The sequence below is a fragment of the Lissotriton helveticus genome, chromosome 9 (assembly GCF_964261635.1).
Source record: "Lissotriton helveticus chromosome 9, aLisHel1.1, whole genome shotgun sequence".
NCBI classification, from domain to species: Eukaryota; Metazoa; Chordata; class Amphibia; order Caudata; family Salamandridae; genus Lissotriton; species Lissotriton helveticus.
This window is the reverse complement of record NC_136070.1, coordinates 1139345835-1139566179: the sequence shown is the minus strand read 5'-3', so window position 1 is coordinate 1139566179 and position 220345 is coordinate 1139345835. Positions and strand designations below refer to the sequence as shown.

The following is a 220345-nucleotide window of genomic DNA, read 5'->3' as shown; positions in this document are numbered from 1 at the left end:
ACTGGGCTTTTTTCTTTAAAAATACCAGGTACCTTCTTATGGACAGTGTACAAAATACGCCACCCTACTTACGGGTGTTAAAACTGGATCTCCCTGCAGAAGTAAATTTTTTCTTATTCAAATATGGTCATCCTAAATTCTTTAAAAAGATTAGGTTCAAGGTATTGCTAGCTGCTTATGAAGTCTGGGTACAAATTAAACGACTAATGGGTTTACAATGTTATAGCAGCAAAGCTCCAATCTGGAAATCTCCAGGTACGCCAGAATGTCTCTTTGACATCCTAGCCCTCCCTTTACTGAGGGCGGGTTTGACAACCTGGGGAGATTTAATTGAAGGAAACTCTCTTATTGCGTGGAATACACTTGCCTCAAAAACGAATTACACCTTGGCAAGACTCAAATATCTTCAATTGTCAGGTTGGTTTCGGAACGAACGGCAGTTTAGCTCGGACTCAGAATGGGAGGAAGAATTTATGAAAGATCAAGTATTCAAAAAGGAAGTGTTGAAGTGGTACTGGATGCTAGTGGAAGTGGAGGACAACAAACTACAGGCACCAGAGGAGATATGGAAAACAGACATACCAGATGCTGACATCCACACCTTATGGCAAGTATCATATGCAGCACTTTGGTCAATTATCAGACCTGCACCCTTAAGAAGAAATCATCTTTTCACTCTATAGAGAGCCTACTGGTCCCCCCAGAAATTGGCCAAAATGGAAGGAGGCACGAGAAGATACTGTCCTAAGTGCAGGCTGGAAAATGCGGATGACGTACACATGATATGGCAATGTCCGGTAATCCAGATCTTCTGGTGCGAGGTGGGTGAGTTTGTCTGCAAAACAATTGGAATCAAAGTCCAGGTAAGCCTTGAACTTGTTATTTTTTGTGATAATGTACAGAGGAAATGAAAATTACCTAGTTAATACATCTCAAGCTCACTTATTATTTGCTTTGATAATTATGGCACGTAGAGAAATATGCACGAAATGGGTGACACAGTCAGCACCATCATTAAGAGAATGGATTTTATATGTTAAAAATACTTGTAGGCTAGATTGTGCCAAAGGTTTATCCAGACGGATTAAAATGTGGAGACCAATTTGGGAGATGCTTTTGGATGAAGTCATGTAAATTTATAAGTCATATTGCAAAGTCCAATGATTAAGGCATTCTAAACTCGACTGGAGGCTTGATCAGATTGCATATAGTTCCAGATGCATATTTTAAGAAGGCCTTGGCTTTCCGGGCAGAGGCGAAGTGCGAGACTCCCCAATCAGTACGCATACAGCCTCACCCATATGCCGAATGTCATGTATGAGGACAAAAAAAAACTACGTTTGGGACGACCTTAGATTATAATATGATTTTATAATGGTGATGCATAACACCATACTGGAAAAATGTGAAACTCAGAATCCATCTGTTAAGATATTATGTTTTTAACTGATAACTATGGAATGTTGTCCTTGAGTCCCCTATCAAAAATTTTCTAACTTTAGACCCATCATTGTTCTTTTTGAAAAAGAATGTGGTCTGCATCTTTTTTTGTCATCTAGTGTCTCCAAAACTACCCTCTCAAGTTTTTTTTCCTGCATGGTTGGCTGATAAGTACTGGTTGCTAATTTTTTGTGGTCTTCTGACACGTCATGCCTATGTATCAGAGTTGACAGGGGCAGGTGATCGTATGGATCACGTGTTGTGTTACAATTTGATTGTCTTGTCAGAGTCCAACTCGGGTGGGTATTCAGTTGCAAGACTTTTGTTGCCTTAGTCAGATGGCATGCCATACAGGACCCCCATGGGTAGGGGCACTCAATTGGTTGTCAGGTAGACAGTACAGTTGTGTTTTTTCTGTACTGTAGATGGGCGTGTGTGGACAAGGTGGTCCTGTATGTTCTTGATGCTTTTGTGAGAGAATCTCGGTTTAGACCAGTTCAGAGTGCCAGATGTTATGTTGCTCCAACGTTTTTTGATGGCTTTCATGATGTTTTTGAAGCTGCACAATAGGTAGTTACGCAAGTAAGGATATTGTCATCGTTAATTCTCTCAGACGCTGCTATACTTGCATTGTATTGGCATTTGTCAGTAATCTGAGTTGGATAATTTCTCTTTGTTAATCTCATTGTGAGGTCCAGTGCCTGAGTTTTGTAATCCTCTATACTGCTACAATTATTGCAAATCCTTTAGAATTGACTATAAGGTAGATTTTCTCTCAATGGTTGTGGATGAACAGGCAGTTTTCAGCTGTAGGTTTATAGTAAGTTTTCATTTTCAGGGTCGTACCTTTTGCAAAAAATCGTGATATCCTGAAAATCCAATGTAGTATTGTGTGTGGTGCAAGTGAACCGTAGGTGATTGTCACAGGTGTTCAACCATTCAAGGAAATCTGGTATTGTGTCTATGATGCCCTTGCAAATATTCAAGATGTCATCTATGTATCGTTTCCAAAGCAGAATCCTATGCTTGTAGGGGTTAGATGAATCCTGCATGTGAGTGTCTTCCAAAGAGGTGGCGTATAGGCCTGCCAGACTTCGGTTAAAGCTGCTGCCCATCAAAGTTCCATGGGTCTGAAGAGATAATGTTCCCTCAAACTCAATTTTATTTACGGTTAGCTCAATTCTACAATATTCTATCACAAAGTGTCGAGTGAATTAAATTGCAAAACTTCTTTGAAGAGGATTTCCTTCGAAGGTTTGTAATGTGGCATCTTGTGGGAGGCTTGTGTACAGGCTTTTGATATCAACTGCACAGCCACCGCCGACACACCCATCATGGAACCCCTCAATGTCCAGATCAACACCAACTGCAAGACAGCAGTCAGCGGCACTCTCCCCTACATACCCACGGGAATTTTCTCATATTGGTATTTTCAATTCTATTATTACGCCCATATCTAGTTCTGAGGCTGCATCCGTCAAGCCTTGGTAGCTCCATTTCTCATTTGACATCCTACACGCATAAGAAATAATCCCATTCCAATGTTGTTTTAAATTGTTCCATTGATTCCATGGAATATTTTAAGCGAGGGATTTTAAAGTAAGATTCCCAAGTAATTTTGTGTCCCTTGTATATTACAGATTTCTTAAACACTTACTTATCAATGTTACTATTCAAACTGTAATTTCCATCGAAGCATTTTTTTTATCGATAGGAAAACTGGAGAGAGCATATACTGACCTCAGATAAGTACCACTGAGCTGACTACAATGGGATTAGGGAGTGAGTTTCTGGCCTGAATAAAACTGCTATCTCAGTGTCACCTAAAGGATTTTTGGGGGCTGAGCTAGTCATATTTTGGGGTACCCTGTTTGGGAAAACTTTGAATACTATTACCTATTTTCTGCTAATACAGGTCCACATGATGCCTTCTACATAACCTTTCAGAAACTGGGTAACACAAAAATAGTTGAAATATATCTTTCTGAGAGCCCCAACAATGCTTAAGATGACACTAGGCAAAAGGAAAGAGGTGGAGGCAAAAGGAGAAGACGCTGATAGAACGCTGTTGCAACAGGGAACTGACGAACATAGAATGGGCAACAACATTGGAACACACCAAGACAGTGTCCAAAAACTCAACGTTTTACAAATTCTAACTCAATTGTCTATACCAATTACCTATCCCCTATAGGCATAGGAATGATATTCCTAGGCACAGATAACAGTTGCACTAGATGCAGAGCCTTCATAGCAGACTTTTTTCCATATGGTCTGGGAGTACCACAAGATTGAAGACTATTGGGCTAAATAAGTATCTACAGCCGCGGTCCGTGCAGGTAAAAGTGATGGGTGGAATGAATTTTCCCTCATCATCATCCGCTAAAATCCCCCTCCCCCCAACCTTGCCCCAACTCTCTTACCTGCACGGGCAGTTGAGTACCTACATTGGCAAACCTCAAACTCAAAGAACGACTCTTCATATGTAAACCTAAACCATGCCTACTGGGTCACCTACCTAGATCGAAAAAATTAGGTCTCCAAAAAGAAGATCGCTGACCTAGTATACCTTCTTGACAAACGACAAATTAATGTGGCATGGAGGTCACCTGAGACACCTCGCATAGAGGAATGGTTGGAAGATTTACTAAGAAGGGCCAGAGAAGAAAACTAAACCTTCACCAAAATACAACAAAGAGTAAGCGAACATGTGACTTTTATAACATTGCACACAATCCTATCAGCTTTAGAGGGTCAGAGGGCAAAACAGACAATAGGCCACCCCCAACACTATGACCAATTGATGGGTACAAACTCACTGCTGAATAAATGAGGTAAGTACACACCAGGTGCACACTATTATCTCCTCAGACCCTACAGCGGTCATAAGAACACAATTGGTGAATGGGCAACAAAGTCGCACACATCCGCAACAACAAGCAGTCAGCTCTCAAAATTCAAATATCCGGGAAGAACATATAAGGGGGAGGGCAAGCATCACAATACCCAAAATATGAACTGAATGTAAATCCATCCAATCTTTTTATTATAAATAATCAACCAAGACAGAACTGCCTGACCAAGCTTGTTTTGGTTTAGTTCATATGTATTTGTTATTCAGTATGCTCCTAAAACATTAACACCTACACAAAGAATTGTTATGATATATCCTGTAGAAATACACAAAACCAATACAGGGCATTTACAAAAAATAACAAACCACTCAGACTTTTTAAAATCCTAATTATTACTACCACCACAGTATATCTCACATACACCAAGCCCTGTACTAAATATTTGTGAATCACTTGTGTCAACGCTAATTAACTAATTAAGAGCGATGCATAAGATTGGGACTGTCAGTCTTCAGAAGACTTGGTGAGTCTCTGTAAAACTTAGTCCAAGGCTAATAAACAAAACTACACGAGACAAGGATTCCAGGTTAAAACATGGGTTTATTCTAAAATGTCTTCATTACAGAAATCAAAATGTAATTAGTCAGTCATTTAGGAATTGGAATTAAACAAAATAATCAAAATCTGCACGTTTAAATTAGGTATTGTTTCTACTAATTAAAACTCACCTGTACTTGTAAGTTTTATTGTATTGTAGAGGACGAAGAGGCAGCCTGAGTTGCCTATGTGATGGCTCGAATAAAAGCTATTGCTGAATAAATATAGGATCCCATCATCTCCAAGACAGTACCAGTGAGATGCCAAGTAACATCTTTTCCTGCTGAAAACACTGTGTAAATCTTACTACTATGTGTCAATGGTGGCCCACTGGATTCTGATCAAGTTTGATATCTTGTCCATAGTAGAGGCGGCAGGATTTCCTGTTCGTAAATCTGTAAACAAAAGTAGCTCACCCACCTAAAACTGAGGACAAGTCCTTACAATAGCAGATTACACCTGAGAACTAGTGATATCCTACTACATCCATGATTTAGTCCATTTCTGGTCAAAAGTTGTTTTGCTATCAGCCCCTTCCTCTTAACTGCTTATGAGTTCTGGTCTCTTAATGATGATGATCAAGATTGACCTCAACAGTATTCTATATCCACTGCAACCGACTGCCACAAAACTGTTTATTTTCTAAGTCAAATACAGCTCAGTAGCACACAAAAAGACTCAAATAGTTTGCCTCTGGGTTATCTGAAACCTGGAAATGGTGTTTATGGGTTTTGTTCTCTTCTCAAGCCAATATAAATGTTCCATAGTCATTGACTCCTAAGTAATTCCCGTTGTATCAATGTAGTTGATTCTTGGCAGAAGCAATTTATTTCTCTCATGTTAATACTAATTGATTTGAAATTCTAACTATGCCTGTCAGTGGTTTGAATGCACCTAAGTTGATTTCCCATCTGGTCCTTATGGACCAGATGGGAAATCAACTGGCTTGTCTATTAGACTGTGGTGGACTATATCAATACGGTATATGGAAAAAAAACATATACTAACTATCTTATTGCGTTGCAATATCTTTACGCAACAGATGCCAATCATGTCAAACTATGCTTGATATAGACCACTTGGCCACAGTTTTGAATATACAGCCCATTTGTAGCCACTTCTAGTGGTATATGTTTTTCTTGTCATATCACAGATCCTCACCTGTATTGGTACTTTCCCTTTTACATGTTTCCATCTTGATCGTTTTCGCCATTCTTGAGTATTATGCTTTTGGCAAGTTATTAGAAGAGATGTGTTACATTTGAGGGCATTGCATCTACTGGAAAATCTGTGTAATGTTCATGGCATTAGTGAGGTTTTCACGCTTCTTATTTTTTAACATATTCTGGAAATATTGTCAGTAAAAATTCCTTTTTATGGATTCTTTTGTTATGAACAATTTAAGTGAAACAGCCATAGAAAGGTTTTCACTTATTTTACAAAAGATAACCCTGTGTATTTCCTTTTACATAAAGGTTTTCCAGCAAAAGAACAAGTTACTTACCTTCGGTAACGCTTTTTTTGGTAGATACAGTATCTGCCGGTGGATTCCTCACCTTGTGAATATCCCCCTTGCGTCAGCAACGTTCGGAAAATTTCTTCGTAGCACGCCGGCGTGGACGACGTCATAGGAGCACGACATCGCGCGCGACTCCGTCTGACGTCACCGACTCCTTATAAGACCCACGTCGGCGTGATGACGTCAGTTCCGCCCTTTTTTCCGTGCCTTCGAGGCACCCGGACGGACCAATGACAGGAAATATACATATATACAGTGTACATAGTACATACAAACCAAAATAGCACACATAGTGCGTAACAAAGGTATCAAAAACCCAATAAATATACAAATAAATATACAAATAAACCCAGGTATAGCAGAATGGACAACGGGGAGGCGGGTGGGCATGTGAGGAATCCACAGGCAGATACTGTATCTACCAGAAAAAGCGTTACCAAAGGTAAGTAACTTGTTCTTCTGATAGATACATCTGACATGTGGATTCCTCACCTTGTGAATAGAGTCCCACAGCAGTCCCCACTCCCGGAGGAGGGTGTCCAATCTGCTATACCAGGAAATCTTGGAGGACAGAACGCGCAAAGTGGCCGTCCCTCCTCACCTCAGCATCAAAGCAGTAGTGCTTTGCGAAAGTGTGGAGGGAGGCCCAAGTCGCGGCTCTGCAAATGTCCTCAACAGGAACACCTCTAGACAAAGCAGATGTTGCAGACTTTGCTCTAGTTGAATGTGCTCTAATACCCTCAGGAGGGTCCTTACCCGCCAGGGAGTAGCAAATCTTGATGCACAGGATTATCCATCTGGAAAGTGTGCGCTTGTGCACCGATCTGCCCTTCTTGCAGCCAGCAAAACCCACGAAGAGCTGATCGTCAATACGATAGTCTTTAGTCCTATCAAGAAAGAAACTAACTGCTCTCTTTGGGTCCAAGCGATGAAGCCTCTCCTCCTCCTTGGAAGGGTGTGGGGGAGGATAGAAGGTAGGAAGGGTAATGGATTGCCCTAGATGGAAGGGAGTTACCACCTTAGGAAGAAAAGCAGCCCTGGTCCTGAGAACCATTCTTCCAGCATGAATGGTCAAGAATGGGGGCTTGGAACTAAGAGCTTGAAGCTCACTTACCCTCCTTGCTGAGGTAATTGCAACCAAGAAGACCGTTTTAAATGAAAGAAGCCTCATAGGACACTTGTGCAAGGGTTCGAAGGGAGAACCCATCAAATAGGTTAACACAAGATTCAAATCCCAATGAGGAACAACAAAAGGAGTTGGAGGGAACTTATTAGTGAGACCCTTCAAAAATCTTAAAACCAGCGGAGAATTAAAAAGAGAAGGCTGATCCGGCAAACAGAGAAATGCAGATAAGGCTGAAGATACCCCTTGACCGTGGCAACAGCAAATCCTTGCTGCGCCAGAGAAAGAGCAAACTGCAAAATGTCAGACAAATGAGCCTTCAAAGGGTCAACATCCCTCTCCCTACACCAAGAGACAAATTTAGACCACCTATACGAATAGATGAACTTAGTGGAGTCACGCCTGGCAGAAAGAATGACATCCACCACATCGTGAGGGAGAGAAAAAGAACTCAAGTTGCCCCGTTCAATCTCCAGGCATGAAGGTGTGATGTCTGGAGGTGGGGGTGTAGAACTTGCCCCTCCATCTGAGAGAGGAGGTCTGCCCTGAAAGGGAGAAGGAGCGGCCGGTGAGAGGAGAGGTGGAGAAGGTCCGTGTACCACACCCTTCTTGGCCAGTCCGGGGCGACCAATATGACTTGGGCCCGTTCCTGGCGAATCTTCCTCAGAACCCGAGGAATCAAGGGTATGGGAGGAAACGCGTAAAGGAGCTGATTTCCCCAACTCAACTGAAACGCGTCCCCCAAAGCTCCTTGCATCGGATACTGGAGACTGCAGATTGACAGGCAGTGAGCGTTCTCGCGAGTGGCAAACAGGTCCACCCGAGAAGTCCCTCACATCTGAAGGATGTCGTGAACAACCTCCGGGTGAAGCCTCCACTCGTGGTCGGCAGAGAACTGCCGACTGAGAACGTCTGCACGCACGTTCAGAACTCCGGCCAGATGATTCGCCATCAGACAAATCTGATGGTCCTGAACCCAGGACCAGAGACGCAGAGCCTCTCTGCAGAGACACTGCGACCCCACTCCTCCCTGCCTGTTGATATACCACATCGCGGTCGTGTTGTCCATCAGGACTTGAACCGACTGACCGCGAAGGGAAGGGAGGAAGGCCTTGAGCGCCAGACGTATCGCCCGCAATTCCAAAAGGTTGATGTGAAGCAACCTTTCCTCTGGAGACCAAAGACCCTTGACCTCCAGGTCCCCCAGATGAGCACCCCACCCGAGAGTGGATGCATCCGTTATTACTGTGGCCACCGATGGAGGAAGTTGAAAAGGCTTTCCTTGTGACAGATTGCCTTCCACGCTCCACCAAGACAGATCCGCTGCAGTTTCTCTGGAGATCCTCACTGACTCCCTGAGATCTCCGTCGTGCTGATACCACTGCCTGCGGAGGCACCACTGGAGTGCCCTCATGTGCCAGCGTGCATGGTTGACCAACAGAATGCAAGAAGCCATCAGACCGAGCAGGCGAAGAACCTTCAGGACTGGAACGACCGCTCCATTGTAAAATAAAGGAATCATTTCCTGTATATCGCGAATCCTTTCTGGTGGAGGGAATGCACGACATACAGTAGTGTCCAGTACCGCACCTATGAACAGGTTGCGCTGGGAGGGCACCAGGTGAGACTTGGGTACATTTATCGAAAAACCCAACCTGTACAACAGCTGGGTTGTCTCTTGCAGATGATGAAGCACATTCTCCGGTGACTCCGCTTTGATCAGCCAGTCGTCTAGATAGGGGAACACAGGAATCCCCGATCTTCTGAGATGCGCAGCCACCACTGCCATCACCTTGGTGAAAACTCGAGGCGCAGTAGTAAGCCCAAAAGGAAGGACCGCAAATTGGTAGTGTTGCGATCCCACCGTAAAAACGGAGATACTTTCTGTGCGACTTCAGAATGGGGATGTGAAAATACGCATCCTGCAAGTCGATCGACACCATCCAGTCTTCTTCCATCAGCGCTTGAAGAACCTGTGCAAGTGTGAGCATTTTGAGTTTCTCCTGTTTGAGATAGAGGTTCAAAACCCTGAGGTCCAGGATTGGCCGAAGCCTGCCATCCCTCTTGGGAATCAGGAAATACCAGGAGTAGCACCCCTGACCCCTCTCCTGCTCCGGAACTACCTCTATCGCACCCTTTCTGAACAGTGCCAGGACTTCTTCCTGCAGGAGAAGCAGGTGGTCCTCTGAACAATAACCTTGGCAAGGAGGGTAATTGGGAGGGAACTCCTGGAAGGGAAGTGCATACCCATTTTTTTTACGAGATTGAGAACCCAAAGATCTGATGTAACCGATTCCCAAACCCGTAGAAAATGAGTAAGCCGACCCCCTACTGAACCCACCTGATCCAGAATGGTGGATCTAGGGCTGCTTTGCTGTTGTAGGTGGGGGGTGGGAATTAGAGGAGGAAGATGAGCAGGAGGAGGCTTGGCGTTCACGAGCACGTCCCCTTTGTTTGCCTCTGTAAGACTTATACAAAGGGTTCTGCTGTTGTTGTTGTTGCTGGCCTTGCTTATAGGAACGAAAAGTGGATCTACCAAATCCTCTAAACTTCCTAGTGGCAGAACCTCTAGCTTGAAGACCCAAAGATCTTGCTGTGGCCCGGCTGTCTTTGAATCTCTCCAAAGCCACATCCGCCTTCTTCCCAAAGAGGCCTGTCCCATCAAAAGGTAAGTCTATTAAAGTGGATTGAACGTCTGCTGAAAATTCAGAAGATTTTAGCCATGCAGCCCTTCTGGTGCCAACAGTAGAACCCATAATTCTGGCAACAGAGTCTGCCGTGTCCATGCCACTCTGAATGACTAAGCGGGCTGCAGCTTGAGTGTCGGAGACCACTTCATTAAAGTTTTTTCTATCATCCTCAGGAAGCTTAGATGACAGTTGCTTCACAGAGTCCATCAAAGCATGTACATATCTCCCTAATAGACAAGTAGCATTAGTAGATTTTAGAGACATGCTACTTGATGAGAAAATCTTTTTAGCAGATTGGTCCAATTTCTTTGAGTCCTTGTCTGCTGGTACTTGAGGAAATTAACCTGCTGATCTGTTGGAACAAGCGGCCTGTACCACCAAGCTCTCAGGAGAAGGATGTGAAGAGAGGAACTCGGGGTCACCAGGTGCCACTCTGTAACGTCTCGCTACAGATCTGGAAACCGCAGGAGCAGTCAAAGGTTTCTTCCAAACTTCCATTATTAGCTCAGTTAAAGCCTCAGTGAATGGAAGTGTAGGCTCTATAATGGAGAATATTAGGTTTGTATTCAACAGTAGGTAATGTCCGACTAAGTAGATCTGCAGCCTTTCTAATCACAGCGTGGTAAGGTGTCACGTCCTTTGACGGTGTATCAGAAACTGATGGTAAACCCCATTCCGGAGAAAGTTCTAGACCACTGGCATTATGAAGGTCGTCAAAACAGTCTCCTTGATCTAGAAGTTCACCTTCCTCCACTTCAGGATCCTCGAACTCCTTTTCTTCCAAGAGGCGTTGAGCTCTGCGCCTCGACCATTCCATACGAATCGAAGTCGATGGATCCGGCAACGACTCCGACGGAGTCGGACCCGGCGTCGAGCGAGGAACCGGGGCAGCAGGAGGATGAGATTCACGAATCTGCGTGGTACCTCGATTAGACTCACAAGGTCGATCCGGAGTCGGCGAAGCCGTATGCGGAGTCGACGACCTCAGTGGAGCCGTACCGAGCCAAGGTGTAAAAGGCGTCGGCATAAACGGCATAAAGGGAGCCGGGGCGTAAGATTGAGGAATGCCCAAGTTGAAAGACAATGGACCCACGGGACCAACTGGTGCACCAGTGGGGTACATTGCTCTAGTATAGACTCCAAACATCGCATTAAGAAAATGCGAGGGTTCTTGTCCCGGACCAGGAAAGGGAGGATACGAACCAGTTGGTTGTTCCGAAGGAGGTTGCTCCGACATCGGTTCATCCTGATTTACAGGGACTTCTACCGGAGTCGAAGTCTGAGGAACTTCTTCTTCTACTTCATGATCCGAAGAATGATGCGATTCCGGATCAGGTTCTTGTTCCGGCGTCGGGGAACCTCGAAGAGATTGCAAAGGAGAAGGAGATACAAAGTCCTTATGATGTCTTCGAGACTTTTTCTTTGAATCCGAAGAGTCTTTACCAGAGTGATGTCTCGAGCTATGTTTACTCCTCTTGTGTTTCTTTTTTGAAGAGCCAGAAGCATGACCCGAAGCCGATTTGGATCCGGATCTTGACCTTTCCCTGGACCTCGACCTCGAAGCCGACCTCGATCTCGACTTCGATCGCGACTTCTGTCTCGACTTCGAGCGTCTGGACGTCGATCTCGAAGATCTATCATCTTCTCTTCCTTTTACCTTCGCTAGAAGAAGTTTAGCTTCACGTTCACGTAAAGCCTTAGGGTTCATTTTGAAGCAGGATCGACAGTTCTTAACGTCATGGTCTGATCCAAGGCACCATAAACAATCACCATGCGGATCGGTGATCGACATCATGCGAGCGCATGACCCACACTGTTTGAACCCTGTCTTCCTCGACGACATTCTCGACGAAGAAGGAACACTCAACAGATGAAATAGTAACACTAAACAGAAGAAGATACTAAGTATCGCAGAAGATCCCAGAAACCGTTAGCGTCGTCGACGCGGAAAAAAGGGAACTGACGTCATCACGCCGACGTGGGTCTTATAAGGAGTCGGTGACGTCAGACGGAGTCGCGCGCGATGTCGTGCTCCTATGACGTCGTCCACGCCGGCGTGCTACCAAGAAATTTTCCGAACGTTGCTGACGCAAGGGGGATATTCACAAGGTGAGGAATCCACACGGCAGATGTATCTATCAGAATGGGAAGGTTTGACTAAGTTGTCTTGGTTTAATATGATTTTTTAGGTGAAAACAAAAACATTTTAAAATTAATCTTGAGTGATTAATCTCAACTTCCTATTGTTTTATTGTTTTTAAGTATACGGGGCCCTTTTCAGAAAATGTGAAGTAAACCTTGAATTTTCCTTTTTTCTTTTTATTCCTGGTACCTGGAACTCATGTCTTCTCAATATGTTGCACTTCTTACTGAACTATGGTGACCGCCTCCACAAAATCCTTTCATTTAGACCTTTATGATGCACACTTCTTATTGGGATGCTTCTGCTCCATGGGCGTTGTGTGAGTGTTACCATGCAACTCTCATGTTTTTTGACGCAATCCCAGATTTACCAAACCTGGTGAACCAGGAAATGTGGAAAAAAGATGCGCCTACCCAGGTGAGGCATAACAAGGAGAAATATGTTTTTGTCCTCTTTCTATGTGTACTGCAGAATGCAGCACACAGCACACATAGAAAGTAGCATTAGCCTCTCAGGATTGTTTTTGTGCAGGAAGGTGACCCTGCACAATAACAATCTTGTCTAAAGCACAGGCACACTTGCATCATAGTGCAAGGGTGCATGCGTTGCTGCGAGGCTACAAAAATTGTGCCAGCGCTAGGGGAAAGGACAGGAATGTGCCATATTGCGTAGAATCAACTTCTCGCGCCACAGCATTAAGCAGACTCCGGCATCACCCGCTGTTTCAAAGGCATCGTCCTTCCCATGCGGCCACTGAAGTGGATTATTCATCCCATGGCTTAATTATCCTGTACCTGCTCTTGTCCAACTACAGGAAGAGGTACCCCTTGCGCTCGAACAGTTTGTGTGGTTCTATCACGCTACCATGCCATCATTGCACGTGGAATAGACCGTGTGATTCTACACTCCTTCATTTTGCGCTTATTGTGATTCTACGCCTATTGCCCTTGAGGCTTGCTTAAATTATTCAGGCATGTGATACATGCAGTCCTGATGATGATCCCATTATCCGTTCAAAGGGATCGAAACGCCGTCGACCACTTCTATAGTTACACACTGTCAACCAATGTGTTTCATTTGTGTGTTAATTATTTTGGATAGCTCAGTTTTGTATTACCATTGACCTAAAGCATCCTCTCTTTCGTTGCCTGAAGAACCTTTTTGTTTATTTGTTTTTGTTTGTTATGTTTTCTTGTACTGGATACAGGAGTGTATCACACTTTATTGTTTGTTCTTGAAAAAATCCCTTTATATATTACATTGATTAAAATTCTGTGTCCGACTGGACACCTTTTTGAATATAGTACTTATTGTGGGCTATACTTTATTGAATTGTTTTACAAAATGTGTTAAGGACCATTGTTGTTTCATGAACAGATATTGGATAAATACGGCACATTCCCACCCTTCCTCTGTGACACAGGACAGCACAGCTAGGTGTCTTGCTACATTGCCCTGTCAGAAATATGGCCCATATTTATGTTGTTTTTATTCTGTTACTGCTACATTGTAGTGTGAAGGCCTGAGTCTTTGTAAAGCACCAAAGTACCTCCAGCTGCAGCAAAACTCCCCATGATGATGATGATTAAAAACAAGATTTGCAGAGCACACAGCTACTCCGAAGAGTGTCCTGGTGCTGAATCTTCTAGGTGAAGGCAATTAGCTGTGAGAAAAGAGCAAGGTTTTTAACTTTTTGAAGCATTGTTCACAATCAACTAGATGGGGTCTAGGGGAAGTTTTCGCCAGGCTGAGGGGCTCTAATAAGAAAAGGAACAAGCTACCTGCTCTGGAGAGGAGAATGCTTGGTACTTTGACAAGCCCCCAACTTGGGAAATTCAGCTTACTGGTCGTGTTATAAGCAAGAAGTCTTGATGCAAGACATATGGGGCCAGTTAGAGGCAAAGCTCCAGGGTTGTGTACAAATGTTTTGATCAAGATGCGTTTCCTCACGGGGAGCCAGTGCAAATAATGGAGGTTAGAGGAAATCTGAGCTCTAAGCGGAAGCTTGAGAAACAGATGAGCAGCTGCATTTTGTGCCACCTGTATCCTGTTGACTAAATACTGATGGAGCCCAAGATATAGTGTATTTGCATAGTCCAGCCTGGACGTGATGAGGGATTGAATGATTGTTTTCCTAGCTGGAAGGGATAGGAAGTGAATAAACGTTTTCACAACTGGGAGCAGGCCAAAGCAGATCTCAACCACAGAATTAACTTTGTGTTGAAAGGACAACTGTTTACCAAATTTAACCCCTCTTTTTTTTACCACTTCTGATTCAGGTCCTAAAGGGGAGGCACCCAATGACCAGAAGGCCCACCAATCCACAGGAGAATTATGACAGAATTATGGCAGAAGCAGGGAACTTTGGTCTTGTCTCCATTGCACTTCAATTGGTTAAGATGCATCCAACAGAAGACAGCAGCTTTATTGAATGCAGTGTAATATCTTCTTTTTTTAAAGGAGAAGAGGAGGTGCATGTCGGCCGCATAAGAAATTATTTTGGCACCAAAGGATTCCACCAGGAATGCCAGCGGAACAAGGTAGATGTTAAACAGCATGGCTGAGGGCAAAGCCCTGAGGGACCGGTTAGGTCTTTGGTACATGAAGACAAAGGGGGAGTCCAAACCTCCTGCCCTCTATTCTCTAGGAAAGACTTCATCCATTTCAGTGTGAAGAGCATCAATTCGATAGTCGGAAGGCAGTAAAGGAGTCAACAGTGGGGTACCGTGTCAAAGCGTGCTGACAGATAGCCCCCCCCTTCCTCTAGAGTGTCTCTAATATACTCTGAAACCTCGAGCAAGCAAGCTTCAGTGCTAAAGTTGGGCCTAAAACCCAATTGGCAAGGGTTGAGGAGGTCGTTAGACTCCAAGTACAGTGAGAGCTGCTGGCTGACAAATTTCTCCAGCAGCTTAGACTGTGCAGGTACCAAGCAGAAAGGCTTACAGTTAGTCATCAAGGTAAGTAAGTAAGTAAGTAAATCTTTATTCGGTTCTCAAAGTACATAAAAAACCATAAAAGAGTTTCAACAAACATATCTTATCATATACAACCGCCAATTATTACTTTTACATGATAAAATGGGTGATTTTTCACTCATTAAGATTAAAACTGTAAAAAAAATTAGACATAGCAAGCATTTTTAGGTTTATCTCAGTTTTCCTAGTATGTACGACGGGGCTTTGTCAAAGATTTACTCTATGCTTAAAAATACATTTTAAAAGGGTCGCAATACATTTGCAAACCATTTCTGATTCTACAAATTGCAGACGCAGCATAGCGGGACGACAAGTTCTAAGACTCATTTTTCTTAGCAGTGGAATCAACCAAAGTTTACGGTGTACAGAATAAAATTTACAAAACAGAATGGTGTGCATGGTAGTTTGTTCTGATGTATCATCGCATGGGCACGCTGTTAAACAATCATCCCAACTATTTTTCGTCGGGAATGCCACCAATCTATGAAAAATATTCAAAATGAATCTTGTCAGTAAAAAACGCTCAAATTGTGACTGGACATATGTCAGATACGGCTCAATCTCTAGTGTGGTCATAACCGCCATGGAGTGTTGGACCGAGGGTTTCCTTACCTCAGTACAAATCCGTAACTCTTCTACATGGCTCAAAGCCCTTTTTTTAAAATCTTTTCTGGATGTTTCACCAATTAATTATTATAGTCATCAAGGTAGAATCTGCTGATGTTTTTTATTTTTATTATAAAGTCAGGATGTTAGCCTGCTTCTAGGCTAACGAGACCATGGTTGTAAGAGAATAATTAAGCAGTTTATTGTTCGTAGGGTTAATCGCTTCAACCACCAAAGCAAAATGGTCGGGGGAGACAGGAATTAGACGGCAATCCTGATTTAAGGCCACGAATAGCTGACATTGTGTCCTCCAGAACTACGGGGTTGAAAGGTAGTAATAGGCCTACTGCTGCTATACTTGCTCCAACAGAGATGGTAGGGCTCAAGTCTTGTAACAAAATTAAGTTCAGGCTAGATTGAATGTTCTAAATGTTGTTATATAGAAAGAGGCCAGTTGTTTTCACTATTCAGCTGAAGGCTCCAGGCTTTAAACTTGTGTTTTCTGTTGTTTCCTTGCCCCGTCTCTATCGTTGTAAAATGCTTGAGTTATATGTGAAGCACTCAAGTGTGGCAGACTATATAAAACAGTTCAAGAAATCAATTATAGGTGAGATTTCCTGTGCCCCTCTAACTTTGCCTAATTCCTGTACTTACACCTTTTTGTTTTAAAACATTGTCCTTATCCTAACTCTAGCTCTATATTAGTACTTTCCTATGCCATTCTCTCCATATTTCTTAAATGTTTTTGTATTTCAGATTTTTTACCAAAGGATTTTTTTATGTAGAGGTTATGTCCCCCAAAAAAAGACAGTGGGCCTTATTTACAACAAAGTGACTCAGCGCTGAGCCGCAAGCCATTTTGCTGCACAGCACTGAGTCACTCACAAAGCACTGGGATGTGTCATATCTACAACGATATGAAGGATCCCTGTGCTCCCCCTGTGCTGATGCAGGCACCCTTGCACCATGGTCCAAGGGTGCCTGCGTTGCAGGGAGATTATTTTTGTGCAGGAAGGGACAGCTTCCAGCACAAAAACAATCATGAGAGGTGATTTCCTCTTTCTATGTGTCTTGCAGAATGTAGCTCGCATAGAAAGAGGAAAAATCTAGGAGAAAGGAAAACATTTCTCCTCGTTACGCCTCCCTAAGGATCCCCTGGGAAGGCGTACCATTCTGACGCATTTAAAGGTTTATGATTTCTCGTAAATCTGGAAATACACAGAAACCATGGGTGTTGTGTGGGATCACCCACAGCAACACCCACAGCACACCCCTTTCACACAAAGTGCTGCGTGTAAAGGTGTTGCATTTACAATGACACGAAAAGCCATGCAGGGTGGCTTTATGTATTCTTGTAAATATGGGGCAGCTTGATGCGCCACCGGTGCGTCACAAAAAGTGACACACCGACGGCAGAAGGGGCTTTGTTACACTGTATTGGTCAGTTGCCTATTTATTTCCCAGTGTAAAGAATGTCATACCATTTTATATTATTGATGCAGAGTGTCTGAGACTATGGTCTGTTCCTATTTGTTCGACAAAATCGAAACCTCTTTTTGTAATTTTTTATTTCATCCTTTTTTTAGTTAGTAGGGCACCTTGCAACTATCTGATTTTGGGGTTTTGACATGCCCACAATAAAATATAAAGGATAAGTTTGCAAAGAAAGTTATTAAATCTCATTCCACATGTATTATTGCTATACATAAGTGATAGGAACACAGCAGAAAATGCAAAATTGAAGTAAAAAAAATAATAGATTCAGCCATATGTCATTATGAACTCTTGGTGTCTACTCCCAAAGCCTTTTTCTGACATCCTCTGCAGCCTTTTGGTGACTGAAATAATTGCATTAGCCAGGTTTCTCTGTACCATTAAAGTCATATAAATTAGTGATCATTCCATAATTAGACATTTTATGCAACACTTCAGTATTGTTTTGACCTTGAACACATATGGACAGCACAAGACTGCTCAGACCTGTTGATTCAGACATTCTGCTCCAACATTTCTATGAACATTTTTATAATTGAATTGATGTTGAGAATGAGAGTATAGTTACAGTTTTTTGCTTCTTGCAAATCTGTGATTGACTTCTTGAAGAGATCTTTTGAAAGCAGGCTTTCATGTGCCGTGCAGTAATTCTCTCCTAATGTACCCTGCATACTCTTTCTCTGTGTCTGCAATTTGGTCATAGTAGCTTTCTAGGTGTATGTTCACTGATAATTTGTTGTTAACTGTAGTAGCATGCGTATACCTAATGTCTGAAAGAATCCTCTTGACCACTTCACTGCAGGGTCTTTCATCTCCCCTTGGGTCACTATGTGTTTTAACAATGAACGCTTATTTTCTGGTTCCTTTTAAGATTCCCTGTCCATAGAGGTCATACTCTTTGTACAGTACATATTGCTTCAGACGGTCCGGTAGTGGGAGGAATGTCATAAAGATGGGGCATCGTATCCGCAACCGCCCCATGCATTTTCGAATCTTCAAACGGCAAAGATGTTTCAAGGAACGAGTATTCACTGCAAATAAAAAATAAACTGTTAGCTATTTCTTACAGCTCAATATAACAGCATTAACTAGAGATGTATCACATTTTGTTGATAGAATTAGACTTTTTGATTGGGTGTTTGTTGGAAACATGTTTGGATAGCCACATGCACAGGTTGGAGTGGAAGTATTCCTGACATCCAAGATTTGCATTGATATTCAGTAATCAGAAAGCCTGTGTTTTTGGCATCAATATTCCTTTCATTATTTTCCATTTAGAGAGGAAACAGAGATACCCTATTGCTATTTCATCATGGGTACAAAACAGAATATATATGTGTATTCTAATGATACGTTCATTTACTATCAAATGTAATGTAATATCAAACTACTTGCAATAACAAGTGTTTCTGTATGCAACTTTAAAACTGATTAAAAAAGAGTTTTTAAAATTAATTAAACAAGATATTTCATTTTCAATACAAGCCATCTGTTGAATAATGGCTCTCTCTGAAGGGTTAGCCCACACTTTTGCCGTCCACCTCCTCTTTTTCTGACCTTGTTTATTTTGGTTTTGAACACTTTATCACTGATAACCAGTGCTAAAGTGCATGTGTTCTCTCCTCTAAGCATGGTAACATTGGCTCATACCCAATTGGCATATTTAATTTACAGACAAGTCCCTATTCTAGTGCACTACGCGTGCCCAACTCCTGTAAACTAAATGCTACTAGTGGGACTGCCGCCCTGCTTTTACCACCCACTCAAGTAGCCATTAAACATGTTTGAAGGCCTACCATTACATAACCTGTGTGCGCAGTTTGCACTGCTATGTTGACTTGGTATTTAAAACCCCTTCCCATGCCTTAAACATCCCTTTAATTACATATACGTCACCCCTGAGGTAGGCCCTGGTAGCCCGTAAGGCAGGGTGCTGTGTAATCAAAAGGTAGGATATGTATTTTTAAGCTTTGCATGTTGTGGTAGTGAAAAACTCTTAAATTTGTTTTTCACTACTGAGAGGCCTACCTGTCAGAGGGAGCTCATTAGTATTTCACACAACGATGGTCCCAATGTCCCTCCAAGAACTTCCCTGCCAGTCTAATATCTCTCAACTGTCAGTTCAGATCCAAGGGGAGAAAGGGGATTGGGACAGAGAAGAGACAGTCAGCCAAACATGAATTCCTTCCTGTATATTTCCTCTTGCTTCTTCCTTCTGTGTTCTTTATTTGATTCAGCCTTTATTTCCAGAAAGGAACCTGTATAGAAACATATTCACACTCCTCTCAATTATCTCCTCCTAGTCAACTCCAACAATTATTCTATATTTATCTAATTATTCTATTCTTCATTTACCCAATTTAGTTATGATTTATGCTTCTCTTCTCTTACTGGTCTTTTCTATTCAATATATTGATAGTCTAAACTGTTCTGTCTTTTCTTTCAGAAAACAAATACCATAGATTTTTTCATTAGCATTTTCTTGTTCAACATCAACACTGACATTTTTAGTTATTAACCATATTATTTATTTTTCCCTCTTAGGGTACTTGCGTGTCTTCATGTGCCAAGAATATTATTGAGGAAGATGATTTAAACCTGGAATTCTACCCCTTCTTTGATTTCTTGATGAGGTGACTTTCGGATTATTATTATAACTAGCTCTATAATTGAGGGAAGACTTCTTTTAACTAAATTGTTTTACTCTCTCTTCGTTTCCACAAAAATACTCTAGTCGACTTACCCTTAACATGGCCAAATTGTAAGGAGCCTTGGGAAAATCATTCTATAAAGCGAGCAGAAAGAATTTCCGACACTCATCAGTTAATGGCCTCATTAACTGCTACCTTTTTCAGAAATCAGCTCATAATCGCGAGTTGACTGGAAAGAGTTTTTTAAGTCCCTCCAGCTATTCAATTTTGAATCGCGAGCAGGAAGATTTTCTGATGCGCATTCATTTTCAGCCTGTTCAATACCTATTATCTTAACTGCAGAATTCAGCTCTGACTCGCAAGCTGACAGAAAACACAACTCGCTAAATCTTTTGAGATTGACCTTGAGAGACAACTTTCTCTAAACTAAATGCTCGCAAAGAATCTGATATATTAAGAAATTAAATTAAATGCGATGAAACTAAAATGTCGAGATTACAGACGCCACTACCCTGACTAAACTTTCGCAGCTGGGAAATAATGTCTGTCTGTCTTTAATTCTACAGTGAAGTGTGTAGCTCAGAGTTTTAGCGTGCTGGACATTCAAGCCTGTCTCTAAGGTGGCAACCCTAGTATTTAAAGGTGTTTGTGATTTTCTGGCAGCCATGTTAGGTTTTTTTAACTTGCCTTTTAAAATCCCTACCACTTTTCTGATGCCTATCTAAGGGTGAGTATACTAGTTTCTTTCTGATTGTAGTCCAAGACTGTGGGGTTCTGACACTACCATTCTCATATGTTAACATTGGGGAATCCTTATTACATTTAATAAGATGTAATTCCTAATTAAGAGAAGGTGGATCTATCATGTTTAGTACCTATGGAATGGTAATGAGACATCTTCTTTAATAGTAAAATCAGACTTGTTGTTTCTATTCTGAAAATGCCACTTTTAGAAAGTTGGGCATTTTCCTGCTGTTAGCCATTTGACGTCTGCTGCCTCTTTCAGATCACTAGCTGGTCTGGGTGACAGCTGGACGTTGTATATTCCCTCTAGGCAGCCACACAGAAAGGGAACCTGGATGTGACTTCATTGATCTTACTGGGGGGATGGGAGGGATACATGAATAGGCTGTGTTGAGTCCTCAACAAAGAGCTGCATTTTTTTAAGTCACAACCTGTTGGAAAATGGCCTTGTCTGAAGGCCACTCCCAAAACTTTTGCGTTTGCGTTACGGGGACCAGGGCTCGCAGCTCGGTGGTGGTGTACTAGTGGATGGTGGTAGATCCAGGGTGCATGGTGCCTGGTGCTGGGCACTGTCCAGGTATAGACGGGATTGCGTTTGGCATGCCGCTACTCCAGCCTCCATTAAGTTGGGCTGGGTGCAGGACTGGCAGAAATGGCAGGAAAGGGTAGGAGCGAGGGGGGTGAGAGAGCCAATACAAAATGGAAAAGCTGAATAACCTAGAGGGAATGAAGTACAAGAAATTAAAATACAGATAAAAGAAAATAGTGCATGTGAAATTGACATGAAAATAACAATTGCATTCACTAGATGGAATGGGCAGAGCGCCTGCTTCACAAACAAATGACGGTCAAAACCAGGGGCCAGGAACAGTAGCAGGCAGAGTGGGCGGAGCACCCGCTTTATATGGCTGGATACATGCAGCCCTGCACACGGTGGTGAACAGCAATACGCTACCAGGAGGCAGAGGCGACCTGAGGTATCAGGTGAGCTGGCACAGGACCTGCTCCCCTTCAAAGGCACGACTGGGTATATGAACTGGACCTCTGGCACTACCAACTCAGTACACTTCTGGAGCTGAATCCACTCTGCCAGCAAGAAGAACTACTGTGCTTATCAACTGCCAGTCTGCTGGGCTGCTGATTTGGAAGACTGCTGGCTTGCTGTGTTTCCATGCTGCCTGCTGCTCTCGCTGACTGGGTAAAGACTGCTCCTGTATCACTGCAACCCAGAGTGATTTCAAGGGCTAGCTCACTAGCCTCCTGAATTGAAGACTCAGGGACATAGCAGTCTTCCACCCTGCTCCTGTGACTAGCCCATTGGAAGTGGACCCAGGTGCTTGCTCCAGCAGAACCAATGCACCCTCTGCTGTGAGAGCAGAATTAACTTATCAACGCTGTTGTGGGAACAGAACCATCACAGTTGTAACCAGCGCCTCGCCATCGGTACCACCGCATCGCAGCCACTGCAGAGAGATGATCGATGCATCCCCTCAACTGCGTGGAGAAACCTGGCACATCAGCTTAAGAACCATCGCATACTGGGACCAGCACTTTGCCTTTGGAACCAGCACATAGCTATTGTTCCGTGGGGTAAAATTGGCGTATCACCTTGACACCGACACATCACTCAGCTTCTCCCTGCATCTTGCTGTTGTGACCAGGATCAAGGTATTTTTGTTCAGCAGGCCTTTTGTGGTCCCTGTATCCGGCCTGCGTTCCATTGTGGCAGCCCGTACGCTTGATTCAGCCCCGGTACAGCACGACAAGATAACAACATAGGAGCTTATTGCTTCTAAAAGCTATTTTCACTTTTAATCTTTACAAATTCATATCTTGAATTCTACTTATTGGGTTTTTGTCGTTTTGGTCTTGTTTTAGTTATTAAATTAAGAGCTAGTTGTCTAACTTGGTGTGGAATATTTTTGTGTCGCGTTTTCATTGTTTTACTGTTTGATGTGTTGCACAAATACTTTATACATTGCCTCTCAAGTTAAGCCTGACTGATCGTTGCCAAGTTGCCAGAGGGCGGGCACAGGTTAATTTAGGGTGTGTTTGTGACTTACCCTGAATAGCATTGTGGTTCCTGCTTGGACAGGGTGCATACCTCTGCCAAAGAGAAATCCACTTTCTTATCATTGAATCACAGAGCAGTGATTCTCGCTTGTTGCGAAATTTAGATGGAACTCTGACCCACGGAAGCAGATATAGGCAGTAGAAATCTATTACAGAGCACTTATCGTTTGGTGAATATGGTAGAAAAGTAACAGAGGCAATCAGAGTGGATTTACCAATACAACCATAACCTCCTCCATCTTCCTGAATTAATACACAGACATTGGTGTGTTATTCTTGGTGGTAAACATTAATTTTTGGTGTCCTGAAATAATAGCATTTTAGGGCAAGAAAATGAAACATGATCGATTACTCCAGGAATGTGCAACATACACAGCACAGAGAGTCTACATGAATGTTCTTCTCCCCTAGAGTATTATGGCTGTCAAAAATGGCGATTTATCTCTAGGCAAAGAACCAACATCCTGGTCATTTCCGCTAGCAACTGGGAATTTCAAGCCCACCCATTGAATTAAAGATAATTCAGCTGCAAGATTGTCTGCCTTTACCAGAACCTCCAGCTGAGAGTCCACTAATACCTGATTGCATTTCTATTGGTCGACAATTTGAAGGCATTTACATTTTCATGTAATACCACAGGTTTTGGGTTCTTAAACCATATGGTAGCATTAGTAGGTGCTTACTCTTCCAGTGGCACCAGACCGAAACTAGGAGAAATTGTGCTTCACTCAAGGGACTTAGGTGCATTCTCCCAAACTCACAAAGGTCCATATTTCCTTGTGTCCCTGTGTCTCGTGCCACTGTCATGTACGAAGCTGGCCTGTTCACTGTGCACACTGCACTGCTTGACTCTCACCGGCGGCAGATTTAGCCTTGTGAATGCTAAGATAGTTAATTGAAATTAAAACTCTCTATGTTTTTTAGCATGTGTTAATGAATTTTGATCTGATATAGCACCAACTTAGTAGCAAAGGTAGCAGAATACTTTACACTGAACATAAATAAAAACATTGTTATTATTTTTTTATTTCTAAAGTGCATGGCTTATGGCGTAGGGCTGGGCGTAGTTTGCGAAGTAGCGCTACGCGAAGCTACGCGAAGTGCACTTTGCACTACGCGAGCTTCGCGTAGCGCTACGCGAACTGCGTAGTAGCATGTTCGCACTGTGCAAGATGCCATTTTCAATGACTGCACAGTGCGGACAAGCATCCGGCACTGTGCAATCATTGAAAACTGCATCTTGCACAGTGCGAGCTGTAGTTTTCTGCCGCTCGAGGAGATTTTTCCTCGAGCTGCAGCTTTCTCAACGCGGACTGGTAGTTTCTTATCGCGAGCGGTCTCGAGCATACGCGACCACTCGCAATGAGAAAACAAACCTACCCGCATTGAGAATCTCGCAGGGAGGTTTATTTTCCACACTCGCGATCGGCAACTTGATGTTGCTGATCGCGAACGAGGAAAAAGTCTCTCCAAGATGTCATTTTGCTTGCTCGCGATCGCCAACTTGTTGTTGAGAACAGCAGGTAAGCAAAAAATGACCGCTGCACTACGCTACGCTTGTTCGCACTGTGCTACATGCAGCTCGCGTAGTGCGAAGTTGCGCAAAATACGCTAGCGTAGTGCTTCGCCCAGGCCTAATGGCTACCCGATGGGCCTTCCAGGAAAAGCAGAGTATACCAGTACCCATATCATGACAGAGACTTAGGTGAACAGCAAACTTTTCAACTCCTTCCTGAAGCTTAGTTCTTCTTTGGTCTACTGTAACTTAAAAGGCAGTGAGTTCCATAGTGTGAAACCAGGTAGTTAAAGACCTACCACCACGTCTTGATTTATTGACCTTGGGAATTGTCAGGAGACACAGAGCAGTAGAACGCAATGTCCCGTTAGGAATGTAAGGATGAACCAGATGTTGTTACAGCCAAGAGTACTTGCTGTGCAGAACTCGATGAGCTATGCATAGGGCATGCATCCTCTTAAGAACAGGGAGCCAGTGCAAAGAGACAAGTGCTGCTGAAACAGAGTTAGGTAATTCCAAAGCATGAGTCACAGCATTTTGTACCACTTGAAGTCTTGTTTCAACATACTTAGGACCTCCAAGGTAAGCTTATTGTAAATTCAAACCCCCAGACTTTTTACTGTTGTTTTGGGAATGGGATGACTGCCTCAATGATCAGGACAGTGCAACGCGGACCAGCGATTACAATCATTGCCAACCACTAGCATCTCAGCTTTATCCCCATTAAACTTCAGACAACTGGCTAACATCTGAATCTGCATCTGTTTCAGGGGTAAGAGACATGGCAATCTGTGTGTTTTCTGCATATGACATTAACGAGAGACCATGTGTCCAATCTCAGCCAAGGGATAGACATACAGATTGAATAAAGAAGGGCTTAGTGAAGATCCCTGAGGAATTACACACTTTAGGAGGTAGGATTCTCAGTATAACGGCTGATTGTAGAACTGGAAGCTCCTGTCATTTAAAACACAGGTAAACCATTTCAAAGCTAGGCTAACCATTCCTGCCCGCTCCAGCCTAGGTAATAAAATATCATGTGATATTGTATCAAATGCGGCACTGAGATTTAATAATATCACCTCCGCCGACATACCTTTATCTAGCATTTTTCTCAGATCTTCCGTAACAGCTAGAAGTGTTGTTTCCATGCCTTACCCTGGGTGGAAGCCAGGTTGGGTAAAGTGAAACTTATGGTGCTTTTCCAAAAATGATGATAGCTGTTGGATGAGAAAACTTTCAAGCACTTTACTTATACCTGGCAGTAAGGATATTGGCCTATAGCTTTCAGTTAATGCAGGATCCAATGACAAATTCTTTAATAATGGTCTCACTACAGCATGTTTCCAGGAAGGCTTCCCAATACTGCTCTAAAGCGATAAGTTGAATATGTCTGGCAAGACAGGGTAAACTACGTTGTCCCCTTGCGTAAGTGCAAAAAGTAGGGCAGGGTTCAATGAGGAACCTGTTTTAACTGTTTTCATCAGGCCACCCAAATCTTCCTTCCTAACAGGTGGGAAAGCAGATAAAGTATCACTGGACGAGCTGACGCAGAGGGACAGAGCGGGGATATTACAATGTTCTGCTTTATTTGCCAAAGTTGTGTACATATTATTAACTTTATCAAAGAAGAACTTGGCAAGCTCATTACAACAGGATTAGGATGGAGGCGATGGATGGATATAACAAAGAGCCTACCATGTGTCTTACAAAGCTTTAACAGTAGAACTAAAGAAATTAGAGATCATCAGAGGGCAGTGCATTTGTCAGATTGACAGATCTTGAAAAGTAAGGTTTGTAGGTTTTCCTTGAAAAAGAAGGTCTTTGTTGAATCTGATGTTTTCAGAAAGCATAGGTATGCTGTTTCAAATTTTAAAAACATGCGTAAAAAGAGTCCTATTGAACTCTCTACATTGACAATAATTGAAGACAGAGTACTTCAGATTCAACTTCAAGGTGAACACTAGGTGTTTACACAGTTTCTCTGTACCCACACTTGTCTGATGAGGTTAAGCATTGTCCAGGTGGGGTTAAAAATTGATTGCTCTGGCATGCTGTATTCCAACCAATGGAGTATGAAATTTCATGAACGCTCATGGTGAGGATTTCAAGCCATACTGTAGAACTTTGAACTGAAAATGGGCACTGAAAAATTCAGGGACATCTGATGTGATTGCAAAATTAATATGTGGATGTAGATTTTCTCCTGATCTAGAGAAGTGAAGGAATTCTTGCAATATGATGCTGTAAGAAATTGGGCAGCAACCGCATTTCTTCTCAGGATGAAGTCACAGGCAAACTATAAATTAACCTGTGCTCAGCCTTCGGATAGCTTGGCAAAGAGCCGTCAGGTTTAACTCAGAGTCAATATGTAAAGTATTTGTGCAACACTTCAAACAGTAGCACAGTGAAAGCACACCCCGAAAAAAGCACACAACACATATAGAAACATAGATTAATGTTTAATATATAAAACATGACCAAAATGACAAACATCCAATCAGTAGAGCTGGAGATATTAAATTTGAAAGATTTTAGTAAAAAGATAGAGCAAAAAGGCATGAAGTACCAACTGTGGCTATATGGTCACGCCCGACCACAACAAAGTCGCAAGTTCAGGCTAACCGCAATGGAATGCGGGCCAGCTACATGGACCCACTTCGGCCTGCAGAACAAAGTACCTTCAATTCTGGATTGCGGAGCATTGTGAGGATCCCCATTGAAGATGCGTCGCTTGGCCGAAATGCTACGGTGTAAAGTCCTGTTGCAGCACCATAAAAAATCCTGTCAATGAGGGCTTGCGATGTGAAGTACAGAGTCACGGATGCATCGCCCAGTCGGTTTCGAGGAGCTGCAAAACTGCGATTTGGAGTTCGGTGTCATTGTCGAGGCAGCCATCGATGAGGGATGCAAGGATCTGCACTGAGGATGTGTCTCACAGCTGTTGTTCCGATATGGCAACAGGCTGCACTGCCATGCAGGTCTTTGCGGCGGTTCTGGTCCACTAAGCATCGGCGATGCATCGGGTCTGCTCAGGGTTGCACCGTGCAGCAAAGTAGATGCATTGGTTTTGCTGGGTCCACAGAGGCTAGCAGAGCACCAAAGGCCCACTTTCTTTTTTTAAATTTTTTTTTATATATTTTATTATTTAACAGTAAGACAAGAGTAGGCATACAAACATCAGGTGTTTCGCAATGAAATACAGAATAAGGACCAGGTGGGGGAAGTAAACAAACAATAATCACTGTAGGAAGTAAAAGGCCCATCACGGGTACACATAACGGAAACAGGAAATAAGCAATCTGTGAATCAAGCATAGCAATCCCACCCGCACGACCTCGTCCACAATGTTACAGGATAATTAAGTCATCGAAGACACCCGGACAATGAAGGATCCGTGAAAGATAAACAGCCCATCTCTCGTAGAAGGAAAAGGGAAAACAAAAGGGGGCCATAGAACATAAGAAAGGCAAAATAAAAAAAAAACCACCCCTAACCCCCCACCCTGCACCCCTGCAATGGCTACGGCCTAACCCCACTAGCAGCGTGCCTGTCGCCCAAGAACTACCCTAAAGGAAGGGAAAAGAGAAAGCGGAGGAGGAGAAAGCAGACACACTCCCGGTCTCCCATACCCTCCGCCAACAGCAACCACCCGGAGACATGATAAAATCAATATTCAGCAAGTATACAAACCAGTCAAGGGAGGATAAACAACAGCCACCCAATTCCCATCACAATATAGGTACAACCCCGGCATTATGAAAAGCTATTATATCGGAACCCAGCGATAACGTTCAGCCCTGGCCAGTACGGTCCATCAGAAGAGTCTTTGCCACTCGAGCCGCCATTTTGATGGAAAAGGCAAGGCGTCCACAAAAGTTCTTTTCAGCACAAGAGGATCGAAAACAGGATAAAAGTTCACGGCTCGAACTAGGAAAGGTGTCCAAAAACAGCGAATATCCGAAACCATCAACAAGGAACTCGTAGCCACATGGAAGACCGTCTATAGATGTGTTTGGTGGCCGCAGGGTCAGGCAAAAGACGCTAGCGAGAAGTACGGGCTGGCTAGCCGGTAATAGGGGACCATCAAGATTCATAAATTCCGGGTTATGCACAGGGACCTCGACCTCTGAGATGCAATGCACCGCTGGTACCATCTCCAGCTGGAAACCAAACGAGGTGTCATCCTCAGGTTCCAGGATACAGTCCACTTTCACCATCAGTGTCCGGAACACAGCGACTGTGTGTGAATGGAGCGCCCCAATGGCGGCCACAACGGCCCGTAGCGATGGCGTGCCCTCCGTCCGCTCCATCCCCTCTCAGTAGGAGACAGAGCCGGACTTGAACCCCGGAGGCCGGCTGCTCCGGAGTCACAGGCCACGCAAATCTGATCACAAATAATGGGCGCTCCTCGTCGTACAGAACACACCGTCGCCGTCAGAGAGGACCCCAGCCCGTCGACCCCGAAGGGGCAGCAAGGTCTCCGGGCACCGGGTCCCCACCACAGCAGTCGGCGTGGCACGATGGCGTGTCCCGGGCGTGGATCGTTCAGAGGAAAAGTCAACAATTCAGGCACTCTTCGGGAGACCGGGCTCAGTCCAGGTCTCACGGCCGATGTTGTTCAACTCTGACTCGGGTAGTCTAGAAATCGAGGCCCCGGCTTCCACACGTTGTTAGGCCGAGAAAGGAAACACGGCGTATCTTCGTCAGCCGATAAGGTAGAAATCTCAGGATTGCACCTTTGGAAGCTGTAGACCTTCATAAACAAGGAAATCAGGTGTAAGGTCAGGATGAAAGACAGGATAATCGAGCTGCTGGCGGAGGTCGGCGCGCGCATATTAACTGGAATGCCCCCCCGCACGCCGAGGCGGCTAGCTGTGTACCAACAGAGCCGATTCTTCCATTCTGCTGCATGTAAGTACCTCCACGGAGGACTCTGATAGTTGTGATTACCCGGTTTGATCTTTAATGCGCACACTGTTAAACCGTATTGGTGCACTGTAGTCTAAAGCCGGCGCATGAGGTTTGTACGTTCAATCTTTGATGCACCTTCCGGTATGGGAGACCCGGTATATCTTTTCACTATTTTTTGCATGTTCACATCATGACTTATGATAATGCTATTTTCTTTGAACTTTTTATATTTTGTGTAACGTGTATACTTGTTTGGCACCCGCATTGGTTTTAGTATTTGCCATGATCACTTATGATTATACGTGAGCACTGAGGAGAAGTCTGTTCACTGCGGACACTTCATTAACAGCACAGTTGTGAGGCTAAGGTCATGGGTACTTCATGGTATTACATGACATTAAAACTGCTTTTGTTTTCCTTTACGTTTTTAGAGCGTTCCCCTGAGGAAGGGCTTTAATCCAGCCCGAAATGCATTGGGAGTTATGCTTAATGGATAAAATTGTTCATGGATGATGTTGATTTCAGGCCTCTGGAACTACTGATGATTTATGTACTTATGAAATAAATCACTGAGGAACTTTTTCAAGCTTGCGCTTTGATTGAACTGTGGGTGATCTGGAATACATAACATAAGACAGGAGTGTCTTTCTTCAGCTGTGCACTGGGAGTCTCCTTCCAGTGGGGGGAGCTTTGCATTAGTCTCTTACTTTCACGCTGATAAGGCCAGTCGGCGTTTTCTGGGAGCACGCTACAAATTTTGAATTGATCTACTGTGGATTTACTCAGCTGTGCAAGTCTGTTCTCTTTTTTTTTTTGTAAGGTAGGAAAATGTCAACTTTCTAAAAGAGCTTTTTCACAATTGTAATGTAAAACCTGACTTCACCATAAGTTAGGATTTTAAATTCCAGTTCCAGAGACACCATACATGAACTGTCCATGGCCTACGCTAGGGGTGACATATGTATTAAGAAGGAAGGTTTGGACCTGGCAAAAGGTTTACTTTGCCAGGTCGAAATGGCAGTTATAAACTGCTCACAGGCAGGCTGTAATGGCAAGCCTGAGACATGCTTAAAATGCTACTTAGGTAGGTGGCACAATCAATGCGGCAGGCCAACTAGGAGCTTTTCATTTACAGTTCATGTGCACATGTAGTGCCACTGTACTAGGGCCTTAAAAGTAAATTAAAATGTCAATTGGGGAGAAGCCAATATCACCATGTTTTGAGGAGTGAGTTTACGCACATTAGCACTGGTTAGCAGTGGTAAAGAGCACAGTGTACTAAGGCCAGCAAGAACGAGGTCAGAAAAATTAAGGAGGAAGGCAGAAAGTTTGGGGTGAAGTCCCCCAAAGGCTAACAGGGTTATCACATGTAAATTATAATCCAAAAGGTAACTCAATATACACACTTATTCAGTTTCTTTAAATTGAGGAGGAAGCAGATGTGGGATTCACAACTAGAATGAGAATAGAAAACCTCCTTACCCAAATGTCAGTAACAGGAGTGACTATATCTTTATTGGGAAGGTCCTCTGACCACAACTGAAAAGCTTGCTGCTTCAAGAGTAAAAACTAGACTGGAGACCTCTTGGAGGATCACACACTCTATCGTTTGAGGATCACATCCAGACATCAGGCATCAGAAGCACACTTCTTATTGATGAGAAAATGGCCAAAACCCCACTAGCAGGTTATTACAAAGTGTCTGCCTGGAGACATCTTACAGAATAGACAGGACATCTAACTGTAACTAGCAGAAGAATCCTGGCCTCTAGTCAGTGAGCCAAAGCCCCTAACAATAGCATCAGCGTTTGGAAGAAGAGTTCTCTGAAGGAATCCTGCCAACTTGACTGGGTCCATTGTTCAGTACTTCCACACAGAATGTGGCAATCTTAAACAAAAGGGATTAGAACTATTTCTGTCTTCATCCATCCATTTCACCATTTCCTTCATGTGAGGTTCCTGACTACCAAATGACAGCTCTAGAAGCGTGTCCTACTGAGTGTCTCTGGCAATCCAAGGATGTAGCTAAAACTGTTTCCTCACAGCAACACCAGAGACAAATGACACTCTCAGGCCTTCAGAGCATCATAGAAGATGCCAGATATAAATAACATCACTTTTTCGATAATCACTAGTAAACAATCACAATGTAAATCCTCATTTACAAGCTGACACTCCCTTTTGATGAGTTATCTGGTATAAGCTTCAAATATATCAAAACAAACTATAATGGTAGCCAAAGTATGTGCTCTGATCTAAAAACATCCCATAGTGTGTACCAGTCTATCAGAGTGAGCTGTGTCCTCGGAAGCTAGGCTAGGCAAAACCCATAGGCTAGGGGTATTTTTGTATGAAATTCCTAAAGATGCTTTAGGTTAGATCAGAATTTTGGCACTGACACATTTACTGGTGCCTTCCATTAATGAAAATAAGCTTTGAAGAAGAGGGAAATACAGGCTTGCTTCTTGCCCTTTGTTTAATTGAAAATGTGAATCTATGGTAATGGGTGAAATCCTCATCATCATTAAACAGGACTTATAAAGCACAGCTAAACACACGTGAGTGTATCCAGGCGCTGAGAACCCTTAGAAAATGATGCATCTCTGATGTGTGTTTTTCCCCAATGTTCAAAGAAGACTTAGCAGTGGCAGATTTTGCTTGCCTCAGATGAGGAAAAAATAAGTTAGTGTGTACTGAACAGAAAGTAATTACATTTCCCAATACTTTCTGTGGTGTGATAGGCAAACCTTAATGTTTCCAAGCATGTAGAGGCTCACCCTCCTCAAAAATTAAAGAACTGATGGCAAAAAGGACATTCCAGCTCAATTTTCATATAGATTTACTTAAGAGCTTTTTATAGTTTGTTGTTTAATATCACATGACCTATTATCTCTCAAAACGCATTCAGCATTTTTCTTCATTACATTTTCCAACCTGCCCCTTCGCAGGAAATTGTAGTTATAGGTAAGGATGAGTATCCACTTGTCAGGGAAGACGGGAAACATTAAAAGGCATACACATCTGATAAAGCTGTGATTATCATATCATAAAATGCTTTATCAGAGTAGATGAGGAAATTCTTCAAGTCATGAAATAACTACAGCAATAAGGAATTAAAACTGCCAACAATGCCATAGTCAGCATACATTATCTTTCAAATATCTTTATAAAATATATTTCAGAAAATCAACACTTTTATTATTACTGAAAATACACCCATTTTACCATGACGTGTTACGTTTTTATGTTTTGTAAATAAGTTCAACAGTCCACCATCTAAAATATTTCTCGCCATCATCCTGGCGAGCCCGGAGGCCACGCCCCTTTTTTCGAGGCCACGCCCCCCGGCCGCCGCCCTACTTAGAGGCGCTGATTGCAAGCGCCAGACCTGTAAGTTCTGAGCTCCTGAGGCGGAAAGCCGGGAGCGTGTCTCGTTTTAACCTGTTTGCTTTTAACTATTTGCACTGTCAGTCACTGAATACTGCTGCCCAACACTACCTATTTTGCCTCTACCCAACTCCGGTCACACAGCGGATTTAGCGCTGCTCCGGCCCCCCAAGTAAAATATTTCTCGCCGTCATCCCGGCGAGCCTGGAGGCCACGCCCCCAGCCGCCGCCCCATCTATCCATAAATGATGTGCTTTTTCCGAACACGCAGCGGACGAGCGCAGCGGGCACGCCGTTTGCGCGCCGAAGGCGCGCCAAAGGTAAGCCCGCTGCGCTCGTCCGCGTCCGGCCGGGCTAGGGGCTCCTCACTATGCCCAGATTATTCAATATTCATCCGAGCAGTTGATTAACGTTCAAGGTCTGTGGCCTCTGGACGATACCGGGACAGCACGAATCAACAGCCTGGGCTTGGCAGCCTCGCGCTCCTTTCCCTTCTCCCCCCCCTTACCCTCTCCCCCTACTATCGGTCCCTGTCCTGACCTACCGGTTCCTCCTGCCCCCACCACCTTATCCATCTATTATCTTAACACCAGGTCAGCAGTCAAGCACTGCCATGAACTCTTCATCTTACTGGACCTGTACAAACCCGATCTCCTATTTCTCACAGAGACCTGGTTCTGCGACAACTCCCTTCCTTCTCTACTAGCCGCGCTCCCAGCCTCATACTATGCTCTACGAGCCGACCGACCCTCTGGCAAACTGGGTGGCGGTGTCGCTCTCATTGCCCATAAAGAAATTTCCTTTCAAACTCTAGTCTTCCCCTCCATCGCCTCATCTGACTTCTTAGTCGCTCGCTCACTTTCTTTTACTACCCCGCTGACCTGCCTTCTTATGCACCGTCCTCCCCCACCCTCTCATCTCTTCCTTCCTAGTTTCCAAGACCTGGTGGCTACTCTAGCAGTCAATAACTCTTCAATCCTGGTGTTAGGAGACTTTAACTTTTGGCCTTCAGACCCGGCTGAATGCTCCACATCAAAAGAATTCTCGGAAACCCTTTGTTCCCTTAACTTCGTCCCTCACGTTCACTCCCCCACCCATATCCAGGGACACATCCTTGACCAGATTTGGACCCTGAACTGCCCAGTAACCTCTCTGTCTATCTCCCCTTGCACTTGGTCCGACCATTTCTTGATCTCTTTTTCCCTACCTCTTAGTCCAGCCCCCAAGCCCTCTCTTCCCAAAAACATCTGGGCGCGCTCCTGAAAGCATGTAGATGTGGCCTCTCTATCCGCCATACTCTCTGCGTCCAGCCCGGACTTTTACGGTCTGTCGTCATCCGCGCAAGCCGACTCCCTCAACTCATGGCTTCGATCAGGCTGCGACTCTGTCGCCCCCCCTAAGGCGGGTGTCATCCAGACGCACCAATGACGCAAACCGCTGGTTTAACGAGGAACTCAAGGCCCTAAAGCTCAGGGTTCGTCGTGCTGAGCGAACCTGGAGGCGGGATTACTGCCCGAACCTTAAAAATCAATATATCACCCTTCTGGCCTTGTATAAAAAATCAATCTTGGCGACCAAGACTGCCCATTTTTCCTCTAAAATCCTAACTGCCGAAAATCAGCCCAGAGAAATCTTCTCCATCGTGCACGATCTTGCCTACTCTGACCGTGCTACCCTCAAACCAGCTCCTTCCCAGTCCTTATGTGATTCCCTCAACTCCTTTTTCCTAGATAAAATCTCCAATATCAAAGCAGAAATCCCCCCCCTCCTCCTTTGTCGACCCCCAGATTCCCCAGTCTCGGCTCGCCTTGATTCCCTGCCCTTTCTTACAAAAGAATCTTTCCTCTCCCTCCTGCCCTTGGTCAAATCAGGTTCCCCTCTGGATCCCTGCCCTGCTCACATCCTGAAACAGATCTTTTCTGCCTGTGTCTTGCCCCCTCTTAATTTCCTTAATAGCTCATTATCACAGGGCATTGTCATTCCATCTCTCAAATCGGCCATCATCCTTCCCATTCTTAAAAAACCTGGCGCCGACCCTTCCGCTCTTAAAAATTATCGCCCCATCTCTTTATTGCCCTTTCTTTGGGAAGGTACTAGAGCGCCATGTGACCAGAGCGCTTGGCACCTTTGTGGAGGAGAACAGGGTATTAGCCCCCCGTCAGGCGGGCTTCCGCCCGCACACTCCACGGAGTCTTTAGTGTTATCGGTCCTTGACAACCTCAGAGAGGGCATGGACACCAACCACCCCCAGGCCCTGGTCCTCCTCGATCTCTCCACCGCCTTCGACACGGTTGACCACTCCACCTTACTGTCCCGTGTCAGGGCGGCGGGGATTGGGGGCTGGGCCTTGGTCTGGCTGTCCTCCTTCCTGAGGGACCGCACCCAGGCGGTATGCCTGGGTGACTATTCGGCAGACTTCCGTGCAGTTCATTGCGGAGTCCCCCAGGGCTCCTCCCTTTCCCCTCTGTTATTTAATTTGTACATTGCCCCCCTCATTTTTGCCCTTCAACAGATGGAGGTCTCCGTCTACAATTATGCGGATGACCTCCAGCTCATTTTTTCTTTATCCACATCCCCCGAGTCCATGTCTAACTTCCAATCGGTGATGCTTTTTATCCAGGACTGGATGAACTACAACCACCTGAAGTTAAACCCCCACAAAACGGAGCTGGTTCTGACAGGTGGTTGCTCCAGTCCCTGGACCCCTCTCTTCTGGCCCCCCTCCTTGGGTCCTCCTCCCCCCCTCTTCATCTGTTAAAACCCTTGGTTTTAAACTAAACGATCAACTCACTCTTCACTCCCAAGTTAGCTCTGTGGTGTCCTCTTCTTTTTTTTCACTTCGTACCATTCGCAAAGTTTCCTGTTTTTTTTCTTTCTCTGTCCTTAAGCTCATAGTCCTGGCAATGGTAACCTCTCGCCTGGACTATGGCAATGCCCTTTACTGTGGCATGCCCGCCTACAGCATGCGACGACTCCAGCTGGTCCAAACCCAGGCGGCTCGCCTGGTCTTCAACTTGGCCAAATCCCATCACGTCACTCCCCTCCTCAAGTCCCTACACTGGCTCCCTATCCGAGAATGAGCCCTGTTCAAGCTGGGCTGCATCACCTTTCAGGCCCGGGCCGGCGTAGCCCCTGCCTTTATATCTTCTGAAATCAAACCCTAAGTCCCTGTCGGGGAGCTACGCTCATCCGCCCAACAATTGCTCACAGTTCCTCGCTTTAAACGCAAAAAGTGGGGTGGCACGAAATTTTCCACACTCGCCCCTGCTTTTTGGAACTCTCTCCCGGCCCACCTCAGATCTTGCCCTCAATACACACTCTTCCGTAAGGCCCTAAAAACTTTTCTCAAGCTTTTTCCCCATAAACCGCTTCTCCCCACTCTCCTTTGCTTTCTGCCCTCTTGGGCTCAGCACCTTATAGCGCCATGAAACCGCCAGGTGTACGTGCGCTTTATAAATAATTTTAAACTCAAACTCAAACTCAAACCATCTTGTGATTGCCCTGAAAACAATGTAGTTATGTCAACCTGAAATTCATTTTTCATTTTTAGTCCCCACAATCAGCATGCCCCTTTTCACCAAGTACTCACATTTATTACCATCAAAGAAGGGCAGGTCCTGACTTTCATGCCCATTTCTCATAGTCATTAAATATTAGGACTGTCCATCAGTTGGCAGGAGTTTTCAAGTCAAACTATGACAAGAACATTCACAATATGACGTGGATGGGTATCAACATGCATGGGATAGTTGAAACGTTGTCCGGAATCGGTGCAATATGTCAAGGATGAGCCACTATTATGCTAGGTATAGCTACAATGTGGTCACAAATGCAAACGTATTATCAATAATATGCTACTATTATGCTAGGGAATGTCAGAATGTTGGCAGGTATGCCCACAATATATCACAGATGGACCACTATTATGCCAAAGTTAGCCTTATATTCATCAGGACATTAATTTGGGGCATGTCCTTCCCATTGCTCCAAGAAAAATTTAACTACAAAAAAGATAGTATGCAATTTTTGGGATGGACTAGCACAAATTGCTCTTTGCTCTATCTAAAAGGTTGGGTCGCCCTTAAATGAGAACGACTGCACAGGAAAAAAGGATAAAGTGTTAATACTTCTGTGGTTGGATTTGATGGTGAACCAAATGCCATCCAAAAAGATTAGGGCCTCATTGACTAGGTTTTGGCACAGGGCAGTGACACAAGTAATCTTGTTGTGCTGCCCTGCACCACAAGTAAAGGGCCAGAATACACCATGCTATGAGATACAGGGCATTCCTTTCCTTTCCCTCTGCACTTGTGCACAATAGGCTACCTTGTGTCAACGCAGGCACCCTTGTGCCATGGTGCAAGGGTGCCTGCATTGTAAGAGTGATTGTTTTTGTGCAGAGAGGAACACTTTCCTGCACAAAAACAATTACAAGAGGTGCTTTCCTATTTCTATATGTGCTGCAGAATGCAGCACACAAAGATAAAGGAAAAATGAGGAGAAATAAAGGATTATTCTCCTCGTTGGGCCTCCCTTATGCCACCCTTGGGGAGGCGTAGAAATCTGACTCATTCCCATGTTTAAGAAACCTTTAAAATCTGATAATGCTTCAGATTCCATGGGTGTTGCATGTCAACACCCGCAGCAACACCCTGGATTGCTCATGTAATGCTCCTTTCGTGCAGAGTAATGTTTGAGAGGGGGACATATTTACAAGGCCATGTAAAGCCACGTAGGGTGACTACGTAGTCTTGTAAAATGAGCCGGCACACTGCGCTGATGGTATGTCGAAAAAAGTGACGCACTGGCGCCACAATGGGCTTGTAAATAAGCCCCCTACTGTGTATTAAGGTATTAGTTCTATACATTCCTGGTGAAATAAAAACAAAACACAAATAGATTATGAAAGCTGTTTTTTTACTTCACAATCAAAGGTACCAGGTAACATAAAGCTATAAGACACTGGGTGGAGTGTAAATAGCACAGTGCAGGAGTTGAATAACCTCCAAGGTCAGCAAATATCATAAGAATTTCTCGCAATGAAAAGTGCATGGAATTAATTGCCTTGATTGTTTAAGATAAAAGACACCTTTGAACACCAGTGCAATTTTCGCATTGTAATTGTGGGCATTACTGTACAGTACTCATTTCAATGAGGTTCCTAAAAGAAACAGATAAGCAGGGCTACCTTTTAGAGATGGTCTGGAGTGCAAGTTTTTTTAAGTACAACACTTGAAAAACAGAGTTTATCGGATGCATCTTTGATCTACTTATACTTCCTTCCTTTATGTATCTATATACCTTCTATGTACTTGGATCGATATATGTATTACTTTCCTCAACAACAAAAAAGCATTTCGATGCTCTACCCTATTTCTCACCCTATACCTTATCAATATCTTTAATCTACATATACTTACTTCCTTTATGCATCTACAAACTTTCCATGTACTTATGGATCTATATATTTATTATTTTCTTCTAATTCAGCATATCCAATGCACTACCCTATTTCTCACTCTATACCTCATTGAATATATCTTCTACCTCAACTCTCTGACTCATCTCAAACCTCTTTATACTACTCTTTCCAATGCACCACCCTATTTCTCACCCTATACCTCTACATCCACTCTATCATTCATCTCAAAACCCATACCACTACTATGCTCCCCAAAATAGCCCTTTCTAGACTCTCCCCTACCCCTCCTTGCACCATCTGACACCTCTATTACTATATTGATCCCCCAACACAAGCATTTCTAAACTCTTCCCTCTGACTCTTCCCCTCCACATCCCTTTTTACTCCTTATGACCTCCAAAAAAAAAAAAAAAAAAAAAAAGGCTAAATACTTCAGTCTTCTATCTCTCCACTATCCTTTCACTCAAAATAACAGACTAACATGTCCACTTCTCAAATTTCATATTTCATTATACTAATTCACAAATAATCCTTTATGGGTTCCAGAGGAGCGTGCTACTCACCGAAAAAAGCGCTTCACACCTCATCAGGGGTAACAAGCGCTATATAAATGCAAACCTTTTTCCCTCGGCTATCCCTCTGCTATACTTCTCAATCCAAATAACAGACTAATATCCACCACTCAAATTACTTTTATATTTCACTATACTAATTCACCACTAATCCTTTGTGGGTTCCGGAGTAGCATGCTACTCGCTGAAAAAAGTTCTTCAACACCCCATCAGGGGTAACAAGCGCTATATAAATGCAAACCTTTTTCCCTCTTCTATCCCTCCGCTATCCTTCTGAATCCAAGGAACTGACTAACCTATCCCCCTCTCAAATTACTTTCATATTTCACTATACTAATTGAACACTAATCCTTTATGGGTTGCGGAGTAGTGTGCTACTCACCGAAAAAGCACTTAGACACCTCGTATTGGGTAGTAAGCGCTAAATAAATTGTTGTTATTGTTGTTATTGTTAGTGTGGGTTTGTATAGCGCCAAATCACCGGCAGGTCTCAGGGCGCTTTTGACCACAAAACATAGCAACCTAATCAGCAATCGGGGAACGAGTGGAGACTATACTGGGCTCAGCGCTGCTCTGAATAAGATAGTCTTTAGGGTCTTCCTAAAGTGGAGCCGGTTTCCATCTTTACGAAGAACCTCAGGCAGTTTATTCCAGATCCTAGGCAGCAGAACCGAAAAAGATCTTCCACCTTTTGTGGCCAGTTTAAACCGAGGGCACACGAGCAATTGCGCCTCAGAGGACCTTAGACTTCTTTCGGGCCGATAAATCTCCAGCCTTTCTTTGATATAAGCAGGGGCTTGCCCATAGATGGATTTATGGGCTATGCAGAGACTTTTAAAGACAGACCTTTGCGTCACTGGCAACCAGTGAAGGCTCTGCAGCAGCGGGGAGGCATGTGATTTCCTTGGAAGTTTGAAAATAAGTCTTGCCGCATCATTTTGAACCACCTGCAGTCTGTTAATTAATACCTTTGGTAAACCCAGGTACAGCGCATTTCCGTAGTCCAGCCTCGAAAGTATGGTGGCAGAGACAACAGTACGAAGCATGGACTGGGAAAGAAGCGGAACGAGTTTGCGCAATTGTCTTATAAGACCGTTACAGGTTCCCACAACGGTAGAGACCTGGCTCACCATTGAAAGGGCGCTATCTATCTTAATGCCAAGGCTTTTTACCAAATCGGCTGGCTTGGGAGTGGGGCCCAATTCCTGGGGCCAATACAGGTCACTCCAGGGAGAGCGGGTGGATGAAACTATTAACACCTCGGTTTTTTCGGGGTTAATCTTCAGGATGTTCCTGGACATCCAGTTAACTGTGTTTCTGAGTACCTCCTGTAACTGTGACGGGGCCCGTTCAGTGTCATCCATACTCAACAACAACTGAGTGTCATCCGCGTAATTAAATATGCGGCAGCCCATTTCCGCCAAAGTTTTTATTAGTGGTTGTAGATACAAATTAAACAGGAGGGGGGACAAGGCAGAGCCCTGGGGAACCCCACATGTAAGTTCTCCCACTCCTGATACCGTATCTCCCAACTGAATCCTCTGGGTTCTCCCAGATAGGAAAGATTCCAACCATTGATATGCTGAATCCCGAAACCCAAAACTAGCCAACCTGTCCAAAAGTAGAGTATGGCTGACAGTATCAAACGCCGCTGACAGGTCTAAAAGTATCAGCGCGCTTGGTTTTTTACTGTCAGCCATCAATCTAAGGTCATCCAGCACCGAGAGCATGACCAGCTCGGTGCTGTGGTGTGCTCGAAACCCTGCCTGCATCTCATGGAGAAGATGGTTAGACTCCAGGAACGATGCCAGGGATATCAGCACATGTTGCTCAAGAACTTTGGACAGGAATGGTAGCTGGGAGATTGGCCTATAATTTTTCAACACTTTGGGGTCTGCTCCTACTTTCTTTATTAGCGGTTTCACCCGGGCTTCCTTAAAGCTAACTGGTAGCCGTCCTGTGACTAATGATTTGTTCAGCATCGACAAGATGTGATCCTCTAGGCTAAGGCGAGCTAGGTGAAACACACTTGGGGGACATGGGTCCGCTGGAGAGCCTGACTTTGTTTTCCTCATCAATGTTTCAAGGCCTAATGAATCTATCAGGGGGAAATTAGACATATGGGTGCCCACCGGAGTTTCAGCAACCTGTGGTTCCATAGGGTCAGTGGCAGTGTTTTTTATCTCCTTTAGGATGATGTCAATCTTATCCAGAAAGTATTTCAGAAAGGTATCGCAACTGATTGTGGTATCCGTATCTTGAGCTCTCTTGCTTAATTCCGCAAGTATTCTGAAAGTTTCCTTCTGGACGTTGTCTGCCTCATTAATCCGCTTTTCATAGAATGTAGCTTTAGCCTCCTGTATATATTTTTTATAGGTACGAAACAGCTGCCTATGATGTTCATAGGATTCTTTTTTTTTTTTTTTAAATCTTTTTATTATTATTACACAAGAGGAGAAATATACATATCGGGTGTCGTTAAACAAAATACAGCACAGCTGTGGACGGGCAAATGAAGTGTCAAAAAAATGTACAGTCATAAGCAACAGAAAAATCAAATGCAGCGTAAGGCAAAAGCAATTCAATTAGATAGCAACGACCACAGGCAAAAATCAACAGCACCCGCCCACCAGGAGTATAGGATATACGGAGCAACCATGTGACACCCCGATACGTTTAGGCTAGAATCAGGAGAATACGCCACAGCCCTTGTGAAGAAAGGAAAAGGGAAATAGAATGGTCATAGAAAATAACAAAGGAAAAATAACCCCCCCCCCACAACCCCCCACCCTACACCCCTGCAGATGGCTACGACCTAACCCCACTAGCAGCGTGCCTGTCGCCCCCTAAACTACACCCCAAGGAAGGGAAAAAGTTGGAGGAGGAGAATATAACAAATCAATTCGAGCTCCCGGAGTACCATCCCCCCGCCAAGAGCAAACTTTCCGTGCCATAATGTTAAGCAAATTATAGCAAATCAAGAGGCATTTCGTAGGGGAGTCGCAAGCAGAAAAAGGACCATCCCGCCCGATCCCCGGCACCATAGAGGCAGCAAATCCCGTCTCGAACACATCAGACACTTAGATATCAAACACTCAGAACCACATCTGGCCTTCACTCCCACAGATATTACCCAGCAAAAACAAAGGAAACATTGCATCAGAGCCCAATCAAGTTTAGCCCAAACCCTCACGTCCCCACAACAGCAAGGGCCAATATGATAGGACAATTTACAAGGGACAGAATCAGCCGAAGACCATGTATCGCATATCCCTCAGAACCCTAAAATCAGAAAATGTCAATACGGAGGAAGCATCATTTATCCTTGTCCAGTCTTGCTTATACCGCCAAAGCCCACCAAATTACCAATCTCCAAGTCTATAGCAGCAGGGAATCGGAATGCCAAGGCAAGCCCAGCCAGCAACACTTTTGCAATGCTTTGATGCAACCGGACCTCATCCAAGCCCATTTCCTGCTGGTACGGCGGACCCAACCCGGCACAAAAACATGTCTTCCACACTTCCTTCGGCAGAGTAGCGCAGGGGGAGAATATCTCAATGTCCAAACACAGCTGAAGCAACACCAGAGTCACTAGCAACATGACGTGGAGAAAAGTTCCATCGCTCAGTTCCAATCTAGAGCCTACAGGATGTCCGAGGCATCCGACATCGCGGGCTTGAAATGGCACGAAGATCAGTGTCTCTGGCCCTCCGGTATCAGCGACGGACGCCATCTTGTTGTATCTGGGTATTGGATAAGGCATCTCGCTGTGCATCAACGGTTAATCCACACAGGGGCACAACGACAGGCTTATCCCCGACTCGTGCCCCCAATCGGCCAGTGCGAACGCTGCAAAAATCGGCCGTTCCTTGCCACACACGATCCGACCGGCCCCTCTACGCCTCCGGTGGCCGCTGTTGTGCACTTGGAGGCCGGCCTTACAGTCTAATCGAGGCCCCTGTCATAGGGTTGCTACGGGCCGCAGACGTCGTTGGCTGTTTCTCCCTTTATAAAGCAGGCACAAACCTCGGGATTGCGCCATCGATGATCGGTCGTGTTCATATACCCAGTTATGCCATTTTGCTTCAGGATACCAAGCAGGATGTAAGCACCGGAGGAGATGGTACTCGGAGCCGAGGGACTAGGCGGCCATCTCGGTCGCCGGCTTGGCTCCTCCCCCCGTTCATAGGATTCTTCATCTTTTTTCCTCCTCCAGATTCTTTCTGTATTGCGTAGTTCTTTCCTCTGCTCCCTCAGAGTAGGGGTGAACCAAGGGGCACCTTTCCCACCGCTATTCATATGAAATTACAATACAATACAACGCAGGTAAACAACTAGATTTAACATAGTATGAGAACCCAAAGCTGGTGGGTATACCTTTCATCAACTATGCTATAGGTGAGGTCTATAAGGAGGGTAAATGACCATTACGATTGTTATTGAATGGCTCCAAGGTCAGTAATGGTATTAGCAGATGGGTTTTGCTTGGTATGTTAACAACCCCTATATCATGTCCCTCTAAAAATGGGTTGTCTGCAGTGAGAGCTGTCAGTGAGGGCCTATACTAATAGTTATTGACTACAGAATTTGATTGGCTGTCCCACTCTCAGCATTCCAATGAGGGAGCAGATGATCAGTGCTACCTTTAAGCAATGCATTGGATCCATTTAGAATTAATGACGTGTTAAAGCCCAGAGCCAATGACTCTAATGGCAATCATTCTCCTGTTGTCACTTCATTGGCTTCAATGGAGCCCTATAGTATTACAATGTTCAATTAAGGGAACAAACAACGATTTATGTATCAGATACTTACGCAAAATTGTGTTGATTTCAGGCCAAAGCATCTGTTCAACAAGAACATCTTTTAATTTTGAGCAGAGCTCTACATGGTCAACATAATCAAGTAACGCTCGCACCACATTTCCAGAAAGATGCCGCAACCAGTTAAGTGTTATCACTTCACAGAACTGAGGAAGAAACCAAAGAAAACGTTAACAGGGTACAGTTCATAGTTTAGTTCTCTCTGTACATGATGCCCAGAACACAAATCATAAGAGAAGCAACCCTTACATATAGTTTAGCACCAGCTGTTTAGGTCTGGCTTAATAGAGCAGCTATATGCTTGACCTATTGTTAGCAATTCTTTGCAATTAACAGAGTGGGCTTTGACTCTACCAGAGCACTATTACTCGCTCATCTCATGCTATTGGGCGTTTATTGTATTCTCACATCTCTTATGGAGTGCAGACATTCAAAAGGAACATTTTGTATATCTCAAAAGTATACTGAATCATCACACATTAAATTCCTTATCTCATAGGTGCATTGTTTACAGAAAGTAATCATTTTTGTTTTGTTTTTTTCCACTGTCTCACGATGTTATTGTTGAAGTATAAAAACCCCTCCCACTGAAACTCCCCCCTCTTACCTCTTCACCTGAAGAACATCAGATAATTGCATACATTGCTGAACGCCCACCTCTTTTGCCAAGTTTTTGAACTTAAATGACTCTATTTATTTATCCTGCTTTCTCTTCAGCATTTAATGGCAATACATGTGATAACAACCTATATTATTCTTGATACATGTCGACTTGTAACACATAATAACTGTGTTAACGGAAATGTCAGTTGGAATCTTCTATTTGCATAACTTGAAAACAATAAAAAATTGTTTTCAAATAAAGCTTTGAATAACACTTGATATCGCAAAAAGAAAAGTAGGCCTCCATGTACGTATGCCTAAATTATATATAGCTGACATTACAATTTTTACCAAATGTACATCAGTGACACCTCCAAGCAAGCAAATTTTGTGATTTTGGAACTTAACATATGTGTGCCTGTGTTCCCTTCTGTTCAATTTCAGTTTGCCAGCACTGCAGAAAATGTAAACACACTGGAGCCTATTCACTAAGATAAAATTACAAGTGACCCAATCTTCAAGAGTAAATTTACTCTGACTCTTTGCAGTGAATGTATCACTTTTAGCTATTCACCATTTCATGTGTAAATTTACTATAAAATGTAGACTTACATGTCTCCACTCCATGAAACACAGGGTTGGAGCAAAGCTTATGAGTCTAAATATATAACAGCCAAGAAGGACCCAACAATGTGGTAAATGTACTCTTATACTTTATAGTAAATGTACTACTTTTGGCAATGTGTGTATGTAAATTATTTTTTTTAAACTGCATGCGTTTCCATTTTTCCCCCAGAGTTTTTTTCAAATATATTTCTTCACACACCTACGCCCCCACAATGCACTTCTTATGACCTCACATATGCCATCACTAATTAATATATATAATGAATATATATATATATATATATATATATATATATATATATATATATATATATTCATAAAATCATAGTGGAAGCCGCCATTGTATAATTATAGTCAGGATTTAGTTACCATAGGAAGAGTGTTTTTTCGTTTGCTTATAACTAAGACTCTGGGTTTTATGGTATATATTTTTTTAGCATTTACGTCTGTGTTTATCCATATTTATTTTTCGGCTCTCTTACTGGTATGCATCTATTTTCATATTGTGTTTTGAAAATAAATTGAGTCATAAAATGGTATATTTCCATTTTTATTTAATTGATCAACTTACATGTAGGAGAGTAGGGTCTGCTTCCTATGGTCACCCCCACTTTTTGCTTTGCTTTACTGGTTTTCGACTTAGATGTGGCTGCGGGCCTCCTAATCAGACCCACAGCCTAGATGCACTCTCTCTAAATTCACACCATGTACTCTAGGTACAACCACAATTGGAAATTGGTTCACCATGTCAGCCCCTGTAGAAGTGTACCCTAGGTACTCAGGGCATAGGTGTAACCAAGGCCTACCAGGGGCTGCAGCATGTATTATGCCACCCCTGGCTGGCCACTCAAACTGACACAACTGGCTGATCACTCAGCTGGGGCAAGGTTGTGTTATCACCCCTTGCTTAGGTATAGTATTCCTATATCTACCCTTATATATAGACGCACAGTAACCTATAAGTCACTCCTATGGCAGGCCTTAACAATCCTGGAGGCAGAGTGCTTGGTTATGTGTGAGATGGTGCTCTAGCATGAGCTGAGCCTGTCCGCAGCTTTCGGAACCATGTCCTTATAGCTGTTCTATGATATTGCCATACCATATACTCTTAAGTGCATTATGAACCTCGCGGTTAAATGCTAACTCTGGTTTGGCTTTATCAAAACATGTCATGGAAGGTGTCATACGCTTTGGAATACTACCCCCTCGCCAATTATGGCGACGGGGTTAGCATTCCACCCTTCTAGAGGGAGAAGGCATGTTAGTGCTGACTATCCAGGTTAAAGTTAACCAGAGCCCCAGCGTCACAAAATAGACGCTGCTGCCACAGACACAAGTCTGACCTCCTGCTGCTGAGAGTCCTTTCAGTCACGGAGGTTTGGACAATAGGTTTCCTGCCTGGAGAGGTGCGAGCACCACCCCAGACAGGACTGTGTCAGACAGGGAGGGCTGAATAGAATGAGACATTGCCTGTCTCATTCAGCACTCCAGCCCCAGCTCTGGCGCGAAACTGGACAAAGGAAAGGGGGTGTAACCACCCCCCTTCCTGGTCCCACCCATAGGAGGGACCTAGAAAGTAATCCAGCCCCTTTTAGTTGTATAAAAGTAGGAGCTGAGTCCTAGGACTTTAGATTAATCCTGGAATCGAAACTTGACACGAAACTCTGGACCTTCGACGTTCTGCTGAAGCTGAAAACTGAAGAATCTCCCTTGTGGCCAAGGAGGGACCACCCTGGGCAACCAGGCACCATCCAGCAAATCAACAGCTTGCTTTGTCGACGCTCCCTCCGGGACCCGAGCACAGAGCCTGACAAGACCCAGACTTCCAGACCTCTCTGACCCTCTCTTCACGTCTGCAGCATAGCTGAGATCCGTGGAGGCGACGAGACACGTGGGACCGGACATCTTGAAAAGCCTGCAACTTGCTACCTGTGCAGCTCCTGAGGTATCCTCGAAGCTGTGCACTGGGGATTGAGAAGCCCCGAAGCCGAGCTCCACCTGCACCGAAGATCAGCCCTCCACACTCCACGAGTTCTGCGTGGGGCCCTTCTGCTTGTGTTCTGCTCGACGCGTTGTCCGGTTGCTGGCCCGCTGGCTAGTAGCTTCTGCGACAACGATCCTTTTGAACCAACTCGCTGGTCTAGTTGCTCCAGACTGGCCCTTGCCTCCCTGCAAAGGTGAGGCACCTCAGACCTTGCTGGTCTGCACCAGAAGCCTTCTTAGAATCCTGCGTGGGTTGCCTTTGCTAAGGCTTGTTGACTCCAATCCGGCAGTCGACCCCTCCATCTGCGAGAACCTTTGTGGGACAGCTCGCCTCCAACACCTGGTCATCCTCGATGCCTCCTGGTCCGCGTGGCTGAAGAGACAAGCTTCAAGAAAGCACCTGATTGCTCCTCGACGTCGTCTGGTTCCTCCCTGGTTCCACCCAGTCACTGGCTAGTGACCCAGACTCTGTCCCCTCTGCTTTCAGGTCCTCTTCATCCTCGATCCACCCTTGGATCCACCCGGACATCTTCCGCCTGGTCGCCTGCAGCATCTTTCTTCACAGGCTCCATAGACTTCAATGGCGAAACCCGACACATCTTCACACCTATGCACCCACTTTCTGTGGGTGAGGTAACGCGAGTACTTCAGTGCTCCCTTGGGGATTGACTATCCAAGTGTCTAGGTTTTTAGTTGTTTCCTCCTAGCTAAACCGGAGGTGTCCTAAATCCTTCTTTATCTAACTTCTAAGTTCCCATTGACTTTACATTGACTCTCGCATGTGGGTAAAGACTCTGCAGGCGCCGCCTGTGGGCCTCCTACTTCTAAACTAAGGTTCAGATAGTGTAGCCCCAGCGATTCCCTAGGCCCTAGGCCTTTCCTTTTATCGTGACGTGGTACTTATACCACTTACTTAATATATGGTTTGCTTCGCCCCTAGGGCCTAACTGTAAATTGTGCAACTTAACGTATCCTGATTAAGTAACTTGTTATGTGCTTTGGCCTCTGATCTCATAAAGAGTTCAGAGGAGTGTGTTAGTGAATAAATACATATATATTTTATATATATGCTGTGTGGTGTCCTTTCATTTGATATTCAAGGGGTTACATATGGTAAAACAGCTGGCTTTACACGCCCTCAAGAGTCTTTTAGCCTAAGATTGTTCTGTCCACGCTACCACTAGGATAGCTGGTCTATAAGGTTGACTTACAACCATCACCATAAGGGTTGTTTGGACTGGTGCAAGGTGTTCACTAGAATAGTGAACATCATATACCAGGCCAACTTCTCACATTACACTCATACTTTGATGCCTGTTATGCTTTTGCAAAAAACACAGTTGATGGACAGAATGTAGAACAATGTCATACATTCACCCCAGTACAAGGATCTGGGCCTAAATCCATCATTTTTTTGCACTCCACACCACCCTGGGTTAGACACTGGCTACATGCAAATCAGCTCTGACCCTGTGCCTCATGGGAACAGTCCAGTTCGAACTACCAAGCCATGTCTTTCCCAGACCGGAATCAAGCATCCAAGGACCAGTTTCTGGCTATCAGCCTTCATCAGCCTGGATAGCTTGACTCCAGTGGTGTGGAGAGCCTGGGACTCACGTCTGAGCATCCCCAGCCCACTCGGGGTGAAATTGCAAAAAACACAGTTGATGGACAGAATGTAGAACAATGTCATACATTCACCCCAGTACAAGGATCTGGGCCTAAATCCATCATTTTTTTGCACTCCACACCACCCTGGGTTAGACACTGGCTATATGCAAATCAGCTCTGACCCTGTGCCTCATGGGAACAGTCCAGTCCGAACTACCAAGCCATGTCTTTCCCAGACCGGAATCAAGCATCCAAGGACCGGTTTCTGGCTATCAGCCTTCATCAGCCTGGATAGCTTGACTCCAGTGGTGTGGAGAGCCTGGGACTCACGTCTGAGCATCCCCAGCCCACTCGGGGTGAAATTGCAAAAAACACAGTTGATGGACAGAATGTAGAACAATGTCATACATTCACGCCAGTACAAGGATCTGGGCCTGAATCCATCATTTTTTTGCACTCCACACCACCCTGGGTTAGACACTGGCTATATGCAAATCAGCTCTGACCCTGTGCCTCATGGGAACAGTCCAGTCCGAACTACCAAGCCATGTCTTTCCCAGACCGGAATCAAGCATCCAAGGACCGGTTTCTGGCTATCAGCCTTCATCAGCCTGGATAGCTTGACTCCAGTGGTGTGGAGAGCCTGGGACTCACGTCTGAGCATCCCCAGCCCACTCGGGTGAAATTGCAAAAAACACAGTTGATGGACAGAATGTAGAACAATGTCATACATTCACCCCAGTACAAGGATCTGGGCCTAAATCCATCATTTTTTTGCACTCCACACCACCCTGGGTTAGACACTGGCTATATGCAAATCAGCTCTGACCCTGTGCCTCATGGGAACAGTCCAGTCCGAACTACCAAGCCATGTCTTTCCCAGACCGGAATCAAGCATCCAAGGACCGGTTTCTGGCTATCAGCCTTCATCAGCCTGGATAGCTTGACTCCAGTGGTGTGGAGAGCCTGGGACTCACGTCTGAGCATCCCCAGCCCACTCGGGGTGAAATTGCAAAAAACACAGTTGATGGACAGAATGTAGAACAATGTCATACATTCACCCCAGTACAAGGATCTGGGCCTAAATCCATCATTTTTTTGCACTCCACACCACCCTGGGTTAGACACTGGCTATATGCAAATCAGCTCTGACCCTGTGCCTCATGGGAACAGTCCAGTCCGAACTACCATGCCATGTCTTTCCCAGACCGGAATCAAGCATCCAAGGACCGGTTTCTGGCTATCAGCCTTCATCAGCCTGGATAGCTTGACTCCAGTGGTGTGGAGAGCCTGGGACTCACGTCTGAGCATCCCCAGCACACTCGGGGTGAAATTGCAAAAAACACAGTTGATGGACAGAATGTAGAACAATGTCATACATTCACCCCAGTACAAGGATAAGGCCTAAATCCATCATTTTTTTGCACTCCACACCACCCTGGGTTAGACACTGGCTATATGCAAATCAGCTCTGACCCTGTGCCTCATGGGAACAGTCCAGTCCGAACTACCAAGCCATGTCTTTCCCAGACCGGAATCAAGCATCCAAGGACCGGTTTCTGGCTATCAGCCTTCATCAGCCTGGATAGCTTGACTCCAGTGGTGTGGAGAGCCTGGGACTCACGTCTGAGCATCCCCAGCCCACTCGGGGTGAAATTACAAAAAACACAGTTGATGGACAGAATGTAGAACAATGTCATACATTCACCCCAGTACAAGGATCTGGGCCTAAATCCATCATTTTTTTGCACTCCACACCACCCTGGGTTAGACACTGGCTATATGCAAATCAGCTCTGACCCTGTGCCTCATGGGAACAGTCCAGTCTGAACTACCAAGCCATGTCTTTCCCAGACCGGAATCAAGCATCCAAGGACCGGTTTCTGGCTATCAGCCTTCATCAGCCTGGATAGCTTGACTCCAGTGGTGTGGAGAGCCTGGGACTCACGTCTGAGCATCCCCAGCCCACTCGGGGTGAAATTGCAAAAAACACAGTTGATGGACAGAATGTAGAACAATGTCATACATTCACCCCAGTACAAGGATCTGGGCCTAAATCCATCATTTTTTTGCACTCCACACCACCCTGGGTTAGACACTGGCTATATGCAAATCAGCTCTGACCCTGTGCCTCATGGGAACAGTCCAGTCCGAACTACCAAGCCATGTCTTTCCCAGACCGGAATCAAGCATCCAAGGACCGGTTTCTGGCTATCAGCCTTCATCAGCCTGGATAGCTTGACTCCAGTGGTGTGGAGAGCCTGGAACTCACGTCTGAGCATCCCCAGCCCACTCGGGGTGAAATTGCAAAAAACACAGTTGATAGACAGAATGTAGAACAATGTCATACATTCACCCCAGTACAAGGATCTGGGCCTAAATCCATCATTTTTTTGCACTCCACAACACCCTGGGTTAGACACTGGCTATATGCAAATCGGCTCTGACCCTGTGCCTCATGGGAACAGTCCAGTCCGAACTACCAAGCCATGTCTTTCCCAGACCGGAATCAAGCATCCAAGGACCGGTTTCTGGCTATCAGCCTTCATCAGCCTGGATAGCTTGACTCCAGTGGTGTGGAGAGCCTGGGACTCACGTCTGAGCATCCCCAGCCAACTCGGGGTGAAATTGCAAAAAACACAGTTGATGGACAGAATGTAGAACAATGTCATACATTCACCCCAGTACAAGGATCTGGGCCTAAATCCATCATGTTTTTGCACTCCACACCACCCTGGGTTAGACACTGGCTATATGCAAATCAGCTCTGACCCTGTGCCTCATGGGAACAGTCCAGTCCGAACTACCAAGCCATGTCTTTCCCAGACCGGAATCAAGCATCCAAGGACCGGTTTCTGGCTATCAGCCTTCATCAGCCTGGATAGCTTGACTCCAGTGGTGTGGAGAGCCTGGGACTCACGTCTGAGCATCCCCAGCCCACTCGGGGTGAAATTGCAAAAAACACAGTTGATGGACAGAATGTAGAACAATGTCATACATTCACCCCAGTACAAGGATCTGGGCCTAAATCCATCATTTTTTTGCACTCCACACCACCCTGGGTTAGACACTGGCTATATGCAAATCAGCTCTGACCCTGTGCCTCATGGGAACAGTCCAGTCCGAACTACCAAGCCATGTCTTTCCCAGACCGGAATCAAGCATCCAAGGACCGGTTTCTGGCTATCAGCCTTCATCAGCCTGGATAGCTTGACTCCAGTGGTGTGGAGAGCCTGGGACTCACGTCTGAGCATTCCCAGCCCACTCGGGGTGAAATTGCAAAAAACACAGTTGATGGACAGAATGTAGAACAATGTCATACATTCACCCCAGTACAAGGATCTGGGCCTAAATCCATCATTTTTTTGCACTCCACACCACCCTGGGTTAGACACTGGCTATATGCAAATCAGCTCTGACCCTGTGCCTCATGGGAACAGTCCAGTCCGAACTACCAAGCCATGTCTTTCCCAGACCGGAATCAAGCATCCAAGGACCGGTTTCTGGCTATCAGCCTTCATCAGCCTGGATAGCTTGACTCCAGTGGTGTGGAGAGCCTTGGACTCACGTCTGAGCATCCCCAGCCCACTCGGGGTGAAATTGCAAAAAACACAGTTGATGGACAGAATGTAGAACAATGTCATACATTCACCCCAGTACAAGGATCTGGGCCTAAATCCATCATTTTTTTGCACTCCACAACACCCTGGGTTAGACACTGGCTATATGCAAATCAGCTCTGACCCTGTGCCTCATGGGAACAGTCCAGTCCGAACTACCAAGCCATGTCTTTCCCGGACCGGAATCAAGCATCCAAGGACCGGTTTCTGGCTATCAGCCTTCATCAGCCTGGATAGCTTGACTCCAGTGGTGTGGAGACCCTGGGACTCACGTCTGAGCATCCCCAGCCAACTCGGGGTGAAATTGCAAAAAACACAGTTGATGGACAGAATGTAGAACAATGTCATACATTCACCCCAGTACAAGGATCTGGGCCTAAATCCATCATTTTTTTGCACTCCACACCACCCTGGGTTAGACACTGGCTATATGCAAATCAGCTCTGACCCTGTGCCTCATGGGAACAGTCCAGTCCGAACTACCAAGCCATGTCTTTCCCAGACCGGAATCAAGCATCCAAGGACCGGTTTCTGGCTATCAGCCTTCATCAGCCTGGATAGCTTGACTCCAGTGGTGTGGAGAGCCTGGGACTCACGTCTGAGCATCCCCAGCCCACTCGGGGTGAAATTGCAAAAAACACAGTTGATGGACAGAATGTAGAACAATGTCATACATTAACCCCAGTACAAGGATCTGGGCCTAAATCCATCATTTTTTTGCACTCCACACCACCCTGGGTTAGACACTGGCTATATGCAAATCAGCTCTGACCCTGTGCCTCATGGGAACAGTCCAGTCCGAACTACAGCAAAATAGAACCCATATGTAAATATTAACATTACATACAAATATATCTTAACATACGCTTGCTTTTTTTAAACCCCGCTTAGTGTCTGCTCAGCTTTGGCTGGGAATTCACGAAGGACAGCACGGATATTCACCGAAAGAGAACAATTTTCTAAATGTTTCCGCTTTTAAAAATAAATACAGACAAAAACTCATTGGAGCTTATTTACAGGAAACTTGCGATGATATGCCAAAATTGGTAACCTCACGCTCTGACAGTTGCAAACCACAGGGATGCATCATATTTACAAGAATATAGAGGACCCCTACATTACCCCTAGCGCTAAAAAAGCTGCCTAGCGCCAGCGGAGGCTCTCGAGCACTATTTTGCCAGGGTGCATGCACGGCAGGGGTAATTGTTTATGTGCAGGATGGGGCATCTTTCTGCACATAAACAATCTTTATAGGTGATTTGTTCTATCTATGTGTGCTGCAGAATGCAGCATATGTAGAAAGAGCAAAATACGAGAAGAAATAAAACATATCTTCTCGTATCGCCTGCTTAAGACCAAGTATTCACCTGGAGGTATTTTTGGCGTTGCCCCATACCTTGTAAATATGGGGCAGCATTAAAAACCAAAGGGTGTTGCGGCAGAATGCCCACTGCAACACCCATTGCACGCCCCTTTCAGACTAAGGGGCACATTAGGATCGCCATCCCAACGCAAAAAGGGACCGCCCGCCATAAGGGCGGGGGTCCCGCGGAGGACATTAGGATGCGCCCGCCACAGTGGCGGGCGCATCCAGCATTCCTGTCATTGTGGCGGTCATTGCAATCACCACCGCCCGCCACAATGCCAGGAGGCATGCTGTGCACTTCACTGCACAATATGGCAGGCACTGCGCGGTGCCTGCCATGTTGTATATGGAACTGCTGGGGGGTACCATAGGTACCCCCATGTGCATCCCCCAACCCCCAGAATCCCTGGGGGCCTGCTACGGGCCCCTAATGTTGATAACCGCCTGCCCATTATCATAATGGGCCCCTAAGTGCTGCATGAGTAGGAGCATTATTTACAAGGAGGCGTTAAGCCATGTTAAGTGCCTTATCGTCACCTTGTGAATAAGGCGAAGGAGTTAACCTCACCAGAACATCAGAAAAAGTGATGTTCTGGTGGTGTTAACCCCTTGTAAATGTGCCCCATTGTTTTCTGTCTGCATTTATCTGTAGAAATAAAAAAAACATGGACATCTGGGAGCCTTACTTATATCTAAGGTACTGTTTGACAAATTTTCATAAAATATTCAAATAAAAAAATTCATCCACCTCCGCTCCTTCCTGGAAAGGTTTGAGGTGGTCCAATGTCCCCAGTGATACAGCAAAAATGGCAAACAATGGAATTGCGCCAAATTTGACACAAAGCTTGATCTTGGTGCAGAAAGTGTGCTTGTTATGATTTGATGTAAATCTGTTGGGTAGTTTTTGAGAAATTAAGGTTAAAAAATGTTGTATATCGGGACGGTTGGATTTGCAGGAGGCTTGCAAGAGTTCTGCGATTAGGCAACTTTAAATAACAGATCAATCTAATTGGCCAAGGTGGCTTTTTTCTCATCAGCTGCCTTGCTCTCACTGGAGTGGAAGGCTCCTCCGAACGCTCTTGGGAGCTTGCGCTCTGATTGAATGGCTGCAACATGAAGACTATTGTCGCAGCTGCCATTTCAGAACAAGGAGGACTCATCGGCCTATCCCTTTACCCACCACTAAACCCTAAAAATACATTTACCACCAAGGGTTGAGGAAAAGAGGGGGTCCCAAAATCTTTTGCTTCATGTTAATTACCATAGGATTTTTTAGCATGACTACTGCCCGAGCTGCTGGAAGGAATTACACCAAGTTTGCCAGAAAGCTAGCTCTTGGTCAAGAAAGAGGCCTTTTTGTTATTTGGTGTAAATCCATTCACTAGTTTTAGAGATATTTAAAGAAAACCAAATTTGTATATCTAGGGATGGGACGCTCGTGGATTGACTCAAGATGAATCTGCAGCTACATGCGCCAAAGCAGGGTCCTGATTGCCTGGCCCGCAACTTGACTGGGAAGTTGCATCCATAATTGTATGTATTGGAATCGGTCCCCAGGGCTTCTGTGCAAAGTGAATAAAGGGGTTCGGGTTTAGGTACCCTGACCCAAGGGGTGTGTTAGAGTGGTCCCAGAGGGATCCATAGAGGACAATAAATTGCCTTATAACATTTGGATACCCTGCGGTCTTCAGCACGGAGCCACAAATCCTGCCGCAGCTCATCAGATGCTCCGCCCTCTTTCTCAACCACTCTACAAATGCACCTCGTGGTGCACTACTCATTGGGGATTAAGTCCCCTTGGATGCTGAGGGTTGTTGGGGGATAAGAACCCCTCCAGTTACCATCATTAAGTCCCACACAGCGAATTCTGGGAGCTCGGCGGAGACCCCAGCCCCTTTCTCCACCACTCTTCAAATGCACCTATTCGTGCACTACTGGTTGGGGGATGAAATCCTCTTGTCTGTAGAGGGTCGTTGGGGGCCAAGAACTCCTCCTATTACCACCGGTAATTCCTAAACAGCTGATGCTTGGTGCTCATTGGAAGACCCCACCCTCTTTCTCCACCAATCTGTAACACGCCTCCAGGCGCACTTCTAGTTGGGGGATGTAGTCCCCTTGGAGGCTGAGGGTCATTGGGGGCCAGATACCCCTCCTGTTCCCACACTGTGGGATTGCTGAGAGTTCTTCAAAGGCCCGCCTCTTTTCTCCATAACTCTGCAAACACACCTCCTGGCACACAGCCGGTTGGTGGATTAATTCCCCTTGGCTGCTGAGGGTGGTTGGGGGCTAAGAACCCCTCCTGCTACCACCATTAAGTCCCACATAGGGGAATTGCTGAGAGCTCATCAGTGGGCCTCCCCCTTTCTCCACTCCTCTGCAAATGTGCCTCCTGGCGCACTGCTAGTTGGGGGATGAAGTCCCCTTGGCTGCTGGGGGTCATTGGGGGCTAAGAACCCCTCCTGTTACCACCAGTAAGTCCAACAAAGCGGAATTGCTGAGAGGTCATCTGAGGCCTGCTCCCTTTTCTCCACCCCTGTACAAACATGCCTCCTGGTGCACTACTGGTTAGGGGACGAAGTCCCCTTGGATGCTGAGTGTCATTGGGGGCCAAGAACCCCTTCTGTTGCCACCAGTAACTCCCACAATGTGGGATTGCTGAGAGCTCATCGGACGTCCCGCCCCCTTTCTCCACCACTCTATAAGCACACCTTCTGGTGCACTACTTTTTGAGGGATGAGGCCCCCTTGGCTGCTGAGGGTTGTTGGGGGCCAAGAAGCCCTCCTGTTACCACCAGTAATTCCTACACAGTGGGATTGCTGTGAGCTTGTCGGAGGCCCTGCCCCCTTTCCCCACCACTCTGCAAACATAGCTCCTGGTGCACAACTGGTTGGGAGATGAAGTCCCCTTGGATGCTGAGGTTTGTCGGAGGCCAAGAACCCTTCCTGTTATCACCAGTAGATACTGCACATTGGTATTGCTGAGAGCTCATTGGAGGCCTGCCCCCTTTCTCCACATACTATACAGACCAATACAGCCACTTACACACCCACTCACAGACCCTTACAGCCACTCACAAACCCACTCACACACCCACTCACAAACCCACTCACACACCCACACGTCTACTCACATAACCTCTCACACACCCACTCACAGACCCTTACAGCCACTCACAAACCCACTCACAGACCCTTACAGCCACTCACACACCCACTCACACACCCACTCACAAACCCACTCACACACCCACACGTCTACTCACATAACCTCTCACACACCCAGTCACAGACCCATACAGCCGCTCACACACCTACCGTGAAAGATTACAGGTTACAGTTAGGAAATAACATTTTAAAAACCTTTGATATTCACCAAAAAAACGAAGGTTACAAGGACATTATAGTTAGGAAATAGGCTTTTTAAAATACTTACAAATTCATGTGAAAAAAACAAAGGTTACAGGGACATTATAGTTAGGAAATGGAATAAAAAGAACCTTACAAATTCACTGAAAAAAAAGGGACGTTATGCACTGCGTATGACCTCAAGTCCCTCAGGCCTATCTGGGGACCCAGAACTGTAGAGCTCTGCTCACGACTGTAGAGATGAGGAGAGCTGGGAGAAGTAGATTCCTTGGCAGGATAGACATTCAAAAACCAGTCAGGTGCTGGTCTTCTGCTTCCATAATGTCAAAACAGACACAGCCAGGTGCTATGTGTTCTGTTCTTCATAACATGATGACAGGTCAGGAAGTAAAGTCAGAGAAAATCCACCAGAAATGCCTCAGCCTACCTGTTCTGCTCTTGCAGCGATGACAATGAATCCAAGCAGCATACTTTGGAAAGACAAGAATGATTTCTTTGCTTTGAGACCCTGCTCTATCCCAGAGATTCTCAAGGAGGTGACCACGCGGTAGGTGGTATGAGGGGTTTTAGTAACTTAGAGAGAATTTTGGGAAATGGCTGCACTTTGAGACTGCAGAACTCCACATGGCTCATTGAGGATTAAGTGTCGAATAGATAGAGGAACCAGGAGGGAAACAGAGGTCACATTGACAACACTAACCGAGATGTGGTCTCTATGAACAGAAAGATTTCACCTATTTAAACTCCACTGAGGCAAAGTGAAGTCCGAGAGCTCAAAGATTGAGTATTCATTTAGAAGTATGCGCGAATTACCTACAGAATGAAGCAAAAGCCGCAAAAATCTGTGTTTGGGATACCTCGTTATGCACATAATTATAAGTTGCGCTCTGAGTTAGCAGAAGCTCTTTATTTTGCAGGAAGTACTAGAGAGGGCTAGGGATGTACTTTGTCCATATAGAAAAATCCTCGCTTCTCAATGAAAGGACGCACTAGTAATGATACTGGAGTGGGAACACTTATGATGGAACTGAGCGAACCTTAGCAATGTAAGCCGGTGAACCGGGTTGGAGAGAAGAAGTGGAATCATAGCTTTCTCACTTTAAGCCACAACAGGTTAATAAGGGAGTTAGGACTGCAGGAAATTAAATAATGACTGATATCCCTGGGAATTGATGATTCTAGGTTGTTTTCCAGTAGACTAAGAGTTCGGATGGAAGAAAAATCATTTTTGTATTCTTACCATATGAAAGCAAGAAAATTCCTATATTCATGTAAAAAGAGTGGGAGGCATGATGGACCTGTAGAGGGTGAACTGTCCCCTGTTTGTGCCTAGGATCCTTAATTTTATATTGATATTGTTCAGATTTGTTAGAAGAGGCAAACCTATCAGTAGCTTGGGAATACATTTTATTTTTTGTTTTCTAGTTAAAATTATAGTCTATCTCTGCCTCCTCTCATGCCTCACCGCCCTTGCTTTCCCATACCATCATCTGGTGAAGTGGGTGGCATAGTGTCTAAGGCTCCAATTATGAATGCTCAGGATAGCAGTAGCAACCCAGTAAATGCTGACACTTTTTGGGTTCGGTAAATATCTCCTATTCCAAGCTTTTACAGAGCATGCAGAATTCTGTGCCTACTGCACCAAATTCAGCTTGCCTCCAGAAGGATATCTGTTGCAATATCGCAGTTGAGATATCAACATGTAAAAATATTGATTCCTCAATATCAACTACCACTGTATCATTATTTTCACCTGTTTTTACCCCTCCTAAGTCCTTTGTATACTACTTGTCAATCCTGTAAAGCGCTCTCAGTCCCTTACGGGTCAAGTTCGCGCTCTATAAAACGCAAAATAAATAAATAAATAAATATCATAAAAGTAAGTATGCTCAGGGAACAACAGACTAAATATCACATCTATATGGCATGATGATATAGTGGTAGTCAATACTATGGATTCAATATTGTTGTAGGTCGATATTTAGACGACGATATTAGAAACCGCCTCCCCACCCTTGTTAGTTACCGGCCATGTCCTCTCCATTTTTTCCTCCAGGAAATTTCGGCATGTTTGACCTGCTGACATTAATCTTGGGAAAATCACGATATTTTTTGCACCAGGTAATACGGAGAACTCTGAACAGCTCAAAATTATGTTCCTTCCGCAAAGAGTACAGTATCAAAAAAGTGTGGTCACAGTAGCAAGCAAAGCTTATGTGTTCTTATATAGTAGCAAAAACACAACACAAATTCAGGGTGGCTTGATTGTCCACTCTTGTATTTATATAGTAATACAGTGTGTCTGATGCAATTATTCTCAAAGCATTGACAGATAAGAGCCATAAAATTACTTGTTAAAACAAATGTGCTATATTAACATAACTAAACAGCGCCCACAAGTAATTCTTTATGGTGTCGCAGGAGTCGGTATTTACGGTGTTGTCAACGTTTCGACCCCTCAAGTCAGGATAGGTTGTGGTCCTTGGGGTGGGGTCTTCATCAGGACAATGGGAGCACTGGTATATCGGACGGGGGACAAGATCCGCCGTGCTCGATTTGATAGTTGGGCTTGAAAAGCTCTCTAGTAGAAATGGTAGCAGTTGTTAATAACTGGTACACAGCATTGAATGAAGAATAAATATTCAGTAATGGCACATCTGGAGCATCGTCCGCATGCAGATCTTAGGAAGAGATCCCCTCGTGCCTCAAAATTCGGCCTCGGCTCGAAAGTGGAGAATGTGGTTTTCCACAAAGAGGCCACATAGTTTTGGGTTTGTGAAAGAGGAGGAATTTTGCCCCATGCTTAAAATCGGGGTTTTAAATGGGGTGTTTTGTTTGGTCTAGATTGAAAATCTAGAATACTAGACATTTAGGCTTTGTTCACCTTGAGGGACTCTTTGTTTGTTTGCTGATAGCCCTTGTTGCTCACACTTTTGTTCATTTTCTAATTTACTATAATTCTTTCCTAATAAATACAGATTTCATGACACTTTTTCAATCTGCAACTCATTTTGATTTCTATATTTATCAGTCAACCCATCCTGAGTTCCCTTGGAATTGCAAGCAGCCTACAGTTCTTGTTTGTGCCAAAACATTGGCAGACACCAAAGTAAAGAGTGAGACAAAAAATGAGCAAGGGGTAGAATTTAGGACTAGCATTCCAGATCTTCCTCTCTTTCTGTCTTTCTTAAAATAAAACAATAGAATCATCATAAGCCAACTGCATTCTCCTACATTTAAAACCCTGGACTTCATTCACAAAATGTTTCATGCACATATGTATCACTCAGGTGCACAAAGAGTTGAATTTGAAATTAAAATGTAAGATCCAGAATCAGGATGAGCAGACATTTCTGAATGTAGATTCCACTGACTACTTGGGGAGATGAGGAATTATGGTGCATTCGTCCCAATTGTTACAGGTGAGAATGAGGGGAGGGACATGAAGTGGCCATGGAGAAGTTGATGGGTTTCCACAAAGTCATACATTTGTCGGCATCCAATTGTTATGTTCACTGAAATTGCCACATGTTTTTACCCTACGCCGAAAAAAAAGTGAAAGTGCAAATGCACATCTCCACCTTCAGATTTCCAATCTGTGAACAATATAAAGGGATACACGTAAGACAGTAGGAACATGCGTGGAATATATTTTCATGCATACTCTTGGAATTTTGTATCTATCCCTTATGTCAGAAATCTATCGAAATCATAGGTCGAAAACCTATGACGTGCAGGTTTCCTACTTTTTACTGTGGGTTATTTGGGACACAGATTCTCTATTTACCATGTTAGTATTGCTATGTTTTCCAAGCACTCCACAGTGCAGAATGCCCAAATTCACATATGTGTGATTCACAGGAAAAGGGAGATACACACTTGTCTACTTGTCATTTAGAAGCAATGCTATAGATTGGAACACATGCCACCACACAATAACATCTTGCAAAGTACCATGGTGTCTTTGATAACAGCAGAGCTCCATCCTTTGTATCCTTCCGGGGTGTGATCCTTGTTTCCATAGTGACAATCAAAACACAGCTTCACGTCATAGCCATAGTTGAGCAGCATCCGTAACATAACTTCATCCTTGAGGGTGTACTGCAGGGCTGAGGGGAAGTGCAAAGTGTTAACGCGGCAGAAGTAGTTCACATTGGCCCCATGGCGAAGCAGCATATTTACCAACTCATGATTGCCCATTCTCAAGGCCACTTGCAGGCAGTTGATAGGATCCTGGTTGGGAAAAGCTCCAGCTTCCAGAAGCAGTTTAACCGAGCAAGTGTCTCCATTTGCGACAGCGAAATACAAAGCCGACCTCCCCTGATCATCACAGTTGCTTCGAACTCGAGAGTGCAGCATGAAGTTGACATCAAAGTTGGATTTAAGGAGGAGCTTGATGCACCGAGGATGTCCTCCTGCCGCAGCCGAGTGAACTGGGCTAATCCCACTTCTCTTAATGGCACCAAAATCAGTCGCTGGGATCAATTTCTTCAGAGCTCTAAAAGAGGACAGAGGAAAACAATGCCATGTCACAGGGTTTGTGCTGTTTAGAAAATTCACCTCCACGCCAATTTGCTAAAAACTATCCATTGATCAGTGCCGGATGAAACCCTGTGGAGGCTCTAGTCTAGGCAGTCGACATTTTGTGCTCCCCCCTCGCAAATTATCTCCTAATACCCAATGCACCAGATTTTGTTTACAAACTGCCAGCAGATGAGCTTATAAGAGACGAACTGTTATGTGAATCTGATTAACCTGGTTTATGTACTTTAAGTTTACATGAATACAGTATTTTCTCTATAGAGTCTTCAATGTAAAGTTTTTCCTTTCTTTGAGTTGATTCATTTTTTTTCTCTTTTGGGAACAATATTCAAGAAAGCTTCATTGTAATTTTCTTTCAAGATCAAATCAATATTATTTTGATCCATTGTCGTGGGGATCCCCTAAAAGGAATGGTGCCCTTAGGTCGGTGGCTACTTTGCCTATTTGGTAATCTGGCAGTGCCATTGATTCAACAGCTCGACAGCACTCTTTGGGCTGGATGCATTTGTTAGGGTGCACTAAGCAGAACAGTGAACGTCTGTAGTGATCAGAAAATACAGCATTTCCTAAGGGTTATGAGCTGAGAACAGCAGCAAACTACTGTAGTGATTAGCTAATACCAAAGTATTTCATAAAGGTTGCCAATATAGACCTGGGGCTGGAAAAGCAGGTACAGTATCGTTCAGCAGGACACATGGGGCAGATTTACTAAAATGTCACGCAACTCAGCTCAGCAGGCAATAAAGCTGTGTTGCGCGCGAAGAAGAGAGCTGTAGAGTGCCATATTTGCAGAAATATGGCACACTCCTCCCCTCTCCCTAGTGCTAGTGCTGAAATTAGTTGCAATGCGCCACTCACATACCCTTGCACCATAGTGCAAGGCTGTCTGCGTGAGTGTAGCATAGGTTTTGTACTGGAAGGAATATTTTTCCAATACAAAATATTACACTGAGACTAACTTTAACCCGTTTCCCACATGTATGTATGTATGCTGTACAGTGCAGCACAAATACAAAGTCAACAAGCATTTTCAATGCAATGGTTTCGCCTTTGGAAAAGTCTGAGCTATTGGCATTGTTAATGACAACATTTTTATTTATGTGTTGGTTTTGAAAACAGATAAATAAATGGCATTGTCACTTACATTGTTATTAGCTTAATCTCTGCAGTCTCTAGAACTCCATAGCACTCCCTAGTTACTCTACACTCCCTAGCACTCCCTAGCTTCCCTAGTCACTCCGCACCTCTTAGCATAGTGCACTCCCTAGCACTCTCTAGTCTTTTCCTAGCACACCCACTTTATAAACATATACCGCAACTTTATATATCCCAGGCACCAGCTCTGTGACAGTAGCTCAGTGCATCTGTATGCCGTAACACAACTGCACCCAGTGCAATGCTCTATTGCTACATGGAGATCACGTTCTCTTTGTATAGCCTTTGAATAGGGTTTTTACAAATACCAGGTGTCACCTGTGAGACAGCTTCAAGGCGCGTTCATATGCAGTAACACGACAAAGCCGCTCGAGTACAGGTGCAGGGGAAGTCATGACAGACCCAAAGAAGTAATATTTACTTTATATAGGGCCTCACATCATAGTTCTGCTTCTAAGCACTCTAAATAACAGGTGCTACCATTACTCACCTTAAAGTTAAATACAAGCAATTTAAAAAAAAGTTACAATCAGGCAATGCAAACAAAAACAGGACACTGCGGTCCAGGCTTCCACCAGTTATCACACCGCCTTACCATAAATTACCTGTAGGAGGCACTGCTTTCTCGGTACAAACCACTAAGCTCTGGAACTCACTACCAGTCAAGATTCGAAGCATTCTGGAGCATATAAACTTCAGAAGGCAGTTTCAAATATGGCTATTCCCTAGATAACTACATCATTCCACACCCCTCATTGAACCCGTAAAGATAACTGCACCTTCAAGTAGAATCTACAGTTTATAGCCCACAGGTATGGAACAACCCAACCAGCGCACTACTGTATATATCTAGCTAAGCTAAGAAGGGCTCCCTACAGTTAGCCGGGGCATTATTTAGTAATATCAATTAATATATAGCCCTCTCGCCCATACTAATACCATAACTCTAAGCGGTTGTCAGCCAACTACAGCTTTATTCTCTTACACTCACGTAGGACGTGTCGGCTACAGGTCCTGTCCATCACCAGCACCGGAACATTTGGGGATTAATAGTGCCTCCTCTTGTTTGACCAAATGGTATGATCCTGGGCAGATATTATACTTCACCCGTAATGCTCCGGGTTCCAGTAGCACAGTTCATTGTAAAAGTTTTTGAAAGATTAATCTTTAGGCCCAAGTCAAGCATAAAGGTGTTAAAACTGGTCAGGACCCTTTTAACCCATTACCTGTGCATGCCAGTAAAATGGCATCATCTGCGTAGAGGAGAGCCGGTATAGGTCTCCAACCTACTTGGGGAAAATCATGCCCTTTCTTAAGGAGTGCCTCAGCCAGACCATTGATGTATACATTAAAAAGAAAGGGGGCCAGGACGCAGTCCTGCCTGACCCCTCTTCTAACAGGAAATCCTGCTGTGCACTGGCCGGCCACCCCGTATCTTACACTGGCTGAAGCTCCCTCATAAAAATGGAGCAGGAAGGCAATAATATTAGGATCCACACCAAGGTCGGCAAGAGTCCCCCATAACTTTGCATGGATTACAGAGTCAAATGCTGCGGTCAAATCGACGAAGACTAAGTATAGTCTCCCTTTTTTGGCTCCTGTGTATTTCCCAACGATCATTGCCAGGTTTAGACTCTGTTCCAGGGTTCCCAAACCCTCCTGAAACCCGTACTGGAGATCGGACAGAACATTATTTTCTATTGCCCAGTCCTGTAGTCGCTGCAGGACAACTCGACCTGCCACCTTCACCATGGAGTCAAGAAGGGAAATTGGTCTATAACAACCAGGATCTTGGTGATTTCCCTTCTTGAATATTGGGACAATGATGGACTCCGTCCAAGTCTTCGGGAAGGTGGTACAGTCACTAACATTGACCATATGGGTGAATAGTGGGGCCCAGAGAATGCACTGTGTCACAAACTTAATTAACGACACCCAGTCACACCCCCCAGATTACATAATACTTGTAAGGAGTCTGACGATGACAGCTAAAGGCTTCATACACACAAACACAGGGCATGACAAGTATAAATCTAATACATTAAACATTTCCACAACAGATTCCTAAAAGTGTTCTGACAAAAAAATAAGGTAATTGCATTGGATTTGTCCTTCTGCATGTTTTGTACATTAATATTCATGTATGCTTTTTGAGGTGGGCTGCTAATAGGGGGGGGGCGGGTGTGCCTGTGCATACATTTGTGTGTGTATGCACAAATGAACAAACAAGTGAGTAAATCTGTTTAGCGCAAGCTTCCATCTAAGATGTTTGCAATTTTGGAATTCACCATATTTCAAGCAATACTCCTTAGAAATCAGTGCAAATCCACCAATGTGTGTGTATCTGGGATCATAATAATTAAAGTCCCCTCAACCACAACGAGCGTGGACTCCTCCTTTCTGCTCCCTGGAGGCCCTTTGGTATTACAGAAGGGGTTACAGATCGCACCAGCACACATTTTGATCTTAAGGGAGAATTCCCTTATTTGCAAAGGGGCTTGGCCTCAGGCAAAAGAGAGAAAAGCGTTCCCTATTCACCCACACCATATTATGGATGGACGTAGGCGCAGAAGCAAAAAGGCCATCAGGGGGCACACTGTGAGGCACATCTCTCTGAGTACCACCTGCAGGTGCCCTTTGAAGGGGGGGGGGAGTTCTCATTCATGGACACCTCTTAGACATCCCCCTGCAGGTAGGTGAATTCACTCACTGCACCACCTGCAGGAGATCCCGGTCTCCCTTTGTAAAGAAGGCTGCGTGGGGACTTTAGCATGTAAGACGGAGCAGCTGCCACTCTGCTTTTCACTATTGCCCTACCCACAGGGCAGCGACATGTGAGCACCCCATTATGTGTAAAGATGTGTATATGTATTACTTGTTATGCAGGATCTGTGAGATTGTGATTAATATGTATCGGTGTATTTGGATGCCTGTCCTTGGAGCGGTCTCTCATCACTGTTGAGTTTGAATGTTTCATGGAGGAATGCTTGTGCATGTTTGTTTGCATGTTTTAACTCGTCTTTACTGTTATTCCCCAAAGCTTTTGATTATTTTCTTCATAACTGACTGTTGCTAGCTTATCTCTCAATTCATGTCACACAGAGTAATGATGCAAGAGTAACCAGGACGTGCAAATTCGTATCTTTTCCAACCGGAGCAACACAGCCCATTGTTATACCCGAGGCTGGCGCACCCTCATTCTACCCTGCACTCAGTCTAGTTTTGCCGGGTAGGGTAGTTAGAAGGAGTTAGCACAGTTTCACATCCTGTGGGCCGCCTGGGTAGCCTCATAGGTTATTATTAATAACATTTGCTTTAACCGTGGCACACACTACGTATGAAAACACCAATAATAAGCATTATAGTCTTGTTGTCACGTATCGAAATAATCTTTGGGTCCCGCATTTATTATGTCTCGACAGTTCTTCCGGATGGTTTCCTGTGGAATCAGTCCACATTACTTCACGATGATTAATATGCTCAGTGTCTGGTTCGGCAGCGACGCGTAGTTGTATTCCCCTCACCCACGAATGAGCACTCGTGCCTCATGAAGGTGTCGACGTGCCAGGCCTGCCTGTCGCAGCCGCATACCGCGGGATTTTGCTGTATCAGCATTGGCACAAATGGGCAGAATAAACATGATAACACTCTGCCTAAAGCAACGAGCCCGGAGCCACCAGGACTAGATACAAGACTGTGGAAAGGAACGCTTAACCCTGTCACGATCGGCCTTTGCCGGGTGAGGAGGGGGTCGTGGGGGTCATTCATGGTACTTTCAGATATGGACGCCATTTCTTTCTCGCTTGCCAAGACGATGATGAAAAGTTGCTTAGAAACAGCACAGGCCGATATTTTACCGTAAGCGACTCAGTAATGTAATTCCTCACTCAAACGGTGACCTTTTGTTCACTATCTAAAAACAAGCACCTCGTATTGCGGTGCAATCACACCACAGGCACGGACAGCGGAAGGGGGGGCGGGAAAGCGAACGGACAGCGGGGGGGGGGGAAAGACACGGACAGCGGGAGGGGGGGGAAGGAACGCACTCACCTGGACTTCTTCCGGCGGCCGTGGTCGGCATGAAATGAGGAAAACAAACAGCAAAAAAAAAAAACGAAACTCCGCCCACCGCCCAATGACGATGCGAAAAGTGTGGAGAGGGAAAAACATTGCCGGAACGCCCACCAGTTGCCTCGGGATTTGATGGACGCCTCTGTTTGCCAATGGCTAGCGTCCATTTATGGAGCTAGCCAATGGCAAACAGAGGCGGTGCCGAACATCCATACTGTTTACAAAAGTTTTCGGCCTGGGAGGAGCACTTCGTGCTCCTTTCGCCAGGTCGAAACCTAAAAAGGAAGGAGAAATGAAAGTATTTCTCTTTCACAGTGCCTACTTGAAACAGGCACTATTTTCTGACGCTAAACCTGGTCTACTTTTTTATGTAAATACAGTTCCGTGTCAGAAAGTCTGGATGGTTTCATGGGAACGTCCATGCACCACCCATGGTATGCCCCCTTGGTCCTAAGTAATACAAAGCAGTGCTTTGCGCTACTTTTAAGTGACTTTCCTGCGTTCAGCAAGTTTAGCGTTGGAAAGTAAATAGATAAAGATTTTGTGTCTAATTGCATCACTTTTGTGATGCAAACACAGCATAACATTTTGTAAATAGACACCAAATTGCATCTGCAACAGTTATTAGGTGCCCAACGATGGCAGAAGCTGGTAGGCCTTCTTGTCAAGCTCTACACTGGAAATTACCAGTCTCTAGAAGGGATATAGGTTGCAATGTGGGAAAGGACGAATATGGAGGAGGGGGCTGGTGTAACAGCTCATCTCTTCCCAATTCCCTAACTTCACATATGTAAATTGAAATGGTTTGCTGCCGACCACCTGCTCTTTGAGAACAGTTTCTGTCTTCAGTGGTAGATAAAAGGACTGGAGTATGGCAGCACCAACACATATGCCATTTCTTTAATTGAGATGTGAATAACAAGCAGGGGCCAGTGCCCCCCCATGGATTGCGAGGGTTGCATTGTGAATCGAGACAACAACGCCCTTTCTTTTCACTATTTGATATTCATGCATAACTATTTAAGTGAAAACCTACAAATGACAAAAACTAACGAAAGAAAATGTAAGTAGGAATAACTCTCCATGCGTATAAAAAATACAAACAAAATTGATTTATTCGAAAATTTGATATAAGCTACTTGCATGTGTCTTCTACTGAAATAAGTCTTGCTTATATCTAAGCAAGTGGATAGTGAAGGTGAGCATTTGTGACTGCACAAGACATCGTTTTACTTGATATGTTTGCAACTTAAAGGGGCACATTTTCAATTTTCTTTGTCATGAAATTTAAAAAAAACATAAAAAAGCTGCACACCTTTTGAAATAGGTATGATCTATTTAAACATAAAAAGTTTAGTGTTTCACACTTGAGAGAGCTTTCTCAAAAGCCGTTTTGTATGACTAAGGGGCTACGGTATCACAGGCGTCTTAACAATCTTTTAGACATTTTTTAAGTTTTTCCTCTCCTTCCGCAGTTCAGTGAGTAAAAGCTTATTTGCTCAAATACCAATTAGTTGGTAACTTAACTATTGAAAGTCACTTTATTGTCTTACAACACTTTTATGAATACATTAAAGCATTTAAAGGAATTGACAGAATGCTTAGCAATCAGACATCAAAGAAACACTAAATCCCATTAGTATACATGAATTCCAAAGTTAGTCAAAACATGAGGTAATGAACATTTGTTCACTGTTGATGGCTGTTACTTCAGCTTAAAGTGTTTGCTTATTTGAGATGAAAAAAATCGCAATTTAATTCCTAATTTTCACTCCATAAACTGTTTCAGTGGGGTCACAGGAAAAATAGAAGCTCACCCATACACCTAACCTCGAGCCAACATTTACAGTGGTTCAAGGCACTTCTTGCAAGGATTGATAAAAACTACTATTCAATGTAGTCGCTATATTAGAAGTTGTCACATAGTGCAGATCCCTACGCACCACCTCTGAATAAGAGGATTAAAAAAGGGAATGTCCTGATTAAGCTCCCCAAGGAGCGTCTCATAAAGGCATGCATACGTACCTTTTGGCAGACTTGCACGTACCTACATTTTTATACATGTTCCTTGCAGTTCAAGATACCCACAGAGCACCTCATGCAATCCAATAATACAACATCCATTTGTTCTGTGCCAGTCGTGAATATGTTCTTTGACTTACAACATGATTCAATCCCAAGACCTTCACTTTTTAAGAGCGACTGCTCATTTCACATCCTTTTTTGGAACAAGCCAGTCGCCTCACTCTTGTGACAAACACAGACCTGGCCTGAGGGTAAGTTGTGTACCAATTACATTACAGCAACCTCTAGCTTTGTGGTTTACTAGGAGGACTAAGAGGTGCCACAGTGGACCAGATAAAAGACATTTTTCTGATACAAAGCACTAAGAGTTGGATGGGTTTTAGAGAGCAGTGATGACACGGACATCCTGTACTCATATCCATACTCAATCCAGTATGGTTGATAGTTACTTGGTTAGCTCCTATTCTCTGCCTAGAAACTGATGGAATCTCAGCTGAGTGCCAGGAAGAGGGGTTATTTCTGGAACCTACAATTGTAACCTGTATGATCACAGTAGAAGCCTAAAAGATACAATCAAACCTGGAATGCTCATTGCAACGATTATATGTATGCATCTTTGTGGTATTAGAAGAGCGCAAATATAGCCAACAGTCAACGTGTAATATGAGGGTTAAGTGGATTCCAGAAATGTACTGCTGCTGCATCATGATGTATTATATTCCTTAAAGAGATGTGTCTTCAGCTGTTTCCTAAATTGTAACATTTAGGGAGCGCTAATGGTACAGGAATGTTGTTACAGATTCTGGGCGCATAGTTAGAGAAGCGCTGTTGGACAGATAGTCTCAGTGCTATTTCATTACTTTGTAAAGGGAGCAGCATATCTGGTGTTAAAGAGGAAAATATGTAGGTCAGGAATACACCCAAATCTGAATGAATTTTGCTGTTGTTGACATCTAAGAATAAGTAACAGTTGTGTTATTGTGGGAAGATGGGTAGAAAGTATAATCTTTCTCTGTGTGGGGCTGCCCAATCTCAAATTATTTTCTGTAGATAGCAAGACCTCTGACGGCCAGAGACCTGCTCTCTCCCTCTTCAGCTCCGCTGCTGTGTTGTGCCGCTGCCTGTGCGGGGCTTAGTGCAGGTAGGGGTTCAAGCCTCATTCCAGACTGTATTGTGCCCGTTTTTTAGTTAAATTATGTTGCCTCACTCTGCTCCTTAATTGTGACTGTTGCCTTATTGTGCCTTTCTGTTTCTGCCTTATTGTGTCATTCTTGTTGTTTTTGCGTTCCCTGCCCGTTTTTAGGTTGAGGCTACCGTCCCACTGCGTAAGCAGTGGGCGGAGCCGAAATTTCATGTTGTGTAGTATGGGGGCCTGAACACGCCCCTCTTCTCCATTGGCTGGCCTCGTAAATGCTGGCCGGCCATTGGAGGAGAGGAGCGTCACTCACTTCAGGCCCCACCTTGACGCGATTCGGGGGCGTTTTTCTCTCTTTTTTTAAGCCCGCCCCTTTTCTAGTGGTGGGCGTTACACCCTCCCTCTCGCCGAGGTCCCAGTCTGACCTAAACACGCCCCTCAATCAAAAAAATGACGGGCGTTTCTCCGAGCCATTTGTAAATGACCTCGGAGAAACATGGTGGTGTGGAGCGCTCCTCTCTTGCCTTCCGAGATCGTAAGGCAAGAGAGGAGTGCTCCACACCACCATGTTTCTCCGAGGTCATTCACAAATGGCTCGGAGAAACGCCTGTCATTTGGTGGGGGACTGGCGTCACAGCTGTCTGCACTCCCCCCCCCCCTCGCCGTTCTTAATCTAGGATGCGGTGGCAGGCAGCTTGTTCTCCGACTTGTGCCGTGATAAAAACACACCTCTGGCTCAGGTCTCGCAGGAAGCCCCGATCTCCCCAGAGAGCCCCCTGTCTCTCTCAGAAAACCTCCAGCCTCCCCAAGTCTCGCACCAGGCGTCTCCCTAAAAACAGGGAATGTCTTAGAGCCACAGCTGCAGACTTGGGAGCTTCGAGTCTCGGCGTCGACTCAAGATCCTGTGATTCTGGGCAACTCACCTTAATCTCGTGCATAGAAGCAAAACAATTGGTGCTCATGCAAAAATGCTCCAATGCCCATGAACTGAGTTCGCTCTACATAATTTTTTATTTTTTTTAAACATTCTTCAAATTTACTCTTTACAAAATGATGTCACTGTCATAAGGGTTTTTTTTACTGCAGATTTTGCCAAATCACTCAATTCACCGATAACGGTGCCTGGCTAATTCGACATGTTTTGATTTTTTTTTTATAGTGGTTTTGAGGAAAAGATTACAAGTTTCTCTCCTAGCAAACCCACCAAAACGTTGCATATATGATACAATTAACGGATAGCATAGGTCATAGGACTAAGAGTTGTGCCCTGCATTTTCTTTGCAAAAAAAAAAAAACGAATGTCTATAAATAGATGCTTCAATAACCTTATTTTGTTGCGATGAACGATAAAAAAGAACGCAGCAAAATTATGTTTAGAATTTACCTTCCAGCAAATCCGTTCACATTTTATGTTAAAATAAACGTTTGCTGCTGACATCTACTTTTATCTGAGGATAACAAATTGAATTTTCACAAAACTAATTTATCCTTTCGGCTTTTAAGGTGAGTTAATTCTCTTCCATTAAATTGAGTGCTATTTCTTAGGGCAATTGCCGAGCAGGAAGCAGTGGATACCAGAGGCCTGCAAAGGGCTCAAGATGCGCGCTCGGTGTGTGTATATACGGTAATATATACGGTAATCCGATGACACGTCACATCACATCACACATCTCTCCAAATAAGGCCCAAGTAATCCCGCTCTACTGGCAGTAAACAAGTCAAAGACATTGAGGAGACCCGATTCATCAAAGTTCTGCTTTTTCAGCTCAATTCAGCCATTTCCTTGTCTCCACACCCTGAAAAAGTCCCACAGTTATTAAAAAATACCATGCAACGTAGCGCTGCATGAAAATACTGGGTGCTGCGCCGAGCAATCGGGAGAGAATTGTGCAGAGTCGTACTTACTAATATTATTTTAAAATGCGGTGTTAGCGCAACGCTAAAGAAATATGCCACGTCACCAAGGGCAGAGAGTAGTGTCTTCCATCAGATTTAAACTCGAGGCGCTCCCTCCAGGGCAAATGTTTACAAAAGGGGGAGTGACACACAAGGCGGAAATTACACCTTGTGCATGCAAAGGTCACTGAGATTCAGCGGGTCCTCTGTCTGTCCCCGGATTCATGTCATGCCAGAAGAGCCCATGTAGGCACAGCATCAATGCCAGCATTTCTTCATCCCACATCCCTCACTCCTAGTTCCTCATTCCACATCCCGCATCCCTCCTCCTAGTTCCTCATTCCACATCACTTATTCCTTGGTCCTCGTTCTCCATCCCTCACTCCTAGTTCCTCATTCCGCATCCCTCACTCCTAGTTCCTCATTCCACATCCCTCATTCCTTGGTCCTCATTCCGCATCCCTCACTCCTAGTTCCTCATTCCGCATCCCTCACTTCTTGTTCCTCAATCCGCATCCCTCACTTCTGGTTCTTCATTCCACATCCATCATTCTTTGGTCCTCATTCCGCATCCCTCACTCCTAGTTCCTCATTCCGCATCCCTCATTCCTTGGTCCTCATTCCGCATCCCTCACTCCTAGTTCCTCATTCCACATCCCTCACTTCTGGTTCTTCATTCTGCATCCCTCACTCCTAGTTCCTCATTCCGCATCCCTCATTCCTTGGTCCTCATTCCCCATCCCTCACTCCTAGTTACTCAATCCGCATCCCTCACTTCTGGTTCTTCATTCCACAGCCATCATTCTTTGGTCCTCATTCCGCATCTGTTAGAAATGGGATCCCTGGCTGGCCAGGGCTTGCGCCAAAGTCAGTCAGAGACCACCACTCCTAAGTCAGGGCAAGGGAGTTACACGCCAAGATAACCCCTGCTCACCCTCTAGGTATCGTGGCGCGAGCAGCAAGGCTAAACTCGGAGGCGATGTGAGTTAAGTGTTTGCGCATGCACCCCCAGCAACAACACCCAGGCCCACCACAAAGGAAACTCCACACAAGGCTATATGTAAAAATAGCCTTTGTATTACACCAAAACACATTAGATGAAAACACACACTTTACAATGTGCCAACAGGCACGGGCAGAATTTACAGGGGATATGTACAAGACAGGTTCACCTGGACCACTGTCAGGAATCAGCACTTTTAGAAGTTAGCACTAGGTAGAATTAGCACTCAGAACATGGAATATAAATCACTGTAGCACAAATTAGAACATAAAGTACACAACCAGTAATCACTGGTAGCCAGGACCTCACTAGCACCACCTGCACTAGGAGAAAAACCCCCTAAGTATCACAATACCTGTAGGGGTGTAAGCACATAACACATGATGCATAACATACATTCAGAGGTGTAAGGAACAAGGCACATGACGTATTAACAACACATTCAGAGGTGTAGGGAACAAGGCACATGACGTATTAACAACACATTCAGAGGTGCAGGGAAGGAAAACACATGATGCCTAAACACATTCAGAGGTGTATCAAAGAACACATTTGCGCAAAAATCACATTAGCCACAACCTGTGGCAGTCCCTAGGCCAACTGGCCTCCCTAAGGCTAGGACGCCCTGTGTCCCAGTGTCAGGGGCCTAAACGTGGCAGCTGCCCACGAAGTGCTGGGCAGCTGTGTGAGACAAGGCTGGGGCCAACGCTGGAGCCTCGCAGGCTCTGCCCAACTGACTGTCTCCTGAGCCTCTCTGGCTCAACCAACAATAATGCGCCTGAGCCCCTCGTGGGCTCTAAGAAATTAATGTGGCCCTCAAGAACCTCTCTGGGCTCTTAAAACAATGTGGGCACTCAAGAACTCCTCTCAGGGCTCCAGAACAAGAAATGCCCCTGGAGCCTCTCCTAGGCTCGAAACCAAATATGCCCCCTTTAGCCTCTGTGGGCTCGCCAAACAGAGAACTGCCGTCTGGGGGAGTCCCGCTCTGGGACTCGAGAACAAATGGTGCCCTGAGCCTCAGGCTCTTAAAACAAATATGGCCCCGTCGGTGCCGCTGAAAGTTGGAGTCCCCCCCTCCTGGGGAACTCGTGGCACCACAATGCCGCCTTGTTGGAGTCCCTCCCGGGGGACTCAACCTCGCAATTGCCCCCAGGTCACTGTTCAGCGGGATGGGAGAAGGGGTCCCAGGTCACGGGGGTGGCACCGAAAGCGTGCCCGACACCCCCCCCAACCGCCTCACTCAGAGCCCCACTCACCGGTCTCTGGCGGGCGCTCCCCGGGTCTCCAGGCTCCTTCTCTTAATCAGCAGCGACGGGGCTCTCCCCACACCACGGGGGCCCCGCTGCTGGACAGGAGGCTTCTCCTTCTCCTGGACAAGTGCACCGGGGCGCAGAGTAGGCTCCTGCCTGCCCCGGTGCTCGTGCAGCTGTGATTCGTCTCTGGGAGGCGGGGTAGGCTCCCGCCCTCCTACTTCCGGTTTCCGGTTGTCCCGCCCGGCCTGCCTGACTTCCTGGTCGCGGGCCGGCGGCAGATGTTCGGTTTGTCCCGGGCTGCGGCGGTGATGCGGGGGGACACACGAGGGGTAGGCTCCCTCCAGAATTTAAATATAAAGCGAGGTGACACTCACTATGGGGCCAAACCAACGGCACCAGGTCCCTGGCGGGGTGGGCACCTGACAGGGGTGCAAAAATCGGCAAAAATCGGCGTGGGCAGCCGCGAAAGGGAAAGTAACGCGCTCCCAGCGCTCAAGAACAATTTACAGCGCTCCCAAGCGCTGGAGGGCAGGATCAAGCGCTCTCAAGCGCTATAAGGAAAATAAAAGCGCTACCAGGTCCCAAAAGTCCAGGGACCAGCACAGAAGTTCCTTTAAGCAGGCAGGGGGGCAAGGCTGGGCCCAGAGCCAGCTCACTGGGTCTCCAGGCAGGGAGACAGTCCAAGTGGCGGTCCTCTGGCCCAGCAACAGCAGCAGCCCCCTCAGTCAGGATCCTGGAAGAGAACAGTTTGTGTGGGGACACAGCCCCATTTTTATACTATGAAAACCTTTGTCTGTAGGTGCAGGGTGGGGGAGAAACCAGCTGGTTTTGGAGCAGCCTTGATTGCTCAACCACCCCTTTCATTCACTAGGGAGGCTAGGGTCGTTAGACGCACCACAGGGGGCGGAGCCAGCATTGTGTGGGGGAAAGCCCAGCCCCATTCAAGACACAGGTGCACTCCTCCCCAGCCATCAGCATGCTAATCTCCACACTCACCACCGGGCAGACCCATCATGACTCATGGAGCCTGGCATCCCAGCCAGCTCCAGCCAATCACACGCCAGCACCCTCACAGCACACGTACAGCCATGTCTGGAAGTGGTACTTCCACACTAGACACATTCATGCCGCATACATCATTTCGCAGCATTCAATCACACAAGTCCACACTTACCAGACTCGAGCCAGTACACCCCACGCATCAGGAACTACCAGGGACACATACATTCCCCATGCATTCCTATGGGAGGGCAGGCCTATCTCACCACATGCACTCAAAGTGCGCACGCACTTTCCACTGGGACACAGTGAAAGTGCGCAGAACCCAAAAATTACCATCACCAGGTCACCATTAAAAGCAAAAAGATTTAGGGGTGAACCTGCCAAAAGGGCCAAGTCCAACAGCATCCCTCACTCCTAGTTCCTCATTCCGCATCCCTCACTCCTTGGTCTTCATTCCACATCCCTCACTCCTAGTTCCTCATTCCGCATCCCTCATTCCTTGGTCCTCATTCCGCATCCCTCACTCCTAGTTCCTCATTCCGCATCCCTCATTCCTTGGTCCTCATTCCCCATCCCTCACTCCTAGTTCCTCATTCCGCATCCCTCACTTCTGGTTCCTCAATCCGCATCCCTCACTTCTGGTTCTTCATTCCACATCCATCATTCTTTGGTCCTCATTCCGCATCCCTCACTCCTAGTTCCTCATTCCGCATCCCTCACTCCTTGGTCTTCATTCCACATCCCTCACTCCTAGTTCCTCATTCTGCATCCCTCATTCCTTGGTCTTCATTCCACTTCCCTCATTCTTTGGTCCTCATTCCGCATCCCTCACTCCTAGTTCCTCATTCCGCATCCCTCACTCTTAGTTCCTCATTCCGCATTCCTCATTCCTTGGTGTTCATTCCGCATCCCCCACTCCTAGTTCCTCATTCCGCATCCCTCACTCCTAGTTCCTCATTCCGCATCCCTCATTCCTTGGTCTTCATTCCGCATCCCTCACTCCTAGTTTCTTTTGCTTCCATCCTCCTTGGGGTGAGACTGCCTGTTTTTTTTAGGTCAATTTGCCCTGTAGGTGGGGCAGGCGGTTGCAAACTCACAAAGCACCCGGGAATACATTTCTGTATCTGGGGGGAGCTGCCCTTGTTATTTCTTGCCTCTGTTCCCTGCTCCTGTTCGTTTTTTTTCTTGCCTCTGTGTGGCTCTGTGTGTGTGTGACTCTGTGTGAGGGTGGCTCTGTCTGTGTGAGGGTGGCTCTGTCTGTGTGAGGGTGGCTCTGTCTGTGTGAGGGTGGCTCTGTGTGTGTGTGTGGGTGGCTCTGTGTGTGGGTGGCTCTATGTGAATGACTGGGGGTGGCTCTGTGTGGGTGGCTCTGTGTGTGTGTGTGGGTGGCTCTGTGTGTGGGTGGCTCTATGTGAATGACTGTGGGTGGCTCTGTGTGGGTGGCTCTGTATGTGTGTGTGGGTGGCTTTGTGTGTGGCTCTGTGTGTGGGTGCAAATGCAATAGGTCTCGCATTTGCGAGAGATTAAGCTATTGGCATTGTAAATGACAATGGCATTTATTTATATGTTTTAAAAAAAAACATAAATAAAAAATGTCATGAGCAATGCCAATAGCTCTAACTTTAACAATGCCGAGACCATTGCATTGTAAATGCTTGTTTCCCACTTCCGTCTCCCCCCGCTGCTGCCACTGCGGCCCCTCCCCCCTGCTGATTCCCGCTCCGGCTGTGCCTCCCTCCCCCTTCCCTATTTAGCGGCGGCTGCTGCGTGGAAGCGTGAGCAAGACCTTTGACCTCACGGCCAGAGACCTGCTCTCTCCCTCTGCAGCTCCGCTGCTGTTCTGTGCCGCTGACCTGTGCAGGGCATAGTGCAGGTAGGGGTTCAAGCCTCGGTCCAGACTGTATTGTGCCCTTTTTTTAGTTAAATTCTGTTGCCTTACTCTGCCTCTTAATTTTGACTGTTGCTTTATTGTGCCATTCTGGTTGTTATTATACCTCTCTGGTTCTGCCTTATAGTGCCATTCTTGTTGTTTTCCCGCTCTCTGCCTGTTTTTTCCTGCTTCCCTCTCCTGCTGCTGTAGCCTCTGTGGCCCCTCCCCCTCCTGATTCCCACTCCCGCTTCCCAGCTTTGCCTCCCTCCCCTGTCCCTGGCCCGTGCGGCCCCACAACAGACACACGCAGTGGGCGCGCCAAAGGCACCCCGTCTGCACCCCGACCGCGACCAGCACCAGAACCCCTGGATCTCCGACCATACACTGCTATGACACTGCTGCTCTCCTCCCACTCAACCCGGGGAGGAACAACAACTGCCAGCTGTCCACTCCAAACACCACCCATGGCCAGTTCTCCTGCCGCCACTGCCACCAGACCTTTGCCTCCGACCACTGCCCCCACGACGAATGCCAGCCCACCGGAGCCCTAATCTGCATCCTCCTCAGTGTGCGCTCCCTGCACAGACACACCATAGAGATCTGGGACCTCTTTGACACCCTCTCACCAGACATCACCTTCTGTACAGAAATCTGGACCAACGCCTCCTTTGCCCCAGACATCGCCACCACAATCGCTGACTGATACAAGATCTAGAGGAAGAACCATGCCAACCGCCCAGGAGGAGGACATGCCATTGTACATAAGAGCTCCCTCCAACTCTCCACCCCCAATACGAGCAACTCCTTCTCCAACACCGAAAACCGGTCCAGACCAGCCCTAAAACCACTCTTTGCGGCTCCCTCGCCTACAGACCCCCCGGATGTGTGAGTGCTTCTGAGGATCATGTCATCTGTGATATCATCAGTGATGTCATCAGGAATGTTACTTAGCATGTCATGAGTGATATAATATGTAAGGTCATAAGCGGGTATTGCGGGGGCGTAAGGTATAGTTAGCTCAGCTAACTAGAACTGCTGAATTTCCCTGGTTTTGTACAAGTGAAATCCGACCTTAAGTATAAAATCTCTGTAACCATAGGTTTTTTCAGTGAATTTCTAAGATTTTTTTTAACTCTATTTCCTAACTATAACGCCCCTGTAACCTTTGTGTTTTTGAGTGAATTTCTAAAGTTTTTTAATTTTATTTTCTAACTGTAACCTGTAACCCTTGAGATTTGGAGTGTAACTGAGTACAAGTGTCTCAGTGGGTGTGTGAGTGAGTGCGTGAGTGCATGTGTGGGTGGGTGTGTGAGTGTCTGTATGGTATGGGTTTGGAAGTGGCTACATAAGTGTCTCACTGGGTGTGTGAATGGGTGTGTGAGTGAGTGGGTCTGTGATGGGTGTGTGACTCTGAGTGGGTGCATGAGTATCTAAGTGGGTCTGTGAATGGGTGCATGAGTGAGTGGGTCTGTGAGTGGGGGTGTGGGTGTATGAGCAGGTTTGTGAGTGGGCATATGAGTATCTCATTCACTCTGTGAGTGGGTGGGTGAGTGTCTCTGTGGGTCTGTGTGTGAGTGCCTGAGTCTCTAAGTGGGTCTGCGAATGGATGAATGAGTATCACAGCAAGAATGAGAAAAAAACAACCATGGCCTTCCTCGCTTGTTTAGAAAAAAACCCTGGGTGAGCCAGGTCCGGGGGGCATGTCCATATATTTTACAATTAAAGGAGGGGGCAAACTGGGCCCCCCTCCATGGGCATTTCTATGCCCCGGGGACATCGTCCTCCCCGGGCATATGTTTACATGAATGCGAGGGGCCACACAGAGCCCCCAGGCTCTGGGAAACACCACCTCCCTGGGTCCAAATACATTTATTAAAGTGGGAGAGGGCCGTGCAGCCCCTCTTGCTAGCCCTGGGAGCTCCATTTCCAGGGGCCCAGCCTTAACTCAATGGTGAGGGGATCTCTGTAGTTGAGCCCCAGGGACACCATCCCCTGGGCCTGGCCTTGATTGTTGGTGTTCTGGTCCCTAGTATGGTGGATTTGTTACAATGACAACCTATTTATAATTTGGAAGGGCACACGCAATGAAATTGAAGAGTATTTCATGAGTCTGAACAATAACATCCTGAATCTTAAATTCACAAGTACCATCAGCCAGACAAGTGCCCCGTTCCTAGATGTAACAGTTTTTGTTGAGGGGAAGAGAATAGTAAGTACCCTCTACAGAAAACCAACTGCGGGTAATTCCCTATCACATGCAAGCAGTCATCATCCACTCATCAAATGAAACTGTTCCCTCTCCTATGAGCATTTGCATGCCCAAGAAAAAACTATAAACAGATTCAGAAAACGGGGGTGTTCATCCAAGGTTTTTAGAGAAACATAGGAGAAGATACAACAAAAACAAGACAACAGCTATTGTTAGAAAAAGAAACAACCAAATGAAAAGAGGTAAATGATACACAAGATTCAATGAGATTGGTGACAAATTACTCTACTAGTGCATTACAATTATTACAGAAAATGAGACGAAATTGGAATATCTTAACATAAGATCCAATAATAGGGGGAATACTAACCATATCCCCTTATATTTCGTACAGACGGAGTACTGCACTGAAAGACCTATTGGTTCACAGTCATTACTCAGTTACTAAACAAAATAAGAAACCAGTGACAGGATTTTTTCCTTGCTTTAAATGTAAAGCTTGCAAATTTATTAAGAAAACTCAGACATATCATATACCCCAATCTAAGAACCAAGGGAAGAGCACCAAACTACTGAATTGCAATTTAGATTATTGCCTCATTTGTCCATGTGAGAAAAAATACATAGGAAGTACAACAAACATGGCAAAAATGAGAAAATTAGAACATATGAGGGCAATCACTAATCACGATGCAACTTATCCAGTTGCAAAACAATTGGATACACAACATAATAGCAGTCTGGATCTTCTAAGGTTTTTCTGCTTGGATCAAATTGGCAAAGAAGAAAGGGGATGAGATCAGGTGAGAAAATTGAGACAGCTGGAATCAAAATATATCATAACCTTACTGACCAAACATCCAGTAAGTCAGAAAAATTATGGCTACATATAGGATGAAAGATTGACCCATATCACTTCCCACTCTTCACTACTGTTTGCAACATCATTCAGAGAGAGTAACATTGGGATATAAGGATGAATAGAAGAAGATTGACGAATACAACCAGGCAGAAACACAAGATGACTATACAATCGCTGACACAACAAGTCTCAGAACTGCCTATGAGTTAATCCATCAAATAGATGATATAGAAATCACAGATACACAACTGCTGACCGAGATGGGGATTCCTACAAGCTCACATCCACGAACCAACCTCAAAAATAAATCAAAATTCTGTCCTGCCCTACACCCTGGAAATCGGATTGATCGTTTCCATGACCTAGTTGTGGCAGAACTAGAAGTCATGGAAAACACAAAAACCAACAAACATGAGAATTTATCAATCAAGGAACGCCATGCTTTAACTGCCCTCATGAATAACAACGCAATAGAAATAAAACCTGCAGACAAAGGGGGCAATATTGTCATCCAAAATAAAATCGATTACATGGAAGAGGCGAATCGACAGCTAAGCGATACAACAAATTACACGCTGCTAAAAACCAACCTCACCACTGAGATGACAATTTATCTACATAAAGCAATAATGGCATGGCATGAAAAGGGACTACTAAGTCAGGATGAAAAAAACTTCCTAACAATATTGCACCCAACAACACCGACAATATATTTCCTGCAAAAAATACATAAGATCTTGTACAAACCACCAGCCGTCCCATTATCTCTAGCTGTGGCTCATTGTGTGAAAATATGGCCTCATATGTCGACCACTTCCTGGCACCAATTGTTCCAACATTAAGCTCCTTTATTAAAGACACTGGAGATTTTCTTAGAATCATAATGGAAACAGAATGGCAGCCTGAATACTTGCTAGCTACAATCGACGTTGTGTCACTCTATACGTCAATTAAACATGACATAGGTTTAAAAGCTATAAAATACTTTCTAAAACAAAGGCCAATATCGGAGCTACAGCATACAAACATGCTATTGGACATGATAACATTCTGTTTAACGAACAACATAATCCTGTTTAACAAAAACATGTATTCCCAAAGATGTGGATGTGCCATGGGGGTTTCCTTCTCTCCAAGCTATGCCAATCTCACCATGGGTTGGTGGGAGAGGCACATAGCTTGGAGAGAAGAAAACGAACAATACACCACAGATGTGGTGTTATGGCTACAATTTATTTATGACCTTTTCCTTTTGTGGAAGGGTCCCAAACAAAAACGTATGGATTACATAAAAATCTTGAATCAAAATGAAGTAGTCTGAAATTCACGTTCAATTTATAGAAAAAAGAAATAGATTTTTTGGATACCAAAGTATATATCAAGAACAACAAGCTAGAAACAACGGTCTTTAGGAAAAAGTAATCAACCAACAGTGTACTGCACGGCACCAGTTTTCATCCGTTACCGTTAAAGCAAAGTATACCCTATGGAGAGTTCTTGCGAATGAAAAGAAATTGTTCAGAGCAAGCAGAAATGGAAAAGAAATTCAAAGAAACAGAATCTCGCTTTATTAAACGTGGATACAAACACACGGACATCAAACATGGAGAGCAAAGAGAGCGGAAACACCAACAGTTAAAAACAAAAACGAGGCGAAAATAGATGAAGACAAACCTCGGTTAATCTTAACCTATTCTAAAGAAAGCTTCGAAATTCGCCAAATACTGACAAAATATTGGAGCATACTCAAGAAGGACCCAGAAATTGGGGCATTGATAGGAGACAGACCATTAATATCCTATAGAAAAGCTCCATCAATTCAGGATACATTGGTTAACAGACATTTTAAGAATGAGAAACCAGAAACTTGGCTAGAAAAGCGACAAATGGGTTTCACCAAATGCGTGGTCTGTAAAGCCTGTAAGGTGGGTAAAAATCTAAAATTCATCAAGGACCAAAAAGGAAGAAGCTTCGAAATACGGGACAAAATAACTTGCAAATCACAGTTTGTAGTGTATGTGATAGAATGCTACTGTGGAAAAAGATACATTGGCTCAACCATCTGTCCCCTAAAAAAGAGGATATTGGAACATATAAGGGCCATCCAAAACAACGATCAAAGTTATGCTATATCTAAACATCTACAAACCCACATTGACAAAACCTGGAAAGACATCAAGTATTCATGACTAGCAACTGTGAAGGAACATGAAAGGGGAGGCAATCGCATCCAGAAACTCAGACGTTTAGAGTCCAAGTTAATAATCCGTTTTAAAACTAGAAGCCCATGGGGACTGAACGGGGATGAAGAGATACATGTGCATCTATAGAACTAATCAGCTTGATATGACAGTGGACCAAGTAAACGAACAAATAATACTAGACCATGTTTTATATAACTAACTTTCTGGTATCAATCTGTATAATCAATAATGTTTTTGGGAATGTCATTGCATTTGTATATATATGTAAATATCACCTAACAAGTATGGGCATAACGACCATAGAAGGAGAGATGTATGATCAACGATAGTAAAGAAATGTTTTAGTATCCTAAATGTTAAGTAACTGTGAGCCTGGCGGATGAACAACTTGAAGTGACAGAGTCATTAAGGCACTTAGCCATCATGAACTTACTGACACTCAGTCCTTATTACATATGGAACATGAACCAACAAATTGCTACTAATTGCGCCTTGGACAATCATACTGAATGATTGCCATAGAGCGTATTTCCATAGAGCACCCAACAATTATGTAGGAGCGTTAGACCCATCCCTCATGAGTGATTCAATCACCGGGCTCCGGAAACAAAACATTGGGATAGGCTCTATATGAGCCGTTGCAGAAACTAACTACACAGCCCATAATGCATCATAACTGGCTAAATGGAGACGCTGTATAAATACTAAACATAAATAATGGACAAATGTTTGCTGACCGTGACCAGGGACCGTCTAGGTTCGAACCGCGTAGGTGGGAGAAACCTACAGGCAAATAAATGTGAAATTAACCAACTTCAAGTGGTGTGCGGTGTCTTCGTCATTGAAGATTTTTGCTTCGATTATTTATATATATATATATATATATATATATATATATATTTTATAGTTCTAGCTTCCAGAATGGACTCGTGTTTCAGATGTGACCTCCCTTCCTATGTCCTTGTTATACATATTAGAACTGGTCTGGTGATTAGTAACCGTAACCCCGTGATCCTTATCATTCTTGTTAGCCTCTAATATGCTGTCCATCTTCAATAGCTTATCTGCTATTTTTTTACTGTTCCGTCAATTTCTTCACCGAAAACTGACGTTGCAAATTACCACTGAAACTTAGTTGCAAACAATCAGACAAGTCTTCAGGATTAAAATGTAATTTTTGGGCATAACCATACCCCAATTGTCCATTTCTAAAATCATGTCTGCAAACATCAATACTGTTATCTACAATATTGTTGATATAAGTCATTTCATGTATAATTTTCATTTCACATCCAGTTTTGATCGATTGTAAATAAAATGAGCATTTAATGACCATTATAAGTGTGATAGTCCCAGAATATAAATAATGTGTTCTTACTAAATACAATTTTGTTAATCGTAAGAGTGATAGTACTGAAAGGCTGGTGAAAATTTACTTTTTGGACTCACAAAAAGTGTCCTCTGTAAGCAGCCCCGTGGATTGGCAAGTGACCAGACTCTTTCGGAACATTGGCATCTGCCCCATACTTCAGAAGCAGAGATACTACATCTGGGTTTCCTCCAGTGGCAGCTTCGAATAGTATGGAAGCACAGTCAGAAGCCTGAGAAAGAACATTAGCGCCTGTTGGGAAATATAATAGATAATTAGCAAGTTTAATCAAGCTGGACTTTTAGTGAATATAAACATCCTAAAACAATTCCCTCGAACCATTAAGATTATATATTACTTTTTAACAAAAAAAGTGATTGGAAAACATTTAAGCTAAGTCAAATTCACCATAAATCACATTTTCAGTTCATTGACTAATTCAGGGCTGGAAATATATCCTCTAATAATGATGGACATGTATTTGGATGACCACGCCACCTGCACAATATCATTATAGATTTAATGTTCTAATATGATAGTAACAGTGGCGGTTGGTGGCAAATCACATGGAGGAGGGCGCACAGTACACATAATACACATAACATTAACACACACATATAAACAAATACACATAACACATACACATAATACACATAACAATATACACATTAACATAAATAAAAACATAACAAAATCCCTACCTGACACTGTTGCTCTGCGTTCTACAGCACTCCCACTTGTTCTGCAGCATGCCCTCTGAGCACAAAGCCCACAGCCAACTCTCTCTTCCAATCAAAACACTGTTCTAAAGCGTCTTGATTGACTTGGGGGCTGGCTTACACGCTCCAAAAGGCACTGTGGGTCTGTGCCTGCTCTCCAACCAGGCTGTCCAAGACAGCCGGGTTGGAGAGGTTTGAATTGCGCATGTCAGTTTGGCTAGCAAGGTAGCGGGCCAAACCAACATGCGCAATGTAAACTTAAGCACCCACTTCTCACTGTTGCCAATCATTGGGAGCAGTGACTCACAGGCCCCGCCCTCGCACTCTGTTTGCTGGCAGAATGTAAAAAATAAAATGGTAATAAAAACATTTTATTACCATTTCATTTTTTTTTGCTTTGTGGCCAGGAGTGTGGGCGGAGGCGACGCTCCTTCACACCCATGGAGGAACCACCGCGGGATAATAGTGAATGTTCTGAAGTCGATACCTTGTGGGAATTGCCTGACATCCAATTTATGCACCCCAAGTCAATATGAGAGTGCGATATGGGAAGGAAAGGCAATTATCACAATAGTAGTATCCTCTAAAACATGAATTATTCATATTACAATATCATCATTGAGAGAAGCAGGAATTAATAGACAATCTCTTACAGCTGCAGAATAAAAGAAAACTAAACTATGATGTTCTAGAAAGCAACGTGTACCGTAAAATAAGCTCCACGACAGCAGCAAAAACTTTGGAATTTTCATTCTGGTTGCTGGTGGAATGTTGTTACATTAATTAAAAATGATAAAAAGTAGGACTTTATTGCCAGTTAGGGCCCTCTTTCTGAGTGAGCTGATTGGAAGCAAAACTTGAATACTCGACTGCGCCTTCTCTGATCCATAGTGAATAGTGTGACGTATGATAAAGCGGCTGACCTGCCCCAAGACAATAAGTGGTAGTGGCCCCTTTGAGAGGGGGCATCACATGAAATGCTGCATGTCATGCGTTTGTGAAGTTAAGGTTGGTGAAGCAGGCAGAACAAATAAGCATTTGCAATGCAAATGGTCTCGCATTTACGCGAGTTTGAGCTATTGGCATTTTAAATGACAATGCCTTTTATTTATGTTTTGGTTTTTAAAACATAAATAAAAGGCATTGTCATTTACAATGCCAATAGCTTAAACTTGTGTAAATGCGAGACCTATTGCATTGCAAATGCTTGTTCTATCTCGGGACCAATTTAAAGATTGGCATATCAATTAACAAAATAGCATGTCTACACCTTGTGTATTATGTTAGAAATGGCATAACATTTGTCTGTCTAATACTGCAAAGTGCAACAATCCTGCCCGATTTCCCTGGGGAAAAATGACACAATAGAGAGAAGTAAGAAACATTAGGAGATAGTTTCACAGATAAGAGGGGACTCTTCCACGGACACTATTCTGGCTTCTCCTTCGTCCGGATGCACACACAACGATTTCCCTTCAGTGCTGATGGGGCCAAAAACGCTCCAATAGTGTGAATACATATTTGTCAAGCAATGATGAAGGGCGTGGCTTAAATCACGGAAGCTAAAAGTCGGGGCTTTGCATTGTGTGCCACCCGAGTTGTAATTAACGGTTTCTGCCATTGCATCAAGATATATGATGCTACAAGGAACATCATACTTGCAACGGGTTAGGTCTCTTGGCTTTGTCAATGGTGTTAGTGGCATAAGAGGTAGGAGCAGCAACTATAGCTTGGACATAAAGTAGAGGTGCTACAGAGGGTTCAGTGAGCGAGGTCAGCGGGTGGAGTGTAGGGAGTTTGTGCGCAAATTTTGTTAAGTGGGTACTGTTTGGGGAGTCACATGGCATGAGAGGGGATGCAGGGACGTTGGGTGCAGGGGTGGCGCTTGTGAAGGGAGACAGTTTCCCGGACTGCTGGAGGCTTACTTTGCAAGTTGCGGATTGCAAAAAGGGGGATAAGAAGCACAGTGTTGGAAAGGCAGGCAATGTTGGGGAGCCATAGTGTGAATATACAGCCGGTGATCCTGGGGTGAGTGTTTAATCTCTTCCGCCTCTCATCGTTTTGTGGACTTTGGTGCCGTTGAACACGCATGCACCCACGTCAAACTTCTGGCGTATGCGTATAATCATTATGTAAGGTAGCGATCGCATGTTAATGCACACTATTTTAAACGAGAAAGTAACGAGTCTGTAGTTAGGCCGTGCTGCTTCCGGAATAACCGGAAGTTACCTGTTGGCACAAGAGCCAATAATAAGCCCGCTAACAAAAAAAATTCAAAAGTTAACTAATGGCAAGCGGCGAGAAATTACTAAGTAATAGGCAGAGTTTTCCCACGCATATAGATCACTAGATGTCTCGGAGAGACAGCGCATGCGGGCTGCCTAGGCGAGACCTAAATATTTTGCAGTTATATAACCTGTGTGGCAACTCTCCTTCCATACATTGTGTTGGCCTCCACTTTTTCTGTAAGGCATATTCGATCCATCCATCAAGAATGTCACATATGTGTCACTAATGATCGCTATCATGCAGTGATAGACTGCGCACCATCAAGAACTCGACAAAATAGGCAACCAATATGCCACAAGTATGCATGTGTAGCCTGCATTTCATCAAGAATGCTCATACATGAGTCACACAGATGGACGACTATCTAGGAACTAGTAGGAAGGTTTACTAGCACGTCACCAATGATGCTCACAAATAAGGCACTGATTACCAACAGGGATAGCCAAAATTATGTCCAGGATACCTTAATATACCGAAGGCTACTATTACTAATCACTGCACAGGCCTCCTGGCACACATGCTTACACTAACAGACATTCACATAAACTCTTATTCTGTCCTGACTGTCAGTTCTCCTCAGCATGGCTCTTAGCTTCATGGCTCCATGCTCCAGGCTCTACACCTCATGGCATCTGCTATGATATCAGCATTCGGAAAGCTACACTAAAAGACACAATGGGAAGCTGTCAGGATTGACTACTTCCATTTGTCGTGACCAGGTCTACAAGTTTCAACCCAATGAGGAGCTGGGGTCGAGCTGCTTCCCTTCTCTTTTTTATCTGTCCCTGTGTCGGTTTTCCAGCACCAGGCACCCAAGAGTCCACAGGAGTGAAGAGAAATCCCCTTAACCTCTATAAAACAACCACAGGAATAATGTGTAACATACACGCCTATCGGCTGTTCTCTAAAAGTATGGGGGAAAATTCCAAGGAGTGTCCACCACTCTCCCCATACGTGGGGCGGAATCACAGGAGGGAAACAGGTCTGTCTGGTCGCAAAATGCTGCAAGGAAACAATAGGAGGATACCAATACACTTTGCTATACAAGTCACCCAGAAATACATTGACATGTGATTAGCATTGCATTACACTTACCCCAGGTATGTCCCGGAATGTCCTTGAAGAGAGAAGTGGGTAAGATACTAGACTCGTAAAGGCAGGAGTCCTGATGCACTGGGAGGGGCTACTAGATATCTCTCTCACACGACATTCAACCATTCAGACCAAAAAGAAATGGCTAAAGAAATAATAAGGAGTTTAACATTGGGATTTGAGGCGCAATGGCCGGATCTTCTGGGGCAACGAAGAGCGGAACATCTACTCTCTCAAGAGAGGCGAAGCCCGGCCCGGGATCAAGCGCCAGGTGGAGCAACACTCTCTCAATCAGGCATAAGGAAATATAACTCCTCGAACCGTTCGCAAAAGGTGTTGTAAACTCAGCACACCTAATGCAGGAAAAACAAACTTCGACTTCCAAGTCGAGACGTGCACCGAGCGGGGCAGATAGCTCAGTACACCAAAATGCGGGGAAAACAAACTTCGGCTTCTCAGCCGAGACGTGCACCGAGCGGTACGTGAAGAAAAAAGGAACTGGCTTTCCTCTTGAGCCGGGGGCGATCAACGGAAGGCGGGGAAGTCCGTGCTGGGATAAGTATCTCCGCAATCTCCCCAAACTTAATCTTCGGAGAGCGGAGGATTCGGGCTAGAACAAGAAAACAAGCAACACGCTAGGGGTAATGGCGTTTGCAACAAGCAGGAACAAGGAAGGGGGCGTGGTCACGGCAGTAAGCCACGCGTTGACTTACAGGTAGAGCGTCCCTTTACGTGATTCAGGGATCGTCTCTAAAGCGCATACTCTGTGTACTCTATGGGGGAACGTGGTAAAAGAGACATGGGGTTTGCTTCTAACCACATGTCAATGTCGAGCCCTTGTTGCTATCCTCCAACCCCTAACAGTACCCCTCCCCAAAGGCCTATTCAGAGGTCGAGGTTTAGTGGGATGCAGATTGTGAAATTCTCGTATTAGTCTAGCAGCGTGGATATTCTCCGCTGGTTCCCACGATCTGTCTTCGGGGGGATAACCTACCCAGTCCACCAGGTACTGCAGTCTACCCCTAACTCTGCGAGAATTCAAGATTTTCTGGACTTCATATTCATCTTCTCCCTGAATGGTTAGAGGAGGGGGAGGTGTGTCAGGTTTTATGGGTGGTATGTATTTTTTGAGCAGGGAGCAATGAAAAACGGGGTGTATTTTTGTTTGTGGGGGGTAACTGTAGTTTCAGGGTGACTGGGGTAATGATTTTTACTATAGGATAGGGTCCGATGAATCTAGGATGGAATTTTCTTGACCCCTCTAACCTTAGATTCTTAGTGGAAAGCCAGACTTTCTCTCCCACAGTGTAAGTGGGTTCAGGTCTTCTATTCTTGTCTGCATGTCTTTTCATGGCTTCTTTTGCTTTGTGTAATTCCCCTTTAGCTTCTTCCCAAACCACTTTGATTAGCTTGTGATGCTCCTCTAGTGCTGGGACTGTCACTATCTTCCTATCCAGGACTATGGGTAGCATTCTAGGGTGTTGGGCATAATTAAAGAAGAAAGGAGACACTTGTGTCGCAGAGTGTTGTGTATTGTTATAGGCGAATTCTGCCAGAGGAAGAGCTTGAACCCAAGTGGAAGAGAGGGTGGTGAGCAAGCAGCGTGGGTATTGTTCGAGGGTTTGGTTGGTTCTCTCGGTCTGTCCATCTGTTTGGGGATGGTATGCTGTGGACAACCTATGATCTATGGATAGAGTAGAGCACACCCCTTGCCAAAACTTGGATACAAATTGGGGGCCTCTATCAGAGATAATAACAGAGGGCAAACCATGGAGACGTACTATCTGCTCAAGAAACACCTGTGTTAATTCCTTGGCTGAAGGAATCTTTTTCAAGGGGATGAAGTGAGCCATTTTAGATAACATGTCAACTACTACGTATATGGTATTGAAACCGTGACATCTGGGTAACTCAGTAATGAAGTCCATGCTGATCGAATGCCATGGTGCAGAAGGGACGGCTATGGTTTTTAGCAACCCTGTGGGTGCACAATGAGACGCCTTTTGTCTAGCACAAGTAGAACATGCCTGAACAAAGATCTGGATATCTCGTGACATGTTCTCCCACCAAAACCATCTGTGACATAGATTTTTAGTCTTAACACTTCCTGGGTGTCCGGCTAAAACACTATCATGGCACCATTCCATTATTTGTTTTTGTAAGACCTGGGTGGGTATCAATAGTTTATTATCATGGTAGTATAACCCATCCACGATAGTGTTGGCTGTGTCTTTTTTCCATTGGTCATGAGGAATGGTATTATACTGGGCTTTTAGCTCTTCAAAGAAGGATTTATTTGTGTCTCCCACTCGAATAATTTTATTTGCAGGTATGATAGGTAGAGAGTAATCCCCAGTCTTTTCTATAGTGTGGCCCAACCAGGAGAGCGCATCCGCTTTGCCTTGCTGAGGTCCTGGACGATAAGTGATGATAAAATCGTACTCACTGAAAAAGGATACCCATCTCATCTGACGGGGAGTAAGGGCTCTAGCTGTTCTGAAAAACTGGAGATTCTTATGGTCTGAGTAGATGGTAACAATATGAGGGGAACCCAATAAGTGATGTCTCCATTCTTGGAATGCTAATTTAATAGCCAATAGCTCTCTTTCTCCGATAGTGTAGTTTTGCTCAGCTGGTAACAAGGTTTTGGAGTAGTAAGCAATGGGGTGCAGTTGTCCTGTGTTTTTGTCTCTTTGCGACAACACTCCACCCACCGCATATTGAGAAGCATCGGCTTCTACAAAGAATGGTTGGGTGTTGTCTGCATGTTAAATAACAGGAGCAGTGGTGAACTTGTTTTTTAACATCTGGAACACTTGTTCCGCTTCTTCGGACCAAAGAAAGGATACCCCTTTTTTCAACAACCGGGTTATAGGTGCTACAGAATCAGAAAAATGATCAATGAATCGCCGATAAAAATTGGCGAAACCCAAGAAGGATTGGACTTCCTTGACTGACGCGGGACTTGGCCAGTTTATTAAGCCTTGAATTTTTTGGGGATCCATTACTATTCTTTCCGGGTTGATGATAAAACCCAAAAAGTCTATTTCTTTAGTGTGGAAAGTGCTTTTGTCCAATTTGGCGAACAATTTGTTCTCTTGTAATTTTCTCAGAATTTTCTTTACATAATCAACGTGATCCTGTTCGTTCTGAGAGAAAATGAGTATATCATCTATGTATACTATAACAAAGATGTCCAGGTATTCTCTGAGTATATCATTTATGAAGTATTGAAAAGCCGCAGGGGCATTACAGAGGCCGAAAGGTATTACACAGTACTCAAAAAGGCCGAATTTTGTCCTGAAGGCTGTTTTCCATTCATCCCCTTGTTTAATACGAATAAGATGGTAGGCTCCTCTTAGGTCTATTTTCATAAAGATTTTTGCTCCTCGTAGCTGGTCAAGAAGAACAGGGATGAGTGGAAGAGGGTATTTATTTTTTATGGTAACTTTATTCAATGCTCTGTAATCCAGGCATGCTCTCAGACCCCCTTCTCTTTTGTCAATAAAAAAAAAAGAGGAGAAGAGGCTGGAGAAGTAGAATGACGAATGAACCCTTTGGTTAACATGTCATCAAGATAATCTCTTAGGTATTCTGTCTCGGAAGGCGTAAGAGCATAGATACGACTGCTAGGTAAATCTGCCCCAGGGATTAAGTCGATGCGGCAGTCGTAGCTGCGATGGGGGGGGGGGGGCAGTTTGGTGGCTTCGGTTTCGTTAAACACCTCTTGAAACTCCGCATATATGTCCGTAACACAAGAGGCCACTGCAACCGTTTGCAAGGCACATTGTAACGGGGGAACCTTTTCTCTTGCTTCTCGATAACAATGAAGAAGACAGTATTGAGATTGCAAGACTACTTCCCTAGTGGCCCAATTTAAACACGGATTATGCTCTTGTAACCAGGGGATACCCAGAATAGCGCCAAAATTGAGAGCATCGATTAGATCAAACACTATATTCTCTGAATGCCCATTGTCCAATACCATAACCAACGGGGGTGTTTGATAGTTAATTAACCCTGATGATAATTCGGTACCATCTACTGCTCTTATGGGTTCAGGGTGCTCTTTCGGGAGAAAAGGGAAACCTATTCGTTGTGCCAGTTTTATATAAAAAAAATTACCGGTGGCTCCTGAATCAAGAAGTATGGACATATCACCTCTACACTGTGCCGTGTAAATAAAGGTGACCTGTAGCAACAAATGTTTGGCCACTACTTGTTTCTCTGATGAGATCTGATGAACATTATCACTTGAAGAAGCGACCTCCTCATTCTTCAAGTGCATTAGTTTTCCTGTTTCTGAGAGCCACTGGTATTCTTTCTCATAGGTGTTTTGGGTCTAACAGGACATTCTTTGGCATAATGTCCCCCTTTGCCGCAATACAAACAGAGGTTGTTTTTTGCGTCGTTTTTCCTTCTCTTCTACAGTGAAGGGACCTCTCACACTGCCTATCTGCATGGGCTCTGTAGTGTCTTTAGATTCCTTTTTCTCTGCACGGATCATGACATATTTGGGACCTAGGCCCCGTACTTTCTCACCACGTCTCTCATGCAACCCATGGTCCAACTTGACTGCTAGTTCAATGAACGAAGGACAGTCCTCCGGGGGGTTTACAATCTGTGACAACAAGTCTTTAAGTTCATCACCTAAACCTCGGTAAAATAAAGAAATTCTTTTATCTTCAGGCCAGTGAGTTTCTGTGACAAGTCTATTGAACTTGGTTATATAGGTCAAGAGATCTTTGTTCCCCTGTTTCAGATTCAAAAGTTCATTATCACTAGCTTGCATATAGGGGTGTTTGGCAAACAGACTTTTCATCTTTTCTTGAAATAACTGGTAATCATTCAAGAGGGGATTATTGGATTCTATCAAAGGAACAGCCCATTCTGCTGCATTGCAGGCCAAGTAAGAGATAACAAAGGCGACTTTGGCAGACTCATTCGGAAAGGATGCAGCTTTACACAGAAACTGGAGCTGACATTGATTCATAAACACGTTGAATTTAGAACTATCACCCGAAAACCTTTCAGGCATAGCTAGAGGAACAGGACTCGGAGTGAGAACAGTTACCTGTACTGGGGCTATGTCTCCTTCTACTCTGGCTTCTGCTCCCGCGGATGATGAGGGTACAGTGAATCTAGCGGGTTGGATGTAACTCTTTCGGCTTTTAGGGATAGTGCCTGTCTCTCGATAGTCAGGGTTTTTAAACAGTAAAGCTTCTGTCTGTAATCTTTGATTCTCCTGCCTTAGTCTCCCTACTTCAGCCTGGAGATCTACTACTGCTGCCGCTAACTCTTCCATAGTAGGGGTGTGTATTCTAGTGTCCATTGCTATCTCAGTACCGTCAGGATTCATCTTCACTCGGGTGGACAAAAATACGTGGGCTTGGCTTTCTGTCGGGTTTCTAGCACCAGGCACCCAAGAGTCCACAGGAGTGAAGAGAAATCCCCTTAACCTCTAAAAAACAACCACAGGAATGATGTGTAACATACACGCCTATGGGCTGTTCTCTAAAAGTATGGGGGAAAATTCCAAGGAGTGTCCACCACTCTCCCCATACGTGGGGCGGAATCACAGGAGGGAAACAGGTCTGTCTGGTCGCAAAATGCTGCAAGGAAACAATAGGAGAATACCAATACACTTTGCTATACAAGTCACCCAGAAATACATTGACATGTGATTAGCATTGCATTACACTTACCCCAGGTATGTCCCGGAATGTCCTTGAAGAGAGAAGTGGGTAAGATACTGGACTCGTAAAGGAAGGAGTCCTGATGCACTGGGAGGGGCTACTTGATATCTCTCTCACACGACATTCAACCATTCAGACCAAAAAGAAATGGCTAAAGAAATAATAAGGAGTTTAACATTGGGATTTGAGGAGCAATGGCCGGATCTTCTGGGGCAACGAAGAGCGGAACATCTACTCTCTCAAGAGAGGCGAAGCCCGGCCCGGGACCAAGCGCCAGGTGGAGCAACACTCTCTCAATCAGGGATAAGGAAATATAACTCCTCGAACCGTTCGCAAAAGGTGTTGTAAACTCAGCACACCTAATGCAGGAAAAACAAACTTCGACTTCCAAGTCGAGACGTGCACCGAGCGGGGCAGATAGCTCAGTACACCAAAATGCGGGGAAAACAAACTTCGGCTTCTCAGCCGAGACGTGCACCGAGCGGTGCGTGAAGAAAAAAGGAACAGGCTTTCCTCTTGAGCCGGGGGCGAGCAACGGAAGGCGGGGAAGTCCGTGCTGGGATAAGTATCTCCGCAATCTCCCCAAACTTAATCTTCGGAGAGCGGAGGATTCGGGCTAGAATAAGAAAACAAGCAACACGCTAGGGGTAATGGCGTTTTCAACAAGCAGGAACAAGGAAGGGGGCGTGGTCACGGCAGTAAGCCAAGCGTCGACTTACAGGTAGAGCGTCCCTTTACGTGATTCAGGGATCGTCTCTAAAGAGCATACTCTGTGTACTCTATGGGGGAACGTGGTAAGAGAGACATGGGGTTTGCTTCTAACCACATGTCAATGTCGAGCCCTTGTTGCTATCCTCCAACCCCTAACACCCTGCCTTTCATGGCTTCTGCTAGGGCAGGTGGCAGATGATGAAGAAGGCCTCTGAGGCTCCTTTAAATGGCATGCGCTTGGGTTTTGCCCTAAAGATTATAGCACATTGTTAATCTTAAACCCCTAATTTACTGAGTAAGACTTTGATCTAGCAAGGTTCTACATCCCTGTAATAATTCATTCTCTGAACTGTAAGGAATGGATCTGAGATCTAAATTGCCTTGGTTTCATTATGTCAAGTCCTGGTTTTACAAGCTAGACATGAGAAAGGCTTGGGACATTTCTGAATCTATCACTAAGGCACCTCTAAAACACCTGAAATTAATGTATTGGCTGTATGTAGGTGACAGGAGGCTCATGGAGAAAGTTGTATACTTTAAATGTATGTTGGACTACTTCGAAAACAATTTGGGCAAGAGAGAGCCACCATAACCTTTATTCTTAAAATTCCGAAATGGGATTCCACTTTTTGGAGGATGTTTGGCCCTCACCAATCTCTATATCGGGTCTAAAATTTTTTGGGGGAAAACATAACTGCTATTCAGCTTCTTACCCTTTTGTATCAAGAGTTCTATGATATCTCTGTGACCATATTGAGATGCCAGTGCCAGCGGCGTGCGCCCAGAGGAACTGCGTGGGTCAGGATCATCTCCAGCAAGAAGCAGAAGCTGAACGATATCCTTGTGCCCCAGCTGTGCGGCTTCATGTAGAGCTGTCCTCTCATTGACACATCGCAAGTTAACATCTGCATTGCTGCCAATTAGTGAAGAGGCAATGTCATATGAACCACGGCGGATGGCTGGAAGGTGAAAATGGAAATTGATATTATTTTAAGGTTTTTCAAAACAGCTTTCTATACGTAGTTCAGCTGCACAATATATTCTTTGTTATTTGTTTCTAATGGATTTCTTACATTTTACCAGCTTATGTAAAGCACAAAAAACACTGTGAAAAAAGACAAAGGAAACAGATAACACATACTATGGGCCTTGTACTGTTCCACTCGGTACCCACAAAACACATCACATGCACATGGGGATTTGAAAGCTCATGCTCAGTCCCAATGCAAGTAAGAAATGTGGTATCTTCAGTGTGTATCTCACCCACAATCCTTCAGTGGCCAGATTTAGAGTTGGGTAGCAATGGAAAAACTGTGGGGCATATTAGCAAGGGCCAAATCGCTGTTTTAGCTGCACGTTTTGCCGCTAAAGCAGCGATATTTTTATCGCCCTACTAGCAAGCTGTCGCTAACAGCAGTTAGCGATAGCTTTTAGGCGATAGCGACCGGTTTGGGGCCCGCTTTGCATGTCAGCGATATTTAGCACTAATGACATGCAAAGTGGGCGTACCAAAACTGTTAGCGACCGAAAGCAGCCGCTAACACAGCTATCACCTATTAGCAAGGCAGACATAGTTATAAAAAAATCATGCTAAGCGCGATTATCGCTATAATCTCATGCCTGCTAAAAATATGACTTACCTGTTTATTCAATGGGAGGTGGATCTTCAGGTTAAGTCCCCATTGGCGTTAATGCGTGGATTTCCAGCTATATTCACATATTTCGCCATTATCGCTGGATATTTTAGCACAATGGAGAAAAACGTTGCTAATAGCATATTTTCTCCACTAAATTATCCACCGATAGGCAGCGATAAAAAAAAATGCGCTGAGCGCATTTAGCGATAAATATCACTATTTCTTGCTAATTTGCCCCTGTAACTTTTTCGGCGATGTGCTAAATCGCATTGGAGAGCAGAAATCATCAGCATAATTATCTCCACCACTGTGTTAGTATGGCATAGTAAATGTACCAGCAGAGTCTCTCCCACAGGAAAGGCCTTCTACAGAACATTTAGCATTTTCTCTCCAAACTGGAGGAATTTCCATTACCCCCCCCCCGAAGTCAAAATCTGGCCCTTATTTATTTATTTATTTAGTTTCTTGTATAGCGCAGGAATTCGACCCCCAAAGGGGTATCTCCGTGCTTGTGTTCTTACCATAAACTGGTTAGCATAAAGACAATCAGGCAGGAATGGTGGGAAATTACCAGGTCAAGAACAGGTGGGTCTTTAGACATTTCCTAAATGCAGTCAGATTGGGATTTAGCCTAATGGTGAGGGGCAGGGAGTTCCAGAGGGTGGGGCCTTTATACGATAAAGCTCGGCCTCCCTGTCTCTCTTTTTTGATCCTAGGTATCTGAAGTAGAGCTTGATTCTAAGAACGTAAGGAGCAGCCTGGTTCATAAGGTCTGAATATTTCAGATAGGTATTTAGGACCAACACCAGACAGGCATTTATGAATAATACAACAGATCTTGAATTTCACCCTGATGAACAGGCAGCCAGTGTAGCTTGCTTAATAGGGGGCGAGATGAAGACCTGGCTGGTACATTCAGAATTAATCTGGCGGCTGTGTTCTGGGCTACTTGTAGCCTGCCTAACTGTTCTTCATTAGCGGAAACAAGCAGCCCATTACAGTAATCTAACCTGCTGATTACCAATGCCTGCACCAAGATTTTCCTGTGACTGTCTGCTAAATAAGGGAACACTCTCCTCAATAGTCCGATGATCCTCATACAGGATCCTGTTACCTGGGTAGCATGGTCCTTGAGTATCAAGGATCGATCAAGCTTGACCCCCAAGTTTTTCACTGTCTCCTTTGGACAGGGAGCAAAGCCTAAATCCGGAGGCCACCACTCAGGTGACCAAAGGAGCGGGGCGTCTACGAAAAGCATGACCTCCGTTTTGCCCACATTGCACTGTAGGCAATTGGAGGTCATCCAATTGGATATGGCTCTCATTCCTGCGGCAAAGGAGCTTTTAACTGCTGGCGTCATGGTCTGGAAAGGGAACAAAAGCTGGGTGTCATCAGCATAGGATATGGGTGTGAACCCATGTTCTGTAGTAGGGGATCTCTGTGTATAGTCATAATCTAGTGAATAGTCCCGCCCATGTGCGTGGACCCCGGAGCAATCAAAAATAATCTCTTACAGTGTCAAAAAATGCAGAAATGCATAGACACTTAAGAGAGAATTTAAAGACAGATAATGCAGCCAAAAAGGCTACACTGTCCAGTACTTCAACTAGAAATTCCACCATAAAATCCACAAAACAGCAAAGCCTGTACAGATTTCCCTTTGTTTAACAGCAAAGTCCCTCAGGAATGATAGAGAGAAGAACCTGGACAGACAAGCCCCATAGGCTGCCATTATGTGGCTTAATTAGGATACTGTGCCTTTAAGGAACCTTCCAGAACCTTCTCCCAGTATCCCAGAATGCATAGCAGTTCCAACTTAGCCTCAGTTCTTTTTTCCGGCTCCTGCAAGCAGGACCCTGGAGCATTGAGCTCTCCCTTTTCAAGGGTTTTGTTGGTGTTTTACACTAATTTCGATTTTTGGTGCTTTAAAAGTACTTTGGTGACTTTCTTTCTGAGTTTCTGCACTCTTTTTTGTCCATAATGCCTGCATTATTCGACAAATGCCCGGAGTGCTCAAGGAAGAAGGCCAAGTCAGACCCCCATGAGGTCTGTATTCTCTGCCTTCCCTCTTCCCACATTCCTGAGGACTGTGTGATCTGCAGAGGCTTCTCTGGAAGGACCCTGAAGGAGAGGAAGAAGATCAGACTTCAGGGACTTGAAGAGAGAAGGTTGAAGGCACGAGGTGGGTCAGGAGGGGCTCCTTCTGCCCATGCTGAGGCCTCTGGGGGGCTCCCCAGGGGCAGGAAGACCAGCCCTCGCCCAAGATCTCCGTCTGGGTCAGTTGCGCTGACCACGACGTCGAGAGGACGGTCAACGGCCAGTTCCAGGTCTCCCCAGGGCTCTGGGTCGAGAAAACGTCGCCCGTCGACGTCGAGGAACGTGTTCCGGCCGCCGTCGAAGCCGGTGTCGATCTCCTCGTCGTCGGTGTCGGCGTCGAGTGGTCGACATCGAAGGGCCCGGCGTCGGCGCTCGCCGTCGAGGCGACACCGCCGTTCGCCGTCGAGGACATCGTCGTCGAGGGGATCCACGTCGTCGAGGCCGCCGTCGAGACGGAAGAAGTCTCCGGCGCCGAAGAGGTCGACGTCGAAGAAAAGACCGACGTCGAGACGCTCAAGGAGATCGACGTCGAGACGATCCAAAGGGTCGACGTCGAGACGTTCCAAGAGGTCGACGTCGAGGCAGGCGAAGAGGTCGAGGTCGCCGTCGAGGCACCATCGCCCGTCGTCGAGGTTTCGGGGTTCGTCCATGTGGTCGGGGTCGACGTCGAGACGCAGACGCGGTTCGACGTCGAGAAGTGAGAAACGGTCGACGCCGAAGGGCCGCTCGACGTCGAGGGACCATCGGTCGGCGTCTGGGCACCGATCTTCGGCGTCTGGAGGTCCTAAGGACAGGCCCAGGACTGTGGGGGGCTCCCCACGCTCCGGACGGGATGGTGGCTCGCCGGGAACGGCGCATTCCGGGGTGGATACTCCGATGAAGCCCTCTGCACCTCCTTCGCGGCCTACTTTGCCGAAGGGTCCGCCTCCGAAGGCCCCGACCCCACCTCCGATGCCGGCTCCGCAGACCCCGCGTCCGGTTACTCCTCCACCCCCGGTCCCACCGAGGGCGGTGTCGATGCCCAAGTTTCCGACGCCACCGAAGAAGAAGACTCCTAAGAAGCCTAGGACTCCTGACCCTGGGAGGCCGAAGGAACGTCCGAGACCCAAGAGGTCGAGGTCTCGCTCGGGGAGACGGGACAGATCGAGGAGTGGACGTGGATCTTCCTCAAGATCCAGGCATCACCATAAGAGACGTCGGTCCAGGTCACGTTCTGCCTCTGGGACCCGTTCCTACTCGCCAACGTTGTCTGATTCGCCGGAGACTAGGGTGTCTCCTATAGACGATATTGGCACGTTTGAGGAGGTTCTCCTGCGTGGAGCGGCGAAGTTGGGAATCAAGGTTGAAGCGCCAACAGCTTCTACTTCTGTGATTTTTGAGACATTACACAAAAGGCACTTGTCTCGCCCTCTGTTACCTCTGGTGCCAGGGCTCCTTGAGCCCGCTGAACAGCTGTTCCTGACGCCGGCAGTGGTGAAGTCTGCGCCTTCCAGGATCCTAAAAAAGTACAGGGCTCCCGACTCGGACCCAGCCTTCTTGAGGAAGGACCCGGTACCGGATTCAGTGATCGTGACTGCTGCCAGAAAGCTTCATGCCACCTCCCCTGCGTCCACGGTGCCTCCGGACAAGGAGAGCCGCTGGATCGACTCTGCTGGTCGTAAGGCGTGTGGGACGTCCGCCTCTTCGATGAAGGCCGCCAGTGACTCGGCGTTGCTGGGGCGTTACGAACGGGCATTGTGGGACTCGATGGAGCAGTTTGCGGACCTTGTCCCTCGAGACCGCAAGGAGGACTTCATGGAGATCGTCCAGGAGGGGATGCTGGTCTCTAACCAGGCCATCGGCGCCGCTGCGGACATCTCCTTGCTGTCAGCGCACGGATACTGCACGGGATTCACCAGAGACGCCATGCTTGGCTCAGGTTGACGTCACTGAAACCGGAAGCACAACAACGCGTGGCGAATCTCCCGTTTTCCGGAGATACCCTCTTCGGAAAACACGCTGATGACGAGATGGCCAGGATGAAGGCCGAGGCGGAGACCCTGACGGCGGTGGGCTTGGAGAAGCCCAAGGAGAAGAAACCCTTCCGACAGTTCCAACGTCGGTTTGGGTCGGAGGGTCGTGGAAGGGGACAGTCTGCTGGACAACATCAACAGCAGCAGCAGCAGCAGCAGTACAGGCGGCCCTTCCAGAAACGCCAAGGGGGTAGAGGTAGACAACAGTCCTCTACCGCGACCAAGGGCCCGGCCGGGTCTCGAACCTGAGCGGTTACTTCCCCCTCGTCCGTTACCCGCTCCGGTGGGGGGAAGCGTTAAATTTTTTCTGGCAGAGTGGAGAAAAATTACTCAGGACAAGTGGGTGCTGAATATTGTTTGCAATGGATACAGTCTACGTTTCACCAGCCCTCCTCCATCGATTCCTCCCGTCAGCTCGCAGTATCAACTGCGCGAGCTTCAGGCGGAGGCGGACATTCTGCTGAGGAAAAGGGCGATCGAAGACATACCTCTGTCTCAAAGAGGAAGAGGTCTTTACTCTCGGTTCTTTCTTGTCCGCAAGAAGGACAAAAACGAGTTCAGGCCCATTCTGGATTTGCGACAGGCAAACAAGTGGATTCGCAGAGAAAAGTTTCGCATGCTGTCGTTGCATCAGATCTACCCTCAGCTGCAACGAGGGGATTGGATGTGTGCCATAGATCTACAGGACGCATACTTCCACGTGCCCATTGCATGCAAACACAGGAAGTTTCTGCGCTTTCAAGTCGGCACCAATCACTATCAGTACACGGTGCTACCCTTCGGGCTGAAGTCTGCACCCAGGACGTTCTCGAAATGTATGGCAGTGGTAGCAGCACACCTGCGGAAGAACAAGGTGTTTGTCTACCCGTACCTGGACGACTGGTTGATCAAGGCCTCCTCCTTCTCGGAAGCTCAAGCACACTTCCAGAAGACGTGCGTTCTCTTGAACAAGCTGGGGTTGCACATCAACATGTCCAAGTCGGTCCCGATTCCGGTCCAGTGCATCCAGTACTTGGGAGCCTCCATCAATACGCTGTCAGCAAGCGTGTCTCCTTCGGAAGAGCGACGTTTATCACTCGTTCGGAAGGCTCAGGCTCTCATGAACACTCCGTCTACGACTGTGAGGACGGTGTCTTCTCTACTGGGGTCGATGGCCTCTTGCATCTTCCTGACACCACATGCACGGCTGCACATGAGACCGCTGCAGGAGTGCTTGGAAGATCAGTGGGACCAGAGGAGAGGATCTTGGGACGACAGGATACGACTGTCTCTACATGCTCTTCAGTCTCTGAAGTGGTGGTGCTCGAAGGAGAATCTCCTCAGAGGGGTTCCCTTCCACAAGGACATTCCCACACAGACCATCGTGACGGATGCGTCTCTCCAAGGCTGGGGAGCGCACTCCGAAGACCTACAAATTCAAGGGACGTGGTCCCCGGCGGAGTCCACGTACCACATCAATTTCCTGGAACTGAGAGCTGTTCACTTGGCACTGAAGGCCTTTCATCCGTCCTTTCGGACCAACTCTCTGCTTGTTCAGACGGACAACACGACAACGATGTATTACCTCAACAAGCAGGGGGGCTCGAGATCGCGCACTCTGTCGCAGGAGGCGCAGGCGATCTGGCACTGGCTTCTGGCTCGAGGACTGTCGATAACGGCCACCCATCTGCCAGGTGTGCAGAATGTTCAGGCAGACGAACTGAGCAGACTCATTCAGGAAAACCACGAATGGGTCATAAACGACGAAGTACTGGGAGAAGTCTTCGCAAGGTGGGGAACTCCAGACGTAGATCTGTTCGCCACCGCCGAAAACAGCAAATGCCAAGGCTTCGCCTCCAGGTACTACCAGCCGGGGTCTCTGGGGAACGCGTTATGGATCAACTGGTCGAACAGCTTTCTGTACGCTTTTCCACCAATTCCCCTGATTCCGGCGGTTCTCATCAAGCTGTCCCAATCCAGGGCCCGGATGATTCTGATTGCCCCGGAATGGCCCAGACAGTGGTGGTTCACGGACCTGCTTCACCGATCTCTCCTTCCTCACATGAAGCTGCCGTGCAGGCCGGACCTTCTCACGAAGTTCGGGGGGCGGATGGTGCACCCCAGCCTCTCGTCTTTGAGTTTGGCGGCATGGCTCCTGAAATAGTGCAATATGGCCATCTGAATCTCCCAGAGGATTGTATGGACATACTGAAGGAGGCTAAGCGACCTTCCACTAGGACTTCTTATGCTTACAAGTGGAAGAGGTTTTGCATCTGGTGTAGGTCTAAGAACTATGACCCTACGGCATGCAAGGAAGATGTCATCCTTCCATATCTGCTACATCTGGCGCAGTCGGGCCTTAATGTTCATTCCATTAAGGTTCATCTGGCTGCTTTGACTGCCTACAGGAAAGGCCCTTCACAGACTTCCTTTTTCCAGATCCCTGTGATCAAAGATTTTTTGGAAGGCTTGAAGAAAGTGTTCCCTCCTGTCAGGCTTCCTTCGCCTTCATGGGACCTGAATGTGGTGCTGTCCAGATTGATGAAGGAGCCTTTTGAACCCATTCATAAGGCTTCATTGCAGCACCTGTCCTGGAAGGCGGCGTTCCTAGTGGCCATTACATCGGCCCGCAGGGTGAGTGAGATTCAGGCATTGTGTTGCCAAGAACCTTATACTGTGTTTCATACTGCTAAAGTTGTTATGCGTACTCACCCTAAGTTTCTTCCCAAGGTTGTTTCTGATTTTCATATCAACCAGACTATCACTTTGCCTACGTTCTTTCAGAATCCTTCATCTCCAGCGGAAAGGTCTTTACATTCCCTGGATGTGCGGAGGGTGCTGAAGTTTTATCTTGATAAGACTAAAGATATTCGTAGGTCAGACCAATTGTTCATCAATTATGGCTCAGTCAGGACAGGTCTTGCTACCTCTAAACAGTCCATCTCTAGGTGGATTGTGTCCTGCATACAGTTGTGTTACTGCAAAGCTAATAAGACCTTAGGGGGCAAGCCTAAGGCTCATTCCACCAGGGGCAAGGCTGCTACGACAGCTATGCTCCGTAATGTTCCCATTGCAGAGATCTGCAAGGCGGCCACTTGGAAGTCGGTCCATACCTTTGCTAAACATTACTGCCTGGACACTGATGCCAGGGCGGACGCTCAGGTTGGGCAGGCTTCGCTGCGGAATCTGTTTGCACAGTAGTGGCGTTATTTTATTCTCCACCGCCGCTTGGTGTGGGGATGGGCTTGCCATTCTATTCACTAGATTATGACTATACACAGAGATCCCCTACTACAGAAGGAGTAGTTTCTGTCCTGTAACTCCAGTTCTGTAGTAGGGGTATCTCTGTTATAGTCATAAGCGCCCTCCCGCCTCCCCGGTGGAGACTTATTCATGTTCATAATGCTACAGGTCTGGCGTTTTTTACGCCCTCAAAAAGAACTGAGGCTAAGTTGGACCTGCTATGCATTCTGGGATACTGGGAGACGGTTCTGGAAGGTTCCTTAAAGGCACAGTATCCTAATTAAGCCACATAATGGCAGCCTATGGGGCTTGTCTGTCCAGGTTCTTCTCTCTATCATTCCTGAGGGACTTTGCTGTTAAACAAAGGGAAATCTGTACAGGCTTTGCTGTTTTGTGGATTTTATGGTGGAATTTCTAGTTGAAGTACTGGACAGTGTAGCCTTTTTGGCTGCATTATCTGTCTTTAAATTCTCTCTTAAGTGTCTATGCATTTCTGCATTTTTTGACACTGTAAGAGATTATTTTTGATTGCTCCGGGGTCCACGCACATGGGCGGGACTATTCACTAGATTATGACTATAACAGAGATACCCCTACTACAGAACTGGAGTTACAGGACAGAAACTACTCCTTCCCTCACAATTCCAGCCAAGGGGGCCACATACACATTAAACAATGTGGGGCTTAGGCATGAGCCCTGTGGAACCCCCTTGGTGAGCTCCCTAGAGATGGACATATGGGAGCCCAATCGAACACTCTGTGAGCGGCCAGTGATAAAACTCTTTAACCATGAAAGAGCCATTCCGCCTATCCCTACCCTCTCCAGACGACTGACCAAAATGTCATGTGACACCGCGTCGAAGGCAGCGGATAAATCTAACAGCACCAGAATCATAGAGCCTCCTCTATCCTGTACCATCTGGATGGTATCGGTCACGGAGAGGAAAGCTGATTCGGTGCTGTGATTAGGTCTGAACCCAGATTGAGAAGGTTCCAGACCGCCCGCTGCCTCGATGAATTTAGACACGTGGGTGTTGACATGCTTCTCAGCCATCTTACTCAAATGGGGCAAGAGAGAAATCGGACGGAGGTTGTTAAGGTCTGACCATGCTAACGCCGTGTTTTTGTGAATAGGGTTCACAACTGCCCTTTTCCAGACACTAGGCACCAGCCCTTCCTTAAGGAAAAGGTTAATCAAAGTTAGGAAACTCGGGGCCAGCAGGCTACCCAAAGGGGCTATCATTTTTGCAGGCAGGAGGTCTGTAGGCGATCCTGATTTAATTTGATTGTACAGAACGGTAACTTCGGACAAGCTAATTTCCGGAATCGTGGTAAGACAACAGCTTTCACTCTTTAAAATCCGAAGGAGGGGAGAGTCAACCATACTACTCTTGATGTATAATGCCTTGGTGATTTTCTCATAGATTAATTCAATCTTGCTCTCAAAAAATGCGGATATATCATCGCATAAAGTTTGAGTAAAATCATCAGGGCTTTCGCAAGCAGTAGGTTTGACAAATAGTTTGAGAATTTTATAGAGTTCTCTAGTGGAATTACCTGCTTCCGTTATTTGTAGCGCCAGACTATTTTTCCTGGCCAGTTTTATATTTTTATGATACTTAGATAGGGCCTCCAGATAAGGTTTTTTACTACAAGGTGTATGTGCTTTCCTCCATACTTTCTCCAGTTTCCTACATTGCTGCTTTTCTACTCTCAGATCTTCGGTATACCATGCTTCCTGCTTCGATTTAGGATGTTGTTTAGACAGTTTCAAAGGTGCTAATGAATCCACTGCCTCCAGGAGCGCTTTATTAAATTTAGTCAGACCTGTTTCAATGTCATCATTCTCGGAGAAAGTAGGTTTAATCCATACCTTCTGGAGTCCTTCAGAGGTGATATTATGCCATTCTCTTCTCCATACAGCAGGAGGTGGTTTATAATGAGGCAATTGAAAACCTAATAGAGTGAATCCCAATACATAATGATCAGACCAATTGATAGGGGTAGGGGGGCGACATTTTATTTTGGAACAATTAGTTAAAATTAAATTGAGTGTATGTCCACCCGAGTGCGTTGGGCCATTGTTCTGGATTGTAAGTCCTAACATTAAAAGATCAGCAAGCATATAACTACCATAACCACATTTTAGGTTTTTCCACCCATTTCTGTAGTTAGAGTTAAGTCCAGATCAAACACCAATTAAAACAAAACAGAATAGTAGGTATGTTAATACCCACTCCAACTCTGAATGTACAGCTATAGCTTGATTAATGCTGAAAACCTGATTTCTTTGACCTCAACTTCAGTTGTCAATGTAAAAGCACCTCTGTTTCACAATATAGCCTTAGTTCAATTGACAAGACCAGAAACAAATATATAAATTTTATATATATATACATATATACATATATATATATATATATATATATATATATATATATATATATATATATATATATATATATATAAAAACTAAATAAAATATATATAACACACATATATATAGGTATATAAAAAAACACAAGGTTGCCCCCACAATTAAAATGTAATTCCTGTAAGGTAGGAATGCTTTGCCAGTCCTGCTTTCCCACTGCTAAGGTCCAGCCAGTAGGTAATATATATACTGGTGATCACCAGTAGGTAGTTATAGTTGGGACCTAGTGTAGGAAAAGCCTATAAATTTGGCGTTGCATGACCAATCTTTATGAATTTCTTTTTTTAAAGTGACATGGTAGCTTTTTGTTGTCATGGAAAGTTTGGGGGTGATCTGTGCATTGGGGACCGAGAATTCGGGGTGCAAAATAAGGGTGCATTTGTACTGTTAATTCCCAAAGTAACCTTTAGCCATACCTACATATGTATATATATATATGAGGCGAGAGAATAGTCAACTTACAAAAGCCAATGAAAAACCCATCCCCCAGAGCCAAACATATATTTATAAAGAGGAGGGGGAGCTGTGCGACCCCACCTTTCCGAGCCTATTTTGGCCCAGGGGATCTCATCCTCCAGGGCTGTGTATTTTTTTTAAGGGGGTGGCACGTGGCCCTCTTCCCTGAGCAGTTATCAGCCTCGGGGACCCTATTCCATGAGTCCAGCATTTTTAAAATGTAGGTGCCTTGGAAACCCCGAAACCAGTCCTAGGATGCCTGTTTCCAGTCCAGGGAGGGCTTGGCTTGGAAGTTCAGGCTGGACTTTTCCCATGAGGAACAGGGTCAAGACAGATTTGCATATAGCTCGGTCTAAACTGGGGTGACATGGTGAGCAAAAGAACGATGCATTTAACCCAGAACGCTTGACTGGGTGTGAATGTTTGGATTTATTCTGCATTCCATCCGTTTTGTTTTTTCGCCCTAAGTGCGCTGATTATGCCCAGGCGTTGGTCCCGGGCTCACTGGGACCCTGGATTCAAACTAGCCTGCCCCATATGGGGTGAAACCCCAAAACTGGTCCTAGGATTCTTGTTTCCAGTCCAGGGAGGACCTGGCTTGGCAGTTCGGGCTGGGCTGTTCCCATGAGGAGCAGGGTCATGATCGATTTGCATATGGCTGGGTCTAAAACGGGGGTGGCATGGTGCGCAAAAGAATGATGGATTTAACCCAGATCTCTTGACTGGGGATGAATGTTTTGATTTGTTCTGCATTCCTTCCATCATTTGTGTGTCTTTTGCTGGTACCTACTCTTGTTAGGGGCCACAGGGAGGGACTACAAGGCTCTTGCAGCTCCAGCCAGCTCCCCTCATGCAGCGGGAACTAGTATTACTCCCACCCAGAGAAATCAGGTACTAATGCTGCTCCTTCCAGGTGGGAGCATTATTTAGGTCTGTTTCCCTGCTCGCTTCAGTGCGGGCAGGGAATCAGACCAAAAATCTGCTCACAGCGGGCAGGAGCATTTTTTGAGCTCTTACCTGCTGGAAGCGGACTTGGTGTTTGCCCCCACGTGGCCCCCTCCCCATTTTGGTAAATTTCAGCCCTAGGGATCACCTCCCAAGAGCCTCTTGAGGGTCGGGGCCTGAGGATTAACACAGGATATGCAGCCAAGCTACAATTTTTTTCAGCTAATACAGGAGTCCTGCAGGGCTGCAGCATTTCTTGCCAATTTTTTATCATTTTTGGTCTGGGGGTGGTATGGGGCCAATGGGTTAGGTATTCCCACCCTGCTCCTTTTTCGTTTCTTTGGACAATGGACTAAGGACCAGATGTATGATCATTTTTTGTGATCGAAAACAGGAAATCTGCCCGTTTGTGACCGCAAAATGAGTCTGCCCTATTTACAAACCCTATTTTGCGAGTCGGTAACCTATTACCGACTCACAAAATAGGGTTTGCGGCTCGCTATTAGGAAGGGGCGTCCCAAGTACCAGAATAGAGACAGCTAATGAGATGCTGCATTGTTTAGAAGTCAGAGATCATGCACTGTGGGGTGTGTATCAGCTTTCCAGTGTCCAGAATCCAAAACTGACAGTAACTCCAGTTAAAAAAGAGGAACCACCCAAAAAGATTCACTTATCGAAGTAGTATAGGACTAGAAATGATGATCACACTTTTTGAGTCTTGTCCACATCTGTTTTAAGACCTTCCCCAGGTTTATCTCTTCCAGACAAAACACCACAGTTACCAACACTCCCTTGCCTACTGGTACGTGTTATGAATCATGTTGCCTTGTCTGAATCTCGTAGACTAGCAGTTACTAGTCATTTTAGCCCCCAGGTGTCTATAACTTGGCAACAGTTCCTTTAAACAGCTTCAATATTGTTATTCTAGTCTTCCCAAGGAACTCTATAGAAGGACTTGAGCAACCGATGTAAAAGGACTCTGAAAGACTGTACTAACACAGCATGTCTATTAAATGTTGTATTGTAGTGGGACCTCCCTTCCTCTTTAATGGACCAGGCAGGAATTTCATCACCATCATGTGTATCTCTCCAGTACACATACACAATGAGCTGCCTAAAGTTCAGCGCAGCCTCACTAAACAACTACTACTAAATTGATCATGCTCAATGGAAACAAAAACAAATGCCATCAGCATAATCTAAGAGGAACTGTGACTTTTCTTTAAGGGTCTACATAGTCTAACTTGCTCATGGGTCTTGTAGTTCCTCTAACTGGACATGCATCTATGGCATTTTTTCCACAACCCTACTCTACTCTTAACACCCATGTAGTCTCATCTCCAAACTGCTTCTGTATTCTTGCTAGCCATATGTCATTGACCTTACCACATGCTATCACTTTCAAACCACCACACGTACATACTCAACATTCCTTAGTCCTCAATATGTAGGAATTTCCATGCCACAAGTTTCATAGGCTAACACTAGAACTTTGACTCCACTTTTCATGTAAAGACAAACTCATTGTTTTTGTCATACCCAAGGGACATATCATATGCCTTTCTTCCAGGCCATATCCTTCATCTTCTCCCTCTATTTCACCTCAAGACAGGAGGCCAACATGGAACTGTGTCCCCAGTTATTTCCTGGCATGCATGCAGAGGGAGGTCCTGGTGTCTTTTATAGCAACCTAAGGCACCTCTAAAGTTTCATAGCTGGAAAGCTCCTGGAGTACTAATGTCTGCACTGATCCTTTGGTACAATATAACTCTCCAGTTCAGGAATGCAACACCAATTTGCCTAAACACATTTGAATCAGATTACTAGAAGTTTGTTGCTATTAAGTGTGCACATCAATGGCTGGAAGACTTCTCCTACTCCATTGGTATATAAGCAGGCCTCACTATATATAGAGGGCCGAAAAACTTGTAGTCACAAAGACATTCAAATACCTCAAATTTAGAAAGGACAACACCCGTGGTTGAATGGGTACGGCGGAATGGACTGCTGTTCCCAGCATGAGCGACAGCATACCAGGAGAGGGTTGCCCTGTGAAACCCAATAAAACAGGGGGGGCATGGATGGTACATTTTGAGTACAAATGGGTAGTTATTCCTCCTCAACAAAGCCATTAATTGAAGAAGCTGATTACATTGGTGTACCATTGTATAATGTATATTCAAGGCACTGCTCAAGAATACAACCGGCCTGCACTGTATATTGTGCTAGTCATAATATTAAATAAAAATGTATTACAAAGGCACTTCTGAAACATTCAGGCTCTGAAGTAGTGGTCTGCTACATTTTAACTATATTGTCATATAAGTGTGAAATTAATATTTTTACAATCTTAAAAAGTATATTTATTTAAACTGAGCCTCTAGCAAAATTCTCACTTTTATGTGGGAAAGTCCCTTGTAAAAATCACTCTGAGAATGTTACCCTTTTTTCCCATTGAATGTCAAGACATTGTGGAATAGATGTATTGAAATATCAAAATCATTATAACCAATGTATAGGGCTCTTGTCAGTCAGTAACTTACATGCCAGGTGCGATTCCAGATGTTTGAGATAGTATAGTTGAAATCTATGTACAGGAGATGCTTGTGCAGTATGGTAGTGAGGAATAAGGGTGCTATGTTTTGGTTGAATAGGATGTTAGTGATGTAAAGGGCGCAGCAGGTTCTTGTCACTGTAAATCGTAACTACTGAAGTTTGGAAATGTTTTTTTCATACATACAGTAGGATTTGGGTGCAGTAGTTCCAGTGGAATGATTATAATACCACTTTTAGGCCCAGTTACAGATGACTTTAGCCGTCTGCCAGACTGTTTGTTAACAATTCTTTAAATTATATAAATCGTGGGCTTGGGCTCCACCCCAAAGAAGCATTTCTCTCACACCATGCTATTGGCTGTTTGGTTTATCATGCTACATCCAATGGTGTACGTGCTGTACAATGCATAGGATCCAATTTTACATTTAAAAAGTAAACTTAATCATACATTCAATTTTAATGCGTTTCAATCATTCTATATATAGGGCAATCTTTTCAGCCTATTATTTTCCGCCCCAACAGTCTTGAATAAATTATCTGGAAACGCTCTGGGAATGCTTGTGTGCAGTGCCTAATATCTTCTACGAACAAGCTCTATTGATTGGCATTTTGACTCTCCGCATGTGTTTCATCTTCATCATCCTCCAGGCATTTCTTTGGAGGATTAGTGTGCTGAGTCCAGCTGCAGTGTGCTTTCATTGGTACATATTCATGATAGGAGTCTATGAGCATGAGTAGGTTGACATTGATCATCAAAGAAGACTCAAGAAAAAGCATGTCTATATGATAACAGCATGGAATTATCTGGAAATTCCCAGGGCTTACACATGTTGCGTACTCATGGTCTTCACTAAGCATGCGCTGGTGATTTGTGTTTCCCCTTTGAACATGTAGTAAGAAGTTTCTTCTGCTATTGATGCTCTGATCATTTAAACTTCTGCTGTTTTGGTCTGGTCAGGGTTGCTTTGGTGTCTATTTTGAGTGTAGGTTGATAATTAGGATTAATCCATTAAGCATATGGTAAAGAGCTGCTTCTATTGAAGTTGTTTCTATTGCATTTGCTTTTGTGGTGAATTTTTGTCATCTGCAGCCATGCGGAATCACGTGAGGGAGGCAGAATACATATATTTCTATCCTACAGCAGATATTCCCAGAACATCTATCAGAGATAACTGGGGTCAAGCAAGTGATGTACTTTTCTTTAGAGGATGTGAACCCAGAAGGTTATTTGGTAGTGGAGCATCTCAGCATTGACCACATGTCATTCGTACCGTTAAGCACAGACAGAAATGTTTACCAACAAATAGAAAAATAAATTACTAAAGTAATTCTACTGTGGTGTCAACCCCTGTGGTAAGAAAACCTCTCTAATTTTTGCATGTTCTTTACCTATAAGATAATAATGTATAGAAAATGCTAGGGTGGTTAAATTATATCCCTTTATGACTACCAAAATATAACTCGGGTTGGAGACACAGAAACATGTTAAAAGACTCCTGTTTTTCTTTGAAGAACCAGTTTACAGTCCTAGGCAATAGCCAGAAGGCAAAAATGAAGAAGATAAGGAAAGCTGTCGCTTAGCGAATTTTATAACTCTCCCTAATACAAAGTGTATATCAGAATCATAACTATCACATATTATGAGGAACTCTAGAAATATTGACATACACAAAATGATAAATGCACTGGTTTACCTGCAGTTAATGGCGAGTCCCCTTCTTCATTCTTAGCATTGGGGTCACAGCCTTTGTTAAGAAGAAAGTTAGCATTTTCTAGTTGGCAATACTCAATAGCCAGATAGAGGGGCGTCTCCCCCTTTAGAGTGGTTTTCTCCCACACACTAGAACATGAAGCTGAAAGTGAAGGTGAAAAACTGAAATTAATTTACAGGTAAATAACAGTCTTAGGTTATGTTTAAGTGAATGAAGACAAGAAATGAACCTTTAAGAGTTATTGCAAGAATATTCTTATTTGACTTTATTGCAGCTTCATGCAAAGGAATCCATCCTCTTCCATCTGCCTCTTTGAAGGTACGAAAGCGGCAGCTCAAATTTTGTAATGTCTTTTCATCACCTGTAAGAGGTGAACAGAGGGCCAAGTCAGGTTTAATGCTCAGCGGAAACTTGTACATACCATGCATTACTTCAGCTGCAAACAAAAATTGGGGCCTATTGACAAAGGTAAATATGCATATGCAGATTATTACTAGTAAATGTACTCTAACACATTTGAGTACATTTACTACCTTGGGCTACTCACAATCTCCGAGTGTAAAGTTACTCAAAAGTGTAAACTTACAAGTGTACTCCTCATGAAACCGCCCCTAAAAGTACCACACAGGGCCACTACTGATACTGCAACACGCTCCCTTTGAAAATGATGCAGGTAGGGACTTAAAATAAAAACCCATGTGTTAAATTAAATTAAATTATTTAAAATATTTACAAATATAGATAAACTTAATGTACTGTTTAAAATATTATCTAAAAATAAAACATCCTTGTTTTATTTTAACAAATATAAACTATTTCTAATTCATTAATTTTGCATTAAAATATCATGAAATTACATTTAATTAATTCTGACATCATTTTTAATAATTATTGGGCTGACCATTGATCCATACTATGTGCTATAATGACCAGCTGCAAATGTGAAAAACACAACAAAGGAATGAAAAGGGGTGAGAGAAAGCCTGCAGGAGTATATCCTTAGTGAAACCTGTTGTTGACTGGTATCCTTCTATATTTCCCTCTTCCACCCTCTTATAAATGGGTTGATCAGCCTTTTATCTGTCTGTGGTCTATATAGTGAGCTTGATTGAGGTGTCCACCAACACTAATTATTCAACAATTCAGCCTGTGGAATGTACTATAGTAATTTTCCCTATCATTATTTGAACAGCTCTCAAGGTAAGGATTATTTCATTTAAGTGCTTGCATTGAATACATTAAATTATACAAAGTAAAAAGCGAAGTATGTAAGGCTCCAGCATAGAGCTTGATTACAAATGGGTTGGGAAATAAGATGTGATTTATCACACCTCGTAAATAACGATACCCCAAGATAGGTTATTTATTCGGTGCAATAAATAACACCTATTATCAGTTTTTGGGGGCTACCATGTGGATTTTGGTGTTTAAGGGACCAAACCAAAATCTGCATGATAAAGTAAATGCTGTATGCTTTTCCCCTGTTAAATGTCAGCAGGTTTTGTCCCCCTTTAATTTAACGAAGGTTGAGGTGGTTAAAGCATTAGATAATTATTGAATGCATTAAAACAACTGAACTTGGAATTTCAACCCAGTCATAATCAGGCCCTTAGTGTCTGATAATTGAGCATCTCTCCTGTTACTTTACTTAACTGCATGTATTGCTGCCACTATCTTCTCATGAGCACTGTGGTCAGTAGGTAATGAAAAAAAGCTGCAAGAGGGGAAAACAATTACATGATTATGTATTTGTGCCACACAGTTAAAATATAGAGACATTAAAGTCAGCATAATGCATTGATTAAAAGAGCAGGTTCTTAATACAAAGCAAAGCAATGCAGCCATTTTAGTAAGGGAGGCACTGAAGCAGGGCCCAACTGGCCTTAGCAGGCATCCAGAGGTGTAGCTTGGTCAGTAAGATTGGGGGGTGTGAGCTTCAGATTTTCCGATAATTAGGTTGGCATATTGGGGTATATTTACAAAGAGATTGCGCCACCGGAACGTCACTTTTGCCGATGTTTCGGTGCACAATGCCTGCACTATGTTTACGAAGTGGTGTTAAGCCAGTTTTTGCGGTTTAACGTCTCTTTGTAAATATGGAACCCTTTCACACAGGTGTCTGCAATGGGTGTTGCTGTGGGAGTTACGCCGCAGCACCCATTGCTTTTTGACGCTGTCCCAGATTTACAAGGGTCTGTAAATCTGAGGCAGCACTAAAAACTAACGCCATGCAAGAGCAGGTGCTCAAATGACGCAACAAGGAGAAATACTTTTATTTATCCTCTTTTTTTTGCTTTTTTATGTGTGCTGCATTCTGCAGCACATAGAGAAAGAGCAACACGCCATTACTGATTGTATGTGTGCGGGAAGGTGTCCATTCCTGCGCATAAACAATCATTAAATAATTACGATTTGCTACTTTTATGTGTGCTGCAGAATGCAGCATACATAGAATTACGAAATCGCCATTATTGATTGTTTATGTGCAGGAAGGGACACCTTCCAGTACATAAACAATCATTCCCCGCAACGCAGGCACCATTGCACTGTGTCACAAGGGTGTCTGTGTTGGTGCTAGGCAGCTATTTTTAGCACCATCGCTAGGCAAAACACAGGGATGTGCCATATTTTTGTAAATATGGTGCATCCCTGCATTTTGCAAATGGTGGAGCGTGGTACTGCATAATGTGCCGCAGCACCTCCCTCCTCTATTTCCTTGTAGATATGCCCCCAAATGTTTAGATTGATTATAGGACAAGCAGGATGCATGAGAAGGGCTTAAGGGGCAGTGGAAAGGAAGAGGAATTTGTATTGGTAGGACTACTACGAGAGACAACACAATATTTTGGAAAGCAACCAATATTTTTGAGAACTTCAAAACAGTGAGGGAGAGATTGTTTTTGTCTGTGCGTATGTAAAACTGTAAGGTGAAATCTGACAGACATCTCACCATACCTGACTGAAAGCACCTGTACCCAACTATTTATTGAAAAAAACATTTTTTAGGGGAGTGTAACACCTCAAACACCCCTCCGGAAGCTACGCCCTGTGGGCATCGGGCATATTCCCGAGAGGTTGGTAGGGTGGGGGCCGGTTTTGCAGCGGTGGGGGCCAGTTTTGTTACTGGGAACCGTTTATTTCAGCTGTGCTGCATTATTGCCCCAAGTAACAAAAGTAGTAGTGCTTCACATTTGCACCCCCACTTCAGGAACTGACCACACAAAATTGCCAGGGCTGCTCTGTGCTCCCAGTCCAGCCTGAACTGAAGATTTCAAAGCATGGGAGACAGACCACATCTTTCTGTGGAACAGATTTCAGATGTTTTGGGTATTCTTAGTCATTCTGAGGTGTGTGCCTGCAAAACTATGAAAAACAAAGATTTCCAGGATTGCTAATATTCATCCTTTCCTAACATAGCTGAAAAAATGCATGGACCTCAGGCATAATATACCTCAACTGTAGTTCATATGCACTTCATGGCCTATATATACAGATATTTCCCAAACCCCATAAAATCAGAGCAAACGAAAACGTTGGTAAGATACACACTGTAAGTAATCGGGCTGTTTTTTGAGGGAGGAGTGAGCCCTACTCAAGCAACAGGCACAATACTTGTCAGAGTTAACCTACGAAAATCACTAATCAATCTGTGTTTAATTAACCCTTTGCTAGCTTGGCACAAAAGAGGCTAGGGTTAATTTAGAGGTAAAGTGTAAAATGTTTATGCAGCACTTAAACAGTAATAAAGTGAAAATACAACACAAGAAAAATCTCACACAAATTTGGAAAAATAGAATAAAATTGCATACATTATTTTGACACCAAAACGATGAAAAATCCAGTCAGTTTAATCGGGGATTTGCCATTTCAAAGATTTAAGGGAAGTATAACACCTAAAAGCACAAACGCCACACGCAGTAATCTGGTTGTGCAAGACCGGTTGAAAGTCACAAGTTCAGGCTGACTGTGATGGAGTGCAGGCCGAATACAGTCACTAGGTTAATCCTGGTAAAAAAGTTACTTACTAAAGTTCATCTCTGAGAGTTATGTTCCCGGTGGAGGAGCCCATGAGGAGCAGGGAGAGCGTCGCCCGGCGTTGCGGTCATTTTTCACTGTATTTACCCATGGAAAAACCCATTTTACTTAGGCATCCTTCCATTTAGGAAGTATTACCTCCCTTTTCTCACCCTGATGACAAACTAACAATTGCCACTGATAGGACTAAATGGCTTAGTGTTTGTTTTCAGGGTGGGAAACAGCTTGCAAAAGAATTATGAGTACATTTAACAGGTACCCCTGCTATGACATGCCCGCAAACACACCTGTAAATTATTTAGAAAGAAAATTCTGAATCATGTTCAGTTACCTAAATGCCACTGTTTTCCCACCTAGGTTATACTTAGTTGTGCAAAATGCTTGCTGAATCAGGCCCTACAAAGGACAAAAACTGCGATGTTTTGGCACTAGAGCTTGTCAAAGTATGCCAGGTGAGTGGAAGGCATGGTGTTTTTTGGGGGCACGGCTGTACATGGATATTGCTTTTTGGCAGCATAATTCAAGCTCATGGTCTCACTCAGTGAAATTTTAGTACTCCATTTTGATGTTACAGGTTTGTAAGGATGCCTTTTGTGTTAGCCTCTGTGGCGGCGGTGCTTCAAAGGATGATGTTTCAACTTTTTAGGGAGATCAAAGGGGTAACTTTCTTGGCCTGCCCATGATTGTGCACCTGGGGATGTCATAGTGAAGCCATACGATTCCTAGTGTTGAACTGTATAACCTTATCCAGTGAGGGAAATGAATAGCAGAGGAGTCCTACTAATAAACTGCAAAGGAGCATGCTACGAAATATTGCAGAGATCAATGAATTTGTCCATATGGCACGGATGTCAGGGCAGAATTTACAGATATTCAGTGGTTGGTGTCTAGCAGCAGTGAAAGTGGGTAGGAATGCACCGCTTGCATGTAACAGCGCCATTACCCATTTTTTTCTTTTTATAATTTTTTCTTTTTTTACACAAAGTTCATATAATTTTTCAGCTAATGCCGTCTTTCGAAATCGTATCTCTAGACAACATTGTTTCAGGATTCCTCCCTCATCAGTAGAAAATATTTACGGGTTGCTGGACATGCTGCCAATTTTCTCAGGTATAATCCCGCTCATAGCGTGCAGTCGTTCCAAAACTCATCAGCTTGGGGCGGCTCATGGAGCCTTTTAACAAGGAAAGTGGCTAGGAATGCACTGCTTGCATGTAAGAGCGCCATTTGATATTTTGATATTTGATATTTGTGGGTATTTATAAAGCGCAGACGTTCGCTCCGAAGGGAGCATCTTGGCGCTGTGCAAGCATGCAGTAACTGATTAAGAGGTGATACATTATCCCTAGCAGCAGGAGCTGCAGTTGTTTTTGAGGTTTCCAGGTGGATAATAGGTTGTAATTTATATCAACATTTCTAGCTTATGGAGGGCGCTAGGGGGCGCGCACACAGAATGGCCGCCTTGTGGTGAGGCTCCTGTTCTCTGGAACATATATCCTGCATTTTTCCTGTACAGCTGGGAGGTACCTGATCCCAAATGACATTTTTTGTAGGTTGAGTGGTCCCCCCAGACTCGGTCAAAGCTGCTACGTCCTAGCCTTCGGGAGAGAGTGAGATACGGTCCCCTGGGGCTAGCGCTGGAGCTCCTGGAGTGAGGTGAGGCGGCTCCCGAAGCTGGGATAGCCCGGGGATTGCCACGAGGTGGTGGGCCTGATCTAACGGGCTGCACCGCGGACGCTGGGACGCCGGACCCTTCGGACATCGGGGCTGGTGAGATGCCCCCGCCCCCCCCCCCAACTCCCCGCCTGCCACATACCGATACGCGGGAGGTCCGGCTAGCAGTACACGAGCGCGAAGTTGCTCAGGTGTGCTGGCGGGGCTGCCCCGAAAAACTACCGACTGCCTGTTTGCTGGTGAAGGTGGGGGCTCGCCCGGCGGAGCAAACACGCCAAGGTCGGAGGTCTGGAGCTGTGAGAAACCGCACGCTGGTGGATGGTGTCGGGCAGAGGGTGCTCAGGACACTGCTACGAGGTCCACATCGACGGCGGTTGCACTGGTGAATGTAAAGGCACGGCTGTGTAAAACATGAGGAGACGACGAGGGGGGTAATATCGGTGCATCTCACACAGAACTACCGGAGCAGTGGGGAACCAGCGACAATCCGGCTGCACACAGAGAAGTGTGGGCCTAAGGGGATGGATGTATGGTGACACTGGCGGCGCCTAATGCGGGCTACTGCAGTATATCGCCACTTGCACTGACCTGCGCGGCCATTGCCCTGCGACTCACTCCCAGACCCTTCCCCTCTGCGCGCAGGCCATCGCACACCCGACGGAGCGGGGGAGACAGCCACATGGTATGCCGAGCCAGACGGTGAGTGGCAGCGGATGACTTTGTTGCACGCATTCTCCCCTCTTGGGCACGGGACTGCCAGGAGGAGACCTGTTGCATGAGAGGGGGTCTGAGGCCCTGAACTAAAGGGCGGACATATAGTGCGCTGGGACAGAGGACAACACCCAGATTGAGCCTAGACCTGCCGATCCTGCCCTGTGACTGGAGAAAGTGGGGGTGGTGTGAGAGACGGAGTGTGCTGGGAAGACCCTATGAGTGTTGGTGCCCTGCTTGGCGGCCATAGAGTACGTGCTGTGTCCAGTGTGTTCGGTTTGAGCGGAGTAGGATCTCCATAGAAGGACTTGGAGCACTGAAGGGCCACTGGAAGTTACAGCGTCGACGGATTTTAACTGCGACGAAGAGAAGAGGACCCGTAAGAGCTTAACATACAACAGATACCACCTATCGTGACGACTACAAGCACACTTGGATACCCCTCGACGAGCTGGTTAGTGAGTGGCATAAGGGGAAAACCTGACAGCCGTCAGCCGAAACTCACCTTTGAGGCGGCCAAAAAAGCGCCAAAGACACTGGCGACGAATGCCGACATGACTGGGACGGATGGGGCGAGGGGCAGCTCTCCCCACCCAACGGGTCTAGACATGCAACAAATATTGCAAGAGATGCGACAAGGGTTTGCCACGGTGGTTGATAAAGTCGATCGCATGTCCTCCAGACTGGACGCGCTGATACATAAGGTAGACCAACATGAGGAGCGTATCAAAGCAACTGAACAACGCATATCGGACAATGATGATACTACCGCGTCTCATACGACCCAGCTAGCTTGAATGGATAATTTGCTATGCGTCATAGCGGCTAAAAATGAGGATTTGGAAACCCGTAGCCGACGCAATAACATCCGCGTTACGGGCATTCCGGAGTCCACAGACACGGGCAGGATGGAGATCTATATTGAGAAACTGCTCCAGACGTCCATTGGGGCGGAGGCCTTTTCGGCACAATTCATAGTGGAACGGGCACATCGATCATTGGGACCTGTACCTAAGCTTGGTACTCCACCGCGGCCCATCATAGCGCTTATTGAATTACCGTGACCACGACGTGGCACTGAGGGCAGCCCGCACCAAACAGACTCTGACATATAATGGTGTATCCTTTTCAATTTACCCAGACTTCACCCCACTTGTGCAGGAGGAGAGGCGAACATGTCTGGAGGTTAAGAAGAAGTTACGAGCTGCTCAAATAGACTACGCACTGTTATACCCGGCACAACTTCGAGTGACGCACCAGGGGAAGCAGAGATTCTTCACAAATCCACAGCATGTGGAGGATTATCTAAAATCTGTGAGAAGAGCGCAGCAGGGGGGAGGTGGCCGAGAGACTGCACGAGAAGAGGATCCACCGGAGGCTGATGAGGACGCTTGAGCAGATACACGGATGGCATAATTAGCGATTTGCTGTAATGCAGGGCCGATGGACTTTGTGGGGCACTACGAACTCAGGACATAAGTCACATCCTGGCTGGATTCAGTTTGCCATCCCAGTGGTAATGTATTCCAGGGACCGTTATCCCTCCCCGGCTGAACCCAAGGGCGGTACAGGAACTGAGGCTAGGGGGGGGGGGGGAGAAGCGGATGTGCGCTTCCTATATATCTTCCCATATGGGCATACCCCCGCGATGGACCATTCTTCTTAGGTACTGTTGGCTTTATTACGGGAGTACTGGAGGGAGGGGGGTGGGTAGATTTCTATGGCAAGATTGGGTTGCTCCAGTGGGAGGGAGGGGAGATGTGGGGCCCGTTGCAGTTGGGCTATTGTTCTGCTGATATGCATTGAGAGTTGGGGTAGGGATGGGGTGGGTGGGGTAGGGTAGTCTGACAGAGTTGGGGAATGTCAGTGGGAGGAGGGAGGGGCGGGGGAAGTCAGTGACTACAGAGCACCGAGCATAGCACAGGTCCGGATACACAGCCACTCACAGATCTATCATGGCATAGGGGAGACGAAGTTCTTAGCGGAGCTGTCTATATTCCCTGTAGCAGGGCATGGCTGAAGACAGGAGAATGTCCCATTTACAAGTGCTCTCTTGGAATATACGGGGTCTTAATGATGCTAGGAAGGGCAGATAGGTCATGGCTTACTTGGAACGTCAGCAAATTCACGTAGCATTGTTGCAGGAGACTCATTTAGCACCACGCCTGAGTCACACATTTGCTAGTAGATGGGCAACGGTAAGAGTGTTTTCTTCCTACTCATCCTATGCCAGGGGCACTGTCATATTGGTAGAAAAATCACTCCCCTTTTCGCTGCTTGGGAATATTAGCGATACATAAGGTAGATATGCCATAGCATGGGGCAGACTTGGTACTGACACGGTCACCACTGTCAATTGTTATGCGCCAAACGTAGACACGCCGGAATTCTTCTCAGTGTTGTGGGGGAAAATTGTCAACATAGGCTCAATGCACATAATTTGGGGTGGAGATTTCAATGTGGCTATGTCACCTACTTTGGATAGAGCGGATGGCTGTACACAATATCATAAAAAATCTAGGGATGTAATGCAGGGGATTATTGAAGAGGGTGGACTAGTAGATAGCTGGCGATTCTTGCATCCCGCGCGCAGAGAGGGAACACATTTCACATCTAATACTAACACTTGGGCTCGTCTCGATTACTGTCTTCTGTCTAGAGGACTCTGCACAGATATAGGTAACGCCTTACATTTGGCCAGAACATACTCAGATCATTGCCCTGTGCTGGTGCAAATACATATACCAGGTCTGGCTGGAGCTCGGCCCTCATGGAGGCTACAGCCCACAGCATTATTAGATGAAGTGTTCAAGACAGAACTAGGCGAAGAAATAGCTGCATTCTTCCCATGCAACAAGGGATCTGAGGAGAGTGTAGAGGTTATATGGGAAGCGTTCAAAGTTATGATTAGAGGCTATTGCATTTCCAAGAGTTTTGGAGTACTGCGCGACATACGAGGCTCCATACGTAAATTAGAGCAAGAACTGAAGCAGCTGGAAGCGCTGATGGTTGGATGCAGAGATGGACGGGCACATAAGGATTTTAGGGCCACGTTACCAAAGTTTGAAGAAGAGGCGGCAAGGGAGGCTAAATTCATGGGGAAGCACTGGGTGGCTCGAAGGTACTGTGAGGGTGAGAGACCGGGGCGAGCATTAGCGGAACTTACTAGGAGCCCTCGATTCGGAACTACGGTATTAGAGGTACACATGAAGAATGGCAGGACTTATTAGGACACTAAGGGGACATTGAGTGCATTCCAGAAGCATTATGGTGCGCTATACACAACACAGGGACAGACAGCGGAAGGGTACGGGATGTTTTTAGATGACGGAGCATTGTGTTGGCTAAGCGATGGGCACAGGGCATTTCTTGGAGCTCCTTTCGAGCTGGACGAGATCAAGGAAGCAATAATGTCCCTGAACAATGGCAAGGCGTCCGGAAGCGATGGGCCACCTGCAGAGTTCTATAAGCAATATATTGACATAATGGCCCCAGTACTCAAGGAAGTCTTTGAGGAGTCGCTAGAGATAGGGGTGCTGCCCGGCTCAATGCGGGAGGGGGTTATTACTTCGCTCCTCAAGCCGGGGAAAGATCCCACAGACTGCGATTCCTATCACCCACTGTCCCTCATCAACTGCGATGCCAAAATATTGGCTAAGGTGCTCGCCACGCGGCTTTCACTACTTGTGACCAGGATAGTACTCCCCGACCAAGCTGGGTTTGTTCCCGGACGAGCCACAACTCACAATCTGCGTACCCTTTTCTCGCTGATTCAGACTATAGCGCCAGACTTCCCAGTGGCGGCGGTCTTCCTGGATGCTACTAAAGCATTCGACTCGGTCGAATGGCCTTATTTATTTTCCGTGTTGAGCAGAATGGGGTTCCCCAAGACATTTATATCATGGATTCAGCTGCTTTACACACAACCCACTGCCAAGGTCCTCATTAATGGGCGGTTATCACCGCAGATATCGATAACGAGATGCACCCGGCAGGGGTGTCCACTTTCCCCTCTGCTGTTTGCTATCGCGGTTGAACCACTGGCTTGCCGTATAAGACAGCTCCATAAGGAAAGTGCGTTCAAGTGTTTTCAGCGACAAATAGGGTTGTCACTGTATGCAGACGACATGACGCTTTATGTTGCGGATCCCCAAACAAATCTTAACCCATTGCTGCGCGAATTCTTGGTGTTTGGCAGGATATCAGGAATACGAATAAATTGGGGCAAGTCGCAATTTTTTTCGCTCACTACTGCAGTGAAAGAGTTCCCGCTGGATTACCCATTAGAATGGTGCAGCTCGGACCTCCGATATTTGGGAATACAAGTCTCTAAGGACAGGGAGAAGATGCTTCGGCTGAACTATGGCACAGCTATTACCAAATTGGCAAATGATGTGATGCGGTGGATATCATTGCCAATCTCTATGGCGGGCAGAGCATCACTGATTAAGATGATGGTATTGCCCCGTTTTTTGTACCTGTTCCTCAACATACCCTACTTTCCAGGTGCTTTTTTTTTAAAACGCTGCGATCGGAGCTGTTGCGTTTGTTCTGGGGCGGCAAACAGCCACGCCTGAAGTGGACTGTCATAACGCAACCATATGATAAGGGCGGCTTGATGTGCCAGATTTTGAAGTATATTATATGAGCGCACAGGCGCATTACGTGGATGGCACCGACGCCGTATATGCCACAGCTGGCAGCGGAGGACTGGATAGCACACCCACTTCCGCCGGCTGGCCTTTTACATTGCCCTGTGGAGGCCATAGACACGCCGCTTACCACTGTGTCGTGCACAATAGATGCCTGGAAGCGAATAATGAAAACATTACAATTAAAACTACTATACTCGCCACGAATGCCACTGAAATACCATCCTAAGATGCCTTTGCTACAGGAGCCAGGATTTCAGGTTCTGTGCAAGAGACTTAAATTAGCTCAATGGGGGGACTTGTTTGCAGACGGGCAACTTCGCAGCAAAGAGTAATTGTTACGGGAGATCCAACCTACCCCACTAGATATATTTTACTATTTACGCTTGACTCAAGGGCTGAAGGGGGTGCTACCGGATTACCCGACCAAACCCGACATCACGCTCCCATTACATGGGATGCTGTGCTCAACGACCGCTAGGCATATAGTATCGGGCATTTATAGGGGCGTGAGGGCACAGAGGCAGGGGACCAATAGCAATGCTTGCAGACGATGGAGTGAGGATATGGGATGCGAAATAACGGAGGCGCAATGGAATTACTGTTGTGGCATGACAGCTAACATTTCAGCAAGCTGCCGACTTAAGATGATCCATTATAAGTTTTTACAGAGGCTGTACTATACACCAGCCATGAAACTCCGATTTCATTTGTCGGAGGACGACAGGTGTGCACGGTGTAAGGCGGAAGGAGCGGGATTCCTGCACTTAGCATGGGAATGTCCTGGAGTGTGGGAATACTGGACGCAGGTACACACGGCTCAGCAGGCAATGCTAAACCACACATTTGATAGGGATCCGCTTACTATGCTATTGGGACACACCAGACAGATACCAAAAACACACCGGAAGCTACTGGACATTAAACTGCTGCTGGCCAAGCGTAGAGTGGCCTGCCGCTGGGGGCGGGGCAGGGCACCGAAATTCGAGGATTGGCTTTCAGATGTTATACACTGTCAGGAACAACACATGGTACACGCGGAACTGCTGCCAACGATGTGCAGGCCTAGAGATATCTGGGGTCCACTACAGGCATATCTATTGGAGCGAGCTGAGACACAGGCCATTGCAGATATAGATGGGAATGGGGAAGCTAACGTTCCTTGAATATACTAACACCCAGCGTAACTCTTGGCAGTGGAGGGCGGGAACATGTCTAACGAGTTATGTGCTATAGGAATGCAATGATTACTTGCCTATTATGACTCATGACACTCACAGTAACTGACAGTGCGGGGATTACGCCTCATCTAGAATTACCTTGATGATATAGATATAATGTCTTCTGGATTATGACTCGTGGATGAGATGGCAGACTATGTGTGCTACAATTTTTACCCTGTTGAAAGACTTAAGCTACTATGCCATGACTCTTGTGCTACTGCTGATATGTGGAGGTACTAATGGAAGGAAGTCACCCTATGCAATTGATTCATTGGATATGTGCTTATGTAAATGCTCTTCTGGCTCTAATGTCACATGATTTTCTATGTCTAAGTCTCTGTATTTCAAAAAAGCATAAATAAAGTTAAAAAAAAAACATTTCTAGCTTATGGAGTAAGGTCAGCATGAGAGAGTAGAGAGCCATCAAGAGCGGGATGACTGGGACACAGTCAGAGACATGATCATGAAGGACATGATTAAACATTGGAAAAGGGAAGAAGATTTTGTTATCATCTGTGTAGGCATGAGAAACCAGAGAAGAAACAAATGCTACCAAGCTATGTAGTATAGAAAAAAAAAGTAAAGGGCCAAGCAGTTAACCCTGCAACATGCCCACTGGTGATGGAGTTGATGGTGAGGGTTATATGCAACATTACATTTCACACAAAAATGTGTCATCTTTTGCCTCTGTCTCATCATTGTAAACCAAAACTCTCATCAGTCCAAAGCCTGAATGGTTCTTTTCAACAGAGACAAGAGTCTTTCCAACCTCATTACCTTAGCCACCAATTCTGCTTAACACAACATGCTCAAAATCTATAAAGTGCACCTCTCCTTCGACTTTGCCAAACCCTGATTAATGCCTTACTACTGAGCAAGAAAGGCTACTGCAACATCGCCTCCCATTATGCCTTAAACCTATTGAACAAGTCCTCGATTCGCTACCCTCACGTGGTTCAATATTCCAACATTCACCTGCCTCACATCTTATTTAAGTATTCAAATTGATCCTTAGGCTTACTGTGCTAGACTTTGTTCTGCATTTCTGGTTGCCTTTATTGATTACAAACCTAGCTTTACGTATCCAGCACCAAGCCACCCAGGGCAACTTCTTGTACTGCTCGTGAATATTAACACAACTCACCATGTGGGTTTTCTGCCCATCGTTTTTGAAATTGACAATAAATTTTTGTTTAACTCGCGAGAAAGCAGCACCGCCATTTTCAACACCAAATATCACTTATGATGAGATATTGCAAGCCTGATTGGAAAAAATGTAAGCTCTGACAACTAGGTGTAAACCAATACTTAGAATTTGATTGAGACTTTGCTCGCTTGGTAAAAACTTTGCACTACCCTAAAAAATATGACATCTGCCACCGCCCTGGGTATCTTGACATCATTCTCAAATACAAACGGCTTCCACTGGAAGCATTTTGCTGCCTAAACATCCCCAAAGTTGTATGTGTCTGCAATGAATTCGTTGTGGTTGATAACGTTAATTGTTGTGTCAACTGCTGTTAGTTGTCATGTGATGTTTTATTTACCCTCACTCACAAACTCTAGCTTTCAGTTATTTACCATCCACATTTTGTCAGGATTTGTGATTTTAATGTTCCTTCTTTAAGAACCTAAGTCTAAAAGCATGCAGACATCTAGGCAGTTGTAAATTTGGCTAATGCTTTACTAGGACGCCTGAATTTCTCTGATTAACAGAGCCCTCACACATACTCAAGCAGCATTCACCATGTGATGCCTCTAATGCCATGGCTAATCTACATGATTAGGGTAAATGCGCTTTGGTACAATTGTCCCTTATTCCTTCACTTGGAAATATTTTTCAGTGTGAAGAAATTTCTTCCCGTGCATCCGTGAAAAGAATGGCATTTGCTCCACAATTTATGGACACCTTCTGTGGGGAACTTTTAGAAGTCAACAAGTTTGGGGAAAGCATTGGCCCTATACGTATATACCACAGAGTCAACCCAGTATGGGTGCTCTCCCTATTACCAATGCCACCTCTCATGAAAATAGGAAAAAACTTTTTTCTCCACCCCGTCTCACACTGAACGGTTAACTGCAGACCTAGAGATCCACATAGTGTGAATCACAATTGGGGATTTGCGGGCGCAAGTGCAACATTGTTTACCCTAAATGTCAACTAGTGGAACTGAAATATCTGGGAAACAACCTTTACAACGCAACTTTTACAACGCACTACCATTACAACAAAACTTTTACAACGCAACATCCATTACAACGCATGCATTTACAACGCAACCATTACAACGCGTGACACTACAACGCACACCACTACAACGTATGTCATTACAACTCAGTCATTACAACGCATACCATTACAACGCATACCATTACCATCCAACACTTACCCTACTGTTGCACCCCCTGGAGTTAGAATAGTAATGTTTACCCCTACACTATCCAACACTTACCCTACTATTGCACCCCCTGGAGTTAGAATAGTCATTTTTACCCCTACACTATCCAACACCTACCCTAATGTTGCACCCCCGGGAGTTAGAATAGTAATTTTTACCCCTACACTATCCAACACTTACCCTACTATTGCACCCCCTGGAGTTAGAATAGTAAATTTTACCCCTACACTATCCAACACTTACCCTACTGTTGCACCCCCTGGAGTTAGAATAGTAATTTTTACCCCTACACTATCCAACACTTACCCTACTGTTGCAGTCCCTGGAGTTAGTGTAGTAATTTTTACCCCTACACTATCCAACACTTACCCTACTATTGCACCCCCTGGAGTTAGAATAGTACATTTTACCCCTACACTATCCAATACTTACCAAACATGCAAAGTAATGTAATACGTTGTAATGGTATGCGTTGTAAATGTAGTATGCGTTGTAAAAAATGCGTTGTAAAGGTATGCGTTGTAAAAGTGTGCGTTGTAACGTCATACATCCGAAATATCTTCAAAGCCTGTCTATGAATAGTTTTTCAATCTTTACTTTTTGCTTAAGTAGTCCCGCATTGGGGGATATTTACAATGACATGGCGTAGCACTGCGCCGCAAGCAATTTTGCTGTACCGAGCGGCGTCATTTTAAACATGTAGGGATGCTCCGTATTTACAGGAATACGGCTCACCCCTGAACTCTCCCCTGGGCCGGTGCAAAAACTGCAGCTGTGTGCCAAAGCAGGCACCCGTGCGCCATGGTGCAAGGGTACAGGCATTGCAGGGAGGATTGTATTTGTGCAGGAACAGAAACCTTCCTGCACAAAAACAATAATTAATAGCGTTTTGCTCCTTCTATGTGTGCTGAAGAATTCAGTACATATAGAAAGAGCAAAAAAGAGGAGAAATAAGGGTATTCTACCTTGTTGCACCACTTTAATGCCTCCCCTTGAAAGGAATTAGTTTTTGATGCTGCCTCAGATTTACCAATTTTTGTAAATCTGGGGCAGTGTCAAAAAGCCATGATGCTCTTGGGGTATACACGCTGGAATGGTGGAGTAGCGTGCGACCTACGGACCCCTTATTTAACACGGCTCCCTTGAGCCTTTCAGCTGATGAGCTGAGGTAACGCCCTACGCGCCTGGAGAGGTACCATACCTGAGAACACTTTGGCAGCCTGCACAGCAACCCCTGAAAACCGCCCTACACTCTGCTGATGAAGGACAATAATCCTGAAACACCGGTGTCCAGAGTTGGCCTGCAACCTTGCAATTACACTTCGATTCTTTTGAAAAGCGTACCCGCTTTCAAGAAAACTGCATTAACCATGATGCTCTTGGGGTATACACGCTGGAATGGTGGAGTAGCGTGGGACCTACGGACCCCTTATTTAACACGGCTGCCTTGAGCCTTTCAGCTGACGAGCTGAGGTAACGCCCTACCCGCCTGGAGAGGTACCATACCTGAGAATACTTTGGCAGCCTGCACAGCAACCCCTGAAAACCGCCCTACACTCTGCTGATGAAGGACAATAATCCTGAAACACCGGTGTCCAGAGTTGGCCTGCAACCTTGCAATTACACTTCGATTCTTTTGAAAAGCGTACCCGCTTTCAAGAAAACTGCATTAACCATGATGCTCTTGGGGTATACATGCTGGAATGGTGGAGTAGCGTGCGACCTACGGACCCCTTATTTAACACGGCTCCCTTGAGCCTTTCAGCTGACGAGCTGAGGTAACGCCCTACGCGCCTGGAGAGGTACCATACCTGAGAACACTTTGGCAGCCTGCACAGCAACCCCTGAAAACCGCCCTACACTCTGCTGATGAAGGACAATAATCCTGAAACACCGGTGTCCAGAGTTGGCCTGCAACCTTGCAATTACACTTCGATTCTTTTGAAAAGCGTACCCGCTTTCAAGAAAACTGCATTAACCATGATGCTCTTGGGGTATACACGCTGGAATGGTGGAGTAGCGTGCGACCTACGACCCCTTATTTAACACGGCTCCCTTGAGCCTTTCAGCTGACGAGCTGATGTAACGCCCTACGCACCTGGAGAGGTACCATACCTGAGAACACTTTGGCAGCCTGCACAGCAACCCCTGAAAACCGCCCTACACTCTGCTGATGAAGGACAATAATCCTGAAACACCGGTGTCCAGAGTTGGCCTGCAACCTTGCAATTACACTTCGATTCTTTTGAAAAGCGTACCCGCTTTCAAGAAAACTGCATTAACCATGATGCTCTTGGGGTATACACGCTGGAATGGTGGAGTAGCATGCGGCCTACGGACCCTTTATTTAACACGACTCCCTTGAGCCTTTCAGCTGACGAGCTGAGGTAACGCCCTACGCGCCTGGAGAGGTACCATACCTGAGAACACTTTGGCAGCCTGCGCAGCAACCCCTGAAAACCGCCCTACACTCTGCTGATGAAGGACAATAATCCTGAAACACCGGTGTCCAGAGTTGGCCTGCAACCTTGCAATTACACTTCAATTCTTTTGAAAAGCGTACCCGCTTTCAAGAAAACTGCATTAACCATGATGCTCTTGGGGTATACACGCTGGAATGGTGGAGTAGCGTGCGACCTACGGACCCCTTATTTAACACGGCTCCCTTGAGCCTTTCAGCTGACGAGCTGAGGTAACGCCCTACGCGCCTGGAGAGGTACCATACCTGAGAACACTTTGGCAGCCTGCACAGCAACCCCTGAAAACCGCCCTACACTCTGCTGATGAAGGACAATAATCCTGAAACACCGGTGTCCAGAGTTGGACTGCAACCTTGCAATTACACTTCGATTCTTTTGAAAAGCGTACCCGCTTTCAAGAAAACTGCATTAACCATGATGCTCTTGGGGTATACACGCTGGAATGGTGGAGTAGCGTGCGACCTACGGACCCCTTATTTAACACGGCTCCCTTGAGCCTTTCAGCTGACGAGCTGAGGTAACGCCCTACGCGCCTGGAGAGGTACCATACCTGAGAACACTTTGGCAGCCTGCACAGCAACCCCTGAAAACCGCCCTACACTCTGATGATGAAGGACAATAATCCTGAAACACCGGTGTCCAGAGTTGGCCTGCAACCTTGCAATTACACTTCGATTCTTTTGAAAAGCGTACCCGCTTTCAAGAAAACTGCATTAACCATGATGCTCTTGGGGTATACACGCTGGAATGGTGGAGTAGCGTGCGACCTACGGACCCCTTTTTTAACACGGCTCCCTTGAGCCTTTCAGCTGACGAGCTGAGGTAACGCCCTACGCGCCTGAAGAGGTACCATACCTGAGAACACTTTGGCAGCCTGCACAGCAACCCCTGAAAACCGCCTTACACTCTGCTGATGAAGGACAATAATCCTGAAACACCGGTGTCCAGAGTTGGCCTGCAACCTTGCAATTACACTTCGATTCTTTTGAAAAGCGTACCCGCTTTCAAGAAAACTGCATTAACCATGATGCTCTTGGGGTATACACGCTGGAATGGTGGAGTAGCGTGCGACCTACGGACCCCTTATTTAACACGTCTCCCTTGAGCCTTTCAGCTGACGAGCTGAGGTAATGCCCTACGCGCCTGGAGAGGTACCATACCTGAGAACACTTTGGCAGCCTCCACAGCAACCCCTGAAAACCATAATTAGAACAGACGAGAACACCCTGCCTAGGGATATAATGGCCCTTGCTAGAGGGTCCAAATGATATATAAACTGGGGTGATTAAACTAAAGGCTAACACAGTACACAGCAAGCAACATGGTCAATTCAAGTAGGCTCCACCAAAGATGTATTAGGAAAATATATGTTTTTATTTTTCTTGTAATTGATATCACACAATAATTTTTTTTAAATATAAAAAGATGAGAGGTAAATTATCCTTAGGTTTCACATGATATACTTTGGAGCATAAAAAGCAGGTCCAGATCTGATAATAAAGTGCAAAAAAGGAATTAATCTCACTACATAGAGACCTACCCAGTAACGACCACACTGCAATCACACTTACACATTCACTCCTATGTTTTCTCACTCTATCTCATTCTATCATTCAACTTTTAATCTTCCATTCATTCTACTAATCCTAGCGTATGCAACACATCAATGTTCACTATGTTCCATGAGTCGGGGTGTTATTTCAGGCAGATGACTTTTACAGCGGTTCCAGAAGTTCTTAGGGCAAGGGATATATATGTATATATAACCCCTGAAAACCGCCCTACACTCTGCTGATGAAGGACAATAATCCTGAAACACCGGTGTCCAGAGTTGGCCTGCAACCTTGCAATTACACTTCGATTCGTTTGAAAAGCGTACCCGCTTTCAAGAAAACTGCATTAACCATGAAGCTCTTGGGGTATACACGCTGGAATGGTGGAGTAGCGTGCGACCTACGGACCCCTTATTTAACACGGGTCCCTTGAGCCTTTCAGCTGACGAGCTGAGGTAACGCCCTACGCGCCTGGAGAGGTACCATACCTGAGAACACTTTGGCAGCCTGCACAGCAACCCCTGAAAACCGCCCTACACTCTGCTGATGAAGGACAATAATCCTGAAACACCGGTGTCCAGAGTTGGCCTGCAACCTTGCAATTACACTTCGATTCTTTTGAAAAGCGTACCCGCTTTCAAGAAAACTGCATTAACCATGATGCTCTTGGGGTATACACGCTGGAATGGTGGAGTAGCGTGCGACCTATGGACCCCTTATTTAACACGGCTCCCTTGAGCCTTTCAGCTGACGAGCTGAGGTAACGCCCTACGCGCCTGGAGAGGTACCATACCTGAGAACACTTTGGCAGCCTGCACAGCAACCCCTGAAAACCGCCCTACACTCTGCTGATGAAGGACAATAATCCTGAAACATCGGTGTCCAGAGTTGGCCTGCAACCTTGCAATTACACTTCGATTCTTTTGAAAAGCGTACCCGCTTTCAATAAAACTGCATTAACCATGATGCTCTTGGGGTATACACGCTGGAATGGTGGAGTAGCGTGCGACCTACGGACCCCTTATTTAACACGGCTCCCTTGAGCCTTTCAGCTGACGAGCTGAGGTAACGCCCTACGCGCCTGGAGAGGTACCATACCTGAGAACACTTTGGCAGCCTGCACAGCAACCACTGAAAACCGCCCTACACTCTGCTGATGAAGGACAATAATCCTGAAACACCGGTGTCCAGAGTTGGCCTGCAACCTTGCAATTACACTTCGATTCTTTTGAAAAGCGTACCCGCTTTCAAGAAAACTGCATTAACCATGATGCTCTTGGGGTATACACGCTGGAATGGTGGAGTAGCGTGCGACCTACGGACCCCTTATTTAACACGGCTCCCTTGAGCCTTTCAGCTGACGAGCTGAGGTAACGCCCTACGCGCCTGGAGAGGTACCATACCTGAGAACACTTTGGCAGCCTGCACAGCAACCCCTGAAAACCGCCCTACACTCTGCTGATGAAGGACAATAATCCTGAAACACCGGTGTCCAGAGTTGGCCTGCAACCTTGCAATTACACTTCGATTCTTTTGAAAAGCGTACCCGCTGTCAAGAAAACTGCATTAACCATGATGCTCTTAGGGTATACACGCTGGAATGGTGGAGTAGCGTGCGACCTACGGACCCCTTAAAAAGCCATGGGTGTTGTGCAGGAACACCCACTGCAACACCCATGACACGCCCCTTTAACGCAGATTAGAACATTGGAATGTTGGGAGCTCCATTGCAGACAATGGAGTGCTCCCTACTTCTACGGGCCGGTAAAGGCCCGCAGAGCAACATTCCAATGTTCTACAAAGTCTTCTCGAAGCTCGAGGGGATTTATATCCCCTCGAGCTTCGAGAACCCTTTTTTAAATTTGTTAGAACATTCTGCCCTCTAGTGGCAGAATGTTCTAATAGCCTTATAGCCCTTCGTAGCAGGGCTTTACCGGCTATTAAAGTCCCGCTGTCTCTTTAAAGTCCCTCGCCGATTCAGTGAGCCTTTAATAGCCGGTATTGCCCGCTACGGCGGGCTATAAGGCTATAATACTGCGTGAAAGAGGGCCATATTTTCAAGGCGTTGTAAAGCCAAGCAAAGTGGTTTTGCGTGGTCTTTTAAATATGGCCCAGCACACTGTGCCACTGGAGCATCAAAAAATGAGCCCTGGAGCTTATAAATATGCCCCATTGTTTTATAATGTGATTTAGGAATCTCACACTGCCATATGTTACATAGCCATTAAAAGATTCTGTTTCAGAGAGAAAGACTGCATCTTAATTATTTGAAAATATTTTCATGCATTTTCATATGTTGTCTATAGACACCAACTAAAACATCATGCTGATAGCATTGGCTGGTTGATGGTGAATGCATCTAGTATCTATGCAATGTTAAGATTTTAAAATGTTTTATCACACAGCATTGAGAAATCTCACTGGCTGATTTACCTGACCGAAACACATCGACACACACTAAACTGAACCATAGCGTTTTAATGGAAATGCAACTTAAGGCAGCATGTTAGGATTTCTAAATTCAATTGTATTCACCGACCTGTTGTATGTGGTCACACCAAGTGGAATTCACCAATCACACCGTAAGTACTAGAACATTGTCAATCTCATGAGTCTACTTTGGACCCTCTAAAATGACACCATATTGTTTTACAACCCTGTAGCATAAGTTCAGTACATCTCACAATGATACATTACCTATTAGCTTCTAGTGTATTAGCGATACAGTATTGCTTGTGAATATCCATCAGACTTTGTTGAATCGCATACTGAGTAGCAATAGCGTCATCAAGGTCGTCACTTGAAGAAGTTTCCATCATAGATTTCTATTACAAAAAAGGACAAAAAGCAACAAACAGAATCAATTTACTGCAATTTCTATGCAAGAGTGTAGTTCTACAGAAACAGGTCACAGCTTCACATGGCAACTGTGTATAATGCAAATTTCAAGTTTAGAGCATAAATCTTCATGATACTTGTTGTGAAAGTAAACATTTATTCTGAATTATCTAATCACTAATTTACAAATAAAATGCCCCCATTTTTTGTTAAAATATTTGATTGCAATAAACTGCAAAAAATTGTTGTGCTGCAAGCACAACTCCTGAATACACAACTGAAGTCGTTGTATTCACCATTAGTGAACATTTTGGAGATTTGCTCGTCGAAATGCCCCCATTCCTGGAAATATCAAAGATGGGGTAAATGATGCATAGACAGTCAATATGTTTCAGTGAGCTATTTGGTGTTATTTGGCTAATGGGTGTCTTGCTCTTCACCAAAGATAGAAACGAACCCACATACCAATGATCAGTTAGCAAACACGGAAAGTCAGTTGCCATCTATCTGAGAGACACAGGCGTTCGATTCTCCTCTTTGTGCTGTTTCTTTAGGTGTTCTTGCTTCTTTAGTAGTGTTTTGGCTTTCCAGATCGTTATCTAAAGTTTGTAAATTTCACAGTTATCACATGCGGCCTCCCACTTGATAGTCCTTGATTTGTTTTTTTAAAGTGTATGGTGCTCACAAGGATGCACCCCCAAAGCAGCTAATAAATATATTTAATAAAATGGTTAATTGTTTTTCATTCAAGTTATTATTACTAACATTTTTATTCAGGTTGTGTCAAACTTTGCCATTGAAGAGAACGGTTCCCTCACGATACGGTTGCCACGCGCACAAAACAAAACTCTGACTTGCATGTACTGTTAGTGTCAATTTTAACCAAGTGTGCATGTACAGCGAATTTAATTAACGGAACAGCCTTTTTAAGAAATAAAAGAGTTTGGGTGATGGAGTTTTCGTCTATCAGTGTGTTATAATTCATTCATGTACGACAGGGTGGAAGATGGTGTACCAAATGTAAGGGTTTTCCACCAAGATATTCAAATTTTGTCCACAAAAGTTGCTGCATTCATCATGGAAGTAGCTTCTGTACTGAAGAAACACTCAGGCTGAAAACCCACTATTGTCACTACTGGATGAAATTCTATCAGCAAATGTGGCATTCTAAATGAACCCTCATAGCGGGGGTACATTTCTAGGACCCACACAGCTAGCCTACTAACATGCCTGGAGGTTTCCCAGCATATTAAAAACACTGTACTAACTTTTAATGACAATGATAGCTCTGGCACATGCAGTGGGAAATTAATACTGTAGGTCAACTTGCACTGTTTGCAGTAGATGTACCTTAAAATAGTGGTGGTCAGATGGAAATGATGGGTAAGTTTCCATTGGCAAGGCATTGGATTTGCACAGGTACAAGACATATATCCCATTAGAGTTACTTGTGGTAAATCTGTGTTTTGTTTCATGGATTTTACATATAGCCTTTATTCTAAACCAGTATACACAAAATGATGGATGGAATGCTTGAATTAGTCTCAGGCACTGGTCATTGCTTTGGGTTGCCTCCCAGGCCATTGATAATTTTCACACAATACCACCTTTGTTTGGACCCAGCCATATGCAATTCAGTCTTGACTCAACTTCAATCATAACAGTTCAGCCCAAACTGCCAGCACAGGTCTGCCTGAAACAGAACACAAGCAACCCAATATCGCTTATCACTGTTTTTAGGTCTCATCAGTTGGATACTGCATTGTTCCAGTGGTGCAGTGTGCAGGGGACCCACGTCTGGGTCACACCAAGTGCACAGAACGCACGTCTAGTCACACCAAGCAATGAGATAATCAATGGGGTGTGAAACTTCTATTCACCTCTCCTAACGGGATAATTTCTTAGGGTTTTAAAAGGACTTTCACTAACTAGAATGCTCTACTGGCATGCTTTATCATCGAGCGCTCACCCAGAGCACCTGGAGGTCTATGCCTTTCAAAGGAGGGTTCTCTTACCAGGGGTATTGCTAGTGGGATCTGTGTTATATCTAAAATTACCTCAAGTATCCTGGTGCAATGTATTCAATCTATGGGTACTTGGGTAAGTTCAAAAGCAAGAAAGATACCAATAGGGGTAAATTACTGGTCCCCTACATCTCAATCAAAGGGGTCTACATGTTTCAGCCCTCTAAGCCCGAGATGGGTCTTGTGACTTTCCTCAGGACCTATAATTAACAAACCTCTGTTCTCCTAAGTGTGAGGATAATGCCCTACACTAATTGTCCATAAATCCACTATTAATGGTTTACAAATGTGTCGTAGTATGCGGGGTGATTACATCGATCCAAGCAACACACATACTGACACACTCCTCTGGTTCACTGTCCCTTGAGATACGTGTAAACATGGAGAGAAGCAAATACAAGTAATGAAGAAAGGTAACAGTCGTATATACCCTGGACACATTGTCCTGGAAAGGAAAGCCATCTCACCAATTGTGAGCACTGCAGTCTCTATAGTATCGTAACAGCAGACACAAAAAACATGCAAGATGCAAAAGCGTAAATCTTGGAGGCTATTCTATCGGTTATAACTGTCATAGTTATGAACTCTGCACTCAACAGTATCCTGAATAGGATAACGTCATGCATTTTCCTCCCTGGCGGATGCTCTCACTTTAGCAAACAAGATAAGAGGTGTTGTGTGTGGGGCAAAGGTGCACTTTAGTGATCAGAAAAATATATATTATGGGCTCTAATTCATCATTATTAAAATGTTAGGAATTCAATTCATATTCACATTCCTAATAATTGCCCGAGCTAACATATTACTCCTTATTGTCATAGTTGTATGTCATTTTATATACTCTCGCTTTAAATATAATGGCAACTGTAATAGTGTAGTAATTTACTTCAAGAACAAAAGTGGTGGCCATCAGGTATATAAAGTACCCTGCAAGAGTTTCTAGCTGTCCTTGAAACAGTTTTAAATCTGACCTGTCACCAATGATTTCAACCTTGGAGGTTCAGTGAGACCCCATCTGTTTTCCCAGCTTTGGCCATGACTACGAATTGCACAATACTGGCAGGGTGCAAACTCTGCATGCTAAATTTACATTAGCACGGGGGTAACTTCTTGCAAGTGGAGCAGTGCAGTTTAGATTCCACCCTTACACACCATAGAAATGCAATTATATATGTGCATTTGATGCTATGTTTACTGTGTGCCTTAACTTTATTGCTGTGTATGAAACATTTAAACTCATTACTGAAATACATTCACTGTAGAACTAGAGAGTTATATATATGTGCACTAATATTCAGTTTAAACATGAAGACGTATTTTTATTCATGTTTTGCATTCATTTCTAAGGCTATACGTGTACATGTATACCCATGTACTCCAAGTGCACATTAAATGTTTGATTTAAGTTAGCCTGACTACAGACCTTGGTCGAATTGCATTTTGCTTCACCGGCGAGTTTTCTCTTTTATTTGCAGGTTGATTATGATGATTTATGTTAGCTAGAAAAAGGCTTAGTGTTTTGTATTAGACTGCTGATAGAGAGGGGAAAGGGGAATTTGACAGTAAACGTGGAGAAACAATGGTTGAAAGAGGCCTTCTGTTCATCATGTACCAGGACGGCAAGATGTTCAAGGTTGGGAGCCACATTTTCAGTTTGACATGATATGAACCTGAAGCCATTTGCAGATGCACTCAAGTAGTATTCCTATTGGTCCCTGGCGGTGTGAAGAAGATAAGAATGTTTCTTAATCTCATGTTATTTATTAATTGGTGTTTTCGTTAAAGTTAGGAGAGATTCCCCTTAGACATAGGGCCAGATGTAGGTCGCCAATTACTGGTCGGTAACGGCCGATTTCGGCCGTTACCGACTGGTAATTGGTTTTTGAGATGTAGGGGGCCCGAATTTTATCGAATCAGTAAATTTACCGAATTGGTAAATGTACCGATTCGGTAAAATACCGAATCGGTATATGTACCGATTCGGTAAATCCAGATGTAGCTGGCACCTCAAAGAGTGCCACAGGCCCTTTAGGAGTCGGAATTTACCACCCAATCCTATTGGGTGGTAAAATACCGAATTCCAGTGTACATGCACATCTGTGCATGTACACCTATGCCATGTGACACACAGACATGCCTTTAGGGCATGTCTGTGTGCCACATGGCACACATGCCTGTACTTGGGGTGCTAGAGGGTGTCAAAGTGACACCCCCTGCACCCTTGCAGGATTCGGTATTTACCGAATCTGTAAATACCGAATCGGTATTTCACATTGAATCCTATGGGCTTCAAGGCCCATAGGAATCAATGTGAAATACCGAATCGGTATTTACAGATTCGGTAAATACCGACTCTTACAGAATCAGTAATATTTTACCTACATCTGCCTCCTTCCTATTTACCGACTCTTAAATACCGATTCGGTATGAGTCGGTATTTAAGAGTAGGTAAATAGGAATTACCTACATCTGGCCCTAAGAGAGGTGTACACCTCTCTCCTTGCCCTATTCTTGCAACTGTGAAGGTTATGCTAAACACGTATTTCCTTTTTCGTTGTACTTCTACTGGAGTCTGATCCTGCTGACACCTTCTTTCTTTATGCTCCAGATTTAGAGACCCTTGATATATGATCCTATATTTGATCTATGTTTAGAAGAGAGGAAAGAAGTTTCTTTATGAACCACCTGTTTGCTTTAATTTTGGTTTATACTATTATCGCAATTTGATTTGTCATTCTATTGCGCCTTAACCTACTGAGATATTTCAGCCTACCTTACCTGTTGCTGGATTTAATTAACGTATTTTTGGTTTGCAGATATACTGGGTTGATTGGCAGACTGTAATAAACCCCTTTAACTATATTCAGCTATTTATGTTCCTTTCTGTGGAGACACATGACATTGGCTTCACATGTTAGAAATGAATTGCTGATGTTTTCTCCCTTTCTATGCTTCATGTCAACTAACAAAGGTTCATACGACCAATGGGGGAAAATCTTTGATGATTTGACTAAGGGATAACATTATAGGGCCCAGTGCTCCATCACCAGTTCCGTGCTATTCCCCTTGGAATAAGGAATAACCGTATGGGACCGGATTTACCAATTGTAAAATTACACTGAATTCTCAGTTTCATGGGGTTTAATGCTGCAGCCTCTGTGTGGGGGCAGGTGGAGGAGGGGGGTGAGGGGAGTAGGGAAGGGAAGGAGAAGCTAATGGAAAGAGGCTTGGCTGCAGCCAAAGCCTCATGCAATTTTTCCAGGTGGAATTACTATCCGGTAAAATTGAGTCCACCGTTCCAATACTTAGGAAAACCATTTGCTGGAACACGGGCCAGCTTACAATCAGGAGGAGTAGAATTCCATTCAGTAATTTGGCTCCAACTGACTTCTAATCAGGGCCTAAGTGGGATGTTAGCTATCCTGATGGGTTTGAGGGTCATAGGATATGAAACAGGTGTGGTCAAAACTTGTTTGGGATCACAACAGTGGTGCCAAGTCCTTAATGAAAACCATGGCTGTGGTAGGGAAAGCAAAAAGTAAATCCACAAAACATCACATATTGCCTGTGCTTTTTTTGTAACAATAGTGTGGCCATAAGCTTCTTGGAAGCATCAGTGACACCATGCGGTCATCCATGTGAAGGACATGGCAGATGGTAGTCATTTCACATTCGCCCCATCCAAAGAACTTCCTGAGGAATTGGAGGTTAAAAACAATGAAAAGAAGTGCTCCCTCAGCCCCATCCCTTGCAACTATCATCAGAAACCACAAGATCAATATCATCTCCTACGCCAACGACACCCAGCTCATCCTATCCCTCACCAAAGAACCCAACATCAGCAGACACAACTTCCAAGAAGGGATTAAAGCCATCGCCACTTTGATGAAGAAGAGCTGCCTGAATCTCAACTTCAAGAAAACAGAAGTCCTCATCCTTGGTTCCACGCCCTCCGCATGGAACAACACCTGGTGGCTGACCGCCCTCAGGAACACCCCCACCCCGTTGGACCATGCACGAAACCTCAACATCATACTAAACTCATCACTCACGATGAACTGCCAGATCAATGCCTTATTTTCAGCTGGCTTCAACACCTCTGTATACTCCAAAAAACGTTCAGATGGATCCCATCCGAATCCAGAAAAACCATCACACACGCCCATTTCAAAAGCAGAGTGGACTACGGCAACACTCTCTATGCCGTAATCAATAAGAAACTACTTTGCAAACTCCAGAACGTCCAGAATGCCGAGGCAAGAATGATCCTAGACATACCCCGTCACAACCACATCACCCAAGACCTCAGCGATCTCCACTGGTATCCCATCATAAGAAGAATAACCTTCAAGCTCCTCACTCAAGCATACAAGGCCCTCCACCTAATCGGACCAGCATACCTAACAACCGCCTCTGGAGTCAAGCTAGCCTGGCTGATGAAGGGTGTTACTCAGAAACCGGTCCCATGATGCTTGTTTCCGGTTCAGGGAAGACCTGGCTTGGCAGTTCGGGCTGGACTGTTCCCATGAGGCACAGGGTCAAGACTGATTTGCATATAGCTGGGTCTAAACTGAGGTGGTGAAGTGAGCTAAAGAATGATGATGGATAAAACCCAGATCTGTGACTGAGGGTGAGTGTCTGAAAAGTTTCAGCGCTCCGTTGATCATCTCTCTGTGTTTGCTACGTTTATAGTGAACCCCAGAGTAAGGAAGAGGTCCGCTAAAGTCTGGAGGTGGGAGCCAACAGTCTGGGGCAAGGCTACCTTCAACAGACAGTCGTCGAGGTAGGGAAAGACTATCAGGCACATGCATCAAAGGATTTTGCGATCGCAAACGGTGCGAATCGCAAAAATCGAACGTTTGCGATCGCTAAATCTGGTTTTGGAATGCATGAAGGGGGAAGGCCCTCGCAATTTGAGAATTCACAAATATTTGCGAATTCTCAAATCGCAATTGTATTTAAGGACTCGCATTTTTGTAATTCCTTAAATGCAATGCATGACACTTTAAAAAATTGCGAATTCGCAATTAGGGGGAGCAAATTACTATGAAGTTGAACCTCATGGTAATTTGCGACAACTTTGAAAAATGCACTTTTGTGCATTTTTCAAAGTTTCATGTTGTGCACACACATGCCCTTAGGGCAAATTGAGAATGTCTTCCCATTCATTCCTATGGGCCTCTAGGCCCATAGGAATGAATGGGGAGGTATTTCTTAATTGCTACTCGCAATTTGCGAGTCGCAATTAAGGAATATTAAGAAATCGCAATGTATTTAGCGATTTCTAGATGCATTGCATTTTGCAATTCCTTAATTGCGATTCCTTATTTTTCGCAATTAAGGAATCGCAAAATGCAATATAGTCCTAGTCATAATCATAAGTTCTTATATAGCGCACGATTCACCAAAAAGGTCTCAAGGCGCTTATGCATGTGCCTGTAAATCCCCTAACCTGCGCAGATGACCTGTGAAAACTGCCCTCACCTTGGTGACCACCCGAGGGGCGCTGGTAAGGCTAAAGGATAGCAGGGTGAACTGAAAGTGCTCGTGGCCTACCTTGAGCAGCGGGTAGGCAAGATGAGGATGTGAAAATACGCATACTACAAGTCAAGTGCTACCAGCCCCTCCCCTCGGTCTGGGGCAAACAAGACATGAGTCAATTAAGTATCTTGAACTTTTTGAGAAAGAGATTGACAGTTTTAAGGTCTATAATAGGATGAAGACCCTGGTTCTTCAGAAAGTAGAGAGAAAGACAACCACTGCCTACTTCTGATATCAGAACCCTTTCTATAGCCCCCTTGGCCAAGAGAGCTGTAATCGCCTCTTGGAGATAGATGAGATGATCCTCTGCCAGCTGTCCTTGAGATGGCAGTAAAGGGGGAGGGAGAGAAGATTGGAAAGTGAGGAAGTAGTCTGAATAATCTGTAAGACCCAATTTTCTTATGTTATGGACTACCAGTGGAGGAAACAATGTTGTATTCTCCCTCCAACTGGGCACCCATGATCTTGCAGAACCATGCTTGGAGGACTTGGAGGCTGCAGCTGCCAGCGGTTGGTGGTGGATGACTTCTGGTTACCATTCCCAAGGGGTCAGAATGCACTGCGCCCACGTCCTTGCATAACTTTGGAAGCCTGTGGGGGACGGTGGCTGGGATATGGTTGGCACAGTGGTACGCACCTAAAGATGAACTTTGCTGCACCCCTTCCACCTTTCACTGCTTGGGAGAGGATGGTCCGGGCCTCCTCCGCAGCATGTGGCAGTACTTGCGCAACCATTTCCTATTGGATATGGGAGTAACAAGCATAAAGTCATGCGGTTTTCACCGACCGCAATGCCAGGTCCAGCCTCTTGAATTACTTGTCTGGGGGAGCTGCAGGGAACGCAACATGGGAAGTTAAGGCTTGAACTACTATGCACTCAGAGATTGGGTGTTGGCTGAGGGAACTAGGATCACCTGGGAAAGGCTATGGCGGCGGGCAATTGTCCTGTTCACATGAGCCCCTGTGCTAGGCTTGGATCAACTTCCTTGAAGCACATCACTCAGTGCTACATTAAAGAACAATACAGGTTTGGATGAGGAAGCTCCAGGCTGAAGCACTTCAGTCGAGAGGTTAGTCTTGACTGCCACAGAGGGAAGTTCAAAGTCAAGAGCCTCTGCTGCCCTCTTAACCACCATTGCATAAGACACTCCCACCTCCATAGCCAAGGTAGGTGGAGAGAACCAACCAGTATCTGGAGAGGTGTCGGGTCCACTGGTCTCTCCTAGTTCCTCATACCAGTCCAAAGTCTCACCAGGGGAGTACAACTGGTGTTCTAATGGGTCCAGTGACCCTTCCCCCATGAATGTATGTGCCACAAAAAAACTCAGGCAATGACCTAGAGCCATTCCAACTCCAATAAGACTGGGGCTGATGACGTAAATGGGCGCTGGCAAAGCTGGGATCATCGACGTCGGGACCGGCACAGGAGAAGGTCACGTTGGCATGACCAGCGCTGTTCTGGATTTATGAGACCCCACTGGAGCCATCAACGTGGAACCTGATGGCACCTCCTCCGACCCTATGGGGCCCAAAGATGCTCCGGAGGGGTCAGCCCACTCAAATACATGGCACATGGACTCTTAAAGCTCCTTTATTTGAGCAGGGGTCACTCCGGATCCCAGAAACAGTGAGGCACAGAGTCAGGCCCTGCAACGGCTCCGCAGAACAGTGCCTGGGATGTGGATGCTCCCCACTCTCGCCAGCTTTCGATGAACGACGTGAAGTCGAAGTTCATTTAGAATTCTTCTTCTTGTGCCTCTTCCTCGAGTGTCTCGAAGATTGCGTGGAATGAAAAAGAACTGATGTAAGGGAGCCTGGGAGGCACCTATAAAGGTGATGACGGAGATGATGTTAACGACAATGCACGGAACTGAACAAAGCCACCCGACGGCGGGCAGGGGCAATGCTCATGCAAAGTTCCAGGGTCCAGTCTGGCACGTGGGAAATTCATAGGTAAGGAATCTGCAGCTAGAAGTCTCTATCAAATATTTTTTTCATGTTGTAATGGACTGATTTACTACATATGTATTATATATTTGATTGGGTATTGTTTAATTGTATTGCCAAGCTCGAATAGTGTTTTCCTGAAACAAGTGCTTAATAAGATATGTAGAAGAGAAAGAGCAGTGGGGGTACAGGCTGTGCAAGGTGGTGCAACTGTAAATTACAAAGCTAAGCAATTCTATTCTCTCATCTATGATAGTGCTCCAAGTAGATTGAACAACGACCACCCCACATTGTTTGATGGGTGTGAGCAGTGCCCACACTCATTTAGTAAGAGCCACAGTCATAGAATTAGTATCAGAATGATTCCACGCAATAGTCTTCTCACATAGTTTTCTTGATGTTTTATTCCAATTATCGTATTCATTTCTTCATTTTAACAACAGGTAGCCTAAGGTTGAGCCAACACGTGTTTCGTCGATAGGCATTAACCTAAGATTTCATCAGGGCTAAAGCAAACAAATACATAAAATACTATTATAATCCACAAAGTAATATCCACTTGATTCTAAAAGAACCTCGACCTAAATCATAATTAATAAGTTGAACACCGAGTGCGAAGCCATATTGAATCCAAAAAGAGTGTGAATCAATTCAAGGAAAGCTGGAGTATTCATGAAGGGATGGGATGAGTAGAAAAGAAGTGAAACTCTCATAAAAAGGTTGCAGCTATTTTAAGTTTAAAGTGCTCATCAGAGAAAATAAAGAAAAACAAAACAAACAAAAATAAGCCACAAGAAATAGTAAATACCACACCCTATGTGCTTCATTCTAGAGATGAACGTGGGTATTAGGTTCCAAATACCAAGTGCACACGTCCAATGTGCTTATCTATCAAGAAACTCACTGCAAGCAGCAAATATCTGTAAGCATAATGTCAAATAAAGTTCACTGCCACACTCAAGTATTGCCGTCCTCAAAGACAAATAATGCCCTGTAGTATGGTATAAGCAAAGGAACCAAATTAAACTTTTATCCACATGATTTAGTGCATACATGCAGTTACTTATTGGGCATAATTACATAGTATGCGGACAGTATGGCTGACACTCACCGCCAAAAGCGAAATCACTAAGAACAGAAATGTAGCCTTCTTAGTAAAGAAACGATCTTCATAAGTTCAATTACCGTCCTAGAAAAGCGTAAGGATCACATTACTAATCCAGCCACTCAAATCAAGTCAGTGAAAAAGAAAATATTTTAAATCAGACAAAGTGCGACCCGAATGGATATAACTAAGCCAGTTTCCTATCTATGCGTGTCCAGAATTTGACACTGACTATTATGTACCAAATTAACTAGCCACCTATATTAAAATAGGTACCGCATTAACTATCCTAATATAAAGCAGGCCAATACACAATTGCAAAAAAAACGGGAAATAACTAGAAAATCTTAAGCTCTCGACGGAGAGTACTCCGCTCCGAATCCGAATCCTGGCGTATTGCATCAGCGCCATCTTAAAGTGGCTATTTATGCAATGGCACTGCATAAACAGTGAAAACGTCCTCCCATGAGTGGGACTCAACCATAAGTGCTAGTGTCAGCGCCATTTTAGAGCCATCAAAATGTATTACGATCAAATTAGCAGAATAAGAAAATGGCCGGATAATGTTGTTATCGATCTCAGTATCAAATATTCATGGAAGTCATCCTTGTAAATATAATTCATATAAAAGTCAAATAAGAATTCTAAGTTAATCGGACAAAGTCAAACGAGTAGAATTAATTAATTTAAAACAATTAGTTGATCACTAGAGGCAATACCAAAGTTAAGAGCGAGTGCGGTTAGTGATATTTGGTACCACATCGGGAACTATGAAAGAGCCATCCCACAACTGGGACATTACTACAGCTCCATTTAAGAGGTATCAACTGTATTGGAACAAGTTACCAAGTGATGTCCCAGTACGATTTATCTATCTATTACATGCTTAGTATTATTATATAGTACTATATACTGATAATATCAACAATGCGCACAACCCGAAGTGTAACGTGCTAATAATCATTAAAAAGCGAACCACTGTATGAACCGAGAATCACCACCATACAGTAGGAGCACCTAAAAGAAAGGACATTAGTGTGTGAGGAATGTCCCAAGAAATGTTAGTATTAATAGGAAGACAAAGGCTTATGCAAAGTCGAGTGTATATAGAAAGTTCCCAAAAAGGTTGTTAGGAAAAAATGGACAGACAGAATACCAAACGTCCACTAAGAAGAGGGAGGGATGGTCAAATCATGTATGTTACTTGTAACAAAAATTAAAGGTTGTTCTTATAGAATGATCTGGGCAAATATTACAAATCATCAGTATCCTGAGACACACATCACTTATGGTTGAATTGTGTATGTTATTTGTAACAAAAAGTAAAGTTTGTTCTTATAACATGATCTTGGCAAACAGTACAAATCATCAGTATCCTGAGACACACATCACTTATTAAGGAGACTACATATTTATGTTCCCATAAAATATTGTAGCTCAGAATCAATATTGATGCCCAGCTCCACTGCATGCAATTTTAAAATCCACCGGGCTTTACATTGTCATACTTTAAGTTCTCTGTTACCACCTCTGATGTCACTTGGTATAGATTCAATACCGTGAAAGGTAAATGACAGCTGTGTGCTCTGTGCTGCGCATTAGAGGGCATGAGTCACTATAGGATATCCGAGATCTAGATTTTTTAGAACCCTAAAATGCTCAGATATGTGGTCCTTAAGGCATCTAATAGTGCTCCCGATATAGATTTTAGTGCACTTACACATGATAGCATAAACCACTAATTTTGTTGAACAATCAATGTGTTGTTTGATTTGATATTTGTCAGATCCGTTATATTCAAAATCCAGTTTACCATGCAATGCTAGCTTGCTCATGTTACAATAGATACCAATGTCTTTTTAATATACTGTAGATCTTGTGTGACCACGGATGGTAACCAGTCACTAGTTTCAAAGGGGAGGCTACGTTAGTGCCTTGTTTAACCTTAGCTTTTAAGGTATCAATCCTAGACAGTTTTGCAGCTCTTTGTCTAGCTTTGTGTACAATACTAGGTTCATATCCACGAGCCAAAAATCTCAATTCCATGTTACTGGCGCAGTTTGCAAAGACTGCATTATTACTGCAATTTCTGCTGGCGCTATAGAATTTGCCATATGGAATAGCATTTACGTGAACTATAGGGTGGCACTGGCCGCATGCAGTACAGAATTACAAGACATGCTCTTTCTGTACAGTTTACAGTTGATTTTAGGACTAGGAACTCAATTCTCTCTTTACTATATGCCATTGTAAACAACATATTGCACACGTTGTTGTTCATGTAGTCAAAAAAGTCTTTTAGTTCTTGCTCACTCCCTGTCCAGATAAGAAAACAATAATCAATATATCTGCTATAATATATTATATATTCATGCCACTTAGCTCCCGATGGGCCCCAGACATGCGCCTCCTCAAACCTCACTATAAAGAGGCAGGCAAAAGATGGTGCAAATGTAGAAACCATCACGATCCCGCAAAGTTGTTGGTACAAATCTTGTTTGAATAAGAACACATTGTGCTCTAGGATCATACGTGACATAGTGATCAGCATTTCTGAGTGTTCTAGAAGTTCAACAGGTCTTTGAAACTATAGTGCCGAAAGTCCCTGATCATGTCTGATGTTGGTATATAATAACACTACATCCAGTGTCGCCAAAGTCATAGAAGCATGCCAGTTAATGTCCATAAGGATTTTCAAAATAGGTTTAGTGTCTCTACTGTTGGAAGCCAAGTTGGTCAAATAAGGCTGCAGAAACGTGTCAACAAATTCTGAGATTTTCTCTGTTGGACCCCCTATTTCTGACACTATTGGCCTCCCTGGTGGTGTAGTGGCATTTTTATGGATTTTGGGGTGAGTGTATATACAGGGGAATCTCGGTTTATCAATCAAAAGGTATCTATACTCGTCACCGTTAAGTAGGCCATTGATATTCCACTTTTTCAACTCTGTGTTGATGGTTCTAGTTATTTCAAATACTGAATTGAATGCTATTTGGCCTATTATTTCTGTTTCGTACATGACAGGATCCATAACTACAATATTGCCGCCTTTATCGGCTTCCCTAATTTTGATTTCAATTTTAGTGCTGAGTTGACTAAGTCCTGCTTGTTCATTCTGTGTGAGGTTGTTAGCATAAGGCAACAACCTCTTGTGTTTCATTGTATCCTCACATCTGTCAAATTCCCTATTGACAAACTCAATGTTATTCCCACTGGCCAATTGTGGCGTCCACTTGGATTTATGTTTTAAGCCACTATCAATGCTTAGATCAGTACAACGTTCCAGATCTATTAGAACTTGACCTAGAGTAACAGGGTCATGTTCACTTTCGGTAATTGAGGGCAACAAACCAGTGTCCAGAACTTCTTGTATAGATTGATCCCCCACAACAACATCACTTGCATTTCGTTTATTTAAGGTAGGATTGATGTTAAAGAATTTTTTCAACTTCAGGCTCCGCACAAATTTATACAAATCAATCTTAACCTCTGACATATCACATTTGGAAGTGGGACAAAATTTAAACCTTTACTGACTACAGATAACATATCTTCTGATGACACAACTTTAGACAAATTAATCAACTGTATCCCTTCAACACTGATTGACATTATTGTTTGATCTTGTTCCAAGAGCGAGTGTGCATTCCCTCTCTTGTCTTTTGATTTTCCTCTCCCCCTCCTCCCTCCTTTTGTCTTCCTCGTCCATCCTCTCTTTATCGTATATTCGATTCTTTGTTCCTCATGCAAATTCTTTGGACCTCTCGAAAAAAGCATTAGCAGGCTTCACACCTGATGTTCCAACAGTAGCACCCTCCTCACTATTAGTGGAGTTGTTTTTAGAGGATGCAGTGCTAGGACCTGACAGTGAGGAAGATTTACTCTCAACACGTTGCAGATCAAGTTTTTAAAAGTTGTCAAATCTTTTGGCAAAAGTAAAGACCCTACCGTTGGAATAATCAATCTCATCTCACTTAAGTTTGCATGCCCTCCTTTCCTTGATGTCATCTTCAAATGTATCAAGCACCTCTTCTAAGATGGCATCATTCTTTTGAGTTACATCTACTAAATTAAATTCTTGAATCTCCATTTCCAACATGTCAACCTCTTTTACAGCTATTAGTACCTTCCTCTCTGCGTTTTCTATTAGTATGTTCATTAATCGCATGGAGTTACTAGTCAGCTCCTTATCCCACAATAAGAGTAAATCTTCCTCTAAATCCTCCTAGGTTGGGAAGATGGTCGAGCGCAGACCTCTCAGCACTCTTTCGAGTCTCAAATACTCTTTCAAGGTAGCCGCATCCCACCATTTCGCTATTTCTGTCTTTTTTGACCTAATGAATTTGGCTTTTAAGCCTCATTGGGTCCATTAGTTCCATAAATAACTGCTTTATTAACTGGAACTCCTGCTTGCAGGTCCCTAAAAAGATCTTCAGCAACCTAGCTCCTATCGCTTCTTGAACACATTTTTCACAAAATCAGTACCAAATTGGTAAATCACAAAACCTGCTGCAACCCCTGTATAAACATGTTGAAGAGAAAGGGCAGTGGGGTACAGGCTGTGCAGGGTGATGCAACTGTAAATTACAAAGCTAAGCAACTCTATTCTCTCGGCTATGATAGTGCTCCAAGGAGATTGAGCAATGACCACCCAAGTTGTTAGATGGGTGTGAGCAGTGCCCACACTCATATAACAAGAAACAAAATCAAAGTCCGGAGCCATAGTCATAGAATTAGTATCAGAATGAGTCCACGCAATAGTCTTCTCAAGTAGTTTTCTTGATGTTTTATGACAATTCTCGTAAAGTATGTATTTCAGTTCTTCATCTTAACAACAGTTAACCACAGGTTGAGCCAACCTGTGTTTCGTGCAATGGCATTAACCTAAGACTTCAACAGGGCTACAGCAAACAAATACATAAAATACTATAATAAACCATAAAGTAATATCCACTTGATTCTAAAAGAACCTCCACCAAAATCATAATTAAGAAATGAAACACCTAGTGCCTTCACTATAGTTTTCAATTGTGCATGCTGACACTACTCGTTTGACTTTGTCCGATTTTTTCAGATTAACTTAGAAGTTTTATTTGACTTTTATCTTAATTATATTTACAAGGATGACTTCCATGAATATTTGATACTGAGGTCGATAACAAAATTATCCAGCCATTTTCTTAGTCTGTTAATTTCATCGTAATACTTTTTGATAGCTCTAAAAAGGCACTGCCACTGGCATTTATAGTTGAGTCCCACTCATGGGAGGACGTTTTCACTGTTTATGCAGTGACATTGCATTAATAGCCACTTTAAGATGGCGCTGATGCAACACGCCAGGATTCGGATTCGGCGCGGACTACTCTCCGTTGAGAGTTTAAGATTTTTTAGGTATTTGCCATTTTTGTTTCCAATTGGGTTATTAGTCTGGATTATATTTGTATAGTAAATGCAGTACGTATTTTAATATAGGTGTCCGGATTAGTAATGTGATCCTTCCGCTTTTCTAGGACGGTAATTGAACTTATAAAGATTGTGTCTTTACTAAGGAGGCTACATTGCTGTTCTTAGTGATTTCGTTTTTGGCTGTGAGTGTCAGCAATACTGTCTGCATACTCTGTAATTATGCCCAATAAGTAATTGCATGTATGCACTGAATCATGTGGATAAAAGTTTAATTTGGTTCCTTTACTTATACCAGACTACAGGGCATTATTTGTCTTTGAGGACGGCAATACTTGAGTGTGGCAGAGAACTTTATTTGACATTACGCTTACAGATATTTGCTGCTTGCAGTAAGTTTCTTGATAGATTAGCACATTGGATGTGTGCACTTGGTATTTGGAACCTAATACCTACGTTCATCTCTAGAATGAAGCACATAGGGAGTGGCATTTACTATTTTTTGCGGCTTAATTTTGTTTGTTTTGTTTTTCCTTATTTTCTCTGATGAGCACTTTAAACTTACAATATCTTCAACCTTTTAACTTCTCTTCCACTCATCCCATCCCTTCACGAATACGCCAGCTTTCCTTGAATTGATTCACACTCTTTTTGGATCGATTATGGCTTTGCACTAGGTGTTTCACTTCTTAATTATGATTTTGGTGGAGGTTCTGTTAGAATCGAGTGGATATTACTTTGTGGATTATATTAGTATTGTATGTAATTGTTTGCTGTAGCCCTGATGAAGTCTTAGGTTAATACCTATGGACGAAACACGTGTTGGCTCAACCTGTGGCTACCTGTTGTTGAGATGAAGAACTGAAGTACATACTTTACGAGAATTGGAATAAAACATCAAGAAAACTACGTGGGAAGACTATTGCGTGGATTCATTCTGATACTAATTCTAGGACTGTGGCTCAGGACTTTAATAAGATATGCATAAGAGACCTGAAATAAATTAGGAATTTTGTTTTAAATGGAATAATGAAGATGTTAGACCATTATTTACTTTCATTGTACTTGACTCTCCCTCAAGTGTAACATTAATTGTTACAGTGGAAATTTTTATTTTAAATGTAGAACCATTTACATAAAATGCTACAGCACTGTTAACTTAATTTTAAACTAAATGTTTCATAAAATTATATATATATTAAATCTAAATGATTTTTACAGCTTTTGTTAAAAAACACTGATAGTAAAATGTTTGTTTATTTATTATGTAGTAAAAATTACTAAAAGTTAAGTATAGAATTAATTGAAATTATTTTGATTAAAAGCAAATATAACAATTATTCTTAAATTTAACAAGCTATTACAATATTTCATAATAAAATATATTTTTTATTTATATATTTTTTAACATTACATTTCTATATATATATATTTAAAATGTCAAAGTAAGTGAATTTATTTTAACAATATTTCTTATTGGGTGTTATTTTAAGTCCTTGCCTCCATTATTTTCTATTAGAGGGTGTTGCAGTACCAGTTTTTGTTCACATGTGGTTCTGGACTTACTCTGTGGTCAAGTACATTTACAACTGGTATGGGACCTCATCTAGAGGCATATTAACAAACAAATGTCGGAACTGCGCCTATTTGGCAGCGCCACGCTCTGACACTTTGAAAAAGCAGGGATGTGCCAAACTCACAAGAATATGGTGCACCCCTGTGTTTCCCCTAGTGCTTGCACACAAAAAAAGCTGCCTAGTGCCAGCGCAGGCACCCTGCCGCCATGTCGCAGTGGGGCCTGCGCTGCAGGGATGATTGTTTATGTGCAGGAAGAAACACCTTCCTGCACATAAACATTCAACAATAGCGATTTGCTCTTTCCATGTGTACTGGGGAATACAGCACACATGGAAAGAGCAGAAAATTAGCAGAAATTATTAATTTCCCCTGGTTTCGCCATTCTAATGCCTGGTATTCCATGGTGTTAGTTGCTAGTGCTGCCTCAGCCTTGAAAATCTGGGGCAGTGTCAAAAAGCAATTGGTGATGTGGTGGAATGCCCACAACAACACCCATTGCACACCCCTTTGCTGCAGAGGACTGCAACGGGAAGGGGCATATATACAAGGGGGCATTAAGCCACGTAAAGGGGCTTACTGCCACCTGGTGAATATGGGAAATAGCGCTACGCCACCAGAGCGTCAAAAAGAAAATGCTCCTGTGGCGATAGGGGCTTGTAAATATGCCCCCTAGTTCTGAAAGTCTTGTTGGAAGAAGCTGTGGGTCTGTAGGTGACCCCGGGAGCTGCCTTCCTGAGAGGGGGGAGGAAAGAGCTGTATCCCACAGAAGTTTGCTTGCCCTTGGCGAAGAACAGCAGATCAGTGCAGTGTGAGTGGCTCAAAGGGATCAGACAATAAATGGAAGAGTACCAATTAGTCACTTGAAGTGCCAAGGGTGGCATTATCACTGCTACATTTCCTACTCACGTCCAACTGAGGAGAGGTCATGTCTGACGTGCCAATGTCAACCAGAAAGACAGACTGATTTAGAGGCCACCACGGAGAAAGACGCTGCTGTCCTGTGCTATCTCTCCCTCCGTAGTACTTCCGCCATCACACAGTGCCTTACACTGAAGGAGGATAACTCCCTGGAGCAGAATGAAGATTGGAGTAGACGGGTGGAGGTGCCTTTGTGTAGCAGCTGCTGTGCCAGTCACCTGACTGTGGAGGGAAGGAGGTGGTGATTGCAATAAATTGCCCCATATCCATTTCACCCGCACACTCATGCTGTTTAATTCCACATGCCTAAGAAAACTTGACTGTAACATTTTTACTAAGAGTTTGGTGGGGTAATTCATCAAACAGTCATATCCTGACACAAAAAAATAAAGAAGTTGCTATGATCAGACCCATGGGTCACAAAACACTAGGAAACTACTTTGCTGCAATAAAGTGAGCCCTTACCTGTGCTTTAATTCTGTAGAGAATCTGTGGATGCTGTTGTGCATCCCTGTGGAGTGACTTTTTATGCATGCACGATATTATAATTGAAATACTTATCATTTTCTAAAAACAAAAGCATTGGGTGGACATTACATTATTGCATCTATTGTGTGATTTTTTGAGTTCTGAGTCTCTAGCCTCACCCTACTTCCTGGAGATGCTTCAAACTGGTTGTCTTTGCTACTGTGAGAGTCAAGTGTACTTTGCCCAGTTTTAGTGGCAGCCGGCACGGATCGGGTGTGGAGGGGCAGGGTGTGAGCACAGTAGGGGGATAATTAAAAAAAATTCAAACTTAACTTACCGCAGTGTCTCTCAGTCATCTCTCCTCACCTGACCAATCACAATGCTGCAATACAGCACTTAGAAGGGTGCTACCACTCCTCCCCTGCGGGCAGAGCAGCCCTACACCGTCAAACAAAGCTGGAGCAGAGGGACAAAATAAAATGATATTAACATTACGTTATTATCATTTTATTTTTCCTTTCTTGCACTGCTTGAAAGCAGTGGGGCAACACTCCTCCAACTTAGCGGAGGAGCCACCACTGGCCAGTTTGCAGAGCCATACTAGTAGGTGTCCCGGGACACCAGTGGCAAACTATCTCAACCACCATGGTTGGGGCCCATTACCTTGTATCAGCCCTGTGAACCTACAATGTGGTCTGAAAGAAGCTGTATCAAGCATCTTGGACTGAGAATTTAAATAGCTGTACTATGGTGCATAAGTGGGTTCAGCGCACCCTGGCACATGAAGTTGTTCCCTCATCATTAAGCAGGTGACCTTAAAAATATATGGTTGTATACAAGAATCCATAGAATGATGCAATCTGTTTTCTTTTGTTCCTGCCGCATAGACCCTGCTTTTTAGTCATTAACTCCATCCTTGTTTCCCCAGTACTTGTGTATAATGCTGTTTTGAAAAGTTCTCCATTTCCTAGATAATAGTGCTTTAAAGATGAAACAGAAATGTCTCATGAAATGAAACCTGGAGAAAACCTATTATATACTTGTCTGGACTGTTAAAATGATCAGAACAAAAAAGCGAGGAAGCTGTAAAAGGATATATCCAAAGAAGCTTAATTGGGATTCAGGAATCCTTTCGCAGAGGTATGGCCCCCATAATGAAGGGTGTGGCTTAAAACATGTCAACCAGACTCCCATGCTTGACACAGAGGGACATCTAACCAGCCTTTGGGAGCCTGACTGGGTTTTCTCTCACTGCATCCAGACATATCATACAACTGACATACTCATAAAACGATTATAACAATCATATAGAACCCCTATGTTGTGCCACAAGTCTTTTTATCTTTCCACATAGGTGTTAATGATGTCTTTCCAATGAAAAACACAGTTTTTCTTAAATAACCCTCAACCACCAGGGTTGCCCCTTGGTGGCATGCTTCATCATTGGGTTCTTCCCGTCTCACTGCTGAACAGACGTACTATGACCTACAGAGACGTGGGAGCACTTGTAGTTGGTACGATGTGTGGATGAAGTGTGAAAGTCTGAGTGGGGGAAAATGGTTTAAAAAGATACCTAGACAGTGGGGGGAAAACGTTATTATTACCCCTGTCCGATATAGTTAAAATATGCGGAAAATAGGGAACTTGAAGCTAACAATGTGCCTAGGTTTCACTGGTCGACATGTTTCTAGCCCTACCCCAAAGTCTTTGCACGCCCCGTTCCGCAACGGGGCGAGAAGATCTCGACAGTGAAGCATGCCACCAAGGGGCAACCCAGGTGGGTGAGGATTATTTAAGAAAAACACAGTGGGCCTCATTTATGAAAAGTGACGCATCGCTGCGAGAAAACAGCAATGCTTCACTTTTCATTGCGCCCTTCTTGCGACACCAATGATGCGTCATATTTACAGTATGACGCATCATGTCACAAGGAGTTACAGATACGTCAGTATTTCTGACGTATCTGTAGGCGCAAAAATGATGCATTACTGGAGTGTTTCACAAAAGTGACGCAACTCCAGCCATGGGTCATTACACATGGACAAGTCCCATGTTAAATGTGCCTGTGTCAGTCTTACGCCTGCTGTGAGGCAGGCGTAAGATACTGATGCATTTGCGCCCTAGAAGTGGCGCAGTGAATTCTTATAGATTTCACTGAGTCACTGCTTCGACCCTTACTTGCATTGGAACGCCCCCTGCATGCATTATACCTGGCGCAGGTATAATGTGGCGCAGGGGTTTACAAAGTGACCCATCTACCTAGATGCTTCACTTTGTAAATAGGGCGCAACATGATGCATTTTTTACACCGCTGGTGCGTCACAAAAAGTGACGCACCGGTGGCGCAAAAGTTATGCAAGGGCCCATAAATAAGCCCCAGTGTTTTTCTTTGGAAAGACATTATTAACAACTGGTCTGGAAAGAAAAAAGACTAATGGCACAACAGAGTGACTCTCTCCTGTTTCCAATTTTCCTCTACCTCCCCTCTTTTTTTTTAAGTCAATGCATAAAACAAGCCAGACCTATTGCTTGTTCGCAGTATCAAATGTATGAGTAACAACAATGGTGTTTATTGTGAATGATTACAGTTGAAAGTGTTTCAATCCTGCTTATATGAATCTGTGAATTTAAATTTGTCAAGGTTTGCGTGAGGAGAAGTAATCGTCAACATATTTGAATCAATGCAGTTCTCCTCTTCACACCACTTTCCTATGCAGTATCCCACTCTGTTAGCCACTTGTGCCTTACTCTCCCCAAATGTTTTTGAACCCATCCATCTGCATATTTAATACGTAGCCGCCTTCCTTTTACCTGTCTTTGCACCCTGTCCTTCTGCACGTACTTCTCATCTCTTTTACTTCACCCCCCACACTTGCAAAACCCCGTTCAGATGAAAGCACTACGGGGCATATTACCAAGGGCCTAATCGCCGCTTTAGCGGGAATTTTTCCCGCTAAAGCGGCGATAATTTAATCGCCCTATTACCTAGCTGTCGCTAACACCAGTTAGCGACAGCTAGTAGGAGATAGCCAGCTTCTGGGGGCCCACTTTGCATGTCAGCGATATATATCGCTAATGACATGCAAAGTGGGCGTGCCAAGATGTTAGCGACTGGAAACAGTCACTAACATCGCTAACTCCTATTACCAACTTTTGGAAATAATCGAGCTAAGCGCGATTATCTCCAAAAGCTAACGCCTGCCCAGAGCAGTTCTTAGCCATGTTATCCAATGGTAGGTGGATAACATGGCTAAGAGCATTTGCTCGGTAATGCATGAATATCGCTGACTTTTCAGCGATATTCATGCATTTCGGCCGATTTTTATCGCTTAGGAGATAAACCTTGATAATATCAAGGCTCCTAAGTGATAAAAATAGGCGAAGCGCGGCGATATAAATGTAGCCGCTAACCAAGCTTAGCGATATTTTTCGCTAATGCTTGGTAATATGCCCCTACATTTTCTTTTCCTCCTGTGCTGTCAATAATTCGACAGCTTTGTTCCCTCCTCACACACTTCTCCATAACCTCGCAGTTCACACATAAGTTATCATTGTATTGTATTGTATTGTAATTGCATTTATATAGCTCTTAATACCCCTGACGAAGCGTCGAAACGCTTTTTCAGCAAGTAGCACTCTACTCTGGAACCCATAAAGGATTAGTGGTAAATTAGTATAGTGAAATATGAAAGTAATTTGAGTGATGGATATGTTATTCAGTTATTTGGATTGAGAAAGACAGTGGGGGGATAGAAGAGGGAAAATTGTCTGCATTTATATAAAGCTTGCTACTCCTAATGGGATGTTGAAGCACTTTTTCAGCGAATAGCACACTAATCCAGAACCTATAAAGGATTAGTGGTAAATTAGTATAGTGCAATATGAAAGAAATTTGAGTGGTGGATAAGTTAGACAGTTATTTGGAATTCACTCTGTACATTCTACAGGGAGGCCAAAGATTGGATGCTGAACGTCTTTAACGCCTTAACCCTAGTGGCAATGGCGCTGCGGTGCGGGCGTTCTAAAGGGTGGGCGGGGCTGCAACGTCAAACGGTCGTTCACAGCACCAGGGAGGGAGTGCTCCCGTCGGTCGTTGGCCGACGGGAACACGGAAGGGGTTAAGACCCTGAGATGGGCACTGTCAGAAACTCCCAATGTCTTCAATCCTCCTTCCGGAACTGTAAATGGTGCACCATTATAAACACTCACCCACAACCTAACTCACCCAAGGACAGTGGCTAACGAAACGTAAGCCCCCCCAGCCTCTGGCACAGTAGATGGAGGGGACACCCCCTCCCCCAGACCCTGTCAGGAGCTCTCAGGCCAAGAGCTTCCACCGGTGCATAGTGCCAAAGGGGGGCCGCTGGAGCTCTGTGCCCCCTCGAGTCCCCCCCCCCTCCCACCCGCACCGCCGCGGTTTCGGGGGCTAATGTTACGCCACCAGGGCCAGACTGGGAACCAAAACCGGTCCTGGCAAAGTGCTCCGCCGGCCCACCCAGCCCCCCGGGGGGGCGGGGGGTTGGGGTGCGACCGTGCTCTTTGCCAGGGCCGGTTTTCAGCCGATTTTGTTACAGGGCCGTTTTTGCAGCAACGCTGCAAAAACGGCCCTGTAACAAAAACGGCCCCCAGGTGTCCAAAACCAGCCACCACCCTTGCGGCGCACCAGGGGATTGCCCGGTGCCCGCAACGGCCAGTCCGGTGGCCTGTACGCCACTGGCCAAGACTGATGCGACTCCGTTCGTGGGTGAAGTACACTAGAATCATATTTTTGTATGAACAAACACTACAGAAACAGCTTTGGAAAAAACACATGTTCTTAGGGAACACATGATGAATTAATGAAAAAGTAAACTGGGACTGACATTGCTAACACGTATTAATTACCTTATGGCTTTTTAAAAGTCATTTCTAAGAAATCGGTATTTTTTTGCGTTCAGGACATGAATATAGGGCCTGACCGGACCTGTTTCAAAGTCATGTTTTAATTACTGCCAGCTCTCTGGTCCGGCACGGCCTGTTCCTCCTAAGGCCTGAAAATAGCTGCAGTTAACTTTTAATAATGATTGCTCTAGACAGCTTGTGAAGCCCTCACTACCGTTACTATACACAACTACACTGTAGCAAGAGCCTCTAAACACAAAACAAATGTTCACAAAATAAATTACTAACGTTTCACCAATTACACTTTTTTTTTGCAGTTTGATATAGCCAGGGACGTTTTAAGGATTTTGGGGGCCCTGGGCCAGATGTATTTTGTGGGCCACTGTTCGGAACAACTTTGATTTTATGATCCAGTTTCAGCTCTTTCATCCCCTCTTTGGTCAAATTCTAAATGTGTGTATTGCTGATATTCAGGGATAGTGATGTGTATTTTAAATATTGTAACACAGCAGCAGTTCACTAATATTATTGCAAATAATCTCCGTCACACCCTTCCATTTCTCATATGTGAGGTCCTGTACTGATCTAAAAGAAACTTGTTTTATCGATTTTGCATGAAACAAACACATTTTGTCGGCAAAATGTCTGTAATAGACTCTCACACATTAAAAATAAATGATAGAAAAATGCTATTTACAACAATCTGTTTAAAAATTATTCAAGGGAATCAGGGCAAGTCTCCTTGTAGAACAGACCTGGCTCTATCAGGGGGCCCCCTGAAAGGCTGGGGCCCTGGGCCAGGGCCCACTTTGCCCATGCCTTAAAACGTGTCTGGATATAGCGTGAATTCGACCCAAAGGTATCAGAGAGCTTTACATGAGTACCATTTGCATTACAGATGGACATATTTATTTTAGGCACGGGAGATTAAGCGGAAGATTTACCTACTTTTCACGCAGTGCACTGTAGCAGCCACAAATGCTGCGCTGCGTGAAAAGGAGAGCGCCCTATTTACTAAAATATGGCATGCTACTCCCCTCTCACTACCGCCTGCACTCAAATCAGTTATCGTGCACCACGAAGACACCTTTGCGCCATGGTGCAAGGGTGTCTCCGTGAGTCCAGCATACGTTTGTACTGGAAGGGAGTCCTTCCAGTACAAAATACTATGCTGAGACTCACTTCAAACCTTTTCCCTCCTTGTATGCGTGCTGTGCATTGCAGCACGCATGCAAAGTCGGAAAAGGAAGGTGAAATGAAAGCATTTCTCCTTTCCTGCGCCTAGTTGAAAAGGGCGCAGTTTTCTCACGCTAAACCCAACAACAAAATACTATGCCTAGACACAATGGAACATTTTCACATTTTGTATGCGTGCTGCACAGTACAGTACACATGCAAAGTCGGAAAGGCACGGAGAAATGAAAGCATTTCTCTTGTTAGCACCTCCTTTGAAGGGGCGTTAACTTTTGGCACAAAGCCATGTCTACAAATCTTTGTAAATATGGTTTTGCGTCAAAAGGCACAGGTGCCTGCATGAGAACGCCCATGTTCCACCCATGTAACACCCCCTCAGGGCTAAGTAACGTCAGCAGTGCTTCGCGCTGCTTTGCTCTACTTTGAGGGTGCTTTCCAGCGCAAAATAAGTTTTGCACTGGAAAGTAAATAGCAAAAAAAAAAATCACGCTGGTTAACATCACTTTTGTGATGCTAACCCAGCGCAAAATATTTGTAAATCTCCACCATAGTGTTTTAACCAGAATCACAGAACGTTTGAGCCTCCTGCCAGGCTCGAACCTGGTTTCTCAGCTTCAAGGTCAGCCACCCTAGCAGTTAAGCCATACCTTCACCCCTTAACACGCCCTGATTCAAATATATGTTGAACTGTACTTTGATGTTTTTAGAAAAGAGCTGCAATGGCAAACGTGCGATGTCCTGCCCTACGCACTTTCAGATACACACATTTTATCATTTCTTTTTCGGAAAAAAAGGGAGTACTATCTATCTGGTTTGTCAATGGCTATATTAAAATGACTTAAGGGGGGCGTATCCACAAAAACAATTATTCTCCATTTGCAAAATCGTTTTAACCTGCGAAGCCTTAGCACTGTGTTCTATTTTTCGATCGAAATGTAGATTTTCTACATAGTCAGAAAAATCAAGTCTAGATAGCGCCCGTGCCCCTCTCCGTCAAACGCAAAACAAACGTCACAATAACAGTCCTAAAAAACGATTGACCTCCCCAGAATTGTAACTGAATGAATTAATATGAAAACCAGAAGCACACAGACAATTATAAAGTTACTATCAGCACTGCAGATTACAACACCACTTCTGTGCTATTCCTGTTACTGAGGGTGTCCGGTGTTCAGAAAGAATGTTCTAGAATAACCTTTCAATACTTTTCAGGCAGCCAAACATATGATGTCATAGGCTATGTAAACATAGGAAAAGACATGCAATGTTTGTCGCTTGTTGTGGTATGCTAGTATTGCAGATCCGCAGTGCATGTGGAGCCAAGAGGCCTCTTAGTTCCAGACATGTGTTAACACCACACGTTCTCCCATACCTGCAGCGGGTAGTGACACCCCCTCAAATAAATGCATTCTTGGCTTGAGAGTTGGATCTGAGGGCCCGGAGTCGCGTCTTTATGCCTTTGTTAATTTTTCTTGTCATCGTGGTTTGACTAAAAGGTTTTTTTAAGGAATTTAGATGTCTACCTAATGCAAATAAGTATTGAACCTGTCCCTCATGGGAGCAGTGTATACCAACACTTGGGCATCCCTCCACCCTTTAAGTGATTTACACCCCTGAATCGCACTGACTAAGCTACCTATAAGTGAACGCAGGTGCAATAAAAACTTTTCTTCTCACCTTATGCCCCTCAAATGTTTCACGAGGCTTGAAGCAGAACAATTTTTCCTCGGCGTGCAAAGAATCCCTTTCCCAAATTTGACGGAGTCTCCTGTCCCTGAAAATGCTTTTCCTTCGACAGCGTGCTATAAATACAGGGTAATACGAGGGCCTGGACTCTCTTCCGATTCGTGCATGTGGGTTAGCTATGTTTGGCAACACGACCAGGTGGATTAGGGCCAGCACGAGGAGATATTATTTGCAGACCTCATTGACCGCTAGTCAAGCAGTATTTCAGCCGGTTTTCCGGTGTTTACAGGGCCTGCTCAGGCAATCAAGCACTGGTCCCTGCGTAAAAACATAAAACATTGTGGGGCAGATTTACAAGAACTGATGCATCGCTGCATATTTAGCAGAGATGCATCAGTTCAAGTGCGTCACGCAAAAAAAAACTTGCACCACCATGGATGGGTTGCATTTACAATGCAGCACACCGTGGCGCAAGAAATGATAGACACATCTGTTGGTGTACCGGTAACGCATTGCTGGTGTCATGTGGCAAGCACAACGCAACTTCAGCAATGCTCAGGAATGCCTATTCCTAATGTGCTCCATCACTCCTTATGCCTGCTTCAAGCAGGCGGAACGTTTTTATGCAGTGTCGTAGTAGAAGTGACTCAGTGAAATCTTGTAGATTCTTGCGTCGGAAAGCCCATCCTGCATACATTATACCTGACACAGGTATAATGTGACGCAAGGATTTACAACATGACGCATCTCCCTAGATGCACCACGTTGTAAATGTGTCGCAACGTGGCGCATTGTTTACGCCGCCTCTGCATCACAAAAGTGAGGCAACGGCAGCATGAAAGTGTCTCAAGATGCTTGTAAATCTACCCCAGTGAATTTTAGTGCAATGCAGAGCCATGTAGGTGGTGTGTTCAGTGGGTGCGGCGGCAAGGTCGGGAGGTGACTAAAAAGGGAAGAATACCCTGTAACCATTTTGATGGTTTCTCACCTGTTAGCAACTGAATAACAAATATTCCGACCACCTATTCACTTAACTGATTGACAAACATTTTATATGAGTTGTAGAACCAAGATTTCTGATATTCAAAAATATCAGCAAAATATGAGCAGTTCGGGTCACAAAATGTTTCACACTGATGATAGATACATTGTTTGGAGGTAGCTATCTTATTAGAAATCGGAACTTGTGACATAGGTGGCATGCAGACCTTTGCTGATTGGAACCTGTGAAGAATATTTCACACAATACATAAGTCTACGATAAACAAAAAAGACGTGCCTTTTTTGGTAATTGAGTTACTGGTTGAGGGGGGTGAAGCCCTACTCAAGAAGCAACTACACTTCCTGTTCGAATGAGGTCACAAGCAACCCCAAATTAGCTTGTGCTTAACCCTCTGGTAGCTTGGCACAAAAGCAGTGAGGCTAAATTTAGCCGTTATGTGTAAACACAACACAAGAAAAATCCCACACCAATTTAGAGAAATAGAGTACAATTTTATTTGGCAACAAATCAGTAGAACCGGAGATATGCAATTTTAAAGATTTCAGGAAAGTAAAGTACCTAAAAACACAAAGTGCCACTCTTGTTATCTGGTCCTGCTAGACAAAGTGAAAGTCACAAGCTCAGGCCAACTCTGATGGAGCGTGGGCCGGATACATGCACCAGGTTAGTCCAGCTGAAAGAGTCACCTTCAAAGCCCAGCGCAAAAAGTTCAGTTTGCGGTGGAGGGGACCGCGAGGGAGAGCGTCGCTGATGGTCATCGATGTAGCACGAAGAGCAGGCCAGGTGTCATGGATGGTCATCGCTGTAGCATGAAGATTTTGTTCGGCCCTGCAGGCGGTCGTTGCTGGAGCTTCATATTGGTGGTCACTACGTCCTATCAAAGCTGTAGCGCAAAGTGGAGATCTCACGTTCCCGAGCATCACTGGTGGTCGCTGTTCCGCGAAGTTGGGTTTGCCGGAGTTTCCTTTTGGCGGGCAGCATGGCCAGCAAGATCTTTCAGCTAATAGGTCTGTTCAGGGTCGTAAAAAGCCCCAAACTTCCGTATTTCTACTTTTCTTTGGAGAGGAGCTCAACTGATGCAACACCAAGGGTCCAACACCTGAGGGGCACCTCCTGAGGGTCAAGAACACACTCCAGCAGAGGCCAGCAGAGCTCAGGCAGGTCCATTGGCAGGTCCAGGCAGCAGGTCAGCTGGGCAGTTTGAGGGAGCCCCTGGGGCTTGTTATGTCCCTGTAGCCCAGAGCAGGAGGTCAGTCAGCTGAGCCTTGGAGTCACTTCAGCCTGGGATGAAGGGTGCAGGTCCAGTTTCCCTTCTCAGAAAGCAGCGCAGTCGAGTAGCAGGGCAGAAAAGTAGTAATCCTTCTGGTAGCAAAACAGCACAGCAGTCCTACTGTAGAATCCATAGGTCCAGAGGTGTACTAAAGAGTAGGGTCTGAGGGTCCATTGTTTATACGTGGTGCCCACCTTGAAGTAGGAGAAGGTTTTAGAGGATTCCACAACCATACGTATTGAATTTCCTGCCTCCCTGTCCTGGCCCCAGCGAGTCTGGGGTCACAAAAAACTAGTGTCAAAATCCTTTGTGATGTGCAAGTGTGGTAGGTGACAGCTCCTGCCCCCTCATCAAGGCCAGCTACTATTCTCCTTTGATTCACTGTCTGGGAGGAATACACCAATACCAACTGTGAGCTAAATCTAGTCATGTGATCCAGGTTACAGGCTGCAGACACCACTGGTTTGTACAAGAAAATGGCAACTTTCTAAAACTGGCAGTTTGAAAATTGTGAATTAAAAACCGTCCTAAACATGAAAAATAGTCTTTAATTAAAATTCTTCAGACACCCAACAGCATTTGTACAGTTGCGTGCTGTGACTTTTGAAAGTGGTAGGGTGAATTCTGTCCCCATAGTGACCACAAGAAGTGTTTTAGGGATACAGCTTTTTTTTGTGTGCCTAAGGACATTAACTGGCTTCCATCAGCTGCCTCTGTTCTTCAAGTTCACCAGAAAGGTGCTTTGCTCGTCCCATCTAAACTGACTAGGCTCCAACCCTTCCGACATTTCTGAGTTCAGCAGCCACCGAGTCCGCTTTTGGTGTAAGACCTAGCACACTTGGCAGGTGTCCTGCTCACTACTCAGCAAAGCGGAAAGAAAATGTGTCACAGCTGCGACATTACACCTGTTGACAAGTTTCAAAGCAATCACTGACCATCTCAAATATAGTGGTCACATGCCAAAAATGAACCCAAGAACACTGCCAGCTTGCAGGCGTGCACTGCTGACAAAGATGTTTTTGGTTTTATCGTGAGGCAGGGCTGAGAGATAAAATAGCTATGTGCGCAATTCATAGCTTGTTCCAGGATGTGTAAACATTTCGTGGAAAAGTGGGAACTGAAATGCAATTCTCAAGGTGTCTTTTTCACAGGCAGGTTGTGTTGCTATAAATATGACAGGCAGGAAGCCTCAGGATCTTTCATTTGTTATAATTAAAAGCAGCTCTGTAGAAAAGTAGGAACTTTCTGGCATAGATACCCCCACTTTTTGCCTTGTGTCAGTGTGTTTTTTGACTGTAGTTCACGGGGATCCTGCTAATTATGACCTATGTGGCAGTGCTCTCTCCTCTAAATTCTCTGATAAGTACTTTGTACACCCACAGTTGGCATACCCAGGCTATTGGTTCAGCAGGGGTCTCCCATGGGCTGCAGCTTGTACTATGCCACCCATTGGAGCCCAGGCAACCTGTGTCTGCAAAACTGCAATTGCAGTCTGCGTGAAATGGTGCTTTCACTTTTCACTGGATATAAGGTTTCCCTTATATCCTGGTCACTGCACTTTTAAACTATGTCACCCAGAAGGTAGGTACTTCAGTCCAAGGGCAAGGTGCATGGTTTGAAATGTGTGGGTACCCCTGCATGAGCAGAGTTACCCGTACAAACCCCGGATTCCATTCTCTGGGCTTTGTAAGTGCAGGACAGCCATTATAAGGTATATAGTGGGCACTGGCACGTTGAGATGCCCAACTACAGAATGGCTGCCCCAAACCTGGTCATGTTTAGTATCAAACATGCTGGAATCATGTGTTAGGTGCATGATACATTGGACTGGGGGCTCCGTAGAGGACCCCTCCAATACCTACCTGTGTATCATTACAGGGTCTAGCCACCAGCCTGCACTGCTGCCAACCCTAGACCGTGTTCTGCCCCCCTGCTGACAAGCTTAGCTTGGGCAGGGGAAGCTGAACAAAGGATTTCCTGCAAAGGAGTGATGTCACCACATCTTATTTAGAATTAGGTAGGGTGGGTGGACTTCAGAACGCCACCAGACTGCATTGAAGGGCACATTTGGTGACCGCTTTCCATTAACCAGTTTTGCCCACTTGAGGAGCCCTTGGCTCCAGCTCTGGTGCAAAACCACATAAAGAACATGGGAGTGTCCACCCCCCTGCCAGCTCCTCCCTAGGAAGGAGCCCAGAGTTCCTCCAGGTGGTCACTTGATTCTGGCATATTGAATCTTGTCCCATGGGAGCATCCGACTGGCTAGGGCAGCTAAGTAGAAGTCCTTACCCACTCTGATAGGCGGGTCATGACAGAAGCGGTCCTTCCCCTTTTTAGGGGTACTTAAGGGCTCCCCTGAGGGTGGGTCCTTACATTTGTCCTGACAACAACTTCAAAATCTAACTGCCTATCATCTGAAGACTATCCAAAGACTCTTCTGTTGGTGAACACTGGAACTCTGCTGTTCTTCAATGCCAGGAGCAAAGACAACACTGCTTTTGGCAAGAAGATTCCTGCTGCATCTTTGTCCATGTGTTTCTTCAAGTTCTGCAACTCAATGGCCGTGCATCTTCCAAGTCACCAAGGACTCAGCCTGCATCTCAACCAGAAGGAATCTCTCTATTGTCCCACAGACATCCCCTGGCTCTGCAACACAGGTGGAGGTCTGTCCAGTCTTCCCTGCAAATGAGCACCTGTAATCCCTTTCCAGTCGACGTGAACCGCCTCCTTGTGCACTGCGTCTGTTTGCCGTTGCCGAGGCTTATTGGCTCGATCCCCACAAAAGAGCTTTAAGCTCCAAGAGGCCCCAGCCTCAAGCATTGCACAGCTCCAAGAACGACGTCTTGCCTGCATCCTCTGCATCGTGGACCTTCATCTCCTGTGTGCTGTTAAGGCTTCCCTGCAACTCCATGGGCCTATTGCTAGAGGGTCATCGAGGGGGCTCCATCAATTCCTGCTGGCTCTCCTTTGTGCTGAGGGCCGGCTCTGCTTATTCTTGCTGGGTTAATCCCACAGGCCTTGCTGGTCTGCTACACATAATTTTCTCCTGCAAACCATTGTTTGCGTTGGTCAAGGTTTGTTGATGGTCCTGCTGATAACTGACCTTCCTGCACAGGTTGACCGATGTGGGACAGCTCGTGGCTGGCTCCTGTGCTCCTGCATCATCTCCTGGGCTCCGCAGTGCTGCTTCAACCCCACCGAGCTACAGCAAGAACCTCCAACAAGGGCTGATATTGTGCTCCTGTACCTCCAGGTCACCTCCGGGTGTTTTGGACTCTGTCCCCTCTGCTTTCAGGATCTTCTTGTCTGGATTCCACATCCTGGTTCCACCGGCCTGGTCCACAAGACTCTGTAGCTGCTGATCTACTACGAACCTCCATTGGCTTCTACAGGCAGTTCTGACACCACTTCATCCCTATGCACCTGGGCTCCCTGGTGTAGGTATCCTGGTTTCTAGGGTATCCATGGGTGGGGTGTCTCTCCATCCTTCCTTGATCCACGTGGTTCATTCGGGGTCCTTTGGGTAGGGTCCCAGAACTGTAAAACTCCAACTGTGATTTACCCTGTGTTATACTACGGACATTTGGCCCAGTGTAACCACTCTGCACCCAGGCATTGCATGCTAAGCCTTCTTGGCTTTTATGTTCTATGTGCCTGATGAACAAGTTACTTACCTTCAGTAACGCTTTTTCTGGTAGATACTATATCTGCCTGTGGATTCCTCACCTTGTGAATATCCCCTTGCGTCAGCAACATTCGGAAATTCTTTTGTAGCTTCGCGCCGACGTGGATCCGGACGTCACAGAGGCACGGCATCGCACCTGACTCTGCTGACGTCACCGACGCCTATAATAGGCCCACGCCGGCGTGATGACATCAGTTCCGCCCTTTTTTCCGTGCCTTCGAAGCACACGGACGGACCGATGACAGTAGACATATACACAGTATACGCAGTATAGAAATCAAGGTAACACACACAGTGTGAAGCAAATGCAATAAAACATTTGAAATAGACAAATCCTTGACCATAAAATAATACATCATATAAACCACTGGCATAGAAGAGTGGACAACGGGGAGGCGGGTGGGTCAGTGAGGAATCCACAGGCAGATATAGTATCTACCAGAAAAAGCGCTACCGAAGGTAAGTAACTTGTTCTTCTGATAGATACATCTGCCGTGTGGATTCCTCACCTTGTGAATAGAGTCCCACAGCAGTCCCCACTCCCGGAGGAGGGTGTCCACTCTTCTAAACCAGGAAATTCTGAAGGACAGAGCGCGCAAAGTGACCCTCCCTCCTCACTTCGGAATCCAAGCAGTAATGCTTCGCGAAAGTGTGGAGGGAAGACCAAGTTGCCGCTCTACAAATATCCTCAACAGGCACACCCCTAGCCAATGCTGAGGTCGAAGACTTAGCTCTAGTTGAATGAGCCCTTATACCCTCTGGTGGGTCCTTACCGGCCAAAGAGTAGCAGATCTTAATACAGAGGACGATCCATCTCAACAAAGTTCTCTTATGGACCGCTCTTCCTTTCTTGCCGCCAGCAAAGCCAACGAAGAGCTGGTCGTCCACTCGACAGTCTTTAGTCCTGTCCAAGTAAAAAGACACCGCCCTCTTGGGGTCAAGACGGTGTAATCTCTCCTCCTCCTTGGAAGGGTGAGGGGGAGGATAAAAAGTAGGAAGGGTAATGGATTGACCAAGGTGGAAAGGAGTCACCACCTTTGGCAGAAAAGCAGCCCTGGTCCTAAGAACCATTCGTTCAGCATGAATGGTAAGGAATGGGGGCTTGGAACTAAGAGCTTGAAGCTCACTTACCCTCCTTGCCGAGGTGATTGCAACGAGAAAAACCGTTTTGAAAGTCAAAAGCCTCATGTGACATTTGTGAAGAGGCTCAAAAGGAGCACCCATTAAAAATGTAAAAACTAGATTCAAATCCCACTGAGGCACAATAAAAGGTGTAGGAGGGAACCTATTAGTGAGGCCCTTCAAAAACCTTAAAACAATGGGAGACTTAAAAAGAGAAGGCTGGTCAGGCAAACAGATAAAAGCCGACAGCGCAAAAAGATAGCCCTTCACCGTGGCAACAGCAAGCCCCTGCTGAGCAAGAGAAAGGGCAAACTGGAGCACATCAGATAAATGGGACCTCAAAGGGTCTATAGATTTCTCCCTGCACCAAGCAACAAATTTAGACCACCTAAAAGAATAGATGGACTTAGTGGAGTCACGCCTGGCTGACAAAATGACATCCACCACATCGTGAGGGAGAGAAAAAGAAATCAGGTTGCCCCGCTCAATCTCCAGGCATGAAGGTGTAAGGTCTGGGGGTGGGGGTGTAGAACCTGCCCCTCCATCTGAGAGAGGAGATCTGCCCTGTGAGGGAGACGGAGCGGCGGGTGAGAGGAGAGGTGGAGAAGGTCTGAATACCACACCCTTCTTGGCCAATCCGGGGCGATCAATATGACTTGGGCCCGGTCTTGGCGAATCTTCCTCAGAACCCGAGGAATCAAGGGTATGGGAGGAAACGCGTAAAGGAGTTGATTTCCCCAACTCAACTGAAACGCGTCCCCCAAGGCTCCTTGCAACGGCTACTGGAGACTGCAGAATGACAGGCAGTGAGCATTCTCGCGAGTGGCGAACAGGTCCACCCGAGGAGTCCCCCACATCCGAGAGATGTCGTGAACTACCTCTGGGTGAAGCCTCCACTCGTGATCGGCAGAGAACTGCCGACTGAGACTGTCTGCACGAACGTTCAGAACTCCGGCCAGATGACTTGCCATCAGACAAATCCGATGGTCCTGAACTCAGGACCAGAGGCGCAGAGCCTCCCTGCAGAGACACTGCGACCCCACTCCTCCCTGCTTGTTGACGTACCACATCGCGGTCGTGTTGTCCGTCAGGACCTGGACTGACTGACCGCGAAGGGAAGGGAGGAAGGCCTTGAGCGGCAAACGTATCGCCCGCAATTCTAGAAGGTTGATGTGAAGCAACCTTTCCTCTGGAGACCAAAGACCTTTGACCTCCAGATCCCCCAGATGAGCACCCCACCCTAGGGTGGATGCATCCGATATCACTGTGGCCACCGATGGAGGCAGTTGGAAAGGCTTCCCTTGAGACAGATTGCCTTCCACGCTCCACCAAGATAGATCCGCCGCAGTTTCTCTGGAGATCTTCACTGACTCCCTGAGATCTCCGTTGTGTTGATACCACTGCCTGCGGAGGCACCACTGGAGTGCCCTCATGTGCCAGCATGCATGGTTGACCAACAGAATGCATGAAGCCATCAGACCGAGCAGGCGAAGAACCTTCAGGACTGGAACGACCGCTCCATTGAAAAATAAAGGAATCATCTCCTGTATGTCGCGAATCCTTTGAGGAGGAGGGAATGCGCGACACACAGTAGTGTCCAGTACCGCACCTATGAACAGGTTGCGCTGTGAGGGCACCAGGTGAGACTTGGGTACATTTATCGAAAAACCCAACCTGTGCAACAACAGAGTTGTCTCTTGCAGATGATGGAGCACCTTCTCCGGCGACTCCGCTTTGATCAGCCAGTCGTCTAGATACGGAAACACATGAATCCCCGATCTCCTGAGATGAGCTGCCACCACTGCCATCACCTTGGTGAAGACTCGAGGTGCAGTAGTAAGACCAAACGGAAGGACCACAAACTGGTAGTGCTGTGACCCAACCGTGAAACGGAGATACTTTCTGTGCGACTCCAAGATGGGAATATGAAAATACGCATCCTGCAAGTCGATCGACACCATCCAGTCTTCTTCCAGCAGCGCTTGAAGAACCTGTGCAAGAGTGAGCATTTTGAACTTTTCCTGCCTCAGGTAAAGGTTCAAAATCCTGAGGTCCAGGATTGGCCGAAGCCTGCCATCTTTCTTGGGGATCAGGAAATACCGGGAGTAGCACCCCTGACCCCTTTCCTGCTCTGGAACCACCTCTATCGCACCTTTTCGGAACAGTGCCAGGACTTCTTCCTGCAGGAGAAGCAGGTGGTCTTCCGAACAATAACCCTGGCAAGGAGGGTAATTGGGAGGGAATTCCTGGAAAGGAAGTGCATACCCATTCTCTACAAGATTGAGAACCCAAAGATCCGATGTTATTAATTCCCAATCTTGTAGAAAATGTGTAAGCCGACCCCCCACTGGGCCCACATGATCCGGAATGGCGGATCTAGGGCTGCTTTGCTGCGTTGGCAGGGGGTTGGGAAGGAGAGGAGGAGGAGGAGGAGGAAGCTCGACCTCTAGGGCGGGATCTTTGTCTGCCCCTGTACGACTTGTACAGTGTATTCTGCTGCTGCTGAGGCTGCTGCTGGGATGATCTGTAAGACCGAAAGGAAGATCGACCAAATCCCCTGAAACGTCTTCCGGTAGTACCCCTGGACTGAAGACCCAAAGATTTTGCAGTGGCCCTACTGTCCTTAAAACGCTCCAAGGCAGTATCAGCTTTCTTACCAAACAACCCTGATCCATCAAAAGGCAAGTTCATCAAGGCAGATTGGACGTCTGCAGAGAATTCTGAAGATTTGAGCCAGGCAGCCCTCCTAGTGGCCACGGAGGTACCCATGACCCTTGCCACTGAATCAGCAGTGTCCAGACCACTCTGAATGACCTGTCTCGCAGCTGCTTGAGTGTCCAATACCACTTCCTGAAAATCCTTCCTGTCATCCTCAGGGACTTTCGGAATCAACTGCTTGACAGAATCCATCAAAGCATGGATATACCTTCCCATCAGACACGTAGCATTGGTTGACTTTAATGCCATACTGGCTGATGAGAAAACCTTCTTGGCACTTTGGTCTTGCTTCCTGGATTCCTTATCTCCAGGAACTTGTGGGAAAGCACCAGCAGATTTCTTTGAGCAAGCGGCCTGTATCACCAAACTCTCAGGAAGAGGATGTGAAGATAAAAATGCAGGGTCCTCTGGTGCAGCTCTATATCTCCTGGCCACAGTTCTAGAAACTGCAGGAGCAGTTAAGGGTTTCTTCCAGACCTCATAAATAGGCTCAGACAAGGCCTCGTTGAAGGGCAACATAGGTTCAATGATAGATGAGGGTGAATGAAGCACCTCAGTCAAAATATTAGGCTTATAATCAGCCGTGGGCAGAGTAATATTCAATAGACTTGCTGCTTTCTTAATGACAGTGTGATAAGGTATCACATCCTTTGATGGAACATTTGACACAGAAGCCAATTCCATTCAGGTGATAGTTCAAGCCCACTGGCTTCACACAAATCCTCAAACGGATCCTCAGAATCCTGCAACTCTCCTTCTTCAGTATCTGAATACCCATATTTTTCTTCTTCCAGAAGTCTCTGGGCCTTTCTCCGAGATCTTTCCTTCACCACCGAAGCCAATGGATCCGGAATCGACTCCGACGGGGTCGGTGCCGACGTCGATCCCGAAGTCGGACGGGGTCTATCCATACGAGGTCGGGCAGAATCCTGCCTCGGAGTCGCAGGTATCGGCGTCGATGGGATCGGCGTTGATGGCACCGGCGTCGTGCGCTTCGGCATCGACGACACCGGCGGTGTTGGAAAATGCTAATGCGGTGGTAGAGCCGGTATAAAAGGCATGAAGGGTGCAGGGGCGTAAGCCTGAGGAACACCTAAGTTAAAGGCCATAGGACCCGTGGGACCAACAGGTGCACCAGACGGGAACATTGTACCCTGGAATAGACACCAAACATGGCGTTCAGGAACTGAGAAGGATCCTGACCTGACCTGCTCCTGAGGAGGTGAAGTCGATACGACGTCGACCTCTTCATCGGGTGCGGGAACCGGAGTCGACGAACCCTCAGGTACTGGAACTTCGGCTCCACCAGCCCCTTGCTCCTCACCTTCATCCTCCTGACCAGAAGGATTGGATGGACACGGAGAATGGACCTGTTTCTGAGAATCGGGTGAACCCGGATGCGAAGCCTCATCATGTTCCGATTCTGAAATCTCCACTTCTTTACTCAGAAGCTTGACCTGGGACTTCGGTCTTGAACTAGAGTCCTTCCCAGAATGATGACGTGACTCATGGCTCTTCTTCTTGTGTTTCTTCCTCGATGACTTCGAAGCGTGAGCCGAAGACGACTCCGAGTGCGACCTCGAACGAGACCTCAATCTCGACCTCGACCGACGAGATCGAGACTTCGAAGATTTCTTAACCTTCTTACTTTTAAGCTTTGCCACGAGGAGTTTCGACTCTCTCTCTCTCAAAGCTTTCGGCGTCATCTTCTTGCAGCAAAGACAGTCCTCGACATCATGGTCGGAGCTTAAACACCAGACACAGCATTCGTGAGGATCGGTGATAGACATAGTCTTGCCACACTCGCCACATGCTTTAAACCCAGTCTTTTTCGACGACATCTCGAAAAGTAAGAAGATAGACACAATACAATGAAAATAGTAACAAAGTTACTGTAAGCTACAGTACGATCCCTGAAAACCGTTAGCGTCGACGACGCGGAAAAAAGGGAACTGATGTCATCACGCCGGTGTGGGCCTATTATAGGCGTCGGTGACGTCAGCGGAGTCGCGTGCGATGCCGTGCCTCTGTGACGTCCGGATCCACGTCGGCGCGAAGCTACAAAAGAATTTCCGAATGTTGATGACGCAAGGGGATATTCACAAGGTGAGGAATCCACACGGCAGATGTATCTATCAGAATGAAAAGCCAAAGACTTTTTAAATTCGTCGTGTTTTAAGACTTACTTTAAAAACGATTTAGGAAAGCCACTCACTGACCTGCTCTGCTATTGACCAGCCAGCTCCTTAAACCGCTAATTCATCGATCCGCATTACTGGTATCCAGCCGATTTAGGGCTGAGGCACACAAACCTTCAGATTAGCGGCGGCCATCTTAGGTGGGTGGGAGGATTCCCGTGCAGCGCTCTAGTCCCGAGCCCATAAAAGAAACGGAAATGCCTCCGCGCAGCGGAAGCGCGTTGCGGACGCGCCGGATCACCACCGGAGTCACGCCAGAGTCCAGCCCATCTGCGCCCGTCCGCGCTGAGGACGGGCTGCAGGACGGGCAGGACAGTCTCTATTACTCTCCCACCAAACAGGAGTCGGGTATACTTACCACCTTGCTTTCACTAAGACCCCTTCCCTTGCCGTGTCACCATACTATTCCACCAGAGGGTATATTTCTCAACAAGTGTGGCTGTAATCCCTCCCCATCTGTTCATCTCAGACCACCTAGGAAACGCCAGATTAAGGCTAAACCCATCGAACCGCTGGAAAATCTAGATGGCTTTCTTATTAACGCTAGATCGCTGATTAAAAACAAGACAGCATTCAATGAATTTGCAACACAGAGGAAGCCTTCCTGGGTCTTTATAACAGAGACATGGGGCTCGGCTTCATCTGGCCCTGATCTAGTCGAGGCTATTCCTGATGGCTAAGCCCTGACCAGAATGGACCGCACTAGGTGCAGGGGAGGAGGACTGGGAATTATGTGTAGAGATGGCTTTACCTGCCCTATCGACCCCCTCTCATCCCCCACGGATAATTATGAGGCACTGCACTTTACTATACAGTTAGATCCCTCTGCTTCCTTTGTTGGTATTCTTTGCTATAGGCCCCCTGGCCCAAAGACTAATTTCAGTTATAATCTTCTTACATTACTAGAACCATTTATCAGCAGGTCTAATTTTACTCTCCTCGGTGACTTCAATTTTCATTTGGAATCACTCGAGGATAACAACACCAAAGCTCTACTCGAGGGTCTAACCTCCTGTGGGCTTAATCAACTTGTTGGAGGCCCCACTCACAATGCCGGACATACTTTAGATGGCATCTTCTCAAATGACACCAGACTGACAATCGGTACTCCGATCCCTCTGTCCTGGTCCGACCATAGGGCAATTCCTTTCTTTCTCAATATGACTTCCTCGGGTTCTGATCATACCAACAGGAAAGGATGTGAGAACAGAAGAAACTATAATAATATATCTAACACTACACTCTCCCCCTTCCTGGCTGACTTCCATCCTCTCTCTCTGCCTGATGTAAACAAAGCTGCCCTAGGCCTGTCGGCTGCTCTCTCCAACGCTGTGGACTTGCTAGCACCCCCTAAAAAGCATTATTCGGCCTGAAAAAGTCCCTCGTCACCTTGGTTCTCGGAACATCTTAGATTATTATGGCAGAAATGTAGACAGAAGGAGAGAGCCTGGTATGCCTGCCCTGACCCTCAGGGGAAAAATCTACATAAGTCAGCCCTGAGAGAATATAAAAAGGCCATAGCTGAAGAAAAAAAGAACTATTTCCGCAAGATCACTACCTCACTGAAATCATCCAGAGAGCTTTTTAAAGTCATTGACACTCTATCAACACCTAAAGCTATCGAATCAGTGAATGAGTCGCAGGAGCTTTGCGATGATATCGCAAGCTTCTTCCAAACTAAAATCTCCTACATTTATGTTTCTCTTAAATCCCTTAATATTGAATTGGATGCCAATAGGGTACTTCTGTCCCCTCCCTCCTCCGTCTCACACAATGAAACCCCTGAAGTGGGCCCCTCGTCTAATTTCTTCAAATTTCCACATCTGACACTGGACGAATTAAATTGCCTCCTTGATTCCACCAAATCATGTTCACCTCTTGATCCGTGTCCTCTAAAGATCGTCCTCCTCTCCTGCAGGTCATGAACATGGCCATAGATGAGGGGTCTTTTCCAACCCCTTGGAAATCGGCAGTTGTCAAGCCCCTTCTAAAGAAACCTTCCCTAAATCCTGAAGTTTTAAAAAACTTCTGGCCAATATCTCTGCTCCCAGCCCCGGCAAAAATACTCGAGGCTCATCTTAAATCTCATCTGACTGCTTTCTTAGAGAAGATGGGTCTTCTTGACATTTCCCGGCATGGTTTTCGTGCTGCCCATAGCACCGAGTCTGCCCTCACTGTCATAGTTAACAACATCCGCTCCGAAGTGGACAGAGGGCAGACCGCATTATTGGTGCTACTTGATCTTACAGCAGCATTTGATACCCTATCCCCTTCAATCCTGGTAGACCGGCTGAAGGGGATAGGGGTAGAGGGAAGTGCCCTGAGTCTTCTATCCTCTTTCCTCACCCAGAGACAACAAAGGGTCCAGCTTGGTAGTTTTTTGTCTGCCTCCCAGGCCGTGCAATGTGGGGTTCCTCAGGGCTCCTCCCTGAGCCCTCTGTTATTTAACATCTATGTAACCCCACTTGCGGAGGTAATACGTTCTTTTGAGTATCAAATTCTATCCTATGCAGACGATACCCAGATCATCATTTCCACCACCTCACAGGCCAAAGAGGCTGCCACCAAATTTCGAACTTGTATGGAGGTAGTCTCGCAATGGATGGTGCGTAACTACTTAAAGCTCAATGGGGAGAAGACAGAGGTCCTAGTCTTTGGAGGAAACCACGACATCTGGTCCGAAGACTGGTGGCCCCTTTCTTTGGGAGAATGCCCTAAACCTACCAACTTGGCCAGGAACCTTGGTGTCCTCATAGACTCGGCCCTCTCCTTTGACCTTCAGGTCAACAGAACAGTATCCACTTGCTGCAATACCATCCGCATGCTGAAAAAGATCACCCCCTACCTGTCATTTGACGCCCGCAAGCAGGGAACAGCCACCCTGGTATTTTCCAGGCTCGACTACTCTAATGCGTTGTATGGGGGCATAAATAAGAAATCCCTCCATCGCCTTCAGATGGTCCAAAATTCTGCTGCTAGGATGGTCCTAAAGCTACCAAGGCTATCCGCAACTCAGGCCAGGAAGGATCTCCATTGGCTTCCCATGCATTCCAGGATTTCCTTCAAGCTCATCTGTTTGGCCCATAGGGCTGTTTTTGGCTCTGGCCCCGAAGGTATAAAGACCCTTGTCAGTCCTTACTCTCCTAAAAGATCCCTCCATTCATCCTCAAGAAATCGGCTCGTCGTCCCCAGATTTAAAAAGGTGAAATGGGGTGGAAGAGCCTTCTCTACTCTGGCTCCTAAATTGTGGAACAATCTCCCCCCCGAACTCTCTAACCAACCCTCTCTGGTCACTTTCCGGAAGCTATTGAAGACTTGGCTCTTCTCTCAGGCCTATTAATAAATTTTTCTGTATTAGTATATATGTTTATGTGTGGACTGCGCCTTGATGCCCGTTGGGCTAAGTTCGCGCAATACAAATTAACTTTCATTCATTCATTCATTCAGGCACCTTGGGGTCCATGGATACTACCCATGGCTGGTTCCGTGCCTCTCCTGGGGTCCTCCATCCTTTGGTATTAGTTTTGGTACTTACCTCACATTCCACTATTTCAATATATGGTTTTGTTCCCCGGTTGGGCCCTATGTGTTTTTCTATGCTACATACCTATTTCTGAAGTATTTCTTGTGTTTAGTTGATCTCTCCGGATAGGAGATATACTAAATTAGTGTCTAGTGTTGCTAATAAATACAAAGTATTTTTATACTCACCTGGTGTGGTCATTTCTTGTGTGAAAAGCTTACTGACTGACTATATTGGTAAAGGCACTTGCTTTACACCCTCCTGAATAAGCCTTAGCTGATCTCCACAGCTACCTCTTGAGAGCTCTGATTTTCAGGGACCCAAACACTATCACTAAGGGTTGTCTGGACTCAGTGCACAGTGCCTCACGATATGGGGACACTATATACAGAGCCAGCCTCCTACATTTGTGGCAGCAATGGCATAAAGACTTGAATTTGCTTTACCACTTTGTCATAAGTATGTTTTCCATAAGAAGCCTCAACTACCTTTGTTAATTTCACTATACTTATAGATAAGACATTTCTAAAATTTTAGATTAGGTGACAAGGGTCTAGCATAGCTTTTTCTCCAACCTTGTTTTGAAAGTTTAGAATGCTAGAGTAGGGTGTACTACACTATACTAGAACAATGTCCACTGCTGGGGAACCTAGCCAGACTCAGGAGTCTAGGTACAGTGCCATTAGGTTTCAATAATTTAGGGACCTATGCAAAGCTAGAGGACTTAGGACAGGTAGTAACCCCAATAGGTCTTTTCTGCTGGAGTCACTCCTCCAGGGTGACATCCAGAACCCTGGAAGGCCACTGAAGGAAGAAGGCCTTGGTGAGAGGGATGACCTTGAAGAGCAAGATGTACTAAGCACTGCTGGTTCGGTCAATGGACATGGCCAGGAGGAATCTGAGGAGATTCCCCTGGACAACCCTATACCTGTAGAGGGGGGTTCTGATGGTACTGAAGGGGGTCATGTTAGTAAGCCCAATTTTACTTCCCCTGGGTTGGTACACAGAGTTTCTAAGAGGAAGAGGTCTCCCTCTTCGTCAGCCTCCCTTTCCTCAGCATCAGTTTCTCGGTCCACTCACTCTAATTTAGATAAGGCCATCTGAGATACGGGGTACAATCTGCTCAGGCTTGAGAAGGCCAAACTCAAGGTGATGAGCGAGCAGCTCACCCTTGAAAGGGAAGTCCTGGAAATGGAGAAGGAGAGGAAGAATTTGGGGTTAGACCCCAATAGTGGCAGCAATAAAGAGACCAGAATCAGGGAGGAACACTTTAGATTCTAGGAATCTTAGCAGGATAGTATCCCTTTTTAACGCCTTAACTGCGGCCGTTATTTCGGCGCAGTGCTGGGCGTTCTATAGAGTGGGCGGGGCCGCGTTGGCCGTTGAATGTTCGCAGCACCAGCCAGGTAGTGCTCCGAACATTCGGCGGCCGACGGCAGCATCAATGGGGTTAAAACTGGGGATGATATCCACAAGTAGATTCCTACTTTTGAGAGTGCCTGCAAAGCCCAGAAGGTTCCCCAGAAGCAGTGGGCACCTATCCTGTGGCTCTCTTTTGCAGAGAAAGGTAGACACTATATACTGAGCTAGCCTTCTACAGCTCCCACCCCAATTCAGCTCTCGGTAACATGGAAAAAAATACATGCTGTGAGCTTGTTTATTACCATACTGCAGGAGCCTTTCTTTTTCAAACATCTGGTTCCTGTGGTGTCACTTTAGGTCAGAGCAGCTCGATGGTGTCCATCCTGACTGCAATAAAGAGCCAACATGGGCACTACAGCACATGTTCTGATTATCCCGGAAACAGGAGTTGCCAAACAAATTGTTGACACCAACTGCACTGTGTTGGTGTCGGCTAGCCCTGCCCCTTTCTAGTTATGTGAATGACGCTCTGCTGACTGCGCCCTGGGCCATTTCATAAGCACCCTATTTGAAATCGAAACACTGCTGCTTTGTCCAGCCACTCCTTCCAGGCCGATGTCACTCTCCTCGCTTGTGCCTTGGAGGCGAGGAATAGCCGCCACCCATCCAACACATGCGCAGGAGGACTCGGCCTCACACACACACACAAAAAAAAATTCAATCGTTTTACAGGGGATCATCAATCAGTGTGCACCTACTCCGTGGTGTTAAGTTTTTTCCCTTTTGTCTCATCCTCAGTAGCGCAACGCCCACTTCACCTGTTAACACCAGCCGCCAGTGGATTCGTATCTGCTACCAATTAAAGGTTATAACTTATTAAATGTTAAATGTTAACCCAATATTATCCTATGGGAGAGGTAGTGAAAAACAAACTTAAGAGTCTTTCACTACCAGGACATGTATACGTGAAAAGTACATGTCCAACTTTTTAAATACACTACACCCTGTCCTATGGGCTATTTAGGGCCTACCTCAGGGGTGACTTATATGTATTAAAAAAGGGAGGTTTTGGCCTGGCAAAAGGTTTATTTTGCCAGGTCGAAATGGCAGTGTAAAACTGCACACACAGGCAGCAATGAAAGGCCTGAGGGATGTTTAAAGGGCAACTTAAGTGAGTTGCACAATAAGTGCTGAAGGCCCACTAGTAGTATTTAATTTACAGGCCCTGGCTACATGTAGTACCCCTTTAATAGGGATGTACAAGTAAATTAAGTATGCCACACAAGCACCTTAGCACTGGTTAGCAGTGGTAAAGTGCAGAGAGTCCTTAGACCAACAAAAACGGCATCAGTAAAACTGGTGGAATAAGGCAAAAGTTTGAAGAAAGACCATCCTAAGGCTGACAGGTCTAACACCTTTACAAACATTCAATCAGACATTTTTTTTTATAAACAGATTGTTATTAGGTTTTTAGTGAAGCAATACAATCCATCAAAATTGTGACATCTGATAAAAGCACTCAAACAGGAATAAGTTGAAGAGCTCGCTTTAATGTACAACCATCAACAGCAAAAGATGCAGCAACTGATTCACAGCAATTGGAATGTAATCATTCCATAAATGATGTAATCAACAATGTGTTCCTTAAAGTGATAGTAAACATAACACATCCCCTATACACAGTAAAAGAAAGAAAATGAAGCTTAAGAAAAGAATGTAGAAAGAATCAGGATGATGATAAAATTAATACATAAAAATTAATACATAATATAATCCATGAATCTCCTAGGAAGCTGTAAGGATCTACCACGAATGTTACTCTGGTCATTACTAGGAGAAACATCACTGGAATTGCCAGAAAACCTAGAACCCTTATTAAAGTGATTCTTGAAATCATTGCACTTTGCCAATTTAGACATATTACAAGTGCAACCATTATCTAAAGTGACAAAAAAAAATTTAATAGCAATAATGGTGAAAGGACCACTGAAATTGGAAACACCTTTGTGACCAAACTTCGGTTTTTTCACCAGAACACTGTCACCCACATTCCATTTCCTAAATTTTACAGCCATCTTGTCATCATAACGTTGTTTATATTTTTGTTGATACTTTGTCAAAACATCTCTTCTTTTCACCTCACTCTCTACACTATCATCACAGACCTTCTCCGGAAGCCAAGCTGAGTTGAGTTTAGAACTCGCCAATCTACCCCTCAAAGCTTCAAAAGGAGACTTCTGCATGATAGCATTGGGAGCCATGCGATGAGCCCACCATGTCTCCCTTAACAGACCGCTAAAAGAAACCTTAGACTCCAAAGCCCTTTGTGCACAACTCTTTACAACCCTATTCATTCTCTCAGTGAGACCATTCGCTTGTGGAGAATAAAGAGCTGTTTTCTGGTGAACAATTCCAAGACCCCTAAGGAAACTATCCATCTCATTGGAGGTGAATTGCACCCCATTATCAGTGAGCAAGTACTTAGGCACCCCTTCTGACAAAAACACATCCCTTAAGAACTCAATCACAGTTCTAGAATTCACAACACCTATACATTTTGAAACCACCCACTTAGAGGTGTAATCCACCAACAATACAACAAATCTCTCATGTGAAGGCATAAGCTCAAAAGGACCTGCAATATCCAACCCCAACTTAGTCCACACCGCTACAGGAACCTCAACAGGAGAAAGAGGAGAGTGACTAGTGGTGCGTGATTTGTCATTGACCGCACACAAATGACAATCTTTCACAACTGCCTCCACCATACGATCCATTCCAGGCCACCAGTATCTTTCTCTGATCCGAGGTTTGGTGAGATTCCTTCCCAAATGCCCCTCATGAGCCAGGTTAACAACTCTCTCCCTCAAATCGCCCGGAGGCACCACCCTGTCTCCTCTCATCAAATTATCCTGGAAAAAAGTTAAATCATTTCTCACCGTCCAATAAGGCTTCAACTCACACTCAAGTACATCATAATTTGGCCAACCATTTCTAATGACATTCCCTAATGATTGAAAAGTGACATCATCCTTAACACACTGCAACCAATCCTCCTTGGATATAGTAGACTCCAATACCCAATTTATGCATACTCCAACTTCATCTGCAACACAATCTCTTTCAATTGGAAGACGTGATAAACAATCCGCAGGCTTATTGTTTTGTCCAGGAATATATTGTACATGAAAATTAAATTCTTGTAACCCTTCGCTCCACCTTTTCAACCTCGGTGTCATATGGTCACTCTGATGGCAAGAGAAAATTTGAACAAGAGGACGATGGTCAGATTTGACAACAAACGGAATGCCCCACAAATAAAATTTGAAATGATATACTGACCAAAATACTGCCAACGCCTCTCTTTCAATACAAGAGTAATTCAACTTTGCTTCTTTCAAAGCTCTAGAAGCGAATGACACAGCAACTTCTTCCCCATTCACAATTTGAGAAAGCACAGCACCAAGTCCCTTAAGACTGGCATCAGTTGTCAGAATGGTCTTAAGTTTGGAATCAAAATGACCCAAAGTTGGCATCTTGCCAATCTCTGTCTTAACTGATTCAAAGGCTTTCTCACAATTATCAGACCAAGTGAACCGTACACCTTTTTTTAAAAGAGACCTTATGGGTTCAACAATACTGGCAAAACCCTTGACAAACTTGGAATAAAATTCCGCCATTCCCAAAAATGACTTGACCTGGTCTTTATCCACTGGAGTGGGTGCCTTTACAATGCTCTCAGCCACTTCCAACTTGGGTTGTATTCCATTCCCAGAAATAATATGTCCTAGATATGTGACTGACTCCAAACCAATCCGACATTTCTCCTTTTTAACTGTGAGCCCCCCTACATCTAATTTGTCCAAAACTGATCTCAACACCTTATCATGCTCACAAACATTCACACCATGAACTAAAATATCGTCCTGAAAAAACATCACATTGTGAAGACTGCCAAGAACCATTTTCATCACCCTTTGAAAACATGCAGCAGCCGAAGCTAACCCGAATGGCATTCTTAGAAACTGATAAGCACCTAAAGGTGTAACAAAAGATGTTAAATGTCTGGAATCCTTATGTAATACAATTTGGTGATAAGCCGAAGAAAGATCCAGCACACTGAAAATGTTGGCTCCTTTCAAAATACTAATGCTCTCAGCTATATTGGGCAATGGCTGTCGATCCACCCAGATCCATTCATTTAATCCGCGCAAGTCCACACACATCCTAATCGATTTGCCACCATGCTTGGGTGCTAAAACCACCGGACTCAACCATTCTGAAGATTCAATCTCTTCTATCACGCCTAAGTTAAGTAACCTCTCAATCTCATGTCTCAGTGGCTCAAGCATCATATTGGGTACTTTCCTGACCTTATGCACACAAGGTTTGGCAGATTTTTTAAGGATAATTCTGTGTTCAATTCCCTTCAAGCACCCCAAGGTATCAGAAAACACATTTGGGTAATCTACAAAATATTTGTTAGAATCACACACAGAATCAACCTTAACTGGAAGGAAACTGGACAGAAAATCTTTCATCAACATGACTTGATTCTTAGGATTTTTGGCTCCAGGATTAAGAATTATATCCAAGTCATGTTGATGTCTCCATCCAAGAAGGTTGTCACCTCTAACTGCAACATATACCTTGCCAAAGATTTTCTTGCTCCTGAAAGTGATGTTAGCCACTGAATACCCCAGAATGTCTATTTTTGACCCAGCATAACTCACAGGAGCAATGTCAGGAGGTAAGAGTTCAACATTTTCTAGACCCACAACTTCATCCCAAATCTTGTTCCCAATTAAAGTGAAAGGAGACCCTAAGTCTGCCATAAGCTTAAATACATATTTGTCAATTCCTATATCATAAAATGGCATAGTAAATTGTTCTGCATCAACAACCATTTCATCACTTTTAACATTCGACACCACAACCGTACGTACAATGTCAGAACTAGATTCACTTCCTTCTCTTTTCTTGCCAGACTTACACACGAGCATAATGCCCTTTGCTTCCACAGTTATTACAAATGCCGTCTCTTGCAAAACAATTTGGAAAATTAGAAGTGTGGGAGAAACTGCCACACCTAAAACAACGTATTCTCTGATTGCTAAATGGACGTTGTTGACGAAAATCACGCTCTTTAGACATAAGAGACTCTTTACTAAAAGAAGGACGACTATCAAGAGTGTTCTTCTGAGAGAATGAGGCCTTCTGGGTTGATTTGTTCTTTGAACCAACAGCCACTTTAGCAACCCCTTCGTGACATTCTGCAACAAAATCATCTTCTTCTAAAATGTGCACTGTATCAAGAGTTTTCTTCTTATTATCACTTATGGTGCGACTCTCTTCCTCCTTATTTTTCCTTATTTCCTTAACCCATGTAGAGGTATTTTCCATGCCCTCTACAATGGCTACAGCCTCCTTCAACGTAGGGTTCTTTGACAACAATTTCTCTTGAACCCTAGAACTATTTGTACATCTAACAAGTTGATCTCTCACAAGTGATTCAGATAATTCCCCAAAATCACACGTACGTGCAAGAGTTTTTAAAGCAGCAACATACGTTCCAACCCGTTCAACTGGACCCTGTACCCGAGTGAAAAACCTATGGCGTTCTAAAACTACATTAATTCTTGGACCAAAATAACATTCTAACATAGTCATAGACATTTCAAAAATGTCTGAAGGTTCACCATCAGCTCCACCTACAGGTAAAGTATCCATACTATCATAAGTGTGTCTGCCCTCAACCCCTAAATTATGCAACAAAATAGCTTGCTTTCTAAAAGCTGAGAACTTTCCCCCTCCTATTGCCACCAAGTATGAATCAAATAGGTTTCTCCATCTCTTCCATGGAAGTATAGGCTCCCCTTCCTCTGAAAGAAATGGTGGTGGCTGTGACATGCTGGATGTAGTAGCCATTTCGTAAATGTAAAAATAACTAACTAAAAACCTAAAGTGTCTTTAAGAAATATGTGAAATATAGATAATAACAACCCAAAATAGTTCAAAATAGTCTTCTTTTACAAGTTCACTCACAGCTCAGGTAAAATGGATGTGTTGTTTTGCACATCGACGTTTTATTCAACACTCAGGTTAAAAATTAATGTGCTGTCGTGCACATCGACGGTGCAGTAGTGAGCGTTGTTACCACAAATCCATCACATATAAAAATACATCAATGCGCTGCTGTGTGCACCGGCGTTAAAATGTAAGATCGTTGCCATAGGGATACAAAATGGCTGCCTTAACGTGATGACGCGGTACGTTGAGTGATGACGCGGTACGTTGCGCAATGACACAAAGTCGGGTCAAAGCTTCCTGCGTCGCGTTCAGTCACCAATCTTGGAATGGAGATGTCGAAGGAGCCGAAGGAACTTGCAGGATTCGCGCGATGCCACACGCGAGCCACCAGCTCAGATTCAAACCAAAACAATACGGAGAAGCAACTGCATCCGCCGATCAGGTGAACAAAATAAATAAATAAGAAAAATAAAATACCAGATTTTTGACAAAAGGTACGCAGACAGAAATCAGGAGCACTTCCACAAATGTAGAAAGTAGTCGAAAGTAGAGAAACACAACAGTCTAACAATATTGTGAAGTCCAAGAATTTTCAAAGCGTAGATAATCAATCCAGAAGAAGTAGAAAGGAAATAAGGAAATATGATATCCAAGTCCGAATAATCCTCAGTATCTGTAAAGTATCCAAATACAGGAGTATCCAAGTACAGCAGTCCAAAATCAATTCAGTCCAAAATGAATTCAAAGTCCAAATCTGACCAAATGAAGTCCAATGTCAATTAAAGGGGAATTGATGGTTGAGAATGCTTGTCCCCAATCAAGACTTGACCCTCGTCGCCAGTGATTAAAGCACTCAAACAGGAATAAGTTGAAGAGCTCGCTTTAATTTACAACCATCAACAGCAAAAGATGCAGCAACTGATTCACAGCAATTGGAATGTAATCATTCCATAAATGATGTTATCAACAATGTGTTCCTTAAAGTGACAGTAAACATAACAACATTTTTCTCATCTTCCTATTCATAACGTAGCTTAGAAAATAGGCCTATTTCCTAATCATCTCGCCGGGAGCATGTGCTTACCAGTCATTATCAGATCTACAATTTTAATTCAGTTGTTTTTTTACATAATATCCGTATTACAGACATTCAATCAGACATGCTTTGTTGTAAAATAAAAACTAAAGAATGTGAAGAACAGCTATCGTCTGTTAACATCATTTATATAATTATATTTATATTAATATATTATCATATAAACCTATTTGTATAACCTTAAAGATAGTCCACCATGGAACATGAGGGCAATTTGCTGGGAGAACAGACATATTAAAAAAATATATAATAATCAAGTAAGACAAAAGTTCATTACAAACATCCATAATGATTCATATATACGAAAGAAAACAATGTCACTAAAATAACAGATTTTGTAACGTCGGTGGGAATTATTAATGACATTATATTACAAGTCATTCTAGCAAAACGTACCAAATGTCCCTACATTTTTTGCTAGCCCCGATTCTTGTCGCGTACAGGTCTTCAAGCTGTTTTAACTCCTTTCATCTTGCTTAACCATCGAATAAAAGTAGGTACCTCGCAATCAATGAGGCAATAAAAACAAATTGCTTATGACATTGAGTGATTTGCCTACATGGGTAGGCCATGCCAAATAGGGCCGCATAAGAGGCTGGACCTAAATCAATCTGTAGATTGTGGCTGATAAATTGGAAAATATTTTCCCAAAAACGACATGAGCATGGACCTGTGAAGCAAATGTATAGCCAATAGCCCTTGTTATGGCTACATCTAAAGCACTCGGCTGAAACAGTAGAATACATCTTTTGTATTCAGTATGGGGTATAGTACAACATCTATTTCAAATGGAAAGACCTCCTCCTATAATTTGCTCCAGGAATGATTGTATGGGCCATCTGATTGTACCCTGCCCAAGAGCGTTCGTTGGTGATCTTACAATGTGTGGAGGCCGCCTCTTTCATTAACAAGCCTGGGTAAATGCATAAGGTTTCGCCTATGGGATTAATAATAAATTCAAAGGTGTGGGAGCAGTGTATGAGTGCAGGGAGTGATGTAAGTGCTCTGTGCTGGGTGAGTGGCGCATAAATGAAGGTTGATAAGTGTCTGAGTGCAGGGTGAAAGTGCCTCAATGCATTTAAAATAAAACACAATTTCATTGAGATTTTCACAAAAATAAAATGTGAGTATATGATAGTCATGTTTGCATGATGACACATATTTGTGTGCATAAATACATATGACATAATCAAATCAAAAATGTGCATATACACAATCATTTACAATGATATTTGTAGTACAACTACATGAGGAAGACAGGAAATTAAAGGTGTCGTCACTTCTAAGCAGTTGTCCTGTACTTTCTAGTATCTACTCAATAAAACTAACTTTTTACTCTTAATTTAACAATAGCCACCACCCTCCCTTCCTCTTGCATCCTATATAATCGTTTATTCACAATACGTTACAATCTTCTCATTTGAAACTATACTTTTCCAATATTAAAGTAGAGATGTATACTCTGGTATATCACATCAAGTTGAGTTTTAGGGCTGTAATTGGAGGGGTACACTTTATGCTGTGTTAGTGGACAGTAGGGGGTGTGGATTCGATTCGGGATGGTGGAGTCGTCATGGGATCTATAGATTTAAATGACAGTAACATTTGGTCCCATTCTATAGCAATGGGTATTTTACGTAGTCTGCGATATTCTTCTTGCCGAATGATTGCACTCTCGGCAGAGCCCCAGCGAATCATTTCTGCGTGTCATGTAAGTGGTAGAAGTGGGGAGGCAGATTTTCACCTCATTGTGATGGCTCGTTTTGCCAGGAGAATGGCTAGATCCGCAAACCTGTAACAAACCCTCTGATTCTTCGGGCATCGGTGTAGCCCTAACAGGCAACTCTCTACAGTCGACCAGACATCAGTGCCAGTGACTTTTTGTACTCTGTATCTAACCGTATGCTAGAAGGTTCGCAAGTGTGGGCAGTCCCATATCATGTGCAGTATATCAGCGTCAAGCTCCTAACATCTAGGGCAGGGGATTTGTGCATTTGGATACATTCTATTAAGGCGGTGTGGTGTTAGGTATGCCCTATGCAGTATCATGTACTGTATATATTTAAATTTAGCGTTTCTAGAGACTTTTTGGGGGGGAATAGTAGCCCATTCCTTATCAGTTAGTTCCCTGCCCACATTTTCGGTCCATTTAGTTCGTAATAGAGTAAGTGTTTTACCTGAGTGCGCCCTAATGCCTCTGTATAACCATCAGGTAAGATGACGCCCCGTTCATCATTAAATGGGGGGTTCTATTCCTTCAGGGGGCCAGTAACGTTTAATGTAGTGGGAAATGGTAGCATCGAGAATAAACATTGTCGAAGGGACTTTGAGTGCATACAAAATTATCACGGTCTGCTAACGTTCCATTCATAAAGAAGGTTCCAATAGCTGTCCCCCCTTCTTGTGCCCAGTGAGATACAGCACATGGGCGCCCCCAGAAATGTTTCCAGGGGGGGGCACATTTTTAACTTCATCACCATCCCCCTTGCACCCTTCTCCCCTCTGCCTTGCACCCTTCTCGCCCTCCCCCCTGCATCCTTCTCCCCCTCCCCTTGCACCCTTTTCTACCTTGCACCATTCTCCCCTCTGCCTTGCACCATTCTTCCCTCTGCCTTGCACCTTCTCTCCTCTGCCTTGCACCCTTATCCTCTCTGCCTTGCACCCTTCTCCCCCTCCACCTTGCACCCTCTCCCCCTCTCCCCCTCTGCCTTGCACCCTTCGCCCCCTCCCCCTTGCACCCTTCTCCCCTTCTACCTTGCACCCTTTTCCCCCTCTGCCTTGCACCCTTCTCCTCCTCCGCCTTGCACCCTTCTCCCTCTCTGCCTTGCAACCTTCTCCTCCTCCGCCTTGCACCCTTCTCACCCTCCGCCTTGCACCCTTCTCCCCCTCCACCTTGCCCCCTTCTCCACCTTGAACCCATATCCCCCTTTGCCTTGCACCCTTCTCCCCCTCCCCCTCCCCCGTGTACCCTTCTCTACCTCTGCCTTGCACCCTTCTCCCCCTCCCCCTTACACCCTTCTCCCCCTTCCCCTTGTACTCTTCTCCACCTCCGCCTTGCACTCTTTTCTACCTTGCACCATTCTCCCCTCTGCCTTGCACCCTTCTCCCCTCTGCCTTGAACCCTTCGTCCCTCTGCCTTGCACCCTTCTCCTCTCTGCCTTGCACCCTTCTCCTCTCTGCCTTGCACCCTTCTTGCCCTCTCCCTTGCACCCTTCTCCCCCTCCGCCTTGCACCCTTCTCTACATTTCACCCTTTTCCCCTCCACCTTGCACCCTTCTCTACCTTGCACCCTTCTCCTCTATGCCTTGCACCCTTCTCGCCCTCCCCCTTGCACCCTTCTCCCCCTCCGCCTTGCAACCTTCTCTACCTTGCACCTTTCCCCTCTCTGCCTTGTACCCTTCTCCTCTCTGCCTTGCACCCTTCTCCTCTGTCTTGCACCCTTCTTCCCTCTGCCTTGCACACTTCTCCCTCTCCCCCTTGCACCCTTTTCTACCTTGCACCATTCTCCCCTCTGCCTTGCACCCTTCTCCCCCTCTGCCTTGCACCCTTCTCCCCCTCTGCCTTGCACCCTTCTCCCCCTCCACCTTGCACCCTTCTACCCCTCCCCCTTACACCCTTCTCCCCCTCCCCCTTGTACTCTTCTCCACCTCTGCCTTGCACTCTTTTCTACCTTGCACCATTCCCCCCTCTGCCTTGCACCCTTCTCCCCTCTGCCTTGAACCCTTCGCCCCTCTGCCTTGCACCCTTCTCCTCTCTGCCTTGCACCCTTCTCCTCTCTGCCTTGCACCCCCTCACCATTGCACTCTTCTCCCCCTCCGCCTTGCACCCTTCTCTACCTTTCACCCTTTTCCCCTCCGCCTTGCACCCTTCTCTACCTTGCACCCTTCTCCTCTATGCCTTGCACCCTTCTCGCCCTCCCCCTTGCACCATTCTCCCCCTCCGCCTTGCAACCTTCTCTACCTTGCACCTTTCTCCTCTCTGCCTTGTACCCTTCTCCTCTCTGCCTTGCACCCTTCTCCTCTCTTTCTTGCACCCTTCTTCCCTCTGCCTTGCACCCTTCTCCCTCTCCCCTTTGCACCCTTTTCTACCTTGCACCATTCTCCCCTCTGCCTTGCACCCTTCTCCCCTTTGCCTTGCACCCTTCTCCCCCTCTGCCTTGCACCCTTCTCCCCCTCTGCCTTGCACCCTTCTTCCCCTCTGCCTTGCACCCTTCTCCCCCTCGGCCTTGCACCGTTCTCCCCTCCGCCTTGCACCCTTCTCCCCCTCCCCGTCTCCCTTACACCCTTTTCCCCTTCTATCTTGCACCCTTCTCCGCCTTGCACCCTTCTCGCCCTCTGTCTTGCACCCTTCTCCCTCTCCTCCTTGCACCCTTCTCCTCCTCCACCATGTACCCTTCTCGCCCTCCGCCTTGCACCCGTCTCCCCCTCCGCCTTGTACCCTTCTCCACCTTGAACCCATATCCCCCATTGCCTTGCACCCTTCTCCCCCTCCCCCTTGTACCCTTCTCCACCTCTACCATGCACCCTTCTCCCCCTCCCCCTTGCACCCTTCTTCCCCTCCCCTTTGTACCCTTCTCCACCTCCGCCTTGCACCCTTTTCTACCTTGCACCATTCTCCCCTCTGCCTTGCACCATTTTCCCCTCTGCCTTGCACCCTTCTCCCCTCTGCCTTGCACCCTTCTCCCCTCTGCCTTGCACTATTCTCCCCTCTGCCTTGCACCCTTCTCCTCTCTGCCTTGCACCCTTCTCCTCTCTGCCTTGCACCCTTCTCGCCCTCCCCCTTGCACCCATCTCCCCCTACGCTTTGCAACCTTCTCTACCTTGCACCCTTCTCCTCTCTGCCTTGCACCCTTCTCCTCTCTGCCTTGCACCCTTCTTCCCTCCACCTTGCACCCTTCTCCCCCTCCGCCTTGCAACCTTCTGGCCCTCCCCCTTGTACCCTTCTCCCCCTACGCTTTGCAACCTTCTCTACCTTGCACCCTTCTCCTCCCTGCCTTGCACCCTTCTCCTCTCTGCCTTGCACCCTTCTTCCCTCCGCCTTGCACCCTTCTCCCCCTCCGCCTTGCAACCTTCTCTACCTTGCAACCTTCTCCTCTCTGCCTTGCACCCTTCTCCTCTCTGCCTTGCACTCTTCTCCCCTCTGCCTTGCACCCTTCTTTACTCTACCTTGCACCCTTCTCGCCCTACGCCTCGCACCCTTCTCACCCTCCGCCTTGCACCCTTCTCTGCCTTGCATCCTTCTCCCCTCCACCTTCCACCCTTCTCCCCTCTGCCTAGCATCCTTCTCCCCTCTGCCTTGCACCCTTCTCCCCTCTGCCTTGCACCCTTCTCCCCTCCTCCTTGCACCCTTCTCCTCTCTGCCTTGCACCCTTCTCCCCTCTGCCTTGCACCCTTCTCGGTCACCCTCTTGCACCCTTCCCGCCCAATGGAGGGGGCTGCCACCTGGAACAATGGCACCATTTCAAAAGCATGATGGACTAGGCCCGGCCGTGACTGGGCCCACACAGGCCGCACTGGCGATCCGGGGGGCCCCTCCCTGTGGACGCCCATGATACAGCACATTTATAAAGGAGTCCAGTCACGGAATAAAGTGCCTCAATGCATGGTGATTGATGTGGCACACAAAATACATTTAGCAGGGTGGTTGAGATAATGACCTGAGGCAGCAGCGATTTTCTTCTGTTTGAAGGCAAACTGCCTTTGAATACAAGTGGCCACTGGGACGCACTGTGGGGCATATTATCAACAAGTAGCGTTATTTATCGCTAAAGAAGCATAGGGGCATTTTTTTTATCGCCAAGCATCGCTGGATTTTATCGCAGAGATAACGTGCTATTAGCAACGTTTATCTCCAATGCGATAAAATATCCGGCGATAGCGATATTCAGGCATTAACGCCAATAGGGTCTTAACCTGAATATCCACCTCCCATTGGATATACAGGTTAAGAACTGGTCTGAGCAGGCGTTAGTGTTTAGTGATATTCGCGCTTAGCGCACATTTTTTTATCGCTACGCCTGCCTTGCTAATAGGCGATAGCGACGTTAGCGACTGCTTTCAGTCGTTAACTGGTTGGGTACGCCCACTTTGCATGTCATTAGCGATAAATATCGCTAACATGCAAAGCGGGCCCCAAACCGCTCGCTATCACCTAAAAGCTGTCGCTAACTGATGTTAGAGACAGCTTGCTAATAGGGTAATGAAATTATCGCCTCTTTGCGGCCGAAAAGGGACGCAAAAGCGGCGATAATTTCATTTCGCCTGCCTTGATAATATGCCCCAGTGTGTTATAAATTGCTAGAAGAAGTGATATTGGCTTTTTCCCAACCAAGGGTGTCAGATAAAACAGAGCACCAATCGTTTGAATGTATTTAAGGCGGTGATATTACCATTCCTGGCTCCAGACGACTTGAAAATTATCCCCAGGGACGGGAAACTATTCACCAGTGACAGAATATTACTGTTACAGTTAATGGGTCTCAGATTACATTTTTTTACCACCGCGTGCCATAAAATGGGACTTACTATAATTAATATCTATCTCCAAGTTTGGCATAACTGTGACGAAGGACTGCAGTAGCCGCTTAAGGCAACGAGTTGCCCTAGCTAATATCACGGCATCATGAGCATAGAGTAAGGCTGGTGCTTGGCTTGGGGACTCGCCTGGCTCGCCCGAGCACCGATGGAGCTGTATGTGGCCAGTCAGTTACTAAGGGGCCGGCACACTGTTCAGGTAATCAAGGGCCATGCACTGATGGTTGAGAGATGAGAAGCACTTCAAACTCATGGTGCAGGGCTCTACAACACTGGCAGAGCAGCCTTGAGACTGGTGACTAACTGCTGTGGTAGCCAGGTTTGTTACAGTTAGCAGCTGGGGGGGTCAGATGTGCCCAGGCCACTAAATAGAGAAATATGAACTTAAACTGAAGGTATAGTGTTTGGTTCAAACGCTAATTTCTGGAGTCCAAATTGGTGGCCTGAATGCATGGGCAAGGTCCCTACCCCTGTGTCCAAGGTTAAGAACCTAGGGGTACTGATTGATGACCAGCTTTCCTTCGGACCGCAGGTCAATGCGTTGTCCTCCTCCATCTTTTTCCTGCTCAAGGCAATCCGTAAAATCCTTCCCTTCCTTCCAGAAAGCTGCAAGAAAACAGTCGTCACTACGCTGGTTCTATCCACTTGGATTATTGTAACAGCTTGTTTCTTAATGCACAACAGGGCATCCTGAACAAAATGCAGGTTCTGCAAAATGCCGCAGCACGCTTGATTACGGGAATTCCTAAGTATGCCTCTGTCACCCAAGAGCTTGTTAAACTTCACTGGCTCCCGGTGCGAAAGCGGATCTCTTTCAAAGCTCTTTGTACGGTGTTCAAGGCCTTGCGAGGTCTAGGTCCGTCTTTTCTTCAGCAGTATTTTCGTTGGTATCGTCCTGCAAGACGCCTCAGATCTTCTGAGGCAGGGCTGGTTGCAGTGCCCCGAATTAGGAAAGCACGGTGGGGGGGAAGAAGCTTTGTGCTGGGAGCAGTCAAGGCCTGGAACGCCCTGCCCCTGGCTCTTAGGAAGGTTACGGATCTGATGGCCTTTAGAAGAGGTCTAAATAATCATTATATGTATTATAATTACATTGCTTCCCACCCTCCACACCTATAAACCCACGACCCGCTACAGCACTAAAAAATCACAAAAAATAATGAAATTAAATTCAATAACCACTAAAAATGTACAAATATTTTACAAATATATTAAAAAACAATAATTATACAAAAAATTAACATCACATACATTTAAAATATGTACAAAAATACATAACAAAAAATAACAAAATTTAAAAACAATATTTTAAACAACTATATTTTTGCAAACAATACTAATGACTTAGATATTTTAAAAATAGTCATTACTTACCTTAAAATCAACATTCTTGACAATGATATTCTTGCTGACAATATTTCCATATCACAATATTTTGGACACAATATTTTGGTACAGCAATATTTTTTTGTCCATATTTCGTCTGAAGGCCCCTCTACAAGCCCCATTAGATAACCATGGGCAGAATAGCAGCCAACCTTTAGCGCCTCACCACGGGAGAGCCCTTGATGGACCTACACAGCATAGAGGAAAAGACGCCAGGGGACAAGAAAAGGGCTTCGTGCCTCGGCCTCTCAATCTGCTATTGATGATGTTGCTAGCTGCCCTGTATCTACGAACATATTACCCTTGGATGCTTTGTCCACCTTCCAGTAGAAATTCTTTGAGAGAGTTAGGGGGTTGATGCAAAGTTTGCTTCTGCCCATTATCCGAGGTTGGGAACAATTGAAGAACTTCTGCTTAGTTTAAGGGCCTCACAGTACGATATTTCAGATGCTCATCTATCCCAGCCCCTGCCTGTCTCAGGGCTCACACAGCTGGTTGCTGTATGCCAGATAAGGTTTCAAGCTCTTCCACAGGTGAGGTTACCTGTGGTAATACTCATAAGGGGTATCATCATTCCAGCTTATACTAGCCAGAACTTTACAAATGGTACTCTGCCGCCCGCTAAGACATTGTCTACAGCTAGTATGTGCCAGACCCATCCATCTTTTTCCACTTCCCTGAACCAGACGTCTATACCGTCACAAGACTGTCCTTAGTTTCTGAGTTGCAGAAATCCTCTATGCCATTTCTCTATTAACCTACCACCAGCTTGCTGCCCCTATGTGGCAGTTTTGGTCACCGTCCCTTCTTTGACTCCTGGAATATTTGAAACCCCGGAGCTGTTGAAGAACAAAATTATTCATTGGTTGAATTTGAAACATATATTCCAGCTTTATAGGGCCAACCAAATGTTGATGGCTAAAAGAGTAGGATGAAATGTCCCACTAAGGAAAGGCTACTTTTACAGACATTTACGAGTGTCTGCCCAGCTGGGAAACTAAACCATCAACAGTTGACTTGGTGTAATCTCCAGCATATATCCCCCATAGACTTGTTCAACAGGCTCCAGGTCTTAAGCTCGTTGGAAAATAATGATTCACTTTATCATCGAGGGACCCCTCCCTCCCCTGTTGTGGGGAAAGAAGTGGGTACAAATTGTTGGATTTTGCAGTAGATTTACCTAATTCCAATTTAATATGTACACCTGATACTGAGGGCTGTACCCAAGATGCTACTTATAGGTCAATTGTAATTCTTAATTAAGGTATCTGTGGCTCCGCCGAGCTATCCCCCGATGATCCCCCTCTGAGTACCACCACAGGGTCATGACGGTGCATATAAATTGTTACCTGGAATGTGAGTGGTCTGCAGAATAAGATTGGCTATGTACTACTTCTGCTTCTGACGTCATCTGCATGAAGAAAACTTGAGGGCATATTACCAACAAGTAGCGATAATTATCGCTAAATAGGCTTAGCGACGATTTTTTTATCGCTGCCTATCGCTGGATTTGTCATTTCGGGTTCCTGAGCTTTCTTATAACGGTCCTGCCAGTGTCCGGACAGCAACTTATCAAGGTTGCGAAAATGCAATTCCAGCTATTGGTGGAGGGTCGTTGACAACCACATAACATAATCCACCACCTAGGATCATCTTCCCGTAACCAGCGGTAGAAAATAATTCCTGGATGACAACTTATTAAGGTTGTGCAAACTACCGTCTACTGAATAGCGGTTGACTGTTGATATTGATAAAACCGAAGGGCTTACATCCTGGACACACATTGCATAGTCCGTTTTTCGTTGACTGGTTGGTCACGACACTGATTTCATTCTGTGCTGTCGGGTGCCCTCACGCTGTTAACCGACGTGGTATATTTATTGATATACACTCATCATAAATATTATGGTGAGATCATATCACCATATTAGAACAGCTTGTGACGTCACTTATCTACTACATTATAACCCGGATGTTTTGTACGCTGATCTTCATGTTTCCGCACATACTAGTGTTGTGCTTTGTATAGATTGCGAATTTTTGTCGGCTAATTCGGCTAATGACCAAGATATTTTTCCATGATATTCGTGCCTTGATGAAGTCCTTGTGTAGGACGAAACACGTGTTGGCGCTGTATATGCTGGATAAAGCCTTTTTATGAAATCTGAATATCAATAAAAGAAAAAAAGTTTTTTGAAGAAAATTGCAGTGGACTTTGATTGGACTCATCTTGGATTGTTTGGATCCTTGTCACAGATTGAAATATTGTCTGTTATTTTTACTTTAATATCTATTTCACAGGCTAAACGTTTAGGCTGAGTGCTCCATATTTAGGCCCTGACTGAATATAGGGTGATTGTTTGGAGTGCTGTAAGTAGAATCTCAAATCTTCAATTGACTTTGCGACATTCACTTTTTGTGTATGTATATCACACCTTGAGGTAGTAGGTGTCTTGAGCTTCTGTAGCACCCGTTATATGACTTATTCGTTCAATAATTGCTTGTTACATATCGTGTACTACATGTAGATATTAACAATATTATAAAGAATAGTGTGGACGTTTCCTTTGGGATCACTACTACCTAAATCCTGTTTGCCTATCGCTGGATATGTTAGCGGAGAAAACATGCTATTAGCAAAATTTTTCTCCATTGTGCTAAAATATCCAGCGATAGCGTCGAAATGCGCGAATATCGCTGAGAATACAGCGATATTCACGCATTAGCGACGAAATGCTCTTAGCCATGTTATCCACCTCCCATTGGATAACATGGCTAAGAACTGGTCTGAGCAGGCATTGGTTTTTGCGATAGCGGAAATATTTCCATCGCTACGCCTGCCTTGCTAATAGGCGATAGCGACATTAGCGACTGCTTTCAGTCACTAACAGGTTGGTTACGCCCACTTTGCATGTCATTAGCGATATCGCTGACATGCAACGCGGGCCCCAAACCGCTCGCTATCGCCTAAAAGCTGTCGCTAACATCAGTTAGCGACAGCTTGCTAATAGAGCGATAGAATTATCGCCGCTTAGCAGCCGAAATCGGCCGCTAATCCGGCGATAATTGCCTATCGCCACCCTTGGTAATATGCCCCTGTGTGTGTGACCCCAATCTATACTGAGGTCTATCTAGCTGCAGCTTCCTTACCTTTGAATTTCCCAGGCGTCAGACTGGATTAGGAAACTTTTACTGAGCAATACTCCTTGCGCATGCCTTTGGGTGACTCCATTCGGCTCCACGTGATGTTGTCGGCGTCGGTAGCATTAGTTATGAAGTCACGGGACCTATATAGGTGCCACCCAAGTGCGCAGACGTCAGTTTTTCCCATGCCAGAAGTGCAGAGCCACAAAGTAGCTGATGTAGTCATGTGTAAACCTAGGGCCATAAAAAGGGAAGTAACCTATGCCCTACAATATTAGTTTAAACTAAAGGGGTTACGTCCGTTAGGGGGGCCGGGTAGGAGGTCTAATACATATTTTCATAAAGGGTTACCTGGCCACCAATTTCTGTACTGCTAATTAATTCTGCAGATTCAAAATACAACGCCATGAGTCATTGCACTATACTTTCATGATTGTATTGATTCAACTTAATTTAAAACAACAGTTCATCATTCTTGATGCATTGGAGGAATACACGTTTCAGTCTATGCATTAAAAAAATTATATAAAGAACATTATGCAAAAACATATTTGGAAAAATTCATTACAAAAAAAACATTATGATCACATCATGTAATTACACCAGTCGAAAATTCAATAATTGCCTGCCAGCCTTAAGACTATTCTCTTATTACAATTTTGTATGACGCTATGACAGGCAGACTGTGGGGAAAACTGTTTTTTGAAAAAGAGTTTGCTCTCGGGGTATATTTTGTACCTCGACACCCTCACAAGAGTCCCATTTGATGTTGGTCCCTCGCAAACAAACATGTACGTGCCGACGTGTTTCCAATCCCCTTCTGCCTTAAGGGATTATCATCAGGACTTTGGACCAAGGTGTAATCCAAATAATTGACAAAATAATACATAATGAGTAGCACACTTTTTACCTCCTTCTCTCTCTACTTTTCAATGGGCAAACTAAGCACATTTTATGGGTACCTTATATATTTTGGTGCGGTTCTCTTATTAGTCCATCTTCTGTACCTGGACACAATCAAATTGATTGTATAAGTATGAGCGTTACAAGTCTGACAATACGGGCAAGTCTTAGCTCAGTCGTATTTTATTATTTTTTATTTGAAAAAACTTACTGGAGTCTTCACGCATCTATTTCGATGACTCCCCACTTATATTTGTGTTTTCAAACACAGTCAGCATAGAATGGTTTCGGGCGCTTTTAATTCACCCTAAAAAAAAAACAAATTATAATCATTTTAACCAAACAAAGTCACTCACTGTTTACGGCATGAGACGCGCGCTCTGTGGCATCTCTCTTACTTGTGGGAAAGATTCCTCTTCAGCAAAGAAAATTACGTCTTCGTCGACATTTGGAGCATCATAACTTCCTAATGCAACCAAAAAGAGGAAGTTTTTAGTCTCTAGTTTTCACTTTACATTTCGAAGCGTGAACGCTTAATTGTTCGTGTTTGGTGAAATGTGCGCTTATAGTCTTTTTCTCCATATTCTCGGCTGCAGACAGTATACTATGCCATTGCACATGCTTATAGAGTTCCGTATATGAGTGCGGATTGAGAATTTCAAACACTCCGCATTCCAATATTTTAGTAAAGTTTTAGAGCGCTTGACAGTCCGTGCGGGTCTGGCCATCCCCCCTTATCATGGTACTGCATTTTGGCCTGGGCAATTCGTTTCGCACCGGCGAATGACTTCATTTACGTTCCAGCAGTATTCTTCAAGCCTTGATGCAATCGTGGCGTCTCTCAACAAACACGCATCACGCGGTGCTTTCTCTGTCCCTGCTTATACTGGCATCTTCTTCCTGTTTGATACCCCTTTGGATTCTGGGACTTGTAGTAACATTACTCAAGTAAATGCTTGATTTAACTCAGTGAGGTCATACAGTCCTTTTGTTGTGCAGTGAAACTTTAAAATTAAATACGCTTCTTTTTTGGCCAGCATATTTTCCATATTTCCTCTGCGTGGGGGCGGTTTAATACTGGACAGAACAGTCCATTGAAAGTCTCTTTCTGAATGGTTGTGGTTGACAAAATGTTGTACCATTGAGGCGGTCAGAACGCGGTTCTTTATGCGCGACCTATGTTGTACGATTCGCTGATTCACCTGTTGTGTTGTTTTCCCGATGTATATCTGAGAACAGGGGCATTTAATTGCGTAAATGATGTTTCTTGTTTTACAGTTGGTAAACTCGTTGTGGGTCCATTTGATGCCATCATGTATAAACTCTTAGCCCTCAATCGTCATGCTGCAGACAGAGCAGTTCCCACACTTTCTATGTCCTTGAATGGGAGGTAAATTCCACTGCGTACGCAAATCACTGGCTGGAGTTGGAGTTCGTTCCAAGTCGGCTCTAATTATCTTTTGACCAATATTTTTGTTTTTGCGCATGGCGATTAGAGGTTTTTCCATCGGAAGGTCCAACTCTGTTAAGAGGTGCCAATTGGATAAAATGATTTTCTTGTATTTGTTGGTATGAGGGCCAAACGTGGATACACATACAAGTTTTTCCATAGGAGGTTTCAGTCCTTTAGTTAGCAACGTGTCTCGCGGAGTGTACCAGGCTCTTTCGACAGCGTGTTTCAGCAGCTTGCGGGGATAACCTCGATCCCTTAGTTGGTCACTGAAGATGGATGCATTAGCCATGAAATCTTCTTTGCGTGCACAGTTGCGCCTTATTCTTAGTAGCTGTCCATATAGTAGATTATTTTTTTCGATTTTTGGGGTGAGAACTCTGATAGTGTAAAATAGTGTTTCTATCAGTAGATTTCTGATGTAGTGTTGTTGTTAATTTCTGGTTTTCTTCAAACACTTCTACGTCGAGAAATGTCAATGCTGAGCGGCTTTTTGTCATGGTGAACTTAATATCTGGGTGTCTTGTATTTAACCATTCATGGAATTGTATTAGTCGATTCTCAAGACCACTCCACAAACACCAGATGTCGTCGATGTACCTATACCACTGTGTGATACATTCACTGAAAGGAGTATTATCAATAAATCTTTTTACAAACAAGGCCATAAACAATATAGCCATTTCAGGTGTGAATGGACACCCCATTGCTGAGCCTTTCACCTGCATATAGAATGTGTTCTCAAATCTGAAGTAGTTGCATTTCAATGCGATTCGAGCCAGATCCAGGTAGACCTCCATTGCTTCAAGGACCTCATCCTGGGGAATTTGTGTGTAAAGTGATGTTACGTCAAAGGACACTAGCCGCTGCAAATTACTGTTGAATGGTTGACCTTCAATTTTATTCAAGAAGTCAGTCATATCCCGTAGATAAGAAGGTACTTGGTTAATAAACTGCTTCAGGAAGATGTCAACATATTTGGCAACTGGCTCTAGTATTGATTCGCACCTGGAGACAATCGGTCTCCCAGGGGGATCCATCATGTTTTTGTGGATTTTTGGTAAGAAGTCAATTACGGGGGTGCACGGATTTGTTTTATTCAAGTACTCATACTCCTTCGGTCCCAGTATTCCTGCATCCAATCCTCATTTGAGTTTTTCTTTTATCTCATCTTCGATGCTACGGGTGGGATCTTCACTCAATGATCTGTACCATTCTTTGTTTAAGATTTGTTTATTGGCTTCTGCTATATACAGATGTCTGGCCCACACAACCAGGGCTCCACCTTTGTCGGCGGGTTTTATGACCACCGAATCTTCATTCTGTAGGTTCTTAATCGCCTCATGTTGTTGTTTGGAGATGTTCATTTGAACGCACTGTTTTTGTTTCTCAAGGTGATGGATTGAGGACATGACTGCTTGTTCAAATGCAATCACTTGTTTGGGCATCAGGTGTGGTGGAGGGGTGAAAGTCGATCTGTTGGTTAGACCAGCAGCTTCTTTGTTTCCTTGGTATTCCTTTCTTGCGAAGAACACCTTCAGTCAGATCTTTCGGAAAAGATCATGTGTCTCTATTTTTAAGTTTGCAAAGTCGGTCCGTGTGGAAGGGACACATTTTATACGCAGCTCAAGAACAGATTTCTAAGCTTGAGTAATTACTCTTGATGATAAATTGACTATAGATGTGGTGTTCAGCTCTTGTAGTAGTTCTTGCGGGTTCTCATTTCCCATTGTGGTTGTGGTGGCTTGAAGCGTACTCTGTTTCTCAGGTCGCCTTGTTCTAAAAAAGCACCCTGTCTTTTTGATGGTCCTTCTCGGGGATTTGTGTCACCAGATGAGTCCGAAGAGGATGACTCAGAAAAAGTTGTGAATCGATTCTTAGATCTTCCTTGATTTTGTGTTAACGTTCTCCGTGCTTCCACCTGGGAGTAATAATCTTCCTTAAGATAAGGATATACAGTTTCAATATTGAAATGTTTGGTATCTTTTTCAAATTTGTTGGTCTTGAAGTTGATTGTGTTGTCTTTAAATGTCTGTACCTCCTTGTCAATTTTTTCTAACAATGCTTTAGCCTCAGAGTCAGTATGATTGTTTCTAACGGCTGTAGTTATGATGTCAAGTTCTTCAAGTTCTTTCTGACAGATACGGGCTGCAGTCTCGATAGTGTGGACCATTAGGTCACGGCTGCACTTCGTGCTGATGAAGCTAAATCCCTTTTTGTATTCAAGATCCTCAGTGAAGACCACGGGGATATTTTTAACTTGCAGTCCCCACGGGATAGTCCCTGCTCTTAGATGGGAGAGGAGGAAATGTCAATGTAGCTCAGTCCTAATGCGTTTTTTACTCAACCGTATTAATTTCTCAGATTCGTTTTGCTGTTTCGCTGTGGAGCTTAGAGTTATGGAGGAGAAGGGGGAAGGATTGGACATTAAACTTTGAATGTGTGCTTCAGAGAATGAAAGGGTATCCTTTTCTGCCATCGTTCGTGCTGGGGACGAATGAAGTCGGCTCCAACAAGTTCTTTCTTTCTAGTCCGCAGAGTGGGGAGGCATGGGTGGGGCTGTAAGGAATTGGCAGCTAGATAGTGTCTAGATAATACACTACAGAAGGTAAGTAACTTGCTCATTTGAAAGAGACTTTTAGCTGCAGACTCCTTACCTTTGAATTAGATAGCCATACCATACCGGCGGTGGGTTGCAGACCAATATCCTATAATCGGAATTCCTCCAAGACCGAAAAGGCAAAATGCCTTTCCCTGCGGACCTGACTGTCCAGGTTATAGTGTTGACAACGTTACTGAATGGCAGATGTCCAGGACTGGGACACCCCGAGCCAAGGCCATAGTCACAGCCTTTCCCCTAGTGCAATGGGCCCTTAATCTCTCAGGGGCTGTTTCTTGGCCAGGGCATAGTAGATCTTAATGTAGAGAATGACCCAATGAGAAATGGACCTTTTCTGCACTGCCCTTCCCTTCTTCACTACGAAGCACCCCACGAAGAGTTGGTCGACCACCCAGAACTCTTTTGTGCGGTCAAGTTAGAACAAAAACAATCTTTTTTTGGTCCAGTCGGTGGAGACGCTCCTCCTCTTTAGAGGGATGCAGGGGAGAAGAGAAGATGGGCAACATGATGGATTAATCCAGATGGAATGGGATCACGACCTTTGGTAAAAAGGAAGCCCGGGTGCGAAGCAACACTTTGTCTGGAAAAGGCATCAGTTAGGGGGGCGTGCAAGATAACGCCTGCAACTCACTCACCATCTGGGCAGATGTAATCGCCACTTCAAAGGCTGTTTTGATAGCCGGAGGGGACAGTTATGTAAAGGCTCAAAGGGAGCACACATTAAGTAGGTGAGGACCAAATTAAGGTCCCACTGTAGCATAACAAAGGGTGTGGGTGGAAACAAGCGAGCCAGCCCTTTTAGAGATCTATGTACAATAGGAGACTTAAAGAGAGAATGCTGGTCAGGCAGCCTCAAAAAAGCAGGCAGAGCAGAAAAGTAACGCTTGAGAGTTCCCAACGCAGAATAAAAGAACAGTGGAAAGAGAAGCAAAAAGAGGGTCAATACACCTTTCTATACATGTACAGGAATTTATATAGCGCAAATCACCGAGCGGTTTCTAAGCGCTTGCTTAGGGAACCCGTCCTGGTATTCCCCTGTGAGATAACCCCGGCAGGGTATCCGCAAGGTGAAAGCCAGGCATCCCGCCGCGAGGGGCCGTTGTGGAGATTAAGCAAGCTATTGCCCAGAGTCGCAGAGTGTGAACCCGTGAATCGAGTAGGCACCGGAGCGAGAATTGTCGAGTCCATGGACATTTTAGGACTCAAGACCCCGCCGAGCCGGGAATTGAACCCTGGTCCCGGGCTGATCTCTGCTTCCAGGTCTGCCTCTTCTAACCAGTGAGCCACACTTCTCCACAGTATAATATATCTGTAATAAAAGGGGAGTTTAAGGCTTGGTAAGTAGTTCTAAATGCCAAGTTAAAGTGGTAGTAAGCTACACACACAGGCACTGCAGTGGCAGGCCAGAGACATGTTTGAAAGGCTACTTAGGTGGGTGTCACAATTAGTGCTGCAGGTCCACAGGGGAAGAGCAAATGCACTTTAGCACTGGTCAGCAGTGGTAAAGTGCTCAGAGTACAACGGTCAACAAAACAAAGCAGCAAAAAAGGGAGGCAAAAGCCAAAAAGTCTGGGGAAAGATCACCCTAAGGATGACAGGTCTAACCCGTGTCCAACCAGCTGAAAATGTCGAGCTCTACACAACCTCTAAAGGAGTTCTCATCACTAAGGCGGAAAAACCTAGATAGACCAGAAGCATTAACGTGGCCTACCACAGGTCTGTGTTTAACCCTCAAGTCCACACCCTGGTGGAAAGGGACCACCTCAACAGTTTTGGGATTCTCACCCCATATTTGAACGAGCCACTTGAGGGGCCTGTGGTCAGTCCGCATCAGGCAGTGAGTGCCAAACAGGTATAGCCTCAACTTCGTCAGTGCCCAGACCACAGCAACTACTTCCTTTTTTAATAGCACTCAATCTCTGTTCCCTGGGGAGTAACCTCCTGGAGATGAAGGCTACAGGTTGGTCTAGGCCCTCCTCATTAAGGGGCCTATTATCATGGCAGGCGGATCGCCACCGCCCAACCGGCGGTGGCGATCCACCCGTCAAATTGCACAGCCGGAAGGTCAATTACCCCCGCCACATTAGCATGGCGACAGTACCGTGGCAGACGGAAAGTACTTCCGACGCTTTTCCACCCGCAGGCAAACGTCACGATTGCCTGCCGGGTGGAAAATGCCCATGATATGGTGGCGATGCCTTGCAGACACCGCCATCCATATCACGATGTGTGCTGTAGTATGCCTTTCGATAGTGGAGACTCCGCCAGGATAGGCATGCGGAGTTCACTTTGGGGGCCCCTACCTGGCACTTACATGTCTTGATAGTCAGGCCTTTCTGTTGCCGAGCCTCAGGCACTTCATGGCGGTGAAAAGGGTGGTTCTTCCAGCTGCTACTGAAGATAGCTATGTCATCCAGATAAGTAGCAGAGAAGACCTCCATACCTGCAAGAACCTGGCTCACCAGCCTTTGGAAGGTGGCAGAGGCATCTTTTAATCCAAAGGGCATCACTTTAAACTGGTAGCCGCCCTCTGGAATGGAGAAGACTGACCTCTCCTTTGCTCCCTCAGTTAGGTCCATCTGCCAGTACCCTGATGTAAGATCAAAAGTACTGAGACACTGGCCAGCCCCTTACCAATCAATCAGCTCAACAGCATTGGGGAACTGGTGACCATCTATCTTAGTCACAGAATTTAGCCCTCTGCAATCAGTTTGGCTGTGGTGCTCAGTGGGGCAGCTTTTAGTGCGAGAACCACAGGACTGGACCAGGAGCTACTGGAGGTTTCTATCACCCCCAACATCAGCTTTTTGGACACTCCAGCCTTAATGCTGGACCGAACCTTATCTGACAACCTGCAAGATTTATTCTTTACAGGGAGGTTGTGCCCTGTGTCCACATCATGAGTACCATGACGGGTAGTCCCAGGGATAAGGGAGAACAGAGAAGAGTTTTGCCCCAACACTTGGTGGCAGCCTTCCTGCTGTTCAGGAGTTAGAGTGCGGGAAAAGATGTATCCTTCCACAAACCAACCCTTTTCCTTGGAGTCCATAAGTCCTCCTCTTCTTCTCCATTAGTCACCAGCAGCATGGTGGGCTCAGACCTCTCAAAGTGTTGTTTGAGGTGATATACATGCAGCACCCTGTAGGGGTGCCTATGGGTCTTGAGGTCCACCAGGTATGTGGTCTCACCCTTTCTTTCATTCACCTCATACGGTCCATTCCAGTGGTCCTGGAGGGACTTAGGTTCTTCCGGCTCCATCACCCACACTTTCTGACCAGGTTGAAACCCCACAGTGGTGGAATATTTGTCATATCACTCTGACTTGCTGGCTTAAAGGTTACTGGAAGAATGTTTACATAAGTTAGCCATCCGGCTTCTGAAGGCCAGCATGTAGCTCACTACATCCTAGAGTACCTTCCTGGATGCTTGTTCCCACCCTTTTTTCATTAGACTCAGAGGTCCTCAGACTGGGTGCCCATACAACAGTTCAGATGGGATGAAACCCATACCTTTCTGTGGCACCTCTTTGTAATCAAACAACAGGCATGGTAAGAGGATTTCCCACTTTTTCCTCAAAGCCTCAGGCAGGACTCTGGTCATGCCTTCAGGGTCTTGTTGAACCTCGCAACAAGGCCATTGGTTTGTGATGGTAAAGGGTGGAGAACCTGTTTGGTACCCCACACTCCTTCTACATTAACTGCATATCAGCAGACATGAAGTTTGTACCCCTGTCAGACATAATTTCCTTGAGGAAACCCACTCGGGTAAAAATTACCATTAGGGCTTTTGCCACTGTGGGTGCAGTGGTAGTCTTCAGAGGGATTGCCTTTGGGTACCTTGTGCCATGATCCACCAGAACCAGGGTGAACCTGTTGCCTGATGCAGTCTAGGGATCCATAGGCCCTACAATGTCGATGATCTCTCTCTTAAAGGGAATGCTAACAACAGGCAAAAAATTAAGGGGGGCTTTAAGCCACTGCACTGTCTTCCTGCTGGTCTGGCAGGTCCCACAAGTCATACCGAACGCATCTGAGGAATTCTTGATCCTAGGCCAATAGAAGTAGGAACAAGCCTTGTAAAGTTCTTATCTTGTGCTAGGTGCCCTTCCAGGGGAATTTCATGCTCCAGTAGGAAGGGCCTGCAGTATTGGGAGTCCGCCAGGGACCTCGACGTACCCAGCTCAGGAGCCTTAGACTCACTGTACTGCAGGTTGTCCTCCCAGTAAATGTGGTGAATTCCAGAGGCATCACCTGCTGCTTGGGCTTCAGTGTTTTGCCGTATGTCCACATGGGTTGGGCACTCCATTTGTGCCCTACAGAATTCCTCCTTGGTGGGTCCTCTTTCCACATACCATCCAGCAAGCTCAGGTAGGTCACCAAGAGAGGCGCTGTCCTCCTCAGTGGACTCTGGGGCAGCCACCCCGGGTGCCCCATCCATCTCACTGGAGGTACATTCAGGGACTGGATTACCATGTCCTCAGCCTTTCCCCTTTTTAGCAGCCGGATGGACCATTGTTTCAGGCTCGAGCCCTTCTTGTCTTGTTGTGGCACAGAACGACTCAGGTGACCTGGACACATCCACATGAGCCTTGAGGTCCACTTCTTTCCATGGAGTGTGCTTCACAGCATTACCTAGCAAACAGTCCACAGGCATGGCAGAGTTCACTGTAACTTTCAGAGTACCTGAATCCCCCTCCTTCTCACTCAAAGGGAACAAGAGCCATAGGATAGTGACCCTCTCTACTATCAGCCATGACAACCTGGTGGAATGCATGGGTAGTTACCTGCTCTGGGGAAACCAGCTGACTCCTTTCTATCATCATATTGGCTCCTGTATCCCTCAGAGCCTCAACACCTTACCTATTGATGGTGACCCATTGCCTATACATTATAGTATTTGAGGGCACATGGATCTTATGAAACATTTCACTGTCACCCAGGGACAGCAGGTAGCCCCTGTAAACTCCCCCCATTAAATGGGACACATCCCCCCCTAGCACTACAATAGCCACCCCTGGAATATTCCCTCCAGTGGGAGGTGGTTCTCTTTTTGTGCACTTGGGATTCCCCGTGTAGTGCCTATAATCATAGCACATAGCGCTTGATAGGCTTGGGTTGCTACCTTTGGCAGGGAAGTACTTCTTCTGGTGGCCAGATTGGGAATGAGAACCAGACCCCTTCTCTTTTGAGTTGTTTTGTGGGCCTTTACAGAACTCAGTCTTTTTATCTCCCCCTTTCTTTTTCTGGTAGGAACCCAAACAATCCTTTTGGGAGTCCCCACAGATACCTTTCTAGACACTCTGGTGCTGACCCAGAGGTCCTCCTCCTCAGCAAGCTTCCTGGAGTCAGGAAGCTTGCTATCAACCAGGTGTTGACGCAACTCTGAAAAAACAAATATCAAGAATGAGCTCCATTAAAAAACAAGGTGTACACCACTTCATATTCATTAACTGTGCTGCCCTTCATCCATCCCTTCAGTGCCTAACCAGCATAGTCCCAGAAATCCACCCATGGATGTATAGAGTGTTTGTGACAGTCCCTGAACCGTTGCCTGTACTTCTCAGGTGTCAACCAACACTTACTGACTAAAACGGTCTTTATGGCAGTGTTGTTGTTCTGGTCCTGCCCTCTAATGTAAGGCGTGTGTCCCTCCCCTCTGTGGGCATGTGCCACCATACGCTATCCCCAAAGAGCTCCTCTGCAAACCTGTGCACTTTCAAAGCAACTTCATAGGCTGCCAACCATTCATCTATGTCACCCCCCACATAATAACGGTTAACTATTTCTTTTGGGGTATGAGATCTGGACTCATGTGAAGACCCTGAAGGTATGCTGCCACAATTATTGTTGTTGGTGGACCCCACTTTGAGGGCTCTAATATCCAGTTCTCTTAGACTAAGCTCATGGACCATCTTCCTTTACTCCATGGCCAACCTCATCTCTTTTAGAGCTGGCTCTTTCTCCAATCGAGCAAGGACTTGCTCCTTTTCCAGTTTGGCAAGGGCCTGTTTCTTCTCAATCTAGGCAAGTGCCTGTTCCTTCTCAGCCAATGCCAGGGCTTGTTCCTTCTTCAATTTCTGGGGACAGGCTCTTTGAGGACACACTGCTGCCTGATCTAGAGTGGACATCCTGTCCTGGGAGGAAATTGCGTTCCCTCTCTGTAGGCTGCATGACAAGACCCTCTGTCAGGTACTGCTCTGATCCTTGCACAGACACAGATCCCTCCTCCTCATCCACTTCTCCTTCTGGGTGGGCCTGTGCCCAAGCTCTCAAGCGTTTCAGAAGCTCTGCCCTCTTGGCACTTTCCTTATGTAAAACCTGGCAGAACCCTTTAAGCTGTGCCACTGTGTATGCCTCCAGGTTGGCCAGCTCCAATTCCATTTTGCCAGGTAGGACCACAGACATTGCAGAGAAAATGGGATTTCGGCAAAAGGACTCCGGAAAAACCTAAGATGTAAGAACAGAGAGAATTGAAAAAAGCTCGAATTGGTCTAAGTATAGAGCTTGAATGGGGACAATGAGTTACCATATGGTTTGGAGAAACACAAGTACTATCCTCACTAGTGCTCACTAATGTTAGAAATGGGATTCCTGGCTGGCTGAGGTATGCACCCAGGCCAAGCAGGAACGACCAGTCTTGTCAGTTACCATATGGTTTGGAGAAACACAAGTACTATCCTCACTAGTGCTCACTAATGTTAGAAATGGGATTCCTGGCTGGCTGAGGTATGCACCCAGGTCAAGCAGGAACGAACGACCAGTCTTGTCAGGGTAAGCTAGATACACACTAAAAGATAACCTGGGCTTACCCTCTGAAGCAGAGGAATCAGGCTTATTTAAAGAGGCAATGTGTGAAGTATTTGTGAAACACACACACAATAACATAATGAATACACCACAAAAAGATTCTAGGGAATATTTTTCTGAATCAAACAAGATCAAATCAACAAAAATTCAATCAGTAGAAGTTGAGATATGAATTTGTAAAGATTAAATGTACAGTGTTTAGAAGTCACTAGCGGCCAAAAGGTTACTTTAGGTTGTTGGGGAGCGATTCAAATCCAAAGTTTAGGCTGACCGCAATGGAGGACTTACACAGACCCACTAAGAAAGTACCTTGGATGGAGCAAAGAATCAACACTGAAGGCTCGCTGCATTGATCTTTTTCAAGCAGTCAGATCACTGCATTGTTGCTAGGCTTCGCTGAGATTAAGGCAATGTGTTGAGCAGAACCTCGTCGTATTTGGGCTTCGCAGGCTGTGGAACCGCTGTCATCGAACAGTCTCTGCATAGGAATTGAAGAGCAATGCGTCAGCTCCAACCAGACAAGTGGTGACGTTGTGTCGGTTATGTAGAAAAGAGCTAAATAACCCACTTTGGAGGCCCAGAACTTGGAGGGGGTACCGCAGGCAAGGGTTGGGCTCACAGATAGCAGGCTCCAGCAGCAACAGCAGAATTTCCAGAAGTCTGTGTCCCTGAGACTTCAGAAAACATGAGCCAAGCCAGTAAGCACTTGGAGATCACGTGGAGGGAAGGCAGAGTCCAGGTCTCCATCAGCAGGGTCAGGGAGCAGCAGGCAGCAAGTAGTAGGGCAACAAAGAGAAAAGCAGTCCTTCCTGCGGAGGAAGCCCCATAAGAATGCAGATAAATGCATGTGAGTGCTCAGAATACAGACGAGCCTCACCTTTCTGTGTTTGTGGATGTCTGGATGGAATGCACAAATTGTGGCTATCACCCAACCAACACCTGTACTGAAGACAGCTGGTAAGGCACTGAGAGGCATAAGTGCAGAGAAATGTCCACTTTCCAAAAGTAGCATTTGTAAAACAGTAATGTTAAATCCAATTTCCACGGTAAGGAGGATTTATCATTACCATTCCAAAGATATGAAACATGAAAAAGCCACTCCTCTCTGATTAGGAATTACAGTTCAATAGTGTTTCAAGGAATCCCCAGTGCTGGACTATGAGAGGGGTAGGCCACATAGCAATGACAAATTAAATAGGCAGTTTTTCACTTCCAGGACATGCAAGACATAAAGGTAAATGTCCTACCATTTATTTACATAGCACCATGACTTTAGGGTTACTTAGGGTCTACCTGAGGGGTGACTTATATGTAATAAAGAAAAAGTTACTTACCTTCGGTAACACTTTTTCTGGTAGATACAATATCTGCCTGTGGATTCCTCACATTGTGAATATCCCCTTGCGTCAGCAACATTCGGAAATTCTTTTTGTAGCCTTGCGCCGACGTGGACTAGGACGTCATAGAGACACGACCTCGCTCGCGACTCCGCTGACGTCACCGACGCCTACAATAGGCCCACGCCGGCGTGATGACATCAGTTCCGCCCTTTTTTCCGTGCCATCGAGGCACACGGACGGACCAATGACAGTAGAAATGCATACAGTATACACAGTACACAATAGTAAAGGCAGAACACACAGTGTAAAGCAAAAGCAGGAAAGCTATAGAAACATTTCCATGACAGCAAAATATATATACATTACATTACAGTAACACTGGTATAGAAGAGTGGACAACGGGGAGGCGGGCGGGCATGTGAGGAATCCACAGGCAGATATTGTATCTACCAGAAAAAGCGTTACCGAAGGTAAGTAACTTGTTCTTCTGATAGATACATCTGCCGTGTGGATTCCTCACCTTGTGAATAGAGTCCCACAGCAGTCCCCACTCCCGGAGGAGGGTGTCCACTCCTCTATACCAGGAAATCCTGAAGGACAGAGCGTGCAAAATGACCGTCCCTCCTCACTTCGGTATCCAAGCAGTAATGCTTCGCGAAAGTGTGGAGGGAAGACCAAGTTGCCGCTCTACAAATATCCTCTACAGGCACACCTCTAGCCAATGCAGAGGTCGAAGACTTAGCCCTTGTAGAATGAGCCGTTATACCCTCTGGTGGTTCCTTACTGGCCAAAGAGTAGCAGATCTTAATGCAGAGGACGATCCATCTTGACAAGGTTCTTTTATGGACCGCTCTTCCTTTCTTGCAGCCAGCAAAGCCAATGAAGAGCTGGTCTTCCAAACGAAAGTCCTTGGATCTGTCCAAGTAAAAGGACACCGCCCTCTTAGGGTCCAGACGGTGCAGTCTCTCTTCCTCCTTAGAAGGGTGAGGGGGAGGATAGCAGGTAGGTAGGGTAATGGACAGCCCCAGATGGAAGGGAGTTACCACCTTAGGCAGAAAAGCAGCCCTGGTCCTAAGAACCATTCGATCAGCATGAATGGTCAAGAAAGGGGGCTTGAAACTAAGAGCTTGAAGCTCACTTACCCTCCTTGCCGAGGTTATTGCAACGAGGACGACTGTTTTAAAGGTTAAAAGTCTCATGGGACATTTGTGAAGAGGCTCAAAAGGAGCACCCATCAAAAAGTCAAAACAAGATTTAAGTCCCACTGAGACACAATAAAAGTAGAAGGAGGGAACCTATTTGTGAGGCCCTTCAAAAATCTTAAAACCACAGGAGACTTAAAAAGAGATGGCTGGTCAGGCAAGCAGAGAAAAGCCGACAGCGCAGAAAGATAACCCTTCACTGTGGCAACAGCAAGCCCCTGTTGCGCCAGAGAAAGGGCAAACTGGAGAACATCAGACAAATGGGCTCTCACCGGGTCAATAGACTTTTCCCCACACCACGTGACAAATTTCGACCATCTATAAGAATAAATGGACTTAGTGGAGTCACGCCTGGCTGACAAGATGACATCCACAACGTCAGGCGGAAGGGAAAAGGAATTCAGGTTGCCCCGCTCAATCTCCAGGCATGAAGGTGCAATGTCTGGAGGTGGGGGTGTAGAACCTGCCCCTCCATCTGAGAGAGGAGGTCTGCCCTGAGAGGGAGACGGAGCGGCGGGTGAGAGGAGAGGTGGAGAAGATCTGTATACCACACCCTTCTTGGCCAGTCCGGGGCGACCAATATGACTTGGGCCCGGTCCTGGCGAATTTTCCTCAGAACCCGAGGAATCAAGGGTATGGGAGGAAACGCGTAAAGGAGTTGATCTCCCCAACTCAACTGAAACGCGTCCCCCAAGGCTCCTTGCATCGGAAACTGGAGACTGCAGAACGACAGGCAGTGAGCATTCTCGCGATTGGCGAACAGATCCACCCGAGGAGTTCCCCACATCTGAAAGATGTCGTGAACCACCTCCGGGTGAAGCCTCCACTCGTGGTCGGCATAGAACTGCCGACTGAGACTGTCTGCACGCACGTTCAGAACTCCGGCCAGATGATTCGCCATCAGACAAATCTGATGGTCCTGAACCCAGGACCAGAGGCGCAGAGCCTCTCTGCAGAGACACTGCGACCCCACTCCTCCCTGCTTGTTGATGTACCACATCGCGGTCGTGTTGTCCGTCAGGACTTGGACCGAACGACCGCGAAGGGAAGGGAGGAAGGCCTTGAGCGCTAAACGAATCGCCCGCAATTCTAGAAGGTTGATGTGAAGCAACCTTTCCCCTGGAGACCAAAGACCCTTGACCTCCAGATCCCCCAGATGAGCACTCCACTCCACATCCGTTATTACTGTGGCAACCGATGGAGGCAGATGAAAAGGCTTTCCTTGAGACAGATTGCCTTCCACGCCCCACCAATACAGATCCGCCGCAGCTTCTCTGGAGATCCTCACAGACTCCCTGAGATCTCCGTTGTGCTGATACCACTGCCTGCGGAGGCACCACTGGAGTGCCCTCATGTGCCAGCGTGCATGGTTGACCAACAGAATGCAAGAAGCCATCAGACCGAGCAGGCGAAGGACCTTCAGGACTGGAACGCCCGCTCCATTGTAAAATAAAGGAATCATTTCCTGTATGTCGCGAACCCTTTGAGGAGGAGGGAATGCACGACATACAGTTGTGTCCAGTACAGCACCTATGAACAGGTTGCGCTCGGAGGGCACCAGGTGAGATTTGGGTACGTTTATCGAAAAACCCAACCTGTACAACAACTGGGTTGTCTCCTGCAGATGATGGAGCACAGTCTCTGACGATTCTGCTTTGATCAGCCAGTCGTCCAGATACGGGAATACAGGAATCCCTGATCTTCTGAGATGCGCCGCCACCGCTGCCATCACCTTGGTGAAGACCCGAGGTGCAGTAGTAAGTCCAAACGGAAGGACCGCAAACTGGTAGTGCTGCGATCCCACCGTAAAACGGAGATACCTCCTGTGCGACTTCAGGATTGGAATATGAAAATACGCATCCTGCAAGTCGAGTGACACCATCCAGTCTTCTTCCAGCAGAGCCTGAAGAACCTGAGCAAGGGTGAGCATCTTGAATTTCTCCTGCTTCAGATAAAAATTCAAGATCCTGAGATCCAAGATTGGACGAAGTCGGCCATCCTTCTTGGGAATCAGGAAATACCGGGAGTAGCATCCCTGACCCCTTTCCTGCTCTGGGACCACCTCTATCGCACCTTTTCCAAATAGAGTTTGGACTTCCTCCTGGAGGAGTAACAGATGTTCCTCTGAGCAATACCCCTGGCAAGGAGGGTAATTGGGAGGGAATTCCCGAAAGGGAAGGGCATACCCAGTTTCTACGAGATTGAGAACCCAAAGATCTGATGTAACCGATTCCCAATCCCGTAGAAAGTGGGTAAGCCGACCCCCCACTGGGCCTACATGATCCTGAATGGCGGATCTAGGGCTGCTTCTCTGTGGCTGGGGGGTTGGAGGAAGTGGAGGAGGAAGAGGCTTGACGTCCTCGAGGACGTGCTCTCTGCTTTCCCCTGTATGACCTATACAAGGTATTCTGCTGCTGCTGCTGTTGTTGCTGCTGCCGACCCTGTCCATATGAACGAAAGGAAGAGCAACCAAACCCTCTGAATTTCCTGGTTGTAGAACCTCTGACCTGAAGGCCAAGAGATCTAGCAGTTGTCCTGCTGTCCTTGAATCTCTCCAAGGCCGTGTCTGCTTTTCTTCCAAAGAGCCCCTCACCATCGAAAGGCAAATCCAATAAAGCCGACTGCACATCAGCCAAAAATTCAGACGACTTCAACCAGGCTGAGCGCCTCGTGGCAACCGCCGTGCCCATGATCCTTGCCACAGAATCCGTAGTATCAAGCCCACTTTGGATGACCTGACGGGCTGCCGCTTGAGAATCAGACAAAGCTTCCTCAAAGTCTTTTCTGTTATCCTCAGGGACCTTAGGGATTAATGAACGCATAGAGTCCATAAGAGCATGAATATATCTGCCCATAAGGCAAGTGGCATTAGAAGACTTCAACGCCATACTAGCCGAAGAGAAAGTCTTTTTTGCAATTTGGTCCTGTTTCTTGGCCTCTTTATCGCCAGGCACCTGTGGAAAAGCACCCACTGATTTTTTAGAACAAGCGGCCTGAATAACCAAACTCTCAGGAGAAGGATGTGAAGACAAAAAACAGGATCCTCAGGAGCCACTCTATACCTCCTAGCCACACTTTTTGAAACTGCAGGAGCAGAAAAAGGTTTTTTCCATACCTCCATAATGGGATCTTTTAAAGCATCATTAAATGGAAGTATAGGCTCCACTGCCGAGCTTGGAGAATGAAGAACCTCAGTCAGTAAATTCGACTTAAATTCTACAGTAGGCAAGGTCAAACCCAAAAGTCCTGCTGCCTTCTTCATGACAACATGATATGGTTGCACATCCCTGGAGGGTGCATCAGGCCCTGAAGGTAAAGACCACTCCGGAGAAAATTCGAGACCACTCGCCTCTGCCAGGTCCTCAAAACAACTCCCATCCAGCTCGCCCTCCTCCACTTCAGAAGAAGATTCATCAACCCTCTGTTCATCAAGAAGACGTTGAGCTTCTCTCCGAGATCTCATTTTAACTCGAAGTGCAGTCGAATCCAACGCCGAATTCGACGACGTCGGAGCCGACTTCGGAATCGAATCCGAGGGCTTGGAAGGATGCTCCATAGATTTGCTAGGAGTCGGTGACGCCGGAACCGGAGTCGTCGACCTCGGCCGAGCCGGCGTCGATATCGGCGTCGACCTCGGTGGAGCTTGGAACTGCCACAACGGAGTCGGGGTTGGCATAAACGGCATGAAGGGTGCCGAAGCATATGAGTGAGGAACACCCAAATTAAAAGCCATGGGACCCATGGGACCCGAAGGTGCTCCAGAGGGGTACCACGATCTCGAGAAGACACCATACATCGCGTTTAAAAACGCAGAGGGATCCTGACCTGGAGTCGGGAATGGTGGATGCTCAGGTCGATCTCGAGGCAGGTTTGAATCTGCTTCCTCAACAGGATTCGAAACCTCCTCCTCAACAGGAACTCCATCGGTGTCACCTGGAGCCGGAGACGGAGTCGGAGACGGAGCCGGCGTCGGATCCGGACCCAGAGTCGGAGAATGGACCATCGACTCTGAAGGCGAAGCCTCACTTTCTTGATCCGACACTTGCGGAGGAATTACTTTCGATTTCATCCTCTTGGGAGACTTCGATCTAGAACCAGACTTATCACCTGAATGATGGCGGGATTCATGCCTCCTTTTCTTATGCTTCTTACGAGAACCGGAAGCGTGATCAGACGAAGACTTCGAGGCCGACGCCTCTCGAGACCTCGACCTGGATCTCGACTTCGATCTCTTCGAGTGCTTCGAGGATCTTTTAACTTTACTCGCCTTTAGCTTGGCCACAAGAAGTTTAGATTCCCTTTCACGAAGAGCCTTCGGATTCATCTTCTGACATGAAGAACATCCATCAACGTCGTGATCTGAACTCAAGCACCAGATGCAGTCCTGGTGGGGGTCCGTAACGGACATCATCTTCTCACATTCTCTACAAGGCTTAAACCCTGTCTTCTTTGTCGACATGACAACGGTAGCAAAAGGTCAGAGAATGGAGAATCGAAGAAATAAAGTAACAATATACTATATAGCTACAGAGTATCCCGAAACCGTTAGCGTCGACGACGCGGAAAAAAGGGAACTGATGTCATCACGCCGGCGTGGGCCTATTGTAGGCGTCGGTGACGTCAGCGGAGTCGCGAGAGGGGTCGTGTCTCTATGACGTCCTAGTCCACGTCGGCGCGAGGCTACAAAAAGAATTTCCGAATGTTGCTGACGCAAGGGGATATTCACAAGGTGAGGAATCCACATGGCAGATGTATCTATCAGAATGGGGGACTTTAAGGCTTGGCAAGTAGTTTTAAATTCCAAGTCGAAGTGGCAGTAAACTGCACACAGAGGCACTGCAGTGGCAGGCTTGAGACAGGTTTGAAAGGCTACTTAGGTGGGTGACACAATTAGTGCTGCAGGCCCACTAGTAGCATTTTAAGTACAGGCCCTTGTTATATGGTATACCATTTTGCAATTGACTTACCAGTACATCACACATGCCAATCAAGTATACACCAATGGTATCATGTTTAGGGGAGGAGCAGATGCACTTTAGCACTGGTCAGCAGTGGTAAAGGGCTCAGAGTCCTAAGTCCAACAAAAAGAATCAGAAAAAAGTCTGGGGAAAGACTGCCCTAAGGATGAAATGTCTAACACCTTCGAAGTCCAAGGGATTTCTCCTAGCGTCTAACAGGGTGAATGCTAGTTAAAACACAGATACCTCATCATCAGCAATATCTCGCACCAACCCTCCAAAGTCCAATGGTGTTCACTCCACAGGTACAATTTGAAACATCTCCAGACTTTCTAACCCCTTTAGAACTTAGATTGCCTCAGCAACCTTGAGTTTCCCTTCATTCCTGATAGGCAATGAATAGGAGACTTCTGGTCCTCATTAAATTGTCCAGTTCCTACCAAGATTGCTCTTGTCAGGCTTCACTGTCTCTAATACTTATTTCTCTATCGATGAAATCTTGAGAATGCACCGGCAGAGGAGAGAACATGCAGAAAACAAAATACATGTCATGTTAAGAAATATCGGCTAGTTATGCTAACTTTAATTAAAGATTTATAATGTGCATTCGAATATATGATTACATGTGCACGTATAACTTCAAAATAAATGCAACAAGAATTAATGTGTTCATGGTTATATATGCAAGGCACTTTCAACTAACGCAATAGAACTTGAAACATGAGGAACAAGTGACTTACCTTCGATAATGCTTTTTCTGGTGGATACAGTATCTGCCTTTGGATTCCTCACCTTTTGAATTACCCCTTGCACAGCATTCCATGGAACACTTTCTCCATGGTTCTCCCACGTCGATAAGGACGTCACAGTGGAACAGCTGCACTTGAAATCTTGCACAATGTCATAGTCGGAGCCATAAGAAGACCTTGTCGGCGTGCTGATATCAGTTCCACCCATTTTGTCCGTGCCTTCGAGGCGAACGAGTGAACCGACAAGATTTCCACACGTATACACACATTATAAAATATAAAGACAAAAACTGGAAGTTCTAAAATATAGACATTTCTTAGTGACAAGCATCATATTACTTCAAATAACAATAAAATATATGAATTTCATGCCAATTATTTTTTCAGTATAAATAGGCAGGCAATGGGGAGGCGGGTGGTTCAGTAAGGAATCCACAGGCAGATACTGTATCCACCTGAAAAAGCGTTACCGAAGGTAAGTAACTTGTTCTTCTGATGGATACTTCTGCCAGTGGATTCCTCATCTTTTGGATTGAATCCCCAAACAGTTCCGCTCTTGGATATCCCAAAAACTCTTGCAGCACAGAACCTGCAAAGTAGCTGTCACTCCTCACCCCCGAGTCTAAGCAGTAATGCTTCACTAAAGTGAGGAGGGAGGCCCAAGTTGCAGCCTTGCAAATGTCTACAACAGGGACACCTCTAGCTAAAGCAAAAGAAGAAGACTTAGTTCTGGTGGAAGGAGCTTGAATACCTTCAGGAGGCTCCTGCTTGGCCAAGGCGTAGCTGATCTTGATGCAGAGGATGATCCACCTGGACAGTGTTCTCTTGTGGACAGCCTTTCCCTTCATCTTGCCCACACATCCAATGAAAAGCTGGTCGTCCAACCTGAAGTCCTTAGTCCTGTCCAGGTAGAAGCTGACCGCCCTCTTAGGGTCCAGGCGGTGATATCTCTCCTCCTCCTTGGAAGGGGGAAAATAGAAAGTGGGTAAAGTGATAGATTGTCCCATTTGGAAGGGAGTGACCACTTTAGGCAGGAAAGCAGCTTTGGTCCTAAGAACCATGTAATCTGCATGAATTGAGGTAAAAGGAGGCTTAGTGCTAAGGGCCTGCAACTTACTAACCCTCCTGGCAGAAGTAATTGCAATCAGAAAAACTGTCTTAAATGCTAGAAAGCTGAATAGACAACTATGCAGGGGTTCAAAGGGAGACCACATCAAGAAAGTTAAGACTAAATTCAAATCCCACTGAGGCATGACAAATGGTGTAGGAGGAAACCTGTTAGTGAGACCCTTAAGGAATCTCAGGACCATGGCAGATTTGAACAAAGAGGGTTGGTCTGGTAAGCAAAGAAAGGCCAACAAGGCAGACAAGTAGCCTTTGACTGTTGCTACTGAACAACACTGTTGAGCCAGGGAAAACAAGAAACTGAGAATATCTGACAAATGAGCTTGTAAAGGATCAATCAATCTCTCTACACACAATTATACAAACCTGGCAACCTACCGGAGTAAACAGATTTGGTGGAGTGTCTTCTGGCCAAAAAAATAACATCCAACGCATCTGGCGGGAGAGAGAAGGAGCTCAGGTTTCCCCGTTCAATCTCCAGGCATGAAGGAGCAGGCTCTTGAGGTGGGGGTGTAGAACCTGCCCCAGCAACTGCGAGAGGAGGTCTGCCCTGAGAGAGAGAGAGAGAGAGAGAGAGAGAGAGAGAGACGAAGTAGAGGGTGCGATGAGAGGAAAGGAGGTATGTGTACTGTGCACTTCTTGGCCAGTTCGGTGCAATAAATACGACTTGGGCCCGGTTTTTGTGAATCTTCCTCAGAACTCGAGGAATGAAGGGTATAGGGGGAGACGCGTAAAGAGCTCTGAGCCCCAGTCTAGCTGAAACACCTCCACCAACGCTCCCCGGCAGGCAGTGCGCTTTCTCGTAAGTGCAAACAGGTCCAACCGCGGAAACCTCCACATCCTGAAAATGGGATGGTTCACCTCCGGATGGAGACGCCATTCGTGATTGGCCGAGTACTGCGCGCTGAGACTGTCTGGACGCACATTCAGCACTCCGGCCAGATGATTTGCAATCACACAAATCTGATGGTCCTGAGCCCAGGCCCAGAGTCCAGGCCCAGAGTTGCATAGCCTCTCATGGAGAGACGATACAACTCTAAACCTCACTGTTTGTTTTTTTACCACATTGCAGTAGTGTTGTCCGTCAGCACCTGAACTGGGATGGGAAGGAAGGAAAGCCTTGAGAGCCAAATGTATCACCAGAATTCTAGAAGATTGATGTGAAGCAATAGTTCCTCTGGAAACCAAAGACCCTTGACCATCAGATTCCCCAGATGAGCTCCCCACCCTAGAGTGGAGGCATCACTGTGGCCACCGGAGAAAGAGGTGGAAACATCTTCCCTTGAGACAGCTTGTCCAAAACACTCTACCATAACATCTCCACACGAGAAAATTCAACACACAGTAGTGTCCAGTACTGCCCCTATGAACTGGTTGTGCTGAGAGGGCACCAGGTGAGATTTGGGTACATTTATCGAAAAACACAAGTCTAACAACAGCCGTGTTGTTACCTGCAGATGGTGCAGCACCATCTCTGGCGACTTTGTCATGAGCAGCCAGTCGCCCATATAGGGGAAAACAGGAATCCCTGATCTTCTGACATGTGCTGCTACGATTGCCATCACTTTCGTGAAGAATCGCTGGAGCGGATGTAAGACAGAACGGAAGGACCGCAAACTGGTAGTGTTGAGATCCCACCATAAAACTGAGATAATTCCGATGCGACTTCAGGATGGGAATGTGAAAATATGCATCCTGTAAATCGTTCTACCCCATCCAGTCTTCCTGCTGCAGCACTAGAAGTACCAGAGCTGGGCTCAACATCTTGAATTTCTCCTGTTTGAGGTACAAATTCAAGATCCTCAGGTCTAGGATTGGTCTCAATCCTTTTTGGGGATCAGGAAATACCGGGAGAAGCATCCCTGACTCCTTTCCTATGCTGCTCCGGAACAATCTCTATCGCACCTTTCTGTAGTAAAGACAGAACCTCTTGTGGAAGGAGCAACAGATGGTCCTCTGAGCCCCAGTCCTAGCAAGGGGGGAAATGAGGGGGAAACTCCCAGAAAGGAAGGGTGTATCCATTTTCTACTAGATCTAAAACCCAGAGATCTGATGTAACATATCTCCAATTTCGTATTTCTCACATGTGACCACTATGCTCTAAGATGAGGGGTCTAGAGCTGCTTCCCTGTGGTACCAGTTGAGGGAATGGAAGAGGAGGAGGAGACTTGCTGGTAAGCTGAAACTCGCAGGTGGCCTTTACCTTTCCTTACGTATGATCTATACAGAGGATTCACCTGTTGTTGCTGCAGTTGCCTTGCCAAACCCTCGAAATCTATGGTAACCAAAGCCTATAGGTCGGGCTCTGGACCCAACTATCGAGTTGTGACCCTACGATCCTTAAAGCGCTGCAGCGCTGAGTCCGCTTTTGGTACCAAAGAGGCGGGAGCCATCAAACAACAAGTCCAAAAGGTGGCCTGCATATATTGAGAAAAACCAGACCAGCTTAGCCAGGCGTGCCTCCTAGTTGCCGCTTAGGAACCCATCACTCTAGTAACAGAGTGCGCTATGTCAAGTCCAGATTGAATGACTTGACAGGCCGCAGCGCGTATGTCCGACAGAACCTCCGCAAAATGGCCCTGAACATCCTCTGGAAGCTTAGGGATCACTTCATTCATTGACGAATCCATCAAAGCACAAATGTAACGACCAAGTAGGTACATTGCATTTGTGGATTTTAAGGCCATACTGGCTGAGGAAAACAACCATCTAAGCTGATTGTTCCATCCTTTTAGATTCCCTGTCTCCAGGCGTGGATGGAAAAGAGCCAGTAGACTGCTGCGTAGAGCATGATGCCTGAACTACTAAGCTCTAAGGGGTTGGATGTGCAGATAAGCAAGATGGATTCCCAGGTGCTACTTTGTACCTTCTCGCCAACGATCTGGGCAAAGCAGAGGCAGTCATAGGCTTCTGCCATATCTCTAAAATGGGCTCCATCAAAGCCTCATTACCGGGGAGCAGAGGCTCTGTCACAAAAGAATGAATTGTTGGAAACAATATAGAGTGATGGATGGAAAGAAAGAACACACAGGATGGATGATGTATAGAGTGGTGGATAGATGTCAAGATGGAAGGAGAGATTACAGATAAAAAGGAATGAAGTAATACATGAAAGAAATATGGAGAGAAACAAGTAAGTCGAAGGATATAATGAGAAGGGAAAAATGGTTGGGAAAAACTGACAGATAGAGAGTAAAAAACTATAGAAAACAATCTGAGAAGCAAGGAAAGTTACATGGAAAAGCAAGACGAATGGAGATAAGGAAGGGCAAAAAACTGAAATAGGAAGGAGGAGGAGGGAAATTTAAGAAGCTCAGAATGCTTTAAAGATGAGCAATATTCCCAAACACTGCCAGGTTTGTTTGCCTGACCTGCTCAATCAGAGCTATTCTGGACATAGTTTAAAGTGGGAGGTATTTTATTTTTCTGGCTACTCCCTTGGATGGAAAGTCTTTGCAGGCTTTTCAAAGGCAACCTTTGTTTCTGCCAAATCTGTTGCCATCGCCACAGCCAGACAGGCTGTCTGAATCCTAATCTGGCAGCCGAGAGGGTCACATACAAGGCGAGAGGATGCCCGGAAAAATTATTCCACAAGGTGGGGGGGGATGGAGGAAATATTATGGGTTAAATATATTAGATGCAGACCAAGAGGGCCCTGGGACGTATCCCTGACTTGATGACTGGATCAATAGACACTTGAAGATATGTTGGTCATGGAAGGGAAAGAAACTGAGATGATAAACTTGTGTTAATTCATGCCTGGCTAAGTAATTAAGGATCTAGTTAAGGAAGTGATGATGTAATGCTCCATGGAGTGGTGAATAATGTATGGTATTATGCGACTGTAATTGAGTTTTATTTTGGAATCATTGTTTTGAAAAACAATAAAAATATATATTTTCTTTAAAAAGAAGGATGGAGATAAGGATGGGCAACAAACTGAAAGAGAGAGGACTGGGAAAGAAATTTAAGAATTTCAGAATTCTTTAGAGGTGACCAATCTCCTCAATCACTGCCTGGTTTGTTTGCCTAACCCGCTCAATCAGAGCTACTCTGGACATAGTTTAAAGTGGGAGGTATTTTATTTTTTTGGCTACTCCCTTGGATGGAAGGTCTTTGCTGGCTTCTCAAAGGCAACCTTTGTTTCTGCCAAATCTGTTGGCATCGTCACAGCCAGAGATATTTGTATTACATTGATAACATGTATACTGAGCTCGTCTAGGTGATCTCGAGACATCAGAACACTTAGAACCCCAGTAAAAGGTAACCCATGTTTCTGATTCTTTAAGGATTAGGTATCACCATCCAGCTAGGAAACAAATAGACTGTGACATCATAAAAGGCAGATGAAGTACAGACAATTTCTGCAGACCTTCACCGTTCAATTTTGATGGACGGCCACTGATCAAACCCCATGGTGAAATGGCTGAGGCCAGACTTAGGGGCCGATTCCCATACGGTCGGAACGGGTCTGACTGCATCGGAATGGGCTGTTCGGGTTCTTTTCCGACCAGACCATTTTGATAAGGTCGGTCGGAAAGGAATCCAAACTGGATTTACGAATGGCTTGCGATGGGCTCGGAGAACCTGGCTGCCATTCGGAAATCCTCCAACAATCCCTCGGGTGGCTCTTTCCGGTCAAGGGATTCCGATGAAAGATTCCCATAGCCTGTCTGTGTTGCCCTTTCTGACACAGAAAGACTATCGGAATCCTAATCTGTGGGGCCCCAGCAGGGCCCCCATTGGTGCAAGGCCTCCGAATGGCAGGCTAGGTGGGCACCTATAGTGCCCCTCTGTTGTTCCCTGCACCCGTTGGCAGGAACCTTGAGGTGCCTGTCACCGGGTGAAGGGATGAATTGCACCTCTGCTCTTTGCAAAGAGAGCAGGCATTCTGGTGGGAATGCATGCTCCCATTGTAAAGA

The 220345-nt window shown here is 45.2% G+C and overlaps 1 protein-coding gene across 1 annotated transcript; it reads right to left on the bottom strand.

Annotated features, from left to right (window-relative positions):
- Positions 1 to 17542: 17542 nt before the first annotated feature.
- On the bottom strand, positions 17543 to 159285 carry ASB14 (ankyrin repeat and SOCS box containing 14). Its single transcript, XM_078662379.1, has 10 exons — positions 159195 to 159285; positions 132318 to 132445; positions 112549 to 112607; positions 111123 to 111257; positions 110876 to 111034; positions 94536 to 94781; positions 83396 to 83567; positions 60674 to 61217; positions 43537 to 43690; positions 17543 to 18473 (listed from the first exon to the last, which is right to left on the bottom strand). Exons 2-10 carry the CDS (start codon positions 132437 to 132439, stop codon positions 18292 to 18294), a joined length of 1773 nt encoding a protein of 590 aa, XP_078518505.1. The 5' UTR covers positions 132440 to 132445; positions 159195 to 159285; the 3' UTR covers positions 17543 to 18291.
- Positions 159286 to 220345: the final 61060 nt, after the last annotated feature.

What these genes read in the sequence shown, in the direction of transcription:
- ASB14 (XM_078662379.1), bottom strand. Translation starts at nt 132,439, where the DNA reads ATGATGGAAACTTCTTCAAGTGACGACCTTGATGACGCTATTGCTACT. An exon ending in CTGTTATCAAAGACACCATG is followed by an intron (nt 43,691 to 60,673) that starts GTACTTTGCAAG and finishes TTTCTTCCTCAG; the next exon opens with TTCTGTGAAGTGATAACACT. An exon ending in TGAAATCAACACAATTTTGC is followed by an intron (nt 18,474 to 43,536) that starts GTAAGTATCTGA and finishes TTTTATTTGCAG; the next exon opens with TGAATACTCGTTCCTTGAAA.